At 54.1% G+C, this 274,190-nt stretch overlaps 63 protein-coding genes across 64 annotated transcripts; 32 read left to right on the forward strand and 31 right to left on the reverse strand.

Annotated features, from left to right (window-relative positions):
* Positions 1–5,366: 5,366 nt before the first annotated feature.
* KRP23_10737 (uncharacterized protein) lies at positions 5,367–5,819 on the reverse strand (the record flags this gene model as incomplete). Its single annotated transcript, XM_067881223.1, has 2 exons — positions 5,367–5,384; positions 5,457–5,819. 2 exons carry the CDS (start codon positions 5,817–5,819, stop codon positions 5,367–5,369), a joined length of 381 nt encoding a protein of 126 aa, XP_067741490.1.
* A 4,069-nt stretch (positions 5,820–9,888) lies between these two features.
* KRP23_10738 (Mitochondrial carnitine/acylcarnitine carrier protein) lies at positions 9,889–10,378 on the forward strand (the record flags this gene model as incomplete). Its single annotated transcript, XM_067881224.1, has 2 exons — positions 9,889–10,274; positions 10,333–10,378. 2 exons carry the CDS (start codon positions 9,889–9,891, stop codon positions 10,376–10,378), a joined length of 432 nt encoding a protein of 143 aa, XP_067741491.1.
* Positions 10,379–23,645: 13,267 nt separating this feature from the next.
* On the reverse strand, positions 23,646–24,135 carry KRP23_10739 (Mitochondrial carnitine/acylcarnitine carrier protein; the record flags this gene model as incomplete). Its single annotated transcript, XM_067881227.1, has 2 exons — positions 23,646–23,691; positions 23,750–24,135. 2 exons carry the CDS (start codon positions 24,133–24,135, stop codon positions 23,646–23,648), a joined length of 432 nt encoding a protein of 143 aa, XP_067741492.1.
* Positions 24,136–28,100: 3,965 nt separating this feature from the next.
* On the reverse strand, positions 28,101–29,381 carry KRP23_10740 (Dihydroorotate dehydrogenase (quinone), mitochondrial; the record flags this gene model as incomplete). The annotated part of the gene is made up of 1 exon (XM_067881228.1): positions 28,101–29,381. One exon carries the CDS (start codon positions 29,379–29,381, stop codon positions 28,101–28,103), a length of 1,281 nt encoding a protein of 426 aa, XP_067741493.1.
* A 266-nt stretch (positions 29,382–29,647) lies between these two features.
* KRP23_10741 (Histone deacetylase HDAC1) lies at positions 29,648–31,467 on the forward strand (the record flags this gene model as incomplete). The annotated part of the gene is made up of 8 exons (XM_067881229.1): positions 29,648–29,690; positions 29,770–29,882; positions 29,953–30,070; positions 30,134–30,220; positions 30,285–30,423; positions 30,491–30,632; positions 30,697–31,151; positions 31,218–31,467. The coding sequence occupies 8 exons, from the start codon at positions 29,648–29,650 to the stop codon at positions 31,465–31,467; spliced, it is 1,347 nt and encodes a 448-aa protein (XP_067741494.1).
* A 632-nt stretch (positions 31,468–32,099) lies between these two features.
* On the forward strand, positions 32,100–33,854 carry KRP23_10742 (Choline dehydrogenase, mitochondrial; the record flags this gene model as incomplete). Its single annotated transcript, XM_067881230.1, has 1 exon — positions 32,100–33,854. One exon carries the CDS (start codon positions 32,100–32,102, stop codon positions 33,852–33,854), a length of 1,755 nt encoding a protein of 584 aa, XP_067741495.1.
* A 239-nt stretch (positions 33,855–34,093) lies between these two features.
* On the forward strand, positions 34,094–35,758 carry KRP23_10743 (Succinate-semialdehyde dehydrogenase, mitochondrial; the record flags this gene model as incomplete). Its single annotated transcript, XM_067881231.1, has 3 exons — positions 34,094–34,253; positions 34,314–34,429; positions 34,508–35,758. 3 exons carry the CDS (start codon positions 34,094–34,096, stop codon positions 35,756–35,758), a joined length of 1,527 nt encoding a protein of 508 aa, XP_067741496.1.
* Positions 35,759–36,049: 291 nt separating this feature from the next.
* Positions 36,050–36,985, forward strand: KRP23_10744 (Carbonic anhydrase; the record flags this gene model as incomplete). Its single annotated transcript, XM_067881232.1, has 3 exons — positions 36,050–36,344; positions 36,415–36,673; positions 36,736–36,985. 3 exons carry the CDS (start codon positions 36,050–36,052, stop codon positions 36,983–36,985), a joined length of 804 nt encoding a protein of 267 aa, XP_067741497.1.
* A 256-nt stretch (positions 36,986–37,241) lies between these two features.
* On the forward strand, positions 37,242–38,887 carry KRP23_10745 (Succinate-semialdehyde dehydrogenase, mitochondrial; the record flags this gene model as incomplete). Its single annotated transcript, XM_067881233.1, has 3 exons — positions 37,242–37,386; positions 37,448–37,563; positions 37,634–38,887. The coding sequence occupies 3 exons, from the start codon at positions 37,242–37,244 to the stop codon at positions 38,885–38,887; spliced, it is 1,515 nt and encodes a 504-aa protein (XP_067741498.1).
* Positions 38,888–43,633: 4,746 nt separating this feature from the next.
* On the forward strand, positions 43,634–44,935 carry KRP23_10746 (uncharacterized protein; the record flags this gene model as incomplete). The annotated part of the gene is made up of 2 exons (XM_067881234.1): positions 43,634–44,482; positions 44,549–44,935. 2 exons carry the CDS (start codon positions 43,634–43,636, stop codon positions 44,933–44,935), a joined length of 1,236 nt encoding a protein of 411 aa, XP_067741499.1.
* A 299-nt stretch (positions 44,936–45,234) lies between these two features.
* Positions 45,235–46,123, forward strand: KRP23_10747 (uncharacterized protein; the record flags this gene model as incomplete). The annotated part of the gene is made up of 3 exons (XM_067881235.1): positions 45,235–45,597; positions 45,690–45,971; positions 46,094–46,123. 3 exons carry the CDS (start codon positions 45,235–45,237, stop codon positions 46,121–46,123), a joined length of 675 nt encoding a protein of 224 aa, XP_067741500.1.
* Positions 46,124–47,051: 928 nt separating this feature from the next.
* Positions 47,052–48,011, forward strand: KRP23_10748 (2-methylene-furan-3-one reductase; the record flags this gene model as incomplete). Its single annotated transcript, XM_067881236.1, has 3 exons — positions 47,052–47,243; positions 47,314–47,484; positions 47,538–48,011. The coding sequence occupies 3 exons, from the start codon at positions 47,052–47,054 to the stop codon at positions 48,009–48,011; spliced, it is 837 nt and encodes a 278-aa protein (XP_067741501.1).
* Positions 48,012–48,983: 972 nt separating this feature from the next.
* On the reverse strand, positions 48,984–52,780 carry KRP23_10749 (Ankyrin repeat domain-containing protein 50; the record flags this gene model as incomplete). The annotated part of the gene is made up of 3 exons (XM_067881238.1): positions 48,984–49,031; positions 50,018–50,472; positions 51,430–52,780. 3 exons carry the CDS (start codon positions 52,778–52,780, stop codon positions 48,984–48,986), a joined length of 1,854 nt encoding a protein of 617 aa, XP_067741502.1.
* A 324-nt stretch (positions 52,781–53,104) lies between these two features.
* KRP23_10750 (Histone deacetylase 1) lies at positions 53,105–54,947 on the forward strand (the record flags this gene model as incomplete). The annotated part of the gene is made up of 7 exons (XM_067881239.1): positions 53,105–53,147; positions 53,217–53,329; positions 53,408–53,525; positions 53,597–53,958; positions 54,033–54,234; positions 54,327–54,579; positions 54,656–54,947. 7 exons carry the CDS (start codon positions 53,105–53,107, stop codon positions 54,945–54,947), a joined length of 1,383 nt encoding a protein of 460 aa, XP_067741503.1.
* Positions 54,948–55,068: 121 nt separating this feature from the next.
* KRP23_10751 (Craniofacial development protein 1) lies at positions 55,069–55,941 on the reverse strand (the record flags this gene model as incomplete). Its single annotated transcript, XM_067881240.1, has 4 exons — positions 55,069–55,174; positions 55,247–55,614; positions 55,682–55,830; positions 55,896–55,941. The coding sequence occupies 4 exons, from the start codon at positions 55,939–55,941 to the stop codon at positions 55,069–55,071; spliced, it is 669 nt and encodes a 222-aa protein (XP_067741504.1).
* Positions 55,942–56,072: 131 nt separating this feature from the next.
* Positions 56,073–56,865, reverse strand: KRP23_10752 (Transmembrane protein 234-like protein; the record flags this gene model as incomplete). Its single annotated transcript, XM_067881241.1, has 5 exons — positions 56,073–56,149; positions 56,249–56,344; positions 56,448–56,514; positions 56,620–56,708; positions 56,784–56,865. 5 exons carry the CDS (start codon positions 56,863–56,865, stop codon positions 56,073–56,075), a joined length of 411 nt encoding a protein of 136 aa, XP_067741505.1.
* A 56-nt stretch (positions 56,866–56,921) lies between these two features.
* KRP23_10753 (Serine/threonine-protein kinase Nek3) lies at positions 56,922–59,941 on the forward strand (the record flags this gene model as incomplete). Its single annotated transcript, XM_067881242.1, has 2 exons — positions 56,922–57,826; positions 57,892–59,941. 2 exons carry the CDS (start codon positions 56,922–56,924, stop codon positions 59,939–59,941), a joined length of 2,955 nt encoding a protein of 984 aa, XP_067741506.1.
* A 157-nt stretch (positions 59,942–60,098) lies between these two features.
* Positions 60,099–65,287, forward strand: KRP23_10754 (Ankyrin repeat and protein kinase domain-containing protein 1; the record flags this gene model as incomplete). Its single annotated transcript, XM_067881243.1, has 2 exons — positions 60,099–61,602; positions 61,671–65,287. 2 exons carry the CDS (start codon positions 60,099–60,101, stop codon positions 65,285–65,287), a joined length of 5,121 nt encoding a protein of 1,706 aa, XP_067741507.1.
* A 4,801-nt stretch (positions 65,288–70,088) lies between these two features.
* KRP23_10755 (RxLR effector protein) lies at positions 70,089–70,811 on the forward strand (the record flags this gene model as incomplete). The annotated part of the gene is made up of 1 exon (XM_067881244.1): positions 70,089–70,811. One exon carries the CDS (start codon positions 70,089–70,091, stop codon positions 70,809–70,811), a length of 723 nt encoding a protein of 240 aa, XP_067741508.1.
* Positions 70,812–104,976: 34,165 nt separating this feature from the next.
* On the forward strand, positions 104,977–105,831 carry KRP23_10756 (RxLR effector protein; the record flags this gene model as incomplete). The annotated part of the gene is made up of 1 exon (XM_067895908.1): positions 104,977–105,831. The coding sequence occupies one exon, from the start codon at positions 104,977–104,979 to the stop codon at positions 105,829–105,831; it is 855 nt and encodes a 284-aa protein (XP_067741509.1).
* Positions 105,832–106,082: 251 nt separating this feature from the next.
* KRP23_10757 (putative esterase) lies at positions 106,083–107,882 on the reverse strand (the record flags this gene model as incomplete). Its single annotated transcript, XM_067881245.1, has 1 exon — positions 106,083–107,882. The coding sequence occupies one exon, from the start codon at positions 107,880–107,882 to the stop codon at positions 106,083–106,085; it is 1,800 nt and encodes a 599-aa protein (XP_067741510.1).
* Positions 107,883–108,503: 621 nt separating this feature from the next.
* On the reverse strand, positions 108,504–110,504 carry KRP23_10758 (uncharacterized protein; the record flags this gene model as incomplete). Its single annotated transcript, XM_067881246.1, has 1 exon — positions 108,504–110,504. One exon carries the CDS (start codon positions 110,502–110,504, stop codon positions 108,504–108,506), a length of 2,001 nt encoding a protein of 666 aa, XP_067741511.1.
* A 2,126-nt stretch (positions 110,505–112,630) lies between these two features.
* Positions 112,631–115,665, forward strand: KRP23_10759 (uncharacterized protein; the record flags this gene model as incomplete). Its single annotated transcript, XM_067881247.1, has 3 exons — positions 112,631–115,250; positions 115,318–115,421; positions 115,495–115,665. 3 exons carry the CDS (start codon positions 112,631–112,633, stop codon positions 115,663–115,665), a joined length of 2,895 nt encoding a protein of 964 aa, XP_067741512.1.
* Positions 115,666–115,853: 188 nt separating this feature from the next.
* Positions 115,854–120,716, reverse strand: KRP23_10760 (TBC1 domain family member 23; the record flags this gene model as incomplete). The annotated part of the gene is made up of 2 exons (XM_067881249.1): positions 115,854–115,991; positions 116,076–120,716. The coding sequence occupies 2 exons, from the start codon at positions 120,714–120,716 to the stop codon at positions 115,854–115,856; spliced, it is 4,779 nt and encodes a 1,592-aa protein (XP_067741513.1).
* Positions 120,717–120,929: 213 nt separating this feature from the next.
* KRP23_10761 (Radial spoke head 10-like protein B) lies at positions 120,930–124,481 on the reverse strand (the record flags this gene model as incomplete). Its single annotated transcript, XM_067881250.1, has 1 exon — positions 120,930–124,481. One exon carries the CDS (start codon positions 124,479–124,481, stop codon positions 120,930–120,932), a length of 3,552 nt encoding a protein of 1,183 aa, XP_067741514.1.
* A 96-nt stretch (positions 124,482–124,577) lies between these two features.
* On the forward strand, positions 124,578–125,800 carry KRP23_10762 (uncharacterized protein; the record flags this gene model as incomplete). Its single annotated transcript, XM_067881251.1, has 2 exons — positions 124,578–124,600; positions 124,663–125,800. The coding sequence occupies 2 exons, from the start codon at positions 124,578–124,580 to the stop codon at positions 125,798–125,800; spliced, it is 1,161 nt and encodes a 386-aa protein (XP_067741515.1).
* Positions 125,801–126,856: 1,056 nt separating this feature from the next.
* On the forward strand, positions 126,857–127,386 carry KRP23_10763 (uncharacterized protein; the record flags this gene model as incomplete). The annotated part of the gene is made up of 2 exons (XM_067881252.1): positions 126,857–126,890; positions 126,995–127,386. The coding sequence occupies 2 exons, from the start codon at positions 126,857–126,859 to the stop codon at positions 127,384–127,386; spliced, it is 426 nt and encodes a 141-aa protein (XP_067741516.1).
* Positions 127,387–127,637: 251 nt separating this feature from the next.
* Positions 127,638–130,484, forward strand: KRP23_10764 (putative serine/threonine-protein kinase/receptor R818; the record flags this gene model as incomplete). The annotated part of the gene is made up of 1 exon (XM_067881253.1): positions 127,638–130,484. The coding sequence occupies one exon, from the start codon at positions 127,638–127,640 to the stop codon at positions 130,482–130,484; it is 2,847 nt and encodes a 948-aa protein (XP_067741517.1).
* A 146-nt stretch (positions 130,485–130,630) lies between these two features.
* Positions 130,631–132,124, reverse strand: KRP23_10765 (Protein NLRC3; the record flags this gene model as incomplete). Its single annotated transcript, XM_067881254.1, has 8 exons — positions 130,631–130,765; positions 130,827–130,952; positions 131,016–131,219; positions 131,280–131,495; positions 131,558–131,653; positions 131,741–131,812; positions 131,882–131,957; positions 132,027–132,124. 8 exons carry the CDS (start codon positions 132,122–132,124, stop codon positions 130,631–130,633), a joined length of 1,023 nt encoding a protein of 340 aa, XP_067741518.1.
* A 1,360-nt stretch (positions 132,125–133,484) lies between these two features.
* KRP23_10766 (uncharacterized protein) lies at positions 133,485–134,705 on the reverse strand (the record flags this gene model as incomplete). The annotated part of the gene is made up of 1 exon (XM_067881255.1): positions 133,485–134,705. The coding sequence occupies one exon, from the start codon at positions 134,703–134,705 to the stop codon at positions 133,485–133,487; it is 1,221 nt and encodes a 406-aa protein (XP_067741519.1).
* Positions 134,706–135,118: 413 nt separating this feature from the next.
* On the forward strand, positions 135,119–138,505 carry KRP23_10767 (putative alpha,alpha-trehalose-phosphate synthase [UDP-forming] 10; the record flags this gene model as incomplete). Its single annotated transcript, XM_067881256.1, has 7 exons — positions 135,119–136,446; positions 136,515–136,830; positions 136,923–137,456; positions 137,542–137,752; positions 137,826–137,938; positions 138,015–138,175; positions 138,247–138,505. The coding sequence occupies 7 exons, from the start codon at positions 135,119–135,121 to the stop codon at positions 138,503–138,505; spliced, it is 2,922 nt and encodes a 973-aa protein (XP_067741520.1).
* Positions 138,506–138,709: 204 nt separating this feature from the next.
* KRP23_10768 (Intraflagellar transport protein 56) lies at positions 138,710–140,458 on the reverse strand (the record flags this gene model as incomplete). The annotated part of the gene is made up of 2 exons (XM_067881257.1): positions 138,710–140,353; positions 140,420–140,458. 2 exons carry the CDS (start codon positions 140,456–140,458, stop codon positions 138,710–138,712), a joined length of 1,683 nt encoding a protein of 560 aa, XP_067741521.1.
* Positions 140,459–140,604: 146 nt separating this feature from the next.
* On the forward strand, positions 140,605–143,491 carry KRP23_10769 (Splicing factor U2AF 50 kDa subunit; the record flags this gene model as incomplete). The annotated part of the gene is made up of 7 exons (XM_067881258.1): positions 140,605–142,569; positions 142,646–142,768; positions 142,837–142,914; positions 142,985–143,046; positions 143,163–143,231; positions 143,306–143,333; positions 143,420–143,491. The coding sequence occupies 7 exons, from the start codon at positions 140,605–140,607 to the stop codon at positions 143,489–143,491; spliced, it is 2,397 nt and encodes a 798-aa protein (XP_067741522.1).
* Positions 143,492–143,989: 498 nt separating this feature from the next.
* Positions 143,990–151,005, reverse strand: KRP23_10770 (F-box/LRR-repeat protein 4; the record flags this gene model as incomplete). Its single annotated transcript, XM_067881260.1, has 7 exons — positions 143,990–144,523; positions 144,598–144,656; positions 144,723–145,914; positions 145,974–148,185; positions 148,255–148,367; positions 149,326–149,682; positions 150,640–151,005. The coding sequence occupies 7 exons, from the start codon at positions 151,003–151,005 to the stop codon at positions 143,990–143,992; spliced, it is 4,833 nt and encodes a 1,610-aa protein (XP_067741523.1).
* A 183-nt stretch (positions 151,006–151,188) lies between these two features.
* On the reverse strand, positions 151,189–152,010 carry KRP23_10771 (uncharacterized protein; the record flags this gene model as incomplete). The annotated part of the gene is made up of 1 exon (XM_067881261.1): positions 151,189–152,010. One exon carries the CDS (start codon positions 152,008–152,010, stop codon positions 151,189–151,191), a length of 822 nt encoding a protein of 273 aa, XP_067741524.1.
* Positions 152,011–152,184: 174 nt separating this feature from the next.
* Positions 152,185–153,858, reverse strand: KRP23_10772 (Glucose-6-phosphate isomerase, cytosolic 1; the record flags this gene model as incomplete). The annotated part of the gene is made up of 1 exon (XM_067881262.1): positions 152,185–153,858. One exon carries the CDS (start codon positions 153,856–153,858, stop codon positions 152,185–152,187), a length of 1,674 nt encoding a protein of 557 aa, XP_067741525.1.
* Positions 153,859–155,714: 1,856 nt separating this feature from the next.
* On the forward strand, positions 155,715–158,627 carry KRP23_10773 (uncharacterized protein; the record flags this gene model as incomplete). The annotated part of the gene is made up of 2 exons (XM_067881263.1): positions 155,715–157,921; positions 158,006–158,627. The coding sequence occupies 2 exons, from the start codon at positions 155,715–155,717 to the stop codon at positions 158,625–158,627; spliced, it is 2,829 nt and encodes a 942-aa protein (XP_067741526.1).
* Positions 158,628–159,387: 760 nt separating this feature from the next.
* Positions 159,388–160,910, reverse strand: KRP23_10774 (Mitogen-activated protein kinase kinase kinase 1; the record flags this gene model as incomplete). Its single annotated transcript, XM_067881264.1, has 7 exons — positions 159,388–159,427; positions 159,492–159,538; positions 159,607–159,875; positions 160,038–160,207; positions 160,266–160,468; positions 160,557–160,727; positions 160,794–160,910. 7 exons carry the CDS (start codon positions 160,908–160,910, stop codon positions 159,388–159,390), a joined length of 1,017 nt encoding a protein of 338 aa, XP_067741527.1.
* Positions 160,911–161,092: 182 nt separating this feature from the next.
* On the forward strand, positions 161,093–162,201 carry KRP23_10775 (Derlin-2.2; the record flags this gene model as incomplete). The annotated part of the gene is made up of 6 exons (XM_067881265.1): positions 161,093–161,245; positions 161,322–161,395; positions 161,482–161,575; positions 161,656–161,887; positions 161,967–162,036; positions 162,114–162,201. 6 exons carry the CDS (start codon positions 161,093–161,095, stop codon positions 162,199–162,201), a joined length of 711 nt encoding a protein of 236 aa, XP_067741528.1.
* Positions 162,202–162,505: 304 nt separating this feature from the next.
* Positions 162,506–163,396, reverse strand: KRP23_10776 (uncharacterized protein; the record flags this gene model as incomplete). The annotated part of the gene is made up of 1 exon (XM_067881266.1): positions 162,506–163,396. The coding sequence occupies one exon, from the start codon at positions 163,394–163,396 to the stop codon at positions 162,506–162,508; it is 891 nt and encodes a 296-aa protein (XP_067741529.1).
* Positions 163,397–164,194: 798 nt separating this feature from the next.
* Positions 164,195–165,322, reverse strand: KRP23_10777 (cAMP-dependent protein kinase catalytic subunit PRKX; the record flags this gene model as incomplete). Its single annotated transcript, XM_067881267.1, has 1 exon — positions 164,195–165,322. One exon carries the CDS (start codon positions 165,320–165,322, stop codon positions 164,195–164,197), a length of 1,128 nt encoding a protein of 375 aa, XP_067741530.1.
* Positions 165,323–165,530: 208 nt separating this feature from the next.
* KRP23_10778 (Endoplasmic reticulum mannosyl-oligosaccharide 1,2-alpha-mannosidase) lies at positions 165,531–167,529 on the reverse strand (the record flags this gene model as incomplete). Its single annotated transcript, XM_067881268.1, has 4 exons — positions 165,531–166,214; positions 166,283–166,420; positions 166,506–166,631; positions 166,726–167,529. The coding sequence occupies 4 exons, from the start codon at positions 167,527–167,529 to the stop codon at positions 165,531–165,533; spliced, it is 1,752 nt and encodes a 583-aa protein (XP_067741531.1).
* A 328-nt stretch (positions 167,530–167,857) lies between these two features.
* Positions 167,858–169,076, reverse strand: KRP23_10779 (Syntaxin-43; the record flags this gene model as incomplete). The annotated part of the gene is made up of 4 exons (XM_067881269.1): positions 167,858–168,001; positions 168,082–168,632; positions 168,733–168,877; positions 168,945–169,076. The coding sequence occupies 4 exons, from the start codon at positions 169,074–169,076 to the stop codon at positions 167,858–167,860; spliced, it is 972 nt and encodes a 323-aa protein (XP_067741532.1).
* A 165-nt stretch (positions 169,077–169,241) lies between these two features.
* On the forward strand, positions 169,242–181,958 carry KRP23_10780 (Dynein alpha chain, flagellar outer arm; the record flags this gene model as incomplete). Its single annotated transcript, XM_067881271.1, has 2 exons — positions 169,242–175,241; positions 176,208–181,958. The coding sequence occupies 2 exons, from the start codon at positions 169,242–169,244 to the stop codon at positions 181,956–181,958; spliced, it is 11,751 nt and encodes a 3,916-aa protein (XP_067741533.1).
* Positions 181,959–182,045: 87 nt separating this feature from the next.
* Positions 182,046–183,842, reverse strand: KRP23_10781 (Homogentisate 1,2-dioxygenase; the record flags this gene model as incomplete). The annotated part of the gene is made up of 8 exons (XM_067881272.1): positions 182,046–182,399; positions 182,461–182,550; positions 182,616–182,750; positions 182,815–183,003; positions 183,080–183,159; positions 183,227–183,516; positions 183,591–183,664; positions 183,732–183,842. The coding sequence occupies 8 exons, from the start codon at positions 183,840–183,842 to the stop codon at positions 182,046–182,048; spliced, it is 1,323 nt and encodes a 440-aa protein (XP_067741534.1).
* A 3,656-nt stretch (positions 183,843–187,498) lies between these two features.
* KRP23_10782 (PHD finger protein rhinoceros) lies at positions 187,499–192,005 on the reverse strand (the record flags this gene model as incomplete). The annotated part of the gene is made up of 3 exons (XM_067881273.1): positions 187,499–187,504; positions 187,578–188,805; positions 189,787–192,005. The coding sequence occupies 3 exons, from the start codon at positions 192,003–192,005 to the stop codon at positions 187,499–187,501; spliced, it is 3,453 nt and encodes a 1,150-aa protein (XP_067741535.1).
* Positions 192,006–194,494: 2,489 nt separating this feature from the next.
* On the forward strand, positions 194,495–195,556 carry KRP23_10783 (putative rhodanese domain-containing dual specificity protein phosphatase; the record flags this gene model as incomplete). The annotated part of the gene is made up of 1 exon (XM_067881274.1): positions 194,495–195,556. One exon carries the CDS (start codon positions 194,495–194,497, stop codon positions 195,554–195,556), a length of 1,062 nt encoding a protein of 353 aa, XP_067741536.1.
* A 1,202-nt stretch (positions 195,557–196,758) lies between these two features.
* Positions 196,759–198,984, forward strand: KRP23_10784 (Dual specificity protein phosphatase 4; the record flags this gene model as incomplete). Its single annotated transcript, XM_067881275.1, has 1 exon — positions 196,759–198,984. One exon carries the CDS (start codon positions 196,759–196,761, stop codon positions 198,982–198,984), a length of 2,226 nt encoding a protein of 741 aa, XP_067741537.1.
* Positions 198,985–199,106: 122 nt separating this feature from the next.
* On the reverse strand, positions 199,107–200,566 carry KRP23_10785 (uncharacterized protein; the record flags this gene model as incomplete). 2 transcript variants are annotated; one of them, XM_067881277.1, is made up of 4 exons in its annotated part: positions 199,107–199,804; positions 199,963–200,077; positions 200,147–200,251; positions 200,330–200,566. In XM_067881277.1, the coding sequence occupies 4 exons, from the start codon at positions 200,564–200,566 to the stop codon at positions 199,107–199,109; spliced, it is 1,155 nt and encodes a 384-aa protein (XP_067741539.1). The 2 variants fall into 2 exon arrangements, with proteins under 2 accessions (XP_067741539.1, XP_067741538.1); XM_067881276.1 differs by having other exon boundaries at positions 199,107–199,769; positions 199,874–200,077.
* A 212-nt stretch (positions 200,567–200,778) lies between these two features.
* KRP23_10786 (putative actin-related protein 2/3 complex subunit 2) lies at positions 200,779–202,161 on the forward strand (the record flags this gene model as incomplete). The annotated part of the gene is made up of 7 exons (XM_067881278.1): positions 200,779–200,843; positions 200,920–200,969; positions 201,052–201,130; positions 201,193–201,311; positions 201,393–201,625; positions 201,724–202,006; positions 202,079–202,161. 7 exons carry the CDS (start codon positions 200,779–200,781, stop codon positions 202,159–202,161), a joined length of 912 nt encoding a protein of 303 aa, XP_067741540.1.
* Positions 202,162–202,363: 202 nt separating this feature from the next.
* On the forward strand, positions 202,364–203,048 carry KRP23_10787 (Phenylalanine--tRNA ligase beta subunit; the record flags this gene model as incomplete). The annotated part of the gene is made up of 2 exons (XM_067881279.1): positions 202,364–202,716; positions 202,793–203,048. 2 exons carry the CDS (start codon positions 202,364–202,366, stop codon positions 203,046–203,048), a joined length of 609 nt encoding a protein of 202 aa, XP_067741541.1.
* A 445-nt stretch (positions 203,049–203,493) lies between these two features.
* KRP23_10788 (uncharacterized protein) lies at positions 203,494–204,000 on the reverse strand (the record flags this gene model as incomplete). Its single annotated transcript, XM_067881280.1, has 1 exon — positions 203,494–204,000. The coding sequence occupies one exon, from the start codon at positions 203,998–204,000 to the stop codon at positions 203,494–203,496; it is 507 nt and encodes a 168-aa protein (XP_067741542.1).
* Positions 204,001–204,462: 462 nt separating this feature from the next.
* Positions 204,463–205,020, reverse strand: KRP23_10789 (uncharacterized protein; the record flags this gene model as incomplete). The annotated part of the gene is made up of 1 exon (XM_067881281.1): positions 204,463–205,020. One exon carries the CDS (start codon positions 205,018–205,020, stop codon positions 204,463–204,465), a length of 558 nt encoding a protein of 185 aa, XP_067741543.1.
* Positions 205,021–205,143: 123 nt separating this feature from the next.
* Positions 205,144–206,586, forward strand: KRP23_10790 (uncharacterized protein; the record flags this gene model as incomplete). The annotated part of the gene is made up of 1 exon (XM_067881283.1): positions 205,144–206,586. The coding sequence occupies one exon, from the start codon at positions 205,144–205,146 to the stop codon at positions 206,584–206,586; it is 1,443 nt and encodes a 480-aa protein (XP_067741544.1).
* A 66-nt stretch (positions 206,587–206,652) lies between these two features.
* On the reverse strand, positions 206,653–208,694 carry KRP23_10791 (putative 4-coumarate--CoA ligase 1; the record flags this gene model as incomplete). The annotated part of the gene is made up of 7 exons (XM_067881284.1): positions 206,653–207,231; positions 207,311–207,541; positions 207,625–207,834; positions 207,910–208,012; positions 208,087–208,306; positions 208,373–208,424; positions 208,488–208,694. The coding sequence occupies 7 exons, from the start codon at positions 208,692–208,694 to the stop codon at positions 206,653–206,655; spliced, it is 1,602 nt and encodes a 533-aa protein (XP_067741545.1).
* Positions 208,695–210,363: 1,669 nt separating this feature from the next.
* Positions 210,364–212,964, forward strand: KRP23_10792 (RUN and FYVE domain-containing protein 1; the record flags this gene model as incomplete). Its single annotated transcript, XM_067881285.1, has 1 exon — positions 210,364–212,964. The coding sequence occupies one exon, from the start codon at positions 210,364–210,366 to the stop codon at positions 212,962–212,964; it is 2,601 nt and encodes an 866-aa protein (XP_067741546.1).
* Positions 212,965–213,142: 178 nt separating this feature from the next.
* Positions 213,143–215,010, reverse strand: KRP23_10793 (Dihydroxy-acid dehydratase; the record flags this gene model as incomplete). Its single annotated transcript, XM_067881286.1, has 2 exons — positions 213,143–213,477; positions 213,558–215,010. 2 exons carry the CDS (start codon positions 215,008–215,010, stop codon positions 213,143–213,145), a joined length of 1,788 nt encoding a protein of 595 aa, XP_067741547.1.
* Positions 215,011–215,336: 326 nt separating this feature from the next.
* KRP23_10794 (Dihydroxy-acid dehydratase) lies at positions 215,337–217,212 on the reverse strand (the record flags this gene model as incomplete). The annotated part of the gene is made up of 2 exons (XM_067881287.1): positions 215,337–215,671; positions 215,757–217,212. The coding sequence occupies 2 exons, from the start codon at positions 217,210–217,212 to the stop codon at positions 215,337–215,339; spliced, it is 1,791 nt and encodes a 596-aa protein (XP_067741548.1).
* A 232-nt stretch (positions 217,213–217,444) lies between these two features.
* Positions 217,445–218,761, forward strand: KRP23_10795 (uncharacterized protein; the record flags this gene model as incomplete). The annotated part of the gene is made up of 1 exon (XM_067881288.1): positions 217,445–218,761. One exon carries the CDS (start codon positions 217,445–217,447, stop codon positions 218,759–218,761), a length of 1,317 nt encoding a protein of 438 aa, XP_067741549.1.
* Positions 218,762–218,815: 54 nt separating this feature from the next.
* KRP23_10796 (Peptidyl-prolyl cis-trans isomerase CYP18-3) lies at positions 218,816–220,361 on the reverse strand (the record flags this gene model as incomplete). Its single annotated transcript, XM_067881289.1, has 5 exons — positions 218,816–218,992; positions 219,084–219,241; positions 219,311–219,380; positions 219,445–220,218; positions 220,317–220,361. The coding sequence occupies 5 exons, from the start codon at positions 220,359–220,361 to the stop codon at positions 218,816–218,818; spliced, it is 1,224 nt and encodes a 407-aa protein (XP_067741550.1).
* Positions 220,362–220,569: 208 nt separating this feature from the next.
* KRP23_10797 (60S ribosomal protein L13a) lies at positions 220,570–221,803 on the forward strand (the record flags this gene model as incomplete). The annotated part of the gene is made up of 3 exons (XM_067881290.1): positions 220,570–220,708; positions 221,261–221,430; positions 221,501–221,803. The coding sequence occupies 3 exons, from the start codon at positions 220,570–220,572 to the stop codon at positions 221,801–221,803; spliced, it is 612 nt and encodes a 203-aa protein (XP_067741551.1).
* A 270-nt stretch (positions 221,804–222,073) lies between these two features.
* KRP23_10798 (SCY1-like protein 2) lies at positions 222,074–224,967 on the reverse strand (the record flags this gene model as incomplete). The annotated part of the gene is made up of 2 exons (XM_067881291.1): positions 222,074–222,553; positions 222,640–224,967. The coding sequence occupies 2 exons, from the start codon at positions 224,965–224,967 to the stop codon at positions 222,074–222,076; spliced, it is 2,808 nt and encodes a 935-aa protein (XP_067741552.1).
* A 375-nt stretch (positions 224,968–225,342) lies between these two features.
* Positions 225,343–228,518, forward strand: KRP23_10799 (uncharacterized protein; the record flags this gene model as incomplete). The annotated part of the gene is made up of 9 exons (XM_067881292.1): positions 225,343–225,423; positions 225,507–226,004; positions 226,072–226,392; positions 226,472–226,659; positions 226,720–226,914; positions 227,003–227,579; positions 227,659–227,985; positions 228,053–228,243; positions 228,311–228,518. 9 exons carry the CDS (start codon positions 225,343–225,345, stop codon positions 228,516–228,518), a joined length of 2,586 nt encoding a protein of 861 aa, XP_067741553.1.
* Between the last annotated feature and the right edge of the window lie 45,672 nt (positions 228,519–274,190).

Here is a 274,190-nt window from a genome sequence, read left to right on the forward strand (position 1 = left end):
GGTGTCTAAACACCATGTCGACAAACAGACATGCCGTCTGTTTGGCTGTCACCTCGGCTGGTACTGCAGCAAGATGCACCATCTTGCTGAAGCGGTCAACAAAGACCACTATACCAGTCTTCCGCTTGTTGTCTTGCGGAAGACCAAAAACAAAGTCCATTGAAATGGACTGCCAGCACTCCGACGGAGTCGGTAGTGATTGAAGCGGAGCCTGCGAGTTGGGCGCAGGCTTCACGCGCTGGCATACCTCGCAAGCACGAACGTACTTGCGAACCCATTTGTACTGGTGACTCCAGTAGAAGTCACGCGTGAGAAGCAAGTATGTCTTCTCACGGCCAGGATGTCCCGATGTCGGGACATCGTGGTATTCGTACGTGATCTTGAGCTTCAACTCATGATCATCCGGCACGACAATGCGATCTGCGTTGTCGTCGACTGTGCTGTAAAGCAGCAGACCATTGTGTACACGATAACGGTGTACACGGGCACGAAGATGTTTAGCCAGCTTCTGACGAGACTTGTCAGAAGGTGTGGAGAAGTACTCCAACAACTGCTTCGCATCCGCATCATGTGCGTATGCGGCCTTCACGTCATCCAACAAGGACGACGAGGGTGTAGTCGTCCTGACGACGCCAACTGCGTTGGCGTCGGCCTCTTGCACCGCATAATCTGGTCGACGCGAAAGCGCGTCGGCCACGACATTCAACCTTCCAGGTTTGTACTCAACCTGGAAGTTGTATTCAGCAAAGAATGACAGCCACCGTGCCATTCTTTGTGATATGTGCGGCGACTTGATCGCCGTACGCAACGATGCGTGGTCGGTTTAGACCACGAATGGTCTACTCCCAAGTAGATACACTCGAAACTTTGCGAGTGCATACTTCATGGCAAGGAGTTCCTTGTCATGTACCGGGTAATTGCGCTCAGCTGGCTTCAGCTGACGCGATTGGTAGTAAACCACACGATCACGACCTTCGTGATCGAGTTGCATCAGTGCGCATCCGATCGCGAAATCGGATGCATCGCACACAACGTGGAATGGGCGATCTTGGTCGGCCACCGCCAAGATCGGCGCCTCAGTCAAGCCCTGCTTGACTGCTTCAAAGGCCTGCTGACAATCAGCAGTCCATTCCCATGCAGCCTCTTTCTTTAAGAGCTGCGACAGCGGGCGAATCTTGCCCGCGTAGTTGCTCACGTACTTGCACAAGTACGTGGCGAGTCCAAGGAACTGCCGCAGTTCCTTTACATTTGAAGGCGTAGGCCATTCATTGATCACTCTGACCTTTCCTGGGTCAGGGCGTACGCCGTTCTTCCCCACGAGACACCCAAGTACGGGTATCTCGGTCGCCCCGAAGATACACTTCTTCAGGTTCGCGTAGAGCTTGTGCTTTCGCATGAGCTCAAGCAACTTGCGGAGATGCTCTGTATGCATCTCCACATCCGATTTCCCATTCACAGCCCGGCTGTGAATGAACACGTCGTCGAAATAGCTCGGTGCGAAGTCGCGCACCGAGCGCAACAAGTGCGTGGCGCACCTGTTGAACGTCGCTGGGGCGTTCTTCAGCCCCTGCGGCATCACGAGCCACTCCCAGAGCATGCCGCTCGGAGTGCTTACCGCCGTGAGAGGGATATCACTCTCACGCATGAGGATCTGATAGAACCCGTCTCTCAGATCCAGAGTACTGAAGATAGTACTCGAGGTCATCGAATCGATGATCACATCTTTTCGAGATATCGGCGTCTGTGCCGGCACCGTCGCATCGTTCAGCTTGTTGTACGCATGAACGATGCGCCACCCGCCCTGTGGTTTCTTCACACAGAACGTAGGCGCGCTGTGCGGGGACTTCGATTCCCGCACTTGTCCTGCATTGCGACGACTTTCAAAGAAGTCATCGATTGCCTTGACTTGCTCACGCGGCAGTGGCCACTGTCGCGTGACGCAGTACTTCGTTCCCGGCACGAGATCAATCTCGTGCTGAACACCCTTGTCCTGTGGTAACTCCGCAGGAATGTCGTCCGGGAGTACATCCTTGTACTCACGCAAGACCTTGTAAAAGGGTCTCTCCTTGAGCGAGTCCCAGCCTTGCTCGTCGAAGCGTTCCTTCTTCGACTTCGCGCTGAGGGCGTCCGCGCCCTCAGAGATGAGCTGATTCAGCTCTTCAGCTTCACACGTCACCCTCTCGACGTCCGAGAGGATGCAGATCTGCTCGATGCGTCCATCGTGCAGTTCGCGAGCGAAACGCTTCCAGCTGGTGACTGGGAGCGACATCAACTCCGACGCTAACGTCGGAGGATTATCCAGCCTCATCTTCTTGTATTGGAGACCAATACTTGTACGCGTCAAGACACTCAATGTCTCGACGGTCGTCTGTCTGCCCGGCAGACACTGCTTGTAGCGTCTCGGTCCCTGACCGAGACTTGCGCAGCTTTGTTCGCTTGCGCCGTTCACTTCTCGTGCGGAGCCCGACTCCGCGAGTTTCTTCTTGTCCAGGCCCGGCCGTGGACAGTTGTTCCTTGTATTCGCCGGCGGGTTCTACCCGCGGGCGCACGCGTTCAAGCCCGGCTTGATCGCACACCGCTTCGTCGTGCAGCCCGGCTGCACGCGAGCTCGCAAGCATTTCCGGTGCGGGACGTTTGCAACCGCCCGCACTGCTTGCAGCGTCGGCTCCCAGAGCCGACGCGTCTTCTTCACCTCTACGCCTAACGGCGGAGTGTCTTTCGACCAATTGTGTGTCGACATTACCTGTCGACACTACCGCGTCGTTCCGGACGCTTCGAGACCGGATTGAACCAGGCCCTGCTGATTCGGTTCACATTTTCTTCCAACGACTCTCGCAGTCGTTGGCGTTCGCTTGGGGTGATCGGAGACACCTGCATTCCGCGCTGTCTCTAGTGGAGGGCCGCATGCACCACGCGGTGCATGTGCTGCGCCGACAGGGCCATCGCTCTCTGTCGCGCTGCTGCTGCTCCCGAAGCGCACGATCGTGCGCTTCGTCCAGTCGATCACCGGATCATGCCGTGCAAGCCATGGCATCCCAACACCATATCGAACTTATCGTTCAATTCCAGGACGATAAGCTCGTCGACGAACTCCTTCTCTTGATAAGAGAAGCGTACACGTACGATACGCTTCTCGGTCCTAACAACGACACCCGTTGGTAGCCTCACTTCCAATAGACTTCAAGGTGTTTTCACCTCCTCGAAGTCAAGCCTTGGAAGGCTCTGCAGTCGAACAAAGTTGTTCGACGCACCACAGTCCACTAGAGCACGAAGAGATCTATCTATCTCTCTTCGAGCTTACCTTCAGGATGACAAGGTTCGGCTTGTCATCTTGCTTCTTGCAGTGAGATTGACTCTCACTGGGGGCAGCGATCTTCATTGCAGCGTGTCCGATGTCGACACGCTCGACCGCATCACCAGCAGGGCGCCCCGCGCCTGCTAGTCCCTTTAGTTTTTTAATTGCCCGTGGCGATACTGGGTATCGCCACGACGGCTCCTCGCCGCGTGCACAGGTGCTGTGCACTCGCGGGCATAGTGACCGATGTTTCCGCAGCGGAAACAACGCACATTCGTTGATCCACGACGCTGCTGGGAACCAGCAGCGGTCGCACTCGAGAGGTCCATTGGTTCGGGACCTCCCGACGGCCTTACCAGCGGTCGTGGCATTAGCCGCGGGGCGTTCACATGCAGTTTAGCCTGCTGCAGGCTAAACTCTTCTTGCATTGCAAGCGCAATTGCAGCCTCGAGAGTATTTGGATACTCTCGGAAGAGATAGGTCTTCACAGGCCCATCTCTAAGGCCCTTCATGAACGTGACGACCTTTGTCGCCTCGTCAATCGGGTTGGTCACGATATTCGAGACCAAGTACCGTGCTCTTTGGGCGTAAGCATGCATGTCATGCTTGCCCTGTTGCAGATCGAGGAACTCCGCCCTCGATCAGAACTCGTTCTGCGGGGGCTCAAACGCTAGCTTGAGCTCCTCCTTGAAATCCTCGTACGTGCTAAAGCACGTAGGGTCCGTGAGTCGGCGTCCGTACGCCCAACTCCTTGCTCGTCCGCCAAGACATGACATGGCGAACGCAACCTTCGACAACGGGTCGACGATACGTCGAGCCGTAATGGCAGTGTCGACCTCGACAAGCCAACGGAGGAGAGGCCCCCCCTCTCTTCCAACGTAGCTGCTTACGTGGAGTTTCAATGACTCCACGCGCGGTGTGGCCGATGGCGACACCGAAGTTCGAGCAGCGGTTTCACGCTGTTCCTTCACGATGAAACCCAGAGCAACACCGTGTTGCTCCGTCGGTGATAGCGTTCGCAACATCGTTGCTACCGCCGCTTCCCCAATGACTGTTGACAAAGACCTCCCACTCTGGTTCCGACAGGTGGGGGCAGTCTGCACGCGCAACATGCGTTGCAGACGTGTTTGGGCTACCCACGGACATGTTACTGTCCGAGGGCAGGTTCTCAGCCCCGCGTTCGTATTCCATACGAACGTGTTAGTCGGTCGTTGGACGGACTACAAAGTGCTACCAGGTGTAATGGGTCTGCTTAGACCCACTACTTAAGCTTACACGTGTGCGCACGTGTATGAGGAAGCGTAGGAGTAATTTACTTAAGTTCAGTATACTTGTATCCACAAGTATACTTAAACCTAGATAAAGGAACCAAACGAAAGCTTTGGTGCTAAATGAGAACTGTATTGATTGTAAATGGGGTTTCCTCCTAAAACTGATATTTCTAATGAGAGGTTCTGCCATTGGATGGCTGGCAGAACCCCTATCTATTGAATGACTCTCATTGGTAGAAAGGTGTTACTTTCTACCAGTCATATGCCTCTTGCTATGAATGTGGACCACCCTGTGGTGGTCACCTGAATGTATGCCTTAGTGCATGTTGCACTAAGGTAGGAGGTGAACCGAATGTGTAGCCCCGCTACAGACACCGCCGCGAGGCGGTGCAACGCTTGCCACTCGATAGACGTGAGATGGGGGAAGGCCGCGTGTTCCAGGGTCATCACTGGAGGTCCGGCGGGCTGGTCTTCACTCATCTCGAACTTGGTCATGGGAAGGACTACAAAGTGCTACCAGGTGTAACGGGCCAGGTGAGTGCCCGTCACTAGCTTACACGTAGCGGTGAGGAAGCGTCCAATAAGCTCAGGTATGCTGAGACCAAGTGTTTAGTCTAGGGTAAAATCAACTCTGGTTTATTATTGAGACCGGGGCGGGTGGCCCTCGGATCCATGTGAACCACTCAAATGCAGGTTGACACCTGATTGGTCGAAATGGGTCTGGCTCCCCACTTTCAACCAATCGCAGGATGACAACGAGGCACACGCTAGCCGCGTGCCTTTGTCCCTACTTTATAGATCTACCTATATAGATCTACCTACATATGTAAATGGGAGGGGCCCATTACACCATAAGCTTTCTCGAACCCGATCTTACATACAACACTTACAAAAGGTAGATAGTAAGGGAAGCGATCGCGACTGCCGCTCGCTTTGTCAGATACTGCAGCAGAGACACTCAAGACGCTGAGCAGCGACACCTGCCGCTCGTTCTTCGTCATACGGGTCAGCGAGAGGAAGAAGTAGATCATTGCGTCGCGCTTGCCGGTGAAGCAACGCTTGGAGCAGCACTCTAGTTCCTCCAGCTCAGCAGCTTGGGTAGCCACGCCCTCCATCTCTTCGAGAAAAGGCCCGCCTCTGGGGAGAGACACTGCATCATCTTCCGCCGATCCTGTAACGTCGCCATCGTCTGTCGGGGGGCTCCCAGCCGCCGATGCGTCGTCAAATGCGTCTTCCTCGCTGTCTGAAGGCATGCTTTTGAGGTGGGTCGAATTGTTTTTTGCGTTTTTCTCAGCTTGAGGAAAAGCGGTCCACGAACCACCCACCAACTTGTGAGGCCCATTACAAAAAGCCTCAAAATGGCCATAAGGATACTTTTGAAAAAATGTCTCTCATATGCGTCTTGTTCCTCAGAGAAGAATTGCATCAGTACGCATGTACTGTTTTGTCCCCGGAGGGTGAATTAATTGCACTAAAATAGCAAAATAGCAAGTACACTTCGGTCAAGTTCCCACCATCCTAAATTCCAGTACATTTGAATAAACGCGCACTATTTCAAGAGGTTCTCTGCTGATCGATGAGCCCACAATTAGTCTAATTCTTGGGTGCAGCATTCTTATCTGCTAGTAATATGATAGATCATGTGGAAGCGAGCTTGTGTAGAGTCTGTATTGAGCGCTGAACCTAGAAATCCGGATTTCTAGTTTTGTATGGGGTTTAGTATGGCAAGACAGTTTGAGTCAATTTTGACAAATTCAAGGGTGATATGAGTTAACTAGCGCTATGAATTCCTTGTTGGCTCGCTTGTCTCGTTACATAAATGGCTTCCTCAGTCACAAACTCACCATCCAAGTTCGGCACTGCGCGGTTTGTGGTGGATATAGCTGACCTCGAAGCTGCGCGTGAAATGGGCTGCTGCGCGAAGGTGTTCAAGTCAAGTGTCAAGATTCATCTTGTATGCTACATACGATCGGCAGGACTTCGCATCCCAAAAATTGGCTCGCGCTAGTTGCAAAGCCAGGGTGAGGCCAAGGGCGAAACGGGCGGTCTCAGCGGCCTGCCCGTGCGTGACCTGTCCACGAAGGTGCTGGGCGACATGTACAAGCTCACCAAGGGCCAGATCCCGCTCATTGGCGTGGGTGGAGAGTCCACAGGACAGGATGCTTACGACAAGATCGCGCTGGTGCCTCGCTCGTGCAAATGTGTCTGGTCTGATCTACGAGAGCCCGCTGGCTGTGCCGCGTGCGAAGAATGTAGATGTACTTGGGCGTGCTGCGATGGAGGAAACGGTCATCTGTCTTGAGAGCAACTTCAAGAGTGAGCTTTTTATTAGACCGTCCTGCAGACTGAGTCGTTTTACGTAGACAAAATTTGCAGGTGGACTGAAGTAGATGCCGCATCCTACTGGAGCGGTCTGCTTATTAGCACTAACACCTCCCCCGCAAGCGTAACAGCTTGAACTGGTGTGGGTGATCAATCCACACAAGCTGCGCTTGCTCACGAGTTCAGTGCGTCCGAGCGCTTGCGCTGGTAGTGAAGCATATGTACTTGACCGTAGTACTTACCCCAGTGGACCTCAATGCCGGTGGTGTGCTCGTTAGCGCCTAGCGTGAGTGTGTTGGAGTCACCGCCGCCGCTGCCGTGGTAGAAGGTGGACTTCGTTCCAGCGGAGTCCGTGACGTCGAGACCAACGCCGTCGATGCGCTCGTTGGAGCGGATGGTGACGGAGTGCACTTCTTGTCCGGGAGAAATGAGCTCCATGTCCGAGTATTTGTCGCCGTGGGGACCGCCGAATACTTCAAGCGTCCTGGCATTCATAAGCACACGGGGCAGATCATTTCCTGGTACGGTAAAAGCGGCTACCTGCACTGCGGCTTTACTACGGAACTGCGGGTCCGTAGTAGGAGCTTCCCTAAAATGTTGGCAAATTATAACACCAAAGCATATGCATCTATACAGCTTAAAGGTCTGCTGCGGGCCCGCAAGTCACGTCTGGTAGTAAAAAGGTTAACTAGAACAGTGAGCTTGTTGTGATGCTCGATTAGAGCTATCATGGAGACCTCAGGTCGAGGTATCTAGAGTCGCGCGGGAGAAGGATATCGTGTGCTCTCTTTGACCAAGCTGGGTGTGTGATAAGTACCCACATAACAATCGTCCAAGACGCATATTTAGAATAAAATTGGCATACTATTATTATTATTGGGGGAATGCTGGGCCCTCGATCCTGTCAACTGTATCATACCATATGGTAAGATAGACTACGTAAGTACTGGGCTGAGGAGCTCGTTGAGCAGGCCTGACTGGAAGAGACAGCTCAGACATCATACGATAGCTGATTTCGCGTGACTAATCGTGATAGCGTTTGCCCTTGGTCACGCGAATTACCGGATATGCGGCGACACTCCGAGCGGCGAGCCGAAACACTTCAAAAGAAGTTTTCCGCACTAAAAGCATGGACGCCAGCACTCAAAGGAAGAGTGGTCTTCAGAACTCGAAAAATGGCCTTGAGTACCCAAAGGCAAAAAGGTCTGCACGTTCTTGCGGATATTTTTTCCTACTGTGAACGCTTTGAAAGAGGCAGTTCACTTATCATAGGGTGACTGTTTTGCGTGACAAATCGGATTAGTGCACGCATATTTGTTTTGGCTGGTTAGCGAAAGTGTTAATCAACTTACATGTATGTACAGTGGTGCCCCTCGTTTTCGGCACTGCTATAAACTTATAACCGAGGATAATATACTTTGATTTGAATGCAAACTAAGTCAAAAAAGGTCTTGAGAAGCACTGTTTTCGTGATTATGATATAGTTCACCCTTCCGAAAATGAGGTGCACGACTGTAGTTTCTTCTGCATGTACATGCTTTTGCAAATGCGGGAAGCAAACTCCATCAATCTCAATGATTTGAGTTTGCAGCAGAGGAAGTTCATCAGGAACAACCCTACCAATCTGTCCTGCGTACTTTTGCATCCTAAGCCGCCTTCCGCTTCGACGTCTGACTCTCATTCCAACACTTTCCTTGTGAACGACAACCTGCGCACTACCCCCCCCCCCCCCCAAGGTCTTGATCAAGAGTACCATGCAATCACGAGCGATCATGTCCATGTGCAAGCTACTGGTCCTGCTAACGTTGGTGGCACGTTGCGCTTTCGCTATAGAAGAAACTGGTATAATGAGTCAAACTTTCGGCGGGCCCCACGGCGAGCACTTCTCGGACCTTCCCAAGGTTTTCCCCGGTCAAAAGGTGCACCTCCTCTTCCTCCGCGCCACCGAGCGCGTTGACGGTGTCGGGCTCATAATCTCGAATCGTGAGGGGGGAGAGACCAGCATCTATCACGGCGGGGATGGCGGCAAGGGGTATCCAATCGATCTAAGCGATGATGAGCACATCACAGGAATGGAGGTACACTGGGGTAAGCACAACGGCCACACGCGCGTCAAGTACATCTCCTTCACCACCAGCGCGGGCAACACTTTCTCAGGAGGAACCCAGACAGACAATGTTGGCAAGGTCACTGCGCCTGAAGGTTACCAGTTAGGTGGCTTTCATGGTAGCTCTGGCAACGAACTCGATTCGGTGGGCGCCATTTGGACAGCCATTGCAGCTCCATAAACGATTTAGATGCAGTGGAGAATGACGAACGTTGGGGACAAGATTTCTGCTCAAGAGGGTTTGGGCATTTAAACATATACTTCCAAAGGCAGAAATCCGATACGTCGGCTATTGATCTCATGTGATGAACTTTCGTGAATGGAAAGCAATGCAGCTCTCAAGTCTAACCTAAAGCTGTGCGCTACCAGTCATATTGTACTCCACCTACGCAGTGGTCTTGGAGGTGTTGTTGGGTATGCCCCGAGGCTTCGCTGCTCCTGCAAGCGCTCACTTTCGATATCGCTCCGTCAAGCGCTCTCGTCCAGTCTCCAAGCTCCAGCGCGCAAGCGCCGTCCTCCGCGGAGGCGAGGAGGAGGAGGAAGAGGAGGAGGAAGAAGAAGAAGATTGCTGAAGGAGTCTCGACAGCCAGTTGCTCGTTGCTGAGGGGCTACCCGCCACATCCAAAAATGTTATTCTTGGTGGACCAGCGCGGTCGCAAGGCTGCGTCAACTCGAGAGCTGCTCAGCGGCTGTCACGTCACGCGACCTTCGTGACGAGATTGAGCACCGTCCAAGTTTGCTTCACGACAATACGTAGCAGAAAAGTTGACTATTATAGTGTCGCCTTGTGCCTATCTGGAGTGATAGCCGGCTCAGGCATTAGCCCTTTTCGGACCTCTGTAGGCTCCTCATAGGACGGAATAATGGGTTAAACATTCCGATTGGATCTCAGCATGGCTACACTTTCTCCTCATTGGTCGCATATCAACAGCAAGGTGACAATGGCTCCAACCCAGGGCGAGTCCTCAGAACTCGCGTCGGGCGAGTTGTCGGCGGACGCGCTCCCAATTGCCCCGCCGTCCAATGGCTCAGGCGCTGTGACAACGCAGTCGCTGGCTGTCGTAACCGTTAAGAACTTCTTGAGCGGCACCATGGGCGGTGGCTGTGAGGCGGTGGTGGGATATCCCCTCGAGACGGTCAAGGCGCGCATGCAGACGCAGCAGAGCGGCCCTGGAGCCTTCTCGGGGCCTCTCGACTGCCTCAAGAAGAGTCTACAGGAAGGAGGAGTCATGTCGCTTTATCGGGGCGCGTCCCCGCAGATATTCCGGTCTGCCATGAGGTACTGGGACACCATTTCGGAGTTCGAGCAGGGAATCGCTCAAATATTGTACTTACAGGCTTATTGAATTTTATGGTGTTCTTGGTGGTGGTGATGGGGGTTGACCACCACGATTTGAATGGTGTGGAGCGCTGTTCCCAAGTCGATGAATTGGAGCCAGCGGAAGCAATTTAGTGACGTATCGCGCCTTGAACCGAATGCTAGACAGCACTATCAGTATTGATTTCACCCCGCCTGGCCTAACGCTCACACCAAATACCCAAGACCCAGCACGATGAACCTCCGCAGCACTGCCCAAGGCTTTCGAGGAAAAGGAGGACGCTTGAGCACTGAATATGCATATTCAGTGTTCGTATATGTATACGGAAATTGGCAGCGGGTAGTACACACATATTCATCTTTATCGGCTTATAGTGGACACCCAACATATCGGTACAGTGTACCATCGTGAAAAAGTGACCTTCCGATTCTGGCTACCGTTACGGGTACCGGTATTTGTACTAAGGCCGCAATCAATTAGATCCCATATACAAAAATATGATTCAGTCCAAAATGCTAGGTTCGCAATATACACTCGTTGGCACCCAGGATTCACGCTGCGAAGGCAGCAGCGACGAATTTCAAGAAGAGCGAGCGCCTTCGGTCCAGCACACAGCATTGCCCTCATGGCCAATGTTTGGTGAGCCTTGGAGACACTTTGCCATCTCCACGACGCGTCAAAGTCTACCTGTCTGCAGCGCGCGGCAGTGTTCCATGGTTAAGCACCTGCGAGCTTCCCCCAGCAGCTCGTCCACCACGAGAGTGCTATTTTCGCCGCTGTCTATTGACTCAACCGACTATGTGATCCCTTATGCTGCTGACGTTCTTGGTTGCACACTGGTACTCCAGTTTGGCCTTCTCACGTAGTCGCCGTAGCACTAGGCTCAAAAGACGATTCACTAAGGTCACTTGAATAACCATTGCGATTGATCCTCGAAAGCTCGGTGACTGTTAGCTTCTCGCCGCCGTGGCGCTTTGCTGGACGGAGTGTCGTCATACCGGTACCAATACTAGTACGTTTGTATCGAAATCATTGTTGCAGAACTTATAAGCCGAGGCGTCGAGAGGGTACAAACACTGCAATATGATTGGTCGCTCTTATATGCAGGTATCCATTATAAACCGAGGAAGTCGGTATTAGTTTCTTAAGGCCTAAATTCGCACTACTATCAATCCTCATGGTGCAACACCATTGGCAGGCTTCGTTAATGTAGGCATTTTGCGTGTAGACTGAGCGCAGTGCCTAATTTAAAGTGTCAGAAATGACTCTAGGAAGACGATGGGATGGATACATCGTTGACACCACAGTAATTTTAACTGATGTTGTAGGGCAAGATGCACATGAAGCTGTTGGGACCAGCAAATCCTAACCGATGTATTACCCGTATTACCCATTACTGCAACTAGTAATAATACCTTTTTACCTTTTGTGTAAAATTGATGCGGCAGACATATTTGGATCGCATGTTGAACTTTGGAGCTCGCCCGGGTGAGACGAAGACCGAGTAGAGTAAGGATGAATAAAAGAGCGTTTGCATCCTTCTCATATTCAACCAAGCTGCACCATGGACCACGACAGCAAAACCAAGTACAGGGAAGGGGCCCCTAGCAACATTAGCGTCGAAGCCATGGGCTTGGATGCCCTCCGTCGGTGTGTGGAAAGAACTTATTGCGGTAGTTCCACGGTGGGACACGCCGAAGAAGCAGCACCCCAATGCCAAGTGCGAATACTGCCACAAGATGGCTCGTCACGCCCAACCACAAGAAAAGCCATCGACTGCATATTCGACGCTGTCTAAAAGCACTCATCAAAGTCCGTGGAAGATACCCAGCAATGCCCAGCAAGCGAGACTGAGAAGATTCCAACGAACCTAATACGTCATCCAAGCGTGCGCGTATTGGATTGCTCGGACCGGTTTCCCTCGCTGAATAAAGAGCGTTTTATCTTGAGGTTGGCAAATGATTTTACTTATCCGACATCTCATTTCGAGTAATTGAAAACAGAGAGATGCGTTGCAATTTTAACCTAATATTGCCCTGACATGACGCTTTCATGACGCTAACACACTTCTTGGCAGTGTGTGCGCAGATGAAGTGGTAAATGTCGTCGAAGTGCTGAAAGATCAAAAATACGTTGCGATTGTCTGTGATGGATGGTCAGATCCTAACAGTGAGAGCATCGTCAACTTCATGGTTACGACTCCCTTCATTTGGTCAATGTTTTGGTCGTCGATTCGTTGTTACGATACGCGACACACAGAAACGTACATGGCATCCGTGTTGACCAAGTTCATCCGTGAAGTTGAAGGTGTGATCGGAAAAGGATCTGTACGCGGAGTTGTTACGCATACTGTTTCCAAGATGCGCAAGTTGTGGGAGATACTGATGAACAAAATACCAGACTTGGCTTGCAACGGTTGCTCCGTGCACACGATCAACTTGCTGTTGAAAGACATGGTTGGGATCGCATTCTTGGAGAATGTACTCAAGAAAGCCATTGTAGCCACAACATTTGTACGTATACGACCAGCCTTATTCTGTGGTGAAGTGTCCTCCAGAAAATGCGATCGGATATGAAATGGAGAGGTCACAGTCCCAAGATAATGACACGTGGACGGATCCGGACTAAGATGGAGATATTGCGAAGAAAACGACCAGAAAGTACAAGGCGAATGATGGGCCCCGCCACGGGTGCCAAATCCGGTGGATAACCCGGGCGCACATCTGTGCCCAGATCAAGACCCGGGTCTATTGGAGATACACCGCAATCCATGGAACTATCGCTAAGGGGAGCGGTGCCAGGTCAGAGATAGTGGTGTGCAGATTAAGAAGGTGATGGCGCACCTGGATCAAGTGTCGCCGAGATTGGGGATGCCTTGGGAAACCGATCTGACCAGATCGGGATCGGTCCCCACAGTAAGCTTTGCCCGGATCACAATCTGGCCCGGTAGTGGGGCAGAGGCAGACCCCAGATCTCGGATCGCGAATCTCGTTCGGATCACGACCTGGCTCGGCAGTGCAGCTGAGCCGGATCCCGGATTTTGGATCTCGGATCTGACCTGATAGTGGAGTATGAGCTGGTGAGGTGTCGCAATCAGGTGATTACATTTAGGTACCTGGTGCAGACGACGACGGAAAGGAAGGAAATATGATAGAAAAGAAACATAGTCAGTCGTACGCCGTAGCTGAGTGGACGCAGGATAGGACAAAGGATGGGATAGGCCTTAACCATATGTAATGGGTCTGCTTAGACCCAATACTTTAGCTTACAAGTGTGCGCACGTGTATGAGGAAGCGTAGGAGTAATTTACTTAAGTTCAGTATACTTGTATCCGCAAGTATACTTAAACCTAGATAAAGGAACGCGGATACAAGTATACTGAATCTAAGTTAAATACTCCTATGCTTCCTCATACACGTGCGCACACTTGTAAGCTAAAGTATTGGGTCTAAGCAGACCCATTACACCTGGTAGCACTTTGTAGTCCGTCCAACGACCGACTAACACGTTCGTATGGAATACGAACGCGGGGCTGAGAACCTGCCCTCGGACAGTAACATGTCCGTGGGTAGCCCAAACACGTCTGCAACGCATGTTGCGCGTGCAGACTGCCCCCACCTGTCGGAACCAGAGTGGGAGGTCTTTGTCAACAGTCATTGGGGAAGCGGCGGTAGCAACGATGTTGCGAACGCTATCACCGACGGAGCAACACGGTGTTGCTCTGGGTTTCATCGTGAAGGAACAGCGTGAAACCGCTGCTCGAACTTCGGTGTCGCCATCGGCCACACCGCGCGTGGAGTCATTGAAACTCCACGTAAGCAGCTACGTTGGAAGAGAGGGGGAGCCTCTCCTCCGTTGGCTTGTCGAGGTCGACACTGCCATTACGGCTCGACGTATCGTCGACCCGTTGTCGAAGGTTGCGTTCGCCATGTCATGTCTTGGCGGACGAGCAAGGAGTTGGGCGTACGGACGCCGACTCACGGACCCTACGTGCTTTAGCACGTACGAGGATTTCAAGGAGGAGCTCAAGCTAGCGTTTGAGCCCCCGCAGAACGAGTTCTGATCGAGGGCGGAGTTCCTCGATCTGCAACAGGGCAAGCATGACATGCATGCTTACGCCCAAAGAGCACGGTACTTGGTCTCGAATATCGTGACCAACCCGATTGACGAGGCGACAAAGGTCGTCACGTTCATGAAGGGCCTTAGAGATGGGCCTGTGAAGACCTATCTCTTCCGAGAGTATCCAAATACTCTCGAGGCTGCAATTGCGCTTGCAATGCAAGAAGAGTTTAGCCTGCGGCAGGCTAAACTGCATGTGAACGCCCCGCGGCTAATGCCACGACCGCTGGTAAGGCCGTCGGGAGGTCCCGAACCAATGGACCTCTCGAGTGCGACCGCTGCTGGTTCCCAGCAGCGTCGTGGATCAACGAATGTGCGTTGTTTCCGCTGCGGAAACATCGGTCACTATGCCCGCGAGTGCACAGCACCTGTGCACGCGGCGAGGAGCCGTCGTGGCGATACCCAGTATCGCCACGGGCAATTAAAAAACTAAAGGGACTAGCAGGCGCGGGGCGCCCTGCTGGTGATGCGGTCGAGCGTGTCGACATCGGACACGCTGCAATGAAGATCGCTGCCCCCAGTGAGAGTCAATCTCACTGCAAGAAGCAAGATGACAAGCCGAACCTTGTCATCCTGAAGGTAAGCTCGAAGAGAGATAGATAGATCTCTTCGTGCTCTAGTGGACTGTGGTGCGTCGAACAACTTTGTTCGACTGCAGAGCCTTCCAAGGCTTGACTTCGAGGAGGTGAAAACACCTTGAAGTCTATTGGAAGTGAGGCTACCAACGGGTGTCGTTGTTAGGACCGAGAAGCGTATCGTACGCGTACGCTTCTCTTATCAAGAGAAGGAGTTCGTCGACGAGCTTATCGTCCTGGAATTGAACGATAAGTTCGATATGGTGTTGGGCATGCCATGGCTTGCCCGGCATGATCCGGTGATCGACTGGACGAAGCGCACGATCGTGCGCTTCGGGAGCAGCAGCAGCGCGACAGAGAGCGATGGCCCTGTCGGCGCAGCACATGCACCGCGTGGTGCATGCGGCCCTCCACCAGAGACAGCGCGGAATGCAGGTGTCTCCGATCACCCCAAGCGAACGCCAACGACTGCGAGAGTCGTTGGAAGAAAATGTGAACCGAATCAGCAGGGCCTGGTTCAATCCGGTCTCGAAGCGTCCGGAACGACGCGGTAGTGTCGACAGGTAATGTCGACACACAATTGGTCGAAAGACACTCCGCCGTTAGGCGTAGAGGTGAAGAAGACGCGTCGGCTCTGGGAGCCGACGCTGCAAGCAGTGCGGGCGGTTGCAAACGTCCCGCACCGGAAATGCTTGCGAGCTCGCGTGCAGCCGGGCTGCACGACGAAGCGGTGTGCGATCAAGCCGGGCTTGAACGCGTGCGCCCGCGGGTAGAACCCGCCGGCGAATACAAGGAACAACTGTCCACGGCCGGGCCTGGACAAGAAGAAACTCGCGGAGTCGGGCTCCGCACGAGAAGTGAACGGCGCAAGCGAACAAAGCTGCGCAAGTCTCGGTCAGGGACCGAGACGCTACAAGCAGTGTCTGCCGGGCAGACAGACGACCGTCGAGACATTGAGTGTCTTGACGCGTACAAGTATTGGTCTCCAATACAAGAAGATGAGGCTGGATAATCCTCCGACGTTAGCGTCGGAGTTGATGTCGCTCCCAGTCACAAGCTGGAAGCGTTTCGCTCGCGACCTGCACGATGGACGCATCGAGCAGATCTGCATCCTCTCGGACGTCGAGAGGGTGACGTGTGAAGCTGAAGAGCTGAATCAGCTCATCTCTGAGGGCGCGGACGCCCTCAGCGCGAAGTCGAAGAAGGAACGCTTCGACGAGCAAGGCTGGGACTCGCTCAAGGCGAGCCCCTTTTACAAGGTCTTGCGTGAGTACAAGGATGTACTCCCGGACGACATTCCTGCGGAGTTACCGCAGGATAAGGGTGTTCAGCACGAGATTGATCTCGTGCCGGGAACGAAGTACTGCGTCACGCGACAGTGGCCACTGCCGCGTGAGCAAGTCAAGGCAATCGACGACTTCTTTGAAAGTCGTCGCAATGCAGGACAAGTGCGGGAATCGAAGTCCCCGCACAGCGCGCCTACGTTCTGTGTGAAGAAACCACAGGGCGGGTGGCGCATCGTTCATGCGTACAACAAGCTGAACGATGCGACGGTGCCGGCACAGACGCCGATACCTCGAAAAGATGTGATCATCGATTCGATGACCTCGAGTACTATCTTCAGTACTCTGGATCTGAGAGACGGGTTCTATCAGATCCTCATGCGTGAGAGTGATATCCCTCTCACGGCGGTAAGCACTCCGAGCGGCATGCTCTGGGAGTGGCTCGTGATGCCGCAGGGGCTGAAGAACGCCCCAGCGACGTTCAACAGGTGCGTCACGCACTTGTTGCGCTCGGTGCGCGACTTCGCACCGAGCTATTTCGACGACGTGTTCATTCACAGCCGGGCTGTGAATGGGAAATCGGATGTGGAGATGCATACAGAGCATCTCCGCAAGTTGCTTGAGCTCATGCGAAAGCACAAGCTCTACGCGAACCTAAAGAAGTGTATCTTCGGGGCGACCGAGATACCCGTACTTGGGTGTCTCGTGGGGAAGAACGGCGTACGCCCTGACCCAGGAAAGGTCAGAGTGATCAATGAATGGCCTACGCCTTCAAACGTAAAGGAACTGCGGCAGTTCCTTGGACTCGCCACGTACTTGTGCAAGTACGTGAGCAACTACGCGGGCAAGATTCGCCCGCTGTCGCAGCTCTTAAAGAAAGAGGCTGCATGGGAATGGACTGCTGATTGTCAGCAGGCCTTCGAAGCAGTCAAGCAGGGCTTGACTGAGGCGCCGATCTTGGCGGTGGCCGACCAAGATCGCCCATTCCACGTTGTGTGCGATGCATCCGATTTCGCGATCGGATGCGCACTGATGCAACTCGATCACGAAGGTCGTGATCGTGTGGTTTACTACCAATCGCGTCAGCTGAAGCCAGCTGAGCGCAATTACCCGGTACATGACAAGGAACTTCTTGCCATGAAGTATGCACTCGCAAAGTTTCGAGTGTATCTACTTGGGAGTAGACCATTCGTGGTCTAAACCGACCACGCATCGTTGCGTACGGTGATCAAGTCGCCGCACATATCCCAAAGAATGGCACGGTGGCTGTCATTCTTTGCTGAATACAACTTCCAGGTTGAGTACAAACCTGGAAGGTTGAATGTCGTGGCCGACGCGCTTTCGCGTCGACCAGATTATGCGGTGCAAGAGGCCGACTACACCCTCGTCGTCCTTGTTGGACGACGTGAAGGCCGCATACGCGCATGATGCGGACGCGAAGCAGTTGTTGGAGTACTTCTCCACACCTTCTGACAAGTCTCGTCAGAAGCTGGCTAAACACCTTCGTGCCCGTGTACACCGTTATCGTGTACACAATGGTCTGCTGCTTTACAGCGCAGTCGACGACAACGCAGATCGCATTGTCGTGCCGGATGATCATGAGTTGAAGCTCAAGATCACGTACGAGTACCACGATGTCCCGACATCGGGACATCCTGGCCGTGAGAAGACATACTTGCTTCTCACGCGTGACTTCTACTGGAGTCACCAGTACAAATGGGTTCGCAAGTACGTTCGTGCTTGCGAGGTATGCCAGCGCGTGAAGCCTGCGCCCAACTCGCAGGCTCCGCTTCAATCACTACCGACTCCGTCGGAGTGCTGGCAGTCCATTTCAATGGACTTTGTTTTTGGTCTTCCGCAAGACAACAAGCGGAAGACTGGTATAGTGGTCTTTGTTGACCGCTTCAGCAAGATGGTGCATCTTGCTGCAGTACCAGCCGAGGTGACAGCCAAACAGACGGCATGTCTGTTTGTCGACATGGTGTTTAGACACCATGGTATGCCACTCGACATCGTGTCGGATCGGGATCCGCGCTTTACAGCGCGATTCTGGCAAGAAGTGTTTACACTTCTTGGGACGCAGTTGTCCATGTCGACTGCGGATCACCCGCAGACCGACGGACAAACAGAGCGTGTCAACCGCGTGTTGGTTGACACCATGAAGAGCTACACGCACTCGTTCCATCAATGGAGCGACTGCTTGCCGATGGCGGAGTTCGCCATCAACAACTCGGTGCATGTCTCGACAAGACACACACCGTTCTACGTGAATGCCATGAGGCACCCACGCGTACCGAGCGTACTCGGTGCGGTAGCTCCTTCCTTAAGTGGGGGAGGATATCCGGTTAATTCAAAACAACCGGATAAGCACGCTGATACGAGCAATGTATCAGCTGTGACGCCTCGCGCACGTACTCCGCGCAGACATGGCGACGACAACACAGTGTCTACGACGGGCGTAGACACTTTAAACGACAACGAACATCACGCGCATGCCGGGCCTGCTGCGAACAAGGAGCACGAACTGAACCAGGGGTTCAGCTCGGATGCAATGGACTTTGTCCAGCGCCGACAAGCCGTAATTCGGTTTGTCCAGGACGCGATAGCAGCTTCTGTCGATCGACAGAAGCTGAATGCCGATAACATCGGCAGGGGAAACACAAATGAATTCAAAGTTGGTTCATTAGTTCTGTTAGCCATGCAGAACCTAGCTAAACATGCAGTTTCCGATTTCGGAGCAAGCAAGCTTGCTCCGCGCTTCATTGGGCCATTCACCGTGTTGGCGAAGCATGGCAACGCGTACACACTGGACATACCGTCCAGCATGCGCTTGCACCCAACGTTTTACGTTGGGCGACTGAAGCCGTACGTGCAGCACGAGTCACCTACGTCTGGTGACTCGTCAAAGCGCTCTCGAGCGCGGCGACGCGCTTCAAGGCGCCAGAGAGCCTCGTCCCGATCTCGACCTTTACGTTCGAGGTCGTCTGCGCAACCTCCGCGAGCTGAGCCTTTAACAAGCTCAGCTCCTGACGCAGAGCAGCGAACTGCGACGCTTGGAGACGCTCAACAGCCTCCAAGCGAGACTCAAGGTTTGGTTGACCAAACCCGGGGCGTCTTTCCCCCCCCCGTTGCGAGACGCACGCGGGGCAACTCGCTGGATCGCCCAGCGAATTGTTGGTCATCGGAACCGGACCCGAGGTCCGGTCCATTTTCGTATTCGTTGGAGAGGATTTCCTCCCCAACACGATACGTGGGAATCACGGAATGCCCTGATGGAGGACATTCCGGAAATGGTGACGGCGTACGAAGGCCGCCACCGCCACCTCCACCGAAGGGCGTAAAACTTGGGCGAGCACTGTAGTCGCCTACAGCACTCGAATAAGTGCTGGGATTATCCGCAGCACTAGAAGACGCCTGCGCCTGAAAACTAGCGCGCAGGGTCTTGAGGTCGTCAGGTACACACATGGACGTGTACCCGTTGACGTCCCGCTCGGTGATGCGTACTCCCCCGGGGTGGCATTACTCACAAGCAGTGTCATAAGGCACTGCGCAAGGAAGTCCGATACCGACTGCACCATGGTGCAGTCGTTCAAGTTTACCACGCTTCGAGAACTTCTCGTAGCGCTCCCGCGCCTGGCTAATCCGGTCGCGATAGCCAGCGGGGTTCTTGTTGAAGTTTTCAACAAAGGCACTCCAACTTTGACAAAGTGCCTGCCACTCGGGCACTTTGCTTCTGCGAGAAGTCTTCTTGCTCGCAAACCATCGGAGCTCATGGAAGAGTCCTGTAGCGGGGCTACACATTCGGTTCACCTCCTACCTTAGTGCAACATGCACTAAGGAATACATTCAGGTGACCACCACAGGGTGGTCCACATTCATAGCAAAAGGCATATGACTGGTAGAAAGTAACACCTTTCTACCAATGAGAGTCATTCAATAGATAGGGGTTCTGCCAGCCATCCAATGGCAGAACCTCTCATTAGAAATATCAGTTTTAGGAGGAAACCCCATTTACAATCAATACAGTTCTCATTTGGCACCAAAGCTATCGTTCGGTCCCTTTGTCTTAGTTTAAGTATACTTGCGGATACAAGTATACTGAACTTAAGTAAATTACTCCTACGCTTCCTCATACACGTGCGCACACGTGTAAGCTTAAGTAATGGGTCTAAGCAGACCCATTACATATGGTTAAGGCCTATCCCATCCTTTGTCCTATCCTGCGTCCACTCAGCTACGGCGTACGACTGACTATGTTTCTTTTCTATCATATTTCCTTCCTTTCCGTCGTCGTCTGCACCAGGTACCTAAATGTAATCACCTGATTGCGACACCTCACCAGCTCATACTCCACTATCAGGTCAGATCCGAGATCCAAAATCCGGGATCCGGCTCAGCTGCACTGCCGAGCCAGGTCGTGATCCGAACGAGATTCGCGATCCGAGATCTGGGGTCTGCCTCTGCCCCACTACCGGGCCAGATTGTGATCCGGGCAAAGCTTACTGTGGGGACCGATCCCGATCTGGTCAGATCGGTTTCCCAAGGCATCCCCAATCTCGGCGACACTTGATCCAGGTGCGCCATCACCTTCTTAATCTGCACACCACTATCTCTGACCTGGCACCGCTCCCCTTAGCGATAGTTCCATGGATTGCGGTGTATCTCCAATAGACCCGGGTCTTGATCTGGGCACAGATGTGCGCCCGGGTTATCCACCGGATTTGGCACCCGTGGCGGGGCCCATCATTCGCCTTGTACTTTCTGGTCGTTTTCTTCGCAATATCTCCATCTTAGTCCGGATCCGTCCACGTGTCATTATCTTGGGACTGTGACCTCTCCATTTCATATCCGATCGCATTTTCTGGAGGACACTTCACCACAGAATAAGGCTGGTCGTATACGTACAAATGTTGTGGCTACAATGGCTTTCTTGAGTACATTCTCCAAGAATGCGATCCCAACCATGTCTTTCAACAGCAAGTTGATCGTGTGCACGGAGCAACCGTTGCAAGCCAAGTCTGGTATTTTGTTCATCAGTATCTCCCACAACTTGCGCATCTTGGAAACAGTATGCGTAACAACTCCGCGTACAGATCCCTTTCCGATCACACCTTCAACTTCACGGATGAACTTGGTCAACACGGATGCCATGTACGTTTCTGTGTGTCGCGTATCGTAACAACGAATCGACGACCAAAACATTGACCAAATGAAGGGAGTCGTAACCATGAAGTTGACGATGCTCTCACTGTTAGGATCTGACCATCCATCACAGACAATCGCAACGTATTTTTGATCTTTCAGCACTTCGACGACATTTACCACTTCATCTGCGCACACACTGCCAAGAAGTGTGTTAGCGTCATGAAAGCGTCATGTCAGGGCAATATTAGGTTAAAATTGCAACGCATCTCTCTGTTTTCAATTACTCGAAATGAGATGTCGGATAAGTAAAATCATTTGCCAACCTCAAGATAAAACGCTCTTTATTCAGCGAGGGAAACCGGTCCGAGCAATCCAATACGCGCACGCTTGGATGACGTATTAGGTTCGTTGGAATCTTCTCAGTCTCGCTTGCTGGGCATTGCTGGGTATCTTCCACGGACTTTGATGAGTGCTTTTAGACAGCGTCGAATATGCAGTCGATGGCTTTTCTTGTGGTTGGGCGTGACGAGCCATCTTGTGGCAGTATTCGCACTTGGCATTGGGGTGCTGCTTCTTCGGCGTGTCCCACCGTGGAACTACCGCAATAAGTTCTTTCCACACACCGACGGAGGGCATCCAAGCCCATGGCTTCGACGCTAATGTTGCTAGGGGCCCCTTCCCTGTACTTGGTTTTGCTGTCGTGGTCCATGGTGCAGCTTGGTTGAATATGAGAAGGATGCAAACGCTCTTTTATTCATCCTTACTCTACTCGGTCTTCGTCTCACCCGGGCGAGCTCCAAAGTTCAACATGCGATCCAAATATGTCTGCCGCATCAATTTTACACAAAAGGTAAAAAGGTATTATTACTAGTTGCAGTAATGGGTAATACGGGTAATACATCGGTTAGGATTTGCTGGTCCCAACAGCTTCATGTGCATCTTGCCCTACAACATCAGTTAAAATTACTGTGGTGTCAACGATGTATCCATCCCATCGTCTTCCTAGAGTCATTTCTGACACTTTAAATTAGGCACTGCGCTCAGTCTACACGCAAAATGCCTACATTAACGAAGCCTGCCAATGGTGTTGCACCATGAGGATTGATAGTAGTGCGAATTTAGGCCTTAAGAAACTAATACCGACTTCCTCGGTTTATAATGGATACCTGCATATAAGAGCGACCAATCATATTGCAGTGTTTGTACCCTCTCGACGCCTCGGCTTATAAGTTCTGCAACAATGATTTCGATACAAACGTACTAGTATTGGTACCGGTATGACGACACTCCGTCCAGCAAAGCGCCACGGCGGCGAGAAGCTAACAGTCACCGAGCTTTCGAGGATCAATCGCAATGGTTATTCAAGTGACCTTAGTGAATCGTCTTTTGAGCCTAGTGCTACGGCGACTACGTGAGAAGGCCAAACTGGAGTACCAGTGTGCAACCAAGAACGTCAGCAGCATAAGGGATCACATAGTCGGTTGAGTCAATAGACAGCGGCGAAAATAGCACTCTCGTGGTGGACGAGCTGCTGGGGGAAGCTCGCAGGTGCTTAACCATGGAACACTGCCGCGCGCTGCAGACAGGTAGACTTTGACGCGTCGTGGAGATGGCAAAGTGTCTCCAAGGCTCACCAAACATTGGCCATGAGGGCAATGCTGTGTGCTGGACCGAAGGCGCTCGCTCTTCTTGAAATTCGTCGCTGCTGCCTTCGCAGCGTGAATCCTGGGTGCCAACGAGTGTATATTGCGAACCTAGCATTTTGGACTGAATCATATTTTTGTATATGGGATCTAATTGATTGCGGCCTTAGTACAAATACCGGTACCCGTAACGGTAGCCAGAATCGGAAGGTCACTTTTTCACGATGGTACACTGTACCGATATGTTGGGTGTCCACTATAAGCCGATAAAGATGAATATGTGTGTACTACCCGCTGCCAATTTCCGTATACATATACGAACACTGAATATGCATATTCAGTGCTCAAGCGTCCTCCTTTTCCTCGAAAGCCTTGGGCAGTGCTGCGGAGGTTCATCGTGCTGGGTCTTGGGTATTTGGTGTGAGCGTTAGGCCAGGCGGGGTGAAATCAATACTGATAGTGCTGTCTAGCATTCGGTTCAAGGCGCGATACGTCACTAAATTGCTTCCGCTGGCTCCAATTCATCGACTTGGGAACAGCGCTCCACACCATTCAAATCGTGGTGGTCAACCCCCATCACCACCACCAAGAACACCATAAAATTCAATAAGCCTGTAAGTACAATATTTGAGCGATTCCCTGCTCGAACTCCGAAATGGTGTCCCAGTACCTCATGGCAGACCGGAATATCTGCGGGGACGCGCCCCGATAAAGCGACATGACTCCTCCTTCCTGTAGACTCTTCTTGAGGCAGTCGAGAGGCCCCGAGAAGGCTCCAGGGCCGCTCTGCTGCGTCTGCATGCGCGCCTTGACCGTCTCGAGGGGATATCCCACCACCGCCTCACAGCCACCGCCCATGGTGCCGCTCAAGAAGTTCTTAACGGTTACGACAGCCAGCGACTGCGTTGTCACAGCGCCTGAGCCATTGGACGGCGGGGCAATTGGGAGCGCGTCCGCCGACAACTCGCCCGACGCGAGTTCTGAGGACTCGCCCTGGGTTGGAGCCATTGTCACCTTGCTGTTGATATGCGACCAATGAGGAGAAAGTGTAGCCATGCTGAGATCCAATCGGAATGTTTAACCCATTATTCCGTCCTATGAGGAGCCTACAGAGGTCCGAAAAGGGCTAATGCCTGAGCCGGCTATCACTCCAGATAGGCACAAGGCGACACTATAATAGTCAACTTTTCTGCTACGTATTGTCGTGAAGCAAACTTGGACGGTGCTCAATCTCGTCACGAAGGTCGCGTGACGTGACAGCCGCTGAGCAGCTCTCGAGTTGACGCAGCCTTGCGACCGCGCTGGTCCACCAAGAATAACATTTTTGGATGTGGCGGGTAGCCCCTCAGCAACGAGCAACTGGCTGTCGAGACTCCTTCAGCAATCTTCTTCTTCTTCCTCCTCCTCTTCCTCCTCCTCCTCGCCTCCGCGGAGGACGGCGCTTGCGCGCTGGAGCTTGGAGACTGGACGAGAGCGCTTGACGGAGCGATATCGAAAGTGAGCGCTTGCAGGAGCAGCGAAGCCTCGGGGCATACCCAACAACACCTCCAAGACCACTGCGTAGGTGGAGTACAATATGACTGGTAGCGCACAGCTTTAGGTTAGACTTGAGAGCTGCATTGCTTTCCATTCACGAAAGTTCATCACATGAGATCAATAGCCGACGTATCGGATTTCTGCCTTTGGAAGTATATGTTTAAATGCCCAAACCCTCTTGAGCAGAAATCTTGTCCCCAACGTTCGTCATTCTCCACTGCATCTAAATCGTTTATGGAGCTGCAATGGCTGTCCAAATGGCGCCCACCGAATCGAGTTCGTTGCCAGAGCTACCATGAAAGCCACCTAACTGGTAACCTTCAGGCGCAGTGACCTTGCCAACACTGTCTGTCTGGGTTCCTCCTGAGAAAGTGTTGCCCGCGCTGGCAGATATACTCTTCTACAGCATTTCAAGAACGTGTATTTTGAACAGAGTCGTTCGTCATTAGCTCACCGAGAACGCGCACAGATATCAAGTTCGCTCGAACAGTCCTGGCTCGAAGAGGCAGTTCAGACATCATATGATAACTGGTTCCGCGTGACTAATCATGATAGCGCTTGTCCTCAATCATGCGAATTACCGGATATGCGGCGACACCCCGAGCGGCGAGCCGAAACACCTCAAAAGAAGTTTTCCGCACTAAAAGCATGGACGCCAGCACTCAAAGGAAGAGTGGTCTTCAGAACTCGAAAAATGGCCTTGAGTACTTAAAGGCAAAAAGGTCTGCACGTTCTTGCGGATGTTTTTTTCGCTGGCGTGAACGCTTTGAAAGAGGCAGTTCACTTATCATAAGATAACTGCTTTGCGTGACAAATCTATCGATACGTTTCGTGAAACTTCCATGGTCGCTCACTGTACGGTACCATGCGGACAGCTGTGCCACACAGTACAGACAACGTCGGACAAATCCGACAGCGCTGACTGGCATCCCCAATACTAAAATTCATTGTAAACGGACTGTCGGGATCGGCATAACGTTTACATGGATTCTGCATAAACAACACGCAGCATCGCATAAATACCCGTAAAGTCATTGAAAATATGCAAACGCATATGGTTTACAAGAACCAAGTATAACAATAGAATCTGACTGGCTAGATCGACTCCCACTGTAAAAAGTACAACTCGTTCTGTCGGATTTTAGTGTCTATCGGATTTATCCGTCGTTGTCTGTACTATTAATACTGGCACCTTCAAATTTGCTGCCGACACGCCCAAAATACCATCACCTGCGATCGTGAGGCCACCCTCGCCGCTCATGCACCGTGCAAATCCTCCAGTATTGCAAAGCTTCCCGCTATAATAACCGGTGCACAATCCTGCTATTACTACACAAAGAAATCGTTGACACGACCAGAAGCACTGATGGTCAGTCTGCATGTACAACAATTGTAGGCACTCACTGCGAAAGGCTGCTGGCTTGAATCTCCTTCAATTGATAGACTGCTCATCTGATGTGAGCCTTTTGAGCTGTCTCTTTCAAAGAGTTCCTATCAATCGGCTGCCCTCCCCCCCCGGGGGAATACATGTATTATAATACATGTAGGATATTAATCGCTGGACGAACATTTGCCTGTAGTATGAAGACTAGAAGGGCCTTAGACTAAATCGGACTTTCAGAGCGCTATATAGGACTTTGAGCCGGCCAGTCTGTTGGTATCCAAGAGCTGGGCAGGTCAAAACAGACTTTAAAACCGATTTTTTAAATACATGTAGCCCCGAGTCCAAAGCACAAACTTATATGTACTATTAGTAATTGTACGAGCGGCTGTCCTGACGAATACTTCGCGAGCATTGATGACAAACATAGAAACCACAGATTTCCATTCCATACGGTGTGCTGGAATGGAAAATCCTTATTAAGTCACTTCATGGCAAATGTATAGATGTACCGTGGTATTCAGGTGAAAACCGACCTTAAAACCTACTTTTTAAACACTCGACATGCTACCCGAAATATGCCCGGCATGGATAGTCTACAGATAAATATCTCCTTCGTTGTGGTACCCCAGCGATAAATATTCCACGTATTAATACAGGTATCCCACTTGAGATCCCTTCATGCCACTGAATTATAATATACGTGATACACATACGGCGGGAACGATCCCAATGATCAATCCCAATGATCTGAGTCTGCCTGTACCGGTGCAGCCGAACAGATAGCCGCTTTTACCGTACCAGGAAATGATCTGCTCTGTGTGCTCTGGGATGCCAGGACGCTTAACTTGGCAACCCTCGAAATTCTGAGTCTCATTCCAAGACTTTCCTTCTCAACGACAACCTCCTTCCAAAAGTTTTTATCAAGAGTACCATGCAGTCACGAGCGATCGCGTTCATGTGTCAAGCGCTGGTCACGCTAGCACTGGTGGCACACAACGCTGTCGCTTTGGAAAACGGTGTTGTACTGAGTGAAGTATTCGGCGGTCCCCACGGCGACAAATACTCGGACATGGAGCTCATTTCTCCCGGACAAGAAGTGCACTCCGTCACCATCCGCTCCAACGAGCGCATCGACGGCGTTGGTCTCGACGTCACGGACCCCGCTGGAACGAAGTCCACCTTCTACCACGGCGGCGGCGGCGGCGACTCCAACACACTCACGCTAGGCGTCAACGAGCACATCACCGGCATTGAGGTCCACTGGGGTAAGTACTACGGTCACACGCGCGTCAAGTACATCTGCTTCACCACCAGCGCGGGCAACACTCTCTCAGGAGGAAGCCAAACCGATAGTGTTGGCAAGGACACCGCGCCCGAAGGTTACCAGTTGGGTGGCTTCGTTGGCTACGCTGGCAATGAACTCGATTCGGTGGGCGCCATTTGGACGAGCATTGCGCCGGTGAGGGCTTGAGTGGTTGGGAACGTTTGCGCCGGTGGGTTCAAATGCCGGTTGTAGTTCCTGTGGATCGCGTCTGCGGTGATACTATGAGCGGTATAACTCGTACTGCCTAAGCTAGTCTAGGTAGGAAATAGCCAGCTAAACGTACATATTAGGTATCAACAAAACGCATCCGGCGTGCTTTTGACAGTTATGTGTGGTGTTGTGATCGCTAAAATACTGGGACTATTCACCATATTACCAGGTCCAGCTTGTACAGCACCTTAGCAACAATTGTTCTTGCAAGGTACTCTCTTCCCCTTGGATCGCTTGCCGAGATTGGTAGTACGGTATTCTAAACATCCTGCTCCGTCATTTCGACTTCTGAAGTAGCGGTAGGATACATTGTATCTGTCTGCACATTGACACCGAGTGGAATGCTGATGCCTTCCGTTCGGCGTAGACGGCGCTGTTGAGGATCTGGGCACACATGTCATGTAAACTCGGTCACGGACGGCCTTCAACGTGATGTAACCATGTGTGTATTGAAGCCGCCTTTTGCTATCGCGGGCAGATGCTAACCGCAGAATGAAGTCCCGTCTCGTTACTCCCGACACAACGAGAGCTCGAGTTCCATTGCAGTTTTGCACTACAACCAGCGTTTTACTTGTGGGCGGCACCGACAGCGTCAGCCACGCTCTCGTAGCCGTCACGACGCAGCAGCGCAGCCAGTTCCTTCTTCGCACGCGGCACAGCCAGCGGGCTCTCGTAGATCAGACACGAGTACATCTGCACGAGCGAGGCACCAGCGCGGATCTTGTCGTAAGCATCCTGTCCCGTGGACACGCCACCCACGCCAATGAGCGGGATCTGGCCCTTGGTGAGCTTGTACATGTCGCCCAGCACCTTCGTGGACAGGTCACGCACGGGCAGGCCGCTGAGACCGCCCGTTTCGCCCTTGGCCTCACCCTGGAGCGTATCTGGCCGACTCAACGTCGTGTTGGACACCACCAGTCCGTCCAACTTGAGCTCTAGCGCCACATCGGCAATGTCCTGCTTGTCATCCTGCGTCAGGTCGGGCGCGATCTTCACCAGCAGCGGAATGTCGCGCTTCTCCTGGGTCGCGACCTCGTCGCGCGCCTTGATGACCCGCACCAGCAGCTGCTGCAGCTGCAGTTTGCCCTGCAGTGTCCGGAGTCCGGGCGTGTTGGGCGACGACACGTTCACCACCAAGTAATCCGCGTACTGTCCGAGCGCGTGAACGCCCTGCACGTAGTCGGCCGCGGCGTCCTCCGTCAGCTTGTTCTTGCCCAAATTGACACCTAGGACGCCCGCGCGGTGGCCATTGCCAGGTGCCGTTCGCACGGCACGCTCGGCCACGTACTCGTGCAACCGCGCGCCGGCGTGCTCCAGGCCTTTGCTGTTGAAGCCGTAGCGATTGATTACGCCGCGGTCCTCGTAGAGGCGGAAGACGCGCGGCTTCGGGTTGCCCGGCTGTGGCTGCGGCGTGACGCTACCTATCTCAACGCAGCCGAAACCCATGTCCAACATGCCCTCCATGGCCTCCGCGTCCTTGTCGAAGCCGGCAGCGATGCCCAGCGGGTTGGGGAACTGCAGGCCCAGCGTCCGCACGCGCAGCAGCTCCGGGTCGTCCTCCGGGTCCTTGGGCGTCAGACCGAAGCGCGCGCACTGCACCGCGACCTTGTGCGCCGTCTCGGGGTCCAGCAACCGCACGACGGGCATCATGGGCCCGGCCAGTTGGCGGATCACCCACTCGTGGGGCACAACGCCGTTGGCAGCGGCGACGACAGCCGCGGCCGCACCGCCACCCACTGCGAGGTACGCAGCCGTGTGGATGCCCGATGAGGAGGACGAGGAACTGAAGGACGCGGCGCGCGGCACCAACGCGCGAGAAGCGCGGCGGAACGACGAAGCAGCTCTCATCGTCACAATGCAAATTGGATAGTGATAGATCATCAGTGGATGGAGTGAAAACCCTGCAAAAGAGGTAGAAGGCATAGAAATTTATTTTGGTGGGTAAATGTGGTTACAAAGGGAGTTGTGAATGTAATGCGCAACAATAAATGAGTGATGATTGAAAGGGGTATCCAAAGTGGGAGGATATTTGGGCTAAGTACGAGCGTGTTTGACGAAGATGAAGCAGGTCATTCGCGATTTGGCCGGACGGAGCAAGCAAGCGGAGACTGGAAATGGCCAACGCCACCAAGAAGCGCGTGTCGTATTTCTACCACCGTATGTAGCACAACTTCCTGTAGGATACAAAGACCCAGCAGCCCTACTACGTCACACTAACAGTGTGTGGATATTATAGCTGAGGTGGGCCACTTTTACTATGGGCCGGGCCACCCCATGAAGCCGCACCGCATGAAACTCGCCCACCACCTCGTGGTCAATTACGACCTGTACCAGAAGATGGACGTCTTCGTAAGAGGCGCAGTTGTAGGGTGACTGACGGTGGAGACGAAGAGCTGAAGGGGGGCGTTGCTGCTTGTAGGAGCCGCACTGGGCGTCAGCGGGCGAGATGAAGGTTTTCCACGCACCGGACTACATTGAATTCCTGCAGCGCGTGAGTCCGGCCAATCAAAGAGATATGACGATGGATCTGGCCAAGTGTACGCTGTAGTTTGAAGAGTGTGCGTGGGCTGGCTGTGGCTGGACTAACTGATGGTGGACAGACAACTTTGGAGAGACGAGCGACACGGATTGCCCCGTATTCGACGGCGTCTTCGATTTTTGCCAGATCTACACGGGAGGGACGCTAGGTTCGTATAGCGCTGTTGTTTCTGGTGAATGGGAAGCTGATGATGGTTGTTGTGGGGTGAACAGATGCGGTAGCCCGCCTCAACTTTGGGTTGTGCGATATTGCGATCAATTGGTCGGGGGGTCTGCATCATGCTAAGAAGGCCGGAGGATCCGGTTTTTGCTACGTGAATGATATCGTGCTAGGAATCTTGGAGCTGCTCAAGTAAGTGCTTTAGTCTGGGGGAAGGGTTTGATCTACAGAAGCTAACCGCACTCCTACGTGTGCCAAGGTATCATCCGCGCGTTCTCTATATCGATATTGATGCACATCACGGCGATGGCGTGGAGGAAGCTTTTTACGTCACGGATCGTGTGATGACAGTCTCGTTCCACAAGTATGGCGACTATTTTCCTGGTACGGGAGATGTCAAGGTACGCGCAAATAATGTTGCTCCTTTCGATCGATGAGCTCATTTTAGTATCCACGTGCCGACAGGACATTGGTGCGAAGAGTGGCAAGTACTACGCGGTGAATTTCCCCCTACACAGCGGAATGGACGACGATAGCTACGAAAGCATCTTCAAGCCGGTGATCGATAAAGTGATGGAGACTTTCTGTCCCTCAGCGGTCGTTCTTCAGTGCGGCGCCGACTCACTGACAGGAGATCGTCTCGGCTGCTTCAACGTAACAACAAGAGGACACGGCGAGTGCGTTCGATTCGTGAAAGGATTCGGACTCCCGATGCTGGTGGTGGGTGGCGGTGGCTACAGAATCCGCAACGTGTCGCGCGCATGGGCGTACGAGACCTCAATTCTCGTGAACCAAGAGGTATCCAACAACATCCCGTACAACGACTACTTTGAGTTCTACACGCCAGACTTTAAGCTGCACCTGGTGCCCGACAGAGACCTGAAGAACGACAACACCAAAGAGTACTTGGAAAAGCACAAGTAAGTGGATCGAGGGAGGCGCGAAGCAGTGTTAATGCTAATGTTTTCTGTCGATTCGTGCTGCAGGATCAAGATCTTCGAGAACCTCCGCACACTTACAGGAGCTCCGAGCGTACAGATGCACCAGGCTCCTCCTGCCCGAATGCTGCGCGAAGAAGACGAAGATGCTGTGGACCCGGACAGCCGAACTGAGAACGACGGGAAGCACCAGCACGAGGCGGAGTTCTACCACGACGAGAAGGACCACGACAACAGCGAGATCCTCGAGGACGACGGTGCGGAGCTAGACGTCGTCCCCATGGATATGGATAACTAAACTGAATTCCTAAATGCCTTGTACTGTACTCAACGAATTGATTGACGAACATTGAGAGAAACGCGGGTTACGAGTCCGACACGATCGGCGATTGCTCATTGCAACGCGCACCACTGGACTTTCTTGTACCTCCTCTGCCGCCGCGATCTTGCAGCCCCAAGAAACACTGGACAATCGTCAGCTCAGGGCAATCTCTAGCTGGCACACAGCCCAGTTCCCCCCGTACCAGCGCCACCTCTTCGGCCGACGCCTCGCAAGACAGAGGTCAAGGCTATTTTTCGCAACAAAAATTAAATGCAAGTTTGCACGAAACATAACACTACTCCTAGTTAGACAAAATAGCTGTCGATGCGAAGGGCGGCGGCCGGCGGAGCACAACTGGGGCGAAGCCAAGCGTTACGTGAGCGGCAGCGCTCGGCTAATACCGGTATCGTCAAATGCCATACGTCTTGGACCTGCCAGCGGCCGTCGTCGTAAACTTCGTGGTCCAGGATCATGAATCTGGATAGGCTATCATACTGGCCTACCAGGTACCCTGTTGCAGTTGAGACCTCGCCAACGTCAACCAGTAAACGCAAGCAATCTTCCTGCTCACTTTGGCATTCTCGTCACCAAGCTCCCATCGATTCGAGATGCTGCGTCGCTCTCTCCATTGGCCACTGCGACGTCGAAGCGCTTCGTCCCTTGCAGTCGCCAAAGAATTCGACTATGTCATTGTGGGTGGAGGCTCAGCCGGTTGCGTCCTCGCCAACCGATTGAGTGCCGACTCGTCCAACTCCGTGCTGCTAGTGGAGACAGGGCCCAAAGACCGCGGGCTCATGGACTCCATCCGACTGGCGATGCCTGCGTTGCTTCCTGCTAATTTGATCGACGATCGCTACGCTTGGATGTACGTGACGGAGCCGCAACGTCATTTGAACGGTCGACGACTGTCCTGGCCGAGGGGGCGGGTCCTTGGCGGCTCGTCGTCCATTAACGCGATGATTTACAACCGGGGGCATGCACTGGACTACGATGGCTGGCAAGACGCTGGCGCGGACGGATGGAGCTACGCTGATTGTCTACCGTACTTTAAGAAGGCGCAGACCCACGCACTTGGTGCCGATGACTATCGGGGAGGGGACGGACCGCTCCACGTAACGAGGAGACTGCAGCGAGACCAACCGCTTTTCCAAGCGTTCATCGACGCTGCGGTCCAAGCCGGGTACCCGATTACGGACGACATGAACGGATACCAACAGGAAGGTGTGGGGTGGCTGGACCTCACGATTCAAAACGGGGAGCGGTGCAGTGCGTCTGCCGCGTACTTGACGGCATCCGTGCTAGCCCGAGAGAATTTGACGGTGCTGACCGACACTTTTGTCAACAAAGTCGTTTTTGAAGGGAAGAAGGCGGTCGGGGTCGAGGTGGAGCCGGTCAAAGCTCCCAGTGGGCAAGCACCGAAACAGATTCGAGCGGTGAAAGAAGTCATCCTGTCCAGTGGTGCAATCAACTCGCCTCAGTTACTGCTGCTGTCGGGCGTGGGAGATGCCGAGCACTTGAAAGAAATCGGTGTGCCTCTGGTGCACCACCTCCCGGCCGTAGGACAGAACCTGGAAGATCACCTTGGCGTATACCTCCATGTGAAGTGCAAGAAGCCTGTTACACTGTATAACGCGACGACGCACTTCCCACACAAGATGGCGTGGATGGGGATCAAGTGGCTCACCTCGAAGACGGGCCCCGGTACCTCTCCGCATATTGAAGCCGGCGGATTCGTCCGTAGCGCACCTGGAAAACGCCACCCCGACCTCAAGTGGCAGTTCGTTCTTGGTGCCAGCGACGAAAACCGGCAGCTCCTGCGAGACGGCCACGCCATGATGCTTCATTGCACACCACTACGCGCGACGAGCCGAGGATTCATCAAGTTGCGAAGCGCAAATCCGCGTGAGAGCCCGATCATCGAGCCGAACTATTTGGCCACCGAGGACGATCAGGTGGACCTTCGCAACGGCGTACGCCTGACACAAGAAGTGCTGAAGCAGCAAGCCTTCGATGACTACCGAGGCGACGCCGTCTCCCCGAGTGGCAATGTCCGGTCCGATGCTGAGATCGACGCGTGGGTCCGACAAAACGCTAGCACGGACTACCACCCGGCCAGTACGAATCGCATGGGCAAGGACACCGATGTAAACACAGTTGTAGACCCCCAAACGAGAGTACATGGGCTGGAAGGACTGCGGGTCGTGGACGCCTCTACCATGCCCACCAATGTGAGTGGAAATCTCAATGCCCCGACAATCATGCTCGCTGAAAAGGCTGCCGATATGATTCTCGGCAACCCGGCATTGCCCAAGTCCGGGGTTCCCGTGCACGAATCCAAGAATTGGGAGACCAGCCAACGATAAGAACCCGTGCCGCCGTTGACATGTCGCTGCATCTTCTCACCGATAGGTTTTCATTGTAATGCTCGGAGTTCTCGCTTTCGCAGTCCAGTGTGCGAATCCAAGAATTGGGAGACCAGCCAACGGTAAAAAGCGTCCGCGCTGCGTTATCATGTCCCTGCATCTTCGCTCCGACAGTTTTCATTGTGGTGCTCGCAGTTCCCGTTTTCGCTCTCTCGCAGTTCTCATTTTCCCGAGTGGCGATGGCGACTTCCACCAGCATCCCCCCGCTTGCCCCGATTGGACTGCGGCAATATCAACCGCTCTTGTCGACGCTGCAGAGGCCAGGTCTTGTGAAAACCCAAGGATTTATCGATGGAAAATGGATTGAGGCACACGGGAACGATCATTTCGTCGTCGTGGGTAAGTGTTGTATGACTCACTGGGTCCGTTCTGCTGCTGAGACGCATTGTTATGGTGCAGACCCTGCAACGGAACAAGAAGTCGCACGCGTTGTTAGTATGGGAGGAGAAGACACCCGCGATGCAATTGCTGCTGCGTCAACTGCTCAACGTCAGTGGAAGAAGACTACGCCACCGGTAAGACCTCATAACTGGAACTTGGTATCGGCGTCTTTGCCGTCATGGTGATGCTTGATATGCTGTTTTGACGAATAGGTCCGAGCGAAGCTGCTGAAAGCATGGGCTGCTGCTATCGCTGCGAATGCCGAAGACTTGGCGGTCATCGGATCCGTTGAATGCGGGAAACCACTGCTAGAAGCCAAGTGGGAGGTCGAGTTTGCGGTTGGTGTGATCGAGTATTTCTCGCACGAAATCGTGCGCTCCAGCGGGTTCCTGATATCGCCGATTCAGTCGAACCAGAAGATCCTTGTTATGAAGGAGCCCGTGGGTGTGTGCGGCATCATATCTCCTTGGAATTTCCCTTACGCCATTCTGGGGCTGAGTGTGGGGCCGCCTCTGGCTGCTGGGTGCACCACTGTGATCAAACCTGCGGGGGAGACTCCACTCTCGATGCTCGCTCTGGCTAAGCTGGCGGAACAAGTGGGGTTCCCAGCGGGGGTGATTAATGTGATCACTGCCCCACGAGAGAGGTCGGAAGAAGTCGGTCGAGCGCTGACCTCGAGCAATGACGTCCGAAAAATCACGTTCGCGGGGTCGACGCAAGTTGGTAAATGGCTGCTGCGTCATTCGTCCGAGACGGTGAAGAGCCTGTCGCTTGAGTTGGGCGGCAACGCACCGTTCATCGTGTTCGAAGATGCCGATTTGGAGAAAGCTCTCGACGGATTGATCCGAACCAAGTTTTCAAACACGGGCCAAGCGTGCATCTCCAGCAACCGCATCTTCGTGCACTCGTCCATCTACGAAGCGTTTGCTTCGGAAGTGGTGAAGCGCGTGAAGGCTCTCAAGATGGGGCTTCCTCTTGAAGAAGGGGTGCAGCTTGGGCCACTGGTTGGGCCTTCAGCTGTCAAGAAAGTCACGGGCTTAGTCGGAGACGCCGTGGCTCACGGGGCCAAGGTTCTCCTCGGCGGCAAGTCGAGCGGTCTCGGCAAGAACTTCTATGAAGCCACCGTGCTGAGCAACTTAAACCAGTCCATGCGTATCTGGAGTGAGGAGATTTTCGGTCCCGTGGTCCCGCTGTTCGTGTTTTCGAGTGAGGAGGAAGTCATTGGTATGGCGAATGATACGCCTGCTGGACTTGCGGGGTACTTCTACACTCAAGACGCGGCTCGCATGTTCCGCGTTGCTGGTGAGTTGGAGTGCGGCATGGTCGGCGTGAACAGCGAGTTGGTGACGCACATCGGGGCTCCGTTCGGCGGCATGAAACAATCTGGGATTGGTCGTGAGGGTTCACCCAAAGGCCTGGAGGAATATTTGGAGACCAAGATGGTGTGTATCGGCGGGCTGTAGATGACGCACATGAGCCTGTCTCCCATGAGGTCACAACGCACTACTCGGGCTGTAGGTGACGCACATGAGCCTGTCTCCCATGAGGTCACAACGCACTACCCTTTAGGGCAAGATGGTAGCTTTTGAACCTAATGAAAACGAACCTTTTGTGGTGAGTCACGCAGGCTTTCTCCGATCCAAAAGTATGCGGCCTCGAAAACTGCAACCGCCGTTGGCCAGCAGTTCCTCGAACCAATTTACTTCTCACTTCTGTATTCGCCGATCACACGTCACATCGTCTTCAAAACGATCATGAGGTTTTCGCTGTCTTCTGCTCTTTTGCTGCTGGGGGCTACTGCATTCCAGGCTGCTTTGGCTGGCGAAGGTCCCAAGTTCACTTACAAGAGTGACGTTGACGGTGCTTTGAGTCCACCGGAATGGGCCGAGGGCTACGACAAGTGCGGTGGTTCAAAGCAGTCGCCTATCGACGTCACGGAATCCAAGCTGTGCAGCGCGTACGTTCCTGCCCCGACATCGTTCGCTGGCTCGTGTCCAAACTTCAAGATGACGGAGGACGAAGATTCCTACAGGGCTGCAGTCGATGGAGGTACGTTTGGTAGATACCCTTGCATCCTACCCTAATGATCTCTAATACTAATCTGCTTGTGTGGACGCAGGCAATTGCACCGTCAGTGCAAAGGGACAAACGTACAACTTCGCTCAGTTCCACGTGCACACTCCGTCTGAGCACACCATTGACGGCAAGGTTTTCGATGGGGAGCTCCACTTTGTGCACAAAACCGCAGACGGCAAGGCCGCTCTCGTGCTCGGCCTTTTCCTCCAGAAGATGGAAGACGAAGACGTAGTCCCTGTCGTTGACCTTATTGTGGACGCCATGAGCGAAGTCAGCCTCAACTCCACGATCCCACTCACCCTGTACGTTTGCGCTATTGTATGTTGCCGTTTTCAAGCCAAACAACTAACCTCAGTGTTGGCAGGGGCTCATACGCGAAGTTGATTGAATCATACCTCGGTAAAGACCATGTATTCAACTACCCGGGCAGTTTGACGACCCCGCCGTGCATCGAGGTTGTCGACTGGTGGGTTGTTCGCACTCCGGTCCCTATCTCGTCAGACCAGTTCGACCGCATTCAAGCCAACCTCGCCGAGCTTGAGATCACGGATAATGGGAAGAACGCACGTCCCGTTCAACCCCTCAACGGCCGCACTGTTATGACTTACAACTAAGCTTAAGACATCAGACGTCGTTAGAGCTCTAGGTGGCGTCAATGTACCTCACTGAACAACGAAAACTTACGGCTGAGCTGTGTGACAGTTGCTGCGAGCAGCTGTAAAGAGAAAAACACTTGTATCACAGATATCCCAACTTGAAGAACTTGAAGTGCTCGGCTACCAACGTCTCTCATTGTTCGTCACCGATCCTGCGGTGCTAACAGATACTTTCTGTGCTGGGCCATTCTTGGTTCTGCTTGCTGAAGTGAACATGCATTCGAGCGTCGATTCCTCTTCACGCCACCACTTGGGGCAGATTTTGCAGTCGTTGAAAGCCCCTGAGCTCGTACGCTCAACGGGCTTCGTGAATGGCGAATGGGTCGAAGGGCATGGAGGAGACTACTTCGCCGTCGTTGGTAAGTAGATAACTGTATGGAGACCAATTCGTCAGACTTGACTCATTCTTGAGCGATTTAGATCCTGCCACGGATGAAGAACTCGCTCAAGTGGCCTGTATGGGGAAGGAGGAAGCTCACGAGGCTATTGCAGCAGCGTTCGTGGCCCAACGTCGCTGGAAGAAAGCTACTCCGCCGGTCGGTTTGAGAAGCAAATAAGCCTTGACACGCTTTTTGACGTTTTTGTGCTGTCACCTTGTCTAACTAGGTCCGCTCAGCCGTGATGAAGAAATGGCATGCTGCAATTGCCGAAAATGCTGAAGACCTGGCGATTATCGCGTCTTGTGAAAGCGCCAAGCCGCTTGAGGAGGCTAGGATCGAGGTGGAGTTCACTGCTGGTATTATTGAGTACTATGCTCACGAGATCGTCCGTTCCAGCGGATATTTGGTTACTCCGTCGGACGCTGACAAGAAGGTGCTGGTGATGAAGGAACCTGTGGGGGTGTGCGCGATCATGTCGCCATGGAATTTCCCTTACGCGACAGTGACCCGGAGCCTAGCGCCTTGTGTTGCGTCGGGCTGTGCAGCCGTAGTAAAGCCTTCTGGGAAAACGCCGTTGTCGATGCTCGCTCTTGCCAAGCTAGCGGAAGATGCAGGAGTGCCAGCTGGAGTGATCAACGTGGTGACTTCTCCACGCGGTAGCCACTCGGGCATTGGGAAAGAGCTGACGACGAACCCCGATGTTCGTCTCGTGGCGTTTACTGGATCTACTCCTGCGGGCAAAAAGCTGTTGGAGCAAGCGTCCTCAACAGTCAAGCGCGTAGTTCTTGAGCTGGGTGGCAACGCGCCGTTTATTGTTTTTGAAGATGCCGATATCGAGAAAGCGCTGGACGGATTGATTGCGGCCAAATTTCGCAACAGCGGACAGACCTGTGTCACCTGCAACCGCATCTTCGTCCACTTGTCCATCTACGACAAATTCACCTCCAAGTTGGTCGAGCGAGTCGAAGATCTCAAGATTGGCTTGCCACTGGAGCACGGCGTGAAGCTGGGGCCGTTGATCGGACCTGAAGCCGTCGAAAAAGTGACCGCGCTAGTGGATGACGCTGTGAACCACGGGGCCAAGCTCCTAACTGGAGGGAAAATGAGTGGCATCGGCAAAAACTTCTACGATGCGACGGTCCTCACCAACGTGAACGAGAAGATGCGAATCTGGAACGAGGAGATTTTTGGTCCGGTGGTGCCTCTTTTCCCGTTTTCGAGCGAGGAAGAGGTGGTTCGCAAGGCGAACGACACGGATGTCGGGCTGGCAGGGTACTTCTACACCCAGGACGTGTCTCGCATTTTTCGAGTTGCGAGCGAGTTGGAAAGCGGGATGGTGGCAGTTAACGCGGGGGTGGTCTCGATCGTGCAAGCCCCGTTCGGAGGCGTGAAGGAGTCTGGAATCGGCCGCGAGGGCTCGCCCGAAGGTCTTGAAGAGTATCTCGAGTCCAAGATGGTGTGCATTGGTGGGCTGAGCTAGGCGCTACACATTCTGGACGAGTCACACACGTTGACACTTGGTTGTTGACATGCATTTGTAGCTGAAGAAAAATGTTGTAAGACAGGATTTCGGTAGATTCTGCCGTCGCCTATACAACATCAACACGACCGAAAATGGATTATGCAGTAGGTTTCCGTACCAAAAGTGGGTAAAAATGTAGATGGCCTGCATAATCACCTTGTCGATGTAATGTGCTCGTCTAGCGCTCTTCCACTTCGCCATCCACTTCCCATTTGGCGCGTCTCCCATCAGTTCACAAGAGCAAAGTCTCCCTCACGACTTACGCCCGAAAGAGTTCGTCATGGACACCTCGTCCAGTTCATCCGGAGACGCGAAACCCATCGACGTCGCCGCATCGATCGGGGTTAACAGCGGGGATGCTCTCATGGCACAAGGCTCCAAAGATTTGCATAACCTCATCGCTGCAAGTGTGCAGACTGCACTCGGGCAGCGCATGCCGCAGATGGAGGTGCGGCTCCACAACGTCTCCGTCTCCGCTGAGATCGTCATGAAGGACGAGAGCAACATCAAAACCGAGTTACCCACGCTTGTCAACACCGTCAAAATGGCCGCTGTCCGCTTGCACGCCAAGAACCACGTCGTCAAAAAGCAGATTCTTCGTAATGTGAGTGGTGTGCTGAAACCGGGCACCATGACACTCGTCCTCGGTCAGCCTGGATCCGGCAAGTCCTCGCTGCTCAAGGTTCTGAGCGGACGATTCCCCACCGGAAAGCGCGTTCGTATCGACGGCGACGTCACCTACAACGGCGAGGCGCAACATGAACTCCGTGCGCGACTACCGCAGTTCGTGTCCTACGTCGACCAGCACGACAAACACTTCCCCACGCTCACCGTCAAGGAGACGCTCGAGTTCGCCAACGCGTGCACGGGCGATAAGCTGTCCACGAGTGAAGAGGAGCTGTACTCGCACGGCACAACCGAGCAGAACCAAGCTGCGATTGATGTGCTCCGAGCCACGTACAAGCACTACCCGGATGTGGTCATCCGACAGCTCGGGCTCGAGAACTGTCAGAACACCATTCTGGGCAACGCCATGCTGCGCGGCGTGTCGGGCGGCGAGCGCAAGCGCGTGACGACGGGCGAGATGGCGTTCGGCAACAAGTTCGTGCTGATGATGGACGAGATCAGCACGGGTCTTGACAGCGCGTCGACGTTCGACATCATCTCGACACAGCGCAGTCTGGCCAAGGCACTGCACAAGACGGTGGTGATCTCGTTGTTGCAGCCGTCTCCGGAGGTGTTCGAGCTGTTCGACGACGTGCTCCTTCTGAACGACGGATACGTCGTGTATCACGGCCCTCGCAGTGAGGCGTTGGGGTACTTCGAGAGTCTGGGTTTCAAGTGTCCTCCGAGTCGCGACGTGGCGGACTTTTTGCTTGACCTGGGCACAAACAAACAGCATCAGTATGAGGTGGGCGGCAGGGTTCCGTCTAACGCAAGTGAGTTTGGTGAAGTGTTTGATAAGTCTACTATCCGGCAGCAAATGCTGCGTGAGTTGGATGTGCCGGTAGACCCCTCGCTTCTCGCTCATAAAGAGAAGTTTATGGATCCTCGTCCAGAGTTCCAGCAGAATTTCTGGGATGGTACGCTAACGCTCATCCGCCGGCAAATGACAGTAACCCTGCGTAATACGGCGTTGCTGAAGAGCCGATTCCTGATGTCTATCCTATTGGGGCTGCTGAATGGGAGCACCTTTTACCAGTTCGACGAGGCAGATGCTCAGGTGGTCATTGGTATGGTTTACGTGGCGATCAATTTTGTGACGGTCGGCCAATCCGCACAGATGCCGATATTCATGAACCTTCGCGACGTGTTCAACAAGCAGCGTGGGGCTAACTTCTTTCGGACTTCATCCTTTGTGCTGGCGACTTCGGTGAGCCAAATCCCATTGGCGGTCATGGAAACGCTGCTCTTCGGCTCTATCATCTACTGGATGTGTGGGTTCGTATCAACGGCTACGGGCTTCCTTTTGTTCGAGCTCGTGACATTTCTGACGAGTATGATGTTCGCTGCTTGGTTTTTCTTTCTCGCTGCCGTGTTGCCGGATATGAATGTAGCAGGACCGCTCAGCCAGCTCTCGCTTTTCTTCACGACTCTGTTTTGTGGCTTTGTGATCACAAGGGGGCAGATGCCAGACTATTTAATCTGGATGTACTGGATCAGTCCTCAAGCTTGGAGTCTTCGAGCGGCAGCAGTGAACCAGTACACAGACTCCAGCTTTGACGTCTGCATTTATGAAGACGTCGACTACTGTGAGACCTACGGCATGACAATGAGTGAGTACTCTCTGAGCTCATTTGACGTTCCGACCCAGCGACTATGGTTGTGGCTGGGTATCACGTATCTGGGTGGTATGTACCTCATCTTGATGACGATCGCATGGTTCATTCTCGAGCACAGGCGCACTGCAGAGCCTGTCAAGGTGTCCTTGAGCGTGAGTAAGAACCACGAACCGGCAGCGCCAGTCCCCGTGAATTATGCGCTCATGGTTACGCCGAGGGCGGCAAGAGGTGACAAGGTCGGTGATTGCGAAACCTCGATCGCGATCACCCAACGTACCGATAAATGCTTCATTCCCGTCACATTGGCGTTCAAGGACTTGTGGTACTCCGTGCCAGACCCCACCAACAAGAAAACTACCATCGACCTACTCAAGGGCGTCAGCGGATTCGCACTACCCGGCACCATCACCGCGCTCATGGGGTCTTCTGGAGCTGGTAAGACCACACTCATGGATGTCATTGCCGGACGCAAGACCGGCGGACAGATCCGTGGCGACATCCTGCTCAACGGCCACCCGGCGACGGAGCTGGCCATCCGTCGAGCCACGGGATACTGCGAGCAGATGGATATCCACTCGGACGCGTCTACGTTCCGTGAAGCGCTCACGTTCAGCGCGTTCCTGCGTCAAGGTGGCGATGTATCTGACAGTCAGAAATATGAGTCGGTGAACGAGTGTCTGGAGTTGTTGGACCTGCACCCGATCGCAGACCAGATCATCCGCGGCAGCTCGACGGAGCAGATGAAGCGACTGACGATTGGCGTGGAGTTGGCAGCGCAGCCGAGTGTGTTGTTCCTGGACGAGCCGACGAGTGGACTTGACGCTCGGTCAGCGAAGCTGATCATGGACGGTGTACGCAAAGTGGCGGACACGGGCCGCACCATCGTGTGCACGATCCATCAGCCGTCGGGGATGGTGTTCAGCGTGTTCGACAGTTTGTTGCTGCTGAAGCGCGGTGGTGAGATGGTGTTTTTCGGTGATCTGGGCGTGAAATCTTCGAACTTGGTGAGCTACTTCGAGTCGATCGATGGTGTGGCGAAGTTGGAGCAAGGGTACAACCCTGCGACGTGGATGCTGGAAGTGGTTGGAGCTGGTGTGGGCAACGACAACAGTGCTAAACACGACTTCGTATCGCTGTTCAAGTCGAGTGAAAAGTACCGTGAGCTAGAAGCGAACTTGGGCCGCGAGGGTGTGGGGCGACCTTCGCCGTCGTTGGCGGCACTGGAGTTCAAGCGCAAGCGCGCTGCAAGCAATTGGACGCAGGCAGTGTTCTTGACGAAGCGGTGGTTTGACCTGTACTGGCGGACAGCATCCTTAAACTTGACCCGAGTTATTGTGTCACTGGTGCTAGCTATTTCGCTTGGGATTTCGTACCTGGACACGGAGTACATTTCATATCAAGGAGTTAATTCCGGCATGGGTATGGTCTACATGGGGGCGGTGAACATGACTATCATTACGTTCAACGGAGCTCTTCCCATCACATGCAAGGAGCAGACTGTGTTCTATCGCGAGCGAGCGGCCCAAACGTACAATGCGTTTTGGTACTTCGTTGGAGCCACGTTGGTCGAGATCCCGTACTGCTTCGGCACGACGCTACTGTTCATGTCAATCTTCTACCCAATGGCTGAATTCACGGGTGTCGCCGCCTTTTTCACCTTTTGGCTCAACTTGTCGCTCATCGTTCTGCTGATGTCCTACTTCGGCCAGTTCTTGGCGTTTTTACTGCCAAGTCTCGAAGTGGCGTCGGTCTTTCTGGTAATTATCAACGTCATCTGCACATTGTTCACGGGTTTCAATCCTCCTGCAGTGTCGATCCCTCGGGGTTACAAGTGGCTCTACTACATTGTCCCGAACAACTACGCCTTCTCCAGTTTGGCTGCGATTGTGTTCGGCGATTGTCCAAGCGATGGAGACGGTAGCCAACGCGGCTGTCAGCGTATGACTGGCACACCTCCCAGCTTGCCCGACGGAATCACTTTGAAGGAATACTTGGATACCACTTTCCTCATCAAACATAGTGACATCTGGCGGAACGTTGGCATCCTGATCCTGTGGATTGCCGCCCTTCGCTTGCTTTCCCTACTAGCGCTGCGGTATGTGAATCACCAGACAAAGTAAATAAAAACGAATAAAATCATCCACGAATCTTGGGGAATGTGGAAATGACCATTCCTGGTTGAGATTATGTAGTGAAACCAACTTGCTAATCTCTTTCATGCAAGCATGTGCCTTGTGTACCCTCGATCAATTCTTCCCTCGTTCATATCATAATCCAGACGTGTGCACAATCTTTTTTCGTGCGCGATCGCGTTGGTTTGTAGCAGAGATGGTAAAATACTCGAACCTCAGAATAACCCATAATTGGGTTATTTCTAGCCACTGCATTTCATCAGCTGGTAAAACCCAATTTGATTCTCAAAATGAAGCTGCGCATCCTGACGTTTAACCTGTTCTTCGATGAGGTGGCGCGCTCCGTGCGCATGAAGGCCATCGGGCGCCTGGTGGAGCACGTGCGTCCGGCCATCATCGGCTTCCAGGAGGTCACGCGCGATGCGCTGGCGATGCTCAAAGCGCAGAATTGGGCCAAGTTCTACGACTGCAGCGTGGACACGGCGCCACCGTTCCAGGAGACCTATTTCGTGGCCCTTTTCAGTGCGTTACCGGTCAAGTCCCTCGAGACGCACCCCTTTTCCAATACGGGGATGGGTCGAGAATTGGTTATGATGCAAGTGGAGCTCATTCCGGGCAAGACTCTTTTCGTGGGTACGTCTCATCTGGAGAGCCTGCCCCAATTCGCAGGCCCCCGAGTGTCCCAGTTGAAGGAAAGTCTGACGTTGCTGCGGGACCGAGTGAACAATGCTGAGAATGATGAGGGCCCGAAAGTTGGGGACAAACGACAAACAGATTCAAAAAGTGGGTGTTTGGGTGCAATTTTCATGGGAGACACCAATTTGTTGAAGGCGGATATGAAGTTGCTGGACCGTCGTCTGGCAGCGTTCGCTGACGTGGATGTGGAACTAGCCAAAACGGGCAGGTCTAAATGTCGGAAATGTGGAGAGAAGATTGAGAAAGGGGCTGTTCGGGTGGGTAAAATGTCGAAGGAGCAAGTGGCGGGAGGGAAATCTCTGGAAATTCGAGTGTGGTTCCATGATGCTTGTTTTCTGGATGCATCGTCGACTACGGACGATGAGAAGCAGTTGGTGAGACGAAAGTCAAGAGAGTTTCGTGGAGATGCACCTGACAAAGCTGACGGAGAGGAATTTGACTTGGTAGGCGACGGTATGAGTAAAGAATTTGTTGGTGCAGCGATCTGATTGTTTTGTTGTTACTGGTAGGCGACAATGGGGCTGCCTGAAGGCTGGAGGGATCTCTGGTTGTCAGTGCCAGGCAATACGGAGGAGAACGGGTACACGTTCGACGGCACACGCAACGCCCTGGTGACGAGTCGGTCGTTCCGTAGTCGACTGGATCGAATGTATTTCTACTCATCGCCAAGTGATGTAGCAGCGAGGTGCGTGTTTGATGAGATCACGATTGTGGGTCAGCAGAAAATCGCCGATGATCTCTGGCCATCCGATCACTTTGGTCTGCTCAGCACTTTCACCATTCACGAGGACGACAGGGAGAAATATACTGCTGGAAAACGAGAAACGAAGAAGGCGAGACGAGAGGAGCCGGATTTACACGCTGGATCGAAGCAATCGCCGATTGCGATTGATTGAGTTTCTACAAATGAAGTAGTTTTGATCGTTGTGGCATCGACGTCGAACTACGTTTGGCTATGTGCAAACGATGAAAGAGATTTTGTATTGGGCCAGCATCAGATGGGAATCGCAATATTGCAGCCCTTCGAAATGCTCAACGAGGAGATTACAATTCGATTGATCTAACTTGACCTTGTTGATTCTTTTTGTTGTTTCTTAGAAGTCCAATATGGATACATTGATGTTCGCCACACCTGATTTACGTGGTCCCCACCACCCAATTCAAAATGGATACACGCGCCAATTGCGCGTCAAACATGGAGAGCTCTCCGTCATTCTCGTTCACGACACCAGAGCAGCGCCGCCAGCGCTTCCGGGACGGCTCGAACGACGCCGACAGCGAGGACTGGCACTTCCGCAACGGACCCAGCCCCATAGTAGCCCCGCGTTTCCAGGGGGAAGAGCAGGACGAGAGCAAAGAGCAGGACGAGCACTGGGACTTCGCGCATTCGCACTTTAGACGGCGCAACAGGCTGGAAACGCGGCTGGAGGAGCTGCAGAAGGACGTGGCCAGTCTCACAGTAAAATTGCGGTCCAATGGCAACCGCAGTACGTCGCTGGACGCATCCAGTTTCCTGTTGACGCCGCAGGAGACGGTGGAGGAAGTTAAAAGCTACAAGGTGCGGGCTACCGAGCTGCTATGGGGTCAAAGAGCAATAAAAAGGGAAGAGCAGAGTCTGATATATTGTGTGTGAATTTTGGTGCACTACAGACACCTAAAACCGTGGAAAAACGACGGAGAGAGGGCAAGGACCAGGTCACTGGAAAGGGGGGAGTTAGTGCACAGAGCAGCACTGTCAGAACGCTGAGGGAGCTGCATAATGTGACGACAGAGCGGGATCAGCTCAAGTTCGAGCTGGAGAAGACGAAACGAGCTCTGGTGGTGGCAGAGAAGAAGTGCCAGGACGCGGTGAAGAGCAAGAAGGCTTATGAGAAGCTCAAGGCACATTGCGACTCACTGCAAGAGTCGTTAGACTTGTCGGAGAAAATCAGAGTGCGGCAGAAAAAACTGTTGCAGCAGTTGCAATTGCAGCAGCAACGAGTTGCTGGAAGGAAGGAGAAAGAAGGGGTGAAGACTCGGACTGCTACGAGAAAGGCTGCTGTGGATGAACACAGGCAAGCTCCGACGAAGAAGAGACCGGTTAGTGCTGGAACTAGGTCGGCCGACAAACGTGGTGTTAATACTCTACGTCGATCACCTGCAACAACGCCAAAGCAAGCACAAGCTGAAAGCAGCAGTCGAGGATATGCTCACATCGGCTACGACATTTTGGACTCACTTGTAGCATCCAGTCATCATCCCGATGAAGAGGAAGGAGAGGACGCGGGGCTTGCTACTCATGAACAAGCTCCAAGTGAACCGACCGCCGCTGCATCTCAATCAAGGACTCCTCGTTCAGTACTTAAGCCGACTACACCTGCCAAGCAGTACCGACCCGATTTTGATTCTCTTCTTCAGGTGGATACTCCTCAATTCAGTACCAGGCGTCCAAGCCGGATTGCCACCAACACTACTCGACGTCCAAGCCAAACTCAAATGCAACAGCGTGACGCGATGCGGCAGGCAGCGAGGTGGGCGCGCACCAGAGGCGCTGCAGTCGATATTTCTACTTCGACCACTCAGATGACGAGGAGAACGCCTACTGCAGCCCGCCCAAAGAACAGTTTTCTCGCCCCGACGCAAGCTAGTTTACGTCGCCTGCAAGGTCTTCCCCGCCGAGATGACCATGAGAGGCCCCCGTTCGTCGTCTAGCGCAACCAGGTTCGATTCACAGTCCATAGACACGAATTAGTTCGTCAGCATCGTTTCAGTGTTGACGAACCAGCTAGCATACTGCGACAGGCAATTACGCACAAGGTTTGCTTGCCAAGAGCAACTATGACAGGAACGACGGCAGGGACCACTCACGTAACTACCTGGACAAAGCAGCATGTATACGAACCAATGCGTGGCCCCATTCGGTGCTTCCTTCCATTCAAGAACCAGGTTTCCATTCCCCGCCAACACCAACATCTCATTATTCAGTTGGTTTTACCAACAAAATCCAAGCCAAGTTTCCAGCCGCTCGCAACTATGGTGAACGTTCCTGCCACCTTCAAGTCGCTAGAGTACGCAACTTTCGGCAATTTCCTTGAGGTCGCCACGATGAACCCCGACACTGTGCAGAAGCCACTGCAACCCGGTGACGTGTGTGTTCAGATTGTGAGCGCGGCCGTGAACCCGATCGACTACAAGCTAGCGCAGTACGGCGCGGCAATTCTGCCAGTAGCTCCTAGTGCGGAGAACCCTTTCCGTGTCGGGCAGATAGATCGTGGAGATTGGCTGTTATGTCCAGGGCTTTAAGATCAGCGACGCCGTGCACGCGATGGCGGGCATGACCGCGACGGGCAGTGTGGCTGAGTTTCTGGATGTGGACGCGAAGCTGTTGGCACTCAAGCCATCGAAAATGTCGTTCAATGAGGCGGCGAGTGTTCCTCTTGCAGGACAGGCCAGCTACCAGGCTCTGGTCACGTACGGAAAGCTACAGGCCAACCAGCGTGTGTTGATTCTGGACGGTAGCGGGGGTACTGGCGTGTTCGCTTTGGGCTGGACGCTGAGGTCGCTACCACGACAAACGCACGGAACGTGGCGCTTGTGAAGTCGTTGGGAGCGGATCAAGTTGTGGGCTACACGACGGAGAGGTGGGGTAACGTGCTTGCGGAGCACTCCGTAGACCTCATTTATGACTGTGACATGGAGTCTGGGTCTTGGAACGAGGACGTCCATAAGATTCTGAAGCCAGAGAGCGGAGTGCTCGTGACGCTGGGGCAAGTGCCAGACGCGATCAAGGCGCCCATTGGAGCGGTACTACACCAGATGGTGGGCATGCCGAGCTCGGAGTACCTTAAGCAGTTGACGACATGGGTGGAGGCTGGTGAGCTGAAGAAGGTCATCGACTCTGTGTACTCACTGGAGAATATCTCGGGTGCATTCAAGAAGCTGATGGATGGGCACGCGAAGGGGAAGATCGTGATCGAGGTGGCGGAGCAGTAGAGACTGCTTGTGTTGGCAACAGCTCTTTAGACATGCTGGTGTTCTCGAGATGGTGGAGTAAGCTGAAGCAGAATGCCAACTAGCTGAGTAAGAAACAAAGGAACATAATACAAAAAAGCTCACCGACGTCGCGCTCCATAACTTGGTTCTGCAGACATGAGCAAGGCAACTACGAAAGACTGTTAAGCTTGCACGACGAAGCAGACGTCGACAAGCGCGACGGTAATGACATTTCCGACGAGGAAGAGAGCGAATGTGCAGGGCTTGTTGACGCTCTCACAGTCGAGACTCAGCTTTTCACCAATAACTAGTGGTTGAGCTTTCACTTCTGCATTTTCTCCGCATAGCTTGTGTCAGCGACTGGAAAACCAAGGCCAGTTCTTGTTCTGTTGTCGTCGTCAGCATCGCGTTAGATTCCAGTGTTTTGAACGACATTCTCCATATTTTCAAGTTTCAGCGCGTGGTTGGAACGAAAACAAGGGCCGCATGAGATCGCAAGTATGTACGGCGTTCACATCGGTGTACCTGCGCTTTCGAGAAGCGACTCAACTTTCAAAGTGTTGTACGATTACAGTGTGTTGAAGCAAACATCGGTAGAGATTAATTACCTTCAGATTTTCCTCGAAAGGCTCTATTCACTTGCTATTTCACGATCGACCTCATCAAGGAAGTCAGTGGGTTAGTACAGCAAGCATACTTGTTGACCCTCGCACACAGAACTCACGTGGGGAGCTAAACGCTCGGTTAGCTTACCCGCACAATCAGACTTGCTGAAATTGATCGAGAAATCCTCCAATGCTTCAGGCACGGACATTGAAGAGCGTTCCGAGTCCTGCTAAACTATGTTTCCGAGATTCCGGTCCTGTAGAACCTAGTACTTAAGTGTTTGTTAGGTTCTTGGCTAAGCAACAGAAGTGTGCATCTTCAAACTTGTCCAGACGCCGTAGCAACGCGTAACACCGAAGTGTCGTCTCAGTCAAGGCTATCAAACCCATTGTCCCGCCTTGTAATTTCTTCGTACTGACATCAGCATCACAAACGAGCGAGCAAAAACTGGAAAATGCGGACATGCTTTTGATCTGATGGTGCACATGCCCCAGTCGATCCCATAGGGAGCTGTACAAAGTGAGCAATGGTCGACATCGCATCGTGTCGTCTTGTAGTCCAAGTAGCCGGATTCTCGTTGCTGAAATAACTTCCACAACAAACTTTATATCCCTGGACCCCGTCGGCGTGATATTAACGAGATCATTCCCTTTACCCTTCGTGAACGTTGCTAGCTGATCGACCACCGTGGAAATTTTTATTCGTTTTTCAGGTTCGAACGCACACATCCGCTGAATCAACTCCCACTGATGATCACCACAAATCGAAGGCCTCGCCGGTAATTTGCCAGTTGATGCGTTGTACTTCACCACTTGAATGTCAGGGTTACACCATGGAAGGCACTGAAGGGGATCTTTGCCCGATTTAACTGCCTCCACAACTCGCATTGCTTCAATAATGCACATACCCAGAGAATATACATCGGATGCAAATGTTGGTCTCGATCTGATCCTCTTTTGCGTACGCTCGTTGGAGTCGGGGAAACATTCTGGCGCTACCCAAAGCAACGCAGCTGAGATTTCCGGCATGACCTCACTGTTCGCAATTGAGCTTAGGCCAAAGTCCGTCACTTTCGCTTTCTTGCCGTTCCCAACCACAATGTTGTTTCCTTTGAGGTCACCATGAACAACACCACGTACATGGAGGTATTGAACACCCAACGCAGCCTCATGCAACTTTGCCCAGAGCTCATCAGGGTGCTCTCTCAAGTAGCTGACCAACGTCCCATTCGTAGCATATTCACACACAAAGAACGGTTTGCCAACATGGCATGCACCGAAGAGCCGAACAACATGAGGATGATTGAACCCGAACCAAATATCGACTTCGTGTCTGAACATTGCCAGCGTCTCTGCCCGTGTGGCGGCTGAGACAGTAGACACGTTAGCTGGCGGTCGAACCGAAGCAAACGACGACACAGCTGAAGACATGTCGATTTCGAGATCACCCGAACCGATCAAATGTTTCACCACCACATCCGAGTCCAACCACTTGGCTCGGAACACACTCCCAAAGCCACCACGACCCAGTTGATTGTGCTTGTCAACAATCAGCTCGTACCAGGGGATGAACCAGTCCGGTGTCAATTTCGACAAACCGTCCGTTTCTAGTTTGCTTGCAATTTGTTCGTATGCCTTCTGAAGTAGACCGAGTTGCCCAGGCGTGTACTTGGAAGAGTGTTCGATCTCAAGCTTTAATGATGCAAGGAAGGCCGACCGCTCTTCTTGCGACTTCAATTCTTCTAGTAGAAGATAAGTTTTTGACGCTTCCGAGACGAAAATCTCGATCTGCTCGCCCCACTGGGCCTCCCATCGCGCTTCTCGCTCTCTTGTTACATCCACGGACTCACCCAACGCTGCCCAGAGAGACCGGAGGCGTCGGCGAAAAGCAACAATACTGGAGGTAGTGGCACGCGTTGCCGAGAGTTGCAGAACTCGGGTTTGCTCACTTGACAGTTCAATCATGAGACGAAAGTCTCGGACTAGGCTGTGAAATCGATCGAACAACGTTATTGAATGCATCGCATTGTACAGACGTCCCCAAATCGACTGCAGCTCGTTGAATGTTTGGCAATACAGTTCATTGTCACAGTTCTCCATGTGCTTTTCAACATCTTCCCACAGACCTCGCGCTTCACCATATTTGTAGTCTTCAAACGTACTGGTCGGCTCTCGCATCGACTGGGGAGCACTGACACAATCTTTAGCCTCGAGACGCTCTAGCTCTTGTAGCACGAAAGAGAGACTAGCGCGTCTGGCTGGGTCTTGTGCGCACATGCGCCAGATCAACTTGCGAGCGTCCCCAGGAACGCATTTGGGGCTACAAAGTTTGCTGTCGTCCCCGTCAGGGACCCAGTTTTTCTTGAAGAATAGTAGAATGTCTTTGTCGCTGCCCCTCACTTGCTGCCATGGCACCTTCTTGCTCACGGCTTCCAGAATACACATACCCAACGAATAAATATCAGATTCAAAGGACCCCACCTTGCCTTCTAAAACCTCTGGAGATTGCCAACGAACCGAGCCAACCCTCGAAGATGTTGTATCCATACCAAATCTCTGCATCGAGTTGCTCCGCCCGAAATTTGCCAGCTTCGACAACCCATCACTACCGATCAAAATATTGCTGCACCGTAGATCACCATGAACGATTCCACGCTCGTGAAGGTACTCAAGACCCAGTGCTGCTTGGTGCAAGAACGGCCACACGTTTTGCTGTGCAAGTGGGGTTGACAGAACATAGTCAAGCAGCGACCCATTGCTGGCATATTCACAGACGAAAAACTGTAACGGAATCGGGGTCGCATCGCACGCACCGTAAATCTTGAGGATGTTGGGGTGCCGTAATTGATTCCATAGGCGCACTTCGTCCTCGAACACCGTGTGGGATGAGGCGTCTGCAAGAAACAACTTCACGGCGGCATCGGCATCGAGCCACTTGGCACGGTATTCCCCCCCGACGCTGCCGCTCTCTACAAAATTCACGAGCGCAATTTCAGATGGAGCGATAAACCAGCTTGGCTTGTTGTCAAATTTGGCGTTGGAAGGTAGCGCGTCTGATGTTGCCACCACAGACACTTCTAATTGTTTCACATCAAGAAACGGAGTGAGAATACGCTGGATTTCTTGGTAACCTCGATCAACAGCAAACCGAATCGCAGAGTATCCGCCTTCATCAATAGCATTCACATCCGCTCTGCAATTTATGGCGAGATATCGAACTACGCTAATGTGGCCGAAAGCAGCGGCTTTCATTAGCGCTGTAGTCCCCGATTTGTAGGCAGCGTTTACATCAGCTCCACATTCTCCTGCCAGGTACCGTACAACGTCAACATGTCCTTCAGCTGCCGCCTTTATCAGTGCTGTGTCCCCATCCTCATCAGTAGCATTCACAAGAGCACCGCATTCTCCAGCCAGGAAGCGAACAACATCCATACGCCCTATAGAAGCCACTATCATGAGCGCTGTAACCCCTCGTCGATCTGCGGCATTCACATCAGCTCCACATTCCCCAGCTAGGTACCAAATGACATCAATATGTACTTCGGCAGCGGCCTTGATCAGTGCCGTATTGCCGTCTTGGTCTGCAGCGTTGATTTCTGCCCTGCATATCCCCACAAGGCACCGAACGAGGTCGATCCGGCCTTTAGAAGCGGCCTCGATCAAAACTGTGGTCCCTCTACTGTCTGCAGCATTCACATCAGCGCCACACTCTCGAACAAGGTACCGAATTACATGAATGGGGCCATATTCCGCGACAAACATCACCGCACTGTATCCGTTGGAGCTTCTGGCGTTCACGTCAGCCCTGCAATCTCCAACTAAGCAACAAACCACGCGAACATGCCTTTCAGCAGCGGCCCACAAGAGCGCAGTGTATCCGCCTTCCTCTCTGGCGTTCACATCCGCGCCGTATTTCTTGGCTAGACACCGAACGACGGCAACGTGACCGAACGCAGCAGCCAACATGACCGCTGTGTTTCCGTGTTTACCTGCTGCATTGACATTAGCGCCACATTCTCCAGCTAGAAAGTGCACGACGTCCAAGTGACCTCCGGCAGCGGCCACCATCAGCGCTGTATTTCCGTGAGCATCGGCGGCATTCACACTGCAATCCAGAGCAAGACGCCGAACCAGGTCAAGCTGTCCGTCCACAGCAGCTCTCATGAAGTTGTGAACTCTGGTACTTGAAGTTGGATACACAGTTTTCACTACAGCTCGCTGTTTTCCACCTCGCTTGAGCGCTCTAGCCCACCTTCTCAACACCCCCATTGCTGGTGATCTCAAAAAGTCTCGTCGTAACTAGCCAGTCGTGAGAATACCCAAGTCAATCTCAATGTTCAGTGCCCATCTTGCCATCGGATGACAGAAAGATGGCTACAGTATGTTGTAGCCATTTTCTGAAACCCGCGAGCCCGGCCCGCGGGTTGAAGAACCCGTGGCATACAAAGCTCAAGTGTCTTTTTTGCCTCCAAACGGCCACTCGAGACCATGGCCAGCGCCACCAAGAAGCGCGTGTCGTACTTCTACCATCGTGCGTAGTGTTCTCCCTCCTGCTCTACCCGGTCTCCCCCTGTCGCCTAACGTTCTACCCGCATACTAGCTGAGGAAGGGCACTTTTACTATGGCCCGGGCCACCCCATGAAGCCCCACCGCATGAAACTGGCGCACCACTTGGTGGTCAACTACGACCTGTACCGCAAAATGGACATCTTCGTATGTATCTACAAACTTCAAGTGAATATTGGAGAAAAAGGTAGAGTGCTCACTCTACCTTGTTTTACCTTTTTGCAGGAGCCGCACATCGCGTCGGCCGAGGAGATCAAGACCTTCCACGCGCCGGACTACATCGACTTCCTACAGAGAATCAGCCCCAGCAACCAGAAGGACTCGGCCTCCGAGCTGCAGAAGTGTACGGAGGCTGGCAGAAATGCTGCTCACATTTGAAGATGCTCATTTTCTTATTTTCATTATTTTTTGCAGACAACTTGGGCGAGTTGACGGACTGCCCCGTGTTCGACGGCATCTTCGATTTCTGCCAGATTTATTCTGGAGGCACGCTGGACGCTGTGAGTCGACTGAACCATGGCCAGTGCGACATCGCCATCAACTGGGCGGGAGGACTGCACCACGCCAAGAAGTCGGAGGGATCGGGGTTCTGCTACGTGAATGACATCGTGCTGGGCATTCTAGAGCTGCTTAAGTACCACCCGAGAGTGCTGTACATTGACATTGATGTGCACCATGGAGACGGCGTGGAGGAGGCGTTCTACGTCACGGACCGTGTGATGACCGTGTCGTTCCACAAGTACGGAGACTTTTTCCCCGGCACGGGCGACATCAAGGTAACAAAAAGCACGGCTGGTATGGCTAGTGTTCTCCTTCTAACTGGTGCTAAAACCTTTTTTTGTTGTTGCAGGATATTGGCACGAAGAACGGCAAATACTACGCCGTGAACTTTCCGTTGCTGAGCGGTATGAACGACGAAAGTTACGAGAGCGTGTTCAAGCCTGTAATCCAGCAGGTTATGGAGACGTTCTGCCCTTCGGCTGTGGTGCTGCAGTGCGGTGCGGACTCCCTAACGGGAGACCGCCTTGGTTGCTTCAACGTCACTACACGAGGTATGCCCAGCTACGATGTATTTATTTACCTCTCAAATAGTAGGATCGGGTTGCGCTGACGTGAGTGTATTGTTTGATTGTCTATCTACTAGGTCACGGAGAGTGCGTAAAGTTCGTGAAAAGCTTTGGATTGCCGATGCTGGTGCTTGGCGGTGGTGGCTATACGATTCGTAATGTCTCAAGAGCATGGGCCTTCGAAACATCGATTCTGCTGGATGAAGAAGTATCCAACAACATCCCGTACAACGACTACTTTGAGTTCTATGCCCCGAACTTTAAACTGCACCTAGAGCCGGACCCGGATCTTGAGAACGCCAACTCCAGAGAGTACTTGGATGAGTGCAAGTACGTCAACCGCTTCATCAGCCAACGATAAGCTACTCGAAACGTACGATTAACGCGCTATTTGTTCTGTACTCAGGGTTAAAATTTTCGAAAACCTACGTGCGCTCACGGGAGCCCCAAGCGTTCAGATGAGTCAGGCACCTCCGACGCACATGCTTCGCGAAGAGGACGAGGATGCCGCTGACCCGGACTCGCGAACGGATAACGACGGAAAGCGGCATCACGAAGCTGAATTTTATAGAGACGACAAGGATCAGCGAGGAAACGCCGACGATGACGCCGATGCCAGCGCTAGTGCAGCAAACGGTTCTGCTCAGGAAGGAGAGGACAACACGGCACCAGATGTGATCCCTATGGATGTGGATTAGATATGGCATGAGCTGGTTGTGCGCGCTTGGCTTTCTTGCACTGTTAAAGATTTGTTTTCGCTTTTACCCGATGAGCCAGTTGTTTTCTTGACCATGTCTTGCCGTCGTGCACTTTCCTATTTCATTTCTGCTGTTGCTGGAGTTTGCGTTGTTTATCCCGTTCGGCCTTTTCGATCTCGAAGCGCTTGAGGTCCAACCGCTGCAGGAACTCCTGCTTCTCAATGAAACTATCCACAGCAAATGAGGACATGCCCAGTCAGAAATCTGCTCCCAAACCTACACCACAATAGGAGACGTACCCGTCCTTAGTGTACTGCGTCAATTCGTCCTCGATGCCCTCCTTTTCCTTGAACTTGTCCCAGTCGAGCGACGACTTCTCCATCGTCGACACTTTTTTGGGCTCATCCAGCGACGCCAGCATCTTATCCAGACCCTTTTTGCCACCTTGAGCACCCGCAGGCTCAGCACCAGCATTCGTCGAGACACTGTACTCTTTTCCTGCAAACTTGACCACCCGATCCACTTTGTGTTTCTTCACGCCGGCCATGTCTTTTCTTGACTTGTTGACGTCCACACTAAGAATCGGCATCTGGAACTCCTTCAGTTTCCTCTTCTTCTTCTTGTCGACTGTGGTCTTCTTGGTTTTCTTGGTCAAACCACCCAACAACTGCAAAAAAATAGTCCACACAATTTCAGCCAGGGACACTATTTGTCCACCATCTCAGTTGTGTCACCTTTGCCGTCTTGTCTGCTGCCGTCTTGGACACTGCAGTGGACGCATTCATGTCCTCCCAGAGGTTGTCAACGTGCGAGGACTGCGTGACGCTGGGCTTGTCCGCTGTGACGGCGTCAGCCTCGACGTCGTCTTCCTCCTCCTCCTCAGCTTCGTATTGCAATGAGCATTTGTGTATTCAATACTATTATTGTAGACGTAGAACAACGGCGCACCTTCGGGCACGTAGTCGCCATCGTCTTCGTCCGAGGAGCTCCCCATTTTGGTCTATGGTCTTTTGAGTTTTTGTATCAAAAAGTGTTTTGTCTTTTGTTTTTGGTAGGTGCGCCACTAATTTTTGTATGAATGTTTGTATGGAACGCGACCAATTGGCGGCGTGGTGCAGAGCTGCTCTACGTTGACAGGTCCTGCTTGCTGTTGAAGCAAATGGCGACCCCCAGGAGAATGAGCACCATGCCAGTGTACGTGGCTGTGATGTGGAATTTGAGGTTGCCATGGCGCAAGTAAATCGTGAAAATTCGAGTTAGAGGAATGAGTGGACAGCATCAAGTGGTTGTTTGCCACGTACAGGCAGGACGCTGCGGCTTCTCTCCGAGCAAGCGACTCGTGATGGCCGTGAAGACGAACGTCAGCGAGTTGCAAATGGGTACAGCATTCGAGATGTCTAGTGCAGCAGTCAAAACACCAAGATCAATTGCGAGACCAAAGATACTAAACCAGGCAGCAATGTCTCGGTTTAAGCCTTTTGAGACGAGATGGAGACGTACCTGCCGAGCCGAGGAGGTAGACGTACACGACAGACCCACTCTGGTTCAGAGCGAACGGCAATACAAACTGCCGCGTTTGCAACACACAACAGTCCACATCTCTGTCAGTCTCGGATCATTCTTGCAGCTAACAGCTACCACCACACTTTGAGAGTCCTCCACGTCTTTCTACCTGCCAGTTCTTCACCAATTGCACCAGTTGCTGCACGAACTCCCCGGCACTATTGTCTTTGCGTGTGTACATGACGTCGCCATTGCTTCCTACCCAGCCACAAGCAGGTCAGTCCATTGCCATCAGTCCTCCAGTGTCCACCAGTCCACCAGTGTCCGCATCACCTCGTTTAATGAGCGGGTTGGTGCATCCCCAGAGCGCGCCCACGAACAGGAACGACAGCAACGTCGTCACTGCAGCGCTCATGATGGATCTGCCACGTGTAACTTCCCTGTGCGTACCGGCTATTATCGGGTTGTGGCATGGCGACTGAGGCGCTGGGCAAGTGGCAGGTGCAGACGGACGACTATGGGAACCTCTACTTCTACAACGGCCTCACGGGCGAGTCCGTGTGGGAATTACCCGATGAAGAAGATCAAGTTGAAGTGGATACGCGGAACCAGGTCCAAGACCTCGACAAGACCGAGAACCCGAGAGAGCACCTCAGTGTCTTCACAATTGCAGTTGGTGTAGCGGAAGTTGTGGTGAAACTCGTGGAAAGCATTGAGGAAAATGCTGAAAAGGCCAACAAGTCCAAAGTCCGACGGAAGTTCGTGTCTCCCGCAGCGGAGAAGCGATTTCTTAAGAATGCAGCGAACACTGAGAAGAAGAAGAAACATCTTCACGATCGCAATGTGAGAGCGTATATGGACGTCTTGATACCAACGTGTGAGCCTGGCAGCTCGACGGTGGCACAAGAGGAAGGTCAACAGCGGCGAGGGGTGGGAAGTCTGTTCACGGCCGAGGAATCTCGAAAGTGGCAACAGGAACGGGAACTCGAGCGTGAGGCTAAGCGACGTGCGATTCGAAGAGCTCGTCGTCAACACCAAGCGAAAGTCGAGTCGCTGCAACGCCATCAGCAAATGTTGATTCTCTTCCGGTCGGACTTGATGAAGTATCTGCTTGGGAAGATTTTGTGCAGTACTGAGCTGCAGAGACAACGGATTTTACTTCTGACGACGCCGCAGATGCTGGCGGAGATGATGGAGCGTAAAAGGGAAATGCAGAAGGCAGTCGAGCCTGAAATTGCAGAGAAGATGGTCGCGGAGGAGAGGCATACGAAGCAGAAGTACGAGAAAAACCTTCAAAGGGTGTTCGAGGCGATAGATGAAGCGGGGACAGGTAAACTGCACTTGCTTCAGATACTGTTTGGTGTCTTCTCGAAGGAGTAAGTGTGCTTCTATGACGGCAAATGATCTTTTACTTGCTAATCCTCGGGTTTTATTGTAGCAGGAAGCCCCAGAAGTACGCAGCGAAAGTGCGCGGGCTAGCTGAGCTTCTCGGTTCTACTGAATTGCAGCGCTTTCTGATTGAATTTGTGTCGCAGTCGAGCAGGGGAAATGCTGGAGGCCCCCAGCTGATAACTGTAGCCGAGTTCCGAGAGTTTGTCACGATCATTGAGGAAGTTCTGGACCATTACGCTGGCGTGAAAGCGGCCGTTGAGGACGCAGAGAACGACATCGAAGCCACTCTTTCCACAGCGGCTTCCTCGACTGCTGGTGTTAGTCTTGCACGGGCGTGGATGGGAGTACTGTCAGCAAAGAAAATCAAACATGAGCGCGACGAACGGAAAGAACACGAAACACAGCTTCAAGCTGTCCGGAATCGAGAAAGGCGGCGGGGGTTTGGCTCTGAAGGCGATAGTTTTGTAACCTCGAAAGAGGAATGGGAGAAAAACCACCATCATCGACTGATACGCTTGGAGGAAAGTCTGCCTGTATTTTGCTGCTTGTGCCGGAGACGAAAGTGGGAGTTGTGGAGGCGAGAACAGGAGGAGATTGAGAGCGAGTACCGAAGTCTCTGGCCCACAAAGCATGCGTCACGAGTGAAGGATGAAGAACTGCGCTTTGTTCAAGAGAGAGACCGACAGCTTGGTCTTCCTGTTGAACCAGTCAAATCTCACGAAGAAGGGAAGCAAGAGACTGATTCATCTATTGGGGATAGCCATTCCACCAAGTACGAGCTAACTGCTTCCATAGGAAGAGATGGCGACGATTTTATCGCTGTTCGAGAAACGATCATTTCTCTCGTGATGCTGGTGGAAGCGACAATGACTGAAGCATCGTCTGGGAGTAGGAAACCTCGACGAAAAGTTCATAAGAAGCCAGCGGCCAGATCGCCTGGAAAACGACCTAAGAATCCACCAACTACAGAGGTGCAAGAACGAATGAAAGTGTTTGAAATCGAGGAGCAAGAGCGAAAAACCATGTACACAGAAGAGCTTCACATGAGAATCATGGTAGAGAGGAACCGGCGAAGCATTGAACGACCCCTTCTACGCGCTCAAGATGCTGCACACGATGCCTTAGTCCGTCTAATCGAGCATTGCGTGAATCCCTCTGGATCTCTCGCGCGTCTTGACTTCCAGCGCTGTTTATCCTTCACCCCACCGCAGAAAATGGTTCTCGCAGTGACGGACAAGGCCGTTAGACTGCATACAGCAAGAAACCATCTTGTGCTTCAGACAATACCGTGCCGAACCGAGAAGATGGCGGACTATTCCTTCGAGCAAGCCACGATCATGCAGAAATCTCTGCGCAGTCCTTTCGTCGCGGAGGTGGCAACAGTGGACAAGCACACGTTCCAATTGTTCTCGGAGCTTGGGCTACTGGTCGAGTGCTGGCCAGTTCTGTTTGTTGTATCCGAGTATTTCGACAGAGGCTGTTGGCTCGATCACTATCGCAAATCCTTCATCGAAGAGTCTAAGGCAGGTGTCAGGTATGCGGCAGTGGAGCAGCACTTACGGAGTGTCTTTCGACAAGTGGCCTCAGGGCTGGCCTCGATGCACAGTCTGGGTCTACTGCATCTCAACGTCAACCTAGGAAACATCTACGTCGCCACCAACAGCGACGATGGTAACATCCACGTGAGGCTCGGTGGATTATTATCATGGAAACACGACTTCGACGTGGACAACCTCAAGGCTTCTAACATGCACGATTGCTTCAACTACAACTACGCGCCACCCGAAGTCGTGAAGGAGCTCCCAATCACCCCAAAAGCCGACTCCTGGATGCTCGGCTGTGCACTGTGCGAGGCGCTTTTCATGTGGCAACGTCAGCAATTGATCCTGTCGAGTCCGAATCAATCAGCTCGGCCTACTCCGATGCTCATCTTCCATTGCAAGACCATCGGCGAGCTCCTGCAGAAGCTGCCTATCGCCACAAGTGCAGGCTTGAGATCGCTCATCCGAATGCTGCTTCAGCCCAATCCAGCGCAACGACCGCAGATGAACCAGGTCGTCGATCTGCTTTCCTCGCCAAGCCAAAACACCATTTGCTAGTCTTGTGCAGACAATCAGGTGACAGAAATCGCAGGCGTTGCAGGAGATCGATGGGCTGCAGCCGTGAAAATAGTCGCCGTCCGTTCCTGTCGTCGCGTCCGTTGCAACAAGTCGTCGTGCCAAGATATCGCACTTCCGAGGAGGCACTCGCTTGGTCATGTCCACGGACCCGGCGCAGACGCTCACGCTCAAGGAGCTGTTCCAAGCGGCCCAGCAGGACGATTTCGAGGCCGTTTGGGACTATCTGCAGGTGGTTCTGCACGACCAGGCAGAGGCCAGCGCTGGGTCGGGCCAGAAAGCCATCGAGGCCATCGTCGAAGCCAAAACCAGCAACTCGCTGCTGCACTACGCGTGCGACAATGGCAACTTGGACGCCTGCAAGTACCTGCTCATGTGCGACGGTATGGCCAACGCGTTCCTGAACGAGATCAATGCATTCGGCCACACCCCACTGTTCTACGCGGCCAGCAGCGGGAACCTGTCGCTCGTCAAGTGGTTGATCTCAAACGGAGCAGACATCGACACGGACTACAGCGATCGCAGCGGCGTCGTCCCGCGAGACGGAGATTTGGGCATTTTCACGCCTTTGCAGATCGCCTGCTTCAAGGGCCACGACGGGATCGCGAACTTCCTGGTCGAGTGCAATGCCGAGCTGTCGGGAACCAGGAGGAACGGCAAGACGCCGCTGCATTTCGCAAGTGCCGAGAACCACCCAGCGATCGTGAAGTTGCTGCTTGAAGCCGGAGCGGACGTCCACGCGTGCGATGGCGAAGGGAAGACGCCGGCTGATGTGGCTAATAGAGCAGTGCTGCCGTTGCTGCTGCCGGAGGAGTACGGTGCGCAACACGACGAGGATAAGGAGCTCGAAAGTGGCTCTGCTGGAGACAATGGCGACGACGACGAGTTTGAGGGCGACGACAAGACCAAGCGAGGCATGGAGAGCGTGAAAAACGCGTTTGGAGCTGAAATTGCGCGGTCCTTTCGTAGCAAGACGTGGAAGACTCGGGTGGTCGCGATCACGGATGCCAGCATGTGCTTCCAGAACGTGTTCAAGGGGAAAAACCTCGTCAAGTTGTTCGATGGCGCGTGCTTCATGATGGAGACGGCGCTTCAAGACGCTGTGACCCAAGTGGCATCGAGTTGCTGCACGTCCCTGCTCAAGGTGGCGTTTAATGCTGCCATGAGCGAGAAAGACTTCCACACTAGCAAATTCCACGAAGACCGCCCAGCTATCCACCGCATCGCGAGTGCTCTGCTAGTCCGAGGTGCTGGATCCAATGAAAAGGACTCGAGCGAAGCGGTCTCCTCGCTGCTCTTCCTGATCTGCAAGAGCGTGGACATCACGCGCTATTTGACGTCCCAGATCTCGCACGTGATGATCTCGTCTTCTGCAGCTGCACAATTGCTGTCGCCAAACAAGCAGAGTGGTGCTGGCCCGCCCGCATCGACCACAAACGTTTCCTGGCGTCACCAACTCGTAGCGATCAAGATTCTCAACGCGATTGCGAACCAGTACCGAATGGACGAGAAAGCTAGCGGGCTGAGCTTTGCCAACGCGATGAAGATCAGCATGCTGGCCCTGGAAAACTCCAGTGTCCACGTGCGAACAGCCTCCATCGATTTGCTGGTGCAGTGCCTCGTCATTCGATGTGAAGAGTCAGGTACGCTGGCTGACACTGCGCTACCCAATTTTCGCTCTCGTGCACTAACGACGTTGCTTTTCGTACAGACATGAAGGGGACTACGGACGCGATTTACGAGCACACTAAGAGTTGGTGCGAGTCTCTCTTCAAGCAGCAGAACCATCCGTTGAAGCCGTCTATCCAGGCGAAAATCAACACAGGACTCAAGAATGCTCTTCAGCAAAGCAAACGCTTGTCTATTCGCGGTGATGAACCAGGAGATGGTGGGGTCGGAAATGGCAATGCTGCGGCCTTTGACGTCCCCACTGCTGCGCTTTCTCCGCGCAGCAAAGCCTCTCAGCGAGAAGACGACCTCCCGTACGCAGAGCCACTTCAAGGGCCGAACAAAGAGCTCGCAGTTGACATGCTGACTTGTTTTGGAGAAAAGGCGACCCGGTGTCTCTTCTCGAACGCTTGGGCGCCTCGAGTCGAAGCTCTAAGCTACGTGCAGTACTTGGTGGAGACGCGTCAACTGTCGTTCGAGAGCCAGGACACAAGCGCCGTTGGATCCCAGCGCACAGTGGTGAGTGCAGTGCAGACGACGCTAATGCAGGCGCTCCAAGATCGAGTGAACTCGGTCTTCGAAGCTGGCGTGTCGCTCTTGATGGAAGTCAGTATTGCCTTTGACAGCGCTGTGGCATCCCCAGCTGATGTGGCCGTCATGCACGACCTCGTTCGTCCATTGATCCCACGGCTGCTAGTCAAGCTTGGGGATTCCAAGAACCGCCTGCACGTTACCACAGAAGACGCACTGCTGCTTTTATCCAGACAAACATCCTGCATTGGGCCAGTTTTCTTACTGGAAGAAATGATCGCGTGCGATCGAAACTCGTCTCCACAGACACTCTCCGCCACCTACTTGACCAACAAAATGGCTCTCGTCTCGAAGTTGATGCTTGAATTCGGGATTCAAGAGAGCTCTGCCGGCGAAAACGGGCTGCTACCGATACGAAATGTGCTGCAGCTCGCGTTGCAGGTGTGCGAGCACAAGGACCAAAATGTGCGCCTGATGTCGCTGCAAATCGTGGCCGACACGATGCAGGTGGCGCGTAGTGCTGCAACACCGTTCTTGGATGCGCTTGCACGCTCTTCTCGACAGAAACTCATCTCCAAGTTGGTGGAGAGAGGCGTCATGGAGTCCGATATGCTAATGGACGAGGTGGATGACTTTGAGATACCCTCCGAGTCTGCGCGACCTGGCACTTCCGGTGGCATTCGACCTCCGACTGCGTCGGGGTCGTCGACGAAGCATCGGCCAGCGCTGGCAAACGCTTCACTTTCTGCCACCGCGCCGTCTTCAAACTCTCAACCGAGCAGCGCGTCCCAGTCTCAGCCCGTGCAGCTTCCCTACGGAACAGCGCTAACAGCCGAGCAGAAGGAGCTCTTCACGAACATCATCCGGGGGTTTGGCGAAGAGCTTGTGCGCTGTCTGCTTGACAAGGCGTGGGCGCAACGGGAGGCAGCAATTCGAGAAGTGGAGCGTCAAGTCATGTGCTGTGTTAGTGGCCGAGTCGCTTCCGACACTGCACTCCCCAAAACGCTGGAAGCGCTTGGGATGCTGGCACAAGTGCTCGAGATTGGACTGAACGATACCGTGGCGCGCGTTTTCCAGTGTGCGTTGCGGCTATTCCAAGTCATCGCTACAGACTTCTTGCCATTAGTGGCGTCCGAGCACCAGTACGTGGACGAAATCCTGGAAAACGTCGTTGGATTGGTGCTGCAGAAGCTGGGAGATACGAAGCAGCGCCTTCGTCAGGACTGCTTCACGCTGCTTCACTCAATGGCTTCTCTCAGCCACATGGGCCACGCTCGGATGTGTAAAATGCTAGCTGAAAAGTACCAGCAGCTTGCGTCTTCTTCTAACGCGGTTGCAGCTTCTCCACTGGTTATCGGAGAGTTATTGAGGTTGTTTACCATGCTCGTGAGGGAAGCCCCCGCCGGCAACGACCATAAGCAGCCCGATTTGTCGCTGATCCTGGCGATTGTTCGACCAGCACTGGAAAACAAGCACGTAGACGTCCGCAACGCTGCGATCTCTACTTACGTAACGATTTACGAAGCTACCAATGGAGGAACCACCAATTCGTACGGCACTGTGGATCTCAACAGCTTCTTAGCCGAGTTGAAGCCATCTATGCGAGAAACCATCACGCGCAACGTGGTGCAAATTACAAAAGCGCTCCCGACCAGTTCGCTGGGCCGAGAAAACGATGACAGCAGTCGTCCTGAGATTGACAGCGGCCGTAAACTGCAGCGACAGCTAGGTGTGGATGCCCACAAGCTGGGGCAGATTTGCTCTGCTGAAACCACAGAGCTCCTGACTTCGCCATCGAGTAGCACTGCTCAGCGGTGTCTAGGAGTGGACAAACTGGTAGACCACCTACTGTCATCCACCCCCGACCCGAAATTCAAAGGAGCGTGGGAGACTTGCTGCCTTTTGGTGAAACAGCTCATGTTGGAGACGACACCGGCGGTTTGTTTGGCCGCTTTTGAGCTTCTCCTGTTGCTCATTGACCCTCCAGCGCAGAACTACGGAGTTGCTAGCTCCAGTGGACAGGAATATGCCATCCCGTGGGGAGAGTGGGGGGTGCACCTGGTGCTTGGCTCGACAATCCGCAGCGTGGTGCAGCAAAGCGCAAATGAAAGTGTTCGGGTGCGCTCACAGGTGCGCGATGTCCTCCGCCTGGTAGCAGGCAAAAGCGCCATTGGAAAGAACGCAGTCTGCAACGCCATCCTCAGTGCACCCGAGCAGAGCGACATGAGCGGCAGCGCTGGGGAGTCGGTCTCAGCGCGCAAGGTGGCGTTTACGAAGCTGCGCTGGCAACTTTCACTGCGACTAGAGCTTCTCTACGAGTTTCTCGTGGTCACGGACAGCAGCAACGGTGCGCCTTCTCCGCCATTAGCAAGACGCAGGTCATCGAGTCGCGCCTCCAAGCCTGCTAGCTCAGCGGAGCCTCTGGGCTTGGTCAACGTGGTTCCGTTCCTAGGATCATGCGTGACACACCCGAGTCCTGTCGTCCGCTCCGCGTCGGCTAAGATCATGCGGTTCCTGCGGTCTACCAGTGAAGAAGAACTCGCGGCATTTTTGCAAGCAAGTTGTTCCCCAGCGCTGCAGCGTCGCCTCCAAACGCTCATGACGCAGGCGGCTTGTGACGAAGATGAAGAGGGCAACAACGCTGACCACTTTGACGCTGACAGAACCACTTGTGTGCGTGGAAGTCGCGCATCTCACGTACGTCGCGTTGCTGCGTTACGCCCTCCACGCTCCGTTCCGGTGGAGGAGAAGCAAATGATGGTGGACGTGTTCCCACCGCCGAATTCAGCCCCAGGCAAGAGTCGACGAGATGCTGCAGCGGAAGCTGACGATGACTCCATGAACGATGGAAATTACCTCGAGTCTCGTAGCTCGCAGAATCAGTCAAGACCGAAGCAGCCAATCTGGCTTGAGCAGCAGCCTGGTACAAGTGGATCTAGCAGGAAAGCACCGACCGACATGTTCGGAGCGCTCTCGTTCGACGACGGTGAGCCCGAGGGCCCCTCCATGGGGGTCATGGTTGGAGGAGGTGCTGCTGGACTCGTGAAAGCTCGTCGAAAGAGTGGCCTACGAGGGAATAGCAGCAACAATGACGACCTCAACGAACGGACGGGCTACGGAGTGTACTGAGCTGGTGAGGATAGCTGGGCAGGGTGAGACATCAGGCAAGCAATTCTACACCTTTTGAAAAGCAGAGTTCGAATCCATTAGGATATATTATGTAAACGCTATCCTATGCCCACGTCGATACAAACATCAGTAGGTTACGCTGGCAAACGGTATCTCGCTTCAGTCGGCAGCACCGCCTACATAATCTTCACGATTACGAAGGGGACCTGGCCTCCACAATCATCGAGATTATGGCGGCATCGTCCACTTGAAGCACTCCCACAGCGGGCCTCATTTCGGAACTCGCTCAACTCGACTTAAGCAGCTACATCGCCTTCCAACATGGCACCACCAACGCCCAGTAACACGGAGGAGATAACTTACGATAGTGGGGAGACGCTTATGGCCCTCGGAGCGGCGAAGCTTCATGAGCGCGTGGCCGCACGAATACAGGCGGCGCTCGGCGGACCGCTACCTCAAGTGGAAGTGCGCTTCCAGAACGTGTCCATTACAGCTAACATTGCAGTGAAGGATGAGCTGCAACTGCAGACGGAGCTGCCGACCATCCTGAATGTGATCAAGCAAAGCGCGCGACAGATGAGCGCCAAAAGGCACGTGGCGACCAAGAACATCCTTCGCAACGTGAGCGGCGTGCTCAAGCCAGGCACCATGACGCTGGTTCTCGGGCAACCAGGATCTGGCAAGTCGTCGCTCATGAAGCTGCTGAGTGGGAGGTTCCCGGCTGGGAAGAACGTTGACGTCAGGGGTGATGTCACGTACAACGGCACCCCTCGAGATACCCTTATCAAGCGACTGCCTCAACTTGTCGCCTACGTGCCTCAGGCAGACACGCATCTGCCTACCCTTACGGTGAGAGAGACCCTCGAGTTCGCACACTCATGCAACGGGGTAGGACCCTCCGAACGCGACGAGAAGCATTTGGTGCGTGGCACTCCTGAAGATAACCAAGCTGCTCTTGATACCGTGCGTGCCATGTTCAAACATCACCCGGATGTTGTTATTCGCCAGCTCGGTCTTGAGAACTGCAAGAACACCGTCGTGGGCGACGGCATGCTTCGAGGAGTGTCGGGTGGCGAGCGCAAGCGCGTGACGACAGGCGAGATGGCGTTCGGCAACAAGTTCGTGCTGATGATGGACGAGATCAGCACGGGTTTGGACAGTGCTGCGACGTTCGACATCATCTCGACACAGCGCAGTCTGGCCAAGGCACTGCATAAGACTGTGGTGATCTCGTTGTTGCAGCCGTCTCCTGAGGTTTATGAGCTGTTCGACGACGTGCTCCTTCTGAATGACGGATACGTCATGTACCACGGCGCTCGCGCGGAGGCTTTGAGTTACTTTGAGGACATGGGCTTCCAATGTCCGTTGAATCGCGACGTGGCAGACTTCTTGATGGATCTTGGCACCGACAAGCAGCGTTAGTACGAGAATGGGCCCGTACCGATATACACAAACCAGTTCGCAGATGCGTTCGAGAACTCGGCCATTCACAGGCGCATGCTGGATGACTTACGCACTCCGTTGAGCACTAAGCTCATCGAAGACAACAAGACGCACATCGAGCACACGCCAGAGTTCCAGCAGAGCTTTGTGGCGGGTACAGCAGCAGTCGTTTCGCGTGAGTTGAAGGTGCTCGTGCAAGACTTGGCTGCGGTGAAAAGCCGAGCATTCATGGCGTTGGTACTCGGACTGATCTACGGATCGGCATTTTATCAGTTCGACGAGTTGAACTCGCAGGTGGTGATGGGACTGGCCTACACAGCAGTGGATACGCTAGCGGTGGCCAAATCCGCCATGATTCCTACAGTCCTCGCTACCCGTGATGTGATCTACAAGCAGCGCGGTGCCAACTTTTACCGGACCTCGTCCTTCGTGATTGCAAGCTCAGCAAAGCAGATTCCGATTATTCTGATGGAGACATTGTTGTTTGGCTCGCTCGTGTACTGGATGTGCGGCTTCGTGGCTAGCGTACAGAGCTACATTATGTACCAAATCGTGCTTTTCCTCGTGAACATGGCGTACGCGGCGTGGTTTTTCTTCATTGCGTCAGTGTGTCCGAACATCAACGTGGCAAACCCGGTTGCATTGCTGTCGCTGCTGCTACTCGCAACGTTCTCAGGCTTCTTGATCACGAAGGACACGATTCCGGTCTATTTGTCTTGGATTTACTGGATCAGTCCACACGCGTGGGGAATCCACGCTGTCGCAGTGAACCAGTACCGAGCTTCGAGCTTCGATACTTGCTTGTACGACGGCATAGACTACTGCGCGGAGTATGGCATGCAAATGGGTGAATACATGCTGAGCGTGTACGGTGTGCCGACGGACAAATACTGGTTGTGGTACGGCCTCGTATTCTTGGCTGCAGCGTACGTGTTCTTCATGACCCTTTCCTGCTTGGTGCTAGAATACTGGCGGTACGAGACTCCTGACAGCGTTTCCCTGGATGCTGGAAATGCCGACGACAAGACCACCGCTTCACTGAGAGACAATTACGCCCTCGTGGTAACACCAACAAGTGCATCCGCTCGCGATGAAGACCATGTGGTCGTTTCTGTGACCCGCCCAGCAGACAAGAACTTTGTCCCTGTAACATTAGCCTTCAAGGACTTGTGGTACTCCGTGCCAGACCCCACCAACAAGAAAGCTACCATCGACCTACTCAAGGGCGTCAGCGGATTCGCACTACCCGGCACCATCACCGCGCTCATGGGGTCTTCTGGAGCTGGTAAGACCACACTCATGGATGTCATTGCCGGACGCAAGACCGGCGGACAGATCCGTGGCGACATCCTGCTCAACGGCCACCCGGCGACGGAGCTGGCCATCCGTCGAGCCACGGGATACTGCGAGCAGATGGATATCCACTCGGACGCGTCTACGTTCCGTGAAGCGCTCACGTTCAGCGCGTTCCTGCGTCAAGGTGGCGATGTATCTGACAGTCAGAAATATGAGTCGGTGAACGAGTGTCTGGAGTTGTTGGACCTGCACCCGATCGCAGACCAGATCATCCGCGGCAGCTCGACGGAGCAGATGAAGCGACTGACGATTGGCGTGGAGTTGGCAGCGCAGCCGAGTGTGTTGTTCCTGGACGAGCCGACGAGTGGACTTGACGCTCGGTCAGCGAAGCTGATCATGGACGGTGTACGCAAAGTGGCGGACACGGGCCGCACCATCGTGTGCACGATCCACCAGCCGTCGGGGGTGGTGTTCAGCGTGTTCGACAGTTTGTTACTGCTGAAGCGCGGTGGTGAGATGGTGTTTTTCGGTGATCTGGGCGTGAAATCTTCGAACTTGGTGAGCTACTTCGAGTCGATCGATGGTGTGGCGAAGTTGGAGCAAGGGTACAACCCTGCGACGTGGATGCTGGAAGTGGTTGGAGCTGGTGTGGGCAACGACAGCAGCGCTAAACACGACTTCGTATCGCTGTTCAAGTCGAGTGAAAAGTACCGTGAGCTAGAAGCGAACTTGGGCCGCGAGGGAGTCACTCGTCCGTCGCCTTCCATCCCTGCCTTGGTGTTCGACAAGAAACGTGCTGTTAGCAACTTGACCCAAGCCCAGTTCTTGATCAAGCGCTTCTTCGACATGTACTGGAGAACTGCTTCGTACAACTTGACTCGGTTTCTGATTTCGATCATGCTGGGGTTGGTCTTCGGAATCGCCTACGTCACCGCGGAGTACTCTTCGTACCAGGGAATCAACTCAGGTCTCGGCATGGTCTTCATGACGCAGTCGTACATGACGTTCATCGTATTCAGCAGCGTCGTGCCGATCTCCATACAGGAAAGAGCTTCGTTTTACCGAGAGCGCAACGCCGAGACGTACAATGCGTTCTGGTATTTTGTCGCCGCGACTTTGGTTGAGATCCCGTACTGTTTCGTGGAGTCTCTACTGTTTATGATCTTTTACTACCCAATGGTGGGCTTCACGGGAGGAGTGGCGTTCTTCTCCTACTGGGTGAACCTGACCGGTCTCGTGGTGCTGCAAGCGTACTTCGGCCAGCTTCTAGCGTACGTGTCCCCCAACCTCGAGGTGGCTTCAGTATTTGTCATCCTGGTCAACTACGTCTGGATCACGTTCACCGGGTTCAACCCTCCTGTTGCTTCGATCCCCCAGGATTACCAATGGCTGTACCATTTGACCCCGCACAAGTACACATTCGCGAGTCTAATCGCCATCGTCTTTGGGGACTGTCCGAGCGGCGGAGATAGCAGCAAGCTTGGATGTCAGCAAATGACAGGTGCACCGCCAACGCTAGGAACCAACATCACTGTCGCAGAGTACTTGGATGAAATCTTCTCGGCGAAGCACAGTGGCATCTGGTCGAACTTCGCCATTGTCTTACTCTGGATTGCCTGTCTTCGTGTGGTGTCGCTACTTGCGTTACGCTGTGTCAACCACCAGAAGCGATAGACTGTTCCGATCAGAATGGTACTTTTGCGAATTAGATACGTGGTAGCTCGTCACCCGCTCGAATAGTGCTTGATCGCTGACGAAATCACGATCATATTTCGACCCCATCGCTTCCGAGACAGAGCCGGTGTAGGGAGTTGTGTTACCACGAGACGCGTTACCAGCGTTGGTTACTATGATCAAGTTCAGGATTGGCATCCTGTGCGTGCCATTGTTTGTAGCCTGTTTGTTTGAAGCAATTCTACGAATGCCAGCTTATTGTAGAGGATCTCTCCGCAGGTCCGTTCATCCTCGATGCGTTTTCGGAAAAGACTTCCCGACCAAACTTCACTTCTCAGTTTGACTGCTGGATCTCAGAACAAGTCAAGGAACAACTATCAAACGGAACATGCGCATTTCAACGATTGCGCTGTTGGCTTTCGCAACAATTCTTGTGAACCCCGCGGTTGGACACTTTCAACAAGGCTCCATTTCGAAGACCAGTGCAAACCCGCCCGATGTGTTCACCACTGACGAGAACGTGGCTAGTCCAACAAGAAAACTCTTTCGATCGAATCCTGCAGTCAATGACGACGACAGCGACGACCGTGCGCAAGTAGAAGAGAGGGCCCTGCCTGGTTTGTCGAAGATCGCGGAGCTGGCGTCGAAGTTCGGCTCCTCTCAAAAACTATCAAACAGATTGTGGCTGAAGGCCCGCGAAAACCCAACGAGCGTTTTCAAAATGCTCAATCTCGGAAAGGCTGGTGGGAAGCTCGACGATAATCCGAAGTTCCTGCAGTGGCTCCACTACGTTAAGTCATATCAAAGTAAGGGTCATTCGTTTCCGGACAACTCGGTATACTTCCTCTTGCGGGATCATATGTCCGAAGCGAGGGTGGCAACGCTGTTGCAGTCGCTGAAACAAGTCCCAGATCTTAAACTTCTTGCGAAGAATGTGGAGATTGCTCAGTTTGAGCACTGGTATAGTCTCCGGAAACACCCGGATGGTGTTGCAGAAGTGTTGGGGGTGGAGAACGGACTCTCGACGCTATCGTCGAGCGACCCGAGGTATGAAATTCTGGTCGAGTATACGATCCTGTTCACAAGATTCGCATTGTCAGGGATACGTTGAGACTGAAGAAGGCGATAGAGAACCGCGGTCCTGGTGAGATTCTCGTAGCTCGTGGAAATGATCAGAGATGGATCGCATCCGGAAAAAAATCTTCCTTGATACCCATTTTCCGAAGGGCGTTCTAGCCTACAGAGTCCGGAACGGTTAATGCCTGAGTCGGCTATCACCATGCAACCTTCCCCGCCTCCAGATAGGCACATGGCGACACTAGTAAAGGTTTCTGCTACGTCTTGTCTTGAACCAAACTTGGTCGTGCTCAGTCTCATCATGCAGGTCGCGTGACGTGACATCCGTTGAGCAGTCCTGAGTCGACGCAACATTCTCCTCGAGCCTCACGTCTGCGCTGGGAGGTCCGTCAAGAGTAACATTTTTGGGATGTGGTGGGTAGCTCCTCAGCAGCGAACAACGGGCTGTCGGGACTCCTTCAGCGATCTTCTTCTTCCTCCAACTCCTCCTCGCTTCCGCGGAGAACGGCGCTTGCACGCTGGAGCTTGGATGAGTGCGCTTGACAGAGCGAAATGAAGAGCATGCTGGAGCAGCGAAACGTCGGGGCGTACCCAAGAACACCTTTGAATTGGCTGCGGATGTTGGGCTCGTGAGAACAAGGTTGAAGTGCGTACAGGCTGCAGGACAGAGCTTTAGGTTAGACGTGAGGGAGCTGCACGGACAAATCTTCTCATATCTGGACTGGGCAGCAGTTCTCACTTGTGATCCATACACCACGGCAAGAAATCCTAGTTCCCCTCGCTAGTGCTTTACACTTTTTCTACACTTGTGAAGTCACGAAAGTTCCTAACATGAGAACAATAGCCAACGCATCGGGTGTCTGCCTTCGTTGTATCCTGAAATTGGGGGTTAACTATCTTCAAGTAGACTGAAGTTTAACCTTTTCTGTGGTGAGGGCAGACCATACAGGAAGTGGGAGCCCCCTTCCTGCGGGGGGGGGGGGGAGGGGGTAATGGATCTATTTTGATGTTATTGTTGTTTTCCTACAGAAGCTTGATATCAGTGATGTGCAGTTAAAGGACGAGCACGCAAAGTGTTCGCCTGCCAGATTGATGCGGTGGATATTCCTCTCTCTCGAGGCGACCTGCCGCTTTTTCAAGGTAGGTATGTAAATGGCACATACATCGAAGAGGGAGCCCCCCAGTCTAATTTAAACTGGATGCTGACAGATCCCAGTGTGTCGGCACTCTGCTCTCCCCGGCACTCACGCGAGTTTGATGTATGGTGAGCACTTGCCCTGGCTACAGTACCACCAAAACCTGTGCGGCACAGGTACACATACTGGCACAAGCTGTGCCAATATTTGCGTTCGGTCCAAACGTGAACACGGCCAACACTCTAATGCATTCCGTCGCCGCTTTTGGCAAACGATTCCCCCACGCATACACCTTTTGACGTTTTCCCTAGCGGACCTGGCTGAATATTGGCAGGGATGCTCGACGTAATCCATTTTTGCGTTATTCCCAACGTGATACATCTAGGCCGAATGAATTGGTTTCGACTCCGAATTGCCGCAATCTGCTGCGCCAGGACAAAGCAATGGTGCCAGTCAGCACATACCAATCCTGACTTAGATCATACCATAACGCATCTCGTGGTTACATACTTCATGAAGTACATGTAGGATGCGTGTCCGTACCTTAAGAAGCGTGATGATATGATCAAGGTCAAGCTTGACAGGAGCGCGGTGGATGACGCTCGCTAATTGACTCACTTCAGGGTCAGGCGTAATCCGAATACAGACCACGGAGCCTTTGAAGTTCCTCTTTCAAATCCTTTCTATGGGAAAGTATGTTTGCTGTTCAGAGTCCAGCACTCAGGCATCGCTTTTATCGACAGCCTTCGGATTCTAGGTCTCATTCCAAGACTTTCCTTCTGACCGACAACCCGCGCCCAACCTTCCAAAGGTTTTGATCGAGAGTACCATGCAGTCACGAGCGATCGCGTTCATGTGTCAGGCACTGGTCACGCTAGCACTGGTGGCACACAACGCTGTCGCTTTGGAAAACGGTGTTGTACTGAGTGAAGTATTTGGCGGGCCCCACGGCGACAAATACTCGGACATGGACCTCACCTCCCCCGGACAAGAAGTGCACTCCATCACCATCCGCGCCGGGAAGCGCATCAATGGCGTCGGTCTCGATATCACGGATCCGGATGGGACGAAGTCCACCTTCTACCACGGCGGCGGTGGCGGTGACTCCAACACACTCACGCTAGGCGCTGACGAGTACGTGACGGGCATTGAGGTCCACTGGGGTAAGTACTACGGCCACACGCGCGTCAAGTACATCTGCTTCACCACCAGCGCGGGTAACACTCTCTCCGGAGGTACCCAGACAGCTAATGTTGGCAATGATACCGCGCCCGAAGGTTACCAGTTGGGTGGCTTCATTGGTTACGCTGGCAATGAACTCGATTCGGTGGGCGCCATTTGGACGAGCATTTCATCGTCGAGTAGTGGGTAGCTGGCCAAGTATATCGAAACTGTTGTGTGCGGAGCTTGACTGCGATCACTTCCAGTAACAACATACATACAAACGACAGATAGCCATGTGTCGCTGCTTTCAGGAAAATATACAAATTGTTTTCGTCTCTTTGCTTGTGGAGCTTTACAAATTGTAGGCGAGGCTAGTGACCAACAGCCCTTTCGGGGGGATTTGCGAATTGTGCTCGCCCCACCACTAGGAATTGTTCAGAGCTCCCATAGTACTGCAAGTACTTGAGTAGCAATGTTCGTTCGTTGGCCTCGACGGCATCGTCAAGGTATATTGCGGGGACTCTTGTACCGCCTTCTTCATCAATTTTTTTTTAATTCTCCACAGCTTGTTCCAGAGCAGATTTTTCATACTTCTATGTACAAAATTATAACAAATACGGGCGGGGGGGGGGGGGTAAGAGGTCCTCTATTGATAACCTCCAGAAGGGGTCATATACGGTACAGATCTGCTTTTGGAAAATATGACGTTTTTGCGCGGATCGGCTTTGAGATCTGAAAATGCACGGTAGCACGTAGACAACGTAGAGCCTTGGCCGGCGAAGCGCTTGTGTCGGGGAGGGTTCATTTGGTAACATGAAGACGCCAGCGCATTCTCTCCTGGGCACTGCAGGACCTCCAGGCAACGTCAGCCCTCTGGGCAGCGCCATACCCGGCCGTACAAGAGGTTCAGTGCGGCAAGAGGTCAGCACGTGCTACTTCCGCGGCTATAAGTACACACGTGCTTGGACATCCTCCAGGAAAATCTCCTACCGCTGCAGCCATTGGCGCCAGGGCTGTCCCGGCACGATGGCGTTCTTCATTGCCACCATGGGGTACACCGCTGGCCACCCCCACACTTGCCGCAATGTCGATGCTGCTGACACGAGTCTCGTCGACGTCTCCAGCGCTATGAAGGACAGAGTCGACACCCTGGCCGTCGAACAAGTCGCGCTCCCTGCACGTCGCATATGGGAAGCTGTCCGGAGCGAGTTTTACGGAGCTGACAACGAGCATGTCGTCCGTGGGCTATCTGAGCCTCAAGTGCTTCGCTGTGTGTACCAAGCAAGGAGCCAGCACTTTAGCGGAAACGTGCACGGGGCCATTGAAATTCCGCCACTTTCAACGGCACTGAACGAAGCTGTCTCCTTCTTCCAGTTTCATTACGTCACGGTGAACCGCGTGAACCTCAGCAAGCCTACCCGACTCATTGATTGGGCACACCCCTCCCTCATCAACCTACTTCGCTACAACGGTACTACCATTTTTGTCGATGGTACATTTCGCTGTGTACCCCCTGGGTACAAGCAGTGTGTCATCTTTATGGTGCACGACCGAGCCTCCGGACTATATGTGCCTGTCTACTATGTATTGAGCACTTCTCGCAGTGGCGATTCATTCTGGGACATGGTGCATTTCGTCGTGCAAAGCACTGACAAACAGCTTGAGCCGGCGGAAGTCGCGTGCGACTTCGAGAGCGCCATAATTGATGCCGTGCAGACTCAGTTCCCCAACGCAATCGTTATTGGGTGTCTGTTTCACCTGAAGCAAGCGCTCAGGCGTGCGATGAAGCGGTTCCTGATCCCGGAGGAAGAATGCGGCATTGCGATGACCCGTGGGGTCCTCGACATGCTAACGGTGGTTGACCACAGCCTGATTGAGCGATGCATCAAGTGGGTTAAGCGCGAGATCCGACAGCGCTGCGACGTCGCTGGGATTGCGTACTCTAAAGCTAAATGGCGAGGATTTTGGGGTTATTTTCAACGGACATGGCTGGAGCAGTACGACGTGAGCGTGTGGAACGTGGCCGGCCTGAACAACGATCTCGTAGCGCGCACGAACAACCCTCTAGAGAGGTTTAATCGCGAGCTCAACGACCGTTTTCCGAATCCTCGCCCTAGTATGGCGACTTTCGTGGGTGTCATCAAGACACTTTCAGCTGAATACATTCAGCGATTGGCCGACGTTCCACGCGGGCGCGCGCGACGTCCTACACGCGAACGTATTCAGCTGCCCGTACCCGTTGATCTACCGGACGACATCCTCGATGACTCGGGCGACGACGCGCCTGTGGTTATCGAGCTGCCGTCGGACAGCTCGTCGGATGAGGAGGACGGAGAAGCCGAGCAAGAGCTTTAAATACACGTCGGCTTACCTTACTATTCTACTGCATCATGCTGGTTTGACCTACTGATTACTGTCAGAGTAAGTTAGTCTGATCCAATACCAGATCTGTACCGTATATGATCCCAACGAGATTTTACCCCACTATTTGTGTTTAGCTAAGAAACTATAGAGTCTTGGTATCACTGGAGGCTTTGCCTTAAAATATAACAAATACGAAAGCGTCGCCGAACCCATCCGGTACCTTTGGCACCAAAAACGTGTTTTTTATACAGCGATTCCTTAGGAGGAAAATGAGTTTTAGTGCATTAGAGATATGCGTGGAAGATAGGTTTTGAGACGATGTAAGGAAGTTGTGAAACCAACGGAGCAGTCCGAACGAAGTAGTCGTAGTTAGTTTTCCACTTTCCTGTTCGAGCTTAATCCTCCACACCACACCTTTCTCGCCTCAACCACCTCAAAGGTCCTGCACTCGGGTACCATGGTCCGACTCACCACGCGCTCCTATCTGCACTTGATGCCCGAAGTCGTCGAGCAAGAGCCGTCCAAGTATGCCAAGAGAGGGTATGTAATGGGTCTGCTTAGACCCACTACTTAAGCTTACACGTGTGCGCACATGTATGAGGAAGCGTAGGAGTAATTTACTTAAGTTCAGTATACTTGTATCCGCAAGTATACTTAAACCTAGATAAAGGAACCGAACGATAGCTTTGGTGCCAAATGAGAACTGTATTGATTGTAAATGGGATTTCCGCCTAAAATTGATATTTCTAATGAGAGGTTCTGCCATTGGATGGATGGCAGAACCCCTATCTATTGAATGACTCTCATTGGTAGAAAGGTGTTACTTTCTACCAGTCATATGCCTCTTGCTATGAATGTGGACCACCCTGTGGTGGTCACCTGAATGTATGCCTTAGTGCATGTTGCACTAAGGTAGGAGGTGAGCCGAATGTGTAGCCCCGCTACATCATCCCCCCGTTAGGATTTGACGTGCCGGTCTCAACACGTCAATCCGTATTTTCTTCGGGATAACACGTGCTCGTTCCCAATGAGCACGCCAGCGACGTCTTCGTCCAAGACGCCGGCCGCTTCGGCAACAGCAAGTGCTGTCGTCGCCTCCAAGGCGACGACGGCCGCTGCCTCAGCCACGACCGCTACTGACATCGCCTCGACGGCGATGTCGACAAGCGCGGCAACAGAGAGTCGCCTCTCTGTTGCTGGGTACCACTCGAGATGGCATGAGAAACATGCCATCCGGAACAAGACAGGCAAGATCATTGCTGTCGAGACTGGTGAGGACATCTACTCTCCGGGTGGAGAGGGAGTTCCCCTCGACTATGGAAGAGAAGTCGAGGAGGGGGAACTCGAAGGAGACAAGGATACTTTGTCTCCGGGCCACACTGACCCCAATGTGGGTCTGCGTCGTCCACGCGAGGACGACTCGAACGCTTCGGGCTCGAAGCGTTCGCGCAGCGGCAGTGGAACACCGCTCGCTGCCGCTGGAGCCTTAACGACTCCGCGGGACGGAGATGACTCTGCTCCGTCCGCTGTTGTTGCGGCCTCGCGCACTGGCTCAGTGCGCGAGCTGTGGATACCGTCTCAGTTTGAGATCAGCAGCCGATTCGGTGCGACCGTGCCACCGAATCTGTACGCGCTGTATCTGTGCAACGCCATCGTTGATGATGACGTCGCGAAGCGATTGCACTTTGATCTGATGACGGACCAAAGGCGCGATTACTACATCGGGCTCTTCCATGAGCTCCGATGGTTTGCGAGCAAGAAGACTTCTCGCAGAAGCAAAATGCCCGAGTGGCAGGCACTTTGTCAGAGTTGGAGTGCCTTTGGTGAAAACTTCAACAAGAACCCCGCTGGCTATCGCGACCGGATTAGCCAGGCGCGGGAGCGCTACGAGAAGTTCTCGAAGCGTGGTAAACTTGAACGACTGCACCATGGTGCAGTCGGTATTGGACTTCCTTGCGCAGTGCCTTACGACACTGCTTGTGACTACTGCTACCCTGAAGCAGTACGCATCACCGAGCTGGACGTCAACGGGTACACGTCCATGTGTGTACCTGACGACCTCAAGACCCTGCGCGCCAGTTTTCAGGCGCAGGCGTCTTCTAGTGCTGCGGATAATCGCAGCACTTATCCGAGTGCTGTAGGCGACTACAGCGCTCGCCCAAGTTTTACGCCCTTCGACGGAGGTGGCGTTGGCGGCCTTCGTACGCCGTCACCATTTCCGGAATGTCCTGATGGAGGACATTCCGTGATTCCCACGTATCGTGTTGGGGAGGAAATCCTCTCCAACGAATACGAAAATGAACCGGACCTCGGGTCTGGTTCCGATGACCAACAATTCGCTGGACGATCCAGCGAGTTGCCCCGCGTGCGTCTCGCAACGGGGGTGGGGGCGATGGGAAGACGCCCCGGGTTTGGTCAACGAAACCTTGAGTCTCGCTTGGAGGCTGTTGAGCGACTCCAAGCGTCGCAGTTCGCTGCTCTGCGTCAGGAGCTGAGCTTGTTGAAGGCTCAGCTCGCGGAGGTTGCGCAGACGACCTCAAACGTAAAGGACGAGGTCGGGACGAGGCTCTCTGCCGTCTCGAAGCGCGTCGCCGCGCTCGAGAGCACTTTGGCGAGTCAACCGACGTAGGTGACTCGTGCTGCACGTACGGCTTCAGCCGCCCAACGTAAAACGTTGGGTGCAGGCGCATGCTGGACGGTATGTCCAGTGTGTACGCGTTGCCATGCTTCGCCAACACGGTGAATGGCCCAATGAAGCGCGGAGCAAGCTTGCTTGCTCCGAAATCGGAAACTGCATGTTTAGCTAGGTTCTGCGTAGCTAACAGAACTAATGAACCAATTTTAAATTCATTTGTGTTTCCCCTGCCGGTGTTGCCGGCGTTCAGCTTCTGTCGATCGACAGAAGCTGCTATTGCATCTTGGACAAACCGAATTACGGCTTGTCGGCGCTGGACAAAGTCCATTGCATCCAAGCTGAACCCCTGGTTCAGTTCGTGCTCCTTGTTCGCAGCAGGCCCGGCCTGCGCGTGTTGTTCGTTGTCGTTTAGAGTGTCTACGCCCGTCGTAGACATTGTGTTGTCGTCGCCATGACTGTGCGCAGTACGTGCGCGAGTCGTCACAGCTGATACATTGCTTGTATCAGCGTGCTTATCCGGTTGTTTTGAATTAACCGGATACCGTCCCCCACTTAAGGAAGGAGCTACCGCACCGAGTACGCTCGGTACGCGTGGGTGCCTCATGGCATTCACGTAGAACGGTGTGTGTCCTGTCGAGACATGCACCGAGTTGTTGATGGCGAACTCCGCCATCGGCAAGCAGTCGCTCCATTGATGGAACGAGTGCGCGTAGCTCTTCATGGTGTCAACCAGCACGCGGTTGACACGCTCTGTTTGGCCGTCGGTCTGCGGGTGATCCGCTGTCGACATGGACAACTGCGTCCCAAGAAGTGTAAACACTTCTTGCCAGAATCGCGCTGTAAAGCGCGGATCCCGATCCGACACGATGTCGAGTGGCATACTATGGTGTCTAAACACCAGGTCAACAAACAGACATGCCGTCTGTTTGGCTGTCACCTCGGCTGGTACTGCAGCAAGATGCACCATCTTGCTGAAGCGGTCAACAAAGACCACAATACCAGTCCTCCGCTTGTTGTCTTGCGGAAGACCAAAAACAAAGTCCATTGAAATGGACTGCCAGCACTCCGACGGAGTCGGTAGTGATTGAAGCGGAGCCTGCGAGTTGGGCGCAGGCTTCACGCGCTGGCATACCTCGCAAGCACGAACGTACTTGCGTACCCATTTGTACTGGTGACTCCAGTAGAAGTCACGCGTGAGAAGTAAATACGTCTTCTCACGGCCAGGATGTCCCGATGTTGGGGCATCGTGGTACTCGTACGTGATCTTGAGCCTCAACTCATGATCATCCGGCATGACAATGCGATCTGCGTTGTCGTCGACTGCGGTGTAAAGCAGCAGACCATTGTGTACACGATAACGGTGTACACGAGCACAAAGGTGTTTGGCCAGCTTCTGACGAGACTTGTCAGAAGGTGTGGAGAAGTACTCCAACAACTGCTTCGCGTCCGCGTCGTGCGCGTATGCGGCCTTCACGTCATCCAACAAGGACGACGAGGGTGTAGTCGTCCTGACGACATTCAACCTTCCAGGTTTGTACTCAACCTGGAAGTTGTATTCAGCAAAGAATGAAAGCCACCGTGCCATTCTTTGTGATATGTGCGGCGACTTGATCGCCGTACGCGACGATGCGTGGTCGGTGTAGACCACGAATGGTCTACTCCCAAGTAGATACACTCGAAACTTTGCGAGTGCATACTTCATGGCAAGGAGTTCCTTGTCATGTACCGGGTAATTGCGCTCAGCTGGTTTCAGCTGACGCGTTTGGTAGTAAACCACACGATCACGAAGGTCGTGATCGAGTTGCATCAGTGCGCATCCGATCGCGAAATCGGATGCATCGCACACAACGTGGAATGAGCGATCTTGGTCGGCCACCGCCAAGATCGGCGCCTCAGTCAAGCCCTGCTTGACTGCTTCGAAGGCCTGCTGACAATCAGCAGTCCATTCCCATGCAGCCTCTTTCTTTAAGAGCTGCGACAGCGGGCGAATCTTGCCCGCGTAGTTGCTCACGTACTTGCACAAGTACGTGGCGAGTCCAAGGAACTGCCGCAGTTCCTTTACGTTTGAAGGCGTAGGCCATTCATTGATCACTCTGACCTTTCCTGGGTCAGGGCGTACGCCGTTCTTCCCCACGAGACACCCAAGTACGGGTATCTCGGTCGCCCCGAAGATACACTTCTTCAGGTTCGCATAGAGCTTGTGCTTTCGCATGAGCTCAAGCAACTTGCGGAGATGCTCTGTATGCATCTCCACATCCGACCCCCCATTCACAGCCCGGCTGTGAATGAACACGTCATTGAAATAGCTCGGTGCGAAGTCGCGCACCGAGCGCAACAAGTGCGTGACGCACCTGTTGAACGTCGCTGGGGCGTTCTTCAGCCCCTGCGGCATCACGAGCCACTCCCAGAGCATGCCGCTCGGAATGCTTACCGCTGTGAGAGGGATATCGCTCTCACGCATGAGGATCTGATAGAACCCGTCTCTCAGATCCAGAGTACTGAAGATAGTACTCGAGGTCATCGAATCGATGATCACATCTTTTCGAGGTATCGGCGTCTGCGCCGGTACCGTCGCGTCGTTCAGCATGTTGTAAGCATGAACGATGCGCCACCCGCCCTGTGGTTTCTTCACACAGAACGTAGGCGCGCTGTGCGGGGACTTCGATTCCCGCACTTGTCCTGCCTTGCGACGACGTTCAAAGAAGTCGTCGATTGCCTTGACTTGCTCACGCGGCAGTGGCCACTGTCGCGTGACGCAGTACTTTGTTCCCGACACGAGATCAATCTCGTGCTGAACACCCTTGTCCTGCGGTAACTCCGCAGGAATGTCGTCCGGGAGTAAATCCTTGTACTCACGCAAGACCTTGTAAAAGGGGCTCGCCTTGAGCGAGTCCCAGCCTTGCTCGTCGAAGCGTTCCTTCTTCGACTTCGCGCTGAGGGCGTCCGCGCCTTCAGAGATGAGCTGATTCAGCTCTTCTGCTTCACACGTCATCCTCTCGACGTCCGAGAGGATGAAAATCTGCTCGATGTGTCCATCGTGCAGGTCGCAAGCGAAACGCTTCCAGCTTGTGACTGGAAGCGAAATTAACTCCGACGCTAACGTCGGAGGATTATCCAGCCTCATCTTCTTGTATTGGAGACCAATACTCGTACGCGTCAAGACATTCAATGTCTCGACGGTCGTCTCCAACTCCTGTGTCTGCCCGGCAGACACTGCTTGTAGCGTCTCGGTCCCTGACCGAGACTTGCGCAGCTTTTCTCGCTTGCGCCGTTCACTTCTCGTGCGGAGCCCGGCTCCGCGAGTTTCTTCTTGTCCAGGCCCGGCCGTGGACAGTTGTTCCTTGTATTCGCCGGCGGGTTTTACCCGCGGGCGCACGCGTTCAAGCCCGGCTTGATCGCGTACCGCTTCGTCGTGCAGCCCGGCTGCACGCGAGCTCGCAAGCATTTCCGGTGCGGGACGTTTGCAACCGTCCGCACTGCTTGCAGCGTCGGCTCCCAGAGCCGACGCGCCTTCTTTACCTCGACGCCTAACGGCGGAGTGTCTTTCGACCAATTGTGTGTCGACATTACCTGTCGACACTACCGCGTCGCCCCGGACGCTTCGAGACCCTCTCGAATCGGATTGAACCAGGCCCTGCTGATTCGGTTCACATCTTCTCCCAACGACTCTCGCAGTCGTTGGCGTTTGCTTGGGGTGACCGGAGACAGCCGCATTCCGCGCTGTCTCTGGTGGAGAGCCGCATGCACCACGTGGTGCATGTGCTGCGCCGACAGGGCCATCGCTCTCTGTCGCGTTGCTGCTGCTCCCGAAGCGCACGATCGTGCGCTTCGTCCAGTCGATCACTGGATCATGCCGTGGCTTGCACGGCATGCCCAACACCATATCGAACTTATCGTCCAGTTCGAGGACGATAAGCTCGTCGACGAACTCCTTCTCTTGATACGAGAAGCGTACGCGTACAATACGCTTCTCGGTTCTAACAACGACACCCGTTGCTAGCCTCACTTCCAATAGACTTCGAGGTGTTTTCACCTCCTCGAAGTCAAGCCTTGGAAGGCTCTGCAGTCGAACAAAGTTGTTCGACGCACCACAGTCCACTAGAACACGAAGAGACCTCTCTCTCTCTTCAAGCTTACCTTCAGGATGACAAGGTTCGGCTTGTCATCTTGCTTCTTGCAGTGAGATTGACTCTCACTGGGGGCAGCGATCTTCATTGCAGCGTGTCCGATGTCGACATGCTCGACCGCATCACCAGCAGGGCGCCACGCGCCTGCTGGTCCCTCTAGTTTTTTGTTAGCCCGCGACGATACCCAGTATCGCCACGACGGCTCCTCGCCGCGTGCACAGGTGCTGTGCACTCGCGGGAGTAGTGACCGGTGTTTCCGCAGCGGAAACAACGCACATTCGTTGATCCACGACGCTGCTGGGAACCAGCAGCGGTCGCACTCGAGAGGTCCATTGGTTCGGGAGCTCCCGACGGTCTTACCACCGGTCGTGGCATCAGCCGCGGGGCGTTCACATGCAGTTTAGCCTGCCGCAGGCTAAACTCTTCTTGCATTGCGAGCGCAATTGCAGCCTCGAGAGTATTTGGATACTCTCGGAAGAGATAGGTCTTCACAGGCCCATCTCTAAGGCCTTTCATGAACGTGACGACCTTTGTCGCCTCGTCAATCGGGTTGGTCACGATGTTCGAGACCAAGTACCGTGCTCTTTGGGCGTAAGCATGCACGTCATGCTTGCCCTGTTGTAGATCGAGGAACTCCGCCCTCGATCGGAACTCGTTCTGCGGGGATCAAACGCTAGTTTGAGCTCCTCCTTGAACTCCTCGTACGTCTGAAGCACGTAGGGTCCGTGAGTCGGCGTCCGTACGCCCAACTCCTTGCTCGTCCGCCAATACATGACATGGCGAACGCAACCTTCGACAACGGGTCGACGATACGTCGAGTCGTAATGGCAGTGTCGACCTCGACAAGCCAACGGAGGAGAGGTTCCCCCTCTCTCCCAACGTAGCTGCTTACGTGGGGTTTCAATGACTCCACGCACGGTGTGGCCGATGGCGACACCGAAGCTCGAACAGTGGTTTCACGCTGTTCCTTCACGATGAAACCCAGAGCAACACCGTGTTGCTCCGTCGGCGATAGCGTACGTAACATCGTTGCTACCGCCGCTTCCCCAATGACTGTCGACAGTCGTTGGAGGGCCTCCCACTCTGGCTCCGACAGGTGGGGGCAGTCTGCACGCGCAACATGCGTTGCAGACGTGTTTCGGCTACCCACGGACATGTTACTGTTTGAGGGCAGGTTCTCAGCCCCGCGTTCGTATTCCATACGAACGTGTTCTTAGTCGGTCGTTGGACGGACTACAAAGTGCTACCAGGTGTAATGGGTCTGCTTAGACCCACTACTTTAGCTTACACACGTGCGCACATGTATGAGGAAGCGTAGGAGTAATTTACTTAAGTTCAGTATACTTGTATCCGCAAGTATACTTAAACCTAGATAAAGGAACCGAACGATAGCTTTGGTGCCAAATGAGAACTGTATTGATTGTAAATGGGATTTCCTCCTAAAATTGATATTTCTAATGAGAGGTTCTGCCATTGGATGGCTGACAGAACCCCTATCTATTGAATGACTCTCATTGGTAGAAAGATGTTACTTTCTACCAGTCATATGCTTTTGCTATGAATGTGGACCACCCTGTGGAGTGGTCAACCTGACTGTATCCATTAGTGCATGTTGCACTAAGAGTGACCACACCGGGGTGCTATTAGAGTGACCACACCGAGGTGCTATTAGCACCCCAAAATGCCAGATTTGGCACTAGGATAGCATTGCACAGCGCCGCCGGGGCGGCTAAAAGCTAAACAGATTTAGCTTTGAGGCCATCGGGGCCACATCTAGAGCTAAAATTGTCTCTGAAAATAGCACCAGCGGAGTGGTGAACAGTCTGCAAGATGTCCGAGAAACGAGGAGCGAACTACAGTGCTGCAGAGGATAAGGCTTTGTGTGAGGCATGGCTGAATGCTAGCTGTGATCCTGTAACTGGGATCAATCAGACCGGAGACGACATGTATCACAAGGTGAGAAAGGTGTTTGAAGAAATTCTAGGGCCTCCTACTACGAGAAACCCTGGCTCGCTGAAGTCGCGCTTCCAGACAATTTCGCGGTCTGTGTCGAAGTTTGTCGGTTGCTTCAAGCAAGTAGAACGGCTGGATGTTAGTGCTAGATCTCCAACGGACATCATTCATCAAGCTGTGGAGCTGTACGAAGCTGAGAGCGGAAAATTCCGGTTCTTGCAGTGCTGGAGCATCTTGAAAGACTCGCCAAAGTGGCGCGCTTGGCGAGACGGAAACGCCAAGAAGACCTCTCTCAGGAAGCGGACGGCAGTCGAATGTTTGGCTGAACTACAATCTGTGGACGGTATCGGGAGTAGCATATCCGATGGTACATCAACAGCAGAAACAGAAGTAGCAGATAAGCGCCCCATCGGGCAGCAGCGTGCTAAAATAGAGCGCGCAAACCTAGCTCTCTACTCTAGACAAGTGCAAACCACCGAAAGAATGGCGAAAACAGCCGATGCTCGCGTTCGTGTGGCTCAAGATCAAGTTGATCAGAATCTTTTTAGCATGACAACAAGCACTAGCGACCCGGAGACGATGGAGTTCATCACGCTCAAACGACGACTTGTGTTAGCACGACTTCGTAAAGAGGTTGCTGCTGTTGACACAGAGACTCCTGCAGCTGCAGGACATGGATCTCGGCTTGGTGATCAGCCGGATCCAGCCAAAGCAGAGCCCATCACTACCGCGCCATTAACTCCAGCAGCCCACCCATTCCCCACAGTTACTGCAACGACAACACCCGATGTTGTATCATCGCTAATTATCTAGCACTGCTTAAGTTCAAACCACAAGGGTCGTATATTGCAAATTTTAACTAGTTTTCGAGACCGCGCATTGTCCAGAGATGATCGGTGAGATCGGATCTCAACCGAGCGTGCTGGTTAGCGTTGTGAAGTTTGTGCGAGTTAGATATCAGCGTAGCAACTGTAGAAGATCGCGGTGGTCGTTGTGGCCTAACAATATTGAATACTGGAATGCCACCAGGCTGCGCCTCGGCATCGTAAAGATGCTCATGCCCATTGCAATAGGGATCACTGAGTTCGTCTTCTATGATCATGTTGTCGAGGATTATACAAGCGTGCATCACTTGTGACACGTGGCGACTGGACGTAAAATGTCCGAGCGTCGTTTCCCATTTCCCATGGAAGCACTCGCGGTGATGATTGGTCCAGAAGTGCGCGCGACAGGGAAGAACGAGGACGAACGGAGACCTGGTACAAGTTCCCACAGTATACTGAGACCAAGTGACTTCCAGAAGTCCTCCCAATGTCGAGTTACTTCCGGAAGTCACGTGTGCCTTCCGAAAGTTCCTTCCTGATGTGACTCGCAGATGACGCAGACGTTCTGGGTGCGGAGGCTGACCAGACGCCCCTGATTTGTACCCACCAAGACCTTTCCAATTTTCCAGTATACAAAGCCCAAGATATTAGCGACCGACCAAGACGACCAGCCGGATATGTTATGCACGAAGAGCCGGCTTGCGACCAGGATGTGTCAGCCTACCGGATGCTGATTACGCCAAAGGAACCCTATAGTGAAACCAAGACAAATGTGCATGTGGAAGACTTCCAGCAGAGACCTTGACAGAAGACTTCTAGCAGAGACTAAAAATAACAGAGAGTTCGTTTTGCCACCAAGGGCGCAAGTGTTTTCCAGGGCCCTTATCAGTTGGCCTGGAAGCACGCTGGGATAACGCCGGACAAGCCGCCGTGTATTTCCGGGGACCCGGGTTCACCCAGCCTGCGTTTGGACGCGTCGTGATCGCGAAGACCGCCGTGGAATTCTCCGAAAGGCTCAAGACCAAATTAGGCGGTGACCGAGTGACGCGCATTCGTACGTGATCTGTCCTATTTCATATTTCAGTTGGGAGTGCGTCCTCTAGACCCCCCATTTCATAGTAATTGCCGTTTCAGGAGGTTGTTAGTAGTCACCCCCCGGAATTTGATCGAATAGACTGCTGTGTGATAGGACTGTATATTGAGTGATCCGGAAGTGGTTTTCCTTTTGGATATATCTGAAAGTTATCTTCTGGAAGGAGTTATAAATCCTCCTTACCGGAAGTGGTGCGCAACAAGGGTGCATCTGGAAGTGACCAGTCTTCCAGGTGAAACACAGGTAGACTGGTGTACGGACCCACTGCTCAAGGGTCCAAAAGAATAAGTAGCAGCTGTATATTGTGTATAACTCTCTGTATTATTTGGTCATCTGGGAAGGCTTTGCTAGTGGTCTAACCCCAGCTGTACTAATTGCGTCGAGAAGTGAACGTACGCACTCTGTATTCTTGTATTCATTTTGATTGTGTAGGAACAACTCATCAGGTGGAGTCCGGTCTTCCGAAGACAAACGACACCTATAGGGATTACACAAGGTCACACGCCAAGCTACTTCCGGAAGTCCCGTACTTTTGGAGGTAGTCTGACCCCATTGGGCTTTCCGAAAGGCGAAGTTTAAGCTTCCTGATCGGCCGAGTCTTCTGGCGCGCGTGCGCTATACACCCTGGACGATAAAGGCGTTCACCCGCCTCGCCTCAGCTGGTGCGCGTGCCCGGATTTGGACGTCTAGTGATTTCACCGAGTTGTTCTTATATTATTGATTGAGTTCTAGGGGACTGGGTGCTAACTAATCTTCTAACCGTGGTTATTATGGCTGGAATTGAAAGCACATGCGAAGGTGGACGTGAGGGACCCGAACGCGGCGATGCGTCCCGGTCATCACGTCGAGTACAAGGGCTGCCTCCGGAGGAGCAGGCGACTTTGGATGAGGTCGTCAGGAATGCTCGGAAGGCGAACGCTGCGAAGCGCAAGGCTGCCCAAGAAGCGAAGGAGTCGACGGCTCGAGAAGAAGACACTTCTGGATCCGCCGTTCAGGAGGCGCACCAAGCGAATCAGGACGGTGATGTGGAGGTGCTTTCGGATGGGGAAGAAGACTCCGAGTGGTCCGGATCGGGATCTGGTTCGGATGACGAAAATGATTCCAGCTCGCAAGAGTCTGATGAGGCGTCTGAGGGAGACGTCGTGAAGGTTGAGCCCCCGGCAGAAGATCGAGTTTCGGACTCTCTTCAGCCGGAAGAAGAAGTTGAAATTCTGGATGACATCAAGACATCCGAACGAGCGCAAACGATCAAAGATGAGCGGCCATTATCGACTGTTCAAGAAGATTCTGTGCTAGAAGATGTGGAGATGTCTTTGCCGGTGCGATCGGATGTCCCATTGCAGGTGGAGCTTCCAGATATCGTGTCGATGCAGCCCCCTCCAACCGCTATGCAGAAGGATTACCATCCTGAAGTTCAAGAAGTGGAGACTGGGACAGCCGACGTTCAAATGACGGAGGCCCAGGCAAAAGCGTATGTGGCAGATCAAGTTCGACGTTGGGAACGTGATGTTTCTGAAAAGAATGTCCCTCCGGATGTCAAGTTTGATTGGCCGCAAGTGCGTTTGGATTCCGAATCGTTTATAGTTGCTAGTCTGACTACTTCGGATTACCTGAGACGACGGATGTCGATGCCGACTCAAGCAGACGCCTGGATCGCGGAGATGCAGTTACGACGTCGCACGTTTGGAATGGCCCGAGATCTGACCGCCGCTCTGATTCCTCCTGGAATGTTCACACCCCGGGATTGTGTTGCTGTCTTGCAGACTATCCTTTTCGAGGCTGGTTTCGAGTTTGTCAATTTGGTGCCTGGATGGTTCCGGACGCGAGTCTACAAAGTGCATCCGGATCTTGTCCGACGAGTGGTGGGTGAAATGCTGCAACTACTTGTGGTGGAGTTGATTGAGTGGAGACAGGTGGTGAATCAGGCTCAAGAGTTTCTAAAAGTGCTGAGTCAAGCTGCCCCTGGAGATGCTGATCGACTGCGTCTTGAAGTTGCCGATCATTTTCCGCCTGGAATAGTAGTCGCGACGGATCACGAGATCAATTTGTTGGGATCGGAGTATGTGTGGCATTTGAAAGCTGCCGGTTTCCGGAAGGTGAGGAGTCCACGAGGGGTTGCGGATGAGGAAGCTGCGTCTAAACGTGTTCAACGTGTGGCTGCCCGACCGCCTCCTTCATCGATCCCGTCGCCGTCATCGCTCCAGTCGGTGCCATCTTCGGTTGTCCAGAACCTGGAAGTGTTGTCCTCCAGAAGCAGTTATCCGAACGAATTGGCTCAGATTCTACGCCGAGTATGTTTGAAACTTCCGGAGGGTCAAGCGAGTCGATGGCTAGTGCTACATCCAGTTCACGGACTTCCAGAGATAGTTCGTCTGGATCTTCTGGATGGAGTGTTGGCCAAGGTGCAGGAGTACATATGCCGTTCTCAGTGTTTGAACCACGGGCAATGACAGCTCAGAGTCTGGGAGGAGCCGTTGCGGCGGAGACTGGTGTAGGTATGTACGTCACTCACGAAGTGATTCCACGGAACCCAGTACCAGTGATTCAGGAAGACATCGCCATGTCAGAAGACAAAGCAAAGGGTTCTCGAAGGCAGAAGTCCAAGGTTTCCTCTCGAAGGACCTCCCGATACCGAGACGAGTCGTCGTCAGAAGACTCTGATGCAGATGTCCGTCGTCGGCGTGGACGTTCCAACAGCAGACATTCGACACGATCCAAACGTCGGTCACCCTCGGAAAGATCCTCTCGTTCGAGTCATTCCGGAAGATCACGTCAGTCGGTAACCTCCGGATCTACACAAGTCGCGCTTAACACAATGAACCAAGTTCAGGAAGCGATGGCGCGAATGGAACTTCAGCAGGAGTCTCTCTACGAGAAGATGTCTGCCGGTCTGGAAGCCAAATTGGATCATATTGTTGAACAGAAGTTCAGGGACGTCATTCCGAAACAGGAACCGGTTCAACCTCCGGTGGAAGTTCGTCGAAGTCACGACGCCGAAGATGATCCTGATGCAGCACATTTGGAAGCAGTACGTCTGGAACGCGAACGTGCGGAAGCACTGTTTACGCAATATCAGACTCAAGCGGAAGCATATCAGACGGATGAAGCACAGAGGACTGCAGCCATGGTTGCCACGCTCCAGCAGGAATTCCAAGCTCTACGGGTTGACCGGGAGCAAGAGCGAGAAACTGCGAAGAACCTGCAGAAGTTTCTAGCAGGCCAAGTGCGGGAACTCCGAACGGCATCTGCCCAGCAGCCTTCTGGAAGTGTTTCGGCTCAAGAAGTTGGTTCGGCTCCGATGGTACGCCCGGATTCCGGTCGTACAACCACTCGTTCCGATCGCAGTAGTGCTTCCGGAAATGCTGCCGATGCGACACGTCAGAAGCCGGATGTGAGAAGCTCTGACGAGATCTTCGCGGCACAATTCCAAGCTACGTTGCAGGCATTTGCTGCTGACAGAGTTTCGAAGAACCCGATGGGAAAAGCCGTGAAGATTTCTGAGCCGGTTGTGAACGTGAAAGCGGAACCCATGTCTGGAAGTAGAACGTCTGCAACTGGAAAGGCCGAGTTGTCCTCTGGAACCAAGTCAACTGCACCTGGAAAGTCAGCCAAGCGGCACACGTCCGAAAGATCTGGTTCGTCCAAGAAAAGTTCGACATCTGGAAAAGGAAAGAGGACGAAGAAGTCATCTGGAAAGTCAAGTGATCCTTCGGATTCTGACCCAAGTTCTGACTCCAGTAAGAGTGACTCGGACTCGGACAGTTCAAATAGCAGTTCTTTCGAAGATGTCGTTCCGAATGTCCATACGACACCAGGTCCAGGCGGATCTCTGTTCACGTTCAGACCGTATGTGAATGCCAGCACGTTGGAAGACTTCAATGAGAAAGCGTCACTAGCTACCCGTATCCGGTGGTTGGAACGATTCCAGAGTTTTGCTGTTCAAGGCGGTTGGTCAGATAAGGTCAAGATCTATGAGATGAAGCTGAAGTTACCTGCTGCCGTTCGGAACTGGCGTTCGAACTTGAATCCCAACGTGCGCCGGAAATGGAAGAAGTTCCTGAAGGAGTTCCGAGATATGTATTGCAAGGCCAAGACCTCGGATTCAGAACGTTATTACACGATGATCCAAAAGAAGGCAGAAACTCCGCTAGAATTCTACTACCGCCTGAACAAGGTGGCCGACAAAGCGGGGATCGAGTTCGACGCATCGAGTAAGCAACGTGAGCGTCATCTGAAAGTGTTCACGAAAAAGCTTCTGGACTCTCGCCTCCGAACGACTTTGCAAGGACAACGTCTGCGTCGTCTGAAGGACCTGGAGTATGTCCTGAAACAGCATGAAGAAATGAATCAAGACGACGACTATGATACTCCACCTCCGAAGAGAGACTTCCGAGCGGACAATGTCCCTCGTGATCGATTCCGACCGAAACGTTCTGGAAGGGCCTATGTCCTTCACGATGACGATAACCGGGATGGCGAACACGGCAGACAAGTCCATTTTTTGGAAGATGTGGAAGAAGTGCCAAGTCGAGAACATGTTCCTAGTGTGCTGCCTACTCCAACTGCGGATGCCACGAACGTGTCCGGTTCGAGCATAGATGACCTTTCCGAAGCAGTATTTCGCGCGATGGAGAATCCTGGATGGCGGCCACCGACTTCTGATTTCCGTTCGGATCGCCGGCAGCAACGTTTTGGAAGTCCGAACGCGTCCAAGTTCTGTGACAAGTGCAAAGAGTTTGGACATCTGACGGAGAATTGTTGGTCGGACATTGAATGTGATCGATGCCGTCGGATGGGACATCCGACACACCTCTGCAGGACTCGTCCGTGTGCGATTTGTAACCAGTTTCACGAAGGCAAGTGTGAAGAATGGAAGGCTTTTCAAGCGATCAAGAATCTTGCACGTCAAGGAGCACTGAAAGATCTGCCGTCTCCTATCCGGAAGCAACTTCTGGAAGGGAAAGTGGATCCAGGGGAACAGCCGTTAAACTAGTAAGCCCGCTGGATGGGGATCCAGAACGCGACGGGCTGAAGAAACCCCCCGATATGTGTCTTCTAGTGTATGTTGGCCCGGAGTTGAGACGCCAAAAACAGGATAAACATCATTGCATGACAGTGACTCCGGAAAATGGTGACCCTCTTTCAGATGAACTTCGTCCTGAACGAGTTCTGTCGGAAGGTGTACGGCCGGAAATACAAGATCCGGATGTACCTGTTGAATTCCGACTGGGACCAGGCGAACGATATGGCTGGTGGGAAGATCACTGTTCGGATGACACGAAACGGATTGCGATGGTTCACGGAGCGGTGAACAATTGTCGGACAGACATCCTTTTGGATTCTGGAGCGTCAGTAAGCATGGTGAGTTTGGATCTTGCGCGTAGACTCAAACTCAAGTTAAGCTTCTGCAAACAGCTCCGGGTATCTGGACTGGGTGGCATCCCGACCATCATCACCGCGAGTGCTGAAGTGAAAATCACTTTGGGTCCGAGAATTGTGTATGTCTTGGAACTTTGGGTCGCGAACATTGGTGAAGGTGTCGACGTGTTGCTTGGAATGAATTTCATGTATTCCGCTGGAGTGCGACTGTGCGCACGAGAAGGATTGGTGCAACTTCCAGATGAAGAAACTGTGTTGCTATCAGGACGTGGTGCGGATCATTATCACAGAGGTTTGGACCTTCCGGTGAGACCGCGTGAAGAGCTTTTCCTGCGTCCAGGTGAACATGCTATCGTCCGGATACATTACGGACAGAGCAATCCACAACGTGATGTAGTATGGGCTGGTCGGGGAGACCGATGGGTAGCCCAGATCATCTATGCTGCTAGATCATGGGCTGTGGCCATCAAAGTGGTGAACATTTCCGGAAGGTGTCTTAGCATTGACACTCGGACGCCGGTTGCTCGGATCATCGAGTTTGGCTTCTTCCCGAGGGCAGGACGTTTTGTCCGCCCGGGTCTCCGAAGGTATCAGGAGTGGCAGACTCTCATCTATGAGAATACCGAATCCAATCAGATGCGTTTACGTTCTGAACGATTTGAGCAGATGATGAGGGACGCCGAACCTCCTTGCGTCCAGAAGTCCGAATACTCATGGCCGGCTAAGCTATTGGTTCGACCGCTTCCTGGAAGCGACCAAGTTCACATGGTGCAACTTCAGGAGCTGCCTCGTGTCTTACGTCCGAAACTGGAGGAGACTCTTCCAGATGAAGTCATCGCAGAAGACACGGTGAAGCTGAAAAAGGACCCTGAGGTTGAGGAAGTGCCACGTCCGGAGGATACTGGCGACGGATGTCATCCAAGGGAGTCGGAGGTCATACCAAGGGTTGAAGAACGTTTGGAAGGCGCAGAACTTCTGACGGACGACGTGGATTCGGACGGAGATGAATTCTTTGATTCGATTAGTCTGAATGAAGAGTTTCCGGATGAAGGTGCTGATGATGTGAACGATTGTCTGGGTGACTTGTCAGGATTGGATGAACTCCGGGATCAGCAAACCCAAGCCATGCTCTCTACCCCAATCCAAAAGTTGAAAATCGAATATGAGAGGTGCATGCGTCTGAACGCAGAAGAGTTGGATTTGGAACCCGCTGTGTACATCCATGAAGGAAGTGACTTGTTAGCCCAATTGCGTGATCAGCTGGCGATGCTTCCGGAACTCCAAGAGCTGAGCCCGACATGCGATATTGATGCGGCTGATGTGGGAGATTCGGAAACGACATCACCTCTGGAAGAGCAGAAGCTTCGGTCCATCCTGAAGTACCACCGCTCTATTTTTCTGGGTGATGGAAATGCCGCTCCTGCTCCGGCAAGAGGAGTGATTTGTGATTTGGACGTTGGGACGGCCAAGCCGGTCGCACAACGCGCCCGATCCATCGCACCTCATTTGGCTATCAAGGTCTATGAGTTACTCAAGAAACTCTTGGAAACTGGATTGATCGAACCTTCCGAATCACCATGGTCCTCTCCGATCGTGATTGTCCTGAAGAAAAACGGTGTAGACATCCGGATGTGTATTGATTACCGGATCGTCAATGGTTTTATCGAACTTTCGAACTACCCGTTACCACTGATTGACGACTTACTGATCGGATTTGAGAACGCAATGTGGTTCATGAGCTTGGATATGGCTAGTGGATTCTGGGCGGTTCGAATGTCAGAGCGTGCCAAGTTGATTTCAGCTTTTGTGTGTCCGTTTGGACACTTCCAATGGGTGCGAATGCCGTTTGGACTCAAAAACGCGCCTTTAGTGTATCAGGCAGTAATCAATAACTGCCTGTGGGGATTCGTCCGGCTGCCTCCAGAGGAAGAAGCTGAAGTCGACCAAGACGTCTTGGATTTCCTGAAGTTGCCCCCTCCGGCAGCCAATCTTCTGGATGTGGACACTAATCCTGAAGTCCCGACGCTGACTGAGTACATGACGGTGTTCAAAAGGAATATCCCTGCGCCATCTCAGATGGGCCCTGTCTTGGGACGTAGTTCCTATATCGACGACATTGCACATGGAGCTGAAACCTGGGACCAACTTTGTGATGATCTGAACGCACTCCTTTTCAGGTTGAGGTACTGGAATATTTCCGTGAGCCTCCCTAAAAGTGAGTTCGGAAAGAAGTCGATCCCGTATCTGTCGCACGAGATCAGTGCTGAAGGCATCCGAGCGACACCTAAGATTGCGAAAGGCGTTCAGGACTTGCCGTTCCCAAGCACACTGAAAGGGGTACAATCGTTCCTCGGAAGTCTCAATTATTATCACAAGTTTATTGAGGACTTTCCAGTGGTAGCTGCGGTGCTGTATGAACTCTCGGATGACCAAGTGCGCTCAGGACGTAATCTGTCAAGAGCTAAGGAGGCCTTTGGAATCCTGAAGCGGAAGATTGTCTCAACTCCGTTGCTACGCCATCCGGATCGCTCCCGACCGTTCGTCATCATCCCGCATGCCAATCAGTGGGCCGCATGTGCAGTCCTCGGGCAGGAATATGATGGGAAGATACACCCGGTCAGGTATACCGGCCGCGTCCTGAACGACTCCGAAGTGAGGTATCATGTCGCCGAGAAAGAGGTGATCGCTATCATGAGGGTGCTTCAGGTGTTCCGGACGATTGTTGAACATTGTCCACTGATCGTCTATACGAGATACTCCGTTCTGAAGTGGGTCATCACTTCCAAATCCGCCGACGGAAGGTGCGTCCCATGGGGACTTGCGTTATCCGGGTGGAACATGGAAATCCGGAAGGTTCAACGGGACGAGGACGGTCTGGCTGCTATCATGGGCGCTGGGATCACTCCGCGTGAACACTTAGACAAAGTCGCTGAATCATTGATTCCAGCGAAAGGTGAGATCCGGCAGCCGCCTGTGGTGAGTGTTGAGATGTTGGATGCAGACTACGATGGGATCGTCCTTAGCTTCGATGGAGCTGCCAAGACATCGACTCGTCAAGGAAGCTGCGGGTGCATCCTTTGGAAGGTGCCCGGTTGGACCGTTCTAGAAGCACATGGTTATATTCTGAAAGATGTTACTGTGAATGACGCTGAGTACTACGGACTTCTGAAAGGTATGACGATGGCTTCCGAACGTCAAGTCGAAGATCTATTTGTGGTCGGTGACTCCCGGATTGTTATTCAGCAAGTGCAAGGTTTAATCAATTGCAATCAGCCTCACCTGCAAAAGCATCTCGCGGAGGCTAATGTTCTGAAGGCCAAGTTCCGGACGGTAAGGCTGGCACACCTCAAAAGGGAGTACAATCAAGCCGCCGATTACTTGACTTCCAAGACGTTGCTACTGGGTGAGTCATGGGAAGTCCAAGATGAACATGAGCTCCGACACCTGGAAGTAGTGTCTAAAATACCCGAAAAGGTCACGAAGACTGACACTCCAGATGGCGATGACAGTTCCAGTCCAGTGGGACCCGGAAGCTCGGATGCGAGGGACGCTCAGGTAGGAACGGTGCTTCCTGATGCTGATTCTGCCCCGTTGTCGGCAGCCGCCAGAGTGATGGCAGTCATGACGAGGTCAGGCCTTCAAACCACCGAATCTCTGGATGGACCACCAATGGGACCTCTGGAATTCCAAGCGGAAAGATGGCGTCGCATCAAAGTTCATCAGGAAGAAGACGAGTACTTGTCAGAGATCAAAGATTTTCTGAAGGGTGAAGTTGACAGATTCTCACCCAGACGCCTCCGAAAGATTGCCAAAGTTGCTGACTTGTTTGCGCTCGACACTCGCGATGTGCTGTACCGACTTGCACGATCTACCCGAGACCGCCCGAGGGACTTTGTGGATGAGCCAAGGCTGGTCGTCCCGAAGTCACTCCGTCCAGATATGCTGCACTATGCGCACGAAGATTATCAGGGCGGCCATCAAGGCATCACTCGGACGCACGAGAAATTGCGTTCGGAATTCTATTGGCCTGGTATGTACGCGGATGTGGAACGCTATGTGAAGGAATGTGTTGATTGTGCCAGCGGCAAGGGACGACCTCCGAATGCTGGTCCGTCGCCTGGAAACATCGAACCTAGAAGACCTTTCGAAGTTGTATCGATGGACTTTGTGACGCACATGCCGAAGTCCGAGCGTGGGAACACCTTTTTACTTTTGTTCCAAGATACGTTTTCTGGATTCGTCATGTGCAAACCCATGAGTTCGACGACAGCTCAGGACGTAGCGGAAGCTTATGAAGAGTGCATCTTCCGAAGGTTTGGAGCAAGTTCGATGTTGCGTCACGATCAAGACCCAAGGTTTATGAGCGAGGTGTTCACCCGTTTCCGAGAACTTTTAGGAAGTCGACAGCGCGCCACACTGGCATATCGTCCCCAGGCAAATGGCCAACAGGAGCGGTCCGTCCAGACGGTGGTCAGGAGCATCCGAGCGTTCATTTCGGAAGCGGATCAGAGCGATTGGGACGATCATTCAAAAAGACTCATGTTCGCTCTGAATACGTCATTCGACGCAACTCGCCTGGACACGCCATTTTGTCTGGTTCACGGATGGGATGCCCAAGGGACGTTATCTGCAATGTTGGGTCCGAAGCCATCAAGTCTTCAGGAGAGGACCGCCTATGAGTGGCGACGAAAGCTTCAACGGGACTACAGCTATGCGAAAGCATGTGCAGAAGACCTACAGAAGAAAGCTAAGCGTCACCGTTCGGATGCGCAAACGCAGAAGTGGAAAGAACTTTCCGACAGACTGAAGTCCGGGTTCGAAGTGGGTGACCTGGTGTGGTTGTACATTCCGAAGGTCCAACCTGGACTGAGCAGAAAGTTAGCCCACATGTGGCATGGCCCCTTCCGAATTGAGGAAGTGCATGATGACTTCAGGGTGAAGCTCAAGATCGAGGACACCGGATATCGTGTTAACCCTTGGGTGCACATCAGTCGTTTGAAGCCCCGGGCTCTATTTCCAAAACGCCCGAATGTGGAGTTGAACGTGAACGAAGATGACGACTTTGATGCTGCACTACTTCCAGAAGACAGTTGGGAACCGGATGCTGGAAGGGACGAGTATGAAGTTGAAAAGATTTTGGACTTACGTTGGTCCAAACGTACTCGTACTTCCAGGCGGCGCCGAGAGTACCTCATCAAGTGGAAAGGCTATGATGAACCCGAGTGGTTACCCGTGACACAACTGAGCTGTGGTGCCTTACTCTATGAATTCAACCAAGGTGCACGTGCGAGAGCTCGCTTCCAAACTATGCAAGCAGGTGATGACCATCCAAGAGTTTAGGCCTTCGAGATATCATCCTTTTGGATGGATCAGACGAACGGACTTTTGGAAATGTGTGATTATATTGCTGTGAAATTGGAGTGAGTATCGAGTGTGTATTGTAAGTGGCGAATTTCGAGAAGTGGATACCGTGGGAAGTTGTGATTGGGAACATTTGGAAAGTCAAGTAAGTATATTTCGGACGATTAACTTTGAGACTACTGGAAGAGAAAAACGTGCAGATGTGTGACGACGTCCGGATGGATTGCCAATGGAAGACTAAGAGAAGATGTCAGTGACTGGATCCCGCTCATCAGCAGGAATCAGACCGCGACGAACGTTTTCCGGGAGGTGGGCGATGCGCTCTGCATCCGTGGAACAGAAGCTCCATTGCGCGCGAGCAGGCTCACGGCGGTCCAGAAGTTCCACCTGCTCCTGCAACGAGTAACATTCGGAAGTCCCTGGTTTGAAGTGCTGCTTGTCCATCAGGATCCAGTGGCAAATCTTGTTCGGGAACTTCCAAACACCAGGCTCGTTCCAGATGGTAGACGGCAACTTGGTGGACAACTTCTTCTGGAGTGCCAAGGCCTTCTTTCGGAAACCTTCATGACGACGAGCGCGCTTGGTCTGAATCTTGAGAATACCCGGCGGTGCATCTGAAGAGCGATCCAGCGTGAGCCAATGCAGGATGTCCCAGATCGCCCGGAAGTTTCCACACACGAAGTCCATCCAGTCGTCAAGAGCATTCAGCACTTCGTCATCCAGATCTTCGCGCTTGTGGAAGTACAATTCACGCGGACGTTCATCGAACATCTTGCGCCAAGGCATGGTGTTCAGAAAGGCACCCAGTTCTTGCCCGTCACAACGCTCTTTCAGGAGGTCCAAGTCGAATCGATTTGGAGCGTAGTCTGGAAAGCCCGGTGTCTGGAGAGCAGAGAGCGTGGTCGGGTCACCCCTCTTCACCCGGATGCCCAAGTGCATCCAGGAAGTGATGCTTGGACCAGGCGTCTCGATGATTGTCTTTTCCAAAGACGTCAGAGATTCGAAATCCTTCCGGGCCAAGTCAGTAGCGGACAGGTCATTCCGGCGCTTGGAACGCTTGGGCTTCTTCGAAGGAGTAGATCCAGATGTCGACGAACTTGTGCGACGACGCTTGGACTTCTGACGGGTACGCTTGGGAGGAGACTCGTCGACCGGGATGACTTCATCTTCAGGAAGCTCAAATTCCTCACCCGGGACGAAGTCACCATCCTTGGTCTTGTCATCGACCTCCGGCTCGAAGACCTCCGGGATGAGGTCATCCTCTTCTTGGTCCAGCGACATCAGAACGTCCCAGACGGGAGGCCGAACATCATCTTCCAGAAGGTCGTCCAGCTTTGCACGAGCCGCCCGGAAGTAGCGTCTCGGGACGTGCTTGGTCCACGGTGTCTCGTCCAGCTTGTTCCAGAACATCATCCGGACTAGCATCTCCAGAAGCGAGTCGAGCGGGAACTTGGTGTGGAGGACCTGATCTTGGTCGAGCAACTCAACCGCTCCCGAGTATCCGACGCCAGACCGCATTAACATCTGGACGTCCAGACGAAGTTGGTCCCAGACCACCGGAAAATCAGCCAACATCTTGTGGGCATCTTGCTCCGACGAGATGTTGCTGGTGTCCTGAAGACACTGCTCATCGGAGGTCCGGTCCCATTCGGACGGGAAATCTTGGATGGCGTCTGGAACTTTGCGGGACGAACCACGTGACTTGCCTCCAGAAGACCGCTTGCGCTTGGGTGAACTGCCACCAGGCACACCTGAAGACGAGTCTTGAGTCAGGTCGACGGTCAGAGCATCTGAAGGGGGACCACTGTCCTTGAACTCTCCGTCATCGTCGCCGTGAGGACGGTTCATCCGAGTGTAAGACGTCGGTGCGAAGTTCGGGTCGTCATTTGCAACGACCGTGATCATGGTGTTCCACCCAGATGGAACACGCGTGCCGTTCCGGAAGTGAACCAAGAGATCTCGGAGGCGAGGCCAGTTCAAGTAGAGCTGCGAGTGGTCACTCAAGAAGTTCATCACATCGGCCACTTCCAGACGCGTCTGTCGAAGACGGTCGCTCAGCATCTTGCGATGCGCTTCCGAGTCGTCCAGACGTCGGGTGAGTGTGGCCACTTGTTCCTTGAGATGACGCTTGTCATCAGCATGCTCTTTCAGGAGCTGGGTGACGTCTTCACGGGTACTTCGGACGACCTCGTCCTTTTCCGCCAGAACCTCGGCCACTTTCCGACTCCAATAGTCCGTCTGGAACTGGTAGTCCTGCTTTACCACCAGAAGTTCATCACGAGCTTCGACGGCGTCGTGGACAGCAGAACTGGAATCGTCCACCTGCTCTCGCACCCGACGATAACGAGCCATCACCTTCTGAAGGACATCCACTGTCCCAAAGACCCGCTGAGCCAAATTTTCCGGACCAAATTCGGTCAGAATGCTCGCGATCTCGCGCTTCAGACCAACGTGACCCAACTGGTGCTCCATGTCATCTTCCGAAAGTGGTTTCTTGCGGGGCGTCAAGACGTAATCGTGAATGTCCACATTTTCGTCGAAGAAATCATACAACTGCGCCAGAGAACCGATGGTCAACTCATTCATCTGCATTAGCGCCTCCAGACCGCCGTAGCCGTTCTGGGTGAACGTTTTCCCATCGTTGTGGCTTTCAGTCGCTGGAACCCCAACGAGGCGGACCTGTCTACCGGAAGTGTGCTCCGGAGGGACTTCATAACGCGCCGGAGCTGGCAACTGACGATCGTGCGGGATGTCGCGTCCGGAAGGAAGTGCGCTCTCGCCTTGGAGAGCAAGTGCTCGATCCAAAAGCAGTAACCGAGAGGGGGTCTGAGCCGACGATCGTCCCGAAGGTGCATCCACCGACTCATCCGCCGCGTCATCGGGAGCTTCCTCTTCTTCCGGAAGTTCCTCTTCCACCTCTTCCTCCTCGTCATCGACAGGCGGCGAAGTTGGGGAGGGGACGCTTGGAGACTCGCCAGCGACATCACCCCCACTGGGGCTGCCGTCGCCAGGGGACGCCGAAGGCGTCTGCGCGGAGCTTGCAGGAGGACCTGAAGTGCCAGTGGGAGCCATGCTGTTGCTCACCAGGCGGGAGATTGCGATTTGATCGCGCTTCGACGACGTTGATTTCCGACCGCCAAGAAGTGATGTGATTGGACGATCCGGGACAGGGCGAAGAATGGAAGCGACCTCCGCCAGTTGAAGGACCAATCCGCCGTCCGGATGTGATTTCCGACCGGATACCCTGGTCAATTTGGGCACGTGTGATCTCATCACAACCTGTCAGCTCGGGGGGAAAGCAAATTCCTCTATGAAAGCTTATGACGAGAGGGACGGTTGACACGTGGCGACTGGACGTAAAATGTCCGAGCGTCGTTTCCCATTTCCCATGGAAGCACTCGCGGTGATGATTGGTCCAGAAGTGCGCGCGACAGGGAAGAACGAGGACGAACGGAGACCTGGTACAAGTTCCCACAGTATACTGAGACCAAGTGACTTCCAGAAGTCCTCCCAATGTCGAGTTACTTCCGGAAGTCACGTGTGCCTTCCGAAAGTTCCTTCCTGATGTGACTCGCAGATGACGCAGACGTTCTGGGTGCGGAGGCTGACCAGACGCCCCTGATTTGTACCCACCAAGACCTTTCCAATTTTCCAGTATACAAAGCCCAAGATATTAGCGACCGACCAAGACGACCAGCCGGATATGTTATGCACGAAGAGCCGGCTTGCGACCAGGATGTGTCAGCCTCCCGGATGCTGATTACGCCAAAGGAACCCTATAGTGAAACCAAGACAAATGTGCATGTGGAAGACTTCCAGCAGAGACCTTGACAGAAGACTTCTAGCAGAGACTAAAAATAACAGAGAGTTCGTTTTGCCACCAAGGGCGCAAGTGTTTTCCAGGGCCCTTATCAGTTGGCCTGGAAGCACGCTGGGATAACGCCGGACAAGCCGCCGTGTATTTCCGGGGACCCGGGTTCACCCAGCCTGCGTTTGGACGCGTCGTGATCGCGAAGACCGCCGTGGAATTCTCCGAAAGGCTCAAGACCAAATTAGGCGGTGACCGAGTGACGCGCATTCGTACGTGATCTGTCCTATTTCATATTTCAGTTGGGAGTGCGTCCTCTAGACCCCCCATTTCATAGTAATTGCCGTTTCAGGAGGTTGTTAGTAGTCACCCCCCGGAATTTGATCGAATAGACTGCTGTGTGATAGGACTGTATATTGAGTGATCCGGAAGTGGTTTTCCTTTTGGATATATCTGAAAGTTATCTTCTGGAAGGAGTTATAAATCCTCCTTACCGGAAGTGGTGCGCAACAAGGGTGCATCTGGAAGTGACCAGTCTTCCAGGTGAAACACAAGTAGACTGGTGTACGGACCCACTGCTCAAGGGTCCAAAAGAATAAGTAGCAGCTGTATATTGTGTATAACTCTCTGTATTATTTGGTCATCTGGGAAGGCTTTGCTAGTGGTCTAACCCCAGCTGTACTAATTGCGTCGAGAAGTGAACGTACGCACTCTGTATTCTTGTATTCATTTTGATTGTGTAGGAACAACTCATCAGGTGGAGTCCGGTCTTCCGAAGACAAACGACACCTATAGGGATTACACAAGGTCACACGCCAAGCTACTTCCGGAAGTCCCGTACTTTTGGAGGTAGTCTGACCCCATTGGGCTTTCCGAAAGGCGAAGTTTAAGCTTCCTGATCGGCCGAGTCTTCTGGCGCGCGTGCGCTATACACCCTGGACGATAAAGGCGTTCACCCGCCTCGCCTCACTTGGGCCATTGCATCTGCCCGCCAAAGACGACAGGGAGTGTCAATTATGCGCCATCGCGCTTGTAACACACCGAAGCATCGTTCCACGTCCTTGCGGCAAGCTTCCTGTCGCTTGACGAAGTGCTTTCGTTTTAATCCATGGGGTTTCTCAATAGGTTTGACAAACACAGGCCATGCAGGGTAGACTCCGTCTGCCAACAAGTACGGCGTGTCATACGGCTTTCCTACGAGTTTCACATTTAGTTTGCAGTCATTAAGAAAGCCAATGTGAAGAAGCACATCATACCAGATATCACGAACTTGACACGGGGAGCAGTATCCTGCAGAAAATCTTGAAACAAGGAGACTGGTCCAGAACGTTGATATCGTTTAGAGAACCTGGAGACCCGAAGTTGCAGTGCCATATTCGTAAGTTGTAGTCTGCGACGGCCTCAAGAATCTTAGTGGGCTTTTTCTCCTTCCCTTTGTGTTGTCCGGCCAGTGCAGTCGGACAATTTCTCCATTGCCAGTGCGTGCAATCTACAGAGCCTATCATCCCAACGAAACCACGGCGAGCATTTTCCTGTAGAATTTCCTGTAATTCACTTGGTGTTGGTGACCGAAGATATGCACTGCCAAACCTCGCGATGATAGCACGATAGAAGCGTTTCAAGCATTTTAATGCCGTAGTTTCCGCTATTTCCAAGTTTTCATCATGCGCGTCAGCAGCAGCCGCATGTGCAAGTTGTCGTAATGCAGCAGTAGTTTTAAGCAAACTCGAGATGCCTAGCTTACCGGTAGCGTCAGCCTTCTGTTCGAAGTAGTCATCGGTCTCAACTACTGCTATCAGCACCTTCGTGAACAAACGTTGGGTCATTCGAAAGCGCTTTCGGAACGCTGATGAGTCGTAGACTGGTTTTGGTCCAAAATACTGCTGCAGAAGACGTAAATGACGGTCGGCCGCTCGACGAGCTTTGTTTGCGGCTCTGCCTGGCCTCGAACCACCCGGATACGACGACAAATCCAATCCTCTAGGTTTAGACAACACTAAATTCAGAACAAAAGCTCCCTCTTCATCCCCCTCGTCAAGCAAGTCCGTCAACCAAGACGACGAAGATCGATCAATCATAGCTTCAACGTAGTTAATAGCCGCACCACCGGTGTCAAATTGGCTTTTGGCTGATGCTATCAGGCTGGGGACATGTGGTTTCGCTGCTAAATATAGGATAGCAATAGCAACTACAGGTGTGGTCACGTTAAGGTAAGAGGTGAACCGACTGTGTAGCCCCGCTACACCGTCACACTTTATGTAATACGGGTACACGTTGGTGTACCCCGTTACACCTACGCTTTTATCATTTGCACCCCAGGTCGTATCACACTTGCGCACCTCGTGCTGCTGCTTGGTCTTGACCTTGGCCCCTGCGAGCTGGCCCACGAGTTTCTTCGTTTTTTATGCTACCCCTTTAGAGGTGGTATACATAATCTAGAAGCGTTTTCTAGCGATTTTCTTGCGTCATTAAAATACGCACCCAATGTGATTATCTCCGGTTTTTAATTGGCTCCCGTTATTCCGTACAATTGGCGGTCGTTGTGTTCTGTGTTGATTACAAATTAACCGAGCAACACAAGACCTCAGATGGCTTCCTTAGATTGAACGATATCCTGTGATTCATTCTTCTGTCAAGTTTGAAAATGTATATGTGACGTGGTAATTAGTCAGGGCCTCACGCAAAATAGTATAACTTTGAAATTAGTCAAGTGAAGACGACAAAATTGACACAGTCCGAGTGATACTAACTACGGTATTACCGAATAACCTTAGTCATCGCATACTACTTGTCATCGCATACATGGCTCTCCCAGCCAGGATACATCCATATTCTAGCCCGAATACAGACCTCTGTACATGTACTAGCCAGTGGTTCACTTGCCAATTGCCATTTTGATATGGCTCCAGCAGAGAAGTGTCGTCCAAAACGACGACCACGACTGCCAGAGGCCAAAGGCGGCCTAATGGGAGCTGATAGAACGGGACCAAGAAGACGCCCAAGATGAGCCCGTGGAGATCGAGAATGCTGGTGATATTGTGGATGAAGCTCTCCGATCTGGCCAGGTAGATGACGAGGTTGGAGCGTTTAGTTTGGAGGACGATTGTGACGATCTTTTCCGAACTATAGCGCTGCAAAATAATTGTAGAACCACATGAAAATAAATGCATACATTTCTTGTTCTTCATAGGTTTTTGTGCATTTCCATTTAGCCAGGACAGAAAAAATCTGGTCTTTGTCCGCCAACTTGCTGTATGCGATGACTAACGTTATTCGGTATAGTCAGTGTACATGTAGTACAGATGTGCGTGGGAATTTGAAAATGGTCGTCAGGAATGTACTGAGCTATTTTGAGTTTCTAGGTCCCACGGCACATTCATTCACCAGAAACAGCCTCACATTCTACAGTCCCTAACCAACTTCCTAATGCCAATAAAGTCTTTGCAGCACGGTCTGCGCTCAATGGATTGTAAGTATCGATATTAAAAACAAACGCAAGGTGATGAAGGGGGAGGGTAATTGGACTGTATTGAAATACTACGTAGTAAATCAACACTCCCGGTCACTCAATTGTCCGCATCGGATGACACATCTTTGCGCTACTGCGTGGTGACGATCTAGCCAGGTTTTGGCCTTCTTGGATAGCTTGGCCCAGCTTCCTGGGGAACGCACGGCATTAGCAACGCAGAATTGGATTACGGTGAGGATCTCTAACTAGGGATGGGAGGCGTAAACCCCGTTAACGTTAGGAAAAAAAAAAAAAAAAGTGTTCCCCGTTCCCGTTTTACAAAACTTCCCCTTAACGTTAGCGTTTTTCTTTCATTAAAACGTAAGTTCTCTTTCAACAAAGTGTTAAGTCTGAAATGTGTATTTATATTTATTGTTAGGTTTCACGTGTGCAGAAACTGAATGCCGGATATTTATCAGAACCTGGTACACTTACAGTCTGCTTGCATCGCTCCAACGTCATCTCTCTCGATCTCGCTTTGAAGTTCTCTGTATCCCCTGCAGTTGCGTTGGCCGTCTCTCCCCCTCCTGTGTCGACTCCTGTGCTACGAAAATCACTTCGGTCGAATACACTGTCTTGGATGTTCTGCAAAACGCTCATCACAACCCCGGAGTTTAAAATTCTTTGTAGGCCTTGTTTGATTTAGAAGCTCCGCCGGCTTGTCGATATTGCAGAGGCGGTCACCATTCTTGCATGTATCGATGCTTAGTCTCGTCGTCATACATGTACGAAGTGTATGTTTGTACGGTGACCGATTTGCTCCAGGTTCAGATAAATATCGGACGTCAAGTTACGTCAACTTTACGTCAAAAGTGGTATTTTTTCTGTGTTCACGGGCTTTACGTTAATGAGTGTCCCCATCCCTATCTCTAACCACGTTTCGTTCATCCTCGGATGCGATTTCGGAAAGCATTTCCCGGCTCTGCTGCTCAAGCTTCACTTCCCAGTTTGTCTGCTAGACCTCAAAGCATCAATGCACCTTTCAACGATTGTCCTGTTGGTATTCGCAACAATTCTTGTGAGCCCCGCGGTCGTACACTCTCAACAAAGCTCCATTTCGAAGACAAGTGCGAACCCACACGATGTGTTTGCCACTGACGAGGATGTGGCTGCCCCAAGAAGAAAACTCTTGAGATCGAATCTTGTTGTCGACAGTGATGAAAGCGATAGTGATGATCGTGCACAAGCAGAAGAGAGAGCTCTACCTGGTACATCGAAGATTGCGCAACTGGTGTCGAAGTTCGGTTCCTCTCAAAAGCTGTCCAACACGTTGTGGCTGAAGGCCCGCGAAAACCCAGCGAGCGTTTTCAAAATACTCAAACTCGGAAAGGCCGGCGAAAAGCTCGACGAGAACCCGAAGTTCCTGCAGTGGCTCCACTACGTCCAATCATTTCAAAGGCAGGGTCATTTTCCAGACTATTCGGTATACTTCCTCTTGCGGGATCATATGCCAGAAGCGACGGTGGCAACACTGTTGCAGTCGCTGAAACAAGTCCCCGGGGTTGAGCTTCTTGCGAAGAAGGTGCAGGTTGTCCAGTTCGAGCGATGGTTTAATCTCCAGAAAAAACCAGATCATTTTGCAACAGAGGTGTTGGGGGTGAAGAACGGACTCTCATCGCTACCGGCGAACGACCCGAAAAAAGAAATTCTGACCGAGTACATGCTCCACTCCACAAGATTAGCAGCAAAAGGTTCAGACTGAAGTATGCGATAGGGAACCGCGGTACTTGAGGAAATTATCAGTGATCTTTTTAGCTGAGAATGGCTTGACGAAAACGTTTTAGCGGATTAGTAGTATTCTTTTCAACAAAATGGAACTTCTTCCGTGTTGAGGTCAGATATTGATTGCAGGGACTTTAGACTGGTATCCCCCCCCCCCCCCCTTAGTATCTCAATCGAAGTTGTTTGGAGATATTGCCACAAGGGTGCAAATCTGAGCCACACCAATGCAGCTTAGTCGTCAGTGGGTGAGTACGGGTCAAAGAAGTCCTCACCCAACCAGTATGCAGTGAGGTTGGTATACAGCGCATCGCCTTCCACAAAGTTAACCGCGTCATCCACGCTACCCGTTCCGATGTACTTGGCCACGTGCGGGTACGGGTACACGGGCCGCGTCACAGTAACCGAAGAACCCGATCCACTGGTAAGACGACGACTAGATCCCGAGGACTGCCACTGACCAGCATCATTGGTGGACTCACTGGTTGCAGAGCTAGTCATGACCGCGTGCGGAGCGATACCCTCCTCTATCCACTTCATCATGGGCGTAACAAGGTCGAGCTCCGACGGACCCTCTCCACTTCCACAATGGTAGACGCCCGGAAGCAAGTACAAGCGGTTGAAGCCTTCGACAACATCGGCGCCCATGTTGGCCTGGAGAGCTTCGTGGTAAGCGATGGTTGTACGGGGCGAGATCTGCGGGTCAGCCCAGCCGTGCCACAGGATGAGCTTACCACCTGCAGCCTCGAATTCAGACAAATCGGCGCTAACGGAGTCGAGGAGAGGGTGGCGAGGGCGAAGAAGGTTGATGGTCGAGTTGGCAAACACAAAGTCGTCCAAGGTGTAGTTGTCGCCTGGGTAGTTCTCCAGGATGAGGTACTTGATGCACGAAAGAGCGACAGACTCGCTCATGATTGAGGTCGCAGCATCCTCTGGCACGAACACACCAGACCAGCCAAGCTCCGACGAATACTGAACCTCACCAACCGTCAGATGCTCATCGTTGTCTGGGTCGATGGGACCGCTGTAACTCTTGATGGCGACTTGAACCTCAGCAGACGTGAGGCAGGTCGAATTGTCAGCATCGTCAGTGCACTGGATGGTGGACACGTCGAAGCTACAGATGCGGGGATCTGACAGCAAACCGTCATCAATGCCGTCAAGCGAGTCACAAGCGGAGACGACAGCGTCGTGAAGGATCTCGAGGCGGTCCGAAAGCAGAATGTGGTCGCCATTCTCGTCGGTGTTGCTCACAGCCAGCCAGCCGTGGTGGAAACTATTCTGCAGTGTGAAAAGCATAGCAGGAGCGCCAGCGATAATGCCGTTGAAGTCGTTAGGGTATCGGAGCGCCTCCATGACAGCTTCGCGGCCACCATCCGAGCAACCGCTGAAGTAGGCATACTTCTGCTCTTGGGCGTAGTAGTTTTGGATAAGCGTCTTCGCGACCTCAGCTGTCCAGTGGTGTGCCTCGTATGCAAACGCTGCACGCTTATCTGCTTCAACCCCCCACGTAGCAGACGTGCCACCGTCCATGTCGGTGGTCCCCAGCACGAAGTTGCCATTGTCTACAGCCTCCGCACCAGATGACGCAGCAACAGACAGGGAGATCATTCCGCAGAGACCACCGCAGCCTGTCTGCATATAGCGCTGTGTCCAGGTTGACACTGGGAGCATGACCTCCCACGTGATCGCCGGTGGGAGGGTTCCTTCAACAACGCAGTAGGAAATGTCATCGCTCGTGGCCTCAGTTGCAGATGTGATGTTGCTGCCTGCACCTCCTATGCTCGTGATGTTCACTGACAACAGGGCAGCGCAGTCGATCACAGGCTCCACGACAGCCAGGCTCTCCGCCACATCTTCGGACGATGAACTGGAGGAATTAATAGTGGCCGAAGAAGCGCTGGTGTCCTCGCCGCTGGAAGTGGCAGTCGCTTGGGTGGTCGTAACTTGAGCAGCGATTGTACAGCCCGATACGAGAACTGGTAGCAGAATCACGGAAAGTGCTGCACGAAGCGAGTGAGTGAAAACCTTCATGCTTCTTGATGTGAGCACAGGAAGTGAGTTATGGTGGAGATGGCGAATTCAAGAATGGGGTCCTGGGCGACGGGTTCTTGTCGAGGGGTAGCCGTATCTGGATAGTCTCTCCAGAATCTCCAGGTGATTACTGGAACCTATCACACAACTCTTTTAACATCCTTGTTATACGTCCCCATTCTGACTCATGGCTGTGTCCAGCAGATCGATCAGTTGTGCTCAGTGGACACGATGGTAGACTCCGCAGGAATTGACGATGCACTCCTTGTTGATCAATTCGTGCACAAAAGCATAATCTGACAGGCGCAATGATTACACGAAGATAGCTCCAGCACACCTGCGAACTGCGAAGTTTCCAAGCGGACAGTCATTCTTGTATCGTCTTTTGATAGACGGCATGGAAAACTGAGTCACAGATACTTTCATAACTTGTGAATTACAAGTCACACGGCGCAACTCTTGGTCATCTTGACCGTTCATCTTGTGGCGATCAGCGAGTTGAAATGATGCTCGGTCTGCCAATCTGTTTTGCACTACATGCTGGATCCCCCCCCCCCATTCCAATTTAAAGTCTCGCCATCGTCAAATCCACTCAGCAAAGATGTTTTCATAGGTATCTATCTATTCGTCGGCCACATCGTTTTTCGCACGAATGTACCTCGACATGTACTCCGTGGCTCGAAACTTCTCGGACCACAAAATCCGCCCCATCCCATTGTGTTCACGTAACGCGTGCTTCTCGCTCATAGCACGTTCCACTCGTTCCATCAGACTATCAGCATTACGCGATTGATTGTACCGCAACGAACATGTAGCCACACCAGCATCCCTAGCAGCAGTCCAGCGTGGCACGTCATGGTACAGACGTTGCATCTCGTCCGCAAAGGTCTCGGGGTTGTCAGCGATAGCACCACCCCATAGCGTGTCGTCCGAAGTCATACCCTCGGCTCCGATTGAAGTGGCCACGCATGGTGTTCCAACAAACCAACTGTCCGCGATTTTCCCCTTGATGCCAGCGCCGAACCGCAGCGGTGCGATGCTCAGGCGGTACTGACTCAGCGTCTCGTGCGCGTCGGGAGCGAAGCCTTTCATGAAGAACCCCTGTGTGGGGTAGTCTAGCTTCACAAAGCGCTTGGTCTCTCCATAAGACCCGTAGATGTGGATCTCCGCATCATTTTCCATGCTACGGAACAAGGGCAGAATGGTGTTCTTCATCCATTCAACCGCATCAACGTTAGGCGCATGCTTGAAGCTTCCAATGAACGCAACATTCTTCCGCTCATCGAAGGAGCGTAGCGCTGATAAATCGATTTCGGGGTAGAAGAAGTCGCAGCAGTGCAAGCTCGAACTGGGCACTTGGAAGCGCGAGACCAGCATGTCACGCTCGAAGTCCGATACATATAACGTCAAGTCAGAACGATGAATGGATGCCAATTCGCGGATCGCAATCTTTTCCACAGGAGCAACATCCAGTCGTGCTCCATCCAGCGTATCTTCGAAACGAGCTCCTTGCTTCTTCACTGCAAACTCTCGTGCACGACGCACAAAGTGGACATCTTGCAGGTCAAGTACTCGCAGCGCCTCAGGTGCGTACTTCTTAGCTTGCCACCCGTACATCTCTTCAGCAATGAAGCGGTCAAAAATGACAAGCTGCGGCAGCGTTTCCAGCAGTAGATTCTGAAACGCGTCCGTATTAGCGTCTGCTTGGATGCAGCGCACGTCCTGTTCCAGCTCTAATCGTGTCGAGTGGTCATTTAAACGACTCGGAGACACGCACAGGACCTGATAACCACGCTCTTGCAGCACACTGATAATATCCGCGCTACGAACGCCAGCAGCGGAGCTTGTACGTTCAGGCCACACCGACCCAGCCAAAACCACCTTCTTCTTGCTGGCCGCAAACGCCGCCACACTCGTGCTCTGCTCCTGTGCCTTTTTCTTCTTCACATCCGCTGATCCAGAGGCCGATGATTGAGGTTGATAGGAATGCGCAACCTTACTCTCCAGTGCTTGGTACCATTCCGTGCCCATATCTGCCGCAAGCCTCGCCTCCACATCAAACGGCCCTGGCAGTCCATCCGGGAAAAACTGCAGCACCAATTCTTGAAAATACGCGACCTGGTCCTGCTCCCTCTTCTGCACCTTTGCAATGTACTTGAACCACTTGATCCCGCACCTCACGTGCTCTCGTTCCTCCCATACAATCTGCTCCACCACGCGAGCCGAGGCTTTGTCTCCCATGGATTTAATCCGGTGCACCAGTCGATCGCCTGAGTCCAAGCCCCTGGCTTCCTGCACTAAAGGCACCACTGCAATCCTCGCAGCCAAGTCCGCCGCCGTGTTGGCCGCGTGCTCCAGCAACGCGACTGTCGCGGGCAGAGCTCCGTATTCCGAGCCCAATTCTCTCAACCTGTGGTCCACCATAGCGAAATGCCGCGCTTCATCCGCTGCAACGTTCAGAAAATCATCATAAAAGTCTTTGGGCAGTTGGTGGTCGACCGGGTCGAAGCGGACGATGGTGTCCCAATAATTGTCGATGGCCCCCAATTCAATGTGCGCCAAGGCGTGGAGCATAATTATGGGGATACTGGCTTGGGCCTGCAATTGTTTCATGCTCGGCATCTGCTTGGGGGGCAAAAGTTGCGGCTTGAGGCCTCTGGCCGGCAGGTCCGGGGGAATGTGGGAACCCCATTTTGGTTCGCGAAAAATGGGCAAGGCGTCGGAGCTCCAGCGATTTTGACACTCGAAAGTGAGCGAAACTTTCTCGTGCGGGTCGGTGCAGTGTAAGATACGAACGCCATAAGCGAGTAAAGAGTCTGGACTGGCAGCGGTGGATGACGGGGCCACAGGGGGAGTGCGACGAGGACGCAGGACGCCCCTGGCCACTCGACTAGTCCGGCGTAGCATTTTTTTATGTGGATGTATTTTTGACCGAAAATATAAAAAGTGGGTTTGTAATTTTGCCCTGATGTGTGGCACATATGCTCACTTTACAGCTCCCCAGTCATGCCGACGGCTACACGGACAACCAGGTACGTTGGAGTCACACACACATACTTGCATAAAGGATACTCACTACAACGAATTGCGTAACGTAGCATGAAATAGCTGCAACCTAGGACTAATTGTGCATTGTTCATCGATGCGGGGGTGGCATTTCTACGTGATATATACAATATACAAGTTGCGACGAAGCCGACGGCGCAGAATGTAATGAGTTCTTTGAGCGCGATGGCAAATTAAGAACTGAGGTTAGCTAGGCTGCTTGCATCTACTCCTTCTAGCTATTCTGTGAAACAGGTTTACGCAACCGTCCTGTAATCTATGTCGTAAACTACAACGTGAACCGTCCTGTAATCTATGTCGTAAACTACAGCGTGAACCGTCCTGTAATCTATGGTGTAAACTACAGTGTAAACTACAGTAATCTAAGGCAGATGCGTTACATGTACACAGAAGAGCTCGATCTGCAGGATGACCTTGCCGTGCTTCTTTTTGGAGGGAAGACAGCTCGTTCCTTTACCGTCCCGCTGTGCACGGAAGCCAACTTGACAGCAAGCTCGCTTTTGCGGAAAGGATGAACCTGGCTTGCTTTCGAGCAAAATGAGGCAGTCGAACAATTATTCCTCTGCTGCTCCATATCGAAATCCATTTGAGCAGGAGGCCTTGACGAAAGCCCGGCACATAGTTTTGACGATTAGTCCTGTGGGAAGGCTCATCGAAGTTCCTGATAGCGCGGCGTTATTGCTGTCTCCTGTTGGGAGCCCTCTGCCTCGATCAACAACACGACAGGAAGTACGAATCCTCTTTAGACTCTTATGGCAGCTCCACGCGAAAAGCCTGATCCATGGAGATCCTTGCATGCCGAATGTGATCCTCAGTGGGGGAAAGCCTCTCCGGGTTGGTATTGTGGAAGTGGTGGAGGCGAGCCCCACTTTGAAACAAAATGATGCTGCAATCTTCAAGGTCTCTCGGACCGTTTTGCTGGACTCGGTGCTGAAGCAGTTGGTCGACAACTAGGGCAAAAGCGCTACACGAGATAATCTCAATGATCTGGCCGAAGCAGTCTCTGAAAGCTTGGTATTTTCAAATTAGCTGCACGTTTAAAAAGTCGTAAATGCGATCCAATGGTTTCATTCGCACGACAACGGTGGTGGTGGTTAAGGTAGACGCAGGTGGCCCAGAGATTTTCTAATGAACAATGAATACATCAGCGAGCGGGTGAATGCAGATCTATGATTTTGAGGAGTTGGAGGAATATCTTAGTGTCGTCTCGACCAAGTGAGTGTAGCCTCAACCAGCCCCCTCTTCGCTGTTAGTGCTATCTCTTCCAGCCTTCGTATCCATATGGGGAATCAATGTTCGCGCTGCAGTCAAGCCCAAAGCTCTCCAGCATCTAATCCTGCCGCGGCGGGTATAATATACCATACGTGTCGAAGCTTTCGAGAGCTAAGGCACCGCCTCAGTCGCTTTGGCAGCAACAAAATCTTCCTGGGCGGTTTACAGCTCATTGTTTTACTTTTCGAGACGCGTGGTCCTAAGTTGATGGCGGTCGAGTGGTTTCTGCTATCTGTCTGCTATCTGACCCCCTCGTCTCCAGCTTCAATCGCTGCCAATCATCACTGGACGTGGGATGATGAAAATGTAGCCATGTCGCTTGGTGTCGTCGGCGCCACCCGTTCTGGCGAGTGACAGTACGTCGAAACGGAGGGGAATAACGTCCCTGGTCTCCATTGCACGAGTGGTGGATGGAGGTGAGCAAGTTGCGTGGAGACCTGGCGCACTGTTGGCTGGCAGAGACTTTGGTGCAAGTGCTGGAGCGAGCAGCGACGCAACGCCAATTGCAGACGCACGTGTTGGTCTCGTTGGGGGATGCGGCGATTGCTGCGCAAGGAAACGTGCTGTCGGTGCTGGTGAAAGGGTTCCTACGTCGGAGTGAGGTGTGCAATGCAGCGGGCGAAGGTTCCTACGCACACGTGAATGATGCGGACGAGTTGCAGTCATGGATATCCGACAGAGCTCTCAATACTACAAGTAGCAGCTCGACTGGAGTGGTGTTTATGGTGTACGCGCCGTCCGAGGATGCAGTTGCTGCGCAGCAGGTCGACACTATTATTCAGGCGGTGATTCAGCTTCAAGGCTCCTTAGGGAGGATTGTGGTGCTTGTGGTGCACAATCCCGATGGGATATTGGGTTTGGAAGCGGAGAGCAGAGCGATGGACAGCGCTTTGATGTATCATCTCCAGTATGTTGGTGAACAAACGGAGGGCGAATGGCGAAGAAGTTTGAAGTTTATTGCCGAGCCATTGAATGTCCTGCGAGATCAATGTGGGTGGCGTTTTGTGATGGAGATCGTTCGGTGGGTTCCTGACTCTGCGGGAGCTTTGGCTAACGGAAATGAGACTTTCGGAGCGGCGAGAGCGACGATGTTCTCGTCTATCAACCAGTTGCCCTTCCAGCTTTTGCTACTCGCGCTGCGCTGGAGCCACTTTCATCCGGAGCTTGTTCGTGCTTGCGCCAAGAAGCTTCGGAGGCAAACACTACTCATCCCACAAGCTCGTGTGCGGCGTGAGCTGGCAGAATTAGAGAAGCGTGAAGTGCAACTCTGGAGTGGTTTGTATCCACCTGTAGACATGGGAGAAGACAAGACGTCGAATCGTTTAAGCAAGCAAGAACAGACAGCGTCCACCCTCTTTACGGACACGTCATTTCAGCCCCAAGTAGTGCCACGAAAGCTCGAGCGACTGTCTAAGTGCTGTCTTTGGGACACCCAGAAGCAGTTTTACAAGGACCAAGGCATCCGCGCGTGGAGTTCGGGCGCTATTCCGTTTGGAGTATCCAGCAGCTCTTTCCTCGCCGCGGGTTACGCACGTACCGCAGTCGACTTCTTGCTGAGTAATGCAGACTGTATCCAGGCTTCTTTTAAGGGAAATGGGCCTCCAAACTGCTTCGTGTGGGAAGCCGCCAGTGGCTCCTGCAAGTTTTTGCACTCGTTCATGCTGCACTTTACTGAGCTGGTGGAAGCAAACGATGAGTTTAAGAGGCGAGGGCTCGTACCACTGGTCATAGCGACCGATTTGAGTGACCAAGTCCTGAGTTCACGACGGCAAATGGAATGTTTTCACTCGTTTATCGAGCGCAGGCAGTTAGACTTCGCTCTCTTCGACACGCACGACTTCGTTCACGGGGGTTCTACAAAGCGAAAAACATTGGAGCTCGTTCACGCTAAACGCCAATGGCATGTTGGAAGTGATGGCCCCGTCGCCCTGATGGGCAACTATTTCCTGGACTCGCTGCGCGCTGACATTTTTACGGTGGCTATCCAGCAGACAGACCCGCCAAGTGAAGCTGTCAATGTTCCCGAAGGTAGCTCAACGGAGCGCGTCGTAGTACAGACGGCTCTTCTTGATAGCGATACTTGCAGCCTTGCTGGCATGGATGTAAGCCTTCGACCAATCCCAGATCCAAGGACACAAGCCGTGTATGGAGATAACCGACTGAACGATACATTAGTTCAAGTACTAGACCAATTTCGATCCGGTGCTTCTTCTTCAGCTGTAAAGCCTGTCTCATCGACAGGATTGGTTCTGTTTCCAGTTGAGGCGTTCGAGTTCTTCTTGACGCTGGTCGATCGAGATGATGACATCGCAGGTTTCCCTGTCGCCGTTCTGGCTGGCGATGCACGATTTTCTTTCCGAGACCCCATCTCTGGTGCGTTCATTACTACAAACACTACCGAAGGCGCTTGCAACGAGAGCGGAGACGTGTCCGAGTCTGTGACTACTGAGAAAGTGAGCTTAGAGCTACCGCAGCTATCACCCCACCCAGATTGCTTCTGTCTACCCGTGGATTTCGAGATCTTCAAGATGTTCTTTCAGAGCCTCAACAATAATGCAGCAGACATTTCAACAAGTGCTCAGGTCATTTCTGCACCAGCTAGTGATACTTTTGACATCTTTTTCGCGACGGTCGAGCCTCGGGCTGCAAGACGCAAGGCCACCCCGACTACTACTGCAAATGCTCTGCAGACGAGCTTTCAACATCGGTTTGCGCGCTTCACACCAGGAGACTGCGACTTATTGTGGGGTACCATGAGCTTCGACGACGGTGCGCGCTGCTTCTCTGCGGATACTCTTCTCGCTCTTTTGGCACAAACTGGTTGGGACTTCGACTTGTTTGTTGTCTTTCACTGGGAATTACTGAACCGGCTGCGGCTGCAAGAAGTCGACACCGAGTCGGAACACTACCAACAGCTTCTGATCGAAGCAGGCATCAAATCTTGGCGGACGTTTTACCACATGGAGCAGCAGAGTGAGACGGATGCCACCACGCGAGGAGTTCGTCTTCAACTGGCACGCTGGTTTTACGGTAAGACACAATTCAACGCCTTGTCCAAACGGACTAGTACTCACTTGTTTACTGGTCACGCCAACAGAACTGGAAGCCTACGAGAGCGTGTTGGAAGTGCTGACGCCCTGGAGAGATGAGGCTCACAATGACATCAACTCGGCCGACATAGGCGTCTTTTATCTGCTTGGGGTAATGCTTCGATCCGTTGAATTATTTGAGCCGCGGGGTCCTAACGTTCCTGCTGACTGCTTCGTGTTTGTAGCTGACAAGTTTGAGAATGGACGAGTACTGGACTGCGCTATCTTTCTTCCGCCTTTGCGCTCGTTTAGCTCCTACAAAACTCAAGTTCCAACGCCAGGTGGCGCGCACGTTGCTCGCTCTGCAAACATTGAGGTCCTCATCAAATAGCTCGAATGAATCGGATGGGAACTAGCAACATGAACTCGATACCGCGACTATAAGCGAAGAAAACATCGATAAGCTGGGAATTCTCTATGAATCTGTTTAGGTAGTTAGTATTATTTGCACATGACTTCTCAATGGACAGATGACATCTACACACACGGGTCTTGCTACGGCCTGACCAGCTCGACATATACAACGCACTCCCTTTTAACGCGCTTACCCTTCGAGGTTCAGTTTCTTGGCGTGATAGTCCTGGACAATCGTGGCACACGCCTTCGCTCCTTCCACCACTACAATGAGGTGCTGACTTTGTTGAGCTTCGTCGTTCGAGTGGGGCGTAGCCGTTTCTTGGTCCTGCAGGTACATCACAACAAACAGTAGTTGTCAGACAAGAATTGACAAAGCGGCAGTCGCACCGATGATTCGACTAGCTCGTACCTTGAACTGGAAGACAAGTAAGTTGTCTAAGTCTTCCCGTTCGGCCACCGTCGAGAGTGATGTCAAAGGCCGCCACTCTTCGACCAGTGCGAACCCTTCTCGCGTAGCCGCCATCGTATTTAGGACGATGAGCACTGAAGGCGTAATGACGAGTTCCCGGTCTCCTAGTCGGCTCAGTTGTCGCTCTGAGCCCTCGTCCTGCTCCTCAAACCTGATGGCGTGGTAGAATCGGAAGTCTTTGTGTGCGTCGCTGGACGAGGACTTCCAGCTAGCTAAGTCTACGTGTCGTGACGAAGGTAGTTCCAATTCGTGTTTTCTGCAGTCTTCGACTTGTTGTGTGTCGGCATTTTCATCTTCTTCGTTGCTCTCTGGGGCTTCGTCAGGTTGGGTTTCTACTTGGGGGTTGGTAGAGGAGTGCGAGCGCCGTCTCAGACGGGAGGCTACCGCTACCGCTTTGTCGAGAATGGTGCTGCCTGTTCGCATCGGTGCACTTTGAGGCGCAGGTGTAGTTGAAGCGATCGAAGGATGCTTCTTCCCGGTACTGCTTGTAGATCGTGTGGACGAGGTATCTCCGTCCTCGTCACTAGACGAGCTGTTTACCGAGGATTTACCAATCGTGAGTGTTCGACAACTCTCGCTTGACTCACTGTAAGGACTCCACTTGTTGTCCTCCGTGCCGCTGCGGATGCGGAAGAGGTAGGGTGTGTTTGGTTGCAAGCCCGTGACCGAGTATTTCAAAGTCTCGGCGCTGATGTCCGGCTTGACTGTCCACCACATTGCAGCCAGACGATCTTTCACGTACTGGATCTGGTACTTAGTGACGCCAGCATCATTCACTGGATCCCACGTCACAATAACTTCTGAGCTCGACGCAGAGAATACCTGCAAAATATGCGGCGCAACAGGAGCGTGCGATGACGCCGTCGCGCTATTGGCACTGCTACTGCTGCTTGCAGCGGTTGAAACCATTGAACTGATCGACGCCACGCTATTGGAGTTGGAATTGTCACCAATACTTCCGCTGGGCGGGGCGATCCCACGAGAACTGAGGAAAGCTTGAACCATGGACTTCGCCTGTTCCTGCAGCGAAGGCCCAATTTCTTCAACAGCAGACTCGGGAAGCCGCTCTAGGACTACATCACCAGCTGGAGTATTTTCAAAGGCCCATACACCATCGGCATCATCGTCAGCCTCCCGTTGGCCGTTACGAAGCAGCATCAACTCACCATCGTTGCTTTCGTATTCTCTGTCTCTGTCCGCATTGTCATCATTGCTGCCAAGAGCAAGCCGGACGAACACTTGGTTTGTACCAGGACTCACAAGACGCTCTGATCCTCTGATCACCAAACCTCTCTCCAGTATAATGTCCAGCTTTTCAGCGTTGAAATCGGGACGGCGGCGGGCTCGCAGTGAAAGAAGTACGCGGTAAAAGAATCGTCCACGCTCGACATATTCAGGGCAAACGCCGGGAAGGAAAATGGCTGGTGTTCCATCTTCTCGACCCTCGGACGTCGGTGTCACAGTACCCGACGAGGGCATTGCAGACCCTGTGGTCCGAACATCCAGCGTTTTCATGGATCCACTCGACAAACTGTAGGGACCCCACCGCTGGCCATCACCACAACGCACGCGGAACACAAGCGACTCGCCCGGGTCAAGGCCAACCATTGTGCCGTTCGTCTGGTCCGTGACGCCCGTTGTATCCACCTCGGCTGTCGTTCCCTCCTGCTTCATTGTGATCGGGAGCCAAGGGTTGAATTCATCACCGGATTGCTTTGCAAACTGAAGCTGGTAGCGTGCCACTGGTGGTGGTACGGCTTTAGCAGGCAATTTGTCCCAAGTGATGCAGATAGAATGCCGCGTCGCGCTTACGAGCGTTGGTGCCAGCGGTGGAATGGCAATGGCATCAGACACAGTTGCATCCTTCTCCTTCTGTACGCTTGGAGGGGTAAGAAATCGCAGCATCACCGGTCGAGAAGCTTGAATAATAAGTTCGATCACAGTGAGAAACGCGACATCCTCCAAGCTTTCGTCATTAATCGAAGCGAGCAAGTCTCCGGTGTTGATCAACCCAGTTGCAGACGCCTGGCTGTCCGGAACCACGCTGTCAACAACGGCTTGGTATTTCTTGGACGTCCTAGACTTCTGGAACAGGATCCCGATGGGGCCTTCTTGTAGCTCGACATCCGTAGTTTTCTCGCTGCCCTCTTCCGGGGCTTTGTGTGTGTTCACGCACACTTCAACCCACCCCTCGTCACCAGCAACAGGTTTCTCTGCAGCAACGTCATTTGCCTCGACAGACGCGCTGCTGTTGCTCCAAGCAGTTGAGCTCGAGGTTGATGATACAGCATCTCTTGCAGCTGCCTTCAGGAACATCAGACGTTGCGATAACGTCGATACAGCAGAACTTGTCGTCATCTTGGTCTTCGACTTCGTCTTTTTCATCACTTCTCTCACTTCGTTCAAAGTTCCACTACTCGGAGCTGAGGATACTGGCGTCGCCATTGAGGCGGTACGACTGCTGCTCGTATCGGAGGCCTCAGTCCGTGTATTGCCACTGACATCGTTCGCGAAATCGTCTTGTGATGTCGTGCGCGATCGACTCAACCCAATCTTAGCAAACAAGTTGAATCCCCCAGAGGACGACGAGCTACCAGTCGAGTCAGGAGGCATCACCTGATCATCGGTCGGCAGTGGCAACGGAGACGACACAAGCAGCTGCTCCTGAGCAAACGTATCCATGCTTCGGATATTTTTCTCCAGCTCGTCAAACCCTCCGTCTAGTCGACTTACATACTTAAAGCCCTTCTGCAAGAACATAAGCACAAGACGCGTCACCGATACGTGCTCCGCATGTACCTTGGCTGCCCCGCTACTCCCGATCTCGCTGGCTAGTGCACCAGGCTCTCCAGGACTCTGTTTGCGGGATAACGTCACGGGTCCTGTTGGAGGTGATGAAGATGACGGTGCCTCGCCGATGACTTCCGCTGTCACAGTGACTTCGATAGCCTGGACTTGTTCTTGCGTCGGTTGGTGCGATTTGTCGTTCGAAATGACCCTGGCCAAGCGAACAATTGTATTCAGTGCAGCGTTGTTCGACGAAGAGCGCGGGAGCTCAGAGGCTGTATCGACGGAGGGTCCAACAAAGCAGAAGTGGCAGCCTTTCATGTGCGAGAAGCCCTTCATGAGCCCATCCAGAGCGTCTGGTCGCCCCATAATGCTTGGATCGATGTGATGCGAGAGGCTTAAGTGCGACTTGTGATACTCCTCCGCTGACCGACAGTCCAGCACAATAAATTTTAACGCCGTCGAATCATCGCCATCGTCATTTCCTGAAGGATACAACAGCGGTGATTGGCCGTCAATGGGTGATAGCAACGGGTTGAGCGAACCTTGGGCATTTGCGACCTCTTCCTGCACAGCCGGCGCAGCGGGTGCCAGCACTGGTGTGCGCTTCTGCTTTCCTGTAGTCGCCAATCGATCCAGCAAATTGCGCACGAGCTCCTCCGGGTAAACCTGCAGGCTGGAGCACGCGTACAACTGATCCAGGAACGGCACCATTGCATCTGTAAACCCGCCGTAGCACACGGAATACAGATCTCGCTTGAAAGATCGCGGCGTACTCTCCGAAATCGTCAGCGCGCTCGAACAAACCTGCTCCAACTCGTCGCGCGAGGAAAACGTCAGCGAGCTCAGCACCTGTGGCAGCATGGCGATCTCCGCCTCGAAAATCTCTTGGCGGTTCGCTGCCACCAGTGCGTACGCCACAAAGTGCAGCAAGTACGGGTCTTCCTCCAGCAGGAAAAAGTCCCACAAGTAGAAGACAAACTCGGGCGGCAAGGACCGTGCAAAGAGCGTCATAAACCAGGGTGTAACGTAAAGTTCCGGCGTCATGTCATGCTGGTCCAGAAAGTGGCACAACTCTGGGTCATGGTACAGCATCAGCAACCTGTACAACTGGAAAGAGCACTGCAGCGACCTGAATTCCTTGTCCACGAAGACGTGCGGCAGGAACCTGTCAATAAGCGCGTAGAAGCACTGGAACACGATCCCGTCAGCGAGCGGGACAAGGTCTGCACAACCGTCTCGCTGCTCGGTGAGCAGCAGAAAAGGGGCCAGCACCTCGTTCATGCCCTGCTTGTACCGGATGCTGCGGCACTTGCAGTAGTACGTGAGCAGCTTGACCACGAGCTCCACCGTCTCCGGCTGCTGAAAGCGCGGCTCGTTGCCCCGCGTGCGTGCAGCGTCGGCCGCGATGACGCGCTGGTTGTCCAGGTCCTCCTGCACCTGCAGGATGCTCTGGTCCAGACACACGCGCTCGCTGCGAGCCACGCCCAGCAGCTCCTTCCACACCTGGGCGCGCAATTCGGACGGGACGCCGCCCAGCGAGCGGCACGTGACGCCGACAACGAAGTGGTCGGGCCTACGTTTGTGCATCTCGTGCGCTAATTGGTCGTGCAATTGGTTGCGTGCGTGCAGTTTTGCGGCAGGGGTAAGGACAGCAGCTTCGGACGCAGATTTCTCAGCTTGTAGTGGGAGGACGGGGACGGCGGAGGTCGCGATGGATGTGGACGCATCTTGAGAGGAGGAGGGTGGAGGTCTGGCGCTTGGGCCGCCGTCGTCGTCGCTGGAGACCTCCATGAGTCGAGACGCCTGCTGGAGCCGGAACGGTTTTGAGCACTGACCTCTGCCGAACTGATCTGGGCACTTGATTTAGGACAGAAAGGAAGGAAATAATATGGGAGAGTCGAGCTTTGTCCGAAGAAGTGTCCAGGACACTATCTGTATTCGGAAGAGTGACATATAGCAAACTGCAACTTCGGGAACATGGCTACATCCGACTTTGCTGCTGGATTAGTGGGAATATACATGCACGGTTCCGTCTGCCAGTGTCAACCTGCCCTGGCCGTTCAATGCAACGTGGTTGTTCTCCCATTGACCCACGAAGCTCTCGCCGTTGGCAAAGAAACCGGAGCCTGCACCGTGACGTTTGCCGTGCACCCACATGCCGTCGTACAGGTCGCCACCTGCGTACTTGCAGAGACCGCGTCCATGAGGACGTCCTCCAACACACTCACCAGTGAATTTGCTGCCGTCCGGGAACGTGATGGTCCACTCGCCGTCCACGGGTTCGTCGCGGCACCACTGACCTTCTTTGACGACGCCGGAGCTCGCGATCGTGAGCACGCCAGTACCTTCGCGACATCCGCGGCGCCACTGACCTACGTACTGATCACCTTGAGGCGATGTGAAGGTGCCTTCGCCGTCCTGGAGATCGGCTGTCCATTGTCCAGAGTATCTTGATCCGTCGGCGAAGACTGCATCGCCCAGGCCTTCACGACAGCCTTCACACCACTCGCCAGAGTATTGTTCAGTCAGGTGTTGAGCCGTCGAGTCCGACTGCTCTTCTGCAACGGGGGCGATCAGCTTACCGACCCCGTGCTTTTTGCCATGCACGAACTCTCCCTCGTAAACGCTGCCTTCAGCATCAGTGTACTTGCCGCTGCCGTGAAAAGCATTCGCCCGCCACTGACCACTGTAAGTTTCGCGACCGCCACTGATCACACAGTGGCCGTAGCCGCAACGCTCGTCATTCTGCCAGGAACCATCATAAATGAAGTCCTTCGAACCGGAGGTGAGCACGCCGCTGCCGTGGCGCAAGTTTTGTGCCCACTGCCCCTCGTAGGTGCTACCAGTAGCGCGCTCAGTGAATATGCCGAAGCCATCACGATGCCCATCTTTAAACTCTCCTTCGTACACGTCTCCGTTAGGGTAAACATGTCGGTGCGCACCACGCATCGGATGTGAAGGCATTTCTCCGTCTTGCTCATCCTTTACTACTGACGGTGAGCGCTTTGGCGACGACGGAGGGGTGTTAGAAGAAAGTGAAACATCCACAAACCGAGACGGGGAACGAACAGCCTTCACGAAAACGCTGTGCTGCCACTCACCGTCAAGGATAGTGCCGTCGGGATTGACGCATATCCCGCGGCCTTCTCGAAGACCGTCAATCCAGTCACCGGTGTATGCTGCCCTGTTCGCGAATTTGCACGTTCCTTTCCCCCATGGCTTCCCGCGACGGCACGCACCTGAATACTTGTCGCCATTGGCGAATGAGATAAGCCACTCGCCGTCGCTCACCTCAACGCCACGTTTCCAGGCCCCTTCGCGTGTTATTCCGGAGGTTTTGGAGAACGAGACGCCTTGGCCGTGACGCAAGCCCTGCCACCACTGCCCTTCATATCGGTCTCCTGATGCGAGAATGAGCACGCCATTTCCGTGACGTCGACTTTGCTTAAAAGCGCCAGAGTACTCGGATCCATCGGCATATTGGCAGGAGCCGATCCCATGAAACGTTCCATCGAGCCACTCGCCAACATACTGCACCACGCCTCCCATTTCGCCAAGCCTCGTTCTCACTGGCTTCACAACTGTTAACTTGCCGGCACCATGCCTCACGCCGTCCCACCATTCTCCGTCGTACACATCCCCTTCGCTATTAACGTGGACTCCTCGCCCATGGAAGCGATTGGCTCGCCACTGACCTGTATAACTCTCCCCACCTCCTGTACCGCCACCTCCTCGTCGTGTGCTATGCCCTTGTCCACAGCGCATGTCGTGTACCCATTCGCCATCATAAATGTATCCCCCACTAGTTTTAGAAGTCAGCATTCCTCTTCCGTGTCGTTCATCACCAAGCCAAGCGCCATCGTACTGATTGCCCGTTGCACGCTCCAAATAAATACCGTATCCCTCGCGTTTGCCTTCCACAAAATCTCCTTCGTACTCGTCGCCACTGATATATGTGTACGTGGCGTGTCCTTCGTGCGGCGGTGGCCTTCGTCTTTGAGGTGGGTCACTTGAATCCCTCCTCGTAAGCCTCCTCTGGGGTAGCTCGTGCTCCAGCCATTTCGCGTAATTGCTTGTAGATTGCCAAGAAAGTGTCCAGCTCCAGCCGTAGTCCGCGCAAAACGCAGAGCGTGGGTTGGGGGTCTCATCGTCGTCCACATGGACCAAGCTACCAAGAACCGGTGCCGCGATCTCTTCCAACATCGAGCGGAATGACGGTGGAAACAAATCACTCATGCCAGAGCTTGCTTCCGTATGCCTCTCGTCTTCATTTTCGGCATGAAGGGTAGCTGCCAGCTCGGCGTTCAGTAGTTCTTCGAAGTACGAGCGACATTGAGTCAAGACCCATTCGTTATCACGTGTTCGCTGACCTGTAATCCGCATGTGCATTGGAGCTACTGGATCTGTAAAGCGCCGTGTCAGCCCATCAGCTAATGCTGCGGTCTTTGTACCAAAAGCAAAGGCGCGCTCGCTGGTTGCTGTCGGGTGTGCTGTCACCCCACCTGCATCCAGATCCAACACAAGATCTAGCCGCGCATCTTCGTTCTTGATCAGCAATGGGTTGCTCGTTCCAAGCAAGCACCCTCCACTCCCAGCAAAAATATTCTTCCCCGACGCCAGTGTACAACAAGGTTGTACAACAAACACGTCACTGCGCTCTTGCAGCAGTAAATGTGCTAGTTGCGACGGCAGCATCGCCAGTAACGCAAGCACCGCAGCGGACGCTGCACTAGGACTAGCCGAGTAACACACTACCCTCCCTTGCAACAGCAACGCATGCAGGGACGCCACCACATCACTCCCTCCAAGTCGTCGCACCATCGCTGCATTCGGCAGCAATCCGTCTCCCGGCACGTGTTGCTTCTCCAGAAACATATAAAACCGATCAATCACTTCAAAATCTCCATCCTCCGTCTCTTCCCGGAAAAACTCCGTCGCCACAGCTCTCAACTGCGCTCTGAATCCTCCAAAACCCTTCGATGACTCCGTCTTATTCGGTCCTAACAGCAGCATCAAGAACCGTTGCTGCTTCCTCTTCTTCGTCGAGAGTCTTGAGTCAGCAAAGGCGACACCCATGGTCGCCCTGAGGACTTTATGGTCCCCATCTTGAGGCACACAGAAGAAGACCCCTCCACTCTTTGTATCGGCGTCTGCAGCCTGCATCTCCCGACTGAAAACCTCCTCCTCTTCCTCTTCGTCTCTCGAACCATCTACCAACGTCTCGTCGTCCTCATCTTGGAGTTCAAAGCTCAAACTTCCGCCGTTCGTGGCGACTGAAACGTCAATGGACGTAGCTAATAGACGTCCACAGTCTATCAATTGTTTTTTATTGAGCACGGAAGCTTCGGAGTCGAGTGGGGGCCGAGAGAACTCCACGGCGTCTGATTCCACGCCTGTATCAACTGATTGAGTTTCATTTGCGACGCATGTCGCGAGCGTCTGGGACTGGGACTGCTCACAGATACAAACAACAGCAATACAGTGCACTGGGGGCAGCCACGCCGCGGTACGACCGCTGCCGGAGCGGCTACCGACGCCTCCGTGATTTTTGGTCATTTTTGACGTAATTTGGTGATGTGCAACATTTTTCTCAAAAAAGACAGGGGTTTTTTAAATGTGGGGCAACAATCCTGACAGACGTCGGTCGAGACGATGGTTCGTGAAGGGCGCCGCTAGTACGACGGATCCTACGGTACTTCAGCTCAAAGGGAGGAGGGGATGATGTATGGAAAACAAGCACGCGAGAGAAGAACGTGCTGGCAGCGCTGCGAGCGTACAAGGCCAAGAACGGACACGTGTTGGTGCCATACCGTTTTGTGGTCCCGTCGGGTGATGACACCTGGCCATCCATGACGTGGGGGTACAATTTGGGGTCCGCTGTCAATTACCTGCGATACAAGCTTAACACCGACGAGGAGGCATTTTCGCCCCAGTTTACGCGCGAGCTGGTGGATTTGGACTTTGCTCGAGATGCGTCTCAGCACAAATGGGACACAATTATCATGCCGGCGTTTAGGTGCTTTTTCGAGGTCAATGGCCACACGGACGTTCCGGCCGGTTTTGTCGTCCCGAGCGACGATGCCTGGCCAAAGTCGGCGTGGGGTGTGTGCCTAGGAAATACTACCCATTCTATCCGGGCTGATACGACGTATACTGCTCAGTTGGAAAGGTCGAAAGAGGAGCTCCGAAAGCTCGAGTTTTGCTTTGAAACCTCGATCGCTGAAAGAGATTGGTCGGAGAAAATGCTGCCTTCGCTCGAGGTATACCGCCAAGAATTTGGTCATTGCATTATTGAGTTTTCATTTGAGGTACCGTCCTCTCCTCCGTGGCCAAAGAAAGCGTGGGGGGTCCCTCTTGGGGTCGTTGTTCGTGATATTCGAGGGAGGAAAACCTACGTGGAGCAGGTTGATCGAGACATTGAGCGCCTGAAGTCGCTTGGGTTTGCGTGGAATCGTGACGAAGCGGTTTGGAACGAGCGCATCGTACCAGCCATTCAGGCATACGCCAAGGTTTACAAGAATTGCAAGATTCCAGTTAAGTTCGTCGTTCCATCTGAAGACCCTTGGCCCAGAAATGCGTGGACGATGAAGCTAGGCAAGATTCTCTCCCGCTTGCGGAGCAACGCAACATTTTTTTCACACGTTGGTCGTGATGCCGAGTTGTTGGACGAGTTAGGCTTGAATCTCAAGTTGTCAGTTCGAGGATGGACGAACCGTGTTGTCCCGCTGCTGGAGATCTACACGAGGCTGTTTGGTGAGGAAGAGATCCCAGACGATTTTGTTGTTCCGTCGGAGGATGTATGGCCGGAGCAGGCGTGGGGCATTCGGTTGGGCCTCATCGTGGCTCGTAATTCGCACCACGTTCCTCGCATGTGAAAATTCTGGCAAGTAAGATGTGGGTTCGTACGTACTGCGTCAGGAAAAAAAATGCCTTCGGGGATCGCTCATGTTCTGCCTCTCTATCACGAGGAACGGTCGAAAGATCTTAATGACCATCGGTTGTACCTGGAAACCACCCTTGGATAGAAAAATGCTGCTGAATGCGATGTCTATAACCTTTGTGCACGCGAATACAATCCCCACCCTTTCAACGATGCCAATGGGCAGCATAATCAATGGTGATTTACGGACTATCCCAAGATCTCCGGGATGTTTTGAGTTGTTTGAATTGTAAGCAAGTGCTCTCGTGCTCTCATAGGATAAATGCAGACGAAGGAGTTGGTATCTAGTCTGTTTTTGCAAGTCCTTAATCGCTCATCAACATGAGTCCGGGAATATTATCTGTTGAATGTCACTCATTGATGGTGCCGTTGTTGCACACGGTGGGGTTAAATGTGGGGATCCATGAATGATGAACACTGTTCATTGAACAGTATCCGGTCACTTTAAAAAAGCTTATCACTCCTTCCTCGACGAAAAAAATCTGGAATGGAGGTAAGTACGACTTGTCAATCGTCACGGAGAACCACGCTTCAATATCGCACTACCGGTAAGCCCGCGAGCGCAAATCATGAATCGGAGTTTGGAATCGAGTTCGCTTCAGCTGGTCAAGATCATGATGAGCTTTTGGATGGACACGCACCGACGAAAGTGGTTGGCGTACGCGCTGTTCTCGAAGCGAGCTCGAGCGTGTTCGAAACTGAATTCGCTTGAGCTGCTTACGGTCCACAGCATGCGCATAGCAGATAGGTAAAGATTTTGCAGCAGTGCTGGTGTCGGATCACCTTGAGGAAGAGCTTTTTGGGGAATCACTCATTTTACGCCTGCGATTCACAGCCTCTGTGCTGCTCGTCATCTGGCTAAATTGTCATCGTAAACGAAAGATTTGGCCAAAGCGTTCAACTCGACTTGCGGTGACAGTGGAAGTTCGTGCTCGGGGCCCTGGTCGCTAGTGAGAGCCACCTCCCGATCCAATCTCTGGACGCCACAGCGATGGTGACGACGCCTACCGACATGCGAGCCACTGGTGGGTGCGCTACGGACTGCAACAGTCCTAGCTCTTCCTGCTCTGTCAGAACGCCGTGGTTCGAGAGGAGAAGTACAACGTCGATGACTCTCGAACGCTGGCAGGTGGCGCTGGAAGAACGGATTTCGCTTCCACCCTTCCGCTTCCGTTGGTGCTGATTTCCATCTTCGAGTTGTGCATTGCAGCTGCCAATCACCGCAAGGAAGACGCGGGTATGGAAGAGATCGTCAAGCTGCTGCTGGTCTCCGAGGCTCTTGTTGGGCTGCACACCTTCCGCACCAAGAGCAGCGGAACATTGGAGAACGACTTTACTGAGAGCCCCTCATGCCCGGGAAGGCATTTGTCAACGCAGTTTACGCTCTCTGCCAGGCAAACGACAGCGATGACGGCTGCAAATCGCCACCGCCAGTCCGAGCCAGCCGGCGCGTTTGAGTCAATCCAGTGGCACTGCAGTCCGTCGTGCGTCGACCCGACGGCACCGAGCGGGCGACGCTAATTGGAGTGGGCCGATGAGGCTCACATGTACCACCACCGCCATATTCCTCTTCATAGCACAGCTCTCTCAGGCAGCCAAGCCAACCTATATACCTCTACGAAAAAAACATCTATCTTGGAACCGAGTTCAGCTAGCCCATCCCCTCTTGTACCATACAATTTCCAAGTGTAGCAACTGGCCCGAAATCGCACTTAGTTGAGTTCATCTTCCCACCAACCTTGTCAGTAGGGTAAAAGCCCAAGAGCTCCGACATGTCGAGCAGCGGCAGTCGCAGCGTGAGCAGCGACGACTACGGCAACGTGGCGCTGCTGTACGCCAAGCTGGTAGCGCAGGTGCTGTCAACGCTCATGAGCGCCTTCGTGGGCTCGCGCCACGTGCTCCAGGTCGTGGCGCTCAAGAAGCAGGAGCGCGCGCGACGGCAGCTGCAGACGCCCATGCTCGCGGACCGCCGGTACACGGCTCGCAGCTGCGAGGGCGACGTGCCCACGCCCCCGGCGCTGCTGAACCTGTCAGAGGACGTGCCCACTACAGGCGGCCAGAGCTGCCACACGGCGGCCACGAACAGCAATTCATCCGAAGAGTTCCGACGCAATCGCCTGGCGTCGGCGCTCGTGCGCGAGCGGGAGAACGCGCTGTACGCTCCCGTGGGGGGTCCCGACCTCACGACCAACGAGAGCGACGACGACCGGCCGCGCGTGTCGGTGGCTTCAAGGATCCTGCGAGTGATGTGCCTCACAGACTTTATTTTCTCGCTGTCGGGGGCCGTCGTCACGGCCGTGGAGCTCTGGGCACCCGCGGCGGCCGACGGCTTCCAGCTCGTCTTCTGGGCGCAGGCCCCGCACTGGTGCTCGCAGGTCGCAAGCTTCTGCTGGGTCGCCACCTTGGCGCTGTACATCGCCAAGCACCGAAACCGCGCGAGCTTCGACGTGGCCATCGCCCACGCCATCATTTGGATGGTCGTGGTGTTCTACTGGGTGCTTGAGCTCTACTCGAGCTACTACGAGACCAAGGGCTTCGTGAACGCGGCCAAGATCATCTGGAAGGTCATGGCGGTCTGCTGCTTCCTGGTCATCACGTTCTGCTGGCTCAACTTTGCCAGAAGGTGGAGAAGGCAGGAACGACGGAAAGGGGCGTACGTTGTGTCCAAGCTGGCGTCCTACACCATGGCGTTCTTCATCTTTGTGGGACCTATTGTGATCACGGACTTGGCGCTCGGACTGCACAGTGTGGGGATTGTCATGGACACGTGCTCCGTGGTGCTGGCCATGTGGCCGTTCGTGAACGCCGTCATTTACCTCACGAAGCCTACACTCTGTCTCAAGATCTTCCAGGCCAAGTCGAGTCGCAGCCTTCGCGGACAGTACGATTCGGCGGATGGTCAGACTAACGGGCTTAACAGGCTCGGAAGTCGACGGTTTATGAGTGGAGGCGGCAATGGATCCGCAGGAAATGCCAACATGACGGGTGGAAACACAGGGGACACTGGCCAGATGCTGCTCATGTCGCCGTCTCATCACGAGCTGAAGGGTCTGGAAATCGGCGACAAGATCGGCGAAGGCGTGGCAGTGGTGTATCTAGGCAAATGGCGGGGCGCTAACGTTGCTGTCAAGATGAAGGCAGTGCTGGCGGCATTGGAGAATGCCGCAGATATTGTGGAGTTCCAGCACGCCTGTAACGTCGAGATTCAAGCTGAAGCTGAAGTCATGCGCGGCTTGTGCCACCCGAACATCGTGCTTTTCATGGAGGCCGGCTTTTACCGCGGCTCAATCTGTATTATTTCAGAGTATTGTGCGCGTGGTTCGCTGCGTGATGTGCTGAAGCAGCAGCAACCGGAAGTCAAGGACCTAAACTGGCCAACAAAGCTGCGCCTCGCGCTGGGTATCTCGCATGGCATCCAGTATTTGCACAACGCGAACCCGCCAATGATTCATAGAGATCTGAAGTCGCCTAATGTATTGGTGGACGACTCGTGGCACGCGAAGATTGCGGATTTCGGTACTCTTCGCTTCTCAGAGATTGTGTCGTCGGCTGCGCAACTTCAGTCGTCCCAGACAAAAACTAGGAGCTCTGCGAAAATCCCCGTGGTGGAGATGACGGGACTTGTGGGCACTACGCGCTGGATGGCACCTGAAGTCATGCGGGGCGAGCGCATTTACACCAGCAAAGTAGACATCTACAGTCTCGCACTGATCCTGTGGGAGCTTATCGAAGGAAAACTACCGTTCGAGAACACTCGATGGAATCACGAGGTGGAGGACTTTGTGCTGAAGGGCGTTCGACCGAACATTCGCTCAGACCTGTGTCCACTGCGCTGGAAGCTGCTGATTGTGACATGCTGGCAAGCTGACCCGCGCGAGCGTCCAACAATTCAGCAGGTTATTAACAGTCTGCAGCGGATTGGACGCGAAGAAGTGTGGGATCCGACAGGACCGCGGTTTACAGGCGTTAGCCAGCTAGGCACGTCCATATCTTCCTCGATATCGCAGTCGCTGTCATCCTCGTCGTACCTGGACTCGCCAACGGCCATGGGACCGATCGGAGGTTTTGATCGGCGCAATTTCAGCCTACAACCGGCAGCTCTGGATGAAAACCACGCCAGTGAATCCGATTCGGATGCAGAGAGCTTTGCCGAAGAATTTGCGTATGTTCCGACGCTCGAGTCGCTTGCATCTCCTGCGATTCTCGGTGCATCGGATGCAAGCAGCTCCAAAAGCTCCAAGAAGGCGCGCACTCGGTCACGCCACGGCTCGATGGAGACTGCCGCCAGCAGCCGGTTGAGTTGTGTGAGTACTACCAGCAGTACGGTGAGTATGGGTGTCAACGACAGCGGCTATTTCGGCGCAAGCGGCCGTGTCAATGACCCCAGCGCAAGCTCGCTCAGCGCTGGTACTCTCCATGGCAGTACCAGCTCGTCTATCTCGTCAATCAGCGGTCGCTCAATGGGAAGCTCCCGAACGCCCAAGATCAAGAAAAAGCGCCCCGAGTGGCGACGTCGCACGGACACTATCCAGGAAATGCAGCCTACGGATCTTATCAACGCGCCACACACGTTTGTCGAGTCGTCTCCGAATGGGACTCCGTTCATCGTCAATATTTAAACACTCATATGTTGTGTGTCGGACCAACTGACACCCGGGTGGATGTAAGGTATGAGGCAAGTAGCTTTTGCTTAGCTAACCGTGTTTGTTGCTGTTTTACAGTGTGTGGTGCCCCAGTATACACCGCTTTCTCCTAACTTTGTTGTTCATTTCTTCTTCTTCTTGCCGCTTCCTTTCTTACCCTTCTTTTTGCCTTCAGCCTTACGCGCGCGGTTGAGCTGCTGGAAGATGTCCCCTGGAAGTGAAGCGTCAACCAAGAAGGAAAGCAGCTTCGAATTCTCCTGCAAGCGAGGCAATGCAGGGTCAGTTACGCGGGAAATGAACCAGCAGTACAGGATCTACCGGTGCGAGAGCTGGCATCAGGATGTTGGCACCTTCAGGCTCAATTAGGTTGAAAGTGAAGTCAACATTTGCCAGAGCCTTGCTTCGAAGGAGACCGTCACGGAATGCTGTGAGTGCCTCGATATTCTGCAAGCGTCAACAGGAGAGATCAGCGCTGGTGTTACATCATCGCACACACGAAAAGCGTACGTTGCGGATGCCGTTGTCCGACAAATTCAGCGTGACTAGTCGATGGGAACGAGCGAGCCCAAGTGAGAGGTGGTGCAGACCATCGCCTCCTATAGTATTGCCCCGCAGTGACAGCGTCTCGACCGCACAGCTCGGCAAACTTACAAGCTGCGCTAACTTGATGCAGCCCTCCGGCCCGACGCCGCAGTAGTCAAGATGCAGTTGCTGCAGGTGAAGAATCCCTTTGTTAGAGCGGCGGAGGTCAAGACTTGGTCCAGCACGCACCTTTAGCGCGGTGTTGTTGAAGAGGCCACCAACAAGAACGCTCACGCCTGCGTCGCCCACGTCAAGGTTATAGTCGAGGTTGAGCGTGAGCAACCCGGGAGCCTTCTGCTGCGATAGCACATCAGCCAGCGCCCTGCACCCGTCCTCTCCAATGCCGCAGTCCAGCAACTCCAAGTACGCGATGTTCACTCCTGATGTGGCTTGTAGCAAACCCGCCTAGATAGCAGCAACGCGATGTTAGAGCGTGTGTGGAAAACGCAAGATTGGCGAAGGCGTACAATTGCAGCGGCTCCGTCGTTGCCGATCTCCTGCTTCCAGATGCGGATATACCGCAACTGAGTGTACGGCCCGTTCGTGATTCCTGGACCTACACCGTGAAGATGATACCGTCAAGGAAAACTCCACTCTCTTTCAAGCAGTCAACACATGCAGATTTGGTGAAACAATTGTCGAAAGGATATCATGATGCCCATCGTGAGCGCGCGAACACCGCCCGGACCGAGTATCCCGACATCTTCGCCTTCCAGTATGAACTGTTGGTGCCAGCAAGCATTGAGTCATCAGAGCAGCATCAACGGGTACTCTGGACCAACTGCACTCACATTTACGAGATCTCCATCTTCTTCCTTGCCACGGAAGAGCTCATTCACGTGCGGGTTCACCTGGACACCAATGGCCCTAATACCAAGGCAGTCAGCAAATGTAACCCCTGCAAGTAAACCCTTTCCAAACTGCAGGGGGCCTCACTTGCAGGCTTTGCCGTAGTTGGCGGCAACGATCTGCCGCGTCACAACGTTCTCGTCCACGACCGCAGCCTTGGGCTTGGGCTTGGCCTTCTTGCTCATCGGCCTTTGAATTGGGACGCGAAGCGACGCCAACCGTTGCGACCATAGAAATCTGTTGTGCGGTGTGCATGTACTGATTGAGGAAGCAATAGTTTGTGGTCCCTATTGAGTTTTATGCCGCCAGCTTTGACCCTCGAGAGATTTATAGGAAGCGGAGTAAGACAGGTATTAATACAGCAGCGGAGCAAGACAGATAGCTTTCATTCTGTGATATATCTGCTGTGCAGCGGCCTTCCTCACCACTAACAGTCATTGTCTTTTTCTTCTCGTCGGTAACTTGGCTCTGGATAAAACGATCCGCTCTGCACAACAACCTGCACAGCACAAGTAAATATAAAACCATGTTGCGCGATATCGATGTGGCGTTATCATTCGCCATGTCCATCTTCCTTCTCAGGGTCAAGATGCCAAAAACTAGTGGGCTGCTTTGCTGGACTGGAGCTCTCCACCGATGCTAGAATAGAGAGACCACAGCCCAAATTTACAACGAAAACGAAATGGTTAAAGCGATCAAGGCTGTCCGCGTTCTACCTCTTGTTGTTATGTTACTGACATTCAACCGCCTGCCATCAGTGATAGTATTTCTCGACGCATGGTTGAACGAGTTGATAGTACTGTAGTCTGTTGTGGCAATTTGGGTGCACGCCTATCAACACATTCCAGAGCTTTAGAGGAAAGGAATTACTTTTAAGCATTAAAAAAAAAGACACCCCAGCACCGTTCAATACATGTAACATCGCACTCAGGCAGAGATGAATATAAGAAGGGTATGATCCATATCAAAATCTTCTCAAGGTTATAAGAAGATATAAGAAGGTTTGTCTTATTCTCAAAAATTGGTCCATGAAATCCATGCAACAAAGCCGTCCTTCCTAGACTTCACAATCAATCACTGTTTATCGTGATCGTTGGTGTCGATCTGTCCTCACTGCTGCATTCATCATCGCTGGTTTCATCTCCGAACTGGTTGAAGCCACTGTAGAGCTGGTGGGCATTGGTACACCAACTTGTGAACGTGATCAGCATCCAGTCGGGTGCGTAGCTTCGAGTGTACGAACCCAATATGTGGAGAGGCTTCTCTCGGAGCCAACAGCGCGAGTTTACGTTCTATAATTGCTTCATCCCCATTCTGTGCAGAAACTGCGACAATACTTCTTATACCATGCAAGAAGATAAAAACAAGAACGATTGTAAGAACCGATGCCATCCCTGCACTCAGCTGCATTAGTTAAAGTCTATCCAAAGTCTCCCGGTGCAACCAATGATCGAAAACGTATTTCACCCATTCCTCGTGGCAGACCCCCAAAAGCTTCTTTCCTGACTCAGTACGCACGAACCCACATCTTACTTGCCAGGATTTTCACTTGTGAGGAACGTGGTGCGAATTACGAGCTACGAAGAGGCCCAACCGAATGCCCCACGCCTGCTCCGGCCATACATCCTCCGACGGAACAACAAAATCGTCTGGGATCTCTTCCTCACCAAACAGCCTCGTGTAGATCTCCAGCAGCGGGACAACACGGTTCGTCCATCCTCGAACTGACAACTTGAGATTCAAGCCTAACTCGTCCAACAACTCGGCATCACGACCAACGTGTGAAAAAAATGTTGCGTTGCTCCGCAAGCGGGAGAGAATCTTGCCTAGCTTCATCGTCCACGCATTTCTGGGCCAAGGGTCTTCAGATGGAACGACGAACTTAACTGGAATCTTGCAATTCTTGTAAACCTTGGCGTATGCCTGAATGGCTGGTACGATGCGCTCGTTCCAAACCGCTTCGTCACGATTCCACGCAAACCCAAGCGACTTCAGGCGCTCAATGTCTCGATCAACCTGCTCCACGTAGGTTTTCCTCCCTCGAATATCACGAACAACGACCCCAAGAGGGACCCCCCACGCTTTCTTTGGCCACGGAGGAGAGGACGGTACCTCAAATGAAAACTCAATAATGCAATGACCAAATTCTTGGCGGTATACCTCGAGCGAAGGCAGCATTTTCTCCGACCAATCTCTTTCAGCGATCGAGGTTTCAAAGCAAAACTCGAGCTTTCGGAGCTCCTCTTTCGACCTTTCCAACTGAGCAGTATACGTCGTATCAGCCCGGATAGAATGGGTAGTATTTCCTAGGCACACACCCCACGCCGACCTTGGCCAGGCATCGTCGCTCGGGACAACAAAACCGGCCGGAACGTCCGTGTGGCCATTGACCTCGAAAAAGCACCTAAACGCCGGCATGATAATTGTGTCCCATTTGTGCTGAGACGCATCTCGAGCAAAGTCCAAATCCACCAGCTCGCGCGTAAACTGGGGCGAAAATGCCTCCTCGTCGGTGTTAAGCTTGTATCGCAGGTAATTGACAGCGGACCCCAAATTGTACCCCCACGTCATGGATGGCCAGATGTCATCACCCGACGGGACCACAAAACGGTATGGCACCAACACGTGTCCGTTCTTGGCCTTGTACGCTCGCAGCGCTGCCAGCACGTTCTTCTCTCGCGTGCTTGTTTTCCATACATCATCCCCTCCTCCCTTTGAGCTGAAGCACCGCAGTGGTCGTACCAACCGCACTCGCTGCCACAGCATCGCCAATCCAAAACGCGTTGTGCGGGTTACTTCGTAACCTAACCTGGGATACTGTGAGACGAATGGATAGAAATCCGCAAACACTATGGTACTTCCATTCGAGCTGCTTCGGAACCATCAACATCTAGGGCTCCGATTCAAACATTCACCGCTACTGAGCGTTGATGGAGCACAGGCATGTTGCCTTCAGCGGCTCGCAGCGATATACACCAACCTTCGTATCCGCGTGTCAACACATATTCTATATCGCAGGCCTCTTCAACCATTTTTTCCACCACCTCTCACATCCTATACATAAAATATACCCAACTATTCTCCATAACAGTTCTCTCTAGTTGAAGCTGGAGGGCTCGGAAGACCGCATAAACGCAATCCCGCACCATCGTCTCCTCTTCCTCGACAGCGCCACCGCAATGGCGTCGTCTCGCGCCTCCCGCCCGCCTCTGGACCTGCCGAGCGACGTGTGGACGCCCGACACGCCCGTCATCATCGCCGCCAACCGCCTGCCCGTCCGCCTCTTCAAGGCTCCAGACACCTCCAAATGGCACGTGGAATGGGCCGGAGACCGCATGATCGAGTCGCAGAACACACTGTCCCACTGCGAGATCTCGGAGCGGGCCACCATCAAGTTCGTGGGCCGCGTGGCCGACGTGGACGTGCCGGAAGACGAGCGCCACGACGTGGAGCTGCTGCTACAGGAGTTCAACTGCTACCCAGTGTTCCTGGAGGCTGAGGAGGCCAAGCTCTACTACGAAGACTACTGCAAACAGACGCTCTGGCCCACGTTCCACAATGTCGTGGACGTCTATAGCCCGGTGGACGTGGTGCTGGACGTGGACGCCCAGCAGCAATTATCACCAACCGCCCAGTTTTGGAACCCTGGCTGGCAGAAGGTGGCCTGGCATGCCTACACCAACGTCAACCAAATGTTCGCGCACAAGATCTGCGAGATCTACGAACAGGGAGATGTTGTCTGGGTGCAGGACTACCACTTATTGCTCACGCCCAGCTACATTGTACGCAAGATGAGAGCGGCCAATGTGGGACTGTTTCTTCACGTGCCGTTCCCGTCGTCCGAGGTCTTCCGCACGCTGTCCATGAGGAAGGAGCTGCTACGAGGTATGCTGAACGCCGACCACATTGGTTTCCACTTGTTCGAGTATGCCAGGCACTTTATGTCGGCGTGTCGACGCATTTTGGGCCTGAGCTATGAGCCCATTCTGCGCGGACAATTGGGCATTGACTACGGAGGGCGACGAGTGGCCGTGACGTGCAGCCACATGGCCATTGACGTGCAGCGCATTGAAGAGACGCTCGTGAATGAAGATGTGCGAGAGATGGTAGTGGCGCTGCGCCAGAAGTACCGTGACAAGAAGATTCTGGCGGGCTGTGACACCATTGAGCGGTTAAAAGGAATACCTTCCAAGATGCTGGCATTTGACGGGTTCCTGTCACGGTGTCCAGATTTTATTGGCAAGGCTATACTGGTGCAGAAGGGCATTCATAGACGTGGTCGTGTGACGGACTACCTGCAGAGCAAAAAGGAGATTGAGTTAGCGGTGCAGGCTATCAACAACAAGTACCGCGACCTTGCTAAGGGTAATGTGGTGGACTACGAGGAGGTGGATGAATTTCCGTACAAAGAGAGAGTGGCGCTGTGGCGCGTCGCCGACATACAGATCACGACAGTACTGAGGGACGGACTCAACACCACACCGTTCGAGTATATCGCCACCCACAAGTACGCCGATGTCATGCATAGCGGTACAACGTTTTACTAACGTGTGTGCCTGTTTGTCGTTTCTGCAGAACTTCACCTGGTGTACTCATTATGAGTGAATTCTCCGGTAGTAGCCGCCTTCTCAGTGGTGCACTGACTGTGAACCCGTGGGAGTTGGACCAAGTTATAGACGCACTCCGAGATGCTGTGTATATGCCAGCGAACGAAAGAGAGCACCGACGCAACTGCGACTTTCAGTTTGTGGCAGCAAACCCTCCACGGCGCTGGGCCAAATGCGTGCTAACGGATATCGTGAACGCACGAAAGAAAGAGGAATCATTCGTGTACATGGGCACAGGCTTTGGTCTGGACTTCCGTCTGATGGAAGTCAGCGCGCAGTTTCGCGTAAGTTGCACCCACGACCTCCTGCATTGTTGATGTAGAGTGCTATTTTGCTAAACTGAGTGCGCGTGCTCTTTATCTTGTGCTTGTTCCAGAAACTAACAGACCAAGAAGTTGCACCAGGGTATCGCACCAGTACAAACCGCGCAATCTTCTTGGATTATTACCGAACGCTGGCCCCTGATGTATCGCAGCTAATGGGCGTGCGGTGGCCCGATGTGCCCCTGAGTGCGCTAGCTACACTGGAACAGTTGTGCAAAGACCCTCGTAACACCGTCTTCATCGTAAGTGGATGCAATTGTGACCTCCTTACCCAGAAGTTCGGCGGTGTACCAGGCTTGGGGCTTGTAGCAGAGCATGGATATTTCATCCGGCCCGCAGTACTAGGTAATGATGCTCGCATTGGGCGGCCCTGGCAACGACACGGTGATATTTTGCAGGCTGAAGGCGGCCACCAGCAATGGCGCGTCAAAGCAGAGAAAATCATTCAGCTTTATGTTGATCGAACAAATGGATCATCTCTGGAGTTGCGAAGAAGCGCTGTACTATTTCGTTACGGCAAATCCGATTTTGATTTTGGCGCACTACAAGCAGCAGAGTTAAAGGAGCACCTGGAGGGCGTGTTTGAGGTTTGCATAACACTTTATGGTCGATGGTGCACTGTAACTTCGTGAGCTAACGCACGAAATTGTTGTTGGTTATGTTTACAAATAGGGCTGGCCATTGAACATTATTCAAGGCAAAGATTACATCGAAGTACGTCCTGAGGGCGTTGGCAAGGGCAAAATTGTCGGCCACTTGCTGAATAAGATGCGCGTCGATGGGAACCCGGCAGATTTCGTCCTCTGTATTGGGGATGATGTGGCTGACGAGCTCATGTTTGACCAACTCAAGAAAATGGCTGAACACAGCGAGATTTCAAAAGGTATGGCTTTAATTCCCAACGGTTCTGCAGAAATGAATCAAGATGCTAATGCTGAGCTTATTGTGCGATATAGATAAAGTGTTTACTTGCACAGTAGGACAGAAGCCATCTAAAGCAGAATACTTTGTCGACGACTACACCGACGTCATCGCGCTATTGAAGTCTCTGAAAGTGGTCGCCACAAAGGTAACCAGCAAAGTGGCAGGGGTATATTTCGTCATGAAGTCTAACTTCGTGCTGCCAATGATTCGTGCTTGACTAGTCCAATCGCAATTATTCCTTGTCGGATATGCAGTCGTTTGTGCGAGACACACGTCCTTTCCTAGCATCGTCGTCACACGGCAGTGGTGTAGGATCGAGGAATGCGGCTTCGGATTCCTCGCTTCGGAAGTCATCAAGTCGTCACGGTCTCTACAATCACCTGTAAGCGGTGTTTGCCGAGTGTTATCATGATGTGCACCAGTCTGGAGCTCACTTTTGTTGTTGATATTTAGGACACCTGTGATTGAGGACCAGATCGTGCCCACGGATACTGGAGGACAGAGCGGGGGTCGATCGCCCACCCGCCGCAGGAACCGAAACAAGTGGCTCAACCGCCTGCAACAACTTGGTGTGGCTGCAGTGTTAGTGGGTATTCTTCGGTGGCGCAGTGGCGTCAAAAATCCTCACGAAAAGAAGATGCTCATGTATCTGGTGGCCTCACTGGGCATCGCGTGGTCTATTCAGCGCGTGCGATCAAAGTCACGCAAGTAAAAAAAAAGGGTTAGCGTTGGAAATGCTTCTCGGACCGGCCAGTGTGAAGCGAGCTCCCGGACTATAAGGGTACCTTAGGAACACCCAACTGGTTGAACGCAAGTGGAGTCGCTCTTGACAATGGCATTGCACTCAAATCAAAGTGAACTGATGTATTACCCAACTTGCTTGGTCGGCGTGCTTGGTGCACAGTGACAGAGCTCTTCAGACGTTGATACCGTTCTCAGCGCCCCACTTCTTCATGATGCGCACAATGTATTCGACCTGCGGGTTGTTGTTTGCCTTGAGAATGCTGAGCACCTCCTCGAGCTCTACGCGGGTGGCTTTACCAGCTACCGCACGCTGGAAGACACCAACACAGGCACCGCGTTTACCTTCCCAGTACTCCGGATCCGGATCAAGTCGCTCCAGGATGTCGAATGCCTTAGCAGAGTAGAGGAACTCGCCCATTTTGTAGCAGTCATGGGCAATGAGCTGAAGCAGGTTGAACGAATCGTCCGAGTTGTCGAGCTTGAGGTACAGGTCCCAGGCTGCGGACGGGTTACGATTCAGGATGTAGCATCTTGTCAGCCAGCTCACATAGCAGTAATCGTGGCGGTACTCCTCCTGCTGCACTCGTAGCAGCGTCTCAAGAGCTTCTTGGTGCGACCCGGTGTTGCAAAGCGCAACACCGAAGTTCCAGTTGAAGTCGTCTTCGTTGTACAGGTATTGCTTGATGGAGTTGAGGTAGATGTTGACGTCCTCGAACTGCTTGAGCAGGTAAAAGCACGAGGCCATGCACTGACGACCAGGGATTGTATCGCATTCAGTCGGGGACGATCCTACCAATTGAAAGTACTGCTGGGCCGTCTTGATGTGCTGTCGTGACGACGTTGACTGCCCTAGCGTGGCATGCACCACGCCCTTGAGAATATATTCCTGCGGCGTGGAGGGCTCCACGTCCTTGATGAGATCGTAGGCTTCCTGCAGTTTATCGTGCTTGAGATAATACACCACGAGGTTCAGTCTCGCTTCGGGCAGAGCGTCCACGAACTGTGGCAGAACCCGAAGAGCGTTCTGTCCGTCTTCAAAGACGACCATGTTGTGGCTCACGAGGTCATTCTGCTCGATGTTGTAGCCTCTGTCTGTAAGTGTCTTGATCTCATCCTTCGCAGCAGCTCCGTTGTACAGCTTGAACTGGTTGCAAGCCTTGACGTTCACAGCCACGACGCTGTCAGGAAAGGCTTGCAGATACGCCTGCATGATCTCGAGCGACACGTCGTAGTAGTCGAGCTTGTAGTAGCACATGGCCACGTACACGTTCAGCGCAATATCATCGCGGTTCTCCAGCAGCAGTCGCTTGTAGATGTCCGTGGCCTCTTGGAAATGGTTGCGAAAGTAGTGAATTGCAGCCAGCGAGAGCTGATCCTCCTTTGAGTCGGTGAGTTGTTGGTGATAAACGAGCAGTTTGTCTTCGTCCCCCATTTTGTGCGCACAATGGAAGAGCAGCCGGTTCTGTAGCTGCCCCGCAGGTCCCTTCTCGGCCTCCTTGGCTGCTTCCTTGTACATCTGCAGGTAGAACAAGCAGCATGCGCGATAGAGGAAGACCTCGGGCGTGTCGTCTACGTCTCGGAGCTGTGCGTAGGCGTCCAGGGCCCGCTGGTAGTTGCCCAGATGGAACGAGGCGTAGGCAAGCCACAGCAGCGTCTTGCGCTTCTCCTCCGCTTTAGCGGGACCCGAAACACTCGACGCATCGTCGCTCTTGAGGTTGAATTCGAGGATCGCCGAGGCGCCGGTGAAATCCCTCTTGGCCACGCACTCCTCGGCCGTCGGACCCTTTTTCGTCTTGACACGCGCGATCTCCTGCGCCTATAGAGCAGCAGTGTCAATTGCATCGCATTCTCCCTTGCATACGTCCACTCCGAACCCGCGTACCTTGGCGCGTTGCGTCTGCTTGGGCTTGGCGACGTACATGGTCTCCACTAGTCTCACCTTTTGCGTCGCTTCAAGATCGATGTAGCCATGTTTGGATACATGGTGTATTCCACAATATATTACGTGTCGCACATCAACTCTTTGAAACCACCCCCTTCTTATTCAAAGCAGATCTGGTCACCAGTATGGGTCGTCGCGAGGAAGAGCCCGAGTCGAGTCGCCGCCACGGGCGCTCCAAGGCGTCTCCGAGCCCCGCGCGCGGAGAGGAAGACGAGGAAGCCATCCGCACCAAGCTGCGCGAGTCTGGATGGAAGAAACGCCGCGCAGACAGCACCAGCACTCAGGATGCGGAGGCCCTTAATGACCGGGAAAAGGCCACAGATAGGCCCGAAAAGAGCTCCCCACGCGCCGCAGATGACCGCCGAGGCGCGCGACCGTCGCGTAGCTCACGTCACTCGCGGTCTCCGAGGAGGCGCGACCGTGAGCACCGTAGTTCGCGCAGGAAGTCGTCAACCAGCAGACGCCGCTCGCCATCTCGGTCGCGTTCGCCCTCCCGCTCGCGCTCTCGGGGGCGTTCACGGTCCCCGGGTCGGCGTCGACGTCGTCACGCGTCGTCCTCGAGGAAGCGGCGTTCGTCGCGCTCTGCGTCGCGCAGTCGGGACGCCAAGAGGTCGCGACGCGCGTCGTCTCGGTCGCGCTCGGCGTCCGCGGTCACACGGAAGGCGCTGAAAAGCGAAGAGGATAAGAAGAAGAAGGAGGAGGACGATGACGAGACGGAGACGGAGAAAGAAGAGGAAGAGGAGAACAAAAAGGAGGACAAGAAGGACGAGCGTCCGAAGTCCAGGAAGAGCAGTCGTCGGTCCCGCTCGGGTTCGCCCAGCTCGCCCTCGCGGTCTTCTCGACGCCGTCGTCACCGACGCAACTCGTCGTACTCGCGCTCTCCGTCGCGCAGCCGTCGCAGTCGACGCGGCGGGTCTCGTTCGCGCTCGCGGTCTCCTCCTAGAGACCGTCGCTCCCGAGGGCGCGATCGTGATCGTCGCAGCCGCCGTGGATACAGCCGCAGTCCCAGTTACTCGCGTCGCCGCCGCCGCAGTGACCGCTCCAGCTCCCGTGATCGGACGCGTCGCGAGACGAACAGCTCGCCAGAGCCCCACCAACACCCCCCTGCTGCTGCCGACGCGGTCTCTGCTACTGCTACTGCTGCAACTGCTACTGGAGCAACCCCGGCTGCTGCAGGTACTGGAGTGAACCCGACTATTACACAGCTGATGGCCCAGTACCCGACCATGAGTCTGCAGGATATCATTGCCAAGATGCAGGCGTCGAACGTAACGATGGCCGCTGCGGTGGCTCAGAAGCCCGCGCGCGAGCTATACGTGGGCAACTTGCCGCCTAATGTAACCGGTCCGCAGCTCCAGGAGTTCCTGAGCACCATCATTCAGCAGGTGGGGCTCACGACGCAGCCTGGAAACCCAATTGTGAACACGTGGATTTCTACGGATGGCCACTTCGCATTTTGCGAGATGCGTAGCGTCGAGGAGTGCAACTTGGCGCTGCTGCTGAACCAACTGTCGCTTCTGGGCCAACCGCTCAAGTTTGGTCGCCCGCGTAGCTTCATGGGCCCACCTCAGCCTATGCCCCAGATTTCGGCACGTGCGCAGACCGCGCTAGTGAACTTGGGCTGTACACCAAACCCGGCATGGTTCGCCCAGTCCACCGACCCGAGCATTCTTTCAGATGCCTCGGCTTCTCTTGCAGAAACATCCACCTTGGCTGCGATGTCGGTGGCCCAGCCTGCAGTGGCTACTACCATTGCCGATGCTGCTTCATCGCTACACCGTCTCATCATGTCAAACATTCCGATTGTGCTGGAGGAAGATCAAGTGAAGGAGCTGGTGGAGCCGTTTGGAGCGCTCAAGAGCTTCACGCTCGTCAAGGACACTGCTACTGGGGCGTCCATGGGAAGTGCTTTGTTCGAGTACGAGGATGATAGTGTTGCCGCGCAGGCTGTGGAAGGTTTGAACGGGCTAAGTATTGGTGGGATTCTTTTGTCGGTTCAACGTCAGCCTCCCAGTGGAGTGGCGACTGTTGGTTCTCTGCCAGTTGCAGTTCCCAACCCCGAGGACCAGCCGAGTCCTGTCCTGAAAATGGTATGTTACGCGTATGATATCATTTGACTTACGGCTCGACGCTAACCACCAGCGCCATGCTCATTTGCTTTTGCAGGCAAATATGATTTCTGTGGATGAGCTAAGGGATGACGAAGAATATGCTGATCTTGCTGAAGATGTAGAGGAAGAATGCAAGCGCTTCGGAGAAGTAACTGGCATGGAGATCCCTCGCCCTAAGGTTTGTTGAGCCATGTCTTACTAGTGTAATGGGTATACTTACATATTATCGGCGTGTTATCTCTGTAGGATGGAGATGACGTCCCTGGTCTGGGATGCATTTACGTGCGCTTCGGAAAGGAAGACGACTCTGTTTCTGCCTTGAAGGTATGCAGATCGAGCGTATCCAATGTATTGATTCCCTGTTCTCACAGTTCGTACAATATTTCCAAAACAGGCCTTGAACGGACGCAAGTTTGGCGGGAACATCGTTAAAGTGACCTACTTCCCTCTGGACAAGTTCGAGAAGCGCCAGCTTTTCTGAGCGCGTTGGTGACGAAGGACACAAGGAACCCGGTACCGATAGTGCCCAAGATCTATTGCGTTTCCCTATTTTTTTCTTTGCGTGCGCTAAGAACACGCGGAGTTGAGCTACGAGTGTTTGCGACGGACTGGCGATTGCGCTGCTATCAGCACGCAGGAAGGTTTGTACGGTGAACGCCTCCGGGCGTTGTCCGCAAAGCCCCAGCTAACCGAAACGTGCTGTCGCGATGTGTAGATCGAATCCAATGAACTTGGCCTTCAATGTTGTGTGCGCGAAAGCTTCCTCTTCATGGGAGTCGTGCCTAATTTGTGTTTATGTTCTTACTGATTCGCTACTGTGCTCATGTAGAGGCTTGCTGCTAAAGCAACGACACAGCAAACAGGCTGTGTCGGCATGTTCAAACTCAGAGGACGCACGTGACCTTTCTCGGTCGCAGCTGTGGACGACCATGGCTTGTGATCAGGCATTTGAAGCAACTTGATCGTGGTGCAAGCTACAAGACACATGCAAGCAGGGATGCGTTCGACGGGGTCGGCTTGTAGTGCTTCGGTCTGCTATTTGTGCAACTACCGCCCAGGTGCGTGTGATTGCCGGCGTGAGATTGCTATTTGAATTCTCCTCGATGCCAGGAGACGAACCTACCATGGCTGAATATCACGTTAGGGGCTTCTGAGGTGCTCGCCACTGGCTTGAGCAGAAGCAAGTATTATATTAGCCAAACGCTTTACAAAAGCTCGTTCAGTACGAGGATGTGTTCGCAGTCGTAAGCTTGACAGATCAATCCAGTCGATTTTCCAGCAACATACTGCATCGTTGTTTTCCCGCATCCAGCAAGCAGTGCTGGTTTCGTAGGTTGAGGAAACAGTACATGTATAAAACGCCGGATTGCGAAGCAAGAGAACCAAGAGAACCAATTTCCTATTGGCCTGGCAATTGCGTGACAACACGCTTTGTGACCCGGTGGTAGAACCGATGTTCTCCTTGGGCGTAGTCATAAAAGCTTTCCCACAGACTGGTGCCGTTCTCGTCGAAGTCCTTCTCGCGGTACAGCAGGTGATGCATGGGCCTACCGAGACCATCATCATCGATTGCAGTTGAGGTGGCTGCGTTGTTTGTTTTGATGCTGGCGCCTTCGCTCATCATGGAAGCGAATGCCAAAGCAACCGCAGTAGAGGAGGACGCCCCAGCGGCGGCGGCAGCAGCCAGTTCTTCATCCCAATTGCCTGTCGACACTGGCTCGAACCGTGAGATCTCCCATAGCATATCCTGGTAGTTGTCGCGTGGGACAAACTTCTCGAAATCGTAGCCCCTCGAAGCATCCTGCAGCACTTCCGAGGGCCAAATGGATGGGAACTCGCCATCTCCGTAGTCTCGGCGTCGCCCATAAAAGTCAAACAGCTTACGCTTGTTGTGCCACCGTCTTTTACCTCCAGCATGAACAACAACATCGCACTATCGACGGAGTAGGGAGAGTTATCAATATCAGTCAGCAAGGTCACATCTGTATCAGCACAAGACCCACGTACGTGATCGCAGAAAAACTCGGAGCACGTTGCACACTCGAAGCTGGCACTTTCCGGGGTTTCTGCGAAGCAGTTAACAAGTTCGTTATGATGGTTTGATGCTGAGAAGGACCAAGCAACTGACTTACCGCATTGAGCACACGTCGGACGAACAGTAAGCGAAAGTAGGTCGCGTGGTAAGCGCCAGCGAATCTCACCGTTGACTTGATTGTAGTAGAATGGGGCCCCAAGGCCAGCCCCATGCTGGTTGTAGGTGTCCACCACTTGTTTCCAGCGAGTACGTTGGGCCTTTCGTTCGTGGAGAATGCGGCGGTACCCTTCACGCCGTCGCCAGTAGGACTGTACCAGTGTTGATGCCCATCGCTTCATTTCTTCATCACGCTTCTGCACCTCAAGCAGTTCACGAACGATATAGTGTGCCCGGCGGCGTTGCAGGAAGCGTCTTACAGCACGCTGCAGAACCACAGCTGCCTTGGACCGTTCCTGGTTACGAATTCGTCGCGCCTCGCCCACAATCGCCGAAGCAAGGCGATCGTGTCTGGCTCGCCAATGTCCCTGAAGACGACGCGCAGCTATATCCTGCTCACGACGCTGCTTCGCCAAGCCCAACAACGCAGCAGCCTCTCGTCCTTGTCGAGCTCGGAATATCATCTGAAGCTTCGTGGCAGCCACTTCACGCTCGCGCAAGGCGTGAGTACGGCTTGCAACTTCACGCAAGGCGTGAACACGCCGGAACTGCGCTTGTACTCGGATAGCACAGCGCTGCTGAAGCTCGAAGAAAAGCTGTTGCTGCTCCCGGAGATCCCACGCCAGTTGCCGAGCCAGGTGACCCCGATATCGGCGCTGAATTTGAATACTAGCACCACGTTCCCGGCGCGACCGTGCGAGCTTCTGTGTTTGCATCAAACGCAACTTATTGCGATGAATTCGTCTTCGGAAACGACGCTGCACCTTGGTAGCGGCTTGCGTCTCACGAGCGAACTCGCGTCTTCGCCTCGCAACCAGTCGACGGGCTTCGCGTCCTGCCCGCACCCCTCGAAATCGACGTTGTACAAGCACCACAGCTTGCAAAAGCTGCTTCTCGTGAATGTCGTGCATTTCATTCTGCACCCGCCGGGCTTGTCGAGCAGCACGATATCTGCGCTGAATTAACGTCGCACAATGCTCCAGGTGAGAGAACTTCATCTTCAAAATTAGCGCTTCTCGCCTAGCTTGCCGCCCACGCCAAATGCTTTGAAGTCTGCGAGCAACTGCGTGCCGTAGTGCCACTTCTCGCCGTGCGAGAGCGTGCCGTCGAGCTACTCGTGCACGATAGAGATTCTAACATAGCGCGGAATTAGTGGACACGCGAAAGCAACACCAATGAGCAGGGTACGCACCTGAATGGATGCTGCGGCAGCCCACGACCTGCAGAACTCCGCGACGAAGCGCCGATCTTTTGCTCGCGGCGCAGGGAATATACCCATCTGGGTGTTACTTCCAGCCGCAGTACCGGCAGGAGGTAGATGCAGCTCACCAAAGGGCCACGATGGACTGAGACTTTGCAGCACTCGAGCTGACACACGACAGCCATGGACACTCAGCGTGAGGAGCTGTGGACAGGCAAACGCAAGCCGAGCAATGGGGTCTTGTGTAACGAGTGGGCATTCTGCCAGCACCAGGTGAGCCAGCTTTGGTCTCTGAAAAGCATCGCAAAGCGCGTTGACTCCAGCGTCAGAAATGAGACGACACCCCGTGAAGTCTAGTAACTCGAGCTGGTCTGCACGCGCAGCCGCAAGGTAACGAAGACCGGCATCTCCGACACGGTCGCAACCAGCAACAACAAGCTGGGCTAGGGCAGTGCCGTACTTGGCGATGGTGCGCAACATGCGATCATCGCATCGGCGCACTCCGGAAACGTCAAGTCTCGTTAATCGCTGACATCCCTTTAGCACAGCGGTGACCGCCACAAGTGTGATGTCAGGGCACGCCTGCAGACTAAGTCGACGTAAGGCTGGACAGCTCGCTCCAAGAGCGACAAGCGCGCGCTCTTGGAGCTGAAAGCAGCCGCTCAGGTTGAGATCTTGAAGCTCTGGACATCGGCTGGCGATGGCGCGGAGACCTTCAAGGCCGAAATCACGGTTGCTGCCATCCGACACGAGGTATAAGTTTGCTGCATGCAGCAGGTCGAGCTTTGGGCAGCCTGCAGCGAGAAGCCGCAAACCCACGTCAGAAATGCCTTTCACACCGTTAATCCGAAGCGCTCGCAGCTCGGAACACCCCGCTCCCAGTGCCGCACAAGTTGCATCTGTCAGCCCAGTTGCTCCAGTCAGATCAAGGCGCGTCAGCCGCGCGCACTTGGACACCATCCACTGCACTCCGGCATCCGTAAGAGCACTGCTGCCTGCCAGCGACACAACACGTAGACTTTGACAGTACTCGCCCAGCGCAGCGCACGAAGAATCAGTAAGTTGCTCTCCACCTCGAACACCAATCGGCCGGTCGAGTGCCACAAACTCGAGGCGTGGACTGTGCTGCGCTATTCGCACAACGCCTCGGTCCGAAACCTGCACGCACCCGCTAAGCTCCAATCTACGCAGAAGGGGGCATTGCGCTGCTAGCGTTTCGAGCAACGCGTCACCCACCTGCGGACAGCGTGACACGTTTAGATGCGTGAGCCTCGGACTGGCGTACAGACATCGGCGAAGTACCCAGTCTCCGAGTTGTGGGCAATCTGCAAGGCCCAAGTGCGTAAGCGAGGCGCCACAGTGATCAACAAGGGCCGCTAGACCCGCACCACGCACCCCTGAAAGCGCCGGCACATCTAAGCGCTCCAGATGCGGACAATACTCGCCCAAAACACGTAGTGCCGCATCTGTGACCCGAAAAGCTCCATCGATCGCCAACTCTTTCAAGTTTGGCACGGCGAGTGCAATCGCTGCTAGTCCAGCATCCGTGATGGATTCGGCCCCAGCCAGCAGCAGCGCTTCAGTTGCCTGATTTCGAGCATCCGTGTACGATGGAGAAAGCTCTTCAACCTCTTCCTGTCCAAGTAGGAAGCTGCTTCGGCGCTGAAGCAGACCTTGCAACTTTTGTGCCTTCTTGCTGGTACTGGTTAGACGATGGTTGTGTGCTGCAACCCGACGCAGCGTCCGATCCGTCACAATCACACTCCAGCGACGCAAATCGACACGGGCGCCTTGCAGTAGCTGTAGCGGAACATCCATCAGTGTAGATCCTAACCCATCGGCGTTGGCTTGCTCCGGACCACTCGGAGAAAATATCTGCGCTAGTCGCTCCAGCGCTGCAGGGTTTTCGATCTGTCGCTGGGCTTCGTGCGATGACACGGAGCGACTTGGCGCGGGGTCTTCCTGGTTTGAAGAGATCTTGTCCGACGAGGTGGCATCGTCGATTGTTTCTGGCTCGCTAGGAGATACTAACAGGCGAGCTTTCGGCAGCTCCTCAAGTTTGACGTGGCTGGTCGCTTTCAGCTTCCTGGTGCCGGAAGTGCGTCGTCGTGCAGCAAGTTGGACATTCTTCTGGTTAATCCCTGACCGTTTCTCATCAGGAGGAGTCTCAGGCGTACGCCGACCGCTCTCACCTCCCGTCAGACTGTATTGATGCCACAAGCAGTTAGCCAACGCTCACTTGCTGCACCAAAAACACACTACATGAACTTACGGAGTGAGTTGACGCGACCATCGCTTCTGTTCCTGGTTCGAACGGGAAGCCCCCCGCCTTTGAATCGAGCGTCGATACTCGTCCAGCAGCGTCATGATCGAGACGAGCTGCGCCTGCCTTGGGCGGTTGCAGCGCAGTAATAATAGCGACGTTGCTCAAGTGATGACTAACCATGATTCATCAAGGTTCAGTTGAAGTTGATGGTACATGTGCCGCTCTCACTGACCTGCACGGCGCCGATCGAGGTCGAGACTCTGGAAATTCTGACATCCCGGTTGAAGTAGTTCGCTGCGCACTCTGGTTGAGAAGAGCGGCCGTCAGCTGTCGTTTCCCTTCATTCGCAGGCTTAGCTCGTCGCTGTTGACAGGAACCAGCGGCACTTGAAGGTCTGCGTTGGCGAGGAGGTGCAGTCGGCTTCGGTTTTGGAGAAACAGGTTTTGGAGTCGTCGGCGAGGTAGCAAGTGGTGCTTGCAGCACGGCAAGTCGAGCTTGACGCATCATTGACGCACTTGAGCAACGGACACGATGCTGCTCGTCGGTGAGAGAGATTTCGCGCCTGCCTTCTCCGTCAGCTCTGTCTTCCCCGCTATTGTAGCGAGAGGAGGCCCCCCTCGCCGTTTGAGGTCTGCGTGCCTTTGAATGCTTGGCATCAAGGGCCGCATCTTGATCAACCAACGACTGGAGCATCAGCATTTTAGTCAGCGCCTCAGTAGCTGGGTCGACTGGTGGTTTGCGGCGTCTTGCCGCAGCTGCTCGTTCCAATTGTTGACGTCGGGCATGCTCGAGTACTAGAGCTCGTCGATCTGCATCATCTTTGACGGCATGTTCATAGTGTTCCACTAGCTGTGCGTACTGGGCAGGCTGAGTACGCTCCAATGAATCAAGATGCCGTTGCGCATAGCTCGTTAGCACTGCTGAGTGACCCTCCCCTGCTGCCAGTTGCGTGACCCGTAGACCCACAAGTGAAGTCACAAGATGGGGTAACGTGTAGATTTGGGGACACGAGCTTAAGCCGCACTGACCCATTTCATCATTGCCCCAAGCGAACAGTCTGCCATCAGGGGACGATACCAGAGAGTGGAGTTTACCCGCTGCCACTGACGCGATATTTAACCAAGGAAGTGTAGCTCCGCGAGGCTGGGGCACTGCATTAAAGTACGCTACACGCGTGGGTACGAAGCGATCACGGCAGTCTCCGACACCTAGTTGACCACTTGAATTAGAGCCGAAAGCGTAGAGCTCATGAGGACCGCCAACAGCAAGTGTATGCGCCGCGCCACAAGCTACGTAGGTGCATTTCATACCGTCGACTGGGAAAACTACTGGTGCGAACCAAGAGGAGTACTCTCCTTCGTGAGTAAAATCCGAGTTTCCTATGTCCTTGGCGTTGATATGACCAACCTGTCGACCGAGACGGCCGTGCTCTCGCTGCCCACACGTAAGAAGTTCGCCACTTAAAAGCAAAGCCGCGCTGTGCATGTAGCCACAAGCAATCTGCACTACACGGCGCCCTTTCAATGCCAGCACTTCCATCGGCGAAGCAACTGTGTCAAAAGTTTGTTCGTGGACATTTAGGCCGTGGCCCAGAGCGCCACTACGGCCGAGACCCCACGAGAACACGCCACCGTCTTCAGCTAGCGCAAAGCTATGGTTTGCTCCACAGGCAACCTGCACAATACGCTTGTGTAGTAGCGACTGGATGACTCTAGGGGGGCTTGTTGTGGTGTCAGTCCCTGTATCGTTATTTGGTACGTTGTTTCTTGGTCGGGTAGTGCAGAGATCACCCCAAGTCAGCAGATAGCCCTGCTCGCTTGCACCCACCACGTGCCCGTTCCCGCAAGCTACATCAAGCAGCATGTTGCTTAGAGCTACATCAGTTCCACTATCTCGGAGCGAGCTTCGATTGCTAGTGCCAATAGAGGAAGCTTCACAGGAACCAAGCGCAAGCATCTCGCCGTCATTGTACAGCACTAGTGTTTTATCACCGTGGCCTGTGAGCTTCACAAGCGCATTGCTATGATCCAGGGACGCTTTGGCGGCTGTAGCTGGCTCCTCAACCGTTCCCATGTTTGAATTAGCGACCATGGCCTTCAGCACAGTAGCAGCAGCTGACAGCCTCCGGCGCGATTGCTGCTGTGCTGCTTGTGCAGCTGCCTGGTTAGCAGCTTCCACGGCTGCTACTGCTGCCATCGCTCCTGCCGCCATCGGTACGAAGATGGAGCATCGTGCGACTAGTGGTCGAGCCCCCAACACACTGCGGCGTAGTTCGACCTCGGTAAATTCGTGCAAAGTCGGCGGTTGTTTGGGCTTTGGCTGCTGATGACGTGAAGAAGTTGCCGTAGTTTTTCCGGTGGCAAAGAGACAATAGCCATCGCGAGGGCTTACGTGAGCTTGCACCGCACCGGGCAGATGAAGAACTCGTCGACCGTGGAAGCGCGGGTCCAGACTGCTGGTTGTATGCTCGATCACTGCAGCAGCACCTCGCAACTCCTCAAAGACGCCGCCATTCACAGCTGCTACGCGGAAGTATTGCGGCTCTCTCCAGTTCTCCGGCGTGAAAACGTGCAGTGCCGGTAGTACGCGTAGCCCCATCGGGAGATTAACCGGTGACACCGTCACCGCTTGCTCCGGGGCGTTCGAGCAGCTCAGCACAACCGAGTAAAAAGCGCTCAGCCCGCCCACCGTCACCGTCACAGACGCCGGCAGGAATACAACACTTGCCACACCTGGAGTAAAGCCCGCTCGACGCATCAGGAGAGTGTAATTTGGCTTGGTAGACGACTGGCAGGCTGCAGGCTTTGACATGGTCGTGACTAGCTGGACAACAGCAAACAAGCAGAGCAACGAGGTCAGGTTAAGCAGGACAAGGTCATAACAGTGGTGACTCGAAGCGACCGTCGTCAAATTCCAATTATAACGAAAACTTTGACACTTTCACACAAGAGGTTTGCGGCCACCGGCCACAAAGGAATCACCCTGTCGCCACGCACAGTCCACGTCTTGAAAGCCCGCTCTCTCGAGAGCCTTCAACTGCTTGAAAAGCGGTAGTTGGCCCACGTGGTCCCCAAACACGACGTGACCTCCAGGATGCAGCGAGCGCCACGTCGCGCGGAAGAGCTGCTCGTACCTGTCCTCGACCGACGTCTTGAGCTCCTCACCGGCTCCTTCTTGCGCGTAGTGCGGCGGTTGCTCCGTGAGCACATGGAAGGCCAAGCACGCCACCACCAGGTCCACCAACTGGGACACCAACTCCGTCGTCTTCCCTGGAGTTACCACTTTTGCAACAAATTCCGTCGTCTCGGAGGTTCCAGGACGAACGGCGTCAAGTCTCCGACCTGCCAAAGCGAGTCTCTGCTCGGACGAGTCCACGAGTATAAGTTTTGACGTCGGGTAGGCCTCCAGCACTGCGGCGGACGCTCGACCGCTGCCTGCACAGAGGTCGAGCACCTGCTGACTGGAGCACGGAGGCAACGCCAGCACCAGTTGCTTGAGCATCTCCTTGGCCAGCGGCAGACGCGTCTCCAGCTGCAGGTCGTACCAATAGGCGTCGCCCCAGAATCCCCCGCGACGCTCGAGATTCTTGCTCCAACTGGCAGTTGGGGAGGGGCTGAGGCAGCTCTCGAGCTCGTCTGCTTTGCGCTTGGCTGGACGCGCCTTCTTCTTCTTGGCTGCGGCGTCACCGAAAGGAGCGAGCGTCATCTTCTTGGAGCCCCCGGGGGTGGACACCGACACGAAGTTGAGATCGTCGTCCAACATGTCGAGAATAATCTTTGTGAATGGTTTTCGTGTGTCACGCACGGTACACACTGGTATCTTGACAAGCTAAGTATTGTTGTTTTTCTGATAGTTATGACCTTCTGATGGGAACAGGAACAGCAAACCACTGGATACGTCACAGCGCAAGGCGGAGTCGCAGTCGTCGCCGTTGGATTAAGCCGACTTGTACCCCAGGTAGGCCTCCAGCATGCTCGAGGTGGCGCTGTTGAAGCCCTTGACGGGCGCGTTCTCCGAGCGCGAGGCGCTCAGCTGCGAGCGCACCTGCTTGGCGAGCACCTTGCCGAGCTCCACGCCCCACTGGTCGAAGCTGTTGAGGCCCCAGATGGAGCCCTGCACCACCGTGCGGTGCTCGTACAGAGCCAGCAGCTGGCCGGCCGAGAACGCGTCCAGCTTCTTGAAGAGCAGCGACACGGACGGGCGGTTGCCCGGGAAGAGCTTGTGGTTGCGCAGGTTCTCCGGCACGCCCTCGGCCTTCAGGTCCTCCAGCGACTTGCCGCGCGCAAGAGCATCAGGCTGCGCGAAGAAGTTCGACATGAGCTCGTCGTGGTTGGACACGGGCTCGCCAGCAAGCTGCACGGGGTTCTGCGACTCACAGAAGCCCAGGAAGTCGCACGGCACGACGCGACCCTGGTGGATGAGCTGGTAGAAGCTGTGCTGGCCGTTCGTGCCGGGCTCGCCGAAGTTCACCTCGCCGGCCTGGAACGGGAGATCCACGCCCTCCATGCTCACGCGCTTGCCGTTGCTCTCCATGTCCACCTGCTGGATGTGGGCGGCGAAACGCAGCAGTGCCTGCGAGTACGGCAGCAGCGCGCGCGAGCCGTGGCCGAGGAAGGACGAGTTCCACACGCCGAGCAGACCCATGATCACCGGCAGGTTGCTGCGCAGCGGGGCTTCCAGCAGGTGCTTGTCCATGGCGTGGGCCCCCGCCAAGAACTTCTCCGTGATGTCGAAGCCATACTGCAGAGCCAAGGGCAGGATGCCCACGGCGCTCGTCACGCTGTAGCGGCCGCCCACCCAGTCCCAGAAGCCGAAGATATTGGCGCGGTCAATGCCGAACTCCTGCACGAGCGGCACGGCCGAGCTGGCCGCCACGACGTGCTTGGCGACGGCGTCAACCTCGCTGCAGCCCTTCTTGGTGAGGTCGTCCACGAGCCACTTGCGCAGCGTGCGCGCGTTCAGCATCGTCTCGGCCGTCGTGAAGGTCTTGGACACGACCACGACGAGGGTTTCCTCGGGGTTCAGGCCGCTCGTGGCGCGGGCCACGTCCACGGGGTCCACGTTGGCCAGGAAGCGGAGGCTGCGGCCTTCAGCGGCGGCCTTGGCCACGGGCTCCTGACGCAGCGCCTCGAACACAAACTCGGGGCCGAGGTAGCTGCCGCCAATGCCGATGGAGATGACGTTCTTGAGCTGCTTGCCCGTGGCGCCCACGAACTGGCCACCGCGCACCTTGGCGGAGAAGGCGCTGATGGCGTCTAGCACCGCGTGCACGTCGGGCACGACGTCGTGGCCGTCCACGAGGATCTGTTGCGTCTTGGGAGCGCGCAGCGCCATGTGCATGACGGCGCGGTCCTCCGTGACGTTCACGTGCTCGCCCGAGGCGATGGCCGCGAGCTTTTTCTTGAGCTCGGCGGCCTCAGCCAGCTCGAAGAGCAGGTCCAGCGTCTTGGTGCTCGCGTTCTGGCGCGAGAAGTCGAGGTAGATGCCCTCCTGCTGCGTGCGCATGGCGGCGTTACGCGCGTCGTCGGCCAGCAGCTCGCGCAGGTGCGTGGCCTTGATCTCGGCGGCGTGCTCGGTCAGAGCCTTCCAGGCGGGTGTGTCGCTGATCATAGTGCGGAGAGGAGTTGGGAGGTTGCGTGCTTGCGTGCTTGCGAGCCAATTGCGGAATGCCGGATCCTTTGCCAGGGGGAATCTGCGTTGAGACCTATATAAAGCGAGGAGAGGTAGTGCGTCACCGGGGTGGTTGAAGTGGGGAGGGGTGTTGACAGGCAGCTTGTATGGGTTCAAGCGGATGGATGTGAAGATTCCACTGTATTGCGAGAATCAATAGTATGATATGTGGAAGGTCATCGAACCATGAAGGAAATGACCTGCAATGAAGGTGGCGCATAAACTGCAGAGACATTCGAGATGACCAAGTTGACGAGTCCGCAATTGACGTGGCTGAACAACGATGGTATGGTTGATGGTTTAACTCGGTGCAGACTGCATCGTGCTGCGTTTTTTCCGCCACGAAAAAGTGGTGGCGGCGAGCAGTCCTCGGCAATCGGTCCGCCGTGGACGCACTTTGTAGATCGCGGCAGCGCCTCTTTGCAGCGCGTCGAGTGGATTGCGAAGACGTCTCGACACTGGGCAGAGCTCCTTGCAACATTCACGTCGTGTGAGCGGAAGACACCTTTATACGATCGGTAGAAAACTTGGGGAGAGCATGACGCCGACAGCAGCGAGCCTACAATGTGTATTATTAATAATAGGCCCTCCATTTATTCGAGCGAGAGCCGAGCGGGTACTGTACATTCCCGATTTTTGTCGCTTGGTGCCCACTTTCTAGCGAACAAGTCCGCGCGGAATACTCATGCTCCACTTGCGACAGTGTTTAGCTCAACTCGCTCTCCAAGTTCACAAACGCTTGCCAAATTTCCCGGTGCTCGCCATGCGGAGGCAGGATAAGGTGTTGCTGCTGCTTCCAATGGTGGTCGGTTTGCCATGTTTGTGAATCGACAATGCAGTCGCAATCAAGTCGACGTATGCGGGGTGTATCGCACGGGGTGGCTACAGGAACCATCCAGCTCGTCGCATCCCAGCGAGATCTCGATCTTCAGCAGGGGTGCGCGATCGTCTCAAGAACCAGCCGGACGACAACTACGCCGTGGCCACGGGCATTACCCCCACGCCCCTCGGCGAAGGCAAGAGCATCACAATTAATACGATCGGATAAGTTGCAGGGCCTGCAGAGCTCTGGGTGGATGGGTGAACGTCGAGATGTCTGCACCAACACGATCGCAACCTGCCGAGTCCCTGGCCGAGCTGCTGCGGGCAGAGAACGCAGGGAACTACGTTCCATGTACCCGACAAAGTTCGACGTCCCAAGGCTGACCTCGGCGGATCACTGCATCCCGAGCGCGTAAGGTGTGCTGACTGCGCATAGTACTACGGGAAAGCCACCGTTCGTATAATATATGCTGAGTATGCAGTGGAAGACGAACGGAGCAACTCACGAGACTCTGAAGTGCGAGGCGTACCACGCCGACCACGTTTGCTTCACTTTTCTCGAACGTTGAAGCCAGCGATTGGACCGCGCGCCGCGACCAAGAGTCGCACTACTGCTTGGTCTCCATTACCACTTCTCGACTCTGTTGACATCAAAGCGCGTAATGGAGCGCTTGCGCTCCTGAGGTAATCGCTGAAGCTGCACACAATCCTCGGCAGTGTTCACCAACTAGCAAAATGACACGGCGTGACGTTCCAGTAGCTTGTCCGTGATGACATCGGCCATACATGTTCTCATCATCCCATTCGTCAAAACACCTCTTTAAACTCAACCATTGGCTGAAAACGCACACCAAAGTCTCAGATGACCAAACGGCGCTATCACCCGCTAATCAAAACGCTAAACGTCACGTGGGTGCCGCATTGGCACAGAGCGAAGAACGTCTCGGCGCCTAGAAACCAACTCGCCCCAATCGATGGCCAGAAGCCCCCGTCCTTCGTCACTTCTTGAGCCGGAGCCCGCGTCTTCCGTGTGTGAACAAGCAGCAGGTCGGCACTTCGAGACGTCCAAGACGAAGAAGGAGAGCGACATGAAGCGACGCGCGTCGACGTCGCCCCACCACCGCAAGCTGGACGCCTTCCGAGCCACGCAACTGGTACAGTGGCGCCGCCGCTACTTTGAGGGAATTCTGCGCTGGGAGGCGGCGCTGCGCCTGATGTTCGTGGCCTTCCCCAAGCTTGTGTTCAAGCGGGTCGAGAACGCACGCACCATCCTCTCATTCTTCTTCGTGTACGTGATGCTGCAGGCGCTGGCGATACTGTGGGGCTTCCTGTTCAATGTGGGCGCCGTGCTGGGCGAGAACATGAGCACAATCATCACGATGCCGTTCCCGCAGGCGATTTGCGTGCTGTTCGTGTACGTGTCGGTCATGGGCATCGTGCTGTCTTTCGGCCGCGCGACGTGGATCCTCACGTGGCAGTCGCTGCAGAACTTTCCACTCATTCGACGCATTATCGCCTGTGAATGCCGCCCGCAAGCGGTTATCCTTACAGTCGCCATGCCCATGCTTATCATCTTACCCAGCTTGATTGTGGTGCCTTCGCACTGCACCAGCGCGGTGCTGCACGAATCGTCGTCGTTTGTTCAAGCCATGTGCGAGGAGTCCTATTTGAAGCTCTTGACAGACAGGCACCCAGTGTTCCAGCGCGCGCTACGCATCTCGACTGCAATTGCGATCTGTCAGTTTATTCAACTTTGTTTGGAGATCCTACCGCGATGGCGCTCGGCGCTTGCTGGACTCAGCGCGATGAAAACATTCCTGTTGGGCGGATGGCTGCTCGGGATGAACTTCTTGGGAGGCCTGTGGAGTGTTGAATGGAGCGCACGGCACTTCAATTTCAAGATCACGCCGTTGAGTGACCTAACAAGTTACCAGTGGGAGATTTTCGGTATGACGTTGCTCGTGGGATGGATTCTCTGGTTTTTGGCGATCACGTGCTTCACGCTCCCCAACGTAAGAGAGTGCGACTCGAACAAGAAAGCGCTGTGCGGGTTTTTTGAGCGGCTCAAGTTCACCTTCGTCATTGGCCAGGGTATTGTATTCTTCCGAGCATGTGTACACCCAAACATGGGATTCGTGCACGCCCAGCTTGAGCTCACGATTATCAACTTACTATTGCCATCAATCTACGTGGTATCGCTCATCTGCCTGAGAATGGTAAGCCTGCTCAGCGTGCGTGCGATACTCATCGATGGGCCCCTAGCGCTTGGGCTCGCTGGAATCATCTTCGTTGGTTCTAAGATGACGGAGAAACCCCACGTGTTCGTCGTAGTCGGTCTTTTCTTGTTTGATCGCTTTTTGAGGTCAGAAGCTGTTTCATCATTGAGCGACATGGGCCAGACTCTCCAGCAAATGCTGCAAGAAACCTCGTTGGATAAGAAGCATCCTCTTCTGGGCCACCGCGCGGCAAAAAAGTTCGTGTACATCGCCATTGCCATCCTGCTGCTGTTTGTGGGCGCCATCTCGGGGTTTAGCGTCCTCTCGGTGCTTCAGAAGAGTGCGAAGTGGTTTCCAGACGCCACGTCAGTGAAGTACGAAGACAACTCGATTCACATCCACCACACAGGTGTTGTCAAACTACATCTTGGTCTTGCGAACGAGACCAACCCAGCGATCACAGTGGATGACCCACTTTACGCAAGCTGCTCGAATCGATGGAATGGATTAAGTTTGGTCGATCTGGCGTTTTTTTCTGAAGCTGCCTACTTTAACCCGTTGTCAAACGATACGGCCGAGTTCATTTCGACCATCTTCGACAATGAACTGGGAGACATCCACTTTCACCTACCAGCACTGAACACCAAGACTGGGTCAAAGCTTGACTTCTTCGAGGCGTACATTCCGAAGCTTAACACAAGTGTCATCTCGGTGCGAGGCACGGATATATGGAGGTTTACGGATTTCGTGGAGGATGTGAAGATGTTCTTTGAGCCGATCGTGTTTTCGGTGCTATCCTCAATTTTCCCCACCATTCGAATATGGCCCGATGTCACATTCTCCACTCTGATTGAGTTATATAGCGAGATGATTGGACTATTTGGTCTTCAGCACGAGTCATGGTATTACCATGAGCTTCTGGACTACGTCACAGCAATCAACGACCGAAAGGTGGTACTTTGCGGGTGAGTTCGGCAACAATGGCATCTTTTCGTCTTCTTTTGACTGATTCGTTTGTTGTTGTTGTGTAATGCCGATCAAAACCACAGTCATTCCATGGGCGGTGGTATCGCTCGCCTCGTAGGCTCCATTGTCGGGACGACGTCTGTCACTTTTTCACCGCCTGGTATCGTACAAAGCTACAGCAAGTTGGTTCACCATATTGGTGGAATGTCGACGAAGGTCGACCGAACCAGTCTGCACCACCGCAACTTTGCCGTGGTGCCGGAGTATGACCCCATTACGATGATTGACGCTCAAGCCGGAATGACCCAAAAGATTTCGTGCGATACCCCGCATCTTTCGATGCAGTTGTCCTGCCACATGCTCGAAGGAACGCTCTGCAACTTATTGGAGCACTGCGGCTCTGCCAGGCACCGAATTTCGTCTTGTCTGTTCGAGCACAACATTGCGGGGGCCACGGAAGACGTGCTCCTCAGAGTGCTTGCGACCATATCCAAGCCCGAGATTTACGTCTCATTTGCAGTGACGGTATCAATCGTGCTCTCCATGTTGCTCCGTCGCCATCACCGCAAAATGCGCACTCCGCTGCCGTCACCATCTCACCGCAACAGAAAGAAAAGCAGGTCACCTGGTCACTTTTCGAACAGCTCAGGCAGCCTTCATCCACCTCACCCGTCAGCTTACGTTCGCCGCAATTCCATTATTTAGTTTAGATAGATCCATACGACCCGCAACACCACTCATTATCTCCTGCTGCCAACAAATAAATCTGGAAGAGTAATCAGGAGTTCGTTCTGTTGTCGACCGCGTTGTTGCCGCTCTTTTGGCTTCCTTTTCAACTCGCGGCGTTGCTGCGATCGCTGTTCAGATATATTGTTGGCAACTCTGGGCACTTCAGTTTGTTCCGATCCAAGAAAACCACCTGTAAAAGCTGGATTGCAGTTGTGCTCTTTGTGGCGCTGTTGGCGTTCCTCTCTTTGCTGACGCTGCTTCTGAAGGCGATCTCTCTCGACAGCCTTCAGCTCGGCGCGAATCTTCTCAGCGTGATTGAGACGGGTTTCTGTCACGCTGTCATGAACAGGAAACGGGGGAAGTGGTTGGTGGTTGTCGAGGGGTGGAAGAGCGTATCGTGCTCGTGTTACTTTGCCCAACTTTCCCTTTGCGCGGGTAGAACTTGGCCGACTGGAATTTATCGATACAATGCTTTCGTGCTCTAACTGATTGGGCGTCGGCGTGGACATACGCTCTCTTGAAGCGGGCGTATGTGCGCTGTGGCGTTCATGCGGTACAATTCCCACCGAGATAATACCCGATATTGAAGGAAGACTATCCTCTCGACGAGTGTGTATCCCACCTCTCTTTACCTTTGACACCTTTCCAATTCCTTGGCCACCCAAGCGCTGTTGCTGAAGTCCCAGTACGGTGAACGAAGAATCTAGCACTGACATCGCAATTGATAGTTCCTGCTTCAGTTCAGTTGAAACCTCAGCTTTGCTAGTTTTGTGCTTCTGTTGAAGATACAGCAACCCCGGCAACAGCGCTTGGTCACACCCAGGAAAAGGGCATTCATACACTTGGGACAAAATGGATCGAGCAAGACAGCTCTCGTGGAAAACGTGCTACGCACACAAGCGAACGTATTAGAAAATATGGAGAGAACTACATGAAGCAGTCTCAAGTTACGCACCCCACACAGCACCGAATGCAGAGAAGCTCTTATTCGCAGACTTTGAGCGCATAACGAGCACGTCGCACCAGGATCACCAAACGTTTTGGCATTCTCAGCATCGACTTTGGTGCCTGGCAGCACTTTCACGAGGTAGTCTTGAATAGGGTGCTTGCCTCCTTGGTCCAGCTGCAGCAGTACGTCATAATCATTTGTTGATAGTTCTCGGTTTTCCAGGTCTCGTATTAGATCCGAGCTGATTGCTGTTCGGGGCTGGTTGTCACGCAAAGCTGGAACCCACGAGTCTAAAACGTTGTACTTCACCACGAACGCGTGCTTTTCGTGAGCATTCGACTTGAAGCATCGAGCGCACAAATCCACATTCTTGCATTGAACGCAGCGATAACGCTCACACCGAAGCGGTTTTGTTTTGCATTTCCTGCACGACGCACCTTTATGAACATTGGGAGCTCTATTCGCTGCATCCATCTCTTTTCGCAACGTAGACAGACCCGTTTCGCCCCAGTCCTGACGACACAACGGACAAATGATGTTTTCTTTCGACTGCCTCCGACTTTCGCCAAAGACTTTCATGCACTCGATGTGAAAATTGTTGCCACAACTGCAGCGAAAGACGTAAGTAAAGAATACAGCCACCAATTAATGCAAGGACCACTCACCCTTTGCGGCAAAAAGTGAGCGGCTGGCTGTCCTCCATGTCTTCCTGGCAGATAGCGCAAACTTCCCCCTCCACCAGATCGTGCCTATTCACGTCTGCATCTTCAGGTTGCGCAGTCGCCGCTTCTTCCTTCTGTTTTTTTCTGTACGGCTTTGGGGCCGGTCTTGTCATCTGCTTGTATCCTCCTCGGAGCAGCATCTCAATCTGCAGCCACAGCACCGCAATCAGAAACTTCAACCTCCATAGAACAAAGGACCCCCCCCCCCACACACACACACACACACCCACACACCTCTGAATCAATGAGCGACTTCTGCCACACAACGGGCGTCGTCGCGGGCACTCGAAGCACTTTGAGCATCACAAACAGGATGTGGATGCAAATGTCGGCCGTGCCACAGCTGCAGGTCTGCAAGGATCCGATCAGGACTTTGTGCTTCTTCTCGCAGTTCTGTTCCTGGATCTACAGCGACCAAATCGTTAAGACTCACTCATTTAGCCCCAGGAAAGAGGCGTGTAGCAGTCTCACCACGTAGGACGTGGGGCCCGTTGTCTGCACCAGGTACATGGTTGTGTTCAGCGTCAGCTCGATGCGCGCTGCCACGTCCTCCGACACCTTCGTCCGGTATGGCACCAGGCGGCTCATACTCTGCGCTTCTTGCCTAAAATGGTCTTCTGTCTAACGCGGAATGCCAGAGTGGTGGTCACTTCAACTTCTGACAAAGACCGGCGACCGACCCGCGGGTTTTGACAAAACAGGCCCGCGGGCCGCTATAATGCCAAGTGTCATCATTTCGTAAAGACTTGAGGAAGAGGACGTCGACGAGCATGAACGATCCGCTGGAATGGTACTACGAGATCCCCGTGGTGTCGCGGCTGTACCTCACAGGCTCCTTCTTGACCACGACGGCCTGCGCGTTGGACCTGGTGTCGCCCTTCTCGCTTTATTTCAACTTTAACCTCATCTTCTTCAAGGGACAAGTGCGTGCATCCCCATTGCAGTGGGAATTGTGGGTATTTCTGCAGTGTCTGACGTGTGCACGACGTTTTGCAACAGGTCTGGAGACTGGTGACCAACTTCATGTTCTTCGGGCTCTTCAGTCTCGACTTCCTATTCCACATGTACTTCGTGTGAGTGGAACACGCGGTTACTGCTGGGAATTGTGCATTTTGCAGTACATTCTGACACGTGTTGATGACGACTTTGCGGTGGGCAGTGTCCGCTATTGCAGATTACTAGAGGAGGGGTCCTTCCGTGGTAGGACAGCGGACTTTGTATACATGCTTCTGCTAGGCGCAGTGGTGATGATCGTACGTCCACGTGGCTGAAGCCTGAGAAGTTTGTTCCTGTTGCTGATCCTGACCTTGTGTGATGTTCTGCAATTTTACAGTTGGTGGCTCCGTTCGTGAACATTCACTTTTTGGGGTCGTCGCTGACATTCATGATGGTGTATCTGTGGGGGCGACGCAATGAGCACGTGCGGATGAGCTTCCTCGGCCTGTTCCCGTTCACGGCTCCGTACTTGCCGTGGGTGCTGTTTTCCTTCTCCATTCTCCTTGGAAACAGTGCAACGACGGACTTGATTGGCATCATTGTCGGACATATCTATTATTTCCTGGAAGGTATGCACCCCTATGGCGTGTATTCGCTACGCGTGCATTTCGACTAACAACAGTGATGGCGTGGCTAATGAATCTGCAGACGTTTACCCCACAATTGCAAGCATCCGAGGCTGGAAGACCCAGCGGCCGCTCGCGACGCCCCGTATCATGTACGTGAGCTATGCAAAGCTTGATGAACTAGCACCGTTGTTGAGATTCTCACGTCTTGTTTGTATCCTTTGAGCAGTCGCTACTTGTTTGACCCGCGTCCTGTTGTTGCTGCTGGCGAGCAGGTGATCAATGACTTTGGCGACGACCACCCACACATGGAGTAACAATGACTATTGATTGAATCAAGAATCGAAACGATACCAACTTCAACAGCAATACAACAAGCCGACGATGGCAATGCAAAGACGTTTTCTGTCTCGTTATAAACTGATAATTAGATAAACCCTTGTAGCCTGTGCCAAGCAAACCGTCGCCGGACACTAATCGCTCTTAGCGACCACTACTGTGTTGATGCTGCGCTGCGTTTTGCTTCCTTCGCAAAACTAAACAAAAGCTGGAGAGAGGCACAGCATAGATATACTGCTCTGTGCAGTCGGTGTGGTAGGCATACCATTTTGCCCGCTTCAATCACCATGCCTCACTGGCCGCCATCAGCGGAATCAGCGATCGCCGCTGACCTTCGGGCACTTGCAGCATCATCAGCAGCGAATGCCGGTCGTTCTCCGAATCGTCCTCTGGGAAATCACCACGCGGAGTGGAGTTCGCGCTAGTGTCCGGAGATTTCTTCTGCAAAGGAGCAGCAGCAGTTGCGCTGGGCGGTGTATGGTTGTTGGAGACAGCACGTCTCAGCATAGCAGGCACGCCCATGACAAACCGCGACGCAGTGTTAGCAGCCGACTTGTGCTCCGCCTCGTTAATCTCAGCTTCATTCTCGCTGCTGTTGTTGCCCCGGCTGCTGTGTTCCGACTGCTCCTCAGGCGAGTCCAGCGGGCAATCCGACGCCGTGAACACCGGCGACGGCAGCGGGTTCGAGTGCGTTTTGTCCTTGGACCCGGTCCTGATGCGCATGAGCGACGGGATGCTGAACATCCGGTTGTGCTGCGGCGCCGCCTTGGCCTCCTCCTGCTTCACGGACGACTCGGTGCTGGACCTCGACAGCGACGGAATCGTCGGCGCCCGATCGACGGTCGCCTTGTTGTTGTTGTTGGCGCTTCCGCTGTTAGCAGCCGTGCGTTTCAAGGCTGTCGGCAGCTTAGTGACCGTCGACAGGTTGGACTTGATCCTGGACGCCGCCGACGCCGCAGAGGCCGTCGCCGAGCGGCTCAGCAGAGGCGTCGAGAACAGGCGTCGCTTGGTCTTGGCCATGGGGTCCGCTGTGTCCTGCTTAACCTGATTCTGTTTGGCGGCGTCTTGTGCTCTGCTCCAGGTGCTGCGTACCGGAGACTGTTGCTGCTGCGGTGTGTCGCTTCCTGGAGAGTGCAGCGGGTCCAGGGACGGACTGTGGTTGTCTTTGGCCATGTTTGACGCGCTGAGTAAGCCGCTTGTGGCTTTGTATCGCTCGCTGCCGGTCTCTGCACGCTGCAGCTCCTGCACTTCTTCTCGGCTTCTCCTCGGACGCTCGGGCCACGAATCACCGTGGACGTGAACGCTCCAGTCTCGATTCTCGAGTGAAGAGGCCCGAGGTGGCGGCAAAGCACTCACGATGCGAGCAGCTATAGTGAAACCGAAACAGCGGAGAAGGACAGCCGAAACAAACCCTGTCTCGCCTTTCCCCAGCCATTTCGGCCACCATGGAAGTCGACTTTATTGAGTTTTCGCTGCTGGTATGTATAATATCTGTCGTTGCTCCACTGCTGGTTGTCTACAGATCCCGCTGCTCCGGTAGATTGCGTCGAGTGTTTGAATACCGAGGTGGCCATCCATACCGCTTGCTTGGAAACAGTAGGGGGTGATAGAAGTGCTGGCAGCCCCGACTCTCATCGTACCAAGCTGCAGTGAACGATCGTATGTTGCAGCCGTTTGAAAATCCATGAGCGCGCTGTATCGCCCTTGTTGAAGTGTTCTGCAGACGGCGCAAAGTGGCAGGAGCTGCTTCTGTTCGTCGAGTTCATACGGTCGCCATGTGACGCGTATGCAGCACTTTCACCGTAAAACGTTCACGACGCTGCGGTGCCATCTGCCGCTCCGTACCAGGACGAATTATTGAGCGTCTGGTAATCGGTGAAGCACGTCTGGCTCGTTGGACTCCCTCGCCATGATTGCCACCTTGGCGTGATTGTTGTGGCGATTTGGATGTCCGTCGTAGCGGGCTGCGTGTCAGAAGTTGCGGAACTCTTGTCGAGAGGGGTCGTTATCGAGCGGTGGGGTCTCCTCGCATGAGCTCGGGTACTCGTCGAAGTTGGTCGTGTCGCCTGCACAGGCCAGTCTCGGGACGTACGGCGCAGCCACTTGTCGGAGCGGGACGACGTCCCAGTCTACGTTTTCAAACCACACGTGCTTCTTGATATCCGCTGCGTCGCTCAGTCGCTTGGCTGGGTCGGGCTGCAACATTTGCCGCAGCAAGTCCTTCAACGAGCTCTGCATGTACCGCGGCCAATAGATCTTGCCCGAGAGGATGCGAGTGTAGAGCTCAAAGTGCGAGCCGTTGCGGCGCGTCGTGAACGGCGGGGAACCGCTGACCATTTCGTACACCACGCACGCAAACGCCCACCAGTCCACGACGCGCGAGTAGTTTCGCGCTTGGTGAGACAGCGTGAGCTGCTCCGGCGCCAAATACTGAGGCGTTCCGACGCTTGACGAGGTGCGATCGCTTGGTCCACGAAGCCGCTTGACAAATCCGAAATCCACGACCTTAATGTGCCCACCAGCATCCAGCAAAACGTTTTCGGGCTTCAAGTCGCGATACATGTAGCCATTCTCGTGACAACCCTCAATGAATATGATGAGCTCCGTGGCGTAAAACTTGGCCTCGTCGTTGGATAGCCGACCGACAGTGTGCAGTCGGTGGAAGAGCTCTCCGCCAGGTACATACTCCATCAGAAAATGTACATGCGAAGACGTGGCCAAACTGCCGAAGTACCGCACCGTGAACGGATGTCGAACTGCTGTCATCTGGACCATCGCGTCACGCTCGGCTTCAAGCTGCAGGGTCATCTTCTTGACAATCGCTTCCTTCTTCTTGATCGACTTCAACACGTAGTACAGACTTGAACGCTTGTGCCGAATGAGACGTACTTTGCCCAGCATACCAGTGCCTACGATGTCCAACAACTCGAAGTAGTTCTCGAGGCTAAAGGGCTTCGGCGGCATGTCCAGCCTCGTGCCGATCCATGCTGCGGACACTGGGTCCTCATCCGCTTTGTCGCCTGGCACGTCTGTAACCTCGCCATATCTGTAGTGCAAATTTGAGGCCGATTCGCCTAGGACAGACGCTGCACCACCCATCTGTAATTTGCACCTCGGGATGAGCTCATCTACAATGACGGATCAATACTGCCTCTCAGGAATCGTTTCGTTAGAGCTGCTGAAAATACCACAGACGAGAGGCCAGTCCGTTAATCTAACATGAAGCTCCACTCGTCGATTTACACGAATTGGATTAGCACAACACCGAGAATGCAGCACGAATATTGGAGACGCGTCCTTCACATATCTATGAGTTGGTTTTGTCTATCGGGAACGGGTGGGCTTCCGTGTTGAACACAACCTCATCCAAGGCCAGCATCGAGTCGTCCGAGAACAGCAGGAATAGATACTTGAGCGTCTCAGCGATGAAGAAGCTCTCCATTTCGTTGCGGAAGCCAATGTGAATTGGGCCCTTGGCAACGTTGCCAATACTTGCGTAGCCACCTCGGTCTAATCGGCAGTTCTTTTCGAATGCTTTCATGATATCACGACCGTACTCGCGGTATTTTTCGTCCTTTGTGGCACGATACAGCACCATCAAGCTCTCCACCGTTTCGGGACGCAGTAAGTTGAAAGCGTCAGTGGCGCTGACGAGTAAGTCCTCTTCCACGTTCTCCTTCATGTTGAAATACATGATCTCGGGGGCAAGCTTAGCCTCCATCTGAGCGTACATTTGGTAGCACGTTTCGATGAGCTGTTTCGCAAGCGTGAGATGCTCCTCAGGCATGCCGTTCATGTAACCTAGCGCCAGCATACCTGGCACGAAGCACACCAAGTGGTCCATCTTGGGCTCGAACTTGCCGTACACCAGCTCTCCAATGAATACCAAGCCATTGGGCTTTGACTTACCCAGGAGCTTGTCTATGATTCCATCCACTGCCGTCATGTACTGCGTCTTGAACTTGTCGTCCTTCTTGCCCGACAAGAGCCACTGCGTATCAACAACGCAAAGAGAGTCAGCCACGCATTAGCTAAGTTCATTCGACCACTACACTTTACCTGCTTCAGCAGGTACTCGTAGTAGCTGTCACCATTAGCGCCCAGAGTGATTTTCGACTGGGTGATTTTTCCGTTTTGCTGATTCAGTTGAACCGGCAGAAGACCGTTTGTGTACTTCTCCTCCACTTGCTTCGCAAGCTACATGATATAAACAAGCAGAAGAAGTAGGCAGGTAAGTCCATCGTAAGCAGCACAAGCGCTCACTATTAGTAACAGAACGTACTGAATCCGAAATACGGTCGACCTGCTCTTGGTATTTCGGGTATCCGGTCAGTCGAGTGAGGTACTTGAACTCCATCTGCAGTGTGCCAACTTCTGCTAGAGAGGGGGCAGCTCGTGTCCGCTTCGTCTAAGCACCACCACACCAAGCAACACAAATAAATTATTTTTCCTTCGTTTGCATCCTACAAAAAAATCCTATAGAGACACCGAATGCCACGTACCACAATATCGAAGTCCTTGGCCGGAATACCGTGTTCATACACCTCAAACGCTGGAGAAAGCGCCATGCCCAGCTTATTCGCAATTGTGAGCAAATGCACATGCCCCGACAAATAATATGACGACAAGAGTCCTCCCATCAGGCGAATCGTCGTCTCAAAGAAGCTGATGAAGCCACTGAGGAAAATCCGTTGCTCCATATTATTCGCCACCCATTCACTCGCCCGATCAAACTCGTCGAACATACCCACGAGGTATAGTGTATCCAGCGCGTCCACAAGTGTCAGTGCCATGTCATGATCTGGCAGCCCAGTGCCCTTGTACGTCTTGACATTCAGCGAGTCGTGGCTATAGGCGTACGTGGAGTAGCCCTTCCAGGCCCATTGTACCATCTCGACTACCTGCTTCTGGTCCTCATTGTGCATCGCCGGATCGTACGGTGCTCGTCGTCGCTGCTCCTCCTCGTGGGTCGGGTCGCTGGCGGGCGGTTCGAACTCGAACGTGTCAGCGGCGGGCTCAGGCGTTTCCTTGTCAGCCGCGTGCTCAATTCGTCGCAAGTGGTTCATCCAGCCGTTGTCTTCCTTGCTGCGCTGCGGCTCCACGACGCTGGAGCTCCAGAGGACCCACTGCAAGACGATGCCAACGCACAGTAGCCCCAGTAGCAGTCGCAGCACCACCGCCGTGGACAACGAGCGCGAGGACGAGAGGCCGCGACTGCTGCTCGAATGGCTGAAGCTCTTGGTAGGGAACGTCGGAGCCAGCGGCGGCTCGCGGATGTTACTGAGACGGCGGGCGCGCGGCTCCATATTGGCGACGTGCGTCCCGAGGGGATCAATCGGGAATGGGGTTGAAAGACAAGGGATGACTTTTAGCCAATGAGAGAAGGTGGCGGGGTGAGCGGGGGTTCAGTATCGAATTTTTATTAGAGGGAGTGGATGGTGTTCATGGGCAGATGACGAGGAACAACTTTATGCGTGTCAATTGAGAACGAGCCGCGTCTGGCAGGCAGGTGGTAGGGGTTTCTTTGCCTTTCTGCTTGGTGGACGTGGTGCGCTCCTTGAGAAAACAACGAGTGTGACCCGGGTCGCGAGACCGGGGTCCGGATGCCCATAGTTTATGCTTGTGTGTAGTCGATCAGGAGTGTTTCACGACGAGGATGAAGAAGCACAGTGTGATGAGTGTGAGCAGAAGGAAGATGCAGCGCTCGGGCCTCGTGTTGCGCTGGTACTTCTCGGCCCGCTCGAGCTGGCTCAGTCCGGAGCGCATTCTCTCGACCACCTGTCGGAAGCAGACCAAAAGAGAGGAGGAGTTAGTTGGAGGTGCGAGGCACGATGGGGTGACGAATGCTGCATCGCTACCTGCTCCATGTTGTAGTCGATACGGTCAATGAGCGTTCCTTGGTCGATCACCATCTCGGCTACTTCTTTGAACATGGTGGCCAGCGTCGCGACCGACTTCGCAATGCGCTGGATCTCAATATCTCGAGTCTTGATATCGTACTCAGTGCGGTCCATTGCCACGGTGGTGCTCTTGTTGCCGAATTGGAAGCTTTGACCTGCCGTTCCCGCGCCCTTCTCCATCGCGTCGACGTCAAATATCTCGCTCCCGAATTTCTGCAGTTGCAGACGTTGGAGGTACTCGCGCTGTCTTGTTCGAAACTGGATCGATATCCCCTGCAATCGACCAGCAATCGCTCGTTGTGTGTTCAACCGCACGAGGCGGTCCGCAGGTGACGGACTCGCCTCGCCCCCGATAAAAGCACTGGTGATCTTTTTCAGCGAGCGGTCAGCCTTATGGAACAGCGCTGTTATTTCTTCAGTCAGGCAATTTATCTCGTGCTCTTGCTGGATCTCCGAGTCGTCGAACCGAATCATGAGTCGCCTTGTATGCAGAAGCTGCAAATATTCCACTGCACAACAACGGCCAGCATTGATCAGTCCCCATTATTGCAATGATACACAAGTTTGCGTCTCGGCTCCTTGAGTGTAAAAGAAAAAAAATGCTCGTACGCTTAGCATGAAGCAGGCGAATGGATTCGTCTGCGCTCTCGGCGAACCTCGTCCACTCCGGCTTGTGGATCTCCCTAAGCTCTCCACCGGGGAACTCGTTCGCATCTTGAAGCAGCGCTTTCTCCATCGCTTGAGACTTGTTTCGCTGCAAATTCACACAACAACGTCAGAGATCCGAGCCTCAATCTCGTCCTATACCACCACCTCGCTACCTGCTTGGACAGGAAGAGAGCGCTCAATACCGGCGACTTATCCAGTCTTGGACGCATCTGGAACCTCAAGCTACGCCTGCGCAAGTTGGCTCTGCGCTCCAGGAAGCGACCCGTGAGGTCGCGATACGCCATGGTCTTCAATATAATACTGACGACCATCAAAACCGAAGATCGGCCTGGATCTTGAACCGTCGCGTAGTCCACCTACTGGTAAAAAATAACCCCTCTTTCCACCAATCCCATACCTGCAAATCCAAAAGTTCAACGTAACCTGCATTCCGCATTCCGGCACTCGAGATGGCGATGGCGGACGGAGCGCCGCCCGCATTGCGCTGGAGCAGACTGGAGACGACTGCGAGGCGCAACGGAGAGACGCCGACCAGGCGTTCGGGTCACTCGCTGTCCATCGTGGGCTCCAGCGGCTACCTGTTCGGCGGCTGCGACTACTCCGAGCCTCCAGGGCCGACGAACGACCTGTTCGCACTTAAGATAAACGCCAACGCTCCGAGCGAATGGGAGCGTCTGCGCTCGCCTCTGGGCGGCGCGTGGCCCCCGCCCAGATGGAAACACTCGGCCACAGTCGTGGACAACAAGATTTACGTGTTCGGCGGGTTCCACAGCAGCTCCGCGCGGTTCAACGACCTGTGGATCTTCAACCCCATCACGCTGGACTGGAGTCAAGCTGGAGCCCCGGGGACCGCCGTTAATAGTAATAACAACAATGCTCTGCATCGTGCCAGTGTGGCCAAGACTGTGGCGCCGACACTGCCGGCTCCCAGAGGAGCCCACTCTGCAGTTGCTATACGACGCTCTATTTACGTGTTCGGAGGCTATGGAGGCACAGGATACAGCAGGAGAGATTTCGACGACTTGTATATGCTACGGACAGATGATTTGAGTTGGACCAAAGTCACATGCAAGGGCAAACCGCCGGAGAAACGAGCAGGCCATCAGGCCTGTGCTGTGGACGACCTAATGTTGGTGTGTGGAGGGTGGAACAGTGTCGCACAGTTTAATGACTTGCACATTTTTGACTCGGCCGTGAACTCGTGGACACTTGTGGAAGGCACGCATATGGCCTCGACGCTGCCAAGGTGGAACCACGCGTGTTGTGCGGTACTCGCCATACCACACGCAAAGGTTTTCGTGTTTGGCGGCGTAGTGGGTGAAGCAAACAACTACAATGCCCAAGGAAACTACATGAACGATTTGAGTGTGCTTGACACGGGTGAAATGAGCTGGTCCATTCCAGAGATCGAGGGGACGCCACCCTGCGGGCGAAGCGATACAACATTAGCATATGATGATAAGGGCAGTCGATTAATTGTTTTCGGTGGATGGGCCAACGTTTGGCTGAACGATATGTTCTATCTAGACGTAAGCTGCGTTGTCGGACCTCCCTATGGTATCACTGGGGTTTATCCAGATTTTGGGCCGATTACGGGTGGTACTCCCTTGGTGATCGAAGGCATCGACTTTGTCAATAAAGCAGTGACTATCCGATTCTCGTGTCGAAAAGGATCGGTGGATGTCCCTGGAGAATATGTCAATGATCACACACTGAATGTTGTGACGCCGGACTTCACTGCGTACCCTGCTGGAGATATTCAGATCCGTGTAGCACTTCAGGGTGACTCGTTCACGACAACTTTTCAAACATACAGCTACTTTTCGGTTACCGATGCACCCCTTTGTTTCGCGTATGGCCCCGGTGTGTTATCGGGTGGAGCTAGTGGCGAGCCTACGTGCTTTATTATCCAGGCGAGAGATGCTCGGCGCGATCTGCGGACACGTGGTGGGGACGAGTTTAATGTCGAAGTCTCGCTCGACGACTCCAATCCCATCTTCCTGCCGAGTTTGCAGATTCAGGATCTTCTAAACGGCAAGTACCTTGTAAGTTACACAGTGCCGAGCCCTGGTGAGTACCAGGTAAGAATTGAGTTCCAGGGCACATTTGGTGGAAACGCAGGGCCTATTCGCGGGTCACCATACACGGCAACTTTCGATGATATTGTTACCCGAGAGATGAATTTAATGACGGGAAAGCTCGTGATAGACCAAGTCTTGCATGACTTACAGGGGCTTCAGCAGTCGACACGAGAGTGCAACATTGGGCTGGAGCAGCCTTTGTCGGACCCAACCTGGACTCCTGAGCAGGTCACAGCTGCGTTAATCAGACTGAAAGAACACGTATTTATGGTTGAGAAACGCGGAGAAGCGATATCTTTATCAATTGAGGAACTCCGTGCGGAAATCGCCTTCCTTAAAGATGCTGGTATCATTGTCACCAAGGAGCTCGACATTCTGTTGGCTATTGAAGTCGCTTGGGGGGAGGTACTGAAGAAGGTGCCCGCGGCAAGTAATCGTATCGCACCATTGATTGCTACGCAAAGCTTAAAGTTTCGTGACGAGGTTGCCGTCTATATGGAAGAACTGCGAGCAAAGGAGACCCAGCTTAAAACGAAGGCATTCTGGAACTTTTCTGTTGGTGTCAACGCGGCGTTAACACTGCTTTCTGGCGAGCAGGCAAATGCGGAAAAAGATGGAGATTTTTTTCAACAAAAGAAGCATATTGCAGAGATTCTGGAGTGCGAAGATCTGATGGACCCTTGTGCCTCCGTATTAGCGTCTATCCAGAGGACATTTACCCACTGCAATCAATTGTGGGAAGCCATTTCAGAGGTAACAAGGAAAATTGATTTGTCAAGAGATATTCCGTGGAGCATGATTGATGGTATTATTTTGGAAGAAGAGGCGAAAACTTTCCTATCACTGGTAAAAGCTACACACAAAGACATTCGCGATTGCGACGCATTTAAAAAGTTTGAGCGACTAGTAAAGGACTTTCTTAGTACGTGTCCATTATTTCAAGCTCTGCGGCATCCATCAATGCGAAGGCGTCACTGGCAAGATCTGATTGCAGTTTCAGGAAAGACGTTCGATTGCCCGGACGATAACCCATCCATTAAATTTGCAGATATTTTAGCACTAAATCTCCACGAGTTCCAGCGGGATGTTGAAGAAATTACAGATCGAGCTCAAAAAGAAGCCAAACAAGAATCAACTCTGTACGAGCTTGAAAATCGTTGGTCTAACATTTGCCTGACGATGACTCCGTATAAGGAAACGACAGTTCCCCTACTACACATGGCGGAAGACGATGTAGAGATGCTTGAGTCGGACCAGTTGCTAATACAAGGAATGGCTTCTGGGCGAAATAGTTTTTTTCAGGAGCAGACACAGCTATGGCGATCAAAGCTCATGCTTGTTTCTGAAACAGTTGGAGCCCTATTAGATATTCAGCGATCATGGTCATATCTGGAACCGCTCTTTATGCAGTCAGAGGAGGTTAAACGGGAGTTGCCTGACGAGGCGGCGAGGTTTGAAGATGTGGACGAGTTGGTCCGCCAAACACTGCAACAGATGTGGGCTCAGGAACCACCTGGGAATGTACTGCTTGCCTGCCAGCTTCCTAGCTTGCTCGAACTGCTAAATGATCTTCGCTCACGATTGGAAAAGTGCCAACAAGCGCTAAAGGAGTATCTCGACTCCAAGCGCCGCTTGTTCCCGCGCTTCTATTTCATTTCAGAAGCGGACTTGCTCGACATACTTTCGAACGGAAGCAGTCCGCAGAAGATCATGATTCACCTCGAGAAGGTGTTCTTGGCTACACATACGCTGCTCCTACAGAAAGACAATAATGGAGCGGCTAGTTCAATGCTTGCCACTCACTTTATATCCAACGATTCTGCGAAAGAGACCATTTCATTCGAGAACATGGTACCGTTGGAAGGTAAGGTTGAACTTTATATGCAAACGATACTGGAATCCATACAGCTCACCTTAAAGGGTCATGTTACGCTCTCAATCAACCGGTTTCCTAAGCAAAATCGAGTCGACTGGTTGCTGCAGAAAGTTGCACCAGTTAGTGAGGGTGCGGCATCGAAAGATAATATGGATGCCGCTCAGATTGCACTGCTTGTCGCTGGCATTGAATACGTAAGAAGCGTTGAAAATGCGTTTGAGCTTATTTCAAAGGGTCATGCGACCGCCATGAAGGAGCTTCTCGAGAAAGTTATGATTCAGCTCAGCGATTTGATTAAGCTGACTCAAACGAACCTGCCGAAAGGGGATCGCCAACGTACAATGTGCATGATCACTATGGATGCGCATTCACGAGATATTGTGCAGAAGCTGTTGTATGAAGAGATCACGATACCTAGCTCGTTCCTTTGGCAGTCGCAGTTAAAGCCACGACGGTCAGATCATCAGAATCACACATATCTGGAAATCTGTGACGCAACATTCGACTACGGATTCGAGTATTTGGGCAATGGCCCGAGGCTCGTGATCACGCCCTTGACTGACAGAATTTATGTTACTGCCACCCAGGCTCTTCACATTCAAATGGGTTGTGCTCCAGCAGGGCCTGCCGGAACAGGAAAAACAGAAACCACGAAAGATCTTGCAAATATGGTAGGCAAAGTATGTTATGTGTTTAACTGCTCCCCTGAAATGGACTACAAAAATCTGGGGAACATTTTCAAAGGCTTAGCGAGTGCAGGCGCGTGGGGGTGCTTTGATGAATTCAACCGTCTCGCTCCTGAAGTGTTATCTGTGTGCTCGGTCCAATTCAAAGCTGTCTGCGATGGAATTAGAGGCGAAAGCAGTCATGTTGTGGTTGAAGGAGACTCGGTCACGCTTGATCCCACATGCGGGACATTCATTACCATGAATCCTGGCTATCTCGGTCGTTCTGAACTGCCTGAAGGCTTGAAAGCATTATTCCGACCCATTACAGTGATGGCGCCCGATCTCGTGTTGATCTGCGAGAACATGCTAATGGCAGAAGGATTCCGAGAGGCGAAGCTTCTTGCTACGAAATTCTTTAGTCTATATTCCTTGCTTCGAGAGCTTCTCTCTAAACAAGACCACTATGACTGGGGCCTTCGAGCTGTCAAAAGTGTACTCGTCGTTGCTGGTACCTTTAAGCGTGCTGAGCCGAAATTTTCCGAGCAAGAAATTCTGATGCGCTCCCTTCGAGATTTTAACTTGCCCAAAATCGTGAAACAGGACCTACTTATATTCACGGGGCTACTTGGTGATCTCTTCCCCAACCTGAACCTACCGCGGAAGATCGACGAGGTGATGGAGAAGTACGTTCACGTTGCGTGCGAGGATCGCGGGCTTTGGCCGCATGAACAGTTCCGGCTGAAAGTTATTCAGCTGGAAGAGCTGCTAGCAATTCGTCACTGTGTCTTTGTGATGGGGCCACCGGGAAGTGGTAAAACGGAGTGCTGTGAGACGCTTATTGCTGCTCGGAAGAAGAAAGGCGAGCAGTACACGACGAAAGTCATTGACCTCAACCCCAAGTCAGTTTCTACTGAAGATCTTTATGGATATATGGTGCTTGGTACACGAGAATGGAAAGATGGTCTATTGTCTAAGATCATGCGCGACGTGGCTAGTAGTTCGGTCGCAGACCCTCGCCCGAAATGGATTGTACTGGATGGAGACCTGGACGCTAACTGGATTGAGTCGATGAACTCTGTCATGGATGACAATAAAATGCTCACGCTTGCTTCGAATGAGCGCATCCCGCTGAAGCCGAACATGCGACTCTTATTTGAAATCCGGGATCTGAAGTATGCAACCCCTGCGACAGTATCTCGTGCGGGAATTCTTTATATATCTGATGACGATGGTTTTCAATGGAGATCGTTCTTGGCTAGCTGGGTGGCAACTAAGGGCACCTCTGTACAGCAACGCGCAGCTTTGGGGGAGGCTATGAATAAGTACATCGATCCGATCATCTCGTTTGTTAAGCAATGTTGCAAGACTATTGTACCAATGCAGGAAATAACTATGGTGCAAACCTACTTGTACTTTCTTGATGCAGTGCTGGACGCAGAAACCCTACGAGATTCCAAGAAAGTGGATATCCTGAGTGGTTTTATATCAGTTTGGGCGTTTGGTGCCGCACTCACAATTACGGACGATGGAACAGATTATCGCAAGCTGTTTAGCGAATGGTGGCGAAGTGAGTTCAAGACCATCAAGTTCCCTGCTCGTGACACTGTGTTTGATTACTGGCTTGACCCCAACACGCTAACGTTCGACACATGGAGGGCGTCGCCGTACTTTAAAGCAGTCCACTTCGATGGATCTGTTGCTATGTCATCTGTCACGGTATCTACTCCTGAGACGGCTTCTATTACAAGTTGGATGAGTATCATGGTTCATGAGCAGCGTCCTTTCATGCTCTGTGGCAATGCGGGCACAGGAAAGACACAGCTGGTGCAGGGGTTACTCAGCAATCTAGATGGTCGGGTCTCAGGAGGTAAAACTAGTGCTGTTTCTTCATCCTCCGCTCCAACAGCGTCGTCAATTGTCGCTACTAAAGGCCCAGCAGCCAGTATGAGTATCAACTTCAACTACTACACAAATGCGCTCGCATTACAAGCAATACTCGAATCGAAGCTTTCAAAACGAGTTGGCTCTACTTTTGGTCCAACCGTCGGCGACCAGTTGATATACTTCCTAGATGATTTAAATCTTCCTCAGGTGGATCAGTATGGTACGCAGAGTGCCATCGCATTGCTTCGTCAGTATCTGGACTATGGACACTGGTATGATCGAGCTAAGTTTTCACTAAAACAGATCGTGGATGTGCAGTTCCTGAGTTGCATGAACCCCAACGCCGGGAGCTTCAGCATCAACCCGCGTCTACAGCGGCATTTTGTTACTTTTGCCCTGCCTCAGTTGAGCGCTGCCAGTTTACAGGTTATCTATACAACTTTTCTAGAGGGTTATGTTGCCGATTTCGTTGAAGATATCCGCAAGATGTGCCAACCAATTCTAAAAGCTGCGCTTAATCTGCACGTGCAAGTGTGCAGTACCTTTCGTAAGACTGCTGCCAATTTTCACTACGAATTCAATATTCGACATGTAGCGAACGTGTTCCAAGGACTGTTGATGGCAAAACCACCAACATTTGAGGACCCGCTCAAATTCGCGTTGTTGTGGGTACATGAATCTGCACGGGTCTACGGAGACCGCATGGTTTCCACACAGGATCAAACCAAATTCACATCGATTGTGCAACAGCAAGCTAGAAAATGCTTTCCCGCTCTCAACTTTATGCGTTACTTTGCCCCGGTTTCTTCTAGCACAGAGAGCAGCAGCGATTCGGCACTACTTCAAACAGACCCAGTTCTCTTTTGTCATTTTGCAAATGGCTTGCGTACTAATGAATACGATCAGGTGGTATCGTTCCAAGTTCTTCATGCTACCGTCGAGGAAGCGCTGGCAGAACACAATGAGTTAAACGCGAAAATGGGCCTGGTTTTGTTCAAGGACGCACTCGAGCATATTACCCGCATCGTACGCATTATTTCAAACCCATCCGGTCATGCGCTTCTTGTCGGTGTTGGTGGAAGCGGCCGCAAGTCACTGGCACGTTTAAGTACATTCATCTGTGGATACGCTCTGGTGGAGATCACAATTACGCAAGCGTATTCACTGTTGGACTTCAAATCCGATCTTCAGAACATGTTCATGAAAGCAGGTGTCAAAGGTGACGGATTAGTTTTCCTGTTTGACGACAATCAAATTAAGAATGAGCGAATGCTCGTGTATCTGAACGACTTGCTGTCGAGTGGTAATATACCAGATCTTTACAATGTTGACGAGCAGACCAATTTGATTCAGCAATTCCAGCCGAAGATGGTGGCAGCGCTAGCAGCAAGTGCCGCGGCAGATTCGTCTGGCGATGGTAATGAAGCTATCAATCTTGGAACCGAAGGGTCTGAAAAAGAGCGTGCATGGCGATGGCTTGTCCAGGAAATTAAGCGCAACCTACATGTTGTCCTCTGTTTCTCTCCGGCAACGGCAGACTTCCGAATGCGAGCTCGAAAGTTCCCTGCCCTAGTGAACTGTGCGTTGATCGACTGGTTTCAGCCATGGCCTAAGGAAGCGCTGCGGTCTGTTGCTGCGCGCTTCCTTTCCTTTGATAACATTCCACAGTTGAGTCCCGCAGAAAATGTGGCGATGGCGGTGCAAAATTTCATGCCATTCGCTTTTCAGAGTACAAACACATTAGCAAGTGAGTTTTTCGCACGTGAAAAGCGTCGCGTATACTCGACTCCGAAGTCATATCTGGAATGTTTGACACTGTATCGTCGGCTACTAGCCCAGAAGCACTCCAGACACCAAAACGCGATGCAACGCCTTCAAAGCGGACTTGAGAAGATGGAATCAACAGGAGAAATCGTTGCAACCATGGAGGAAGAGTTGAAACGTACGCTAGAAGAAGCAGAGAACAAGAAGGTTATTGTTGAAGAGTTAGCAGCACGTCTTCAAAAAGACAAGGAGCTTGTTGAAAACGAGACAGCAAAAGCAAACGTTGAGCGCGAGAAGTGCGCTATTATCCAGACTGATGTATCTGCAAAGAAGGCGGACACCGAGGCGGATCTTGCTCAAGCCGAGCCTATGGTGGAGGCTGCGATGGCGGCTTTAGACACGCTAAATAAAAAGGATCTGGGAAACTGCAAGACAATGGCGAAGCCTCCTGCAGGTGTAGGCGACGTTTTCGGCGCTGTAGTCGTGCTCTTTGCTGGCGTGAATCCAAATGTGATCATCCAGAAAAATGGCAAGGTGAAAGACAAGGATCGATCATGGGAGGCCACGAAGAAAGCGCTTCTGGGAAACATTAACTCGTTAGTCGACGAACTTAAAGGATTCAAGACGCTGGTGGATAACCAGCAAATACCTGAGGTCAACTGGAAGGAAATCCGTCCGTTTTTACTGCTTGAACACTTCAATGTGGAGGCAATTGAGAAGAAAAACTCTGCCTCTGCTGGGTTGTGTGCCTGGGTAATCAATATCGTGGCTTATTACGATGCCATTGTGGTGGTTGAGCCCAAAAAGCGAGCATTAGAAGAGGCTAACGAAAAACTACGGGTCGCGAACGAGAGGCTGGAGTTGGTGAATCAAAAGGTAGCGGCGCTGGAGGAGAAGCTTGCCATATTGACAGAAGAATTTGACAAGACAAATAAGGAGGTCCAGGACGCAGTGGGATTGCTGGAGAGGGGTCGCCTTCGTATGGAACTTGCTCGTCGATTAGCAAAGGCTCTCGGAAGTGAGAGTGAACGCTGGGCGCATGAACTTGAGCAGCTTCGCGTAAGTGCCGAAATGTTGGTCTGTGACGTTGTGATAGCTGCTAGCTTTGTTTCGTATGTTGGCGCTTTCACAAAGCCATTTCGAGATTTGCTTATCAACGACAAGTGGCTGCCTTTCCTTCGTAAAGCGCTGACTGAAAAGCCACCTAAAGCTGACAAAGATAAGGATAAGGCTGCACCTGCAATAAGCACAATGTCAGAAGATGGTAATCCTTTACAAATTCTTGCAACGCCTTCAGAGATTGCAGAATGGAATACGAAAGGGCTTCCAAGCGATCGCGTTTCGGTCGAAAATGGTGCCATAGTGCGCAACAGTACTCGTTCACCACTACTAATCGACCCACAACTGCAAGGTATTTATTGGCTTCGTGAAATGGAGAAGCATGCACGACGGGCGGCACCTAGCTCCCTGCAGGTAGTACGTCAAGATCAACCAAACTTGACTCAACTGCTGGAGACTGCAGTCGAGCACGGTTACACAGTGATAGTTGAAAATATGGGAGAGAAACTGGAGGTGTGTATGTGGCCCGTGATCTCTCGGTCTACCACCGTACGAGGCCGCAAAACCCTACTGAAAATGGGTGATAAACTTGTCGAACTACATCCTGAATTCCGACTGTATTTGCATACAAAGCTGTCGAATCCTCACTACCCACCTGAGCTGCAAGCCGAGACTACGATGATCAATTTTGCTGTTACGCAACAAGGCCTTGAAGACCAGCTTTTGGCTCTCGTAGTGCGCAAGGAGTGGCCTAAAATGGCTAAAGTTCGTACAGCTCTCATTCACCAACAGAACGAGTTTAAAATCCGGATACAAACGCTGGAAGATCGTATTCTTTCGAGTCTTGCCGATGCCGAGGGGGATGTGACGGAGAATGTGCAGGTAATCACGGACTTGGAAACGACAAAGGCTACTTCACAAGAAATCGCAAAGAAAGCCGCCAAAGCCACCGAGTACGAAGCTCAAATTAATGAGCTGAGCGCGAAGTATCAATCTGTGGCAAGTCGGGGGGCACTGCTCTTTTTCATCATGGATGGTTTGCATCGTATGCACTCATACTATGTGTACTCTTTGAACGCGTACGTCGTCATTTTTCAGCGTGGAATTGACTTGGTTCAACCCGAGAAGGATCCTGGAAGACCGCCTTCATCGGGTGGCGGAGGTTTGCTTAGTCGGTTGAAGGCAGCGGCAAAAAAGGTTATTGTATCGCAACGCTTTCAGTGGAATTCGGATTTGCTCCTGGCGGATCGGGTGATGGACACTAACACCGAACAAGATTTAGACGTCCTCATGAAGGAAACGGACCAGGAAGAAAAGCCTTCAACAGCACAAATCGAGGCCCGGTGTACGCAGCTTAATGCATCCATTACTGACGTGGTATTCAACTATATACGTCGGGGGCTCTTTGAGAAGGACAAGTTGACTTTGGCCACTCAACTGTGTTTTTCGATTTTGCAGTCGGAAAAGAAAATCGATGCGATCGACGTTCATCAGTTAGTGACCTGCAGTACTGCAAGTGACATGGGGTCAGGGATGGGACTTCTTAGCGAGTGGTTGTCTGAAACAATGTGGCTTCGCGTTCGGAAACTCGAGGAAAATATACACAGCCTCCAGAAGCTCACAACGTTTATGCGCTCCGATAGTGAGGAATGGCGAGAATGGTGTGATGCTGAAAAGCCCGAAGTGAAACCTCTCCCCGGACAATACAAAACCTCGGTCACGCCAGTCCAGTTGCTGCACATCGTACGCGTGCTCCGGCCAGATCGAATGATCTTTGCTCTGCGCTCGTATCTAAGTGATACGTTTGGTAAGCAGATGGTTCAGCAGCCACCCTTTGACATGGAGGCGACTTACCAAGAAACGAGTGCCTCAACGCCGATGTTTTTCGTGCTATTTCCTGGCGTGGACCCAACCTCGTGGGTGGAGACGCTTGGCAAAAAGTTTGATTTCACATACGAGCGGGGAAATCTTATCAACATTTCTATGGGTCAAGGCCAGGAGGAATACGCTGACAGTGTGCTCATGAAGTTCTCTCGAGAAGGAAATTGGGTGATTCTTCAGAACATCCATTTGATGCAGTCATGGCTCCCGAGGTTAGAGAGAACTTTGGAAGTTTACTCTGTATCTGCAGATCAGAATTTCCGGTGTTTTCTCTCATCCGAGGGCCCAGCTTTGGCCTCACTCAGTAATCTTCCAGAGTCGCTTCTACAAAGCTGCATCAAGGTTGCAAATGAGGCGCCGACTGACTTGAAGAGTAATTTGCGTCGAGCCTGGGCTAACTTTTCGCTGAAGCAGCTTGACGCTTGTGCTCAGCCCAGCGAATACCAAGGATGTATCTTCGCCTTATGCTTCTTCCATGCGCTGGTGTTAGGACGGCGGAGGTTTGGCTGCCAAGGTTGGAGTCGGCCGTACAGCTTCAACACGGGGGACTTACTTATCTGCTCGGATGTACTTCGACGGTACCTTGATACTGCGGCAACGAGTAGATCGAAGAGCTTGCCATGGGACGATCTGCGCTACATCTTTGGAGAAATTATGTATGGTGGCCATATCACGGATCACTGGGACCGGATTACGAACAACACCTACCTGAACGAAGTCTTTACAAAAGACATTTTCCACGGCAAAGAACTCACTGCTGGGTTTAAGTGTCCCGACCCGTTTACTTTTAGTTATACCAAGTACGTCGACCATATCGAAACACAGCTGCCGAGTGAATCCCCAACGGTGTACGGATTGCATCCGAACGCGGAGGTAGGATACCTCGTGGACGCCTCCAATGAACTATTCGCGGCAATTGCAAAATTCCAGCCATCAGGAGGACCATCCACGTCTGCTGATGGCACAGCGACTAAGACTGCACGGAGTGCAGCATCTGAGTTGGCAAAAGAAAATGCTCACGTCTATGCCGTTATCGAAGAGTTGCTTGAGAAGCTTCCACCAGAGATTGATCTTGCAGACTTGCAAGCCAAGGCAGATCCATTGCTGACAACCGATCAATCTCCTTACGTTGTAGTCGCTTTGCAAGAAGCTACTCGCATGCACACACTACTCCACGAGATTCAAACCAGTCTCGTCGAGCTCACGAAAGGAATTCAGGGCACGCTGAACATGACAGAGCAGATGGAGGACCTCATGGAGGCGCTTTCAATCAACCAAGTCCCTGGTCGTAATGTGTTGCACATGTGCTCCTGGGAGAGATACGCGTGGTGGTCGCGCAAGTCGCTATCGTTGTGGTTTGCCGATCTACTGGAGCGTGTCCAGTTTCTTTCAAGCTGGACAAACGAGTTCCGCCTTCCTTACTCGATGTGGATCTCGGGCTTGTTCAATCCAACAGCTTTCCTCACTGCAATCAAGCAGTGCACGGCGCGAACACACGGAATCCCACTGGACTCCATGGCGATTGAGACTCATGTTACACCCATTGCCGATGCTGAGGGGGCCGAATCTTATCCTGAAATGGGTGCGTACATTCATGGTCTGTTCATGGAGGGCGCGCGGTGGGAATATCCCATGAAAGACGGCGACAAAACCTCGCCGTTTATATACGAGGTCGACTCTATTCCTTGTGGCGGGCATCTAGTGGATCCGATGCCAAAGGAATTGCTTCCAGCTGCACCTGTAATCTATGCGCGAGCTGTGGTGATTGACAGCAAATGGGAGGCCACGGCAGTGGGGCACTTCCGACGTAGCAAGGACGTGTTTGATTGTCCTGTATATCAGACAACACTTCGAGGACCGACGTACGTGTTCCTTGCTACACTGAACACGATCCATCCCAAGGCGAAGTGGATATTGGCTGGTGTGGCGCTTGTCATGCAAAGAGATTCCTAGATCCGATCGTATTTTATTTCTTGAAGAAACCAGTAAGACTCCATTTCATTTACCCATAAACCATAGGCGCCGATAGTTGGTGCGGATTTAAGCCTGGTTGGGGTTGAAGAGCTTTGGCATTTGCTGCCAGCACTTCCAGTAGTTTTGGTCGTTGTGATCGCAGCGAAGAGCGTAGTCCGTCAGCTTAACGAGGTATGTCGTCTCGAACATGAACGCGAGCCCCCCTTCGAACTTCTCCGGCTTTAACTGCGCGTTGGAAGCTGCAAGGAACGTCGCTGCATCTGGGCCGTGCGGGGTGTCGACACTGTGTAGAGAAGCACCTCCTGGGGCGAACCCGTCCTCTCCACCCTTTTTGGCGTCATAGCTACCGTAAATCATTCCCATGTACTCGCTCATGCAATTGCGATGGAAGTAAGGCGGGCGGAACGTGTGCTCTTGAACCTGCGCGTTTAGTGTTAGAATAGTTTGAATGGGTTGGTTAATGCGAGCGAAATCCACGTACCATCCATCGCGGCGGGAAAATGACGAAGTCTGCAACCGCGTTGCCTGGTTCATCGGTTTGGCACGTGAGAACGCAATAAATGGAGGGGTCCTGTGAAAGCAGACAACCAGTTAGCGAGATGCCGGTCAGCATGTGATAGTATCGAGAATGCGTACCGGGTGGTCGTAGCTCACAGAGTTCATCGTGCAGAACTTGTCCAGGTTGTATTTGCAGGGAACATAATTCCCGTGCCACGCGACGACATTGAACGGCGAAAAGGCCATGCGGGCTGAAAACATTTGGCCGCCAAACTATAGATGCCACCGTTCGAGTTAGTGACTCCAACCAATTCTACAGTTTCAAGCAATTGCTCACCTTGTTGACGACCAGGTACTCGCACTCACGGTCCTCGTAGGCAGCACTCGGGTGCTCGAAATCACGCGGGTTGGCAAGCCCATTCGCTCCAATTGGCCCGAGGTCAGGGAGGATGAAGTGGCGATTGTACACCTCCAGAATATAGCCACGGGAAGGCTCGTCTAGCTCCACCGAAAAGCGAATCCCACGCTAGCGAGGGCAATCACACAAAATCTGGGTCAGCACAATAGGTCATTTTACCACTGTCACTGACACCGTTCTGTACCTGAATGACGCAAATCTCGTGCGGTGACACCTTAAGTCGGCCAAACTCGGTGGTAATCTTCAGCACACCAATCTGTGGAACTGCAAAAACGAAAGAACGGTCAGCCCCCAATTCATATTCCAGGAAGGACAGAGTTTGCTAGCATACCGATGAGAAAGTCGCCGTCCGAGTTGTAGAAGCACTTGTCGGTCATGGACTTGTTGGCCGCGTACATGTGGATCGCCATGCCCGCTTTCATCGTGGGATCCCCCGCTCCGCCGATCGTGCGGAGTCCGTCCACAAAATCCAGACTCTCAGACTCCTTGGGGAGCGGCATGGGCTTCCACCGCATCTGCTGCGGCGTCAACTTCTCCTTGGCAAAGTCCGCCTTGACGAACGGATGCTCCACTTCCTGGTACTTCTCGTGCACCACCGGCGGCAAAATCCGGTACAACCAGCTACAGCACAACAACATCGAGTTTAGTCCTCGCGCAGCATTGCTACAATTTGCACAAAAGTGTCACCAACGCACCTGCGCTGGTTCGAGTGGCGTGGCAAGGTGAACGCCGTTCCCGAGAGCTGCTCCGCGTACAATCCGTACGGACACTGCATTGGCCAACAGAAAATAAGGTTTAGACTCGTCTTTTAAGGGTAGTCAAGTGTAGATTCCTACCTTTTGGGGGTTGTTTTGGCCCTTGGGCAGTGCGTCGGGCAGCGCCTCCGAGCAGAAATCGTTGCCGAAGCCAGGCAGATACGAGAGTGAGTCCCATGGGGCGTCCGTCATGGCGGAAGGCGGGTGAAGAGCTTGGGCAGTAGCGCGCAAAACGTTAAATGAGCTGCTCGAACTGCGGCTGGTTGGACAGGTTTAGGGAATGAAACTTCAACGTCGTCAATTTGGTATGTTTCGACGCAAAGCCTGCAATATATAATATATTTAATATACAATGTGATTTTGTTTAGCAGTGATAAATGGCTTCATAAAGAAATCAATAGTCGTCGAATAAGAAAGGGTATAAGGTTTGAGAAGAACGCTATTTTGTCACCATTGATTTGCAACCTGTTTCGGCGTGTGGTGGTTCAGTATCCGCTCGTCGAGAGTGTATCGTCGATACCGGTCGGCAGCGCGTTCCTCCCCATGATTCACACTCCTGGTGTCGACCAGGTGGGCTGATTTCGCTGGAGAAGCTTGAGGTGGTGGAACGCCCACTTTTCGAGTCATCGCCTTGACCCCAGCGCACAAAATGCAGTTGGCGAGCGCGTGGAGAGCGCACTTGGACTGGGTCTCACTCTGGGGTGGGGGGCTGTGGTAGCTGAAGCTGCTGTTGGTACCTACACTGCTCGGTGCTGCATTGTAACTGTAGCTCGAAGATGCTGATGTTGCAACTTGAACGGCATTGATACTTGCGCTGCAGACGCCGCCCTTGCTGCAAATGAAGCAGCGTAGCAATTGGTGCCGCTCGCACGGTCCGTCATGGGTCTTACGAGTCGGCTCGTTCAACTTGCTCATGATACATGTACTTGCTGTGGACTCGTTGGCCAAATGACGGACTGGGGCAGCTTGGGTCGACCCAAAGCTTTCGTTCACCGAGCATAACATGCACCCCACTAGCTTGTGTTTTAGACACGGTTCAATCGAACTTCCGTCGGTGATGGCTGTCGCTGCTGATGGACGTGGGAGGAAGCCGTAGCTGAGACTACTGGGCGTTGCGTTCGTTAACAACGAGACGGGCTCTTGCCTCAAATCAGAGGCAGTTGCCTCGTTTGGAGACCATGACTTGTGGCGCTTGTCGATGCTCTCTTGAGTCTGAATCAAAATTGCTGGCGTTGACTTTGACAGCGCGGACAACGTCAACTCGGCACTGAAATTCGTCATGCTAGCTGCAATGTTGGAATAAACCCACGAGTTCTTGGTGGTTGATGTCATAGCTAAGGCATCGTTCGCATTTGGCGGACACATGACAGGAGACACGCATAATCCAGAGGCTGGGTATCGAGTCACAGTAGGTCTGCTAATATCCAGTGACCCATACGATCGACTATCGTTCGTACCAGTTTCCCAGTGAGTGTTTGGTTTCATTGGAGAACTCGTGCCTAAAGGAGGTGGCTGGTCTTCGAGCTGATTTGTTGCATCATACGATGGGTCTTCTTGAGTCTGGAATGCAACTTTGGTAGTCTGGGCGGCTTTCAATTGCTGCCCTTTGTTAGCTCCAAGAGCGTATCGCTCTAGCACTTGCTTGTACGTTCTTGCAGAGGTACCATTCTCGCTTCCGACTCGGGTGAGATTTGTTCGCGATTGAGTTTTCTGCACACCAGTAGGTTTTACCATAGAAATCGACGCAGGGATCGCACTTTGACGCTTGGGTAACTGAACTGGAGTGCTAGTCGATGGGTCGGTTAATGACGCGTTGTTCCTGTTCTCGTTGAAGTCGATTTGATGTTCCAAGTCCTTCACGCGACTCTCAAGAACCCGGATTTTCTTAACGTCCTCCTCTCTCCATCTCTGAAAGACAGCATTATCTCTCGCCAGCTTCGCAATCTCTTTGTCTTTTCCCTTGAGCTTGTCCTGAAAATCTCGCTGCAACGCCTGATGTTCCTTCAAACGGGTTTCATGCCGCCTTCTCTGCTCACTGTCTAATCGTTCACGAAGTTTCACGATCTGTATCTTCGCCATCAGCAACTCGGTTGATCCATCCGCCACCTCGTTCACGCGAATCGTCTGCATCACGGACCTCGCTCGATCTGCAAAGTGCAGGGTACGAATCGTCTCGTCGCAAGACTGCTGCGTGGCATTCACAGTAGCAATCAGGCATGACTGCGTGTTACCGCCGAACGAGTCCTGCAAAACACGCGTCAAAGTCGAATCGCGATATGGAATATGTTTCCTGCCGGCCTCGGTTAGCGCTGCTATGCAGTTTCCCAAAGCCGACAAACTCGTATTGATATTCTTCAGCTCCTGTGAATGGGCATCTTCCATCTCCACGTCCGTATTCCACTTCTCAGACCCCGCTAGATCCACCAAGTTTAACCGTGCCTTTCGAAGGACTTGTCCCTCTCCATTGTTTGAGCATTGCGTCGTAACGTGGAGCTGCACGATAGCGTGGCTTCTGCTACTTGACAAGTTTGATTCTGTTTCGCGCACGCATCGGTTGGTGTGACCCCGGCGAATTATCTGCATGGCGTTCGAGAAAGATGTTACACGTTCGCTGGACAAGCCTTGGACTGTGACGCTCGTCCTGCCATCCAGCGTAGGTTGTTCGCGAATGAGGAGTGGTTTTTGCCGCATGCGATCAGTAAGCAGATCAAAAAGACGGTCGTTGTAGATTTGCAGGAAGCTGAGGTGTAGCTCGACTTCACAGTCCTTCTGCTTCAAGATCGCTGCCTGGTCTAACAGATAGCTAAGCGTACGAGGAACGATCCCCCAAGACGACTTGATCATTCGGAATGAATCGCTTCCCTCACTGCCGTTGTTGTCGTTGGATGGGCCTAAATCACGCCCGAAAAGAGTGTGCGTTTTGCCTGTACCAGTTTGCCCATACGCGAATACGGTGGCGTTGTACCCTTCCAGACAAGCCTGCACACTTGGTTCTACTGCAGCGAAGACGTCTTCTTGCGTTGCCGCACCCATGAACACCCGATCAAAAGCGCATTCCGTCACAGTACTGATACTTCCTTGTGAAGTTGCTGTTTGCACGCACAAACTGGAACCCTCTTTTTCGCCCGTTGTGACGACGACCTTGCCTTCAGAATCAAGAGGTGGGCGAACACGAACAACAACTTGGATTCGTCGACTCACACTCTGCTCACTTCGGGAGATTGGTCTATCTTCTTCAGCCTCTGGGTCCTGCGCTAGGTTTTTGTCGTCGCTGTTGTCAGAAGATGCAGAGCTACAGGGCAACGTCTGAAGGTCAAGCTCAGCATCATCGCTTAGTGAGACAGAGTCCTGCCTGTCGGTGTCGTCCTGCCGAGATCTTTCCAGAACGAGGACTGATTCAATTCCAAATTCTGTGGTGGATTGGTGGAGGTCGGTATCCACACAGCTTGACGCTGACGGATCAGCTTCCTCGTCGCTAGGATCGTCCACAGAGTCTTCGTCTTCGGAAACATCATGATGGCCTGTATCCGAAAATAATCCCCACTCGTCGCAGGAACGGACTTCTTCTCTGCTGTCAATCGTATCCGTCGTCGAAGCAGCTGTAGAAGGCGCAGTACTGTCGAAGATGCCTGCCATCCCGTTATGGCTGCTCAACTGCATGTCTCTGGCAGAGTCTCCCTCATCTGCCATCACCTCAACTTCGATCGCCTCGTTCATAATTGCTGCGAGAGCACGTACCTGATTTGACACCGCGTCACTCAAAAACTTCAACATCCGCAAATACCGCGATGTATTTCTAAAAATATTCGGCTGCAGCATAGCCACTGCTTTCCTCATCCTTGACAAGACTAATCCTGCTCAAAAGAAAACACAGTAGGAGAAACGTTAATAAACGCGTGATGGTTTGCTCTGCGATCAAATACGTACCACCAGTTCCGGGTATTCTTCGGCAACGACCAGATCGAAATCACCAAGCTCCTCAGGCACTTCGAGGCTCTCCCATAGTTTTTTTTGAACCTCCACCTCGTCTTCGTTGTCTTCGTCGCTGTTGGCCATGTCTTCGTACTCCGAATCCGGTTGGTTGCGCGGGGATTTCCGCCGAGAACTGCGGCGAGAATTGTGATCTCCACTCCCAGACACTTCAGAATCAGTGCGAGTTCGTCGGCGCTTCGGGTTTCTTTCTGTAGTAGGTGATGCAGCCGCCCGTTTGCCTGAACGAGTGGAACGACCTCCCGCTGCAGCGCGTGGACTGCTCCTAACACGGTTTCGTGGCGATGGCGGAGTCGCCTTGCGATGATGCGGCACGTCAGTTAGCTTCTCTCCTGTAAGCTCGTGATAAACCTCCTTCATCTGGGCTGATGGACGCTTCTTCAAGACCACTTCAATCGATGTCTCCATGAGCGGCAGCTTACACAGATTCAGCAGACGCTTTTGCTGGCGATCCCGCTGACGGGACATTTCCAACAACATTCGTCCACGCTCAAGGGAGCGGCGTAGATCTTGCAGCTGACTCAATATTTCTTGAGTGATCCAGGTCTGTCGGTTCACATCGAACGCTGCATCCATTGGCGGATGTGCCTCACAGTAAAATTTCCACTCCGTTCGATTCGATCGAGCGCAGTACAGCTTTTTCTGCGCTGCGCAAATCGGATGGAACCGACGATAACACTGAGCGCAGTTCGCAAGCACCCCCTCTTTCTTATCGCACAGTTCGCATCGTGTGGACATGGCTTCGGGCTTCAGGGTCGGAGGGTACGCGCACAGCATGTGATGCCTCTTGACAGTTTTTGTCTTCTGCCACTTGCTGCAGTAAACGTGGATCCATCTGTTCGACGCAGGAGGGAGTGCCACCCCGTTGCTCTCCTGTGTCGGTTGCTGAACCTGGTGCTTCGTGTTGTCTGAATTAGTATGTCCTTGCTGGTGTCGCTGCATGTCCTGGTGAGCTTTCAGCCACAGTTGATGGCCTCCATTAGGAATTGGACGAATTGCCGTATTCGTTGACTTCGAATTGGGAAGAGACTGCGCATTCGAGTGGTTTGCCGCGACGGGCGGATCAACGCAAGGCATCAAGTAATCGGTTGCCTTCGAGCAGACAATACACTCGGGTGATTCCTTGCCACCTGTCTGTGTGCATTTCTCGCAGATCCAATTGCTTCTAAATATTGTAGCGGACGAACCAATGTCAGAAATGCAGCATTCCGGGTGGATGAAGACGTTGCAGTACTGGCAACGAATCATAAACTGCCTTCGGTGGAGCATGTTCACGTCTGTAAGCTCCCCAACAACAGGTGCACAATATTCAAAGCATGCGGAGCAAACCGTCATGTCAGTCCAATCTGTCGCGTGAGGGTCGTCTTCGGTTGCTGTAATCTTGTTTTCTGCTGAAAGCACGGCCTGTACGATTGATCCAGACAACAAGGATGACTCGGCATCCGCTTGCTTTTTCGCGCCAGTGCTGTAGTTATCTTTGTTCCGCATGACGAAGTACGAGTCAATTCGGAACCGTGCTCGGCGGCGGCGCTGAGCAAGCTGCTGCGATACTGGATAAAGATCGGGCAAATGGCTCGAGCAGTACATCTGAAAGTTTAATCCAGCTCCTCCGCCAGCATACATGTATCTCTCATCTCCAAGCGAAATTGTCATGGGCAATCCGTCAAACCATCCACAAAGAGGATGGAAGGACGTAGAGCACCCTGGATGGCAGCACTGGATCGTACGCCCACAGGCTACTCTGCAGTGCACGCAAAGATTACCCAATTCAACCGCAGGAACTTCCGGGTGGTCGCCAACTTTCTGAGCAATATGTTGCCCGCCCAACGCTTGCTTAATGCGGACATCGATTTCTTCAACTGAGTTCGCAAACCGCAGTTGGTTTGTGGTCCCAACCAAACTAATATCAGAAAGCTCGAAGAGATTGCCAATCCAAACTTTCGGACACCACAGAGCGCAAACGATGTGAACCCACTTCCCGTCAACGGTACGTTTGAATGCACCGTCACTCAAAGAACAGAGCTGACAGAAAACGGAACTGGCCGGGTCAAGTCCTTCCCGCGTGGCTCGACAGCGATCGCAAATAAATTCGCTGGTAGGTACCTTGGCAAGTCCATAGCAGCGCTGATGGACTGCTAGCTCGCACCGATCGCAAAATACAATCGGATTTGTTTCGGGAGACTGTCCATCAAAGCACACGACGCATGTACCATCATCAATTGCGTCGTCCTCATCCTCTGTCGATCCCTCTTGCTCGTCAATTTTGGCTGTCTTCTTGTCGTCTTCTTCCAACTGGTCGCCGTTCTTGTACCCGATTAATAGGCTCGAGCACAGTCGCTTCCAAGATGAAAACTCCCGATAGTACATATCAGTAATCTGCGCAGCAAGCTGAAATTGTTCTTCGTCGGTCTCCTTTTTTCGCAGCTTCTTGTGTAGCGAGCGAATGCGAAAGCGATTTTGCTCTGTCGTGTCCTGTAAGTGCTCTATGAGCAGGTTGATCGCAGGCGTGTATTCATCGGTCAGCGCGAGGTCAGCAGGCACAGTTGTAATCACGGGCACCGCTTGCACTTGAGATGTACTCTCTGGGGCTTCGCCCACTTTGTCACATGCGTCAAGGGAAATCAACAGCCGGTTCTCCTTCTCCAGAAACACTTTGTTCGTCTGCATGTCAAACCCGATCAACGTTGACACGGCGTCATGTTGGAAACTGCTTGCAAACGTCCCATCCGTCGTATACTGGTTCATAGCAGCATCGCTCTGCGCAACACGCATGGAGTATTTGCACTCAACTGCCGTACCCTCTCCATTTTTGAGCAGCACGCGAATGTCCGCTTCCGTGCCTTCTTGGAGTGTTTTAGAGGAGGTAACACCGTTGGTCTGCTCGACAATCGGCCTTGTGCATTCGGGGTTATGAACGATCTCAATCATCGGCCTGGCGAGCGGGTCGCTTAGACAACGACAGTGGCTCGCTCGCATAAGAAAATCGCACTTGTGCACACACTTTTGAAGTGTGAGTGACTGTTTCGGGTCCTCTGAATTTCGCTCTAACCTCAACGTCTCCCGACAGTGAATATCGGATGCTTGCAGAGGCCGCCGTCGGGGAGGCTTGGCGAGGTCTTCCAGCTTCGCACCGCATAAACTCTTGGACAACTGTTCCATGCGCTTCTTCTCAAGCACCTTGCTGCTGAAAAAATGCGACTCCATGACCTTCCAAAAGTACGTCGAGTCCATCGGCGCCCCGCTATTCTGCCCGGGCCACGAGGCAAACAAAACGTCCGTCAAATCTGCAGCTTCTCCGTCCTCCTGAACTCCATTCCGCGGCGACATCATCTTGCTCATGCGCTTCAACGCATGCGGGCTCTTCGGGCAGCTATTCTTCAAATGACCCATCATCAGCGTCTCACGCACCGACTCGCCGCATTCCGGGCACGCGCGCATCGGCGTCGGTTCTCGCTTATATTTGCCCTTGGACGAGTCCCTGTTCCGACGCGGGCTGCTCTTGCTGCGCGACTTGCCGCTTTTTTTCGACGGGGATCTGGCATTTTTGTACGAAATCTCGGCCGGTTTTACTCCGAGACGCTGCACCTCCTTCTTCCTCACCAGAGCGTCGTTTCTCGCAAGCCAGCCCAGTAGACACTGCGTCTCGTGTCCTTCCTTGGTGGCTGAGCTCACTCTACTGCCACAAAACCTGCACTTCATCTCGGTCGTCGCGGGGTGCAGCGCTTCATACGCGTGCATCTGCGGGAGCCTTTTCCAGGAATTGTCCACCATCTCGTACCTGGTGGAGCTCACGTCCGACAGGTGCGTCTTGCAGTGGTACACCTGCTGGTTCTCCATGTTGTAGCCCGTGTAGATAAGGCTGGACGGGGCTCGGAACGCGCACAGCACGTGGAAAGCCTTGGCGCAGCGACCGCTCACGCACTGGATGCAGCCGCCGCGCTGGTTGCACACCAGACAGCGCAGCGTGCTGCGGCTCCAGTCCAATAGAGAAATGTCCACAGCTTCGTCCATGGCGCCCGCTAAGCTGTGAGAGAGCTCCGGGATCCAATTAATGCACAGCACGTGGCACCAGACGTCTTGCTGAGTCGTGAGCCGCAGCGCGCCGCCCGCCACGGGGCACACGGCGCACTGCGGGCTCAGCTGGTCGTTAGGGGAAGCGGTGATGTGCTCGCAGGCCTGACAGAGCCACGAGGACGAGGCGTCGCCGACGATGCTGCGGCCGTAGCATTTGACGTGCACGCGGACGGCGCAGCGCTGGCACTGCACGAGCAGAGACATCTGGTAGTCGTCCACCTCCATGCAGATGCAGCAGGGCTCGCGCGCCGCGTTGGGCGGCGGCACGGGCGGCGGGAGCAGCGAAGACATGGTGAGCGCAGCGCCCTGGAGATGTGTTCCTTGGACCTGGTGTGTGGAGGATAGCGGTTATGTGTTGGATAAAACGAACAGGAGTGGCTGATATTGGTCATAGCCTCACTCCAGTTAAGTGCGAAGTAGATCTGCTCCACATTAGTTGGGATCCCCTGTTCTGGGATATGCCGGGGTCGAGGCTGGGCCGTGTTCATCACCGACCTCAAGGCTTCGACTAGTGCGTTGGTTGCAAAGAGCGAGTGTCAGGTCCCAGCAATTTCTGACCGTGGAGTGCTCTTTGTTGATGTGAACAGCCCACAGACGCCGGACGAGATGGACTGGTCCACGCACTACCCGCGAATCGAGAGCCCGCAAGGAATTTGCATTGACATGAAAGGGTGAAAGTGCATTGACAGCATCATGATATGTTGTAGGAGTGTGGGCTTCTTGGACGTCGGCTGCGGCATCGGAGGACTTACAGGTTAAACTGGACAACGTTCTGTTGCCATGTCTGGCTGGTCAGCGGCAAGTTGATTGCTGCTACCATTCAAACACGTCAAGAATACCGGTGGGCAGTGCTTCGACATGCATCGTGCCGCTCAATTGCTGCCCTCCAGTTGCTCAGATGTACAATGACAAGAAGTACAACTGGATGGCGGAACTTTACGTTGGATAGCGGAAGCAGCGATGATAACCTTTTTGTAATCGCACCGCAGAGTCTGGCTCGACGAATAGCTCGCCAAAGAAGTTTGCTCGAGATCGTGATGCTACTGGGGTCCAAGGCCGCCACTGACATGGGAATTATGACACTAGACGCTCCAAAAAATAGCCGATCAAGCGAGTCAGCCCACTTTGCCGTGTGCTCCACTCCTTTTCTGCTGTAGCCTCTACTAGAGCACCGACTTCCGTGGCTTCGCCTCCTCCAGTCGGAGAAATGCCACTTGCCCAGAACTCCACCAGCCAGTTCGTTCCCACCCGCCCCCAGTACGCTGTCGCGCTCGCAAGTGTGCCAACAGCGGAAAACGTCGCTATCGCCACCATTCGGATGTACACTGCATCACGACGCATCATACCGAATGCCTACAGAACTCGAAAGTACGCTGCCCAAGAATCGCCGTCCGCGATTAACCCCATCAGAGAAGTCCCAGCTTCGCATGCGATACCAGGAAGGGGAGAGAATTACCCAGCTGCATCAAAGCACGGGACACGCCCGCAGTACGATCGACGCCATCGTCCACGCCCAGCCCAAACAAGATGAGTCGAAGTGAGGTAAACCCTGTCGGCGGACCCCCATGCGTTTCGTGGTGGAAATGCTGAAACGAGGTCTTAAGCATCACACAAACCCAATCGCTCAAGGACATCGCAAAAATGATGGGGGTCGACCGTCGAGTATTTGGCCGCATGGAGCATGACATATTGTGTATACTACAAACTGCAGTTGTAGACTACTGGCACCTCAGAAGCTCATTGATTTGCTTGACGGCGCAGAGACCTCAGTAGATATTGCTATATTTATTTTGACGCATCCTGAACTGACCGAAGCTATCATCCGTGCCTCCCAGCGTGTCACGGTTCGTGTTCTCGTTGATCGGGCACAAGTCACCGAGAAAAGCTCAGCAATGATAAAAAAAAACTGATTGAAAACGGGGTCAACGTATTTCACGCAAAGGTCCCAAACTCATGCACTGGAAGCTATAGCGACTATCGACGGAGACATATTGACGATGGGAAGCTGCAATTGGAGTGTGGGAGGAATGGCGATGAATTGGGAACAGACTATTGCGCGGTCCTATTGTTGGAGCACACGTCGTTGAGTATGACCAGCACATGTGGTCTGTTGCCCTGCAATCTCGCTGGTCGCCTTATGTACGGTCGCATGTGACGTGGCGATCTCCGGCTTGAATCAAGCCATCAAGCCTTGATGGCTACCACTGCTCCGCATCTGTTGGTTCGCCGGCTGCATCGGGATCATTCTGGTGCTGAGCGCGCCGCCAGACACGTACGCGCTATTAATACCGTACAGTTGCCTCGCCTCCGGACTACCAATAGAGTCTCTATTAGAGAGGCTTTAACGTGGCTGATGCATGGGTAAGCGCAACCGCAGCGACTCGAGATGAGGTGAGATTGCACGATGCGCCCCCTTGATGTCTCCCTTCTGGCTCTGCCGCTTTTCGCATAGATAGATCCGGCGCGTGGAGCCATCTCCAAGAGCATGCACGTGCCGCCAGTGGTTTTTAAACCCACCCGCCAATGGTGGCCAACGCCTTGCATTTGCATTTGAGACCGCTGAGAAAGTTGCAATGGCCGGCTCTACCAGTCCGGCTACATGTACGGGATAAAGCGGGCGTCTATTGTCGACAGGTCGGCTCGAATAGGATTTGGCCTGAACTCTTCAAATCGGATGCATCGATTTACACGGAGCATGCTGCTTCGCAGGATGTGGACCCGCTCCTTTCCGGTTTTGGCACAGTGGCACTCTCCAACATCGCTGCATCCTCCTCCGAGCCATGGGCGAGACCCAAGTAATGCAAGTGGCGCCCAAAGCCAAGCCCATCTGCAAGAAGCGCGCGCTGCGCAAGCGCGAGGTGGACAGTCGCTGGCTGTTCAACAACATTCACGTGGGCGAGATGCTCGTTGACTGCCGCACGCGCGAGCTGTTCCTGGGTAACACCGTGCACGGGGCGGTGAATGTACCTCCGCCCGAGGGCAGCAACGACGGCAGCTCCTGCGCCGAGTACATTGAGAACCTGGGGCTGTCGGTCAGCAAGCGCTCGCTGAGGGACATGCTGCTCTTTGGCGACGCGGAGGACGTAGCCAATCCCGACTCATGGCTGCACTGCCTGGAGCAGTTCCTCGTCGACGACGGGCTGGCAGCCAGCATCAAGGGAATGTGCGACGGCTTCCTGATGTTCTATACGCGCTACCCGTTCTACACGACGCTGGGCATCATCGACGACGGCGTGCTGCAGAGCGGCAAGCACCAGGTCGCGTACCCGAACGAGATTGTCGACAACTTCCTCTTTCTCGGCAATATGTGGCAGGCGCAATGCAAGCAGGTTGTCCAGCATTTGAAGATAACTCACGTCGTGAATGCGACGCTGGATATCGGCAACGTGTTCGAGCAGGACGGCGTCCAGTACTTCAACGTCAAGCTGCCGGACAAGCCCGAGGCGAACATCGCCCAGTTCTTCGACGCGGCGTACGAGTTCATCGCCGAGGCGCAGCGGTCGTCCACCGCGGACGGGGGGCCGTGTCGAGTGCTGGTGCACTGCACGCATGGCATCTCCCGCTCTGCGACGCTTGCTATCCTCTACGTCATGCGCGCGTTCCATTGGTCGCTGGCGCAGGCCTTCAACTTCACGCGCGCCGGCCGCGGCGTGATCGTCCCGAACGAAGGCTTCTTAAGCGCGCTGCTGCGAGAAGAGCGGCGGCTCTTCCACGGCAAGTGCAGCGTGACGGCGAATGAGCTCGACCTGCTTGTGAGCGGGTGCCTGCCCAGTCAGCCGGCACGCAGGGTATCTCCGCCACTGGAGCTGGCGTCCAAAGACGGCCAGTGCAGTGTTATGTGAAAAGCTCCTGTTCGCTACGTTAGCTGCCATCATTATAAGGTGCCACGAGAACGAATCTGGCGCGAATCTCTCACTTCATTGCGTGCGACTTGGTTGTTATCAGATCCGTCTGGAAAAAGATGTGCTCTCTGTCGCTCTTGGCAACAGCAGAGAGCGGTTGACGCGGAGTGGAAACAGCGACACCCCCATCTCGTGAGCGCGGCAACCCCAACTTCGGCATGTTACTCGCGATCGCGAATAGCCTCCTCCTACATGGTAGGCTGACTCTCAATGCCATCGCGTCGATGGAGATGGCGTTGGCACGGCGGCGGCTTTGGCTTCGGCTTCAGCTGCGCCATGATCTCTCGGTGACTTCCAATCGCCGTGATCGCGGCCATGTCGGGCGTGACGACGAGAATTGGCCCATGCCCCGCAATGCATGGCCGACTTCGTTGAATGTGGTGCGGCAGCGTAGAAAGACGCAAATGCCATTTTTTGGAGAGCGAGCCGTTTTTAAAAGAGCCACGAGCACCATTTTGACCAAAAAGTCATAAGCCTAACTTTGCTGGAGGCGTTTGCTCAAGTGTATTTCGAAGCCTGCGTGTAGAGGAACCACCTCGAGGTGTAAGGGGAAATGGCTTCCCTGTGTGCGTCCGCCCCAGAATGAAAATTGCAGCGAAAGCAAGTGTTACTGGCTCGACGCAGAAGACCAGTACGAGATGTGTTCGCAGGGCTATTCTCTACGACTCGATTAGAGCGGTACGTTATGACTTCGAATGCACAGTGCTCCTTGGACGTGTAGTGCAGGCGCTTTGAATAACAAAAGGGCTCATTCAGTGGATGGCAAATTCCACATTGAAGGCCAGCCACTTTCTTGTTCACTTTCAGGTATATCGCGAGAGCCGGAGTGGCTGCTCTTTCTGGATGTAGAAACCTGTGCATACACATTTGCGTCCATCATTCATTTTCCAAGTTTAGCATAAATATCAAGTCTATTCAATGAACTATACTATTCACACGTCAATGGTTCTCGAAGGGTTTCTTATCGACTATCACATCTGACGGGGAGACCTATCCTATCTCGCTGCTATGCCCAATACTGCAGTGCACAGTCTCAAGCGCCCAGCAGTTATGAACCAGACCTCTAGAGATCCGGATCTCTGCCGCTGCGCTCCCCCAGCGCTGGCATTCGCCTCCGTACCGACGCACCAACGAGGCAGCGAATGCCCGCGACCATCGCCGGCTCCTCCAGCAGCAACACTTTGGGCATGTCGGTGGGCGACGAAAGCAGCGCCAGCAAGAGCGCGGACGTCGCCGCCTCCGAGGACTGCGAGCCCGTGCCGCGCAAGCGCGTGGTGCGCCGTGGAGAGGTCAACTGCCGCTGGCTGTACAACCAAGTGCAGGCGTCGCGCGGCATGATCCTCATCGACACACGGACGCGCGAGGCGTACGAGGAGGACTCGATCCCGTCCGCCATCTCCATCCCGCCCGCACAGGGCTGTCGCTCGCTCGAGGACGTGATGCAGGCCCTGATGGAGGAGCAGCGCTACCTCTTCTCCAGCAAGAAGCGGAAGCTGCGGGACGTGGTGCTCTTCGGAGATGCAGTGAAGAAATCGGCCGTGGATGACGCCAGCGACGCCAAAAGCTGCGGGTGGCTCAGAAAGCTCGAGCGACTCATCATCGAGGACGGCCTCGTGACGAGCGTCAAGCTGCTGAGCGACGGCTTCCTCACGTTCAAGTACCGCTACCCGTTCTACACGACGTCGGCGCTGCTGGACGAGATCTCGGGCCAGCTCACGCGCACCAAGAGCGGCACGCACAACCTCAACTACCCGAACGAGATCCTCGAGGGCTTCCTCTTTCTAGGGAATATGTGGCACGCGCAGTCCAAGCAGGTGGTCTCCCATCTGGGCATTACGCACGTCGTAAACGCAAGTCTGGATGTGGGCAACACGTTCGAGAGCGACGGCGTCAAGTACCTCAACGTGACCATCAAGGACCGACCCGAGGCCGACATCAGCTCGTATTTTGACGCGGCGTACAGGTTCATCGAGTCGGCCAAGCGCACGCAGCACGGCCGCGTGCTGGTGCACTGCACGCAGGGCATTTCACGCTCCGCCACTCTCGTCATCATGTATTTAATGCGCGCCAACAACTGGTCGCTCGTCACGGCCGTGAACTTCGCCATGGCCAGTCGCGGCGTCGTGTATCCGAACCAAGGCTTCGTCAAGTCTCTCATGGTGGAAGAGTTCAGGTTGTACAAGGGCAACAGTATTACGTCGGACGAAGTCGATACCATGCTGCAGAACCAGATCCCAGACCGGCCTGTTCCTCTCCAAGTACACTCAAACAAGACAGAGAACTGCTCCCGCTGCCGCAAAATGTTTTCGCTGCTGGAGTGGAAGCACAAGTGCAGCTACTGCCGCAAGGCTTTCTGCAGCAAGTGTACCAGCACCCGACTGGCGAACCCGGAGCGCGAAAAGAGCGCCGCAAGCAACGGTGCAGTGGACGAGCAGCGTCCTCGACGTGTGTGCCAAGTGTGTGTGAGCAGGTTGTGGCAGATCAATTTGCCACGTTCGCGCAAAGGACTTCAGTCGCGTGTCATGCAGCGTTGCAAGCACCTGAACGTGAACAGCCTGTCAACGTTTGGACGCACAGTCTGCATCTCGTATTTTGAAGGCACCGAGGCTCAGGTGATCATGGATGTGCTCAAGATTCGGTTCGGTGTGAAGGAAAACCAGATCATTGACATTTCTCGCGAGGATGGGGAGCCTATTCGCACTGTGGAGGAGATCGTAGAGCTGCTGGACGAATCGGAGGTGTTTGTGTCTGTTGGTAAGGCCGGCAACATTCAGGAGTACAGTCAACGAGGGACGAAGCAACAGCAGGTACACGCATCGTCCTCGGTGTCGAGGAACACCAACAGCAATCACCGGCATTCAAATGCGCGTCACCACCACCAGGAACGCACCCGACAACATTTTCGACGAGAGCTGCAGTCTCCCCGGGAACGGATATTCCGTGAGCGGAGTTCTTCGGAGGGTGTCGTGGATACGCTGCAGCAAATCGAGACCTGCGGTCGCCATCCAGATGCGCCTCGTACGCGGTCTTTCCAGATGGAAACTACCGGTAGCGTGGTTGAAGAGACTGCCGCAACACCGCCGCCACCTCCTGAGGATCCCGAGGTTGCGGAGCGCAAATTCCGAGAGTTGTGGAAGCTGTCGTTCCCGTCGATGGGGCTCATCGAGCGTGCTGCGCTGCTCAAGATCAAGCGGCCCGAGATCCTCATGGACGTGATGCTTGGTATGAGCAGCCTCTCGTGCGGTGCACTCACTCTTCAGGAGTTCAGCCAGCGCCTCATCGAGCTGGGCTATGCGGACTCGGATCGTCAGGCGGTGATCTCTCTGCTGGACACGGCTCGCCGCGCCACTGGGCGGGTAGTCGGTTGATTGTTGCCGGTATACACTAGAAAAATGAGTCGTAGGATAAGTAATTTATTTGACGTTGAAGCCTACCATTGAATAGCTCATATTCTTATCGTCTCTATGCACGAGTACGGAGCACGCGCTGCCTACTTCTTGTCGACGCTTGGCTGAGGGTAAACGTACTCCGTGCCCTCCATCTTAATCCGGCAACGGTGAACAGTGAGGGTGAACTGCAGCTTGGGCAGCAAATTCGTCGGGCTCGAGTGTCTAGGTGTGGGTGCCGGCGACGGTGTGTTTCTAGTCGACCCATTGAGAATCGTCGAAATAGCGAGCGCGGCACCGACCGTGAGGCAGCACTTGTGCGACCAGTGGAAGCCATCCACGCCATACAGCAAGTGAACGAACAAACACATGAGCAGGAAGCCGATACTGGAGCCTTCGTCCACCCACTCCACCCACTTGGGCAGTCTCTCCTGCGCGCTTTGCGGCTTGGGTGACTTCAACCTCATTTCCTGCGAGAGAACCTTGCACGTCACTGAGACCTCGATCTCAGTGGGGAACTCGGCATCTGTGACTTCAATCCAACAGACGCGACCGGCGTCCCAACTGCTCATGAGCGCCTGGGTGCCAATACGGCCAATACCTCCATCCTGTAGCAGGATGACGCATGCGCCTCCCTGTGGAATCACGCCGAGGTCCAGCTTCTCGCCCCACTCGGTTCGTCGCTTGATCACCTTCTCCGCCGGCCGCGCGTCCCGGTCGCTCACGTGCACGACCGAGACCATGGCCACCCGCGGCGGTGACGCTTCCTGTTCGTTCGCAAACAGGAGGACGCTTTTATACTCTAGTGAAACAGATCAACGACACGGCAGAAAGCACGACACACAAAGGCGCCGTAAGACGACCTACTTACGAAATGAGAGAAAAGCTCATGGTTGCGAGCTAACAAGGTGGGGCTGGGCAGCGCCTCCGGAAAGGGGGCGGAGCTCGAGGGACACTCACGTTGATTCGCCTTCCCGGAGCGCAATACCTTGCGCTGCTCCTCAATTGCGATGGACCAGCTCTCGCACGTCGACGCCTCTCGGATGGGGGTTCGCATCAAGTACAGCCGGTCCTCCTGTCAACAACAATATTTCCAAGTCAGTCCTCATCCAACAGGACGGACGTCATTGCACCATACACTCACCGTGCAGATCTCGAGGTAGTAGTGTTCTACTCCAGGTTCTACGGTCGAGTAGGGCGCTTCGTCTTCCGGCATGGCCCGTACCCTCGTGATGGAGGATAATGCGATCTAAAATGCGTATCCACGTTGGTTTTACCTCTGCAAATCTATAGCGACGATAGTCTGTAGGTAGTTTGTACGACGTACGTGGCCGCGCTCCTCTCCCAGCAGCTCGAACTCGGTGGCTTTGCGGTAGTAGTGCAGCGTCTCGGGCGTGAGGACGAAGAGACGCGACGCCCAGCCGCCGCGCACGGCGCCGTCGCGGCGCTTCTCCAGTTGGCCGCAGAACAGCACGCGGCCGTAGACGCCGTACTCGAGCTCCCCGGAGCCGCCCACGAGGCTCATGGACGACGTGGTCGACGCCAGCGGCGGACGCGTCGACATTGGGAGTTGCTCGGGATTGTGACGATGATGATACACTGAAGAGGTTTTCCGATCGCTGCGCTTGGATTGGTCGAAATGCGGACTAGTCTGAGCATTTCTGAGGAGAGTCTGCGACAGCGCGGTGTACCCTAATTACGGTACCCAGGCTTTTTCACGAGGGAGCGATGGGCCATTTCGCATCTGGGAACACGAGTTAGAGGAGGATTTCTGCGATGCTGTTCCTCGAGTCGGAGAACAAGATCATCAAGGAGGTGCTGGAGGGTCGACTGGGGGAGAAGTGCGTGGGGCTGGCGTTGGGGGAATTGTGCGCGTAGAATGCCGCCTGATTTTTGATTGTTTGCGACTGAGTGCAGAGCCCCTCGCCCCGTGGAGTCTCTGGAAATCCGCCTGTGCGACTTTGACGGTGCGTTGCAGCAGGGAGAATGGATACAATTGAGAGGATATATTACTGCAATTGCTGGGCTGACGCTGGGATGGGTGTGCAGATGTGCAGTATGATTTGTCGATCGTGGACAACCTGCTGACAATCTCCATGGCCTACCCGCCCTACAAGACGCTGGAGGGGTGAGATTCACCACCTAGTAGCATAGTGAGGATGGAGTGCTGACGGTGGGCTTTTTGTCAAGACTGGGTGCCAAGCAGATGTTCGCCGTGACGTACCCGGAATTCCAGCTCGTCGCCCCAAAGGCGGGCTTTGACTTTTCGCTGCAGGTCAACGTGGATGTGATCACTCCGGCCAATGCAGGTGCGTGTGGTTGGCTTCGGTTGTCGTTGCTGGTAGTTGGAGTTGATATTGAACTATGTTGCCGGTTTCGGGCCCATGTAGCTTCTTTCATTGAGCGCGTCTCGATCCTGAAGCGCAACATTCTGGGCGCTCCGTTCGAGCAGTGCTTTGAGGCACTTCAGAGCGGCAACGCGAGCACCCTCGGTCCGGTGCAGATCCCGTACCGTCGTAACGAGACGATCTATGTGCTTCCTCAGGCGGACCGTATCGTCATTGTGTACTCGGTCTGCTTCGAAGACAAGACCGACCAGGCGATTGCGCGCGTGTTCCTGCAGGTATGTTTTTTATGCAGTTACCTTGGCCCAGGCGACAGTGTTTATTTGTATTTAGGGAGTAGAGTACTAAATCATGAGGCTATGCCATCTACCTGCAGGAATTTGTGGACACCCGACGCACGGTGAACAACGCGCCGCCCGTGGCCTTTGGCAAGGACCCGCCGCTTGAGCTGCGCGGCGCCCCCGGCCTGCGCAACTCGTCGGACCTGGTTGGTTACTTGAGTCTTGCCATCTTCCCCACCCATGTGGACACGACCGAGAAGCGTATCAAGGCCGCGACGCTTGTGCAGGGTCTGCGTAACTACCTGCACTATCACATCAAGGCCTCCAAGACGTACCTGCACATCCGCATGCGAAAGCGCGTGGACCTGCTGCTGCAAGGTTTGAACTCAACATGCGTGTGCCTTGCGTATCCTACGTACCTAACGTCGTATTCCGTTGTGCTCTTATCAGTGTTGAACCGTGCCAGCCCCGAGAAGGACCAGTCCAAGACCCAGAAGAAGACCTTCACCGGCAGAACATTCGCGCGCGCTTAGACGATGAAGGAGAAAAGAGAACGAAATGTCGTCCGTGCCAAGACTATTTTCCAAGGTTTTCCGCGTGTATCCAGCACTTCTAATAAGACAAAAAGCAATGCAGCAAAAACTTCAACTTCGGTGTTCGACCCACATGACGAACAACAGTTTCCAATTTTCGAGAACCCATCATTCGTCATCTTGTCATTCTACGCCGCTCATCATGATGCTCCAGTCGCTTCGACACCGCGCCACAGCGCTCCGGGGCCTTCGCAGCCAATTCACAGCCCTCAGCTCTTCGGCCAGTGAAGAAGTAGCTACAGTTGTCGAGAAGAAGAAGGAGCAGGAGCAGCCTGTGGTGGAGACGACGTGGAAGACGCTGGTCGTGGGCGAGATCGTGGACTTGCACCCGCACCCGCAGGCGGACCGCCTAAACGTCTGCGCCGTAAACATTGGGGACAAGGAGAACCTGCTGCAGATCATCTGCGGTGCGCCCAATGTCCGTCAAGGCGCGCACGTTCCGGTGGCTAAAGTGGGCACCAGACTGGCCATCAAGGAGCCCGAGAGCGGCAAACTGTACGGACGCTGGTAGTTCCTTTGCTGCTGTGTTATTTGCAGCAGTTTACAGGTGATTGTGTGATTTGACGTGTAGGAAGAAGCTGAAGATCAAGAAGTCCAAACTACGTGGAGAAGTCTCGCAGGGCATGATCTGCTCGGAAGCGGAACTCGGTCTGGCGGACGAGAGCGACGGCATCCTCATTCTCGAGGACGACGCGGAGGTCGGTGGTCTCGTGTTTGAACACGGGACAATTGCCAGTCGCCTACAAGCACGCGGTATTAAGGTTTCTACGCCGCAGCCCAAGGTCGCAGCTGATCCTCTTCAATCGGAGTCCACGCAGCAAGAGTAAGGCGATGGTGCTGTGAATATCACTAGAAAACTACTACACGTTGGAAAGCAAAACTGGTCGTTGTCTTCTTAAATTGAAAAGCTGGTAAAATGCAATAGAAAGTGAAGAAGTACAGGCGCTTGACGGCAGCCAAGAGGCTCGAGCTGCCGATAAAATACACACGGAAGGAAAAGCTAGCTGCCTCTGGCCGGCTTGGTTCACGGAAACTTGACGCAATACACCACGATGACACGGACGAGAAGAGTTTCTATAGCGCTCCGCCACCTCGTTCACTCATTTCTTTCCAACGCTTGCTCTGGAGATTCTTTGGGGTAAGTGCAGCACTGAATCGTTCGTAATCTGAAGAGGGCGTCCATTCATCACTTGGCGGCTTGGAGATTGGAGAGGGAACACGGCCCGTCTTTTAGTCGCGGGGTTCGGTCACGTTAGTCTGTGAGCAAAGCCTCTACCGCTTCTGCGGCATGTTGGCGACGCCGTCGAGGAACTCGACGGTCTGGTTGCCCACGGTCACGTGCAGGAAGCCTGTGGGCTGCTTGACCTCATAAATAGAAAGCTCTACGGGTGTGGGGACGCCGGGTGACACAAGCAGCACGTCTGTCTGTTGCTGGTGCTGGGGCATGTCCATCGGAGGCGGATGGGGCTGGTACATCTTGCTCATCATGGACTGCATGTACATGGCGCTCTGGTTGCTGCTGTAGACGGGTGAAGACAGACGCATGGCGCTGGACTCGGCGTACATGTGCTGGTGTTTGCTGAGCAGCCCGAGCGTGGCGCCCGGCGGCGCGAGCGACGGCGGCGATGAGACTTCCATCTGGTTCTCCAGGGCGTAACCCCCGCCGTACCGCAGATGCTGCAGCTGAATCTGCGCCGCAGCGTCCGCGTTCGACGTGTAGTGCGTGTGTGCGGAGAATGGGAAGCGCGAGGACGGCGCTCCGCTGTATATGGTGGCCATGGCTGGCAGGCTTGGGCTTGGACTGGGGCTGGAGAGGCCGCTGCTTCTCTTCTTGGGCTTTTTGAGTGTGCCCGCTTGCGTTTCTGGTCAGGCAGAGGACCGGCGGTTCAGTTTGAGCGTATTTTTGGCCAATCCGAGAATGGCTGCCACGCGGCGATTGGACTAAAAATAGACGAGGAGTGGTGGTCTCCGTACGATGCAGTCATTATCCCACACATCTCGCATATACGGGACACCTTGTCCAGCATGCAGATTCCCCGCAAAATTCTTTAAAAACTTTGCGCACACCGATGATGATCCAAGTAAGTGCACCTGCACTACGCTAACCACCAAGCTCCATGCGAGGAAAGTCTCCAAGCGGAAACGGGATCTTCGAAATCAGACTCCACGCGACGAGGCGAGTGACAAGTTGTTAACAGTTCCCACTGAAATTCAATCCAGACAATAAGAGAGCCCGACAGCCTACAGACCGAGCTCGCTGAGGCCCGGGTGGTCATCAGGACGGCGGCCCTGCGGCCAGTGGAAGCGGCGGTCGCTCTCGTCGATCGGGAGGTCGTTGATGCAGGCGAAGCGCTTGGCCATGAGGCCTTGCGCGTTGAATTCCCAGTTTTCGTTGCCGTACGCGCGGAACCACTGCTGCTGCTCGGCGTCCAGCCACTCGTAGGCGAAGCGCACGGCGATGCGGCTGCCGTCGAAGGCGAAGAGCTCCTTGATGAGTCGGTACTGCGTCTCCCGCGCCCACTTGCGCGTCAGAAAGACCTCGATTTCCGCCCGCCCCGTCACAAACTCGGAGCGGTTGCGCCACATGCTGTCGACTGTGTACGCGAGCGCTACGCGGCTCGGATCCCGCGAGTTCCACGCGTCTTCGGCTGCTCGGACTTTTAGCGCCGCAGATTCGCGCGTAAACGGCGGCACCGGCGGGCGCGCGGCCTCCTGGCTCATGCTTCGCGCACCAAACCCGTTCTGCAACGCAGTCATGCGGTGCGCGTGAGGTCCAGTCCAGCGGCGTAGCGACAGCATCGAAGAAACTTTGGCTCTGGTTCCCCAATCAGATCGGGATTTCACAATATCGCGTCCACCACACCAAACAATAGGTTTATTCACCGGGTTTCGTCATTTTTCGTGGTTGCTACACCTGCCGAGATGAGTCTCTTCAGCGCACCCTTGGAGGAAGGGCTGGCGTTCGACACCGGACCCGAGGGCGTGTTCGCTGTGCAGGACTATGCGCTGAGCACGAACAAGGCGGTGCGTGTGGAGCGCGCGAGCGGCGCGGACCGGCGCCTCGTGTGCGCGTCGGAGCAGCCCTGCGGCTTCTTCGTGCAGATCTACCGCCAGCGGCTGCAGGCCAAGAAGTACGGCAAGTGGTACATCGCGTCCATGCAGCTGGCACACTCAGAGACCTGCGACTCCAAGGGCCGCCTCACCACACGGCAGATCGCCGAGCTGCCGGCCTTCATGGCGGCCGTGCAGGCCTCCCCCAAGGCCTCCATCGAGTCGCTCGTAGCGCTCATGCTGGAGCGTCACGGGATGTCGTTGGAGAGGCAGGTCCGTCTCGTGTACCGTGCCAGGGACCTGGTGCGCAATGGCAAAGCCGTGGTCCGCAACAACTTTCTCCTGAGTCAGGACGCGCCGCTGCCGACTAGGCAGTTCGTGCATCGCCCTGTGAAGAAGGACCCGTCCGAAACCAAAAAGCCCAAGAACCTCGACAGAATGGCGTGGACGGACATTTTGATTGAGTCGCTGCTCATTGAGAGGATCGTTAAGCATGGAGCGCAGTTTATTGAGGCGGGACATCAGTCGCAACATCGAGAGTTGTGGGACATCATCCAGAAGGAGTTCAACGAGATGCACGACGTCACGGTCACGGTGCCCCAACTGCGGGCTAAGTTCAGGTACTTGCGCGACCAGTACCTGCGCGCACGTGCTGATGAGGAGGAGGCGGCGAGAGATACGGACAAGCTGGTGATCTACCCGCGCTGCTGGGATATGCTGGCCGAGTACTTTGGAGATGTGCCTCGGAGTAGCCCGGGTGTCGATGTGAACAACGAAGAGGTTATCGAGGCAGAACCAGCTACCAACCAAGCTATTCAGTCAGCTCCTGTATCGATACTTTCGGTTCCTTTTCAGCAGGCGCTTGTGCAGCCAGTCCCTTTTCAGTCGACCCCTGTGCAGGCAGTTCCTATGCAGTCGGACACTATGCAGATCATCCCTGCGCAGCCATCTCCTGTGTACTCTCCCCCTCAAGCTCAACTTCCAGTAACTCAGCAGACTTCTTCGCCTGCACGCTCCGATGCAGCTTCAAAGAGAAGAAGGTTGACCCTGGAGGCCTCGGTACTCCAGCCAGAATCACGTCTTGGTGCATTCAATCCTGCGCCGGCCGCTGTGCCGCCCGTGAGCAGTGATGTTGCGGTGAAGCTGGAGACTATTCAGAGCACACAGAGAGAGATGGCTCGATCCATGGAAGGCATGAAGCAATTAGTGGAGCAGTCGAATGAGGCCATTCGAAGCCTGCAGCAGGCTCTGAACCAGTCGAACCAGGTGAACGCTGCTCTGTTGGACTTCCTGAGGCGTCAACCAGGTGTGTAAGTGGATGAAGGGATGACTGTATTCGACTATATTTTACGCCGATGTGATTATTTGCTAAGTTACTTCTCAGGCGGCGTTCACCTTTTGGTGGTTCTGGTTTTCGAAAACCTGGAGTTCACGTCGAAGAATCTTGCCGGTAGCGCTTTTCGGGATGGCGTCAATGAACTCTACCTGTCGCACCTTCTTGAAAGGGGCAACCTTCGAGGTGACGAAGTCCATCACGTCCTTCTCCGTCAGTTTAGCCGCGTTCGTGGGATCCTTCAACACCACATACGCCTTGGGAATCTCCTCGCCGAAGGCGTCTTTGCCTCGGACGCAGCAAGCATCAGAAATCTGCGGGTGGTGGTTCAGCACGTCCTCCAACTCGGCTGGCGCCACTTGGTGGCCCTTGTACTTGATCAACTCCTTCACGCGATCCACGATGAACACAAAGCCGTCGTCGTCAATGTAGCCGATGTCACCAGTGCGCAAAAAGCGGTCTTCGGTGAACACGCTCTTGTTCGCCTCGGCATTGTTCGAGTAACCGAGCATGACTTGCGGACCCTTGTACAGCAATTCTCCGTGCTCACCCACAGGCAGGTCCTTGTCGCTGGCGGTGCATTTCACGCGAAGCTGGGTGTTCGGCAGCAAACGGCCAACACTTCCCTGTTGTGGCCGAACATATCAGCGGTGTTGTTAGTCATCTCAGCTTCGCAAGTATTCAAGAGATCCACAGCACTCTTACCGGCTTGCGGTAGGCGTCCTCGGCATAGTTGACAGCCGGCGAGGCTTCAGTCATGCCGTACGCTTGCTTCACAGTGACCTTCAGTCGGTCCTTGACAAGGTTCTCCACCTCCTTGCCCATCGGTGCGCCTCCCGACACGAGGAATTCAGTCGACGAGATGTCGTACTTCTCAACCAGAGGGTGGTGGGCCAGGAAAAGTGCAACGGGAGGAGCAATGTGCGCTGCTCGGATCTACAGTTTGCAATTGCAAGCATCAACGAAGGATCAGTACCCGTGCGCAACCCAACAAGATAGCTAAACATGCTGCACTTTACCTTGTAGGTAGATAACGCTTCCAGGAAAGTCTCAGGATCAAACCGAGGCAGGACCACCTTGGCAGCGCCCTGGTATAGCGACAGGTGGAGCAGCATCATGCCGTAGATGTGGAAAAACGGCAACAGGCCGAGCGAGTATCCGCCCAGATCCTCGACTTGGTCGACCTGAAGCGCGTTCGACAGAATGTTTTTCGCGCTCAATGCGACGCCCTAAGTGTCATCACAAACAATGTGAATTGGTCAACTTTAAATCAACCTTGAAGACAACCAGCGCTCAAAGTATACCTTAGGGACGCCCGTCGTTCCGCTCGAGAACGGCAGCAAGACGTTGCTCTGCGGGTCGATCTTCTCGAACTGGAAAGTGCTGTCATCGTGTTGGGTCAGCTCACTGCAGCACAAACACAAAGGACACGGTCAGCACCCCGCTCGTTACTTCCTCCAACCCATCAACGAAGCCCTCACTCGATGCTCTTGAGATTTTCTCCTGCCTCTTGGCTGTGGCCCATGGTGTAGATGCACTTCTTGCCGACATTGCACAGTCTGGCAGCCTCGACCGCCGTCTTCTCGAGCTCCTTGTGCGTGATAATGTAGTTCGCATTGGCCGCCTTGATCTGCACCGCCAGCTCGTCGGGTAGAAACATGGGCGACGCAGGAGAGCACACTGCACCCAGTGACGTGAGCGCTGCATCACCGGAACGACAGTCAGCAATCCGTCCTTTGCATCCGTTTCACATTACAAATAACGTACCGAGCACGGCCGTGGGGTAGTCTAGGCAGTTGAAAGAGTGCAAGATGACCGCCTGCAGAGCCACAACAGCGTCAGTCTTGTCTACAGACACTAACATCCTCCGATATTAACATACGTCGCCTTTCTTGACACCGTCTTTGGCGAGCGCAATGGCGAATCTTCTTGCACGCTCGTGCAACTGCTTGAAGGACAGCTTCTCGTGCGTAAGGCCGCAGATGAAGGCCGGCTTGTCCGCGTGGACGCTAAGCTGGTCGCCCACGATGTCCCAGATGGTCTTATCCGGGATCGCCACCTCCGGGTGCGGAGATTCGTGCACGATCATGGAGAAGGACCGAAAGAGCGGCGTCGGATGTCGCAGCAGGCGCGGGGCGGCAGCGCGGGCGGACACCGAGCGGAGGAGGCGGCGAGCGAGCATTGCAGAGGAGACTTGGGCGGTGGACGGCAAAATCGTGAGTGACGTCGAGTTTTGGCGCGTGGTCGAGTTGAACTTATGGCATGCGTCAAACAAACAGCGTTTTTGGCCAATGGGAGGCTGTTAAACCATGTTGAAGTTGTTCGTCGCTAATCCGTCGCTAATCAGCCGCGTTTGCAAATCACCGGGGCGGAGGCTGGACCATTTGGGAATAGATCGGCTTGGGGGCAACTACGCGCCGAGCCCGGAGGCTGCGGATCGTATTGTTGGTTCTGCTGCGCTTGGTTGCAGGGCTCCGGGAGCTGATCCATCTGTGCAGCCTTGCGGTTGGAGCCGCCCAGAAGCTCCTCTCTGATCGCAGTACTGAGTGGAATCGTGAGCGGAGGTGGAGCGCTCGAGCGAAGTGTTGGTGCGGAACCGGTGGATCGATGCGGGCTTTCGACGCGTTCATATGCAACCTGGTCATTGAGTACAAGTCATGGATCGAGCTGTCGGCAAGCAATGCTCATCGACATCCCGAGGTCAACATGTTGAAGCTGGTAGGAGTGGGTCATGTCATCGTCATGTTTTCAAATCGCCCGCCGCTCTGTCAGCAATGCTCAGTGAGCGCAATCGAGAAGAGCGATACTGCATCCCTCCAGTCGCCGAGGCTGGAAGGCGATGCCAATGCCATCGACATGACGTGCTTTGAGAGAGTTGGTTGCTTTTGTGCCTTGACGTCGAGGGATTAAAGCGCCGTAGGTGATCGTCGCGTTCGGGTGTCGGAAACAAGTCTTGACAGGGTCGCGCCGCGGACTTGGACGATAGCGCATCCAGCTCGAGTCGATATGCTACATGCAGTTTGCCTAGTGGCCATCGCTGAAGCCTGGAGATACACACAGTGAAAGCCGGAGCTGTGTAGCACACGCGAACACTCTCGCACGCGCGCAGGAACTGTTATCGCATATAGGGCTCCGCAAAGTCGCGGTAACGGTTCGTTCTGAAATGTTCAGGCGCCAAGTGCAGTCGAATACGCTGTGGCTTTTGTCCGACGCGCTCCACCTCGCTTTACCTTATGCAGCACAATTTGTGCTTGCTTCGAGCACTGGACCCAAAACCATTAGCACCGACGCACATCCTTCGTTGGCAGCGACGTCCGGTGCCTGCTTTTGAGTCACGAGCGACCATCGATACGAGGGGCTCCGCTTGAAGTGGGCGGACTGGGTGACGATGCCGACGCCGACGTCCGGACAGCAGTGCGGAACTGTAGTCAATCCAGGATGCAGATGCCTCTTTCCATTGCGGGTGCCTTCCCCGCTCTTCCCATTTCTACCATTTTCCTTCGCCAAATGAACAGTAGAAAACGCCATGGCGTTTTGTGTGCCAACGGTTTCCAAGGAGTCGGCATGTGGGTGATAGTCCTTCGTCGGAAACTCGAGCTTATGGTCGCTTGTCCTCGAAACGATCGGTCTCATTGCGGCTTTTGCGCTGGACATCTCACGCCTCCTGCGACGACATCGACCAACGGCGCTCTTCCTGGAGCTCTAGTACCTCAGCTATCTTGCGCCGCGTTCCAGACACGACGATCAACTCGGTTCAAATGAACCACCACGGACATGCAGGCTTCCCACTGCGATCCGACTTCTTCCGCAGCCTCCCTTTGGCCAAATTCAAGAACGACAAGCTCTACCGACTAGCCAAGACGAACGCTCTCGCGTGCTTGAACCAGTCCTTCAACGACCAGTGGAGATACGTTCCACCCGAGAAGGACGGCACGCAGATCCGCAAGGACACGAGCAACATGGCCGTATCCTACCGCCTCGTGCGTGCAGCCACCGTCCTGCGTTGCCAAGAGCACGAGGTCAATCAGGTGATCGCCAATACCAACTCCGAGAGCTGGCGCGAGTTCATGCGCAAGTGCTTCGGCAAGTACTATGTCGACACTCTCATTCTCCACAACGTCACTAAGCCCAAAGATGCCAACACGAACTCCACGTCGACCACCAACAGCTCTGTTGACGGTGTTCAACAACAGGAACGCTTTGACAATCAACCGGAAGGCAGTGCCAGCGGGGAATACACAGACAACAACTCCGTGGACAAGGACATGCCCGCTGAAAATGAAGGAAGGCGCGGCAGTGTCTGGGAAAAGGGGACGAGCAACAACGCGGAGCAGTACCAGCGTCGAAACTCCGAGGCCAGCTCGGTGGACATGTCTTCAGGAAAGCTGCCATCGGAATGCAGCAGCTCCAACACAGAGGAGCGTTTGAAAGAAGAGGCTGCCGCTGCTGCGGATGGACTGGGCGAACAAGCAGAGGAGATGTTGACCGTGAAATGGGCTGCTTTCGAGACTGGGCTTTCAGGGAAACGAGACGTGTGTCTCGTGGACTATCTCTCCTTGGCGTATGTGCCCAACTCCGAGCCTCGGCAACGTGTGCACGTGTGGTGCTTCACGGCAGCTGATGGCGATCGCGTCGGCTGCATGGAACTCAAGGATACTCACAACGTGGCACGCACCAAGCTCACGAAATTGGGCGTCTTCTGGCGCAAAGTCTCCGAGGACGAGACTGAGGTCATCGTGTGTGGCAGCTTTCCGTCCAAGCACGCTTCGATGGTTAGTGCTATCTTGCTGAGCTGCCTCAATCGGCTGCAGGGTATTGTGGAGGATCTGCGCATGAGCAACCAGCTCTACATCCAGCGAGCTACGTGGGTCAAGAACAACGAGCGCACCACCTGCAACCTCTGCACGCGCAACTTCCACGCGCTTCGACGCAAGCACCACTGCCGCCGATGTGGTGAGCTCGTGTGCTCAGACTGCTCTACAGTTGAGACCATTGATCTGCCGGCGATCGGCTACTCGAAGCTGCGGCTCTGCAAGGTCTGCTCCATTCGAGCGCGCACCACACCACTCAAGCAGCTCGCCAAGACCAACGTATTCGACCACTTAGTGCGTGCGCGTAGCCTCAGCAACCTCGGATCAGCAGCCGCGAACTCATCATTTGCCCGCTCTTCATACACCGAGAACAACCAAGCGAATAGCCACGAAGACAGCTACAGCCACAGCACCACCTCGGACTTGGCCCCATCTTTTGGTGGACCGGTGGGCTACGACAACCGCACGCAGAGCTCCTTCACAGCGAACTGCAGCTCCAACGATAGCAATCTCGATGCCCCGCTGGCTTCGACACAAGATTCTTTCACTGAATATACCATCTCCAGCCACGGTCCCGAAGTAAGCGATGCCTCCATCGACGTCAACGAGGTCACCGCGGTGGTGCACCCCATGTCGGCGTGTCTGACCTCTCCGACGGAAGAATACGACGACTTCATCGATGAGCGCTGTCTGAAGACCCAGCTGCGTGCCATGGAGCAGAAGAAGAGATCAATCGGTAGCAACAGCAACATGTTCGACCTTCTGTGCGAGTTGGCGTGCCAGACACTCAACTGTCCCATTGCTTCGGTCTCGATCCTGGATGACAAAGGCCATTTCATCAGCTCTGCCGTTGGGCTCGAAGGGAACTCTGCGCTCGAAGAGGAGCTGTCGGTCTTCATCGAGAACATCATGGGCTCCACTCCAGCCATTGTACTGGACGCCAACGTGGACAAGCAGGCACTGAAATTCTTCTCGCCACGCGCACTGCCAGGTATCCGCTTCTTTGCCGGCTGTCCGATTTACTCGCGCGCAGGCAAGAAGCTAGGCTACGTCTGCGTTGCCGACTTCGCCAAGCGTGACACGCTCGGAGCAAGCTGTGCATTCACCATGGAGCGGCTCGCCACACTCGCAGTCACGACGATGGAGCGCAACATCAGCAACAAGAACAACAGCTCCAATGGAAGCACCAACAACGTCGTCGAGGAAGCTGACTTTACGGGGAAGCGAGCACCGCCACCACCGCCTATGCATCCAGCGATGCTTTTTGACCGGCCTACCAGCAACGGCAAAAACAGCAGCAATGGCGCCAAGGAACGAAGCGCAGAGTCCGAGGCGTTGGTCGGACGTGTGTACGAGATTGTGGAAGATGAGATGCCTCCCATGGCCACGCCATCGACCGTCAACTTGAATCCGACAACGGTCTCAACACGCTCGGGTACCGGTGAGCGGAGTGCTGGATACTATGAGGCCCAAGAGCGCATGCGCAAGTTACTGCTGAAGTCCTATCACACACAACAACAACTCGCGACGGGTGGATCGCCGCAGTAGGCGTCGGTGGATAGCAGCATTTCATTTTGTACACACGTTTCATTCTCGTTAGTAAGATAGGAATTGAGTTTTCACATTTGCGAACCTTGTTGTTTTTGCCTGTCAACTCTACGCATATACATTTGTGTGGCTAACCACCGCTCACCTGACGATTACGACTCCCACGCTAACCGGTAGCTTACTCGTCGGTGACGCAGCCCTCCGAAGCAGACTTGACGTTCTTAATGAACTTGTACAGCGTGCCACGGGTAGCCTTGAGCGGAGGGGCGACCCATTCCTTCTTGCGCTGGGCCATCTCTTCGGCAGACACCTCAATGAGATCAATGCAGTTCTTCTCGGCGTCGACAATGATCTTGTCACCGTTCTTCACGAGCGCAATGGGACCGCCGACCTGCGCCTCGGGGGTAATGTGGCCGATGATGAAGCCGTGCGAGCCGCCGGAGAAGCGGCCGTCCGTGAGCATGGCGACGTCCTTGCCGAGTCCAGCTCCCATGATCGCCGACGTAGGGCCAACTGCATTAGCATCACCAATCGTTAGTAACGACGTATACATGTACTTCACATCGAGTAGCCAGCAGGATAATTGTACTTACGCATCTCCGGCATGCCGGGGCCGCCCTTCGGGCCTTCGTAGCGGATGATGACGACGCTGCCCTTTGTGATTTCGTTGTTCTCCACAGCTGCAAGCATGTCTTCTTCGCAGTCGTACACCTTAGCCGTACCAGTGAACTTCAGTCCTTCTTTGCCGGTGATCTTGGCAACCGAGCCCTCCGGAGCCAAGTCGCCACGCAGAATACGCAGATGGCCGCTTGATTTGAGCGGGCGGTCCACAGGGTGAATGATCTCGTGGTTGTCGGAGAGATCGGGCACGTTCTCGAGGTTCTCGGCCAGCGTTTTGCCGGTGACCGTGAGGACGTCGCCGTTAATGTAGCCCTGCTTCATCAGGTACTTCAGAACAGCAGGCGTGCCACCCACACGGTGGATGTCCTCCATGACGTATCGTCCACTAGGCTTCACATCGGCCAGGAACGGCACGCGCTCGCTGACCTTCTCGAAGTCGTCGATAGTCAGCGGAATGCCCGCCGCACGAGCAATAGCGATCAGGTGCAGCACCGAGTTGGTGGATCCACCCAGTGCCATGGTAATGGTGATGGCGTTCTCGAATGACTCTCGGCAAAGAATGTCAAGCGGTCGGATGTTCTTCTCGAGTAGCAGCTTGATCGCCTCACCAGCACGCAGACACTCATCCTGCTTCTCCTCCGAGGTAGCCGGTGCGCTGGAGGAGTACGGCAGGCTCAACCCCATCGTCTCGATAGCTGTCGCCATCGTGTTGGCTGTGTACATGCCACCGCATGCACCAGCACCAGGACAAGCATGCCGAATAATGTCATGACGCTCTTCCTCCGTGATCTTGTTGGTCAGGTAGGCGCCGTACGCTTCTGACGCAGATACGTAGTCAATCGTCTGCCCCTTAGACGTGCAGCCAGCGCGGATCGTGCCACCGTACACCATCAGCGACGGACGGTTCACGCGCGCCATGGCGATGACACACCCAGGCATGTTCTTGTCGCAGCCAGGGATACAGATGTTGGCATCGTACCATTGACCGCCCATGACCGTCTCGATCGAGTCAGCGATCAGGTCGCGCGACTGCAGACTGTAGCTCATGCCATCCGTGCCCATGCTGATGCCGTCGCTCACACCGATCGTGTTGAAGCGTAGCCCCACGAGACCCGCCGCGTTCACGCCCTTCTTCACCTCGCCAGCCAGGTCGAGCAGGTGCATGTTGCACGGGTTACCCTCCCACCACATGGAGGCGATGCCGACCTGCGGTTTGTTCATGTCGTCCTCGCTCATTCCTGTGGCGTACAGCATGGCTTGCGAGGCACCGCGGGCCTTGGGCTGTGTCACGTTAGCGCTGTAGCGGTTGATGCGCACGCCGTCGACGGCCTTGGGGACGTCGCTTCCGGCGGTGGCGAAGGCGCGATGCAGCAGCGTTTGGCGCACAGGCGAGCCGGCGCCGGAGCGCATGGTCTTGCTCAGCATCTCTTGAGAGGGACTTACAAGGTCCGAGGCGTCTGGAGGAATGAGGCTGGCGTTAGATACCTTGGGATCACTTCCCGGTGGTTTGGTCGGCGTTTGGCCAATCAAACGGGGCAGAAACGGGATGATGTGTGGCGCACACTGAATGCGATGATTACGCGCACTTCAACGTGAGCCGCTCGATCATTCCCGAGTTTTCGTGTGGCGGTTGCCGCTGCTGGCAGCACTGCTTGGAGTGCTCCCCCTGGGAGTCAAGGACGAGGTTATTGATGAGCTTCTAACGTATATTTGTCGCGTTTAGACTGGTACGACCCCGCGCAGAACGGCTTTTACTCGTCGGTGACGCAGCCCTCGGAGGCAGACTTGACGTTCTTAATGAACTTGTACAGCGTGCCGCGCGTGGCCTTGAGCGGAGGAGCGACCCATTCCTTCTTGCGCTGGGCCATCTCATCAGCGGTGACGTCCACCAGGTCGATGCGGTTCTTCTCGGCGTCGACAGTGATCTTGTCACCGTCCTTCACCAAAGCGATAGGACCGCCGACCTGCGCCTCGGGGGTGATGTGGCCGATGATGAAGCCGTGCGAGCCGCCGGAGAAGCGGCCGTCCGTGAGCATGGCGACGTCCTTGCCGAGTCCAGCTCCCATGATCGCCGACGTAGGCGCAACTGAAGTGGCAAACGCAAAACACATCAAGTCAGAAACAGACAACTCAAACATCTCAAGACCGGAAGCAGGTGACAGGAGACTTACGCATCTCCGGCATGCCGGGGCCGCCCTTCGGGCCTTCGTAGCGGATGATGACGACGCTGCCCTTCGTGATCTCGTTCTTCTCCAGACCAGCCATCATGTCCTCTTCGCAGTCGTACACCTTGGCCGTGCCCGTGAAGACAAGGCCCTCCTTTCCGGTGATCTTGGCCACCGAACCCTCCGGAGCGAGGTCACCGCGCAGGATGCGCAGGTGGCCGCTTGACTTGAGCGGACGGTCCACAGGGTGGATGATTTCGTGGTTGTCCGTCAAGTCAGCCACGTTCTCGAGGTTCTCCGCGAGGGTCTTACCCGTCACCGTCAGGCAGTCGCCGTGGATGAAGCCCTGGTTCAGCAGGTACTTCAGCACGGCAGGCGTGCCACCCACGCGGTGGATGTCCTCCATCACGTACTTGCCACTGGGCTTCAGGTCGGCCAGGAATGGCACGCGCTCGCTGATCACCTCGAAGTCGTTGATGGAGAGCGGGATGTTGGCAGCACGAGCAATGGCGATCAAGTGCAGCACGGCGTTGGTGGATCCACCCAGAGCCATGGTAACCGTGATGGCGTTCTCGAAGGCCTCGCGGCTCAAGATGTCGAGCGGCTTAATGTCCTTCTCCAGCAAAATCTTCATGGCCTCGCCGGCGCTCAAGCATTCGCCCTGCTTCTCGACCGAGTCGGCAGGGAAGCTCGACGAGAACGGGAGACTCAGACCCAGCGTCTCGATAGCCGTAGCCATCGTGTTGGCTGTGTACATGCCACCGCACGCACCAGCACCAGGACAGGCATTGCGGATGATGTCGTGGCGCTCCTCCTCGGTGATGCGGCCAGCGATGTACTCACCGTACGCCTGGAAGGCCGAGACGATGTCGAGCGTCTCACCCTTGGAGCTGCAACCAGCGCGGATCGTGCCACCGTACACCATCAGCGACGGACGGTTCACGCGCGCCATGGCGATGACACACCCAGGCATGTTCTTGTCGCACCCAGGGATGCAAATGTTGCCGTCGTACCATTGACCGCCCATGACCGTCTCGATCGAGTCGGCAATGAGTTCACGCGACTGCAGACTGTAGCTCATGCCATCCGTGCCCATGCTGATGCCGTCGCTCACACCGATCGTGTTGAAGCGTAGCCCCACGAGACCCGCCGCGTTCACGCCCTTCTTCACCTCGCCAGCCAGGTCGAGCAGGTGCATGTTGCACGGGTTGCCCTCCCACCACATGGAGGCGATGCCGACCTGCGGTTTGTTCATGTCGTCCTCGCTCATTCCTGTGGCGTACAGCATGGCTTGCGAAGCGCCGCGAGCCTTGGGCTGCGTCACGGTGGCGCTATAGCGGTTGATGCGCACGCCGTCGACGGCCTTGGGGGTGTCGCTTCCGGCGGTGGCGAAGGCGCGTTGCAGCAGCGTCTTGCGCAGCGGTGCTGAGGCGCCTGGGCGCAGCATGGTCTTACTCAGCATCTCTCTTGCTGTCGAGCGGTCGGATCGGAGACTGAGCGGCCGGGAGCGAGGTTGATGCTGGTGGTGCAGAGACTGGATGAAATGTTTGTCCAAACACCAATTCGTGTTATATACGGAATTGCACTGATTGGGCGATAATTATAAAGCGTCTTGGGATTGGCGAAAAAGCGGGGCCTTAAGAATTTTCTTGCTCCATGTGTTGAAGCGAAACTCCTGCCATTCCGGTGGTCCGATGCAGCGCAACAATGTGGAGGAGGAGTACGACTTCAAGCACGTGGCGGCCACGCTGGAGGCCATGGAGACTAGGCGGAGGAGGCGGCAGCAGTTTCCAGTCACTCGCGACTTTGATTTGGCCCCGGCAGAGCTTTCGAGTGGCGGGTCAGACGACGACAGCGATGGTCGCCAGTCGGACAGCACCAGCTCCTTGCCTAGTGACGGCGATGGCAGTCCGTCGCAGCATTTACGGGCAAGGCAGCAACGCGGACGAGGTAGAACACGAAAGATCAGGCTCACGGACAGTCTCGACCTCTCCATGTCCGTATTGAAAATGCCGAGTAAAGAGCAAGCGCTATCACCAACATCAGCAGATGGGCCAATGCACTTCAAGACGCGAGATGAGGAGCTTGCACTGGCGCAGGGCAAGCATTTCAAGCTCGATGCTGTCGGCAAGGAGTCCAAGATTCCGAGGCTTGTGCAGCAGCGCAGGCAGCTGCATGCAGTCACCGACCGCACCACATCGACGCGAGATAAGATCAGCCACCAGACAAGATCTCCGCACGCAAGCGAGTTGAGCAGAGAAGTACTCAGCTCATCGAACACTACGGCTCGACTCCATCATCCAGTCTCTCATCTGCCGAGCTCAAGGACGGATTTACGAGATGAAGCGTTCACCGTTGGAGAAAGCGTGCTGGCTCTACCGTCGGCTACAGTGCCCGAGACGCCGAAGTCAGGTTCGCTGCTGTCCAGCGGCAGTGTAAGCGTGTCAACAGCATTAGCACAAGCGACGATGCTTCCCTGCGCAAAGGCACCTACGCGTGGTGTATCTAGGTCCGGCCAACCTAACTTTTCAAAGAAGCTGGATGGACGCAACACCAGCACTCCTGCTGTTGGAAGTGCATCTGATGAACTCGACTCCACATCTGCCGAAGAGCGACAACTACTTCAATCTTTGGAGAAGCTTGACCACCGTCTGACAACTGTTAGTGCTGTCGTGCGTGACGGCGGTCAACTGCAGACTCAAAGCGATCAGGTTCATCGTCTGGTTAGCAGCAACACGAAAGGCTCTCACTCATCGTGCACTGCCGATGAAATTGACGAGGAAACGCTGCGAGCTGCAGCATACGGAGGAGGTACGCATTGCAAACTCCGACAGCCGGCAGCTGCGTCAGTGCGTTCATCCTCCGTGAAGCGTGCCGAGCTATCAACTGGTATTCACAAGGCTCGAGTTCGCTTGGGCGGCGCGTTCATCCAAGACACTGGCCGCAACGTTGACGGAACTGGAAAGCACAAAGTAGTCGTGAAGAAAGATCTAGCACATTTGCTAATCTAAATGAAAACACTTGATTCACCTTTGAGATAATATCTGTCCACAGCAAGCGCGTTCCTACATCCCTCCGCAATCTACGATCGCAACTTCATTTTCGGACAGAGGACGACTATTGCCCTTGCTAACTTGCACATTTTGCATCGCATCCACAACCTCTAGCCCTTCAATCACCTCGCCGAAGACCACGTGCTTCCCGTCGAGATTCTTCAGGCCTGCCTTCGTTGTGATGAAAAACTGCGCATCATCAAGCAGGAGGGAGAACATTATTAGTGCTCCGCCATCACACGTGTTAACGTTAGCAAGGATCACGATATGCACTTCGTACCTGCGAGCCATTGGTGTTCTTGCCAGCGTTGGCCATCGACAGAAGCCCAACATCGTCGTGTGGGAGAAACTTTTCATCCTTAAAGTTACCCCACAGATCTCCATGAGGAGTACCACGATAAATGCTTTGTCCGCCGGTTCCGTCACCCGTTGTGAAATCTACAAAAACAGTAACGAGGTCAGCATAATATAGGATGAAATAAATTTGAATGGTCACAAAAATTCTACCTCCGCCTTGGACGACAAAATTCTTGATGATGCGGTGGAACTTGCTGCCCTTCAAGTGCAGGATTCCGCCCTACATAGCAAGCAGCAAGTAAGTATAAAGGACACACACCAAAAGTGGCTACTCAGAATCACACCTTTTCGCCAGTGCATAAAGCGCGGAAGTTCTCGGAAGCGAGCGGGATTTCATCCTTCAGCAGGCGCATGATGATCCTGCCGGCTGGGGCTCCAGCGATCGAGATGTCCATGTACACAGTGGGGTCCGTGTCTTTCGTGATGAACTTTTTCTTCCTTTCCTTCAAGCTCAGCCCGGCGTCAGTCACATAACGCTCGTGAAGTTTTTGAAACAGCTCTTCTTCACGACCCGCGTACAGCTCCAGCGTGCGATCAACTGCATCCAGCTTTGTCGGGTTGTACCGGGTGTAAAAGCCCACCAACCGATCCTTGAACGCAGATCGAGGCCCTTGAGAGGCTGTAACCCCCTCGCTCGTCACCGTGCCTCCAGTAGCAGCACGTGTGACTGCTTTAGCTTGGCTGGAGCCCAAGCCGTAGCCTCTCCGCAGCAGCTTTTCCGCGAGGCTCGCTTCTAAGCTGCCATCCATCTTACGTGAAGCCTTTTGTCTTTCTCCGATATTTGCAGCTTCGTCCACCAGCTCTTGGTGCTGTTTGCGCCACGACTGCTGCGAGCGCTGCCGGAACGCGGCGTCGGGGCCGATGGAGCCGCTGAGGCTCGAGCCGCCCGAGGAGCTGAGCTTCCGCTTGGCGTCCTGCGCTGCTCGCTCCAGTTCATCTAGCACCGGCTCGTTGCGCAGCTGTTTGGCCTCCTGCCACTTCTGGAGCGACTTGCTCTTGAACGCCGCGGCCAGCGCCACACTCTCCGGGTCCGTCACGACCTTGGCGTCGGCATTCCACTGCGATTCACGCACAAATAGCAACCACATAAGAAGATCAGTCACTGTATTTTACCCCCAGCGCACTATTGCCGCCTTCTCTGCTGTCCAGCACTCACATCGAACAGGCGCAGCGGGTGCCTCGGCAGCTCCGCGTCCGCCATGGTCGCGTCAGAATTGTGGCTTATGTGTCATACACGCATATGGTGTACGACACCTTATTTTAAATACGACGTAGTGATTCGCCGAAACTTTTCGCGAGCCAGCGATTGGCCAGGGACAGCGACTGGCATCGGGTGGCTCGCAGCTCTTCGTGCATATGCAGCGGTCTCCATTTCCTCTTTCTTCCCCGGTGAAACCTCGTTGCAGAAAATGGTGTTTGAGAAGCCGATTATCGTCGACTGCCGCGGCCACCTGGTGGGCCGTCTTGCCTCCCTGATCGCCAAGGAGCTCCTGCAGGGCCAGCACGTCGTGGCTGTGCGTTGCGAGCAGCTTGAGATCTCCGGCTCGCGTACGTATTCCCCCTGCTAGTGAAGGAATTTTGTATTCAGAGACAGACAGCGCCGCGTCCTCGCACACGTCCAGCAGCTCGCTGCCCATGGGCGTCCGTGTGTGTACCCAGGCCTGTCACGTCGCACAGAGAAACAGGAGTGTCTGCACTCGTAGAGATTTTTTAAGTGTGGCAAGGAGTGCTGCGCCTTGAGTGCGTTCGGCTTTCCGACGACCGCCTGTGTCGACTCGAGGATCGTCCGTCGTATTGTGGTCTCTTCCGGATGCTGCGTTCCGTGTCGGATTTTGCTGCGAGGTGAAGCGTGAAGATGCGGAACAGAGTGAAGGCGGTAGCTGATGCGATGGGCCGAGTCGCCTCAGACGAGGAAATGACGGATGTAATTCGGTGCAACCTCCCCAAACATGCAAAAGTCGCTGCGTGCAGACACCCTGCGGATCTGCGCGACATCTCTGAATGTTGTCGTGGTGAAGCAGCGGTGTGTCATGCCGTCTGCTGTGTGGTCTTGAGAACGGATTACTCATGTGATCTGCTCTTGCGTCCACGATACAACAGACGTGCGCAACAAAGTCAAGTTCTTCCAGTTCTTGAACAAGCGTACGGCCACCAACCCCAAGAAGGGCCCCATCCACTACCGTGCCCCGTCGCGCATGCTGTGGCGCACGATCCGTGGCATGCTGCCGCACAAGACGGCCCGTGGTGCCGCCGCCCTCCAGCGCCTTAAGGTACGATCTAGTCAAGTCGAGACGGCGTTTACAACTATGAGCTAATGACCTACTTTTTTATTAATTTCAGGTGTTCGACGGCATCCCGTCGCCGTACGACAAGCAGAAGCGTATGGTCGTCCCTGCTGCTCTGCGTGTGCTGCGCCTGAAGGCCAACCGCCGCTACACCGTCCTTGGCGCCCTTGCCTCGGAGGTCGGCTGGCGTCACGCCGAGCTGGTCAAGCGCCTCGAGGCCAAGCGTGTGCTCAAGTCCGACGCTTTCTACAAGAAGAAGGTTGCCCAGCAGAAGCGTCTTGGAGAGGCCGAGTCCAAGGTCTTCGCCGAGAACTCGGAGCTCAAGCCCACGCTTGCCAAGTACGGCCACGCTCTTTAAGTTGGTGGCTGCTTCGGTTGGTTTCTTGGTTCGCACCTTGGAAAACAATAGCAGACGCTTACGCAATTGCGTCACTTGTTTCTAATTACAATGGAAACGTTTGAGGAAATTTCACCGTTCTCGGCCTTTGCTCCCCTTGTGGTGGTCTTTATCCGACGGCGTAGTCGGATAATCCTGCTTTTGCCCATGCGAAAGTGTCGTCAATGTTGATCATTGCGCTATCCTGTGCATCGTTCCTAGCTTCTACAAACACGAAAATCAAAATGCTGACTACAAGCCGTCGAAGGCGCTAAACTTGTCCCCGCTTTGCTGCTGCTGTGGTGCGTACGCATCGTACCCAGAAGCTTGGATCTGTAGCATTTGACCAGGGCCGGCAAGGCCCATATTGTTCTGGCCGTAGCCACCACCACTCAACGGCGCTTGCTGCTGCATACCGTACGGCGTCATCTGCATCATGCCTGGGTGGTTGTACTGCTGCTGTTGCTGCTGGTTCATCATTCCGTTGCCCATTCCAGTGTTCTGGCCGTACGGCACCATGCCTTGCTGCTGACCCACAGTGCTGGCTTGCATCCCCATCGTGTTCTGGCTCGTGTACGTTGGTGCCCCAGACTGAACATCAGCACTCGCGCTCATGCTCATGCCATTAAACATGCCCCCATTAGTCCCCGGTGCTTGAGCCGGTGCGGGTGCAGCAGGCAGAGCCGTGAGCAGGTTTCCTGTGTCAAGTAGGTCATTTGACGTGCTGGATGACTGCGTGAAAACAAATAGACAGCAACAATAGTGAGAAACAATACGCATCACTCAACACCACAGTTCAGACAGCTTTTGGAACGCACCTTGGCAGCAGATGCGTCGATACCAAGCAAATCAGCGTTTCCATCGTCCTTCTTGGCACCCGCGCGACGGTTAGATCGCGCACTTCCCTTCTTGCCTGCGCGGCGGCGTGCCGCAAATGATTCAGCCCGGTCTGCCGCTGACTCGCGGTGGCTACCTGAGTCTCGACGCTCCGTTCTCGTACTCTGTGTCCTGCTGCTAGTAGATGAACTCGAATTGCCCAGATAGAACGGGTCGTCCGAGTACCGTTCAGGTCGCTGGTTTGGCGCAGCTTCGGGCTCCGGCTTCTTCTTCGGGACATACTCTTCCGACAAAAGCTTGTTTGCGGCAGCCACACCAGACTCCCGCTCCTTCGACGCCTCCGCTGCACGAACAGCGTCCGACATTCCCGATGCAGCTGTGATGCCAGTGGTCACGGAGCTAACAGAGCTCTGCGAAGTGAACGACTTGTCGCGCTCGCTAATCACAGCCTTAAGCATGTCCTGAATCTTCTCGCACACCATGTCAAACTGTGAGTTGTTCAACGTCTGCTCCCACAGCAACGGAGCCACTGCCGGAATTATCAACTTCGCAGCGAACTCGGGGCCCAGGTGCTTGCCAAGGTTGTCGTAGCATCCAAGGATGCACATGCACGCGGCGGGTGTTTTATCTTCCTGGAGGGTCTGCTGGAGAGTAGGCAACACACTCTCAATCAGCAGGTCTTTGTCGAATACGTGGAAAGACTTTGCAAGCCAAAGCAATGCGTTTATCCGCACTGACGGCTGCGGGGGTGTAAGGATGAGCTTGTTCACTCGCGGCAGAATCACTTGCTTCAAGATGCGGTACTCGAACAAGCTGGCCTGGTCCACAATTTTGTTCAGTACCGTGTCCAGGATCTCAGGCACTGTGCTGTCCAAGGCGCGGCAAAGCATCGGCACAATGTGGTCGCGAATGTAGCCGTCCTCCGCCTTCGGGATGAGTGTCTCCAGCTCCGAAACGAACATGAGCATACATTGCACCGGCTCCGTAATGGCCAGCAGCGAAACCATCATAGGCGCGATCGAATACGAGAACGTCTGCTTGTCCACCTTGGCCACAATTTTAAGCAGCGGCGTGATCACAAACGGAGCCACCGCCTTGTTAATCACGACCGACTGAAGACCCGGAAGGACCATATCACGCAGCACGCGGGGTGAGAAAGCATCAATAGCGTCAGGCAGCGTCGTCAGGAACTTTGCCTGTGCTGCTGGCTCCTGCTCCACCAGACTTTGCAGCATACGCAGCGTCTTGATAGGACCCGAGTCGAAGAACGGTGACGCGAGGAATGCGCGCGCCTCCGGACGCTTTGTCGGCTCCAGCGATAGCAACGAACGGATCGTGTTTTGCAACGCCGTCGGCACCGAGGTCGGGAACGAGATGGGGTGCAGAGACTGCACCTTGTAGCCGTGGGTCATCTTATTGCCGTCGTGGACGTCCAGCACAGGGTTGCGTCCGCCGTCAGCACGTGGCGGCACGAACAGTTCGTACACGAGCAGCCCGAGCGAAAACATGTCGGCCTTGCTATCAAACTGGCGCGGCTCCGTGACCAGTTCAGGTGCGCAGTACTCGAGCGGCGGTTCCCAGCTGCCTTCGATCGCTCCGGTTGTAGGGTTCCTGGACCCCGTCGAAGCGTCAAAGCTGTAGTATTCACTGCGCGAAGTCTGTCCGGGCTCCATAACTCTGCAAAAGCCCATGCCGCCCAGCTTCCACTCGCCCTTGGGCGTGATAAAGATGCTTTGTGGCCCGAGACTGAGGTGCACGCGGCGGCCTTCGCGGTGCAGGAAGCTGAGCGCCTCGCCCACGTGCATGAGGCCGCAGGCGAGCTCGAACTCGGCGAGGCCGATCTCCAGCACCTCGGGCGTGACGTTGGCGACGTTGGTGAAGTTCTTGCAGGCGTTGGCCAGCGAGCACGTGACGCGCTCCGTGACGAAGCACAGCGAGCGGCGGCTCTCCTCGAAGACCTCCTCCACCTTGAGCACGTGCGGGTGGCGCAGCACGCGCAGCGTCTTCATCTCCTGGCGCAGGATCTCGAGCACACGGTCCTGTGCCTCCTTGCTCTTGAGGCGCTTGAGCTCGTCCTTGTCGAACAGGAAGACGCTGTACTCGTGGTTGCTCTTGCGGTGCACGGCCGGGAAGATCTTCCACGACAGTTCATGGCCGCCCGACGCCGTGCAGTCCTTGGGCGTCTCGTAGTGCTTCAGGTACTCCTCGCTCAGCATGCCCTGCAGGTTCTGCGCGCCGGAGACGGCGGCCGACGCCGCGCCCGACACGGCCGTCTGCACGGCGCTCGAGAAGCGGTTCAGCATGCTCATGGCCTACTGGGGGATCGATAGCGAGTGCGTCGCCTTCCCGCGTGTCAGTTCGATTCGAGGAAAAATCATGAAATGACGACCAAAATTAGGGAAAGATATGGCTACACTCCACGGTGATGCATTGCCGGGATATGCTTGGTGTTGGGGCATGGTTGAAGCCACCCTGCAACATGTCAGAGATCCGTTACCGAAGGCAATGAGGCAATCATCCTAGTCCAAGGACGCGCTGGGCTGGTGTGGGCATCTCGATGCGAGGTGATACCGTGATTCACCTCAGGAGTAATCTATACGCAATTTGCAGCGCAGACAGACACGCGGGCTTCATTGAGAACTTCTCCATAAGAAGGACCGACAGGGTATTCCATCGGGTGCACAATGACATCGACATCGCCCAAGTTCTCGGACGCCGAGCTGCTGGACCTGCTAGCGACGCTGGACGACGACGACGAGGCTGAGGTGAGTGGACTGACAATATCTCGAACCCTTCGGCGTTCCGGAGGTGGCTCAACGCGGTGTGTCCTACCTGCTCGATTCAAAAGTTGCAGGACGTCAAGATGGAAGAGCAAACCAGTGTCTGGGATCCCTCCGTGAACTTAGTGCTGGACGGTGAGATGTTCACGTCGGAGAAAGACTTTGAAAGCTTCATGGAATCGCGTACGCCAGGCGAGGCCATAAGCTCGGTGGTAACACCCACATACATATTACCGGAGACCAGAGCGAGCGGCGTAGGGACCAAGCGAGCACCGCTACCTATGGCAATGCGACGGCCAAAACGTTGTCGGAAGACGCGCAAGCAGGAGATTGACCACCTCCGTGCGGTCGCAGCGGAGCTGGAGAAGAAACTCACGGAGCATAACGGAGCCCACGACCTGGATAGACCAGAGATCGATCCCTTCTGGAAGCGCGTCTCGAACCAATTACTTGAACAGCGACGGAAATCTGTCATGGAGAACGCCAGGCTTCGGGATCTCGTTCGTGGGCAGATGACTATAGTCAAGGGATTCCAGCGCTCGCTGGAGAAGACTTCTGCCCTGAGTGTGAGTAATTCGTCCTCTGGGTAAGTTTTGCTGTTCGTTCTAACACGGATTGCGTGGTTTGCTACAGCAAAAGGATGTTTATCCAGTAGCAGAACAGAGCGCAGTGGCTCCTCGCCAATCCAAGGAGCTCTACCGAGACCTGTTTCGCAACTTATCAACCCTGTACAGCACTGGGGTGGACACGATGCTTCCACAGTCCAGCGGACCGAGTCCGAGCCTAGATGGCAGCAAAAAGGTGAACATTGAGGTCGAAACAGACAGCAACGATGGCCTCCACATGTGCCTCCAGGTCGTGGAGAACAAGCTCGTCCCGTTCAGCTTCGAGGAGGTCAGAGAAAAGGCTTGGAAGATCCTCACAGGAACAATCGGACACAAAGACTTCGAGCTGGTATAATACGGCAAGCCGCGCTCGAACTTGATGTAGAGTTCATACCTCTAACAGTGTTTCTGCTGGCTGTGGGTGACAGACTATCCAAAACCAAGGCGATGAGATGTTTGGTTGGATTAAACTGGACAACGCCATGGGTCCCATGCAAATGCTCGGGAACATAGCAATTCGGCAATACGTCGAGCCGAACAAGCTGACCATTATCTGGGAGTGCGAAGGCGACGTGCACCAGGGCTATTCGAAGACCCGAATTCAACCCAAAGGATGGTACGTTGGCGCACTCGCTTCGTAGCAATGCAGTAGGTGCTCACTCCGTTGCAATGACAGGTGTGTGTTTGAGCCCGCAGAGGGAGATTCAGCGAACACTACCATCTTCAGGAGGTGTGCGATTCTGAGCCCGATCATCCCCGACGACTCCAACTCGGAGAGGTCCATCGGCATGACCACGGAGCTTGTGCTCGAGAACTACAAGCGGACCGTGGTCTACATTTTCGACGGCATGCTGGCCTCGCTCAACCGCTCGTAGGCAGAAATGCACTGTGCAAACAAACTCGTGCTTTTTCGTATTTACGGGCTCCTTTTTGTATTTATGGCACTTTTATTTTTACAGTCATTCCTCGGTTGGCGACATGAGGCAGGCAACGCCGCTCTTCTCGGAGGCGGAGCTGCTAGACGTGCTCACAGGTATCGATGCAGGCTGCTCCAAGGATGCTACCGCCGGCCCTTCCGTGAACGTGGTGCTGAATGAGGACGTGCTGTCGTCGGAGAGGGCGTTCGAGGAGTTCATGGAGTCGCTCGCGTCGGACGACGACGCAGGCGTCTCGACGGTCTCCGACGGCAGCCAATCCGAGACCGCATCGTCCTCTAAGAGCAAGCGCAAAGTGGACGCCGCTGCGACGGTGACTCCAGCGGCTACTAGCAAACCCAAGCGGAAGCGACGCAAACATGAGCTGGACCACCTCCGAGCAGTGGCGGCGGAGCTGGAGAAGAAGCTTCAGGTGTTGAACGATTCCTCGAGTGACGAACAAGCAGGAACCAGCAACTTCTGGAAACACATTTCCAATCAAATGGTGTCGGAACGGCAGAAAGCTGTCGGGGAGAACGCGAGGCTGCGACAGCTTGTTCGAGAGCAGGTTAAGTCGGTCAAGTCCATGCAGCGCACACTGGAAAAGACCCCGGATCTGAGTGTGAGTCATGCTGACTTATCTGAGTTTGTGATTAACGTACAGTACTTATCGTTGGTGTGACGTACTTGTGGCTGCTCAGAAAATGGAGATTGAACCAGAATGCTCCCAGCTGCAGCAGTGTCAATCGCCGACATCAAAGGAGCTGTACAGAGACCTTTTCAAGAACATTTCGTCTTCGTATACCAACGGCGTGGGTAGCCTTCTACTGCAGCAACCGTGCATGCCGACACCGAGCCTTGTGGGCAAAAGAAAGATGAACATGGAGATGGAGACTGTCGACGACTGCAGTCCTCGGATGTGCCTGCAGTTCGTGGAGAGTCGGCTGATCCCGTTCAGCCTCGTGCGCATCGGAGATCACGCCTGGGACTTTCTGTCGGGATCAAGCGGACACGACAACTTTCGAATGGTACAGTGTGGGTACCACCGTGCTTAGCTGTCGACGACGTTACTCATGTACACTGACTGCACGACAGGCTCTTCAAAACCAAGGCAACGAGATGTTTGGGCACTGCACGGTGAACAACCCCGCCGGTTCCTCTCAAACGTTAGGGAACATTGCGGTGCGGCGGTACTATGAGGCGAACAAGCTGACATTTGTGTGGGAATGCGACGGACTGTGCTCGCACGACGGCGCCTTCGCAATGCGTGTGCACCAGAAAGGATGGTTCGTTTAACAGTTATAGACCATCAGCGTCCTTTTGCTAACCAATTGTGCGTGATGTGATCAATAGGTGCGTCTTCGAGCCGGCCAAGGAGGACTCGGAGAACGCGACGATCTTCCGCGCCTGCGCTCGAATGACTCCAAGTCTCGGAGACAGCGATTCATTTACCAACTCAGCGAAGACTGTGGCGCAGACCACCGAGATGGTCATCGAAAACTATGAGAAAACCATTGTATACATCTTCGACGCCGTGCTGGAGTCTCTAGCTGCAACCTGAAGATTCACTGAGTGGCAGGAAAATGAGTTAGTAACAGCAAGTATTGTGATCGGAGGCCACCCGAAGTGTCGTTTTAATTGGACCTTAAAGGGCATTAATCTGAGGGAATCCAATGCGATCGATATTTAATTCGGGGTAATCACGCAGGACGTGTGAGGCACCAGCCATTGTTCAAAATTCCCTACATCGCCATGTACTCGGCAGATTTCGCTGGAGAACAATAACGCTACACTACCAGTATGCTTAGAGTATTGCCACCAGCTGTGCCTGCTTTGCGTGTTGGCTTGGCTTCATGTAGAGTTTTGTGTCGGGCCGAGTCATCTTCGTAGAGAAGCTATTCAGAGCCGAGGTTTCCTTCACCTCAGCTAATGAGTAGACTTTCTCAAAGTTATCATGGTCCTCGTCAATCTTGATCTTCAACAGGGGCAGCGCTTCTGCTAGTCTGTTCAAACGCAGACTCCGGTGCAAAGTATTACTATAACGCTGATTTGGAGAGTCTGTATTGATTTAAATTAACTAAGATAGAACTTTGCGTTTTGTTAAGTGGTGACAGTAATGTTGTATGGTCGAAGCGCTAACCTTTGACCATGCATCCTCGCACCACCTCTGTGCGGTAAGAAGGTCTACTTTGTGTGGGTTATCTAATCCTCCACCTAGTTATCTGAAGCAAGCATCATTTTCTCAGATAGTATATACCTATTGATGCAATGAGTGATGCCTTGGTCCATAGGTTGGATCCTCGCAGTTGTGTTAGGCAGCAACTTTTCCACGCGTACGTTCGTCAGAGAAAGAGGCCAGTCTCGTGATGGCGTTGTTGACTAGGAGCATAACCGACTGGCCCTCAGCCCGCATTTTTTCCGTCAAGAGCCAACCATTTCTGGTACATCCAGCCGGTCATCCAATTCTTCTCAGTTCCGAAGTAGGAGGGGGTGGTCATCTTTCTGGATAGCCAGCGAAGCTTAGCTGCTGTTCCGAAGTACAGAATTGGGGACTTTTCGGCTCCCTCTGCATGCTGTAGGCAGCCATAGTAACCCTCGCCTTGCCTTGTTTTAAAGCGGGAGCAGCATTTCTACAAAAAGAACCTCGTGGTATTGCACTGTAAAAAACAATATCGTTCTCGGCCAGAACGTTGTCGGCTTTGTCATGCTCGCTGAGGTTGATAGCGTGAGTTCCGCCGGGATCATGATAATCGATCACGCGAAGAAGCTTGTCAACAAGCTCCGCATCCCTACCGAACAGGCTCCTCGGCTTGGACAGTCATGGTTTTGCTGCTTGCAAGCACGATATGGCGAAGATCCTTCGGCGAGTCCGACTCTGTCGTTCCTAATGATCAGGACTTGCGTCATTGCATTCTCTACGAGGCGCATGACACCCCCCCACAGCGGTCATTTTGGTAGCCAGAAGATGTTTATGACTGTTGCGCGAAATTGTTTGTAACCCCGTTATGTACAATTTGATGCCCACGTACGTGCAGAAATTGAGACTGCCAACGCCGAAGCCCGCTCCCTCATCGTCAGCTCCGCTTGCCGGTACCAGCCGACTGTTGACGCTCCATGAGTATGAACTTCATCTTCAAGCTCCCGGCGGACACGCGCAGCCATACGAGCATCTTGGTCTTCGTCTGCCGCCTCAGCAAAATGACGTGGCTCGCCGCGGTGAAGAAGATCTTGACGGTGCAGCAAGCGGTCCAGCTCTTTATCGACAATGCTTTTCGCCATCATGGCCTCCCGGAGACATTTGTGCGTGATCGGGATCCCCGCTCGTGGCCCACTGTTGCCAACACTTGCTCCGCCGCCTCGGCAAGAGATTGAACATGTTCACAGCGGATCATCCAGAGACGAACGGTCAGACCGAGCGAGTGAACTACTTTCAAGGATGTGCTGCGAAGTATCTGCGCCGAAGCATCCACAACGAGGCACCCTAAGTGAAGTTTGCATCAACGATGCGGTGCTTTCGTCGACAGGTTTCACCCCCACTCTACGTCAACGGGCTGCGGCATCTGCGTACGCCGCTGTCGTTGCTACCGGTTTCGAATTTGCGCAGGATATGCTATCGCTGAAGATCCGCGTGGCCTCAAAGGCCTCCGCTCGTCTGTCAAACGGACTTCTCATGTCCAATGCGACTGACGGAGCGATACGACAGCGCGTCTGTGACGCTATGGTGGCTGCTCAAGACAATCAAATGGAATACATTTACGGCCCTGGGCGTAAGAACACACACGTGTTTAAACTCGGAACCAGGTCCTATTAAACGCTAATTATCTCTCAATTCAGGCGGTTATTGCTGTGGGCATCACGAAGCTTCGACCACGGTTCGTGAGGGCGTTCTCGGTCATCGGCGTCTGCATCAACGCGGGTGCGCTGAGTCTTCCGTCGGTTATAGCCACGCATCGGACGTTCTACGTGGGATTACTCAATCCATATCACCCCGGGTGACTTCGAGAGTCCGACGAATTTTGAGTACTACTCGTCATCATCTACATCAAGTAAACTTGAGAAAGAGCTACAACATCCCCGCTCTCGGAGGCGCTTGAGCGCACACGCGCGCATAGAGCTCGCAGATCCAGTGGAGATGATCCTGAATTGCAAAGCGGTCGACCTGAATGGCCTGCTCGCTCTCCGAGCAGCTCTTGACACAGATCCTGCTCCAGGTTATCGACCCGCTGTCGGAAATCGCAAATCATGCTCCCTGCGTGAGGGACGTCCCGTCTCGCCTCAACGGTCAACTCAAATGAAATTCACGACACAAGACCCGCCTATTGCGTATCCAGGAGCCTCCACAGCCGTTAGGAGGCTTCCCTGAACCGACGAGACGGCAGTCACCGAGGCGCACAATGCCGACGAATGACTTGAGGCATCTCGATCAATCGACGCGTCCATTGCGACCAGATTGGTAATGAGAGCGCGTTCTACTTCCACGTCGAGCAGCTACTGAAGCGCCACAGGTGTAACGGTCGCTATCAGTATCTGGTAAGTGACGTGGCTATCCAGAGGATCCAAGCACGTGGGGGACTGGAAGTGGCCTGCGCTCATATCTTTGCAAGACCTATTCGAGAATGACCCCGGTCCCGCGTCCGGCAGATTGTGGTTGAAGCTGCAGTTGTGTAACTAGCCGTCGACGATCATCTTCGTGAAAGCGCAGGCAACGCTGGGCAAGCCAATCGAGGCGATATGGCGAGTCAGTGAACTCGGGCATGAAATACACCAAGTAGTGAAGCCACTGCGTGAGATCATACTCGTTGGATTGGCGGGCCAGGTCCGTATCATCGTAAAAGCCGACCGGATATTTCACAAAGTGCAACACCATATGCCCCGATTCCAGAGAAAACTACTTAACCGTATAACCGTAGTCCTAGGCTTTCTTGAAATTTAATAGTCGCCTGGAAATTACATAACAAATTTCTCTCAAAATTGTAAACCACTCTCCACGGGCTCACCGTCGCGCTGCGCGTCCGCCCAGTCCGTTCGCTCTCGAAATGGGCTCCTGCTGGACTCGAAATGGGTCTCTGCGTTGGCAACTCTGCAGGCCAGCTGCGCGGTGCCGCGGCATGTCTGTGACCCGACAGCGACGCCTGGGTGCCAAGTGGCCCGGCAGAGCGTGCGTAGGGCGCGACAGAACCCCTGGCAAGGGACTGCCAAAAAGGGCAACAAAGAGCAGGGCCTTGCCGGAGATCGAATCCGGGACCTCTCGCACCCTAAGCGAGAATCATACCACTAGACCACAAGGCCACGCGAACGCAACAACTCGCCCACATGTCGCGTCCACTGCACGCCTCCTACGCTCTGCGACCATGTCCGCCGCCACTCTCCACGGTCTCACCGTCGCGCTGCGCGTCCGCCCAGTCCGTTCGCTCTCGAAATGGGCTCCTGCTGGACTCGAAATGGGTCTCTGCGTTGGCAACTCTGCAGGCCAGCTGCGCGGTGCCGCGGCATGTCTGTGACCCGACAGCGACGCCTGGGTGCCAAGTGGCCCGGCAGAGCGTGCGTAGGGCGCGACAGAACCCCTGGCAAGGGACTGCCAAAAAGGGCAACAAAGAGCAGGGCCTTGCCGGAGATCGAATCCGGGACCTCTCGCACCCTAAGCGAGAATCATACCACTAGACCACAAGGCCACGCGAACGCAACAACTCGCCCACATGTCGCGTCCACTGCACGCCTCCTACGCTCTGCGACCATGTCCGCCGCCACTCTCCACGGTCTCACCGTCGCGCTGCGCGTCCGCCCAGTCCGTTCGCTCTCGAAATGGGCTCCTGCTGGACTCGAAATGGGTCTCTGCGTTGGCAACTCTGCAGGCCAGCTGCGCGGTGCCGCGGCATGTCTGTGACCCGACAGCGACGCCTGGGTGCCAAGTGGCCCGGCAGAGCGTGCGTAGGGCGCGACAGAACCCCTGGCAAGGGACTGCCAAAAAGGGCAACAAAGAGCAGGGCCTTGCCGGAGATCGAATCCGGGACCTCTCGCACCCTAAGCGAGAATCATACCACTAGACCACAAGGCCACGCGAACGCAACAACTCGCCCACATGTCGCGTCCACTGCACGCCTCCTACGCTCTGCGACCATGTCCGCCGCCACTCTCCACGGTCTCACCGTCGCGCTGCGCGTCCGCCCAGTCCGTTCGCTCTCGAAATGGGCTCCTGCTGGACTCGAAATGGGTCTCTGCGTTGGCAACTCTGCAGGCCAGCTGCGCGGTGCCGCGGCATGTCTGTGACCCGACAGCGACGCCTGGGTGCCAAGTGGCCCGGCAGAGCGTGCGTAGGGCGCGACAGAACCCCTGGCAAGGGACTGCCAAAAAGGGCAACAAAGAGCAGGGCCTTGCCGGAGATCGAATCCGGGACCTCTCGCACCCTAAGCGAGAATCATACCACTAGACCACAAGGCCACGCGAACGCAACAACTCGCCCACATGTCGCGTCCACTGCACGCCTCCTACGCTCTGCGACCATGTCCGCCGCCACTCTCCACGGTCTCACCGTCGCGCTGCGCGTCCGCCCAGTCCGTTCGCTCTCGAAATGGGCTCCTGCTGGACTCGAAATGGGTCTCTGCGTTGGCAACTCTGCAGGCCAGCTGCGCGGTGCCGCGGCATGTCTGTGACCCGACAGCGACGCCTGGGTGCCAAGTGGCCCGGCAGAGCGTGCGTAGGGCGCGACAGAACCCCTGGCAAGGGACTGCCAAAAAGGGCAACAAAGAGCAGGGCCTTGCCGGAGATCGAATCCGGGACCTCTCGCACCCTAAGCGAGAATCATACCACTAGACCACAAGGCCACGCGAACGCAACAACTCGCCCACATGTCGCGTCCACTGCACGCCTCCTACGCTCTGCGACCATGTCCGCCGCCACTCTCCACGGTCTCACCGTCGCGCTGCGCGTCCGCCCAGTCCGTTCGCTCTCGAAATGGGCTCCTGCTGGACTCGAAATGGGTCTCTGCGTTGGCAACTCTGCAGGCCAGCTGCGCGGTGCCGCGGCATGTCTGTGACCCGACAGCGACGCCTGGGTGCCAAGTGGCCCGGCAGAGCGTGCGTAGGGCGCGACAGAACCCCTGGCAAGGGACTGCCAAAAAGGGCAACAAAGAGCAGGGCCTTGCCGGAGATCGAATCCGGGACCTCTCGCACCCTAAGCGAGAATCATACCACTAGACCACAAGGCCACGCGAACGCAACAACTCGCCCACATGTCGCGTCCACTGCACGCCTCCTACGCTCTGCGACCATGTCCGCCGCCACTCTCCACGGTCTCACCGTCGCGCTGCGCGTCCGCCCAGTCCGTTCGCTCTCGAAATGGGCTCCTGCTGGACTCGAAATGGGTCTCTGCGTTGGCAACTCTGCAGGCCAGCTGCGCGGTGCCGCGGCATGTCTGTGACCCGACAGCGACGCCTGGGTGCCAAGTGGCCCGGCAGAGCGTGCGTAGGGCGCGACAGAACCCCTGGCAAGGGACTGCCAAAAAGGGCAACAAAGAGCAGGGCCTTGCCGGAGATCGAATCCGGGACCTCTCGCACCCTAAGCGAGAATCATACCACTAGACCACAAGGCCACGCGAACGCAACAACTCGCCCACATGTCGCGTCCACTGCACGCCTCCTACGCTCTGCGACCATGTCCGCCGCCACTCTCCACGGTCTCACCGTCGCGCTGCGCGTCCGCCCAGTCCGTTCGCTCTCGAAATGGGCTCCTGCTGGACTCGAAATGGGTCTCTGCGTTGGCAACTCTGCAGGCCAGCTGCGCGGTGCCGCGGCATGTCTGTGACCCGACAGCGACGCCTGGGTGCCAAGTGGCCCGGCAGAGCGTGCGTAGGGCGCGACAGAACCCCTGGCAAGGGACTGCCAAAAAGGGCAACAAAGAGCAGGGCCTTGCCGGAGATCGAATCCGGGACCTCTCGCACCCTAAGCGAGAATCATACCACTAGACCACAAGGCCACGCGAACGCAACAACTCGCCCACATGTCGCGTCCACTGCACGCCTCCTACGCTCTGCGACCATGTCCGCCGCCACTCTCCACGGTCTCACCGTCGCGCTGCGCGTCCGCCCAGTCCGTTCGCTCTCGAAATGGGCTCCTGCTGGACTCGAAATGGGTCTCTGCGTTGGCAACTCTGCAGGCCAGCTGCGCGGTGCCGCGGCATGTCTGTGACCCGACAGCGACGCCTGGGTGCCAAGTGGCCCGGCAGAGCGTGCGTAGGGCGCGACAGAACCCCTGGCAAGGGACTGCCAAAAAGGGCAACAAAGAGCAGGGCCTTGCCGGAGATCGAATCCGGGACCTCTCGCACCCTAAGCGAGAATCATACCACTAGACCACAAGGCCACGCGAACGCAACAACTCGCCCACATGTCGCGTCCACTGCACGCCTCCTACGCTCTGCGACCATGTCCGCCGCCACTCTCCACGGTCTCACCGTCGCGCTGCGCGTCCGCCCAGTCCGTTCGCTCTCGAAATGGGCTCCTGCTGGACTCGAAATGGGTCTCTGCGTTGGCAACTCTGCAGGCCAGCTGCGCGGTGCCGCGGCATGTCTGTGACCCGACAGCGACGCCTGGGTGCCAAGTGGCCCGGCAGAGCGTGCGTAGGGCGCGACAGAACCCCTGGCAAGGGACTGCCAAAAAGGGCAACAAAGAGCAGGGCCTTGCCGGAGATCGAATCCGGGACCTCTCGCACCCTAAGCGAGAATCCCCTACAAGTAACAGAGTAACCTGTCCGTCCGTCCGTCCGTCCGTCCGTCTGTCCGTCATTCCGTACGCACCTCGAGCGTAACGCAAATCCGGACTTTCCGTTGGCTATAAATAGCTGCCGAGCGCAGCGAAGGCGGCCCTCCCATTCGCCAATACTATAATTCGAGCCCTCTCATTGGCTATTTAGTGGAGCCTCTGCGCGATTGGCTATTATAATGCGTAGAGTGGACTACACCACATCGGAACTAGCCGAATGAAATCGCTGCTGATTGGACAAAATAAACCGCCTTTCAACAACGTTTCTTTTCATTCCCATACGTGGTCGAGTTTCAGAGAGATTCCAGGCAAATTCTCCCGGTGGTGAAGGGCGGCTCGGCGACAGAGACAATCGACGCATGCCTGAAGTCATCCGAACTGTGGCCACTTTTCCAGAAGGTGCGTCTGACAGAGAACATGCGTGTTCGCACGGCTGCCACGTCCGATAGTGCTGCAGAAATGGCTGCGTTTTCCGAGTACCTGCTGAAGGTTGGAGAGGGGAGACACGAGGTACACAATGATCTGGGAAATGACTACATGAAGATTCCACGTGACATGCTCATCGACAACCCCGCCGGTGATCCAGATGAGGACGAGGAGATCCGACCGGGAGCTACTCCGCGAGGTATGCGGCGCATGATCGACGAGATGTACGCCGACATCAACAATTCGGAAGTCGCAACGGACGAGTACTTTGCGAGTCGCACCATCCTCACCACCACGAACGCGATAGTCCATCGTATCAACGAAGCCGTAGCGGATCGCATGACTGGACCAGCTCGAGAATATGTGTCCACGGACTCAGTGGAGGATGACGAGGACGGGAACTTATTCGAGCAGGAGGTGCTCAACTCCCTGAACATCAGTGGCATCCCACCCCACAAGCTGAAACTCAAGAAGGGGATGCCGATCATCATGATGCGGAACTTAAATCCCGACCTGGGGTTGTGCAACGGAACACGCCTGCGAATCGTCGAACTCAAAGATCATGTCATCCACGCCACTATCATGGCCGGCGACAGGCAAGGCCAGCATGTGTTGATCCCGCGCATCGTGTTCATCAGCGATGGCGACATCCGCGATTTCCCATTTTGACTGAGACGCAGGCAGTTTCCTATCCAGACTGCCTTTGCCATGACGATCAACAAGGCGCAGGGACAAACGGTGCAGTACCTGGGACTGTACTTGGCGACTCCTTGCTTTTCCCACGGTCAGCTGTATGTGGCCATGTCAAGGGTTACGTCGAGGTCGAGATTCAAGGCATTGGTCGAGTATCCAGAGCGGGAGGAACAAGACGGAGTGTACACGGCGAACATAGTGTACCGACAGCTGTTCGAGAGGGCGTAGGCAGCGACACATACTGAGGAGGCGAGCGCAGCGAGTACGCCTGTGGTTTGAAGTCCGTGTGCGAAGCACGCGGGTGAAAACCCAGGACCAAGCAGTGCATGCTAGACAAGCGGAGGCGAAGCTTGCGAGCCGTAGCGGACTTAGGGTTCGTACACACGGGAACCACGTGAGACGAGCGCAGCGAGTACGCCTGCGGTTTGAAGTCCGTGTGCGAAGCACGCGGGTGAAAACCCAGGACCAAGCAGTGCATGCTAGACAAGCGGAGGCGAAGCTTGCGAGCCGTAGCGGACTTAGGGTTCGTACACACGGGAACCACGTGAGACGAGCGCAGCGAGTACGCCTGCGGTTTGAAGTCCGTGTGCGAAGCACGCGGGTGAAAACCCAGGACCAAGCAGTGCATGCTAGACAAGCGGAGGCGAAGCTTGCGAGCCGTAGCGGGCTTAGGGTTCGTACACACGGGAACCACGTGAGACGAGCGCAGCGAGTACGCCTGCGGTTTGAAGTCCGTGTGCGAAGCACGCGGGTGAAAACCCAGGACCAAACAGTGCATGGTAGACAAGCGAAGGCGAAGCTTGCGAGCTGTAGCGGGCTTAGGGTTTTGATACAAGTCTACTGTAAAATATACTGATATAAAACATAACCCTGTCATAGTAAAAATAGTAGTGAAGCGAGCTGGATGAGCGAGCGAACGGGCACCAACCAACCATGCACCCACCGCCCGCAACGCGGGCGGCGCTCGGCTAGTCATACCACTAGACCACAAGGCCACGCGAACGCAACAACTCGCCCACATGTCGCGTCCACTGCACGCCTCCTACGCTCTGCGACCATGTCCGCCGCCACTCTCCACGGTCTCACCGTCGCGCTGCGCGTCCGCCCAGTCCGTTCGCTCTCGAAATGGGCTCCTGCTGGACTCGAAATGGGTCTCTGCGTTGGCAACTCTGCAGGCCAGCTGCGCGGTGCCGCGGCATGTCTGTGACCCGACAGCGACGCCTGGGTGCCAAGTGGCCCGGCAGAGCGTGCGTAGGGCGCGACAGAACCCCTGGCAAGGGACTGCCAAAAAGGGCAACAAAGAGCAGGGCCTTGCCGGAGATCGAATCCGGGACCTCTCGCACCCTAAGCGAGAATCATACCACTAGACCACAAGGCCACGCGAACGCAACAACTCGCCCACATGTCGCGTCCACTGCACGCCTCCTACGCTCTGCGACCATGTCCGCCGCCACTCTCCACGGTCTCACCGTCGCGCTGCGCGTCTGCCCAGTCCGTTCGCTCTCGAAATGGGCTCCTGCTGGACTCGAAATGGGTCTCTGCGTTGGCAACTCTGCAGGCCAGCTGCGCGGTGCCGCGGCATGTCTGTGACCCGACAGCGACGCCTGGGTGCCAAGTGGCCCGGCAGAGCGTGCGTAGGGCGCGACAGAACCCCTGGCAAGGGACTGCCAAAAAGGGCAACAAAGAGCAGGGCCTTGCCGGAGATCGAATCCGGGACCTCTCGCACCCTAAGCGAGAATCATACCACTAGACCACAAGGCCACGCGAACGCAACAACTCGCCCACATGTCGCGTCCACTGCACGCCTCCTACGCTCTGCGACCATGTCCGCCGCCACTCTCCACGGTCTCACCGTCGCGCTGCGCGTCCGCCCAGTCCGTTCGCTCTCGAAATGGGCTCCTGCTGGACTCGAAATGGGTCTCTGCGTTGGCAACTCTGCAGGCCAGCTGCGCGGTGCCGCGGCATGTCTGTGACCCGACAGCGACGCCTGGGTGCCAAGTGGCCCGGCAGAGCGTGCGTAGGGCGCGACAGAACCCCTGGCAAGGGACTGCCAAAAAGGGCAACAAAGAGCAGGGCCTTGCCGGAGATCGAATCCGGGACCTCTCGCACCCTAAGCGAGAATCATACCACTAGACCACAAGGCCACGCGAACGCAACAACTCGCCCACATGTCGCGTCCACTGCACGCCTCCTACGCTCTGCGACCATGTCCGCCGTCACTCTCCACGGTCTCACCGTCGCGCTGCGCGTCTGCCCAGTCCGTTCGCTCTCGAAATGGGCTCCTGCTGGACTCGAAATGGGTCTCTGCGTTGGCAACTCTGCAGGCCAGCTGCGCGGTGCCGCGGCATGTCTGTGACCCGACAGCGACGCCTGGGTGCCAAGTGGCCCGGCAGAGCGTGCGTAGGGCGCGACAGAACCCCTGGCAAGGGACTGCCAAAAAGGGCAACAAAGAGCAGGGCCTTGCCGGAGATCGAATCCGGGACCTCTCGCACCCTAAGCGAGAATCATACCACTAGACCACAAGGCCACGCGAACGCAACAACTCGCCCACATGTCGCGTCCACTGCACGCCTCCTACGCTCTGCGACCATGTCCGCCGCCACTCTCCACGGTCTCACCGTCGCGCTGCGCGTCCGCCCAGTCCGTTCGCTCTCGAAATGGGCTCCTGCTGGACTCGAAATGGGTCTCTGCGTTGGCAACTCTGCAGGCCAGCTGCGCGGTGCCGCGGCATGTCTGTGACCCGACAGCGACGCCTGGGTGCCAAGTGGCCCGGCAGAGCGTGCGTAGGGCGCGACAGAACCCCTGGCAAGGGACTGCCAAAAAGGGCAACAAAGAGCAGGGCCTTGCCGGAGATCGAATCCGGGACCTCTCGCACCCTAAGCGAGAATCATACCACTAGACCACAAGGCCACGCGAACGCAACAACTCGCCCACATGTCGCGTCCACTGCACGCCTCCTACGCTCTGCGACCATGTCCGCCGTCACTCTCCACGGTCTCACCGTCGCGCTGCGCGTCCGCCCAGTCCGTTCGCTCTCGAAATGGGCTCCTGCTGGACTCGAAATGGGTCTCTGCGTTGGCAACTCTGCAGGCCAGCTGCGCGGTGCCGCGGCATGTCTGTGACCCGACAGCGACGCCTGGGTGCCAAGTGGCCCGGCAGAGCGTGCGTAGGGCGCGACAGAACCCCTGGCAAGGGACTGCCAAAAAGGGCAACAAAGAGCAGGGCCTTGCCGGAGATCGAATCCGGGACCTCTCGCACCCTAAGCGAGAATCATACCACTAGACCACAAGGCCACGCGAACGCAACAACTCGCCCACATGTCGCGTCCACTGCACGCCTCCTACGCTCTGCGACCATGTCCGCCGTCACTCTCCACGGTCTCACCGTCGCGCTGCGCGTCCGCCCAGTCCGTTCGCTCTCGAAATGGGCTCCTGCTGGACTCGAAATGGGTCTCTGCGTTGGCAACTCTGCAGGCCAGCTGCGCGGTGCCGCGGCATGTCTGTGACCCGACAGCGACGCCTGGGTGCCAAGTGGCCCGGCAGAGCGTGCGTAGGGCGCGACAGAACCCCTGGCAAGGGACTGCCAAAAAGGGCAACAAAGAGCAGGGCCTTGCCGGAGATCGAATCCGGGACCTCTCGCACCCTAAGCGAGAATCATACCACTAGACCACAAGGCCACGCGAACGCAACAACTCGCCCACATGTCGCGTCCACTGCACGCCTCCTACGCTCTGCGACCATGTCCGCCGTCACTCTCCACGGTCTCACCGTCGCGCTGCGCGTCTGCCCAGTCCGTTCGCTCTCGAAATGGGCTCCTGCTGGACTCGAAATGGGTCTCTGCGTTGGCAACTCTGCAGGCCAGCTGCGCGGTGCCGCGGCATGTCTGTGACCCGACAGCGACGCCTGGGTGCCAAGTGGCCCGGCAGAGCGTGCGTAGGGCGCGACAGAACCCCTGGCAAGGGACTGCCAAAAAGGGCAACAAAGAGCAGGGCCTTGCCGGAGATCGAATCCGGGACCTCTCGCACCCTAAGCGAGAATCATACCACTAGACCACAAGGCCACGCGAACGCAACAACTCGCCCACATGTCGCGTCCACTGCACGCCTCCTACGCTCTGCGACCATGTCCGCCGCCACTCTCCACGGTCTCACCGTCGCGCTGCGCGTCCGCCCAGTCCGTTCGCTCTCGAAATGGGCTCCTGCTGGACTCGAAATGGGTCTCTGCGTTGGCAACTCTGCAGGCCAGCTGCGCGGTGCCGCGGCATGTCTGTGACCCGACAGCGACGCCTGGGTGCCAAGTGGCCCGGCAGAGCGTGCGTAGGGCGCGACAGAACCCCTGGCAAGGGACTGCCAAAAAGGGCAACAAAGAGCAGGGCCTTGCCGGAGATCGAATCCGGGACCTCTCGCACCCTAAGCGAGAATCATACCACTAGACCACAAGGCCACGCGAACGCAACAACTCGCCCACATGTCGCGTCCACTGCACGCCTCCTACGCTCTGCGACCATGTCCGCCGCCACTCTCCACGGTCTCACCGTCGCGCTGCGCGTCCGCCCAGTCCGTTCGCTCTCGAAATGGGCTCCTGCTGGACTCGAAATGGGTCTCTGCGTTGGCAACTCTGCAGGCCAGCTGCGCGGTGCCGCGGCATGTCTGTGACCCGACAGCGACGCCTGGGTGCCAAGTGGCCCGGCAGAGCGTGCGTAGGGCGCGACAGAACCCCTGGCAAGGGACTGCCAAAAAGGGCAACAAAGAGCAGGGCCTTGCCGGAGATCGAATCCGGGACCTCTCGCACCCTAAGCGAGAATCATACCACTAGACCACAAGGCCACGCGAACGCAACAACTCGCCCACATGTCGCGTCCACTGCACGCCTCCTACGCTCTGCGACCATGTCCGCCGCCACTCTCCACGGTCTCACCGTCGCGCTGCGCGTCCGCCCAGTCCGTTCGCTCTCGAAATGGGCTCCTGCTGGACTCGAAATGGGTCTCTGCGTTGGCAACTCTGCAGGCCAGCTGCGCGGTGCCGCGGCATGTCTGTGACCCGACAGCGACGCCTGGGTGCCAAGTGGCCCGGCAGAGCGTGCGTAGGGCGCGACAGAACCCCTGGCAAGGGACTGCCAAAAAGGGCAACAAAGAGCAGGGCCTTGCCGGAGATCGAATCCGGGACCTCTCGCACCCTAAGCGAGAATCATACCACTAGACCACAAGGCCACGCGAACGCAACAACTCGCCCACATGTCGCGTCCACTGCACGCCTCCTACGCTCTGCGACCATGTCCGCCGCCACTCTCCACGGTCTCACCGTCGCGCTGCGCGTCCGCCCAGTCCGTTCGCTCTCGAAATGGGCTCCTGCTGGACTCGAAATGGGTCTCTGCGTTGGCAACTCTGCAGGCCAGCTGCGCGGTGCCGCGGCATGTCTGTGACCCGACAGCGACGCCTGGGTGCCAAGTGGCCCGGCAGAGCGTGCGTAGGGCGCGACAGAACCCCTGGCAAGGGACTGCCAAAAAGGGCAACAAAGAGCAGGGCCTTGCCGGAGATCGAATCCGGGACCTCTCGCACCCTAAGCGAGAATCATACCACTAGACCACAAGGCCACGCGAACGCAACAACTCGCCCACATGTCGCGTCCACTGCACGCCTCCTACGCTCTGCGACCATGTCCGCCGCACTCTCCACGGTCTCACCGTCGCGCTGCGCGTCCGCCCAGTCCGTTCGCTCTCGAAATGGGCTCCTGCTGGACTCGAAATGGGTCTCTGCGTTGGCAACTCTGCAGGCCAGCTGCGCGGTGCCGCGGCATGTCTGTGACCCGACAGCGACGCCTGGGTGCCAAGTGGCCCGGCAGAGCGTGCGTAGGGCGCGACAGAACCCCTGGCAAGGGACTGCCAAAAAGGGCAACAAAGAGCAGGGCCTTGCCGGAGATCGAATCCGGGACCTCTCGCACCCTAAGCGAGAATCATACCACTAGACCACAAGGCCACGCGAACGCAACAACTCGCCCACATGTCGCGTCCACTGCACGCCTCCTACGCTCTGCGACCATGTCCGCCGTCACTCTCCACGGTCTCACCGTCGCGCTGCGCGTCCGCCCAGTCCGTTCGCTCTCGAAATGGGCTCCTGCTGGACTCGAAATGGGTCTCTGCGTTGGCAACTCTGCAGGCCAGCTGCGCGGTGCCGCGGCATGTCTGTGACCCGACAGCGACGCCTGGGTGCCAAGTGGCCCGGCAGAGCGTGCGTAGGGCGCGACAGAACCCCTGGCAAGGGACTGCCAAAAAGGGCAACAAAGAGCAGGGCCTTGCCGGAGATCGAATCCGGGACCTCTCGCACCCTAAGCGAGAATCATACCACTAGACCACAAGGCCACGCGAACGCAACAACTCGCCCACATGTCGCGTCCACTGCACGCCTCCTACGCTCTGCGACCATGTCCGCCGTCACTCTCCACGGTCTCACCGTCGCGCTGCGCGTCTGCCCAGTCCGTTCGCTCTCGAAATGGGCTCCTGCTGGACTCGAAATGGGTCTCTGCGTTGGCAACTCTGCAGGCCAGCTGCGCGGTGCCGCGGCATGTCTGTGACCCGACAGCGACGCCTGGGTGCCAAGTGGCCCGGCAGAGCGTGCGTAGGGCGCGACAGAACCCCTGGCAAGGGACTGCCAAAAAGGGCAACAAAGAGCAGGGCCTTGCCGGAGATCGAATCCGGGACCTCTCGCACCCTAAGCGAGAATCATACCACTAGACCACAAGGCCACGCGAACGCAACAACTCGCCCACATGTCGCGTCCACTGCACGCCTCCTACGCTCTGCGACCATGTCCGCCGCCACTCTCCACGGTCTCACCGTCGCGCTGCGCGTCCGCCCAGTCCGTTCGCTCTCGAAATGGGCTCCTGCTGGACTCGAAATGGGTCTCTGCGTTGGCAACTCTGCAGGCCAGCTGCGCGGTGCCGCGGCATGTCTGTGACCCGACAGCGACGCCTGGGTGCCAAGTGGCCCGGCAGAGCGTGCGTAGGGCGCGACAGAACCCCTGGCAAGGGACTGCCAAAAAGGGCAACAAAGAGCAGGGCCTTGCCGGAGATCGAATCCGGGACCTCTCGCACCCTAAGCGAGAATCATACCACTAGACCACAAGGCCACGCGAACGCAACAACTCGCCCACATGTCGCGTCCACTGCACGCCTCCTACGCTCTGCGACCATGTCCGCCGCCACTCTCCACGGTCTCACCGTCGCGCTGCGCGTCTGCCCAGTCCGTTCGCTCTCGAAATGGGCTCCTGCTGGACTCGAAATGGGTCTCTGCGTTGGCAACTCTGCAGGCCAGCTGCGCGGTGCCGCGGCATGTCTGTGACCCGACAGCGACGCCTGGGTGCCAAGTGGCCCGGCAGAGCGTGCGTAGGGCGCGACAGAACCCCTGGCAAGGGACTGCCAAAAAGGGCAACAAAGAGCAGGGCCTTGCCGGAGATCGAATCCGGGACCTCTCGCACCCTAAGCGAGAATCATACCACTAGACCACAAGGCCACGCGAACGCAACAACTCGCCCACATGTCGCGTCCACTGCACGCCTCCTACGCTCTGCGACCATGTCCGCCGTCACTCTCCACGGTCTCACCGTCGCGCTGCGCGTCCGCCCAGTCCGTTCGCTCTCGAAATGGGCTCCTGCTGGACTCGAAATGGGTCTCTGCGTTGGCAACTCTGCAGGCCAGCTGCGCGGTGCCGCGGCATGTCTGTGACCCGACAGCGACGCCTGGGTGCCAAGTGGCCCGGCAGAGCGTGCGTAGGGCGCGACAGAACCCCTGGCAAGGGACTGCCAAAAAGGGCAACAAAGAGCAGGGCCTTGCCGGAGATCGAATCCGGGACCTCTCGCACCCTAAGCGAGAATCATACCACTAGACCACAAGGCCACGCGAACGCAACAACTCGCCCACATGTCGCGTCCACTGCACGCCTCCTACGCTCTGCGACCATGTCCGCCGCCACTCTCCACGGTCTCACCGTCGCGCTGCGCGTCCGCCCAGTCCGTTCGCTCTCGAAATGGGCTCCTGCTGGACTCGAAATGGGTCTCTGCGTTGGCAACTCTGCAGGCCAGCTGCGCGGTGCCGCGGCATGTCTGTGACCCGACAGCGACGCCTGGGTGCCAAGTGGCCCGGCAGAGCGTGCGTAGGGCGCGACAGAACCCCTGGCAAGGGACTGCCAAAAAGGGCAACAAAGAGCAGGGCCTTGCCGGAGATCGAATCCGGGACCTCTCGCACCCTAAGCGAGAATCATACCACTAGACCACAAGGCCACGCGAACGCAACAACTCGCCCACATGTCGCGTCCACTGCACGCCTCCTACGCTCTGCGACCATGTCCGCCGTCACTCTCCACGGTCTCACCGTCGCGCTGCGCGTCCGCCCAGTCCGTTCGCTCTCGAAATGGGCTCCTGCTGGACTCGAAATGGGTCTCTGCGTTGGCAACTCTGCAGGCCAGCTGCGCGGTGCCGCGGCATGTCTGTGACCCGACAGCGACGCCTGGGTGCCAAGTGGCCCGGCAGAGCGTGCGTAGGGCGCGACAGAACCCCTGGCAAGGGACTGCCAAAAAGGGCAACAAAGAGCAGGGCCTTGCCGGAGATCGAATCCGGGACCTCTCGCACCCTAAGCGAGAATCATACCACTAGACCACAAGGCCACGCGAACGCAACAACTCGCCCACATGTCGCGTCCACTGCACGCCTCCTACGCTCTGCGACCATGTCCGCCGCCACTCTCCACGGTCTCACCGTCGCGCTGCGCGTCCGCCCAGTCCGTTCGCTCTCGAAATGGGCTCCTGCTGGACTCGAAATGGGTCTCTGCGTTGGCAACTCTGCAGGCCAGCTGCGCGGTGCCGCGGCATGTCTGTGACCCGACAGCGACGCCTGGGTGCCAAGTGGCCCGGCAGAGCGTGCGTAGGGCGCGACAGAACCCCTGGCAAGGGACTGCCAAAAAGGGCAACAAAGAGCAGGGCCTTGCCGGAGATCGAATCCGGGACCTCTCGCACCCTAAGCGAGAATCATACCACTAGACCACAAGGCCACGCGAACGCAACAACTCGCCCACATGTCGCGTCCACTGAAAAGGAAGTTGGGCTACGAGCTGCGGAGAGTTGAAAGCTTGGAAGACGGCTTCGGGCCGAGATTGCAAAACCAAAAGTGAGATTGATTGAGTGAGTTTTAGCTGCTAGCCTGCCTCCTACGCTCTCTTGTCGGCAAAAAGAAAAACGTCCATGTGGGGACTCGAACCCACACCCTACGGATCAAAGACCCGGCACTTAACCCACTACACCATACTGCATGACCGAAGTCACGCACACCCTACTCCTACATATGTAACTCTTACTATGCACCCACACGCATGTCCACGCCGCTTCAGCACTTGGACACGCTCCCACACGCTTGTTCTCACGCGCACGCAACCTGCGCGTCTCATCATGAGCACTTGACGCCGCTACAAATCCCCCCGCACACGCGTAGAGGCACGCGCACGCACACACGCCTTGCACCCACACCTGGTGCACACACGCACATGCACACGCAGCACCCTCTAACAGAGGTTGCCACTGTCGGTTGCCGCTTCGACTTCCACGAAATTGCACTCCCGTTCAGGAAGAACACGTAGCCAGTAGTCGAGCGCCGGGTGTCCAAATCACCTGCCCAGTTCGCATCCGCGTAGCCGATCAGCTCTCCCTTAGTCCCGCCGTTGAACACGAGTCCCAGGTCCTGAGTGGTCTTCAAGTACTTCAAAATCCGCTCCGCAGCCACCCAGTGAGACTTGTTGTACCGCTCGCAAAACTTGGCCACTTCACCCACAGCTTGAGCAATGTCCGGGCGCGTACAAGTTGCGAGGTACATCAAAGCCCCCACCAACTCGCGATACGGGTACCTGGGCACGAAATCTTCGTCTTCTGACGGCTTCACCAGCTTCGAGTTGCTGTCCGCTGGTGTGTGCACTGCCTTGCACTTTTCCACGCCGAACTTCTCCGCGAGTCGTTGAATATACGCTCGCTGATTCATGACGATGGTCTTGTCGTCGCGGTTGCGGTGGATCTCGATGCCGAGACAGTACTTCAGCTCACCGAGCTCCTTGATGCTGAACTCGCGCTTCAGCGCCTTCTTGATCTCACCGATCTCCGCTTTCGTCCTGCTGAAGATCATGAGGTCGTCCACGTAGACGATAATGATGCTGAACTTCGAGTCCGAACGCCGAACATACACACACGGATCCGCCGCTGACCGATGGAAACCTTGGCCCTCCAGGTGCTTGTTCAGCTTGCTGTTCCATTGGCGTGCCGCTTGCTTCGTGCCGTAAAGCGCTTGCATCAACAGGCACTTCTTGGTTGGGTTGACTTGGTCTTCAAATCCGTCCGGCTGGTCCATATAGAGCTCCTCTTCAACGTCGCCGTAGAGAAACGCGGTGTCCACATCCACATTTTCAGCCTCCATGTCTTCCTCTGCTGCAATCGCCACCGCCGTGTTGATGGACTCCTTGCGTGCTACAGGAGCGAAAGTCTCCGTGTAGTCGACCCCTGGACGTTGCGTGAAGCCCTTCGCCACGAGACGAGCCTTGAACTTGATGATCTTCCCGCTCGGGTCACGCTTGATACGGAACACCCACTTGCACCCGATCGCCTTCTTGTCTGACGGCATGTCCACCAACTTCCAGGTGCGGTGATCCTCAAGCGACTTCATTTCGCTTTCCATGGCGCGCAGCCATTCGTCCTTGTACTTGCTCCGCATGACTTCATCGTACGACACCGCGCGCTCACCGTCGTCGTCTTCGGTGAGGAAGCAGTAGAGGGAATCGAACTCAGCCTCGTAGTCGTCCAGGTTGAACTCACCCCTTCGAGTCCCGGGAAATTCGTCTTGGTAGCGCACGACTCCACGCCTTTTGCGTGCCGGACGCACCATCCACTCCTCTTCGCCGTCTCTCCCTGGCGTGCTAGAGCCACGCGTTGGCACAGATCCGGTCGGTCCGCTGTGCTCCTCGGGTTCGTGGAGTGGGCGTGTCGGGGGCGTGCTGAAACCGTCGTCAACACTGGGTTCTTCGGTGCGCTCCTCTTCTTCATCGTTGTCGATGATGTCGATCACCTCCTGGTTGCGCGTCTTCGCCATTGTGACCGGTGGCGCTTCAGCAAACGCCACACTCCTTGAAATCACGATCGATCCGTCGCTGGGGTCCAGGAGTCGATATGCTTTGTGTTGCTTGGCGTAGCCGAGAAACACGCACTTGATCCCCGAGTTGTCCAGCTTTTTGCGTTTCTGCTTGGTCACATGGGCGTAGCACTCGGTCCCAAAAACGCGCATGTGCTCCAGACGTGGCGCCCTCTTAAAACCAGCTGGAATGGGCTTGCGTGTGGGCTTGACGTGTTAGGCAACACGTTCGAATGTCTGCAGCTGTCATGATGGCCTCGCACCAGTACGACTTGTCCATCCCGCTCTCCTCCAGCATGCAGCGTGTCATTTCGACCAGCGTACGGTTCATCCGCTCTGCCATGCCGTTCTGTTGCGGGTTGTAAGGCACCGTGAACTCTTGCTTGATGGTCTTCTCGTCGTACAGGGCCACCATTGTTAGAGGGTGCTGCGTGTGCATGTGCGTGTGTGCACCAGGTGTGGGTGCAAGGCGTGTGTGCGTGCGCGTGCCTCTACGCGTGGGGGGGGGGGGGGGATTTGTGGCGGCGTCAAGTGCTCATGATGAGACGCGCAGGTTGCGTGCGCGTGAGAACAAGCGTGTGGGAGCGTGTCCAAGTGCTCAAGCGGCGTGGACATGCGTGTGGGTGCATAGTAGGAGTTAGATATGTAGGAGTAGGGTGTGCGTGACTTTGGTCATGCAGTATGGTGTAGTGGGTTAAGTGCCGGGTCTGGGTCTGGGTTCGAGTCCCCACACGGACGTTTTTTTTTGCCGACAAGAGAGCGTAGGAGGCAGGCTAGCAGCTAAAACTCACTCACTCAATCTCACTTTTGGTTTTGCAATCTCGGCCCGAAGCCGTCTTCTAAGCTTTCAACTCTCCGCAGCTCGTAGCCCAACTTCCTTTTGGTTATGAGCCCAAGTACTGACACCAAGTTCAAGGTCGAGCCTTTCGACGGCTCGAACTACTCACTGTGGAGCTACAAGATGAAGATGTACCTGATGTCCAAGGGATTGTGGGAAGCTGTCTCCGGGGAAGCCGGATCGACGGCGAAGGAGCAACAAGCGCACGCGGCGATTGTGCTCAACCTGAACGACTCGCAGTTGATGCACGTGGTGACGTCCACGACTGCGAAGGAGGCGTGGGACACGTTGAAGAAGTTCCACAAGACTCAAGACATGGCGAACCGGCTGTGGCTCAAGGAAAAGTTCTCGGCGTTCAAGTTCACGGCGTCCTCCGTCGGCAAGCACGTGACGGAGTTGGAGAAGCTCGTGATGGAGATTAAGAACGCGGGGTGTGAGCCAACTGAGGAAGACGTCTGCGCGACGATGCTGCGGAGTCTGCCATCGAGCTACGAGGCTCTGGTTCAAGCGTTTCGCATGTCAGTGAGTGAGTTCAAGCTTGCAGACCTGGTGAACAAGCTGATTGCGGAAGAAGTGCGTCAGAAGGACTCGAACCGCATCGAAGAGGCGACTGCGCTTCTTGCCGGCAAGGGCAATGGGAAGCAGCAGCAGAAGAAGAAGAACGCACGCGGGATGCGCAAGAAGGAGCCCTTCGGGAAGTGTTTCAACTGTGGCAAGCCCGGCCACTATGCGAGGGATTGCCGTTCCGAGGCAAGTCCCGATGAAGATGTCCAAGACCAGTCGAACGTTGCGTTCCACGCGACGGAAGCTTTTGCTAGCGAGTGCTGGGTGGTGGACAGCGGTGCTTCGGCACACATGTGCAAGACACGCGACGCGTTTCAAGAGTACTCGGGTGTAAAGACTGCGCGCACCATATCGAGCGCAAAGAGCAGCGCGAGCTTGAAGATTCTCGGGGTTGGAACAGTTGTTCTGCGTGTCTGGACCGGTAGTGCGTGGAAACGCGCGACTGGAAAACACACTGCACGTTCAAGATTTGAACAAGAACCTGTTCTCTCTCACGGCTGCAACGGCACGCGGCATGACCGTGACTATGGACAGCGAGCAGTGCGTTGTGAAACGCGGCGGCCAAGTGGTGGCGACGGGCAGGAAGCAAGGCAAGCTGATGTTCCTCAACATTGAGGGCGGCGACGAGTGCCATGCGGCTGAAGACAATATGGATTTGTGGCACCGGCGACTCGGGCACGCGTCTTTCGGCACGCTGAACTCCATGATCAAGGACGGGAAACTCAAGGGTGCGCTGGCAGAGCCTGGAACCGTGTGGCGTGTGTGCGACTGCGAAGCAGGCACGCAAGCCTTTCAAGTCGACCAAGGAGGGACTCGAAGCCAGGGAGAGCGCACGCAAGGACACCACTGTGTGCTCTGATGTGTTGGGGCCCGTCACTCCTGCATCCAAGTCGGGCTACAAGTACATTGTGAGCTTCATCATGATGAAGAGTCGCTTTGTGACAATCTACCCACTGCGCAAGAAGAGCGAAGTGTGTGAGGCGTTCAAGAAGTTTCTCAAGGAGGCAGAAACAAGTGCGGGCATCAAGGTCAAGGTGCTACGCAGTGACAACGGCGGTGAATACTGCAACGCGGGGATGGTGGCTCTGTGCGACGAGAAGACCATCAAGCAAGAGTTCACGGTGCCTTACAACCCGCAACAGAACGGCATGGCAGAGCGGATGAACCGTACGCTGGTCGAAATGACACGCTGCATGCTGGAGGAGAGCGGGATGGACAAGTCGTACTGGTGCGAGGCCATCATGACAGCTGCAGACATTCGGAACGTGTTGCCTAACACGTCAAGCCCACACGCAAGCCCATTCCAGCTGGTTTTCAAGAGGGCGCCACGTCTGGAGCACATGCGCGTTTTTGGGACCGAGTGCTACGCCCATGTGACCAAGCAGAATCGCAAAAAGCTGGACAACTCGGGGATCAAGTGCGTGTTTCTCGGCTACGCCAAGCAACACAAAGCATATCGACTCCTAGACCCCAGTGACGGATCGATCGTGATTTCAAGGAGTGTGAGGTTTGCTGAAGCGCCACCGGTCACAATGGCGAAGACGCGCAACCAGGAGGTGATCGACATCATCGACAACGATGAAGAAGAGGAGCGCACCGAAGAACCCAGTGTTGACGACGGTTTTAGCACGCCCCCGACACGCCCACTCCACGAACCCGAGGAGCACAGCGGACCGACCGGGTCTGTGCCAACGCGTGGCTCTAGCACGCCAGGGAGAGAAGGGGAAGAGGAGTGGATGGTGCGTCCGGCACGCAAAAGGCGTGGAGTCGTGCGCTACCAAGCCGAATTTCCCGGGACTCGAAGGGGTGAGTTCAACCTGGACGACTACGAGGCTGAGTTCGATTCCCTCTACTGCTTCCTCACCGAAGACGACGACGGTGAGCGCGCGGTGTCGTACGATGAAGTCATGCGGAGCAAGTACAAGGACGAATGGCTGCGCGCCATGGAAAGCGAAATGAAGTCGCTTGAGAATCACCGCACCTGGAAGTTGGTGGACATGCCGTCAGACAAGAAGACCATCGGGTGCAAGTGGGTGTTCCGTATCAAGCGTGACCCGAGCGGGAAGATCATCAAGTTCAAGGCTCGTCTCGTGGCGAAGGGCTTCACGCAACGTCCAGGGGTCGACTACACGGAGACTTTCGCTCCTGTAGCACGCAAGGAGTCCATCAACACGGCGGTGGCGATTGCAGCAGAGGAAGACATGGAGGCTGAAAACGTGGATGTGGACACCGCGTTTCTCTACGGCGACGTTGAAGAGGAGCTCTATATGGACCAGCCGGACGGATTTGAAGACCAAGTCAACCCAACCAAGAAGTGCCTGTTGATGCAAGCGCTTTACGGCACGAAGCAAGCGGCACGTCAATGGAACAGCAAGCTGGACAAGCACCTGGAGGGCCAAGGTTTCCATCGGTCAGCGGCGGATCCGTGTGTGTATGTTCGGCGTTCGGACTCGAAGTTCAGCATCATTATCGTCTACGTGGACGACCTCATGATCTTCAGCAGGACGAAAGCGGAGATCGGTGAGATCAAGAAGGCGCTGAAGCGCGAGTTCAGCATCAAGGAGCTCGGTGAGCTGAAGTACTGTCTCGGCATCGAGATCCACCGCAACCGCGACGACAAGACCATCGTCATGAATCAGCGAGCGTATATTCAACGACTCGCGGAGAAGTTCGGCGTGGAAAAGTGCAAGGCAGTGCACACACCAGCGGACAGCAACTCGAAGCTGGTGAAGCCGTCAGAAGACGAAGATTTCGTGCCCAGGTACCCGTATCGCGAGTTGGTGGGGGCTTTGATGTACCTCGCAACTTGTACGCGCCCGGGCATTGCTCAAGCTGTGGGTGAAGTGGCCAAGTTTTGCGAGCGGTACAACAAGTCTCACTGGGTGGCTGCGAAGCGGATTTTGAAGTACTTGAAGACCACTCAGGACCTGGGACTCGTGTTCAACGGCGGGACTAAGGGAGAGCTGATCGGCTACGCGGATGCGAACTGGGCAGGTGATTTGGACACCCGGCGCTCGACTACTGGCTACGTGTTTTCCTGAACGGGAGTGCAATTTCGTGGAAGTCGAAGCGGCAACCGACAGTGGCAACCTCGAGCACGGAGGCAGAGTACATGGCACTGTACAACGCCACTCAAGAGGCAGTGTGGCTGCGTCAGCTACTACTGGACGTGGGGTGTGAGTGTGTGGGTGCGACTACCATTTTTCAGGACAACCAAGGTTGCATTGCGCTGGCCAAGAACCCAGCGTACCACTCACGCACCAAGCACATCGACTTGAAGTATCACTTCTTGCGCGAGAAGGTGGAAGACAAGGTCATCGTGCTCGAGTACAAGCCGACAGACGAGATGAGCGCAGACAGGTTTACCAAGGCACTGGCGCGACCCAAACACCGCCAGTTTCTCGTCGGACTCGGCATGGACGCCTAAGACGCCAAGCACAGCGCATCAAGGGAGAGTGTTAGAGGGTGCTGCGTGTGCATGTGCGTGTGTGCACCAGGTGTGGGTGCAAGGCGTGTGTGCGTGCGCGTGCCTCTACGCGTGTGCGGGGGGGGGGGGATTTGTGGCGGCGTCAAGTGCTCATGATGAGACGCGCAGGTTGCGTGCGCGTGAGAACAAGCGTGTGGGAGCGTGTCCAAGTGCTCAAGCGGCGTGGACATGCGTGTGGGTGCATAGTAGGAGTTAGATATGTAGGAGTAGGGCGTGCGTGACTTTGGTCATGCAGTATGGTGTAGTGGGTTAAGTGCCGGGTCTGGGTCTGGGTTCGAGACCCCACACGGACGTTTTTCTTTTTGCCGACAAGAGAGCGTAGGAGGCAGGCTAGCAGCTAAAACTCACTCACTCAATCTCACTTTTGGTTTTGCAATCTCGGCCCGAAGCCGTCTTCTAAGCTTTCAACTCTCCGCAGCTCGTAGCCCAACTTCCTTTTGATGGCACCAACAGGGCGGCAAATAAGGCTTCAGCAATCGAGCACGCATGTGTGATTTGGTTACGATGTATGTTATAGCTTCATTTTTATCTAATCTTGTATTATGCCTTATCATACAGCAACACCTGTAATGGAGAGCCCGCAAAGCCAACCCCAGCCATCGGTTGCCATTGAGACATCTGGACCAGCTCAAACGCCGCATTCTCATTCGAAAGAGACGACGTTTGTCATTCACGGTGTTTCACCCCATGATACGTCTTATGTCGGCGGCAGTAAAGCTGAGGATTCACACCCTAGCTCGCAAGGTATGATCTTGTCTGGTACAAGTTAGCGTCCGTAGCTAACATGTATGTGGTGGCTATCATGTGCCAGAATTGACAGTCAGTCGGCGCAACCTTGAGCTGGATTTTGACGAGGCGAGTGAGAGTAATGACGCATCGGGCGACAACGGCGACAGTGACTCCGATTCTGAAGAGGACGACACAGTGGTTGATTGTGATGAGGAGACGAAGGAAGATCCTGGTGTTTGTGATGCTACCAAAGGTTGGTAAACTTGTATGTACAAGTTAGCAATTCTGTCGTAACATGTATCTCTTGTATTGATTGCCATTCAGCAGAACCAAATCGCATTGCGGATACTGATGACCCGCTTACATTTGCGGGGTTTGAGTCAGACGCTGAAGATGACGATGGAGACGATGAAGACTCTTCTGTAGATGGCTTTGACGCTGGGGACGTGCAGCTTCCAGTCCCTCCGAAGATGCGCTTTGGAGATAACCTGATAGAAGCCATTGATGGTTTGAGCAACATCGCAGCAGGCACGGTGCCGGACGACTACCTGAAAGAGATGGGCATCAACGGCTGGAGTGATTTGCAGACGCATGGACCGTACGACTATCTTATGGAGCCTTATGAGCCTAGACCGCCGAATGCAATGGCTACTGACTATCCGAATCTGTACACCGGTGAATCGGGACCGACGGCAAGGGCTCTTGAAGCAGCCGCATCTCTGTCTGGGGCATTCTTCTACTTTATGCAGCCTGAATTGTGGGAAGATATAGCTGAAGAGACGAACAATTACTTTGAAGAGAAGTTGGAAGAGCGCGTGCAAGTTCAGTATTCAAGACAAGTGGCGCGTGAAAAGAAGCATCCTGAGTTCAAGCGCCAAACGACTGAGCGTATACACACCGAGTTGCTCAAGATGAAAGCCGTGACACCGCGGGACCTGTGTGTGTTGTGGGGCTGTTGATCGCGCGGTCTATTGCCCCCAACAAAGAGAAGCTAGCACATCACTGGAAAACTACAAACGAAGGGGCTATTCCGCGCGGGTACTTTGGACAGGTCATGGTTCGCGATCGATTCATGCACATATCGCGTAACCTGCACTTCAGTTGCAACGATGATGAGCGTGCTGCGAAAGACCGAGCATGGAAATTACGACCGGTGATCGACGCCCTAAAGGATCGTTTTGCTGCTGGCTTTATGCCACCTGCCACCATGGCCTTTGATGAGGCGATGCTGCCGTCAAGATCCACCTTCAACAAGATGCGTGTGTACCTCAAGGACAAGCCGCACAAGTGGGGCACCAAGCTTTTCATGCTGTGCTGCTCCACAACGGCGTACTGCATTCGGTGGGTATCGGGCGTGCCTTTGGGCACGCTCACTTTTTTTTTGATCGCCAAGTTATCTTATCGTGCATCATACTCTCTAACTATTTTATAACATGTACGACACAGCTTTGAAGTGTACTGTGGGAAGAAGGAGAGAGGGGGCCAGGGCAGATCAACCGACTTCAAGTCTGGTCCTGCAGATGTCGCTCGAAATCAGCAGCATGTCTTTGGTCCTACTGCTCCAACAAATGGAGAGATGCGGCTCGTCGTCATCGATCGGTTCTATTCTTCGGTGCCATTTTCCATGTAGCTTCTAAATGTGTGTTTTTACTCCGTTGGTACTGTCTAGGACTGAGCATACAATTGATTCCGAAGAAAGAAAGGTGAGAAGCAGAAGCCGCCGAAGATCCCGAAGAACCGACCGGCGAGCATTGAACGAGGTACTTTTATTGTTGCCGACGCATTGCAGATTCCTGGTATGCGCTTGCTGCGTTGGTGGGATACCCGTGCGGTGCACATGCTGAGCACCGGTGGTAGTGTGGAGACGAATCGTATCGTGCGTCGAGAGAAGCGGACGGGTGAGCAGACTGAGGTTGCGTGCCCGCGAATAGTAAAGGATTACCAGACGTTCATGGGCGGTGTGGATGTTCACGATCAGCTGCGACTCCAGCGGTAAGTGTCGCTATCGTGTATATCTGCCTTACCCTACCTGCTAACACTGTATGATACACGCAACCGAGGCGAGGCGGGTGAACGCCTTTATCGTCCAGGGTGTATAGCGCACGCGCGCCAGAAGACTCGGCCGATCAGGAAGCTTAAACTTCGCCTTTCGGAAAGCCCAGTGGGGTCAGACTACCTCCAAAAGTACGGTACCTCCGGAAGTAGCTTGGCGTGTGACCTTGTGTAATCCCTATAGGTGTCGTTTGTCTTCGGAAGACCGGACTCCACCTGATGAGTTGTTCCTACACAATCAAAATGAATACAAGAATACAGAGTGCGTACGTTCACTTCCCGACGCAATTAGTACAGCTAGGGTTAGACCACTAGCAAAGCCTTCCCAGATGACCAAATAATACAGAGAGTTATACACAATATACAGCTGCTACTTATTCTTTTGGACCCTTGAGCAGTGGGTCCGTACACCAGTCTACTTGTGTTTCACCTGGAAGACTGGTCACTTCCAGATGCACCCTTGTTGCGCACCACTTCCAGTAAGGAGGATTTATAACTCCTTCCAGAAGATAACTTTCAAATATATCCAAAAGGAAAACCACGTCCGGATCACTCAATATACAGTCCTATCACACAGCAGTCTATTCGATCAAATTCCGGGAGGTGACTACTAACAACCTCCTGAAACGGCAATTACTATGAAATGGGGGGGTCTAGAGGACACACTCCCAACTGAAATATGAAATAGGACAGATCACGTACGAATGCGCGTTACTCGGTCACCGCCTAATTTGGTCTTGAGCCTTTCGGAGAGTTCCACGGTGGTCTTCGCGATCACGACGCGTCCAAACGCAGGCTGGGTGAACCCGGGTCCCCGGAAATACACGGCGGCTTGTCCGGCGTTATCCCAGCGTGCTTCCAGGCCAACTGATAAGGGCCCTGGAAAACACTTGCGCCCTTGGTGGCAAAACGAACTCTCTGTTATTTTTAGTCTCTGCTAGAAGTCTTCTGTCAAGGTCTCTGCTGGAAGTCTTCCACATGCACATTTGTCTTGGTTTCACTATAGGGTTCCTTTGGCGTAATCAGCATCCGGGAGGCTGACACATCCTGGTCGCAAGCCGGCTCTTCGTGCATAACATATCCGGCTGGTCGTCTTGGTCGGTCGCTAATATATTGGGCTTTGTATACTGGAAAATTGGAAAGGTCTTGGTGGGTACAAATCAGGAGCGTCTGGTCGGCCTCCGCACCCACAACGTCTGGGTCATCTGCGAGTCACATCAGGAAGGAACTTTCGGAAGGCACACGTGACTTCCGGAAGTAACTCGACATTGGGAGGACTTCTGGAAGTCACTTGGTCTCAGTATGCTGTGGGAACTTGTACCAGTTCTCCGTTTATCCTCGTTCTTCCATGTTGCGTGCACTTCTGGACCAATCATCACCGCGAGTACTTCCATGGGAAATGGGAAACGACGCTCGGACATTTTACGTCCAGTCGCCACGTGTCAACTGTCCCTCTCGTCATAATCTTTCATAGAGGAATTTGCTTTCCCCCCGAGCTGACAGGTTGTGATGAGATCACACGTGCCCAATTTGACCAGGGTATCCGGTAGGAAATCACATCCGGACGGCGGATTTGTCCTTCAACTGGCGGAGGTCGCTTCCTTTCTTCGCCCCGTCCCAGATCGTCCAATCACATCATTTCTTGACGGTCGGAAATCAATGCCGCCGAAGCGCGATCAAATCGCAATCTCCCGCCTGGTGAGCAACATCATGGCTCTCACTGGCACTTCAGTCCCTCCTGCAAGCTCCGCGCAGATGCCTTCGGCGTCTCCTGGCGACGGCAGCCCCAGTGGGGGTGATGTCACTGGCGAGTCTCCAAGCGTCCCTTCCCCAACTCCGCCGCCCGTCGATGACGAGGAGGAAGAGGTGGAAGAGGAACTTCCGGAAGAAGAGGAAGCTCCCGATGACGCGGCGGATGAGTCGATGGATGCACCTTCGGGACGATCGTCGGCTCAGACCTCTTCTGGGTTGATGCTTTTAGATCGAGCACTCGCTCTCCAGGATAAAAACAAGCTTCCTTCCGGACGTGACATCCCCCACGACCGTCAGTTGCTGGCACCGGCGCATTATGAAGTCCCTCCGAAGCATACTAGGTCCGTCTCGTTGGGGTTCCGGCGACCGAAAACCACAACGATGGGAAAACGTTCACCCAGAACGGCTACGGTGGTCTGGAGGCTCTGATGCAGATGAATGAGTTGACCATCGGCTCTCTGGCGCAGTTGTATGATTTCTTCGACGAAAATGTGGACATTCACGATTACGTCTTGACGCCCCGCAAGAAACCACTTTCGGAAGATGACATGGAGCACCAGTTGGGTCACGTTGGTCTGAAGCGCGAGATCGCGAGCATTCTGACCGAATTTGGTCCGGAAAATTTGGCTCAGCGGGTCTTTGGGACAGTGGAGGTCCTTCAGAAGGTGATGGCTCGCTATCGTCGGATGCGAGAGGAAGCGGACGATTCCAGCTCGGCTTTCCACGACGCCGTCGAAGCTCGTGATGAACGTCTGGTGGTAAAGCAGGATTACCAGTTCCAGACGGACTATTGGAGTCGGAAGGTGGCCGAGGTTCTGGCGGAAAAGGACGAGGTCGTCCGAAGTTCCCGTGAAGACGTCACCCAGCTCCTGAAAGAGCATGCTGACGACAAGCGTCTCCTCAAGGAACAAGTGGCTACGCTCACCCGACGTCTGGACGACTCGGAAGCGCATCGCAAGATGCTGAGCGACCGTCTTCGACAGACGCGTCTGGAAGTGGCCGATGTGATGAACTTCTTGAGTGACCACTCACAGCTCTACTTGAACTGGCCTCGCCTTCGAGATCTCTTGGTTCACTTTCGGAACGGCACGCGTGTTCCATCTGGGTGGAACACCATGATCACGGTTGTCACAAATGACGACCCGAATTTCGCGCCGACGCCTTACACTCGGATGAACCGTCCTCACGGCGACGATGACGGGGAGTTCAAGGACAGTGGTCCCCCTTCAGACGGTCAGACCGTCGACCTGACGCAAGACTCGTCTTCTGGTGTGCCTGGTGGCAGTTCACCTAAGCGCAAGCGGCCTTCTGGAGGCAAGCCACGTGGTTCGTCCCGCAAGGTTCCAGACGCCATCCAAGATTTCCCGTCCGAATGGGACCGGACCTCTGATGAGCAGTGTCTTCAGGACACCGACAATATCTCGTCGGAGCAAGATGCCCACAAGATGTTGGCTGATTTTCCGGTGGTCTGGGACCAACTTCGTTTGGACGTCCAGATGTTGATGCGGTCTGGTGTCGGGTACTCGGGAGCGGTTGAGTTGCTCGACCAAGATCAGGTCCTCCACACCAAGTTTCCTCTCGACCAACTTCTGGAAATGCTGGTCCGGATGATGTTCTGGAACAAGCTGGACAAGACACCGTGGACCAAGCACGTCCCGAGACGCTACTTCCGGGCGGCTCGTGCAAAGCTGGACGACCTTCTGGAAGATGATGTTCGGCCTCCCGTCTGGGACGCTTTGATGGCGCTGGACCAGGAAGAAGAGGACCTCATCCCGGAGGTTTTCGAACCTGAAGCTGATGACAAGACCAAGGATGGTGACTTCGTCCCGGGTGAAGAGTTTGAACTTCCGGAAGATGAAGTCGTCTTGGTCGACGAGTCTCCTCCCAAGCGTACCCGTCAGAAGTCCAAGCGTCGTCGCACAAGTTCGTCGACATCTGGATCTACTCCTTCCAAGAAGCCCAAGCGTTCCAAGCGTCGGAATGACCTGTCTGCTACTGTCTTGGCCCGGAAGGATTTCGAATCTCTGACGTCCTTGGAAAATACGATCATCGAGACGCCTGGTCCGAGCATCACTTCCTGGATGCACTTGGGAATCCGGGTGAAAAGGGGTGATCCGACCACGCTCTCTGCCCTCCAGACACCGGGCTTTCCAGACTACGCTCCGAACCGGTTTGACTTGGACCTCCTGAAAGAGCGTTGCGACGGGCAAGAACTGGGTGCCTTTCTGAACACCATGTCTTGGCGCAAGATGTTCGATGAACGTCCGCGTGAATTGTATTTCCACAAGCGCGAAGATCTGGATGACGAAGTGCTAAATGCTCTTGACGACTGGATGGACTTCGTGTGTGGAAACTTCCGGGCGATCTGGGACATCCTGCGTTGGCTCACGCTGGATCGCTCTTCAGATGCACCGCCGGGTATTCTCAAGGTTCAGACCAAGCGCGCTCGTCGTCATGAAGGTTTCCGAAAGAAGTCATTGGCACTCCAGAAGAAGTTGTCCACCAAGTTGCCATCCACCATCTGGAACGAGCCTGGTGTGTGGAAGTTCCTGAACAATATTTGCGACTGGATCCTGATGGACAAGCAGCACTTCAAACCAGGGACTTCCGAATGTTACTCGCTGCAGGAGCAGATGGAACTTCTGGACCGCCGTGAGCCTGCTCACGCTCAATGGAGCTTCTGTTCCACGGATGCAGAGCGCATCGCCCACCTTCCGGAGAACGTTCGTCGCAGTCTGATTCCTGCTGATGAGCGGGATCCAGTCACTGACATCTTCTCTTAGTCTTCCATTGGCAATCCATCCGGACGTCGTCACAACTGCACGTTTTTCTCTTCCAGTAGTCTCAAAGTTAATCGTCCGAAATATACTCACTTCACTTCCCAAATGTTTCCAAATCACAACTTCCCACGGTATCCACTTCTCGAAATTCGCCACTTACAATACACACTCGATACTCACTCCAATTTCACAGCAATATAATCACACATTTCCAAAAGTCCGTTCGTCTGATCCATCCAAAAGGATGATATCTCGAAGGCCTAAACTCTTGGATGGTCATCACCTGCTTGCATTGTTTGGAAGCGAGCTCTCGCACGTGCACCTTGGTTGAATTCATAGAGTAAGGCACGACAGCTCAGTTGCGTCACTGGTAACCACTCGGGTTCATCGTAGCCTTTCCACTTGATGAGGTACTCTCGGCGCCGTCTGGAAGTACGAGTAACGTTTGGACCAACGTAAGTCCAAAATCTTTTCAACTTCGTACTCGTCCCTTCCAGCATCCGGTTCCTAACTGTCTTCTGGAAGTAATGCAGCATCAAAGTCGTCTTCATTCACATTCAACTCCATATTCGGGCGTTTTGGAAATAGAGCCCGGGGCTTCAAACGACTGATGTGCACCCAAGGGTTGACGCGATACCCAGTATCCTCAATCTTGAGCTTCACCCTGAAGTCATCATGCACTTCTTCAATTCGGAAGGGGCCATGCCACATGTCGGCCAACTTTCTGCTCAGTCCAGGTTGGACCTTCGGAATGTACAACCACACCAGGTCACCCACTTCGAATCGGACTTCAGTCTGTCGGAAAGTTCTTTCCACTTCTGCGTTTGCGCATCCGAACGGTGACGCTTAGCTTTCTTCTGAAGATCTTTTGCACATGCTTTCGCATAGCTGTAGTCCCGTTGAAGTTTTCGTCGCCACTCATAAGCGGTTCTCTCCTGAAGGCTTGAAGGCTTCGGACCAACATTACGGATAACGTCCCTTGGACGTCCCATCCGTGAACCAGATAAAATGGCGTGTCCAGGCGGGTTGCGTCAAATGACGTATTCAGAGCGAACGTGAGTCTTTCTGAATGATCGTCCCAATCGTTCTGATCCGCTTCCGAAATATACGCTCGGATGCTCCTGACCACCGTCTGGACGGATCGCTCCTGTTGGCCATTTGCCTGGGGACGATATGCCAGTGTTGCGCGCTGTCGACTTCCTAAAAGTTCTCTGAAACGAGTAAACACCTCGCTCATAAACCTTGGGTCTTGATCATGACGTAACATCGAACTCGCTGCAAACCTTCGGAAAACGCACTCTTCGTAAGCTTCCGCTACGACCTGAGCTGTCGTCGAACTCATGGGTTTGCACATGACGAATCCGGAAAACGTATCTTGGAACAAAAGTAAAAAGGTGTTCCCACGCTCGGACTTCGGCATGTGCGTCACAAAGTCCATCGATACAACTTCGAAAGGTCTTCTGGGTTCGATGTTTCCAGGTGACGGACCGGCATTCGGAGGTCGTCCCTTGCCGCTGGCACAATCAACACATTCCTTCACATAGCGTTTCACGTCCGCATACATACCAGGCCAATAGAATTTCGAACGCAATTTTTCGTGCGTCCTGGTGATGCCTTGATGTCCGCCCTGATAATCTTCGTGCGCATAGTGCAACATGTCTGGACGGAGTGACTTCGGGACGACCAGTCTTGGCTCATCCACGAAGTCCCTCGGGCGATCTCGGGTAGATCGTGCAAGTCGGTACAACACATCGCGAGTGTCGAGAGCAAACAAGTCAGCAACCTTGGCAATCTTGCGGAGACGTCTGGGCGAGAATCGGCCAACGTCGCCCTTCAGGAAGTCTTTGATTTCAGACAAGTACTCGTCTTCTTCTTGATGAACTTTGATGCGACGCCATCTCTCCGCTTGGAATTCCAGAGGTCCCATTGGTGGCCCATCCGGAGATTCGGTGGTTTGAAGGCCTGATCTCGTCATGAATGCCATCACTCTGGCGGCTGCCGACAACGGGGCAGGATCAGCATCAGGAAGCACTGTTCCTTCCTGAGCGTCCCTCGCATCAGAACTTCCGGGTTCCACTGGACTGGAACTGTCATCGCCATCTCTTCGTGACCTTTTCAGGTATTTTAGACACGACTTCCAGGTGTCGGAGCTCATTCTCATCTTGGACTTCCCATGACTCACCCAGTAGCAACGTCTTGGAAGTCAAGTAATCGGCGGCTTGATTGTACTCCCTCTTGAGGTGTGCCAGCCTTACTGTCCGGAACTTGGCCTTCAGGACATTAGCCTCTGCGAGATGCTTTTGCAGGTGGGGCTGATTGCAATCGATTAACCCTTGCACTTGCTGAATAACAATCCGGGAGTCACCGACCACGAATAGATCTTCGACTTGACGTTCGGAAGCGATCGCCATACCTTTCAGAATATAACCATGTGCTTCTAGAACGGTCCAACCGGGCACCTTCCAAAGGATGCACCCGCAGCTTCCTTGACGAGTCGACGTCTTGGCAGCTCCATCGAAGCTAAGGACGATCCCATCGTAATCCGCATCCAACATCTCAACACTCACCACAGGCGGCTGCCGGATTTCCCCTTTCGCTGGAATCAATGATTCAGCAACTTTGTCTAAGTGTTCACGCGGAGTGATCCCAGCGCCCATGATAGCAGCCAGACCGTCCTCGTCCCGTTGAACCTTCCGGATTTCCATGTTCCACCCGGATAACGCAAGTCCCCATGGAACGCATCTTCCGTCGGCGGATTTGGAAGTGATGACCCACTTCAGAACGGAGTACCTGGTATAGACGATCAGTGGACAATGTTCAGTGATCGTCCGGAACACCTGAAGCACCCTCATGATAGCGATCACCTCCTTCTCGGCGACATGATACCTCACTTTGGAGTCGTTCAGGACGCGGCCGGAATACCTGACCGGGTGTATCTTCCCATCATATTCTTGTCCAAGGACTGCACATGTAGCCCACTGATTGGCATGCGGGATGATGACAAACGGTCGGGAGCGATCCGGATAGCGTAGCAACGGAGTTGAGACAATCTTCCGCTTCAGGATTCCAAAGGCCTCCTTAGCTCTTGATAGATTACGTCCTGAGCGCACTTGGTCATCCGAGAGTTCATGCAGAACCGCAGCTACCACTGGAAAGTCCTCAATAAACTTGTGATAATAATTGAGACTTCCGAGGAACGATTGTACCCCTTTCAGTGTGCTTGGGAACGGCAGGTCCTGAACACCTTTCGCGATCTTAGGTGTCGCCCGGATGCCTTCAGCAATAATCTCGTGTGACAGATACGGGATCGACTTCTTTCCGAACACGCTTTTAAGGAGGCTCACAGAAATATTCCAGTACCTCAACCTGAAAAAGAGTGCGTTCAGATCATCACAAAGTTGGTCCCAGGTTTCAGCTCCATGTGCAATGTCGTCGATATAGGAACTACGTCCCAAGACAGGGCCCATCTGAGATGGCGCAGGGATATTCCTTTTGAACACCGTCATGTACTCAGTCAGCGTCGGGACTTCGGGATTAGTGTCCACATCCAGAAGATTGGCTGCCGGAGGGGGCAACTTCAGGAAATCCAAGATGTCTTGGTCGACTTCAGATTCTTCCTCTGGAGGCAGCCGGACGAATCCCCACAGGCAGTTATTAATTACTGCCTGATACACGAAAGGCGCGTTTTTTTTAAAGTCCAAACGGCATTCGCACCCGTTGGAAGTGTCCAAACGGACACACAAAAGCCGAAATCAACTTGGCACGCTCTGACATTCGAACCGCCCAGAATCCACTGGCCATATCCAAACTCATGAACCACATTGCGTTCTCAAATCCAATCAGTAAGTCGTCAATCAGCGGTAACGGGTAGTTCGAAAGTTCAATAAAACCATTGACGATCCGGTAATCAATACACATCCTGATGTCCACACCGTTTTTCTTCAGGACGATCACGATCGGAGAGGACCATGGTGATTCGGAAGGTTCGATCAATCCAGTTTCCAAGAGTTTCTTGAGTAACTCATAGACCTTGATAGCCAAATGGGGTGCAATGGATCGGGCGCGTTGTGCGACCGGCTTGGCCGTCCCAACGTCCAAATCACAAATCACTCCTCTTGCTGGAGCAGGAGCAGCATTTCCGTCACCCAGAAAGATAGAGCGGTGGTACTTCAGGATGGACCGAAGCTTCTGCTCTTCCAGACGTGATGTCGTTTCCGAATCCCCCACATCAGCCGCATCAATATCACATGTCGGGCTCAACTCTTGGAGTTCCGGAAGTATCGCCAGCTGATCACGCAATTGGGCTAACAAGTCACTTCCTTCATGAATGTACACAGCGGATTCCAAATCCAGTTCTTCTGCGTTCAGACGCATGCACCTCTCATACTCGACTTTCAGCTTTGGATTGGGGTAGAGAGCATGTCTTGGGTTCGCTGATCCCGGAGTTCGTCCAATCCTGACAAGTCATCCAGACAATCGTTCACATCGTCAGCACCTTCATCCTGAAACTCTTCATTCAGGCTAATCGAATCAAAGAATTCTTCTCCGTCCGAATCCACGTCGTCTGTCAGAAGTTCTACGTCTCCCAAACGTTCTTCAACCCTTGGTATGACTTCCGACTCACTTGGATGACATCCGTCGCCAGTATCTTCCGGACGTGGCGCTTCCTCAACCTCAGGGTCCTTTTTCAGCTTTACCGTGTCTTCTGCGATGACTTCATCTGGAAGAGTTTCCTCCACTTTCGGGCGTAAGACTCGAGGCAGCTCCTGAAGTTGCACCATGTGAACTTGGTCGCTTCCAGGAAGCGGTTGAACCAATAGCTTAGCCGGCCATGAGTATTCGGACTTCTGGACGCAAGGAGGTTCGGCGTCCCTCATCATCTGCTCAAATCTTTCAGACCGTAAACGCATCTGATTGGATTCGGTATTCTCATAGATGAGAGTCTGCCACTCCTGATACCTTCGGAGACCCGGGCGGACAAAACGTCCTGCCCTCGGGAAGAAGCCAAACTCGATGATCCGAGCAACCGGCGTCCGAGTGTCAATGCTAAGACACCTTCCGGAAATATTCACCACTTTGATGGCCACAGCCCACGATCTAGCAGCATAGATGATCTGGGTTACCCACCGGTCTCCCCGACCAGCCCATACCACATCACGTTGTGGATTGCTCTGCCCGTAATGTATCCGGACGATAGCATGTTCACCTGGACGCAAGAAAAGCTCTTCACGCGGTCTCACTGGAAGGTCCAAACCTCTGTGGTAATGATCCGCACCACGTCCTGATAGCAACACAGTTTCTTCATCCGGAAGTTGCACCAATCCTTCTCGTGCGCACAGTCGCACTCCAGCGGAATACATGAAATTCATTCCAAGCAACACGTCGACACCTTCACCAATGTTCGCGACCCAAAGTTCCAAGACATACACAATTCTCGGACCCAAAGTGATTTTCACTTCAGCACTCGCGGTGATGATGGTCGGAACGCCACCCAGTCCAGATACCCGGAGCTGTTTGCAGAAGCTTAGTTTGAGTTTGAGTCTACGCGCAAGATCCAAACTCACCATGCTTACTGACGCTCCAGAATCCAAAAGGATGTCTGTCCGGCAATTGTTTACCGCTCCATGAACCATCGCAATCCGTTTCGTGTCATTCGAACAGTGATCTTCCCACCAGCCATATCGTTCGCCTGGTCCCAGTCGGAATTCAACAGGTACATCCGGATCTTTTACTTCCGGCCGTACACCTTCCGACAGAACTCGTTCAGGGCGAAGTTCATCTGAAAGAGAGTCACCACTTTCCGGAGTCACGGTCATGCATTGATGTTTATCTTGTTTTTGGCGTCTCAACTCCGGACCAACATACACTAGAAGACACATATCGGGGGGTTTCTTCAGCCCGTCGCGTTCTGGATCCCCATCCAGCGGGCTTACTAGTTTAACGGCTGTTCCCCTGGATCCACTTTCCCTTCCAGAAGTTGCTTCCGGATAGGAGACGGCAGATCTTTCAGTGCTCCTTGACGTGCAAGATTCTTGATCGCTTGAAAAGCCTTCCGTTCTTCACACTTGCCTTCGTGAAACTGGTTACAAATCGCACACGGACGAGTCCTGCAGAGGTGTGTCAGATGTCCCATCCGATGGCATCGATCACATTCGATGTCCGACCAACAATTCTCCGTCAGATGTCCAAACTCCTTGCACTTGTCACAGAATTTGGACGCGTTCGGACTTCCAAAACGTTGCTGCCGGCGATCCGAACGGAACTCAGAAGTTGGTGGCCGCCATCCAGGATTCTTCATCGCACGAAATACTGCTTCAGAAAGATTATCCATGCTCGAACCGGACACGTTCGTGGCATCCGCAGTTGGAGTAGTCAGCACACTAGTAACCTGTTCTCGACTTGGCACTTCTTCCACATCTTCCAAAAAATGGACTTTTCTGCCATGTTCACCATCCCGGTTATCGTCATCGTGAAGGACATAGGCTCTTCCAGAACGTTTCGGTCTGAATCGATCACGAGGGACATTGTCCGCTCGGAAGTCTCTCTTCGGAGGTGGAGTATCATAGTCGTCGTCTTGATTCATTTATTCATGCTGTTTCAGGACATATTCCAGGTCCTTCAGACGACGCAGACGTTGTCCTTGCAAAGTCGTTCGGAGGCGGGAGTCCAGAAGCTTCTTCGTGAACACTTTCAGATGACGCTCACGTTGCTTACTCGATGCGTTGAACTCGATCCCCGCTTTGTCGGCCACCTTGTTCAGGCGGTAGAAAAATTCCAGCGGAGTTTCTGCCTTCTTTTGTATCATCGTGTAATAACGTTCTGAATCCGAGGTCTTGGCCTTGCAATACATATCTCGGAACTCCTTCAGGAACTTCTTCCATTTCCGGCGCACGTTGGGATTCAAGTTCGAACGCCAGTTCCGAACGGCAGCAGGTAACTTCAGCTTCATCTCATAAATCTTGACCTTATCCGACCAACCGCCTTGAACAGCAAAACTCTGGAATCGTTCCAACCACCGGATACGGGTAGCTAGTGACGCTTTCTCATTGAAGTCTTCCAACGTGCTGGCATTCACATACGGTCTAAACGTGAACAGAGATCCGCCTGGACCCGGTGTCGTATGGACATTCGGAACGACATCTTCGAAAGAGCTGCTATTTGAACTGTCCGAGTCACTCTTACTGGAGTCAGAACTTGGGTCAGAATCCGAAGGATCACTTGACTTTCCAGATGACTTCTTCGTCCTCTTCCCCTTCCCGGAAGTCGAACTTTTCTTGGACGAACCAGAATTTTTGGACGTGTGCCGCTTGGCAGCCTTTCCAGGCGCAGTTGACTTGGATCCAGAGGACGACTCGGCCCTTCCAGCTGCAGACGTTCTACTTCCAGACATGGGTTCCGCTTTCACGTTCACAACAGGCTCAGGAATCTTCACGGTTTTTTCCATCGGGTTCTTCGAAACTCTGTCAGCAGCAAATGCCTGCAAAGTAGCTTGCAATTGTGCCGCGAAGATCTCGTCAGAGTTTCTCACATCCGGCTTTTGATGTATCGCATCAGCAGCATTTCCGGAAGCACTACTGCGGTCTGAATGGGCGGCTGTACGACCGGAATCCGGGCGTACCATCGGAGCCGAACCAACTTCTTGAGCCGAAACACTTCCAGAAGGCTGCTGGGCAGATGCCGTTCGGAGTTCCCGCACTTGGCCTGCTAGAAACTTCTGCAGGTTCTTCGCAGTTTCTCGTTCCTGCTCCCGGTCAACCCGCAGAGCATGGAGTTCCTGTTGAAGCGTGGCAACCATGGCTGCAGTCCTCTGTGCTTCATCCGTCTGATATGCGTCCGCTTGAGTCTGATATTGCGTAAACAGTGCTTCTGCACGTTCGCGTTCCAGACGTACTGCTTCTAAATGTGCTGCATCAGGATCACCTTCGACTTCGTGACTTCGACAAGCTTCCACCGGAGGTTGGACCGGTTCCTGTTTCGGAATGACGTCCCTGAACTTCTGTTCGACAATGTGATCTAACTTGGCTTCCAGACCGGCAGACATCTCTTGTAGAGAGACCCCTGCTGAAGTTCCATTCGCGCCATCGCTTCCTGAACTTGGTTCATTGTGTTAAGCGCGACTTGTGTAGATCCGGAAGTTACTGACTGACGCGATCTTCCGGAATGACTCGAACGAGAGGATCTTTCGGAGGGTGACCGACGTTTGGATCGTGTCGAATATCTGCTGTTGGAACGTCCACGCCGACGACGGACATCTGCATCAGAATCTTCTGACGACGACTCGTCTCGGTATCTGGAGGTCCTTCGGGAGGAAACCTTGGGCTTCTGTCTTCGCGAACCTCTTGCTTGTCTTCTGACATGACGATGTCTTCCTGAATCGCTGGTACTGGGTTCCGTGGAATCACTTCGTGAGTGACGTACATACCTACACCAGTCTCCGCCGGAACGGCTTCTCCCAGACTCTGAGCTGCCATTGCCCGTGGTTCAAACGCTGAGAACGGCATATGCATTCCTGCACCTTGGCCAACTCTCCATCCGGAAGATCCGGACGAACTATCTCTGGAAGTCCGTGAACTGGATGTAGCGCTAGCCATCGACTCGCTAGATCCTCCGGAAGTTTCAAACATACTCGGCGTGGAATCTGAACCAATTCGTTCAGATACATTCTGGGCAGAGGACAAACTGCTTCTGGAGGACAACACTTCCAGGTTCTGGACAACCGAAGATGACACCGACTGGAGCGATGACGGCGATGGGATCGAGGAGGCGGTCGGGCAGCCACACGTTGAATACGTTTAGACGCAGCTTCCTCATCCGCAACCCCTCGTGGACTTCGCACCTTCCGGAAGCCGGCAGCTTTCAAATGCCACACATACTCCGATCCCAACAGATTGATCTCGTGATCCGTCGCGACTACTATTCCAGGCGGAAAATGAGCGGCAACTTCCAGACGCAGTCGATCAGCATCTCCAGGGGCAGCTTGACTCAGCACTTTTAGAAACTCTTGAGCCTGATTCACCACCTGTCTCCACTCAATCAACTCCACCACAAGTAGTTGCAGCATTACGCCTACCACTCGTCGGACAAGATCCGGATGCACTTTGTAGACTCACGTCCGGAACCATCCAGGCACCAAATTGACAAACTCGAAACCAGCCTCGAAAAGGATAGTCTGCAAGACAGCAACGCAATCCCGGGGTGTGAACATTCCGGGAGAAATCAGAGCGGCGGTCAGATCTCGGGCCATTCCAAACATGCGACGTCGTAACTGCATCTCCCGCGATCCAGGCGTCCGCTTGAGTCGGCATCGACATCCGTCGTCTCAGGTAATCCGAAGTAGTCAGACTAGCAACCATAAACGACTCGGAATCCAGGCGCACTTGCGGCCAATCATACTTGACATCCGGAGGGACGTTCTTTTCAGAAACATCACGTTCCCAACGCCGAACTTGATCTGCCACATACTCTTTTGCCTGGGCCTCCGTCATCTGAACGTCGGCCATCCCAGTCTCCACTTCTTGAGCTTCAGGATGGTAATCCTTCTGCATAGCGGTTGGAGGGGGCTGCATCGACACGACATCTGGAAGCTCCATCTGCAATGGGACATCCGATCGCACAGGCAAAGACATCTCCACATCTTCTAGCACAGCATCTTCTTGAACGGTCGATAATGGCCGCGCATCTTTGATCGTTTGCGCTCGTTCGGATGTCTTGATGTCATCCAGAATTTCAACTTCTTCTTCCGGCTGAAGAGAGTCCGAAACTCGATCTTCTGCCGGAGGCTCAACCTTCACGACGTCTCCCTCAGACGCCTCATCAGACACTTGCGAGCTGGAATCATTTTCGTCATCCGAACCGGGTTCCGATCCGGACCACTCGGAGTCTTCTTCCCCATCCGAAAGCACCTCCACATCACCGTCCTGATTCGCTTGGTGCGCCTCCTGAACGGCGGATCCAGAAGTGTCTTCTTCTTGGGCCGTCGACTCCTTCGCTTCTTGGGCAGCCTTGCGCTTCGCAGCGTTCGCTTTCCGAGCATTCCTGACGACCTCATCCAAAGTCGCCTGCTCCTCTGGAGGCAGCCCTTGTATTCGACGTGATGATCGGGACGCATCGCCGCGTTCGGATCCCTCACGTCCACCTTCGCATGTGCTTTCAATTCCAGCCATAATAACCACGGTTAGAAGATTAGTTAGCACCCAGTCCCCTAGAACTCAATCAATAATATAAGAACAACTCGGTGAAATCACTAGACGTCCAAATCCGGGCACGCGCACCAGCTGAGGCGAGGCGGGTGAACGCCTTTATCGTCCAGGGTGTATAGCGCACGCGCGCCAGAAGACTCGGCCGATCAGGAAGCTTAAACTTCGCCTTTCGGAAAGCCCAGTGGGGTCAGACTACCTCCAAAAGTACGGTACCTCCGGAAGTAGCTTGGCGTGTGACCTTGTGTAATCCCTATAGGTGTCGTTTGTCTTCGGAAGACCGGACTCCACCTGATGAGTTGTTCCTACACAATCAAAATGAATACAAGAATACAGAGTGCGTACGTTCACTTCCCGACGCAATTAGTACAGCTAGGGTTAGACCACTAGCAAAGCCTTCCCAGATGACCAAATAATACAGAGAGTTATACACAATATACAGCTGCTACTTATTCTTTTGGACCCTTGAGCAGTGGGTCCGTACACCAGTCTACTTGTGTTTCACCTGGAAGACTGGTCACTTCCAGATGCACCCTTGTTGCGCACCACTTCCAGTAAGGAGGATTTATAACTCCTTCCAGAAGATAACTTTCAAATATATCCAAAAGGAAAACCACGTCCGGATCACTCAATATACAGTCCTATCACACAGCAGTCTATTCGATCAAATTCCGGGAGGTGACTACTAACAACCTCCTGAAACGGCAATTACTATGAAATGGGGGGGTCTAGAGGACACACTCCCAACTGAAATATGAAATAGGACAGATCACGTACGAATGCGCGTTACTCGGTCACCGCCTAATTTGGTCTTGAGCCTTTCGGAGAGTTCCACGGTGGTCTTCGCGATCACGACGCGTCCAAACGCAGGCTGGGTGAACCCGGGTCCCCGGAAATACACGGCGGCTTGTCCGGCGTTATCCCAGCGTGCTTCCAGGCCAACTGATAAGGGCCCTGGAAAACACTTGCGCCCTTGGTGGCAAAACGAACTCTCTGTTATTTTTAGTCTCTGCTAGAAGTCTTCTGTCAAGGTCTCTGCTGGAAGTCTTCCACATGCACATTTGTCTTGGTTTCACTATAGGGTTCCTTTGGCGTAATCAGCATCCGGGAGGCTGACACATCCTGGTCGCAAGCCGGCTCTTCGTGCATAACATATCCGGCTGGTCGTCTTGGTCGGTCGCTAATATATTGGGCTTTGTATACTGGAAAATTGGAAAGGTCTTGGTGGGTACAAATCAGGGGCGTCTGGTCAGCCTCCGCACCCACAACGTCTGGGTCATCTGCGAGTCACATCAGGAAGGAACTTTCGGAAGGCACACGTGACTTCCGGAAGTAACTCGACATTGGGAGGACTTCTGGAAGTCACTTGGTCTCAGTATGCTGTGGGAACTTGTACCAGTTCTCCGTTCGTCCTCGTTCTTCCATGTTGCGTGCACTTCTGGACCAATCATCACCGCGAGTACTTCCATGGGAAATGGGAAACGACGCTCGGACATTTTACGTCCAGTCGCCACGTGTCACAACAGGTACTCGCTGCAGCTTTGCATCAAGTACAAGAAGTACTACAAGTCCTTGTTTCTTGGACTCACAGATCTAGCCATTATCAACGCCTACATTGTCTACAACGCTCGGCGCGCAGCCGCAAATCTCTCCAAGGTTCGCCATGTGAAGTTCATGAAGCAGCTTCATCTGGAACTGTGTTAGCTCCGTGAAGAAGACTGGGATCTGCTACGAAGCAACGAGAATCTTCAAGTGACGCCACAGAAGACAGCAAACAGCAGCAGGATCCGACGGTCTGCCCACAAGCCTCTGCAGAATGATGAATGGCGCCCCGGTAACAATGGAGTAGGAAGGAAGAGACGCACAAGAGCCTGCAAGGTATGCTCACTTCTGAAAGGGCACCGATAATGCTCGTGGGGATGATTCGTCCGTGTACTGCAGCAAGTGCAAGCTACCCACCACGACCAAAAAGCCAATGACGTGGCGAGTGTTTTTGTGTGAGAAGATGCGGCACGCCAGCCGATGTCCTGCTTTGATATTTGGCATAAGGCTTGGCGGGATGGTACACTCGCACCAGCGCCCAGACGCGACGGCAAGAAGCGTATGATCCGTGCTCGAGATCCTGCAGAAAGCCAAGTGGACGAAATAAGCGAACTCGAGGAGGAGGAGGAGCAAGCAAGTGATGAGTCGACGCCGGACGGTCTCCACCAGCCGAAGCGGGCTCGTCACGCAACGGAACAGGAGGCGACTGACTGAGCTGCTGATTGTGTCCTTCGTTTCATATTGAATTATTGTATACTGCAATGTCCCGCAATCCAACTCAATTGCATCTGTTCTTGCTGCCCTCTGCTATACACACGGTAGTCGCGGCTGTGTACGCGTCTTTCATGACTTTACCATACAATTTAACTTTGTTTTATGCACAACATACATGTTATCGCTCGTACGTTGTATTGATAAGTGCCTCTGAGTTGGAACATACACGATAGAGAGCAACACACCAATCGTGGGTTAGGTTTAGCGTCAGGCTATCTACTATACACGTTACCAAACATATAGACTTTTGTATTTAACCCTTACCGCGACATACACGATAGAACGAGTAGGGCTTAGGTTGATGGGGGCCGAAAACACGTCCGGGCTCAAGGGGTTAAAAAAAAAAGGTTCGACGCAGGGCCGCCTAATTTTTCGATTCGAAAACGGAATCGTTGACGTGCTCATCTTTTCTGATACAAAAGCGACCCTTCTCGATGTGACTAAAAGTTTGTCCTCAGTTTAAGGACCGTTAGTTCTCTCGCGATGGGTGAAAACCTCCACTTTCTATTTGAAGGCCCCAACAACATTTTCTTTTCGTCGTTATAAGGGGCAAATTTCATTTGAAATTGACCGGCGGCATGCCATGATAGTTCATCGACCCTAACCCACTTTGGAACTTTATACAAGGGTTCGTAAAAAGGAATATATGCATGTGGTAAGAAGGGTAAAAAGTGATGGATGTATTTTGATTATTGGGAGGGGGGAGGGGCTACGCCCCCAATCAGTGTGCCAAGGCTTTATTGTTTATTAGTCAATTAGGCCGCGCGGCTAAAAGGCTTAATTGAGGCTTTATTCAATAAGCCGCGGCTTTAATCGTCCTAATATCCGGACAACATACTCCGAATTTGAGTCAGATGGAGGCCTAGATGTACACTTCATCGTACAGACGTCCCTGCCATATCTGCAAAGGTCGGACCAATAAAGACTGCGAGGTTGCAAGATTCGCACAGGTGCCATATAGATGCAAAAGTGTTGGAATGCGTACTGCAGGCCGACTTCAACTGCTGTGACGTTGAAGATCAAAGGCCCTGGGACCCTGCGAACAATGATAAGCGCTGCGACACTGTGGAGTATAGTGAAACCAAGTATGTAGGGTCTGTGCATGTGAAGCTGCTGAAGCCCGCTTAAGTAGTTGATGCGAGCTGCAGCACTAACAGTCGATTTAGCTTTTCTCTTTATTCTTTATCCCCGGAGTGTTGGCTGCTGGCCATACGGATCAAGTGCGACTTCTAATAAAAAGTACTAAGTTACTCCGAATTTATTGTTTCCATATGCTAGAAGCTTCCCGCATCGCCCTCCACGTTGCATCTACCTCAGTACATCCCATCCCATCCCGGCCGGTTTCAAATGCGCATCTGTACTACCTGTGCGAGGTAAATTGCTGCTTGCAGGTGCACATTTACCGGGGACATCTGTATATGAACATCCGAAAAGCATGTATACGGCTGTATAGCCGCAGGGCTTTATCTTGCAAATCGCACGTGATAATAAAGCCGCA

This window comes from Phytophthora ramorum (genome assembly GCF_020800215.1).
Source record: "Phytophthora ramorum isolate Pr-102 chromosome Unknown Phyram_PR-102_s0010, whole genome shotgun sequence".
Classification (NCBI taxonomy): domain Eukaryota; phylum Oomycota; class Peronosporomycetes; order Peronosporales; family Peronosporaceae; genus Phytophthora; species Phytophthora ramorum.